This window comes from Euleptes europaea, chromosome 9 (genome assembly GCF_029931775.1).
Source record: "Euleptes europaea isolate rEulEur1 chromosome 9, rEulEur1.hap1, whole genome shotgun sequence".
Classification (NCBI taxonomy): domain Eukaryota; kingdom Metazoa; phylum Chordata; class Lepidosauria; order Squamata; family Sphaerodactylidae; genus Euleptes; species Euleptes europaea.
Window position 1 is genome coordinate 62976160 of NC_079320.1, and position 261432 is coordinate 63237591.

The 261432-nt window shown below is 43.4% G+C and overlaps 3 protein-coding genes across 7 annotated transcripts; 1 reads left to right on the forward strand and 2 right to left on the reverse strand.

Annotated features, from left to right (window-relative positions):
- The first annotated feature begins 41627 nt into the window (after positions 1-41627).
- MTUS1 (microtubule associated scaffold protein 1) lies at positions 41628-143555 on the forward strand. 4 transcript variants are annotated; one of them, XM_056855610.1, is made up of 15 exons: positions 41628-43643; positions 46223-46403; positions 59207-59392; positions 67187-67309; positions 71424-71528; positions 73866-73916; positions 104119-104336; positions 121858-121924; positions 130697-130911; positions 132611-132716; positions 135952-136025; positions 137920-138015; positions 139787-139903; positions 141914-142011; positions 143313-143555. In XM_056855610.1, the coding sequence occupies exons 1-15, from the start codon at positions 41628-41630 to the stop codon at positions 143527-143529; spliced, it is 3870 nt and encodes a 1289-aa protein (XP_056711588.1). In that variant the 3' UTR covers positions 143530-143555. The 4 variants fall into 4 exon arrangements, with proteins under 4 accessions (XP_056711588.1, XP_056711586.1, XP_056711587.1 ...); XM_056855608.1 differs by lacking the exons at positions 41628-43643; positions 46223-46403; positions 59207-59392 and adding an exon at positions 60275-60695; XM_056855609.1 differs by lacking the exons at positions 41628-43643; positions 46223-46403; positions 59207-59392; ... (1 more) ...; positions 71424-71528; positions 73866-73916 and adding an exon at positions 82420-82654.
- A 6458-nt stretch (positions 143556-150013) lies between these two features.
- Positions 150014-170455, reverse strand: PDGFRL (platelet derived growth factor receptor like). Its single transcript, XM_056855437.1, has 6 exons — positions 170398-170455; positions 164113-164407; positions 157395-157546; positions 155597-155890; positions 153013-153152; positions 150014-150306 (listed from the first exon to the last, which is right to left on the reverse strand). The coding sequence occupies exons 1-6, from the start codon at positions 170453-170455 to the stop codon at positions 150118-150120; spliced, it is 1128 nt and encodes a 375-aa protein (XP_056711415.1). The 3' UTR covers positions 150014-150117.
- Positions 170456-181621: 11166 nt separating this feature from the next.
- Positions 181622-205891, reverse strand: SLC7A2 (solute carrier family 7 member 2). 2 transcript variants are annotated; one of them, XM_056855250.1, is made up of 11 exons: positions 205504-205891; positions 203297-203452; positions 201568-201733; positions 199582-199718; positions 197425-197647; positions 191444-191583; positions 188601-188703; positions 186417-186622; positions 185759-185925; positions 184559-184667; positions 181622-181842 (listed from the first exon to the last, which is right to left on the reverse strand). In XM_056855250.1, exons 1-11 carry the CDS (start codon positions 205877-205879, stop codon positions 181622-181624), a joined length of 2004 nt encoding a protein of 667 aa, XP_056711228.1. In that variant the 5' UTR covers positions 205880-205891. The 2 variants fall into 2 exon arrangements, with proteins under 2 accessions (XP_056711228.1, XP_056711227.1); XM_056855249.1 differs by lacking the exon at positions 191444-191583 and adding an exon at positions 190996-191132 and having other exon boundaries at positions 205504-205885.
- Between the last annotated feature and the right edge of the window lie 55541 nt (positions 205892-261432).

Consider the following 261432-nt stretch of genomic DNA (forward strand, 5'->3'; position numbering starts at 1 on the left):
CCTCCTGGCATTTGTCTGATGGCTCCAAACTTCCTTTCTGATCCTGTTTTTGTTAGAACAGCAGTCGCCCAGAAAAACCTTACACGCTGTCTGCTCTAATTTAATCACACATCTGTCACTAATTTCATCACACATCTGAAGATTTTGCTCACTAAATGTTCTTGTGGTGTTTTTTTTCTTTTTCATTTCAAACAACCTGCTTGATTATTTTACTTAAGGCCTGATTCACTTACATCCGTAGGAAATCACATGTTGGCTTTAGCATAATGCTGTGTGCTGCAAAGATGATTTTGATTAAAGGAGATATAACCAAAATCAATGTCGGAATGTATAACAAGGTACTCATTTAAGGACATGAATAACTGAACAATTCTGTGGCCCTGTTATGTTGGCTGGACAGCTAAATGCCTCACATCAGCATATCTTGATGATGATGCTTTGGGGACTCACCGCCAGTTCCAGTGGCTAATACGCATGTGACATTGCTACACAGCCAGCACAATGATGGCGCTTGTGTGAACACATGAAGCTGCCTTATACTGAATCAGACCCTTGGTCCACCAAAGTCAGCACTGTCTACTCAGACCAGCAGCGGCTCTCCAGGGTCTCAGGTAGAGGTCTTTCACATCACCTACTTGCCTAGTCCCTTTAACTGGAGATGCCGGGGATTGAACAGGGACCTTCTGCATGCCAAGCAGATGCTCTACCACTGAGCCACAGCCCCACCAGCACAAGGACTGTATTGGTTGTACAGTGGTTACAATATTGGACTAGGACTGGGAGACCTGGGTTTAAATCCCTGCTCTGCCATGAAAGCTTCCTAGGGGATTTGGAGTCAGTCTTTCTCTCTCAGCCTAACTTTCCTCACAAGTTTGCTGTGAGGATTAAATAGAGGAGAGGGAAGCAATGCTGTAAGATGCTTTCCCCCCCCCCCTCGGGAAAGAAAATCAGGGTATAGATAAATAAACAAGATTGGGCAGCAGCAGGGGCATTTTGAGGGAGGAGTTAAGAGAAAGCCTTGATAATTGCTATGGATCATTCCTCCCCCTTAAAGATCTCCCCAGCCCCTGAGATCTAAAATGGTGCTCCTGAGCTTGAAAATATTGAAGCAGCATATTGGTAATTTAAGTGCACATTTTTAATTAAATAGTTAGGCATGTTAGCACAGAAAGAGCTGCATCATCCATTTTTAGTCAAATATGTATGGGCACCATTGTGCATTATCGTTGTATAAGTACTTGTTTGCAATTATAGGTGCTTAGAAATTGCACCGAGCAGTTACACTGAACACAAAGTAGAAGGGCACCCTGTGACTTGGTACCTGACAGAGTGCATGAGTGTACAGACTAGTTTTTTCTCCTACACTTGTGAATTACCAAGTAGCAAAAAAATGCCGTGTTTGAAGTATCTGGGATGAGGAGCTGGATGAAGACTGTTGATCTGATCCAGGCCAGAAAAGAGACTGATCAGGAAAAGATCATGTAGGGAAAATTTAGAGGGGAGGCAAACATCAGGTAAGGTACAGAAGTAAGGTTGCCAGGTCCCTCTTCACTACTGGTGGGAGGTTTTTGGGGCGCAGCCTGAGGAGGGCAGGGTTTGGGGAGGGACTTCGATGCCATAGAGTCCAATTGCCAAAGCAGCCATTTTCTCCAGATGAACTGATCTCTATCAGCTGGAGATCAGTTGAAATAGCAGGAGATCTCCCGCTAGTACCTGGAGGTTGGCAACGCTAAGGGCAGATGCAGTTGCAGGCAGGAGACTGATAAACAGGAAAGAACAGAGTAGCTGGCAAGTTCTGAAGAATGCTGCCAATAAATTCAGGGCAAGAAGCCCATAGGCCTGAGAGACAAATGACTTCCCTAAACATCAGCGCAACAACTACATTCTAGCCTTTGCAAGACTGTGTGCAGCACAATACAGTCAATGAGGCTAGAATTTCTACAATTGTGGGGATATGTTAGTGCTGTCCGGATGGAAGGAATCATGTTTATCGTTGTGCACTTATGAATGCTCCATCACACTGAAATTAAGGGGATGTCACAGTTCAGTAGCGCAGAGGTTCCATTGAGCATGTTTAAATTTCTGAGTTTTACTACAAGACAAGACAGTTTTTGCGCTGAATTGATTATTAAATCACAAAGTTGGGTTAGGAGGAGATTTCAAGGTTTCCCTTTATTAAACTAAGGCTGGAATCCTATGGGCAATCACCTGGGAATAAGTCTCATTGAACATAGTGGATCTTAGGATGCCATGGCAGTAGGGCTGCCAAATCCAGGTTGGGAAATGCCTGGAGATTTTGGGGGTGGAGCCTGAGGAGGATGGGGCTTGGGGAGGGGAGGGATTCCAATGGGGTATACCATTGAATTTACTGGCCATTTTCTCCAGGCAAACTGATCTCTGTCACCTGGAGATCAGTTGTAATAGCGGGAGATCTCCAGCCACCACCTGGAGGATGGCAAGCCTACATAGCAGTACAACGTTCATGCAGCCTTCCAAACTCCTAAGGCGGCACTCTCTACCATATTTGTTGCCATCTACGGTACAAGGCACAGTAGGGTGCACTAGGCACCCCTGGTGGGACCCCATGCGAGTATGATTTGTGAAACTTGCCATAGGTGCTAGTTAGTCCACTGCTTAAGGCATTCTGATGTGTTTTGAAAAGTTATTTTCTCAATTTGTTTCTTCCTCTTCCTTTTCTTCTGCCTTTTGCTGGTCAATGTCCTTTTCCCCATGCATTACCAGAGGAGATCCATTTCATCTTTTGAGATTCACGGAAGAACAGCTGGGGCACGATCTAATTTAATTTAAGCACTTTTAGGAAGTCACGGAAATGCTGGACTTTCACACCACAGGACTTATATACATTGTTTGTGCTGGATGGTATCCACTGTATTTTCACTCCAATAAAACTCCTTTGGAAAGATCCGGAGGAACATTGATTCTTGGCAGCAAAAGATGGCTTGGAGAAGACCACTCTGAATGCATTTTTAAAAAGTATTACAAACAATCAATATTTAATGATAAACAAAGCAAGGTACTTTCTGTAACATAATAATAACCAAAGGGGGTGAGGAAATGGGATTCTGTTACATCAGAGGTTGGAGTGAGCTACAATTAGTCAAATGGCTGAAGCTTTAGTTTATTTGGCCTTTATATTTCAATAGTGTAGTTTGCTTTGAATCTAGACCAGTGATGGTGAACCTTTTAGAGACCGAGTGCCCAAACAGCAACCCAAAACCTACTTATTTATCGCCAAGTGCCAGCACGGCAATTTAACCTGAATACTGAGGTTTTAGTTTAGAAAAAACAACTCACTTGCTTCTCTCTCTCGCACATGCTCTTTCCTGGGGGCCAGGTCTACCAGCCCAGATGACCTGGCCTCCAATGGATGGCTTTTTCCAGGGGCCAGGTCTACCAGCTTGGATGACCTGGCCTCCAGCAGATGGCTTTTCCCAGGGGCCAGGTCTACCAGCTTGGATGACCTGGCCTCCAGTGGATGGCTTTTCCCAGGGGCCAGGTCGACCAGCTGGGATGACCTGGCCTCCTGGAGCAGGATGGAGGGGGGGGGCCCTTCGAACCGAGCCGTTCAGGGAAGGGGAGGGCTTTGAACCGCTCCGGTTCAGGGAAGGGGGGAGCGGTTCAAAGCCCCCGCCACCCAGCTGCTCAACTTACCCGCCCGTGCCGGCAGAGGGCTCGGCGTGCCGGAAGTGGCACACGTGCCATGGGTTCGCCAACACGGATCTAGACCCTCTGTATAACAGAAGAATCCTTTCCTTTATCCCTTAGAAGCTCCTTGATCCATTGATCTTGAGCAGCATAAATCTAATGTTTGAGGGATATAAGGACTGAAATAAATCTTGCCACTGACAATGTAGCCATGGGATTCCTGTCACTTAATAAAAAAAGCATTATGTCAGAGATAGAGGCATTAGATGTATATGTTAAAAGGGGAGAGATATAATGTGATCGAAGTTCCTCATAAAAGCGGCATTCCAAGAGGGCATGAGCTAATGAATCAATAGAGCCAGAAGAGCAAGGACAGGTCCTGTCTGGGTATGGTATATTCAAAATCCTGCCCTGCATAACTATAGAGGGGTTAGCATTCAGTCTAGCTCAGTGGTTCCCAACCTTTTTTTGACCAGGGACCACTAGGACTTTTTTGTTCGGTGCAGGGACCCCAAGGTTCAAAATAAAAATTCTGAGAATTTGAAAATAAACTTTAATCATAACTGTTAGTTAAACATTAAACTTAGAATAATATTTGAATATATATTTTTATAATAGAAAACTTTTAATTGAAAATATTAATTTATTATGGGTTTATAACTTTGTTTCGCGGACCTTAATTTAGTTCTCGCGGACCCCTGGGGGTCCACGGACCCCCGGTTGGGAACCAGTGGTCTAGCTAAACAGAAGGCTCTAGAAAGATGAGTTGTCAGATAGTAACAGAAGAATCAGGCTACCTGGGAAATGCCCAGTCCTGCCACAGTACAGCTTTCCCTTCCCATTTACTCTTCTCAACAACCTTGTGGGATTGCTAGGTCAGGGGTCTCAAAACTGCGGCTCCAGAGCCGCATGCGGCTCTTTGGCCCGTTGAGTGCGGCTCTCTGAACTTGGTTCGGAGCCCCTGCTCTTGCGCCCACTCACGCCGGCACCCAGGCTGCGGAGCCGGCGCGCCTGAGAGAGAGAGAAAGCGGGCGAGCGGGCTCGCTGTCTCTCCCCCCACCACCACCATGGAGAATGGCTGGGTCCCCCTTTCCCTTGTCCTCAATGGTTGGGAGGCTAAAGCCTCCCCTCCCCTCTAGCCACATGATTGCTGGGCGGGTGGCTCAGCAGTTCCTGCCCCCCCCCGCCTATCAGCTTTTGGGCGGGGCGGGCTTCCTTTGGTAGACCTGGCCTCCGGCTGAATCCCATTGGGAGGCCACTGGCTTTCTTGGCGGTAGACCTGGACTCCGAGGAGGGGAAAAAGTCCCCCTTCAGAGGCCAGCTCTACCAATTGGCTTCTAAGGGCCTCAGGAGGCCAGGTCTACTGCCAAGACAGCCAATGGGTAGACCTGGCCTCCCAATGGGACTCAGCCGGAGGCCAGGTCTACCAATAGACTTTTATGGTGGTAGACCAGGCTTCCAGACGAGGACTCTAGACGGGGAGGGGGAAATGGCAGGGACTTACAATTAAATTTTTATCAATAAATATGATCACTATTAAGTATGATATCAAGTTTTATTCAGTGTACCTATAGTTTAATTAAGACTTAAAACGTTAATTAAAGTTTATTAAGTTAATAAACAGTGTACCAACCTATAAATTTAAGAAATTTGGCTCTGAAAAGAAATCTCAATCATTGTACTGTTGATATTTGGCTCTTTTGACTAATGAGTTTGCCGACCCCTGTGCTAGGTTGACAGAGAGCAACTAGTTCAATGTCACCCACTAAGCTTTATGTCAGACTGGGGATCTGAACCTCGATCTCACAGACTACTGTCTGGCATTCCGACCGCTATACCACACTGGCTCCATCTGCCAACCAATCATATACACCGACATTTGAACGCAAGCACTATGTGGCTTCTCTTCACAAATATCCACCAGCTTCCTCTAGCCAACATCTGCCGGCTTGAAGTCATGGAACTCCTCCTGCTTCAGGTTGCCAGCAAACCTCCCGCTTATGCTGTGGGTCCACTGCCTTTCGCAGGAGTGTTTATATACTGCCCACTGCCTACTACACAGAGGCACTGTGGCTCAGTGGTAGAGCCTCTGCTCTGCATGCAGAAGATCCCAGGTTCAATCCCCAGCATCTCCAGTTAAAGGGACTAGGCAAGTAGGTGATGTGAAAGACCTCTGCCTGAGACTCTGGAGAGCCGCTGCTGGTCTGAGGAAACAATACTGACTTCTATGTACCAAGGGTCTGATTCAGTATAAGGTGGCTTCATGTGTTCAGCTATGGCACTGTGGGTAAATTAAGTAAAAAGACAGATATCTTTCCCCAAAAGAACTTGCAATCGAATCATTGTAGGATTGTACTCGATAGTGTAGAAACATCCTTGCAACTTTTGACAACTTATCTCCAGCTTTGGCTGGGCTATGAGCTACCATGAGCCACTCTAGATAGTGGAAAAGGTGGGGTTGAAATGTTTCAGCAGACAAATAAACAATAGTTTTATTTTTCTTACAAATGAAACGATGGGCAAATGTTCCCACACCTTGACAGAAGTAAATTAGTTCTTAATAAGAATTCATTCTTAGTAAGAATCACTCTTTGGTTCCCTCCTCATCTTCTTCCCATTCCCTAGTGTTTTTTTCTTGCTTTCTAAACCAAACTGCTGTGTGTGTGGGCTTTAGGTTTTTTTTGTGACTGTGCTAAAAAAGTTAGAAATGAAATAATTGTTCCACTGTCGGCTACCGCACCAGGCTGTTCAACAAACAATCTTGTTACCCTTTTTCTTGATTTTTTTTGGGGGGATGGGATGAACACATGAAGGTGCCTTATACTACATCAGACCATTGGTCTTTTAAGGTCAGTATTGTCTACTCTGACTGGTGGCGGTTCTCCAGGGTCTCAGATCGAGGTCTCTCACATTACCTGATACCTGATCCTTTTAACTGGAGATGCAGAGGATTAAACATGAGACCTTATGTGCATAAAGCAGATGCTCTACCCCACAGTCTCTTTCTTAGATAATGTACACATAACTGAAAGAGTAGCTGTTTTGAGAGTAGCCATCAAGACTATGTCTTGGATTATCCAATACTTTATTATCCAAATACGTACTACCACCCTACTATAAGCTACCTGTTTTAATGACACTGTTGTGTTACCAAAAGAGGTCAATTATCCATATAAAAACAAAATATAATAAAGAAAAACCTTAATTCATAAGAACACCTTTGTTCCTTGCTCTCATCCTATTCTTCTTGTTCCCTCACATTCTTCTTTGTTTTTAGATTACAATTTTCCAGTTATTTATCTGCAGGCGTTTTCTCAAGGTGCTCCCTGGGTTTGGAAAGCATTACTTGTTGAGAAATGACCTGCTAGATGACAGTCCGGCTTTAAGAAATCTCTTTTCCTCCTTTTAAAATCTCATTTTAATTAGCTTTGGGGAGGGTTTTTTTACAGCACTTAGTTATTTCGAGTACTATTACTTTTACATTAGCTAGTCCAGGACGGCTAGATAAAATTGCTTTGTAAGCTGCTTCTGGACCACCAGTTGCCCATCCCTTATCTTTAAAGATGTCTGTTTCTTAATTTCTATGAAAGCTTTGTTGGGACAGATTCTTTGCTCTTAATCCTAAAATAATACTTGTAAGGAAATTGTCTGCATTCCTGCCTTCTTTTCCCTGGGGAGGCTGCCAGCATGTTCATTCCTGCAAACAAAGCACTGTACATGTTCTTTGCAAACTTAGGTGCACCTTGACAACCAAACCATATCTGAAAATATACTATTTTACACACTACTTCTCACCCAAGTAGTGGGATGTTCAGGGCAGTCCCGACCAAGTGCATTTCTATGTCTGAGCCCTACAAGACCATTCAAAGCACTGGATTCCAAGAGCAACCCTAATCACTAAACATTTATTCTTCAAGTCTAAACAAATCCCATAAATAGATCAGTAGGTTGAAGAAGTGTTGGAACTGAATAATAAACAAAAGTTAACATTTTCGGTAACTAGCAAAATGCTCTGAACTCATTAGGTTGTTATCTGGAGCCAGTTCTGCATTTCAGAAATAATTTTGCAGTAACTTATCGTTGAAAATCTGACCAGCCCCTGACTACGTCTGTGCTACTGCAGTGTCCCCTTCGCTGTTCTGTTATCTTTCCCCTCTTCTTCTAATCACTTCCATCCTACCTCACATCAAAGGAGGCTCTCAACCCTATGGGGCTTTCAGCACCATGTTTTTGATATAACACCAGTGCTGGTATGGGGGCACTGACAGGAGATAATCAGCAAGCAGAAGGGGGACAGCCCTTCCCCCAATTTAGCCCTTAATGGGTTACCTCTGTTTACTTGAGTGCAATGGTTAAAAACCAATAACATTTGCAAGTTAAAAAAAAGAATATTTTTTCTTTGCATATCGCTTTTGTAATAATCTGACTTTGGCAAATTTACAAGACACACATCATGAGGATGCACAGTGTAAATCCCAAGACAACCCTCTAATATATATTGATGTTGGGCACAGCAAAATCCTAACCGCCTTTTCCCATAATTCTACCATACTCTCCAACCAGGGAACCTAGGCCATTTATGCATGGCTGTCTCCTCACAGTCACCCCACCAACCACTTCGGGGATTTGCTTTGATTATGCATGCCTTTCCTGACATCAGAGGTCACCTCGCTCTCCCCGTGCGTTTCCGCGTGTTCTGCCCACGATTTCTGGATTTGTTTTTAGGCAGGATCCAGAAAACCTCCAGGGAAGGAGAGCTCACCACCTCCCAAGGAAGCCTGTTCCACTGAGGAACCGCTCTAACTGTTAGAAAATTCTTCCTAATGCCTATTGATGATGGCTGGAGCCACCGTTATAGTTGCATATACAGCTGATGGCAATTGTCCCACAACCAAGCATGTGTAGTCAGTCCAAGGAACTCCAGCATACAAGCTCAAGGCTTCGCTTATACCTGAAGTTGGGGCAAGGGGAGAAAATCACAGCCAGTGTCTGTGGTTCAAATGAGGCATTCTGGAATATTTTTCCATGCTTGGATTTGGGGGAAAAAACATTTTGCCAATGGGTTTTGAAAGGAACCTGGGGACATTAAGTTCCCTTGTCACTTTTATATGGCTGGAAACCACTTCTTTAAGAAACTATTACTGTTTTCTCGCTGGTAAAATGAAAATAAGTGATGGGGGAAAGAATGACTATGCACTAAAACTGTCAGATGAGAGGGCTGGAGGGGAGATTGTGTAAACTGATATTTTTTAAGGAGAAAATGAAATGTGACAAGCTTTCAGACCTTAACAATCAGGTAATGTAAGGCTACGTCAACACAGGGACAAAGACAGAATCCTCACACATAACTTGACACACGCTCAGCGTGCTCCAAACAGAACCTTAGAGGAGCCCCTAGCATTTATAATCCAGTTTAATAAGAGCCTGGTTGTGCTCTTTGCAACCTCTCAAGCGCTTTGTGCTTGAAAATACAAATTATGTGGATTTCTGAAGCAGTGCCTCATCTTGAAGCAAGCTTCCGAGTTAACACAGAACTTATTGGGAGGGATGCCGAGAGGAAGATTGGGTGTGAATGCAAATGTTTTTAGTCACTCCACATAGTGAGCTATTTGTAAACATAGTCAACATATTGACTCCAGTTTGTTCTAATACTGTCTTGTGCCAACTCTAATCCCATTTCACGGGGTACCAGTGAAATGTGCAGCACTCAGAGGCTGTAAAGCCGAACCTAGTTTTTAAGGCACTAGATGCGTGTTTATAAAAATATGTCCTTGACTGTGGGTGCTAACTTCAGTTGTGGTTTGTTGGTCCCACACAATTATCTAATTTGCTGTAGTTACCATTGACTTCAATGGGATCCAAGTCAAGTGTTGACTCGCCATTGATCGTTTACATAGTTGTTTTGTGTGCTTTCTTCCCTAAGCTAACCGCGTTGAAAGTAAACATAATTTTTCTTTCATGTGGCAGGAAGGAAAGACTACCTTTGGCATGCCATTCATTCCTTTTTATGCTTGAATCACAGACTACAATGCTCCACCCGAAACAATAAATTCTGCTTCTGGATAATTGAAATCTGTATACATATATGCACACTCCACCATTCCAAAGGTTAATTATAATCATTATAATAAATGCAAGGGTTGCCAGCTCCGGGTTGGAAAATACCTGGAGATTTCTGGGGATGAGCCTGAGGAGGGCGGGGTTTGGGGAGGGGAGGGACTTCAATGCCATAGAGTCCAATTGCCAAAGCGGCCAGTTTCTTCAGGTGAACTGATCTGTATCAGCTGGAGATCAATTGTAATAACAGATCTCCAGACACCACCCGGAGGTTGGCAACCCTATCTTTAAGTGCTACTGGACTTTTGTTTTATTTAACTATAATAAAGCCAAGTCAGCAATAATCTCTCGTGGAATTTAGAACTAAGTTGGTGACATCTGGACATTTTCGTCTGTTTGAATTGTCAGATGAAACAGAGGGAAGGCTTCCTATAGCTTTAATAGTCAGGGGATGAAATTTCAGAAGGATCAGCTTGTCACATTGTGCAGTTGAGAAAAGCTATACCTATCAGCATCCCCCTCTTCTACACATGTATGAAAGATACCCGAGTGCCTTCCTTTATGAAGGGTCTGCAAACTGTGGCTCCCGAGCCGCATGCGGTTCTTTGGCCCGTTGAGTGCAGCTCTCCAAACTTTGTTCGGAGCCCCTGCTCTTGCGCCTGCTCGCGCCGACAGCCGGCCTGCGGAGCCGGCGCACCTGAGAGAGTGCGAGAGAGCAGGCGAGCGGGCACGCTGTCTCCCCTCCCCCGCCGTGGAGAATGGCCAGGTCCCCCTTTCCCTTGCCCTCAATGGTTGGGAGGCTAAAGCCTCCCCTCCCCTCTAACCGCGCGATTGCTGGGCGGCTCGGCGGTTCCTCCCCCCCCGCCTATTAGCTGTTGGGCGGGGTGGGCTTCCTTTGGTAGACCTGGCCTCCGGCTGAGACCCATTGGGAGGCCATGTCTACCCACTGGCTTTCTTGGCTGTAGACCTTTCCGAGGGGAAAAAGTCCCCCTTCAGAGGCCAGGTCTACCAATTGGCTTCTATGGCGGTAGACCAGGCCTCCAGATGAGGACGGGGAGGGGGAAATGGCAGGGATTTACAATTTATTTTTTATCAATAAATAAGATCACTATTAAGTATGATATCAAGTTTTATTCATTGTACCTATAGTTTAATTAAGACTTAAAACTTTAATTAAAGTTTATTAAGTTAATAAGCAGTGTACCTACCTATATAGTTTAAGTTTAAGAAATTTGGTTCTCAAAAGAAATCTCAATTGTTGTACTGTTGATATTTGGCTCTTTTGACTTATGAGTTTGCCGACCCCTGCTGTATGACATCGTATTAACATTCTCTGGCAAATAAAAGTGGTACCCCAAAGTGTACTGGCACAGCACCGAACTTACAAGTGACCTAGTCCCTGCTTCAAGGGCAAAGGGGAACAGTTGGAGTCTCTCCATGTTTACATGGGAGTAAATCCCAGGATGGGGCTTGTTGCCATGTAAACGTGCAAAAGAGTGTAGCTTATAGTCTAACATCTGGTCTCATACAATTGTGGAACTGAGTAAATATATTTAGGATTGTAGTGTCAGATTTTAAGTAAACAATTTTAAAAATCCCTATATACTAGTTTTGGGTTTATTTTGCTGTCAAGTTGCAGCCGACTTACGGCAGAATTGGGACATCCCTGCCCCAGGATGTGGTGATGGCTGCCAACTTAGAAGGCTTTAAGAGGGGAGTGGACATGCCCATGGCTACTAGTCGAAATGAATACTAGACATGATGCACACCTACTCTCTCCAGTTATCAGAGAAGCATGCCTATTATATTAGGTGCTTATACCCTGAAACTAGAGTCAGCATGGTGTAGTGGTTAAGAGCGGGGGACTCTAATCTGGAGAACCGGGTTTGATTCCCTGCGCCTCCACATGAGCAACGGACACTTATCTGGTGAACCACATTAGATTCCCCACTCCTTCAACATGCAGCCTGCTGGGTGACCTTGGGCCAGTCACAGTTCTCTCAGAACTCTCTCAGCCCACCTACCTCACAAGGCGTCTGTTGTGGGGAAAGGAAGGGAAGGCAATTGTAAACCTGTTTGAGTCCCCTTAAAGTTAAATAAAATCAGGGTATAAAAACCATCTCTTCTTGATTTTTCTTGGACTAAAATCTAGCTATTTTAACCATTAGATCACAAAGGGAAAACTGTGATAGTAAGCAAATGACCCAGCACAAATCAGAGCCAATACTTGCCAGTCAACACAAGGCAGAACTGATTGGTCTGCTTTCTTTTACAAAATCTGTTGGATGCTTTGACAGCATTCAACATTTATTGCAGCCTTCAAATGATTGTGGTATGTTTTATTTTTTGACTACCCTGTTTTTGTTTTTTATGACTCTTTTATCAGCTACTTGCTGTATGGCCCCAGGGTCAGCAACCCCGAGCAAATACTTTTGCCACAAGAATACATCGGTTGCCCTTCATCACAATTCTCCAGTTGTCAAAGTTTTCCTCCCAGAAAACTCCTGTTTGACCAGCAGAAATTTTAGACAAGTTAATTTTCCTGGAACGGTCATGCAGGGATAGGGGCAGCTTCGCCTGCTCAAACTCTGCAGGCAGTTCCTAGAAGTACAGAACCCCCATCAGGATTTTTTTTTTAAAGTTGGCAACACTATGCCCTACTATTAGGGTTGCTTGAGATCTCCCGCTATTACAACTGATCTCCAGCAGATAGAGATCAGTTCACCTGGAGAAAACGGCCGCTTTGGCAATTGGACTCTATGGCATTGAAGCCCCTCCCCAAACCCTGCCCTCCTCAGGCTCCGCCCCCAAAATCTCCAGGTTTTTCCCAACCCGGAGCTGGCAAACCTACCTACTATCAACCCTGCTATAACTTTTCTTCTTCTTGCAGAAAGAGCCCCAAAACTTAAGACCATTTTCTTTTTTTAAAAAATTGTATTGAAATCACTGACCTACACTGTTTTGAGCGCCTCTTTCCCCTTGTCCTGTTGAACTTGCGCTGGTGTGTACTGCAGAGTGGATGCTTATAGAAAGAAAGAAAGAAAGAAAGAAAGAAAGAAAGAAAGAAAGAAAGAAAGAAAGAAAGAAAGAAAGAAAGAAAGAAAGAAAGAAAGAAAGAAAGAAAGAAAGAAAGAACGGAAGGAGGACGGAAGGAAGGAAGAAAAAAAGAAGGAAAGGAGAAAGGAAGGAAGGAAGAAAAAAAGGAAGGGAGAAAGGAAGGAAGGAAGGAAGGAAGGAAGGAAGGAAGGAAGGAAGGAAGGAAGGAAGGAAGGAAGGAAGAAAAAGGAAGGAAGGAAGGAAGGAAGGAAGGAAGGAAGGAAGGAAGGAAAAAAAGGAAGGGAGAAAGGAAGGAAGGAAGGGAGGGAGGAAGGGAGAAAGGAAGAAAGGAAGAAAGGAAGAAAGGAAGAAAGGAAGAAAGGAAGAAAGGAAGAAAGAAAGAAAGAAAGAAAGAAAGAAAGAAAGAGGAAGGAAGGAAAGAAGGAAGAAAAAAGAAGGAAGGGAGAAAGAAAGGACGGAAGAAGAAAGAAAGAAAGAAAGAAAGAAAGAAAGAAAGAAAGAAAGAAAAAAGAAAGGAAGGAAGGAGGAAGAAAGAAAGAAAGAAAGAAAGAAAGAAAGAAAGAAAGAAAGAAAGAAAGAAAGAAAGAGGATTCCCCCTCCCCCCAAGAGCGCCTGGCTTGGGGCAGGTACTGAGGAATGCTGTGACGTCACCCGGGCAGGCAGGTGCCTCGAGGAAGGTACAAGAGGGAGGGAAGGTGTTGCCGGTCCCGGCTGCTACTGAGCACGCGCACTGGCCAGTTTCAGAGGAGCGAGCGGAGAAGGAGCCAAAAAAAAAAGAGAGAGAGAGAGAGCAGAGAAGCCGGAGACCGAGCGGCGCGCCTTTGCGCGCTCTCGCCCCGTCCTGGAACCGCGCGCGGCGAATGGTCCCGCTGCAGCCGCAGAGCAGGAGGTCAGCAAAGCCCCGCATGGGCCGTGTTCGGCCATGAGGCGCCGGGAGGTGGGGAGGGGAAACGTGCTTGGCGGGAAAGTGGGGGGCGGGGGGCTCTTCGCTTTTCTTTCCGAACTGAGGCGGAGTGGGGGGGGGGGGCTGAACTTGGGTCCGGGCACTTTGGCGCGGGTCGGGGGGGGGGGCGTCGTGGCAAAGTCGGGCAAGGCCGAATAGGGCGAACGGGAGAGCGGGGACTTCGGCAGCTCCGCCGGGCGGTTGCTGAGGGGAAGGCCGTTGGGGGTGCGGGGGGGGGGGGCGCGAGGGGTCGCTGTCAAGTCGGCGCGAGGGAGCCGCGGCGAGGAGCCCGCCCCCTCCCTCCTTCCCCGGGACGCGCGTGGGCCAATAGGCGTGGCGGGAGCGCGGGCGGGGGGCTCTCATTGGAGGGCGTTCTTCTCCCCCTCCCGCCCGGCAAAGCGGGCCGCTGCGGCTCTCCCTCTCCGCAAACGGTTGCGGGCTTTGGGGAGGGAGGGAGCCGGGTGGGCGCTTGGCCGCAAAACCCCGTAGGGGCAGCTGGGAGAGGCGCGCTCTGGGGCCCCCTCCCCCGCCCCTCCACCAGCTGGAGGCACTGCCAGGCGCTTGTGGGGGGACGGGGCGGGGGGAGGAAGTTGGCAAAGGTTGCCCTGGCCGGTCCAAAGGGTGCTGCTGGCGACTGATTGCCTGCTGCTGGGCATGCGTTGAGCTGCAAAAGCTGGGAGGAACCGACCGGGCAGGTCACCGCTGCTTTGGTTTTCCCCTTTGCAAGAGCAAAGCCGCCTCTCCGCGGCTTGCCCTCTAATAATAGCAACTTAGAATTTGCACGCAGTGGGTCGCCGTGTTAGTCTGTCTGCAGTAGTAGAAAAGGGCAAGAGTCCAGTAGCACCTTAAAGACTAACAAGAATATTTTCTGGTAGGGTATGAGCTTTTTTGGGCTGGGAAGCTGCCATCCTCAGGCGCTTCTTAACCACCATCACCCCCTTAGGATTTCACAGTTAGACAAAGTTTCTTGTTTAAGGCTATCCCAGGAATTCATGAACATGGGATTTCCAGACTCCTAGGTCAGTTTATTAAGGCTCAGCTGTAGGTTTTCTGATATTTTTTTTCTTAGTGGGGCTAGTTGCCTCCTGGAGTTGGGTAATGCCAATTTGGAAAAGGATGCGTTGGGTTAACACTTCACTCGCTTGCCAGTGGTGTTGCTTCAATCTGAATCAGAGGCCCCGCTGCTTTGTTTTTATTTAAGGGTTAAAAACATACTGGGAGATCTGATGATGAATCTGCAATATTGCATAGTTTGTCCCTTAGTCATTATTCTGTGTCAGCTCTAAAACATGCTTGTGTGCCAGGGGCTGTTGTGTTGTGGCGTTGTCAGACGTGTTTCTGAAAAGCATCTTATGAGCCTCTCTTGTGATGTATGTGAATCTTTAAATGTTTAGAGTAGAATGTGAAAGAGCCACTCTTAAATAACATTCTCCCCTTTGTGGAGTTTACATTCAATTTGAGACACCCCCCCTTCCCACCCCCATCCGCAAAACCTAGATCTGTTAGAATGCACATCTGATTTTAAGCGCCTTTTGCTTTCTATTGCAACAATATTCTTATACAAATAATGCATGGGATTCAGAGCGGTTTCCAGTATCATATGGAAAAGTTCTTTGATGTGAAACTGAGAGGTTCAGATTGTTACTTCATTGTGGTCTACCTCAGCTCCCCATGTGTATAATGGAATGGTTACTCTGTTGATCTACAAGATGGTTGTGGCAATGAATGGCACCAAGATCATGAATTTTTGCCACATGAAATGTTTCGTATAAATGCACAGAATTTTCTTATTGATTTTTGTTAGCACTTAACTATCAAGATGTTAATCCTAGCGAGTTCGGAATGTGTGGTAATTTCATTTGCAAGAATAAGCCAAAGTTTGTCCTTCCTAGTAAAATGAATTGTACTTTGATTTATTTTGTGTGGGTTGGTTATGTTTTGTTGTTATTCAGGAACTTGGTCTGGACTTTGTGTGTGAACCTTTAGCCATGAAGGTCAATAAGCCAGAAGAGTTATACTGTCCTTTTTAGCAGCAATGCAGTCAGAAGTGTGTTTCTCTCCCTCCTTCCCCTACTATTCCTAGCATCAGAATTTTCTTCCTTTCATTTAGACTGATATCCAGTGTCCGGTCTTCTCATCTCATAGATACCCTTTACAATAGAACTAGTGAAAACGGCTGCATTCATAAGCTGCTGTTTATAGGGTGACAAGCAAAAGCTCTTGCCCTTTCCTCTGCATAGGGGCAAGCCAGAATACATGAAACAAAGTGGAATAATCACAGGGGCATTCCTAGGTGACCTGTATATGCTTGCAAGTCAGGCTTCTGAACCAGACTAGGAAGAATCTGTCATGGGGAAAAGGCTGGCTGTGGTCGGTGACGCTTCAGTCTCCAGATGAAGCTGTCATTGAAGCAAAGTGGCTGGAATTGGATGCTCTTCTGTGTCACATCCAGTGGAAACGTCCTTTCTTTCCCTTACACAGTCAGTTGCATTTTCAACTCTGTGCCTCCTTGCTGCGCTAAGCATTCTGCATTGCTGTAGCAGTCAGAGTAAAGAGGAATAATGATTTGACTGCAGTTGCAGAGGAACGGCTACCTCTTGATTAAGTCTTGGTGCATCGCGCTCACTGAGAGGCTGTGCTAGGCTGCCATTAGATGGTGTCCTAACCATGAATTTTAGTTGCCATACAGCGCTGTATTAATTTTAACGTTTCTTTACCGAAATTGATATGCCGTTGGTATGAAATGCGTAATTGAAAGCTGTTTATCAAGAGTTTTTTAACCTTTTTAGACCTGGGACCCATTATTAATCCTGATGTATTGTGTGTGTGTGTAAAGTGCCGTCAAGTCGCAGCCGACTTTTGGCGACCTCTTATGGGGTTTTCATGGCAAAAGACTAACACAGGTGGTTTGCCAGTGCCTTCCTCTGCACAGCAACCCTGGACTTCCTTGGTGGTCTCCCATCCAAATACTAACCAGGGCTCACCCTGCTTAGCTTCTGAGATCTGACGAGATCAGACTAGCCTGGGCCATCCAGGTCAGTGTATTATACGGGATAAAAAGCTAAACTGCAAATGTCTGTCCCTCATTCTCCCCCCCTCCAGTTCTTTTCAGATAAAAATGGTAAACAGACCAATACAGCTGGTGATCTGCTAGTATGACCACCTGCGACCCCCCCCCCCCCGTCCACTAGTTGAAAACCAGCCATCTAGAGCAGGGATGTCGAACTCATTTGTTACAAGAGCCAGATATGACATAAATGTAACTTGATGGGCCAGGCCATGCCTCGCCAGGCCAGATCAAGATGAGGTGGGGGTGGGGGGCTTCCTCAGCTAGCTTGCGGACCCGATAAAAGCTCTCAAGGGGCCGGATCTGGCCCGCAGGCCTTATGTTTGACACCCTGGTCTAGAGAAAAACTCTAATTTAAAGTTTTGTTTTAAAATTGGTTATTTAAATAAAGAGTGAGAGATCATTACAAAGTTTCCCTCCACTATCCCTGCCATATAGAAATCTATAGTACGTCTAACCAGCTCAACTGTAAGGGGATACTAGTTTGGAGGATGGGGGTGTTGGTACTGATTTTCCCATAGTAATCTCATCTAGGAAGAGATCTTCATTCTACCTGGATTCCCCCGCCCACAGTTCTAACAGTAGTATGAAACAGAGAATACACTGCAGACATATTGATTATGCATGCAGTAGGTTGAAGAGAAGCTATTAAGAACTGATCCTTTGCAAAGATGTGCTGTCTTGTTTCAAATATTGGGCATCGGAGTTCAAATATTGGGCCCAAATATTGGGCTCCTAAGATAATTACTTCATACCATGATGTAAACTTTAGTTAAAAACTTGCCCTTTAACATAACAATAGTCTTTGTAAAAACTGGTGTTACGCAGTTCATTTCATCTTAATTGAGGAAGTGTCAAGAGAGCCCTGACCTGGATGGCCCAGGCTAGCCTGATCTTGCCAGATCTCAGAAGCTAAGCAGGGTCAGCCCTGGTTAGTATTTGGATGGGAGACCACCGGGGAAGTCCAGGGTTGCTGTGCAGAGGAAGGCACTGGCAAACCACCTCTGTTAGTCTCTTGCCATGAAAACCCCCCCAAAAGGGGTCACCATAAGTCGGCTGCGACTTGACGGCACTTTACACACACACACAGTGTCAAGAGAGCGGTTGGGTGGTCAAGAGGATGTAATTGGGGTGAGCCAGTCTCTCTCATCAAGCGCTGTCAGTCCAGGTACTCGGAGTCATACTTACACTACCGTCCAGACCTCTGAAAATCATTCTTGGGGTTCTTGTTGGTTGTACAAGTAAATTTTTAAAATTCGTAGGATAGTTTTAATTTTTCTCAGCAAGGGCACTGCAGTAGAAGTTAATTACGGCAATTGGATGTATCTCTTCTAAAAATTGTGTGTAATTATTGTGAGAAATTAACGTTGGTTAAACGCAGGAGGCCCTGACTCTTCTCTCTTACGCATCCCCTTCCCTTTTGCATTGTCTTTCTCTTGTGCACAAAGGCCTTAGGTTTGACCTGAATGGAACCTCTCCATAACTGGATTAATCTCCCAGTTTAAGCCTGCCGTTTCTACTTGGAGATTTAATATGTTGTCAGTTGCCTAATGTATTTTAACTGAGGCCACACACATTTGTCCTAAAGAAACCAGAGGTGCTTATGAGTGCCTCGGTTATGGGTGACCTTTTCAAATATGAATCGCTGCTTCTAGCATCTGAAGTCTTGGTTAAAATCTCTCAGTGGATGTGTGTACCATAGACGCCTCAAGGCATGTCTCCTAAGAGCACTTCTGGTGGTTTTGTGGTTGTATAGAGTTACCACACAACTGCAGCTCCCCTCCCCCTATGAAACCTCAGAAGCCCATACACAGAACTTTGGTTTTTAAGGGGTTTCCTTCATAACAAATTCAGACTATTCAAACAAATAAATGTTTTGAATGTAGTGAAGGCTAAAAGTCCAGTTTTTTTTCCTTAGATATGCCTCTGAGAAGACTGATAGTAAAATCAACTAGTTTTAGAAAAAAAATACTGAGATGATTCTACTGCTTTATACCTCCATGCTTCTGTTTATAGGAAAGGTTGCCTCCAAAGATAGAAGAACTGGAAATGGCACTAACTTTGAATATGACATGTGGCCAAAGAGAGGTAGGGTATGAACAGTCTTTTGAAGCTCGCCAAGAAATTAGAAGAGTGCCCTGAGCAGTTAATGACCCACTAAAGAAATGTACATGATAAACTCAACTGTGAGGAATAAGATGATGAAATCCCCAAGTGTGCTGTGCTGGCATAAAAAATGCCATTGAGTTAAACATTTTCCAGGCATCATGTTTAAGCTGTTGGGGAGGAAAAATAACCAGGTTACCTTGTAACACATGTTTAATTGTCTACTGATTAGATCTTGTAAAGGTAGGGACAACATGTGAATCATCAGCCTTCACTTTGTAACTTGGCTATTTATGTCCTTTTGTTAATTTATTAATAATTACGCTTTGCCTCAGTTCTGTTATTAGATTTCTGGTTGGTTCTACAACCCTAATCCTATTGCATTGTTTATTGAATGTCTCATCCCTTCATTGTATTGACTCAGCCTGTGTAATCTGCCACGAATCCAAGTGAGAAAGGCAGACTGTAAATAAATACAATACAGTCTCCTTTATTGGCTCAAATGTAAATAAATAAATACCACACTGTGAATATAGAGTTTACATACAAGCGTTTGTTTGCCATTTTAAATTTGGGAAACAAAGGCATTGAGCATTCTTGATGATTTGTCTGAGGCTGTAAACCTCTACTTGTATACTTGGATGCGAGCCCCATTGAGAACACTGGGGCTAAACATATTGCTTCTGTATTACTGCTAGTTAAATAACTTGTGTTGTATTGGAGATAGATCATGATTGATAGCTGTGTTAGTCTGTCACTAACAGTAGAAAAGAGCAAGAGTCTAGTAGTATCTTAAAGACTAACAAAATTTCTTGCAGGGTATGAGGTTTCGTGAGCTGTGGCTCACGCAAGCTCATACCCTGCAAGAAATTTTGTTAGTCTTTAAGATACTACTGGACTCTTGCTCTTTTCTACTGTTCGTGCTGTATTGGATGACTGGATTATGTGTATGAACTGGGAATGTTTTGAGGAGCCTGTAAGAACTTTAAAAGGTAGTTGATGGCATGCATAGGTGCTTTCCAGGGGAGTGGTCCGCAAGCTACTCTTGTAAAAAGAGAAGACTTTTTAATTGCTTCAACGATGGTGCTTTATGTAAGCCAGCAGAACCCTGGATACATACATTCCTCTCCTAAACGATCTTTTCCAATTGGGGAATTCAAATCAATAAATGACGGCACTCTTGTGGTTTGGCCAACAAATGTGAAATTGCTTCAAAACATTCAAGGTGTCATGGTTCTCAAGCTAACAAACACTCGTCATAAACCCAACAACTTTACAAGTGGAGGTAAAGCTGAATCATAATGGATGTGGACATAGCAACATTTGAAGAGACAGGACCTTCAGTTCCCTTCAGGAAGGGCACTCAGAACAATGACAGTTCCTAGCAAACAGTGCCCGGAGACACAAGGGAAAGAGAACATTTTGGATATTTGGGAAGAAGCAGCCCTTCTTTAAGTTAACATTTTGGATGTTAATTTAAAGAAGTGCAGGGCTGCTGCTTCCCCATATGCTCTTCAGTGGCTTTTGCTACTGCTGCTGTTCTGGATGCTTTGTTTCTCTGTCTTGGGCCGGCAAAGAATCAGCACTTCCCTTCAGTCAATCTCTGGGCCTTCTCTCTCCTCCTGCAGGCCAGACTTTCTTTCTCAGGGGAAAGAATTTTAAACCACATCCTTAACCACAACTCAACAGACAGCTTAACAAACCCTTTCTTTAAAACAACTCCTAAAGGGGAAATCCTAGTATGCAATTTCTCCCTTGTTGGGCCCATCACGTACATACCTGCAAAGAAATTGGCGCTTTGGCTTGGTCAGTCTCTGGGTCTTCTTTCTCCTGTTGCAGGCCAGACTGACTGAGAGGGTGTGAGCAACTTAACTTACCTGCCCATGCTATGTGACCTTTTGCTCCCTAGGCCCTAAATTCTAAACCTTTTCATAGAAATAAAATGTAAAAGTGAAAATGGCATGGGTTACACTGTGTCAAACTACCGTAAAAGCAATAAATACATTGCTTCAATGGATGAGCACAGTTTTTGCTGAGATACACTGGAAGGCCTGTCAGGCGGTTTGCCCTTTGCAGGTTGTCGGCTGACGTTCTGGAAATGGAGTTCAACTGCTGTTGTCGCCAGGAAAGCTGCTCTCTGAATTCTGAATATTAGTTGTAATTCTGGGTGATCTCTAGGACCTAGCTGGAGGTTGGCAACCCTACACTTGCATGCACTTCTCTGCTTCTTGCATGTTCACCTCCTTTATCTTCTGTTGTTTGGAGGTACTAGACTTGTACCTCCCTGTTTGTCTTGGCAGCAAAGAAAATAAGGTCCAGCGCAGAGTGGTAAGCTGCAGTACTGCAGCCCAAGCTCTGCTCGCGACCTGAGTTCGATCCCAAGGGAAGTCGGGTTCAGATAGCCGGCTCAAGGTTGACTCAGCCCTCCATCCTTCCGAGGTTGGTAAAATAAGTACCCAGCTTGCTGGGGGTAAAGGGAAGATGGCTGGGGAAGGCACTGGCAAACCACCCCGTAAAACATAGTCTGCCTAGTAAACGTCGGGATGTGACGTCACCCCATGGGTCAGGAATGACCCAGTGCTTTCACAGGGGACCTTTACTTTTATAGCTGCTAAGAGAGTCAATCCTGTGAGCTGATTTTAAATGGTTGATAGCTTTTACTGGCTTGCTTGGATTTCATTGCAATTTTTAGCTAACATTATTTTGCATTTTACTAATTTAGAATAGTTTCCTTTTCTATTAAGTATATTTATAACTATTAAAGGTAATTGTTGACATGTTTGTAATGACCTATGGCTACATGCAGATAAAATTAATTCATTACTAGACATCTAAAGGCTCAGAAGAGAGAGTACCAGAAAAATTCAAGGGAAAGGCCCCTTCCTTTTTAATTCATTAAGGACTGTTTTTCCATTTTTCCCAAAAGGAAAAATTAGAAAAAGTTTTAATCATTGAAAATGTTCTGTGGGGGGGGGGGGGGTTTCAACTTTTATTTGTTCACGTGTTTATGCCCTGACTTTTTCCTCCCCAAAGCTGCTTACACCCTCATTTGCCCTTATTCCATTTTATCCTCACAACAACAGGATGAGGTAGGCTAGGGTAAGAGAGAACATAACTGGCCACTGTTCACTCAGTGAGTTTCTATTGCAGAATGGGGATTCAGACCTGGGTCTCCAGATCCTGGTTTAATTCTCTAGCCACTATATCATGTTGGGTTTGAGATAAGGTTTTGATTCATTCACTCAAACGGCTTTTTAAAAAACTGTGTAGTATATCTTGTATCAGCAGCAATTCTCAGACTTTAACAACCCCCAAAGACCCCCTTTTCCATTAAAATCTGTTGTTGGGCCCTTATGTCCTTCCTTCTTCCAGGCATCTTATAGTTACAACCCAGCTGGGCAGGGGTGGCAGTGGTCCTGGAAAAACGTTTGAAGCAGATAATTGAAGTAAAAAAGGCCAGTGTTGAATGCAACCTGAACTTTCAGTATTTAATAGAGACCGTGATTGACTGCTATTATCTGAGGATGCAGAGTGACTTCTTTGTCTCTGTCAGAAGGCAGTGGAAAATAGGGTAAAGGCTATTCTGTGAATAACTACGATGACTGGATTAGGGCTGTACTTCTGGGTCCACTCAACTAGTAAGTTCTTAGGGCTGATTTATTGATTCCCAGTGACTGATCAGTATTTATTCTGGTTAGGGCTCTAAATGCTAGGTATTGCTCCTCACAGCCAGCTGTCTGAGCTCCTGCCCTCTGAAAGAGGGGGAAGTCAGTTCTGTCCTCAGAACCTGAAAGTCCTTACCCCTGTTTCTAGAAAAATGAGGTGTCAGTACTGACATTTCCTGGCTGAGTGCAAGAACTTGCCTTTTGTTCTTACAAAGGAGTCATGGACCCCGGTTGGGGGTGGGGTGTCACAAGACCCCAGTTCAGGATTTCTTCAACATTAGGTAAGGATAAGTTCTGTGTATACTATAGGCATATCTCAAAGATATATTTGTTGGCTAAATGTGACTACTGTAATTTCATCTACAGTTAATAACATATGCCTATGATGATGATACACTATTGAAGAGGTCAGTGTTAACTTGATATCCCTGTCTGCTAATAGTCTTGCTGCAACCACACAGGCTTGGATCCACTGGTAACTTCCACATACGGAAGGGATTTCCATCAGTTGAGTGTGACTTCCCTGTGCTGCCTCCCCTGTCCTCCTACAGACTGAAATGCTAGGGAATGGAGGACCATCAGGAACAGCATGAGAAGAATGTCAGATTTGCAGCGGGACGAGGAAATAAGTGAAAATGCCACAGGAATCTTCCCTTGGATCACAGTCACAGTATTAAAGACTATATTTCTAAGTTATAATCAAGAATCTTTTGTTTACTGTAACATTTAGTTTGTTTTCATCTCTCAGATGGTAAAAACGAAGATATATGTGCTTAAGAATAACATAGATTGCAGTTCTGTCTCTAGGTTTTGTTGGGGGTTTTTTCTGTCAAGTTGCAACCGACTTAGGGTGACCCCATAGGATTTTCAAGGCAAGAGACCTTCAGAGGTGGTTTGCCATTGCCTGCCTCTGCCTAGCAACCCTTTACTTCTTTGGTGGTCTCCCATCCAAACACTAACCAGGGCCAACTCTGCTTAGCTTCCAAGATCAGGTTATGCTGGACTATTCTGGCGAGGGTCTCACTAGTACAGGGCATATCTGCATTTGAGTTTGAACAAATAAAAGCATTTATACGTTAAAATTCCTGCCAAATAGTACAATTTTATGTGCTAACGAAGTTATGGATGAAGCGTTTTTTATGAATTAAAGTACTTTTAGGCTTGGTAAAAGTTGAGTAGACCCCATTTCCAAACTTGATTCTCAATTCTGTTCAAAATAGGTCAGTAAACTTACATTGAGGAGGGGTTGAGTATGAATCCTGTAAACCAACATTCTTTGTGTAAACTTGTGTGAAAGCAAATAAAATATAGAACTCTTCGATGTGTGTTAAGTTCCGTCAAGTCGCTTCTAACTCATGGCAACCCTATGAATCAATGTCCTCCAAAATGTCCTATCTTTGACAGCCTTGCTCAGATCTTGCAAATTGAGGCCTGTGGCTTCCTGTTTGATAAGAGTGTTAAATTAAGGATGACTAACTCATGTGGATTAAATGATTTTCTGTGTTCCTGTTTTCCATCCTGGTGTCCAGAGTCATATTTCTGGTTCCTGAATGGAGCAGTTGCTGATCTGTTTGGATGGGATTTCTTTCCTTTGTGGGTAAGGGCAGGAATTCAGTTTCTCGCTACTCTTGACAATACTCAATTGCTGTTGATAAGGCATTTTTCCAGGCTATTCCTGTATGTTCATTTTATTCTAATTTAGTTCCCTTCTGTTTTAGATGATTGACATGTTGGCACTTTTGCTCACTCCTGAGTGATTGTAAAGTGGGTAAATGTGTGCCAACTTGCTATCAACAGGTGTTAAAAGTAGTCACTGACTTTGGCAGACTCAAGTATTTTTCCAAGGGGAAGAATATGCTGATACGTGCCAGTCCTGTTTACCAACATCTTAAAAATACTTGTGAAAGGCTAGGGAATATCTGTTAAGACTCTACTTGCATTGTTTTTAAAAAGTTGATTACAAGGCATTTGAAGTTGCTATCAAAATTGTGTATGTGGACCGTATGACCATCCTAGAAAACAATCAATCTTCCTTTAATCCAGAAATTAGTCACAAAAGTAGAGCCTTTTGTTGGAGGCTCTACTGGTCAACGGTGCATTTGAGACAAGTTTACACCAATGGGATTGGATCCAGACTAACAGTACAATCCTATGCGAAGTATCTCTTCCTACTCTCATTGACTTCAGTGGATTTAAACTGGAGTAACTCTGCATAGGGTTGCCCTGTAAATTTTCTAATAGAAAAATGGAACTTTCCTACCTCCCGCTGATCTCCATAAAATGTTGCTCCTGAGGCATGGGGTGGTGGTGGTCCGCAGTGGTAAGGGGAACTGGTGACTATTTCAAATTCAGTTTGAGTTCATCCCAGCATCTCTAAAGTTACTATACAATCTGTTGCATATTTTAATTGTTTCAGAGTATTAAGGGCTTGGCTTTCCGTTCTGTTGTTCAGGAGACTTAACCATATCACTGGAGATCCAAAGCAGGAGTTATCCTTAATGTATAGGTAGGTTTATGTCTGAGTACTATGGGACAGAGAACTCTTTGTATAATGCACCTGTCTTATAAATGTCTAATTGGTGTTAAAATATATAACTTAATAGGGAGATAAAAATATATAACTTAATAGGGAGATAAGAAACACATCTCTTGAAATCTAATATTAAACCTGTGAGCTGTTTCTTGAAGTATATACTTCACAGTAATGTTATGTCTAGAATTATTTAATGAATTTGTTATTTTAAATTCAATTAATTCAGTACACTGCTTTGAAAAACTATTGCAGTGTTGATTTTTGTACTGTTAACTAGGTGCAACAGAAAACAGCACATGTTTAAAGCTGTAGGAGCAAAATAATACAGCATGACCAAGTAGAGGGTGTATTGTCAACATACTATGTGGCAAATGCTGTTTTTAGATTTCTGTCCTTTGAAAAGCCTTCCATTAATAACTCTGTACTTTTCAATGCAACTCTTAGGATTTTGTTTTAAGTAAAGGTTTTACAGAGCTGCTTGGTGTGTGGCCTCTTGTCTCTCTCTTGAGAAAGCACGTATTGCTCTAAAATGGTTCCTCCCAGGAAACACAACACCACTAGTATGATGCTAATAGCTCTTACATTGTTGTAATGTTTATGTTCTCTCTAGCAGCTTCCTATGAGGAGACGTTCAGTCAATTTGTGTGTTTTTAGGGGAGTTGGATCTAAGTTCTTGGATAATAAATAATTTCAGCAAAAGGGACAGGGTCAATTGGAAACTAGAGCCCAGATCAAGAGAAGCATAAGAATAGTTTGGTGAGCCAGAGATGCTTTGGAATTAGTTTTCTCAAACAGCAGCTTTCCAACCACAGTGAGGAAAGCAGTTTTTGAAATGGAAGGAAACTCCAAAAGCAATATGTGATATGGCATGGAGGATGAGCAGTTTGAAGAAAGGAACCTCCATTGGGGATAGGTATTGCAAGTCCTTGACATTAAGCCGAGTAATTCTTTGGATCTTGGTCAGCATTAGAAAGTTCTAACGTTCATTGCTTGTGTAACAGGAGGCTTAAGTACTTGTATCCATCAACTGGTGTGCTTTATCTCAACACCTGCCTGGTTTCATTGCTTGTAGTGGCTTTGTGGACATAAGAATAGTTTATGGCATCAACATGTCTTGTTTGCCAATGCTGATTTTAGTCCGTTACTTTACAAGATGTTAATGATAGCTAAGGAAGAGACAATATTGCATGTTTTACGTTAGCACTCACTTGGTTTCTGGTGATGGGAGCCTATAAAATAAAAATTGTGGGAGACTTATTTATTTGCTTCATTTATATCTAGGGTTGCTAACTCCAGGTACTAGCTGGAGAGAATGGCCGCTTTGGCTATTGGGCTCCATGGCATTGAAGTCCCTCCCCTCTCCAAACCCCGCCCTCCTCAGGCCCCACCTCCAAAACCTCCAGGTATTTCCCAAACCGGAGCTGGCAGCCCTATTTATATCCCTCTTTTCTCCCCAGTGGGGACCCAAAGTAGCTTACATTTTTCTCCTTTCCTCCATGTTATCCTCCCAGCAACCCTGTGAGGTAGGTTAGGCTGAGTGTGTGACTGGCCAGAGGTCACCAAGCAAGCTTCCAGGGCGCACCGTGGAGATGGAACCTGGGTCTCCCATATCCTAGTCTCTCACCACTATACCACACTGCATTCGCATCAAACAAATGTATGCTTAGAGTAGGCATATTGATGAGATGGATTCTGCAGAGGTCACTCAATAGTACCAGTGTAAGTTATATTTAGAGCTTGTGTGCAGCAGACTCAGAGTAAAGCTCCTATTAATACTGTTCAGTTATTTATATGCAACATGAAGCAATAGCAGTTTCTATTGGGAGGTGGTTTGTAACAACTTTTTTTAAATTTGTAAAGAGGTAAAGTTGCTCTTCCTCTGCCCGTATGGCACTGATCCAAAATAAAGTTACCTGCTTTTACAGCTTTTCTCTTGTATGACAAAAACTGAAGTCCTGCTTTATAACTTACTAGCAAAAGCTGCATCACATTTTTATGAAGCATAAAAATGGTTTTATCTTAAAATTTTAAATTGTTAAATGCATATAATACCAGATTAAAATCATATTGGCAAAATGTGGAAAAAGGGTTGCCAACCTCCAGGTGGTGGCAGGACATCTCCTGCTATTACAACTGATCGCCAGCCGATAGAGATCAGTTCCCCTGGAGAAAATAGCCGCTTTGGCAATTGGACTCTATGGCATTGAAGTCCCTCCCCTCCCCAAATATGGCCCTCCTCAGGCTCCACCCCAAATACTTCCCGCTGGTGGTGAAGAGGGACCTGGCAACCCTAGAAGGGTGGAGTTTAGGGAAAGGGAGGGGGCTCAGTAAAGATGTGATATCATAGAGCCCACTCTCCGAAGCTGCCATAGCTAGGGTTGTCAGCTCTGGGCTGGGAAATCCCTTTTTTGTATTAGTGAGCAATTACTGTTGTGCGGAACTCTTGCCAGCTTAAAAAGGAAAAGGTGTTAATGCTCCAAAAGCTGCTTCACTGCCTTATGTAAAAAAAAAAATGTATGTAAAAACTTTGTGACATTGTAATATAATCAACTTCAGCCAAAATAAACACACTTTAAAAAGGGATTTCTCAAAGCTCATATATAGGTGAGAATTTTTGGCAGTGCCGAGTTTCTCTACTCCCAAGAATCTGAGATTTTTGGCAAATCATGTTCTCTCTGTTGCTTGGCGACGTGGAATGCTGGTAGTCTGTAGCTAGATGGCTAACCAGTTGCTCATTTTGTCAAGCTGCCTTTTCCTTTTACTGTAGACAAGTTATGGGGCTAATGGCGGTTGTAGGACACAGGAATGTCGGTGTGCCATTTTCTCTTAAAAGCCATGAAGGGTTTGGTGAGAGGTGCTGGATATGGCATTGCTGGCAGGCGACTAGTCATGGCTGGCTGCAAATCCCAGGAAAATTCCTGAGTTGGGGGGGGGGGAGTTTCTAAATTCTGCCGTGTTACTGCTGCTCGGCTGAGCTGATCTCTGAATAGAGGAGTCTTAGTTTTTTTTTTACAAACGTCTGTTTTGGATTTCTCCTTTTCTTCCAACGGCTTCTGTGCTGAAATGCTTTGGTGTAACAGTCTGCCTGCTGCAGAGTAGTTTTTAAAGCAAATAAGAGTTGGTGAGTACTTTAATCTACTTAAAGCTATGAATAAATTTGTTCCAGCGTTACTAATGTTTAAGCTTTCAGCAATGCACTTTGGTTGCTGCAGGATGAATTTTGTTTGGGTAACAGAATAAACTTTGGCTGTTTCTGATGCATCTATCGTAGTAAAGTGTATCTCATATGTTTAGTGAAGGGTAGCATAGATTACTGACTATTTTTCAAACTGGGCAGGCTATGAACCTTATTAGGTGGTCTTCATAACATAAGGCATTGGAAAACATTTTTGATGCTCGGTAGTATTAAGATGTTCTGTTCTTGAAAATAAAAACATTCTAAGGAAATTAACTGTTTTAACACGTGTTGATGCAGGATATCCTGAAAAGCAATAGACGCCTTTGCCAGCACTGGTACTGATGTTTTTCTCAGTTAGGATCAAACTAGCAAACAGCAAGTTAGTAAATGGAATAAATATTTCTCTTTATAGAGATGGCCTGATTGAAATAGAGCTGCTTTTGCCTTGCAGAACAGATAAAGTGAAATGATATTGTTTTTCTTCATCTGTGTAACTAAAAGCAGCCTTTCTTTAAATTCTTGTGTACCAAGATGTGTTCAGCTAGCTTGGTCTCACTGTCTCTGTTTTTCCATGGTCATTTATGCATGGTTTTTTTCTTCGAGGTCACCCCACCGACTATTTTGGGTCTTTGCCTTGATTATGCTTGCATTTTCCAACAGTCAGAGGTCACTTCACTCTCCCCGTGCGTTTCTGCGCATTTTGCCTAGGTTTTCTGGATGCTGGCTAAACATGAATCCAGAAAACGTGGGCAAAACACACAGAAACTCGAGGGAAGAGCAAGGCGACCTTTGATGGTCGGCCCCTGAAGTAGTCCGTGGGGTGACCTCAAGGAAAAAGCCATGCATAAATGGCCCATGAGAGAGGTTGACAGCTTCCCAAAAAAAGCAATTTTAAAAATGCTTAAAGTGTCTACAAACAGAACTGCAATCAATGAATTGTTACGTTGATCAAAGACATACACATCTTTATTTAAATACTTATTTAGCAGTCTATATCCATCTTCTCAACAAAGTAATCAGTGTTATGACAAGTTTCTCTTCTATCCACCCACCCTCTTTTTGAGACCCATGTGGGTAAAAAATGTGTGGCGTGAGGTCCTGACTTAACCATTGGTCTTGGGGAAGGCACCTGAATATATTTTACTGATACTACGTATGCGGAATTAATTGGAACTGATTGCCAACTGAATAGTTTGGACCAGGATCACTTAAGGGATGGCTTTAGGCGGCAGCAGGAGGCAAGCAAGGCGTGCCCTGCAGGCAAAAATCCTTCCACCTGTGGAATCATTCAGTTTAGTCCAAGGCAATGTTTTCTAGGATTGTAGCTTTGAGATGCCTCGGAGAAGTTAATGGTGATTCTTCCACTGACAGCAGGATTTTTCCCTGGAGAAGAATTTCAGACTTTTGCTGTTTAAAAAGTTCAAAGGCAGCAGTCTGAAATAGGTTATTGTTTTGAACCTTCTATTTACATTTTTAAGCTTTATTATTTAGACTTTCCCTGTCTAAAAAGTTTGAAGGCTACAGTCTGAAATAGGTTTTTGTTCTAAACCTTCTATTTACGTTTTTAAGCATATAGCTCATGATTACCTACTGTCCAATGCACCTGTTTCTAGACAGATATTTAAATCCTTGAAAAGTTATTTTGCTAAGTACAGTTAAAATGTTAATGTCACTAACCTACCCAGGTCTGGTTGAATGGTGTAGAAGCTATATTTGTGGAAGTAATTTGGAATCAGAGGGCTATTTAAAAGACATATTGTACAACTTGAAACTTAGCCTTACAGTACTTGGGTGCTTTACAAACCATTCTGTCTTAATAGTAGAGTGTTCTTGGCTATTGTTGTTCTTTCTGTTCCTAGATAAGGTGAAAGCGGTAATCATGCTATTGGACTGCCGTGTTTCACTACTGATGATAATGTGTGGCGTTGGTAGCCAGCCTTGCTAGCAAAAGTCCAAGTGAAGTCCACAGTACAAGACTATAGCTGTTACTGCACACTGCAGTAACCATCCCTCCACACCTTGCCTTGCTACCTAATCTATGTATGTTTACTCAGCATTTACTGAGGCTTCTTCCAGGTATGTGCGCACAGGATTGCAGCCATAGTGTGATCCTAGCCTACCTGGCCAGGAAGCATGCTAAAAACAAGCAGGTGTGTAGGCCTGATGGTCACAGCTAGGCCTGTGCCACCCCTGTTGTGATTCAGGCTGGACTCAGACTGATGTCAAAAGGTGTGGTGCATTTGACAGACCAAATCTGTTTCTGTTGGAGGAGATTTTGTTGGGCTCCCTAAGCAGTGCTCCTTGTTCTTTGTAGTTCCTCATGTAGTTCTTAAATAGCTTGACTTCTGGACCGTGCGTCAGTGTTGGGTATAAAAGGTAAAGGTAGTCCCCCATGCAAGTACCGGGTCATTACTGACCCATGGGGTGACATCACATCCCAATGTTTACTAGGCAGACTATGTATACGGGGTGGTTTGCCATAGCCTTCCCCAGTCACATCTATACTTTACCCCCAGCAAGCTGCGTACTCATTTTACAGACCTCGGAAAGATGGAAGGCTGAGTCGACCTTGAGCCAGCTACCTGAATCCGACTTCCGTTAGGATCGAACTCAGGTCGTGAGCAGAGCTTTTGACTGCAGTACTGCAGCTTACCACTCTGTGCCATGTGGCTCCCCAATGTTGGGTGTACATTGTGTCATATAATCTCTACATCTCCTTGAAAAGTTAGAAACCTTCTAATATTTATGAAACATCTTGTAGAATGCCCAGGGTGTTCATATATCTTACTGTAAGTGAGAATTTTATCCCTTGCTTTCTGATCAAAGTGTGCTAGGTTTGCTTGTGAGGTCAGGTAATGGGGTAAGAGGCTTCCTCATATCTAGGTGATAGGTATTTATCCATTTATGCAAATAGGCCAGTTAAATCAGATTCTAAAGTAATTGTACTTTAAAATCTATTTAAGGATTAACTAGTGAATGGTTTCTGGTATAGACAAAGTATGAATGGTGTTCAATAGGCAACTAAACTTCTAAGGGTCGCTGTGGTTCTTTCCCCTTATAATAAATTGGGCGGATGTGACTCAAAATATTCTTGATTTCTCCCCTTAATGCCAAAGTTAACCATGTGGTAGAAATTCTGTTTTATATGCCAATAAAGATATTGAATTGAATTGAAATTCTGTTTGTGATATAGCATGCCTCTTATAGCATACTGCGTCTGAAGGACTTGGTTCACATTATATCAGAAAAGCAGAGATAACATTACAAAATGCTTTCTTTGGTTATAAAGTTAGCCTTACTGATTAATTCTGTATGTTAAGGAATGGGATTGAATGTAATCTGATTTCTTCAAAAGTGTCATTAATTAATTTCCCAATGTTTTAAAGTAGCATGAGGCTTTTCCATCTTATTTTTAAAATGTCACTGCAATCCATTATAAGTATTGGGGAGGGGGGTGTCTTTAGGGATAATGAGCAAAACACGACAAGGTTCATTTAGTAGCCCTGTTCATCATTACTGCTTTCAAAGACTTTAATGTATTGTGTGCTTTAATTAGATAAAATTGCATCCTAGATAATTGTAAGCTGCTTCCTGTGTGAAAGTGGTGGTAGAGATTTAATGCAGATGGCAAATTCAAAGGTTTCCTTTAGAAAAAAATTAAAAGCAATAAAAAGCATGCCTGGGAATATCACTTCTGATAATATAAACAAAACCAGATTTCTGTAATGTAACCTGCTGTAATGACTGTTTTTGTATTCACATTAATATCTTGCTGTGTGACCTATGTGGGTTAACGCTGTATGCGATCTAAATTAAAAACGACTGTGGTTAGCATTTAAAGAGCAAAACATCTACCTCTCCTCCCGGCCCTCCCAAATTATTGGCTTGGATCCGTTAAAGAATTGGCTGTGGTTCAAATACCATTGTGACTACGTTTGCAGAAGCTGCTGTTGCTGTTGAAATGATAGCTATAGCATGAATGGGGTTTCTAGTAGTATTTCTGTGCCTTAATACTGTTGTTGCTCTTAAAGAAACTTAAACTTGTTGTGTCTCCTGAATGGCACCTACGCAATCTATTTGTATCTGGAATGCAGACAGAGTGAAGTGTCCTGTGCTGCTAGCACAGAGATCGAATTTGCGTGCTTCCAGCAGCAGATATCTGACTGGGGAAAATTGCCCTCTTAAGTAGAAATTGCTGTGGTCTGTAAGTGCTGTGGATAAGAAACCATTAGGGTAATATCAAATGCTTCCTTGTTAACTCTTTGTTATACCATGAGTTACCAAAGGTTTCTGCTTCTCGTTGGTCAAAATGAAACTTATTTCTAAGAGGGTGGGTAGGTATGAAATGCATTGCGTTATTGTATTAATTTCCAATAACAATAATGTTATCCCAATTTCCAAAAAAGGGAGAAGGGATGACCTGGGAAACTATAGGCCAGTCAGTCTGACCTCTGTCCCAGGGAAGATATTGGAGCAGATTTTAAAGGAATTAATCTGCAAGCATCGGAAGGACAACTTGGTGATTTGGGGAAGTCAGCATGGATTTGTCCCCAATAGGTCCAGCCAGACCAATCTAATTTCCTTCTTTGATGGAGTAACAAGCTTACTGGATCAAGGAAATACTGTCGATATTGTTTACTTGGATATCAGTAAAACATTTGACAGGGTTCCCCATGATGTACTGATGGGTAAATTAGAGGACTGTGGACTGGACTCTAGGATAGTTAGGTGGATAGTAACTGGTTGGAGAACCACTCAAAAAGTTGTCAAAGTTCATCTAAGCAGCGGTTGGACAAGCACTTGTCAGGGCTGCTCTAGGCTGATCCTATATTGAGCAGGAGGTTGGACTAGATGGCATATATGGCCCTTTCCAACACTATGATTCTAGAATGGGCATGAAATATGGAAGCATGTGTCCTAGTGTGGTGGTAGGTTACTGCAAAATGTTGACTTGTTGTCAACATGTGGCTGGTACTATAGGAAACTGGAACAATAGTGATGTGACCAGAAGATCTTCTATCCTACTTCTTAATTCTCATAGACTGCTTTACAACCTTGGTCCTCAAAATCACAATAGAAGCGTAAACAAATGCATCAAATTCAATAATAATAATAATATGTGTGTGTGTTAAGTGCCGCTAAGTCGCTTCCGTCTCATGGCGACCCTATGAATGAAAGTCCTCCAAAATGTCCTATCTTTGACAGCCTTGCTCAGATCTTGCAAATTGAAGGCTGTGGCTTCCTTTATTGAGTCAATCCATCTCTTGTTGGGTCTTCCTTTTTTCCTGCTGCCCTCAACTTTTCCTAGCATCACTGTTTTTTCCAGTGACTCTTGTCGTCTCATGACGTGACCAAAATACGACAGCCTCAGTTTAGTCATTTTCGCTTCTAAGGTCAGGCTTGATTTGATCTATAACCCACGGATTTGTTTTTTTTTGCAGTCCACGGAATCCGTAACACTCTCCTCCAACACCACATTTCAAAATAATAATATAGTGATCATATATTTGATAGGTAAAAAAAAATCTGTTAGCTACCCACCTAGAGGATTTAGTCTGTAAATGTTTCAGTAAAATTTCACTAACTCCAAGCTCCAAGAGTTAATGGGAAATGCAAAGAAAGAAATACAAAGGGAATTTTCAGTCCCTATACTTAGCGTGACAGCTGATCTTGACAAAGGATAAGCTATGATGACAGCTAATTACATATGTGTGAGAGCCTGAATGGTGTAGTGATTAAGAGCGGTGAACTGGAGAACTCTAATCTGGAGAACTGGGTTCGATTCCCCACTCCTCGACATGAAACCTACTGGGTGACCTTGGGCCAGTCACAGTTCTCTCAGCCCATGCAGAGGCAGGCAATGGCAAACCACCTCTGAATGTCTCTTGCCTTTAAAACAGGGTTGCCATAAGTCAGTTGTGTCTTGCCGGCACACATACGCACACAATTGCATATGCTATCTCTTTTTCCTTTTAGTGTACATGCATAAATGAATTGTTCTGGAAGTCTGGCAATTCATATAACCATTCTAGGTTGGTTTAGTGCTTGTGGGTCTGCAGAACTGGCACGTGCAGCTATAATTTTTAGTCCAGGGCTGCCTGGATTCCTGGTCAGAGATTTAAAAGGCAAGTGCAAAAGACGAGATCTTTATTTTAAGTACCTTACAGAGGTTCTAGCATTCGGAGGAACACACTGCTTAAATCTGACCATAGCAAACAATGTTTAAATGTTTGAGAGGAGCATTGCTTCCTATCGTGTTAGACACATTTATTCTGTATTGCTGCTGCTGCTCAAACAGGGTTTGTGGGTTTTTGAAAGAATAAAATTCTGTTTACCAGAAACAAAAGTGGTGAAAGTACACACACATGCAACAATTTGTATTTTAAAGCCCCTTCAGTGCTCTCTGATTTAAAGTATTGCCTGTCAGTAGCCTCACCAGTGATTTCAGCAACCCTTCCCACAGCGAAACAGAAGTCTAAGGAAATTAGGATTTTCTTTTTATTTCAAATGCATCTTGTTCCAGACTGGTGCACCTGTTGGGTTTTAACACTCCCTTCCAATGGTGCCCCTTCAAAAGCTATCTAAAGTCAGGTATCAGGGACCATCCAGAGCAACACCAACAAGAAAAAATACACCTTCCATTCCCCAATTTGCACAAGTAAAAATTGTGCTTTTCTGCTTATACTGTCTACGCTTGGGTGGGGTGGGGGCTATATTGGAAACAAAATAATGTTTTCTGAATGAACTCCCAAAGAACCTTCTTTTTTTTGTGGGGACCAGTGAAATTTCAGCATTATAGTGTAAGAACATCTCAGATTAATCTGCGTATCCTTAGATAAACATAAAATAGTTCTTGGCTGACTCAGAAGGGAGGTTGTGGCTCTACGAAAAGCAGCTCCTCAATTATTGGACGCCTCTTGCTGTTCCATACTCTGTATACAGAGCCAGAGTGTTTCTGCCAACATAAATTGAGATCCTTGCAGTACTGGGGTATTGTTTTTCTTCAGTGCCTGTTCAGCATTTAGAGGTGGCGTGTTCAGAATAGTTGCATAACCTCATTCCATTAAACCGTTTTACAGCTGTTATAAAACTGGGTGATTCCTTGGGATTCTTGATTCAACACTGCTCCCATACAGATGCTACAGGTATTGCCTTGGTGCACCTGAATGAGCTCTGCTTTCTCTCATCAAAGCTCCATGAGAGAATTCTCTTAAGCAGCAGAAATAGCTGTGACTTATAGGATGAAAGGACTGAGGGGGGAAAACTGACTTGCTAAAGCAATTTTAGGATCCTTATCACAAAATACAAAAATAAAAGATGTTCTAAGATCCTCCAAGATGTAGCGCTCAAAAATAATATGAAAGGAGGTGTTGATTCTACCTAAAGGGAAAGGCAAAGGCAGTCAGAATATGGGATATTAAAAAATCTACCCTGGTGAGCCTGAGAAGGATTAGCATTAAACACAGGAAGGATGTTTGCAAGATAAAGTCTTAAGATCAGGACCTGAGGCATCTTTTTTCCTACCCCATTTTTAAAAAAGTCTAGTTTGAAGAGTTATGTAGAAGCTTACACACTGATTTGTGTCATGTTGGTTGGTCTTAGGAAAATGTATTAAGAGGCTTTTGGTTTTTTAAATTTTGCTTTGAACCACTGTGGCTACCAGCAAGCTCTAGTCCCACTTGTTTACAACATCTTATGTTGAGGGGTTTTAATTCTTCCCATGGAAGGCTAATAGATCCTTAATATGTGGCCAAGCACCATGGAGTTGACTTAAGTCCTTTACCATTTATTCTGATCTGTTTTCAGTTAAACAGGCAGATGCTGTGCTGTATGCCTTGATAGGGTTTTACAGTGCTATGCAATAAATGTTCATTACAAGGCCTTGCAAAGTTCTTGATTCCTTCTGGAACTAAATAGAAATAAAAAGGCTCAGGAAATACCCAAAACATTGGGGGTGGGGGGGAAGAGACCATTTCTCCTCCAAGAACATCTTTTGGGTTTTCTAGCGCAACTTTTGAAGAGCACTAGAAAGAGACATTCCTAGACTTTTTTTTTTCTTTTGAAGCGAGTGTAGGGTTGCCAACCTCTAGGTACTACCAGGGGATCTCCTGTTATTACAACTGATCTCCAGCCAATAGAGATCAGTTCACCTGGAGAAAATGGCCGCTTTGGCAGTTCGACTCTAGGGCATTGAATGCCCTCCCCTCTCCAAACCTCACCCTCCTCAGGCTCCGCCCTAAAAACCTCCCGCCAGTGGCAAAGAGGGACCTGGCAACCCTAAGCAAGTGAAATGCTTTTTGGACAAGGTTTTATTCAAAATATTATGCAAAAAATTAATGTAGGACTCGACATTAGATAAAGTCCCGTGTATGTTGTTGAAATGCAATGTATTTTGTAGGACATGTTAGTTAAACGTAAGTAATTTTTGTCTGCAGCTAATATGCTATGATGCATATTTAGCACATCAGCAGATTGAAGCATATTAGCAGCACATTGAAGAGGTCAGTGTTAAAGTTTAATTCTGTCCAAATTTGCTGCAATCCTGTTGTAGCTGTGTGAGATTGTTTTTGTCCAAATATACTTTTTTAGTAGAAAAATCTATTCCGTTTTCTACTTTTTTTACCTCTCAGGTGGCAAAAACTATGATATTTACAACAAGGTAGTGTAGGGTACAACAGTTTTCATCCCCCTTGCCCCCAGGTATACGAAATTAATCTGTTATTATGGTTGTGAGCTGGCAATGTAACTATGCTTCTTTCTTTGTGCTGTGATTTTGATCTTGAGTTTGTTGTTTGCTATGACTTCGAGTCAATGCAATAAAAATACTTGATTAACAAGTTTGCTTGTAGAAAAGTAAGGTATTTATACTTTTAAGGTTCAAAAATTTGCTAGGCAGGACCATTTTATATAAGATATATAAGCAAGACATTTTGTTAAAACAGTAAAGTAAGTTTTAAGTATTTCCTGTGTTTCAATGTAAGGAGCCCCGTGGCACAGAGTGGTAAGCTGCAGTACTGCAGCCCAAGCTCTACTCGTGACCTGAGTTCAATCCCAACAGAAGTTGGTTTCAGGTAGCCGGCTCAAGGTTGACTCAGCCTTCCCTCCTTCCGAGGTCGGTCAAATGAGTACCCAGCTTGCTGGGGGTAAAGGGAAGATGACAGGGGAAGGCACTGGAAAACCACCCCGTAAACAAAGTCTGCCTAGTAAACGTTGGGATGTGATGTCACCCCATGGGTCAGGAATGACCTGGTGCTGGCACAGGGGACCTTTACCTTTACCTTTTTATGTTTCAATGTCCCCTAAAATGTACCTTTTTGTAGAAAATGGTGTTTTTCCATAGCTTCAGAATTTCCAGAAATTTTTACATCTCTATGAAGGATCCACCACTATCAGGACGTACAGATACATTCTTATTGTGTCCCTGACACTTGAATCTTTAGCCTGGGTTACTGCTCTCCCATGCAGCTTTGTTGCAGCTTGCCAGTGCATGTGTCCTTTGCTAAATTTAGTTTCATTGTAGGCTAAAAGGGAAGATTTAACAAGTGTGTGACCGCAATTCAGGTGTCCCTTGTTAACCTTGCAAAAACCGTTTTGCTTAAGCTTTGACTGCCTCTCCCCTACATGTTCTGCAGAGGTAAGTGGAGAGTGATATAAACAGCAAGGAGCTGTTCTTGGCGCACACTTGCGTTTTCAGAGCTTTGCTCTCTCAGAGGCTTCGTGTAACCAGAATAGGAGTGGGTGGGAGCACTTAGGTTCAGCGCTCTTTCACATGGTCCTCTCTCCCACAGCAGAAGAAGAGTTGGTTTTTATATGCCGACTTTCTCTACCACTTAAGGAAGAATCAAACCGGCTTACAATCACCTTCCCTTCCTCTCTCCACAGCAGACACCCTGTGAGGCAGGTGGGGACTGAGAGAGCTCTAAGAGAGCTGTGACTAGCCCAAGGTCACCCAGTTGGCTCCATGTGGAGGAAAGCCCTGTTAATAAATGTGACTAATAAGCACACCAGGGTCCCTGCCTGAGCTCTGTGGAAAGGAATGATGGGCCAGTGTTACTCCGGGGGAGGAAAGTATGGATTCCCATCCTGGATTTTCTTGATCTATCAGAGAGACTGCTCAGCCATGGGAAACCAGGGACAAAGAGTTGTGAGGTCTTTTTAAAATTTAACTACTAGCCTTCAACAGTGTTGTAGCCTTTCTCTGTCTGTCCCTCACCCCGGCCATTTTGTCCTTTGGCAGGGTTGTGAGCCTGTTATAGTCAGATTTCCCTTCTAGGATGAAGGGGTAGCTCATCCCAAGGGCTTTCCATGTTAACATATGCCCTCTACTGGATAGAATATTTTGATGGTTAATTTCTAGTTAAGCTATTTTCTGGTACTGAGTCCTGTAATGTAAGCACTTGGCAAAGGGGAAGAAAGATAAGGAAGAGTTAGTATTTCAGTAGGCTCTGTTTTCCATTAGGATCAGTAGCTCCTCATACCCATAGTGAAGCATAGATTTGACTCTTGCCCCCAGTTTGAGTCTGTGGTGCTGCAGGCAACTTTTTAAGCACATCTCCTTTTTTTTTTTTTTTTCAGAACGCAAAAGGAAGCAATAAATGGAATTGTTCCTTTTCATAACTGACCTCCTTTTGATTGGTTGCCAGGAATGTGAATAATAAAACAAAAGTCCTGTGGCACCTTAAAGACTTCAATTTCAGTATGAGCTTTCCTGAGACATGGTTTGCTTCAGATATGACTCATGAAAGTTCATATTGAAATAAATGTTGTTAATATTTAAGGTGCTATGGGACTTGTTTTACTTTGCAAAATCGCTGTGTTCGTCAGCTGTAGTAGTCGGAAAAACAACAACAAAAGGGGGGGAACCAAATGGAACTCAACCAGAGTACTGATTCCAAACCGAAGAGGTTGTGCTGAAAAATGCTACAATTACAAATATATAAATTTTAATAAGGCGCACATACAAGTTAAAAACAGGCCTCTAGCATAGGCAAGACTTTCACATTCAATGTATACAAACATGAACACCTGCGATGTACAATCTTACATTGACCAAAGTAGGATCCAAAAAAGGACCAGACGTGTTTTGGCCTAAGAAAACCTTCCTCAGTGGTCAGTAATATAGTTGTAATTTAGCACACATCCTGATAATATAATTATATCATAAAGAAATGTATAAAAGCCCTTCTAGTATAGTGAAGCTCCCTGTATGTTTATTTATTTCTTCTATACTAGAACGTGGCTTCCATGTCTCACCTTCTGTTGCATGTCGGGCTCTTAAGGATGCGTATACATCAATTTGATTAATTATAACTATATTACTGACCACTGAGGAAGGCCTTCTTAGGCCGAAACACATCAGGTCCTTTTTTGGATCCTACTTTGTTTAATGTAAGATTGTACATCGCAGGTGTTCATGTTTGTATACATTGAATGTGAAAGTCTTGTCTATGCTAGAGGCCTATGTTTTTAACTTGAATGTGCACCTTATTAAAATTTATATATTTATAATTTTAGCATTTTTCAGCTCAACCTCAGCTGTAGTAGTCATCATGGGAAGTCACCAGCAGTCTTTAAGTAGAGGCTGGACAAGCACTTGTCAGGAATGCTCTAGGCTGATCCTGCATTAAGCAGAAGGTTGGACTAGATGGCCTGTATGGCCCCTTCCAACTCTATTATTCTAATATAAAGATGCATCCTGATGGTTATAAAGGTACAGTAACAGGTTCTGCCATTCTTTAAAAAGCCTTGTTTGATGCTCTTATGGTGTTAATTTGCTATCACAAATATGCTAGATATGCATCTAGGATATTAAGTAAAATTTGGGACTTTTTTCTCACCACGTGCTAGGAAGTTAGGCCTGTTAATACCCAGTGCGGCTCAGTGTGGAGTGGCTGGCACTGTTGATTTGTACATATGTATTGATGATGCGTTGCATTTTCAGATGCAAAGAAAATATCATTGGTGTTCATACCATAACTATGCTCTTGGTGGGTGTTTTTATATACGTACAGCCATTGGCATTTATCACTCAACGTGACAATAGCAAATATGCAACCCTCACATCTTGTGTAACCTTTGCATAAAAATAAGGCTCTGAAGATAAGCTATATCTTGTTTCATGCTAATTATACTCAAATGGGGTATGTGTCAGAACTACCTCAAGGCATGTCTGTTGGCAGTAATTTGTTTTTCTCTTCTTGCCTGCCTGCTTGCTGAATTTCTTCTGACTCTCAGCACCAGAAGCTTACATCAGTAGACTTCATCCCTGATAAACAGACTCTGCTTCTCTCAATTCCATCTTCAGTGCTTGTTCATCATCCATTTCTCAAGCCTGTTGTTTTGCATTTCTTTTGATGAAGCTACTTTAAACACACTGGAAGATGTCGTTACCCTGCCCCAGTCCTCTGGCGGTGGCTGTCTCCCAGTCACTGGGGCTTTTGAAGGTTTTTTTAAAACAATAAATATTATATCAATATAAGTTTATAACAATCTCTGTATCAAGTTATCTGAGGTTCCAGCTTTCGTTTTACAAAAGTCTCAAGGCCCCTTTTTTGTTGGCTTTTTAAAAATTTATGTACGTCTATGTGTGTGTGTGTGTGTGTGTGAAGTGCTGTCAAGTAACCTTGGATTCATACATATAAAAATGCTTGAAATGCCTTGAATCAAATTGCTTAAAAGGAATGGGCTAATTATAGAGTTCTTGGGAAAATATATAGAAGTCAAGATACATTCACGCCTTTTCAATCGTAGTATTTTCCTCTGAGAAACATTAAAAAACATTTTAAACAACTTCATTGTAGGGAGTGAGGGGAAAATCTTAATGCATGTTTTTACCTGTGCTGTATTATTTCTAGCAGGTCATTTAAGAGTAGGTGCTTTTTTTAACCAATGTGTGTTAGCGACGTAGTAGGGATTTGACTACTTTCCATAGAACTTCTGTAGTTCTCTAGCTGGAAGATCTGAAGTCTAAAACTTTAATTCTTAAATTTCCGTGCATCCTTCCTAGGGGGAAAAAACCCATTGAAATAAGTGTATCTTATTTTCTAGTAAACATGAAGAGGATTGGGCTGTGTGTCCCATTGAAACCAGTTAAACAAGTTGCAATGAAATTAAGACTGCTTTCATTGAGTCATGACTAGTTCTAGTTGGATCAGGGCTCTTTTATGATATTTTTAAATATTTAATTTCCCCTTATCTCCAATTCTAGATTAAAGAGTTGTGCATAAACTTGAAGAACCCATAATCAAGAAAACAATGAATTAATATTCCTTGGGAAGAAGCTTTACAAGAAAACTCGCCCTGAAATCTAAAACTTCAAATTTGGACTATGCTAAACTAGAAATAAAATTTAAAAAATGAATGTTGAAAAGTTGGAGGACATGGGCATGCAGCCTCCTTTAATCATCAGGGATGAAAATGGCAATAAATGTATGTGTAATAATGCTGCATTATCCTCACTGAACGGAAGCACTGTGAGCCAGTACCAAGAAGCAGAACATGAAGATTACATAGAACTTAAGGATACAAATGATCTGATAAATAGATCAGGCCACCCGTGCACTGAAGCAGAAGACCTGCAGAAGGGTGCCAATGACTACATTTGCATGGGGACCATGGATTTAGAGGCTGTCCATATCCCTGCTTCAAAGGAGCAATATTACATGCATGCCTTGAAACAAACATTCACAGAACCAACCAACCCCCTTAAAGACAATCTTTCAATAGAGAGTATTCAGAATCTCGGTACTGAGGAATCTGTGCCTTATTGCCCGGCAGATCTAACGCACTTCGCTACTGTTGAGTTAAGTAAAAATGCTGCAATCCAAGACAAGTTAGATTGTTCCCAGATAGGACAGGAAGGAGCTAGTTCAAGTGAATCTTTCATTACAGTTATAAACCTGGGGGATAAGTGTAACGAAGAGGGATTTGGCCATCAGGTATTTGTATGTTCTGGGGAAATGAATCCAAGGGACAGTTTGACAAAGGTTAAATTAGATGTCCCTGGCAACCCCAGTATGACGAACATGAACCTAGATAGGGGAATGCCACTCACTAATGCTCTTTCAATAATTGGAGGTGATGTCACCAATTATATTGATTTGGTATCACAGAATAGGGAATGGCATGAAAACCAAGGGAAGCAGGATGCCGGATGGGTGAATCCTTGCTATAGGGGCACACCAGAATTGGAACCTTTTAAGTTGTACAAAAGTGAGCCTAAGAAGTATATGCACAGCACGCCTGAGCATGATGAAGATAATAAATGGGCAGCCAAACGTGGAAAGGATGGTTCCATCAATGCCTTATGCCCTCTAGCAATACAGAATTTTGACGAACGTTTGGAGAAAGAGTTTTGTGAAGATGGGGAGACTCTGACCAAAGGACCAAACTTCTCAGAAAACGATCAGGCTTTTCCTGAGGGATGTACTCAAGATTCTGCGACAATACAAAATGGTATACCAAAGCTAGAAAGAGCTGCTCTGTCCGAGCCCAATTCCGAGGCAACATTTGTGGTTTTCAGTCCCATAGCTTGCGAAAATGGCTCTATTACTCCTTTTACAGACTCATCAAAAAATACAACCTGTGCTGTTTTTGCCATGCCGGGTGAAGCTGGTGGTAGTACTTCTAAAGCTGGGAAGAATAACCACATGGTGAAAGAGTGTACCAGGAGGACTTCATTCAGAAGTAATTCTGAACGAGTCACGGTTAAAGCCGTCATCAGAACGCCACTTGCCCCTACCATAACCAAAGCGAGAAAAGCAGAGATAGTGAGCTTTCCAAAGCCGAACTTTAAAAATGTTAAGCCAAAAGTTGTGTCCAGGCCCATACCGCAGTCGAAAGAGAGTGCTGCGTTAAAAGCAGCTCAAAGATCTCCTCAGCTATCTACCGCTCCGTCATCCTCCCCATCTCCTTCCCCGAGGCAAACATTCTATTCAATTTCAGCGCTAAGGAAAAAAATGGACTTGGATAGAGGTACAAAAGCAGAAACACCAATGAATAAGACCTACAAGCAACATTTTAATAAACACCTTCCTAGCCAAGCTGTACATGCTGCAACTCATTCTGAAAACACTTCCCACAAGGTTACAAAAACAACTGTGTTAAAGCAGAATGTGGAACCGGTCGACAAAGAAAGGTGTCCCAATTCGACATTCCTGTATGTTTCCGGGGCTGTTGCTGCATGTACTCTCAGCACAGGTGGGACGCTGGATGACAAAATGGAAATTGTAGAGTCCTGTGTACAGCCTCGTGCTTCAAACGTCTGTCCGATACCTCAAGAGGAGCAGCAGAATAACTGCCTGGGGGTCCCAGCAGAAAAGTCTGCTCAAGATGCAGTGAATGAAGGAGTTGAGCTTGCCCGTCTTCCTTCGGTAAGGTTTTCTTCCCTTTGAAATGTATCTTCAGGTTGTTCCGGAACACTGATTGCATGTCCCTGATTGACGACCCCTAGCTTGTTTAATTGGCGTGTGAGAGCTGCTTAACTATACAGCAAACGTGAGAGTTTGCATAGTGATACAGGGGAAGAAAGAAACTGGACAGGCTTCCAGAACGCTTGGTTGTAAACCTTGGGCATCCTGGCTCAGCACAAGCCACATAAAGTTCTGTGCTTGCCACATCTAGCCCAAACTTCATGCTGGAGGCTAGAAAACTCAGCATGGGGGGCACAGTCTAAGAGCCAGCATGGTTTGGAGCTGTGGACTCTGGTCTGGAGAACAGGGTTTGATTCCCCACTCCTTTACATGAGCGCCGGAGGCTAATCTGGTGAACTGGATTTGTTTCCCCACTCCTACACATGAAGCCAGCTGGGCGAGCTTTGGCTAGTCACGCTCTCTCAGCCTCACCTACCTCACAGGGTGTCTGTTGTGGAGAGGGAGAGGGAAGGTGATTGTAAGCCCGTTTGATTCTTTCTGAAGTCGTAGAGAAAGTCGGCACATAAAAACCAACTATTCTTCTAAGTTGGAGAGTATACCACAAAATCATGCAGGCTTAAGGCTATTTGTTGATGTATTTCCCTTGAGGTTGCTTTTCTCAGGTTGCTTCTTCTCATTGTTTAGCCTTATGGTGGGGAACCGTAATCTATGTATAGCTAAATGCAATTTAAATCTGTAACTAGAGAAACCTGGAGATGCATCCATACAGTAGTTTCTACAGTCATATTACAGTCTTTACAAAAGAATAAATGTGCTGTTATTTCAGAGTGTTACCTGTCCTGAGCCAACAGCCGGGATAGAATGGCCAACTGGTTCAAATGAACTGCCTCTGAATACTAGTGTTAACTCTGTGGACTGTTTCACTCTGGGAGCATCTGATCTAAATTGCACGGGAGGGATCTGGGCCAGAGTCATCTTCCTGTTTCTTGTCAGTCAACTCCCTCAGTGCGGTGTGTGCTAATATTTTAGCTTTTGGTTTAGCTCCACGTTCTTAGATCAGACTTCTTGATAGCCTGAAGCTGGGAATCTTGTTAGGAAGATCCCTAACAAGAGGAGGAGGAAACCATGAATTTGGGTGATGTTGCTTTGTCAGATTATCAAGATGACAGCTACTATGCATAGCAGCTGTAGAAATATCTCCTCAGTACAGCAATTAAGATGTTACACAAGAGCAGCCTTCAGTAAGAGCCCCTAGGAAGTGTTTGAAACAAGTTCTTATCTTTCCATCACTACAGTTGTCGAAATACTGTACCAAAGTTCTTAAGGTGTGGGCTGCAAGTCCCATACACTTGAATATATTAATTATAGCATTACCTTTGGTTTTATGTAAAAAGTTTTTTTGTAAAGAAGTATGTAAGCCATTGCCAGTGGTGACGGCTCCTCTTTCTCTGGTGTCCACCCTGTTGTAGACATCCAGTTCTCCACTCTTCCTGATTGCAGAGAACTTATGGAAGAGGAGTGGCTATCTGTCACTTTATATCACTCTGGCCATGGAGAGGCAATAAGAGGAACCTGTATTCTTCTTGATTCCTTTGAAGCCTAAAGCAAAATGAGGCAAGACCTCACAGTTTCCCTAGGACTAAGAAGAGAGGTGAAGTCCTGCCTTTGTGCTAACCTTCAGAGAAGGAAGAAGAGAAATGGGTCCTTCTTCCCTTACTTCTTCACTGACTAGTATGAAATACCTGACGTACCTCTTTTCCAGTGAGTTCTCTGAAATTCTGGCAACCCTATTGATATGACATTTCCTTGTATTGAAAGACCATGAGATTACCTAGCCAAATATTTAGTTAGAAAACTTACGTGTGTGCCTATCCAGAGACCTGTTCAAGGGGACAATGTTGTATGTTTTGACTGTTAGTACCATTCCAAGGTCTCAGACAAACACCTTTTCCAGCCTTGTTACCTTTTACTCTTTTACCTGGAGATGCCATGGTTGAACCAGGGCTGAATTTAAGTACAAACTGAGCTGTGTTTCCTACTCTTGGAAACTTGGATGATCTAGTATTGTGTGTGAGATCATGGTCCCCTAATTCTTGGAACCCATATAAAAGTGTTCCAGATGAATGAAAGACAGTTCCAAACCTATTTATTTTAATTCTTATTGATTTGTTAAGTAGTGCCCAACTCTGTTACTTTTAAAGCTTCCCTTGAAGTTGCATAAAGTAAATGCTTTTATAGGTTGTGATAAGTTTATGTGTGAGTTATTTCCCCCCCCTTTCTCTCAGGTGTTTCGTTACAAATTAATGCATTAGGAATCTCATGACCACAGCGGTTCTGCATTGTTATAAAATTAGATAGCTGTCAGTAAAGTAAACATTTGTTCAATATATTATGCCATTATTTTGAGATGGCCTTTGAGTCCATGTAGGATCCAATTATTCTTCTGTGGTCTTTGTCCAATGTATTCATAATACCCTGCATTGACATGATACACTCCACATCACAGGAATGCAAATAATATATATTGCTTATATGCTTGCTCAGTATATCCTTGTATCCTTTTTTTTAACACGGTGAAGGGTTCCTCACCTAAAGCAGAGCCAACACAACTGCAAAGTTTACTCAAGGACACCCCAGTCACACTCAGAAGTGCACCTGATTCCAGGAGGACATACTGCTCTAAGAGAGGAAGTGAAAGTAAAAATGTTCTTGCAACCAAAGTATCTTCTCCTCAAAGAGCCGCTCTACCTTTGAATTCAGGTGAGAAACATTTTTGTTAATTGGTTTTGCATACAAGGGATTGCAAAATAATAGGGCTTGGAAAGTTGTGCGCGCACTTAAAAGTTTGCTGCAGGTCAATGCTGATTGAGACATTTCTGCATTTAGCTCGGATGTGTCTACACAGTGTACTGTGTTTCGTTTGGCACTAGTTATGCCAACAACTCATGGTAAAGAATGTGGAATTCTGGCTCATTGTCTAAAGCAAATATTTTGCAGCATTGTTGGGTGTACTGAATTGCTTATCTCATTGTTTTCTATCTTGCAATCCAGTGTTATTTCATTATTTGTATTTATAAAATAAGCCACTTTACATTAATACGTCTAATTCTTAGCATGGTCCATCTGTCAATACTTAGATCCAGAGACTGGAGCCATGAACAGACAAGACAGATCTTTCTACAAACCTGAGAAAAGCTCCAGGTGTGCAGAAAAATCTGAACTCTGTAAAAAAAATACGCTGGGGTGTTAGAACCCTCCAAAATAATAGAAGTAGCACCTGTCCTTTAAGAAATGAATACCCTCGGAGATCTCAGTGGCCATTGTGGCGGTTGCTAGGCAGCCACAACAAGATTGCAACCCTTCAAACCTTGGTTTTTGTCAGTAAAGGGCAGGGCCCTTTCCAGGGCTGTTTTGGCGTATGCCCAGTAGCAACTATGGGGCAGCTAGCCACTGTGAAATTTGCACAACTCACCTAGGTGCTTGGCTGCAGTGGTAGCCTCCATGCAACTTGTATAGCTTGGCTGGGCCCAGTAGTCACCACATGTCTCTCTAGAGCCATTTACTAGTGCACAACTTTGGGAACGGCCAGGCTTTTGCCAGGAAGCGGCAGCCAAGGAGGATGGAAGAAGGGGAAGCTGAGAGCCAGTGGGTGTAGTAGTGTCAGACTAAGGTATGGAAAAACCAAGTTCATATCCCCACTCTGCCATAGAAGCTTGCTGAGTGACCTTTGGCCTGTCTCTCTCTTTCTCGGCCTAATCTACCTCACAGGGCTGTTGTGAGAATAAAATGGTGGAGAGGACAATAATGTGAAGGCATTTTGGGTTCCCTTTGGGCAGAAAGGCAGGGTATAAATATAGTTGCAGGCAGGGGGGCAGAAAAAAGTAAAGGTGGTTGGAGAGTGGGAAGGACTGAAGGAAGCAGGAAAAGGGGAGATGATATAGGGGATGCCGGGAGGTGAAGGGTTACCTTCTTGCTGTTTTTTTTAAACTTTGTTTAAAGTTTAAAAGTTGCCTGCCTTGACTCTGGCTGAGAAAGGTGGACTTCTAAGCTCAGAATGTGTTGATGGAACTTGGTGACCCTGTTCCCTCAATGTGTCTGAAAATGGTTCTGGTCAATGCTGGTGGATTATTCATCGACTATATTCCAGAAGATCTCGTTCTCTTTCATTCAGGGGCAGGGAATTGGATAAAGAGGGAAGGGAGCTGGATGAATGTTATTGTGGCAAGTGTGGAAGTACGTGATGAGGAAATGGCTGCCTTTATTTCATCAATCAACCTTTATTGGCACATACCCAGAAACATAACATTAGCAGTGCACAAAATTATCTGTGCATTCATTTTCAGTTTAAATTCAGTTGAAGCTTTGGTCCTAGCTTTGACAACTTCCATCAGAAATTCCTCCACCTTTAAAGTGACTTCAGGAATAGAATCATTCAATAAAAACCTGCATCCAGAGGATTCTTGGCTAGATTTCATTTTATCAATCAAGGGTAGAATTATTTTCTTACGGGGGCCATCATGCAGATGACAATTTATGATTATATGCTGTAGCGTGTCGTGTTGACTCAAGCCACATACACGTAATCTTTTCTTGAAGGGAATATTTCCTTTATTTAATCAGACTGATTTGAAAGCCAAAATGATAAACTTAATTTAGAAAAAAAACCTCTTTGGCTTTACCTGGTCATCTCTGAAATCTATAAAATAATCCCAGTAATCACATTTCTCTGCTTCTTACTGTAGAGAACATGAATACTCCCATTTAGTAGCTATTGCTCAATAGGTGAGGTAGTGGAAATAACAGTGACTTGGTGAAGGGTCACCCAATAAGCTTTCTGGGTTGAGTGAGCATTTTAGTCTGGCTTTCCCATGTCTAAGGCAGTCTAGCCATGTTGCTCCTACCTGGAGCTGGTGGCTGCAATAAACATTGCCAGCCATTAAGTTGGTCTGGGCGTGAAGAGTTAATTTTGAAAACATGCCATAATTTTAAAAGCCTGGTGATGACTGCTAGCCAGAAAAACCTGCTTTAAGTTTGTCAGTCTTTCCCACCCTCTTTACAGTGAGAGAGAACAAAAAATAATAATAACTTTCCTGTGTTATGTATACACATGCATATTTGGAGGGAGGTGACAGGAAAGATTTATGTATTCTTTAAGCTCTGTGTGTGAGAGAACAGCTAATTTTTCCACACATATAAAATTACTTTAAAATGGGATACAGCATGGTCAAAACAATCTTTGTACTTTTAAAGTCCACTTTCGGGTAACTGAACTTGGGAAAACAAAATTCTCCCTTAATACTATTGTTAGAGCAGTTCTCATTTTGCATGAGATCCCCTTGGATGGCAGCTAGAATTGGCTTGAACTTCTATAGCCTTCTGGCTCTTATCCTGAAAAGTACTTGTGCCTCTGCTGGATATGGGAATGCAAACTGATCCTACCTGATGTTATAAAAGTCTCATGTACTCGTACCATCTAGCTAGATCCCACATAATGCTGTCAGGTCCTTCTGTGGTAAATGACAACAGGAGGGGTTTTCCCCTGTACCTTCTTGAGGAGTTTATGGTCTTCTAAGATGTCACTGAAGTATCGGTGGTAAGACAGGAGCAATCTGATTAAACGCACCGCTCATTTACCACATATGGAGAGTGTATCGATCATACTCAGTGGCTGTTCTATATCTTTGGGGCTTCCTCCTTTCTGGCGACTTTCCAAAAAGATGATCTTTAAAACCATGATGGTTCAGACACTGACTAAGGATAAAGGTGGGTGAGCTCTTAGTCTTAAAGCTAGCTAACGTAAGCGGAGGTACACTGTCTCTTGTTTTAATATTGATGGTAGCCCAAGCGATTGCAGCTTCTCTGCATGGTATTGAACATGAATGCGTAGAAACGCAGCTGTGGCTTGGTAGACAAAGGAGATTTAAGAGCAAACCAAAAAATATTAACCAAGGATTTTATTCCATACTTTCAGGTAGAAGGGTGTGTGTGTGTAAATATTTGAGCATGTTAGGTCATAGGTCAGGGCACCGTACTTGGTTACAGAGTATTTGCAAATTACCTAGGTAATTGTTAGAGTATCTGAAATAAATAAACAAAATAAATTTGAGAGCTTGTACATTGTTTAGGCAGGAAGTTGCCAAGAAATAGGATGCATAGTGCTATCTCATCCAAATCCTCACTTGGAGTTGGGGAAAATCCTTCCCTAGTGAGTAGGGATGGCAACACAGTCCCTCTTGACTAAATTGTGTCCAGATACTTTTGAAGTTATATAAATGGCTTACACCCCACTGAGACAGTTTTTGGGGGGTCATTAGTGTAATTAGTGTATTATAATATAGAGATCAACCTCGGGATCTGGATGAATGTATCCCTTAAAGAGCCAGCGTGGTGCAGTGGTTAAGAGTGGCGGACTCTAATCTGGAGAACCGGGTTTTATTCCACACTCCTCCGTGTGAAGGCTGCTGAGTGATTTTGGGCCAGTCACAGTTCTTGCCAAACTCTCTCCGCCCCACCTACCCCACAAGGTGTCTGTTGTGGGGAGGGGCAGGGAGGGTGATTTTTGCAGCTTTGAGGTTGGTAAAATGAGTACCCAGCTTGCTGGGGGTAAAGGGAAGACGACTGGGGAAGGCACTGGCAAACCACCCCATAAACAAAAGTCTGCCTAGGAATGACCCTGTGCTTGCACAAGGGACCTTTACCTTACCTATCACTTGAGAGCTACTTCTCAGCCTGACTCAGTCATAGCTTGGCTGTGTTTAGTACAATTCAGCAAAGCAAGCTGGATGAAATTCTCTTCCCTTGTCCCCAAACAACCTGTCCCACTGAGTATTTAAAAGACAGCTGGTTTAATACTAGGAGGGGGAGGAAGAGGGCCAGAGACAGGTGTGTTTAGGCTCTACTTTGTGCTAAACACTGAGTCTCAGTAGGGTGGTAGCAGGCGCTGCGTAGTAGTAAATGGTTACTGAAGAAAGCAGGTGTACTTTCTACCCTTGTAGTGTGTTGTGTGGTAATATGCTGTGGCTGATGTATGTGTCGTTTTGTTGCTATATGAGGAGCGTTTTGCCACGCAATAATTTACCAAGTTGTTAATGCTCACCTTGGGTGTGAAGATGTAACAGACTACAAGCTGTATTCAAGATGGCATGAAAATTATTGCACATAGAGTGATCTTCCTGCCATTGCACTCAGCGCTATTCTCAGGGGAGAGATGTGAGGTAGAAATTTTTCCAGTGTTCCATTTCCTCATGGGAAAAGGAAAGTTTGTTCACTTACAGAGAAATTTCCTTCTTTAAATTTGTACAACCATTGTTCCAATAAAAATTATTTCTGTACGGTTTTATTTTTATTTATTGCTGCTTTTGTAACAAAATTAACACGGGCAAATCCTTAACATTTGCACTGCCATCCAATGCAGGAGTTCACCTTTCTTAAACACATTGACTTCAGTGGACTTAGAAGGGTATAATTCTGCTTAGGATGTCACTGTTGGTTTGCTAAATATGAGTCAAAATAAGCGTGCTTTATTTTGGCCACTGGGTTTTTTTCTGATTCAATTTTTTCCCAGAATATCCAGGGCACTCCTCACAGCAACCTTTATGATTTTTAAAATTTTTAATGTTATAGCGCAAACAGAGAAGAATTAAACCCAGTGTGGATAGTTTTGGATAACAACTGTGATGATGCTAAACAGTTTGCTTCAAGAAAATTGAGGTCTAAACTACACAGGACGTGCAGCTGCACGGACCGTTTATTCCTCCCTTGCTGCTTGTTTTTATTTCAAGCAATAAACAACTTTAGCAGTGTACAGGCTTGGGTGGAAGAGTGGGGCGGATGCCTCTTTTTCCTGGTCAGAACTGTCCCCTCCAGCTGTTTTTCTGTTCATCGAAGGAAGAGAAACTACAGGAAGATTCTGAGCAAAAACGTGGGAGTGGTTTAAGCATCCCCCCAGTCCCTTGCTATCTGCAGGGTTGCCAACCTCCAGGTAGTGTTGAAATGAATAACAGCAAAAAATTGCCCAGCTTTTTTTTAAATAACCAAAAGTGTAATAACTTATAAGATAGTGTACATCACCAACCAATACATATAAACAATCCTATAACATCATATATATGTCTAAATCAATCCAACTAATAAAGTCCACATTGGAATATTATTATCAGCCACTCAACTTCCTTTTTGCAAAGTATCGTGTTTTCCAAGCCTCAGGTAAGCTGAAAAAGGAAATTCTTCATACGGTGCATTCCTGGAGTAGTGTCAGATAGGCTCTCTGCCGGCCCCAGATAAGAAACAAGATGGTTCCCCCCACGGACAAAATGGAGTTTTTTGTGCACTCCATTCCTCCCCGTTTGCACCCGGTCTCCTGCCCAAGATCTGCACCTCAATGGAGACCTGCCCGAGTAATCGCTGATCTGATACCGGGTCCCGCAAGACAATGCCAGGAGCCTGGGAAGATCAGCCAGTTAACGCACGCGTTTATTTCCTGTATGCGTTGTCTTAAGTCTTTACCGGTAGTTAACTTCTGTATTGTCTCTTTGTTTCTAAAATCTAATCAACCCCATTGTATTTACCCTATATATGTACCGATATTTCCCCATGCCTGTATTCTAGCCTTAAGTTTCTATGATCTGCTGAACTCGCTGACTTTCTGAAATAAAACTTTTAACTCGCTGCACCATCTGGAGAGAAGTCTTTATTACCAGGAACGCAACATGTTGCTGAGACCTGACAAGTAGTATTCTGACAGATGCACAATTCTTCATGGACAGACCACAGGTCTCACAAACCAGCCAAGTCAGTGCTGCAAAGCTACAGGGGTCTGGGTATTGCCCTGTTTCAACCCGTGTTGTCTTCAGGAATCAACCGTGGCAGCTACTATATCTGCTCCTGCATTGATCGGAACGCTCACGACCTTGGAAGAATGGAAGGCTGAGTCAACCTTGAGCCGGCTACCTGAAACTGACTTCCGTCGGGATCGAACTCAGGTCGTGAGCAGAGCTTGGACTGCAGTACTGCAGCTTACCACTCTGGGCCACGGGGCTCTTAAAGAGCAATTTAGAAACCCCTAAAGTCCTGACAAGAGCTAATATTAAGACGTAGCAGTGTAAACCTCTGAAAATCCCATTCTTGATTATGTGTACAAAAAATGGCTGGCCTGAGAGATGAAATGAATAGCGTGAGTTCATTGTGTCTCAGAAACTGGATGAAGCCCAAATAGTAATTAAAGAAGCCTGTAATACAGACTTCTTGTTCATAACTAACTTTGCAGTGGATGTAGTAAGAGTAGTTTTCAAATTCGAGATAAAACTGGTCCTGCAAAATGTGTGGGAACACAGGGGGAGAGCGAGGCGACCTCTGACGGTTGGAAATGGCATGCATAATCAATACAAAGACCCAAAGTCGTTGTCGGGGTGATGGCGAGTGAAACAGCCATGCATAAAAGAACTATCTGTCTTGAATGGTTAGTTGTTTATAATACATAATATTATAAACGCAGACATATCAAAGTACCTTAGCGTGTGCGTGCTACTGGACTCAAATGTAGAATATATTGGTGAATAAGTCCTTTTTTATAGTCCATTGACACTCATGGGGTTGGACTAGATGACCCTAGTGGTTCCTTCCAACTCTATGATTCATAGTTTCTGTGCTGCTCTAATTTAGTAGCTTTCTCATAAGATAAACAGGGACAACCTTTTGTTTCTGAACACAAGCAAAATGTTTTTCATAAAACCTTAAATCAAATCTTCTAGGGTATTTCTACTTTCCTAAGTTTAAAATGTTTGAAAGCATTTAATAGCCTTAGATCAGTGATGGCGAACCTTTTAGAGACCGAGTGCCCAAACTGCAAACCAAAACCCACTTATTTATCGCAAAGTGCCAACAGCTGGGCGGCGGGCAGTCCAGGGAAGGGGGGGGCTTTGAAGATGGGTGGCCTCCGTGGGGGTGGGGGGAGTCCCCATTGGGAAGCTTCCCCCGTCACGGAGGCCAGGTCTAGACTTGGCCTCCATGGGTCTCAGTCGGGAGGCCAGGTCTACTGTCATGCAAACCAATGGGTAGACCTGGCCTCGGGATGGAGATGGGTTTCCCCCACACGGAGGCCAGGTCTACCCATTGGTTTGCATGGCAGTAGACCTGGCCTCCTGACTGAGACCCCCTCCCCCAAGGAGACCAGGTCTACCCACTGATTTCTATGCGCATAGAAACCAATGAGTAGACCTGGCCTGCATGGGGGGGAGGAGAAGAAAACGGCAGCCTGACTGTGCCTGGGAGAGGGGGGCGGCGGCGGGGAAAGCGAGCCTGGCCCTCTCCGGGGCCAGGATTACACGGGAGAGGGGGGCGGGGGGGAAAGCGAGCCTGGGCCAGGATCACATGGGAGAGGGGGCGGTGGTGGGGAAAGCGAACCTGGCCCTCTCCGAGGCCAGGATTGCACGGGAGAGGGGGGGGCGGTGGGGAAAGTGAGCCTGGCCCTCTCCTGGGCCAGGATCACATGGGAGAGGGGGCGGTGGTGGGGAAAGCGAACCTGGCCTTCTCAGAGGCCAGGATCGCACAGGAGAAAGTGAGGGAAAGTGAGCGGCGGCAGGGAAAGTGAGCCTGACCCTCTCCAGGGCCAGTATCGCTCGGGAGGGGGGGCAGTGGGGGGGCAGGCAGCATGGCGCGGTTCAAAGCCCCCGCCGCCCAGCTGGGCAGTCCCTTGGGGTTTGAACTGTGCCGCGCTGCCTGCAAGCAGCGCAGCACGGTTCAAAGCCCCCGCCGCCCAGCTGGGCTGCGGGCGCGTGCCTGCAGAGAGAGCTCCGCATGCCGGACTTGGCATGCTTGCTGTAGGTTCGCCAACACAGTCTTAGATGATAAGAAGCTCATCAATCTTGCCTTATTCCTTAAGGGCTGATATGAATCGGTTGTTTAGGTAAGGAGTATTGACAGTGCCATCCTAAGCAGAGTCCATTGGGCTTAAAAGGTAAAGGTCCCCTGTGCAAGCACCGGGTCATTCCTGACCCATGGGGTGATGTCACATCCCGACATTTACTAGGCAGACTTTGTTTACGGGGTGGTTTGCCAGTGCCTTCCCCAGTCATCTTCCCTTTACCCCCAGCAAGCTGGGTCCTCATTTGACCTCGGAAGGATGGAAGGCTGAGTCAACCTTGAGCTGGCTACCTGAAATCAACTTCTGTTGGGATCGAACTCAGGTCGTGAGCAGATCTTGCACTGCAGCTTACCACTCTGCGCCATGGGCTCCTTTGGGCTTAGAAGGGCGATAACTCTGCTTACCATATCACTAGCACCAACCTAAAATTTCAAAGAGATGGCTAGCACAAAATATTTTAACAGCATGAGCTTTTAGAATTGCTGACTTTTTAGGTAGGGTTACCAGCACCGGGTTGGGAAATATCTGGAGATTTTGGGGGGTGGAGCCTGAGGAGGGTGGGATTTAGGGAGGGGAGGGATTGCAGCAGGGTATAATACCACGGAGTCTACCTTACAAAGGGACCATTTTCTCTAGGGGAACTAATCTTTGTTGCCTGGAGATCAGTTGTAATTGCAGTAGATCTCCAGTCACCACCTGAAGGTTGGCAACCCTATTTATAGGTAAAACTTGAGCAGTGTAAGGTTTCGCTGCTCGAATAATAGTTTAAACCAAAAGGTATGAGCTGCTCATGCAAGTCCTCTATGGTTTGTTTCGAAGCGAGGTTGGGGGGGGGGGCTTGTTGGGATACCACTCTTTGATTTAGTGTCTTAATAGGCTAAATGTCTACCATTTTGGAAATGTACATTTGAAGTTGCTTATGTGCTCAGTTCTTCAGAAGGATTTCCTTGTTAGTGGGTCATTAACTTGCAAGAACTTGTTGGGACTGCTGTGAACCATTAAAGTCTAATGATTAAGAACAGGGATGGTTTCCCACCATTATAAAACTCATGTAGTTTTTCAGGTTCCAGGCTAGTAGTTTTGAATTACGTTTTATGGCCTTTGTATAAATTTTTTTGAAAACCACTTCTCTTCAGCCTTGTGGACAAGGAATTTGAAGGAAGCATTTAAGCCAGTTTACTGGAGTTAAGTAGTTCTTTTTCTCTGTGACGTGGGAATCCATTTGAGTTACGCTTAGGGTTGCCAACCTCCAGTTGGTGGTTGGAGATCTCCTGCTATTACAACTGATCTCCAGCCGATAGAGATCAGTTCAGCTGGAGAAAATGGCTGCTTTGGCAATTGGACTCTAGGGCATTGAAGTCCCTCCCCGCTCCAAACCCTCCCCTCTTCAAGCTCTGCCCCCAAAATATCCAGGTATTTCCCAACCTGGAGCTGGCAACCCTAGTTACGCTCCCTGTCAGCTAACCTGGGCTCCATTTCTTCCCTCTGGCTTGCCCTCCTCAAATATTGGGCTGCAACATGAGCAAACTTGTGTTCAGAGCAGCTGGTGGACGCTTCCATGCAGCTTGATCAGGATCCTTTCTGGACAGCAGCTGATGGTGTAGCTGCCACTATGGGACAAGTGCTTAACTTTACTTGTTTTCCTCGGCATCTTGGAGCTTTGCCAGAAGAAATGCTGGGGACCCTGCCATCTCAGTAGTTTATAAGGTCATGAATACAGCCATTGTACTTCATTGGGGAGGGGCCATGGCTCAGTGGTAGAGCATCTGCTTGGCATGCAGAAGGTCCCAGGTTCAATCCCCAGCATCTCCAGTTAAAGGGACTAGGCAAGTAGGTGATGAGAAAGTCCTCTGCCTGAGACCCCGGAGAGCAGCTGCCGGTCTGAGGAGACAATACTGACTTTGATGGACCAAATACTGATTCAGTATAAGGCAGCTTCATGTGTTCAATGTTGTAGTGGTTGTTAGTGCTGCACTAGGATCTGGGAGGCCGAGGATCACATCCCCATTCTGCCATTTAAGTTCTCTGTATGGTGTTGGTCCAGTCACTCTCAGCTTAACCAACCATAGAAAGTGGTGTGGTAGTTAGGATAAAATAGAGAATAAGGGGGGGGGGGAATGATGTTATAAGCCAGTTTGGGTCCCCCTTTGGGAGTAAAATAAAATATAAATATTTGAATGAATATAATTTGCTGCTCTGAGTTGGTCCCTGATCATAGGGCTTGTCTCATGTTAGGTGATAATTGTTCTGGCCTGGAGAAAGACAGTTTGTGTTAGGATAGGAAAAGATGAAGAGCAGTGTTTAAAGCAGTGTTTGGTTTTTCTTAATTTTGTTCAGATTAGTTACAATAACTGAGAGGAATGCATTTGCTCAGTATAGCAGCTCAAGGTACCCACATTGCTGTACTGTCCTACGTTGCCACCTAGTGTTGAGTAGTTAGATTTGAGTCCAGGAGCTCCTTAGAGCAGGGCTGTTGAACTCAATTGTTACGATGGCCGGATATGACATAAATGTCACTTGGTTGGGCCAGGCCAGGCCTCGCCAGCCCAGAATGTAACTTGGTCGGGGCTTGGGGGAGGTGGCTGCCTCAGCTGGCTTGTGGGCTGAATAACAGCTCTCATGGGGCCAGATCTGGCGTGCTGGCCTACTGTTTGACAAGCCAGTCTTGGAGACTAACAAGAGTTTCAGGGTATAAGCTTTCAAGAGTCAACACTCCCTTTGTCCGACACTAGTGCACAGTTGCAGGTTAAAAAAGATCATTTAATTTCTGACAAAAAATGAATTTTGGGGCTGTAAATAAGCTTTTTTCTTTTTTAAAAAACCTAATAGATCCAACAGTTTCCTTGAGGCCCCAAAGTTGATTTTTGTCAGGAATTGAATGATCGTTTTAACCTGCAACCTTACCCAACAAGCCAGATTATTATTGCTAGGTATATTTAGACTCTAAGACTAGGATTGCCATCCTCCAGGTACTAGCTGGAGATCTCTTGCTGTTACAAGCCGATAGAGCTCCAGCCGATAGAGATCAGTTCACCTGGAGAAAATGGCTGCTTTGGCAATTGAAGTCCCTCCCTGAACCCTGCCCTCCTCAGGCTCCACCCCAAAAATCCCCAGGTATTTCCCAGCCGGGAGCTGGCAACCCTATCTAAGACACTGGGTTCCTACCTGGGTACTAGCCATGAGGCTGTCTCCCCACCCTCTTGAGTGATCCTTGAGTTTGAGCTAATTGCCTATATTTGTACATCAGATCAACGCCAGTGACAGAAATATCTGCATTCCTGTCTCAGCATCTGTGCAATGGTCCTTCAAAAGCAGTGAGTAACTGGTAATACAGTGATTTTTTTAACAACCATCGTGGCTAGTGTACTGAACCTGGAGACCATGGGATCTGTGTGGAGAGCATGATCTCTTAGCATACCTCATAGCATAGTTAAGATAGAGTGAGACCTGATTATGTTGTCCTGCGCTCCCTGCAGAAGATATAGTGTGGTGATGCTGTTTTTGGCCAGTGATGTAGGGAGGAAGGTTTTCCAAAATAGAAAAATACAGCATGGGGAAAATTTTGCCTTTTGCTAACATTATTTAAATTACCTACTTAATTTTTCTGGAAAACCTTCCAATTCAAAATTTTCCTGGAAAACCCACATTGCGGATTTTGACCAATATCAGTATTGCAAAAAGCCTTATTTTGTGCAAGCAGTCTTCAGAAACATGACAAGTATGTGTAAATAATAATTGCTTACCAGCTTTAACATCTGCTACAGCCTATTTTTTTCTTTTAGAGAGCCATGCAGTTCTTTCCAGCTTATTAGACAAATGGATTAACTCTGTTCTCACTTTTAAACAGTTTAGAGATGAACACAGGGTAGTGGTTAAGGAAATTGAGGCTTGATGCCCAGATTCAAATCTTGCCTCTGCCATGAACTTGCTAGATAGCTTTAGGCAAGCCGCCCTGTCGACCTTAGTCTCCCCCTCCCACCCCAGTCTGTAACATGAAGATCATACTACCCTACCTTACCAAGCTATCCTCTGCTGCCAACAGGAACAGCTCTCTGCCCTCCTCTTAGTGACAGCCCTTCAAATACTTAAAAAGAGCAATCATGTCCCCACTCAACCTCGACCAGACTAAACATTCCCAACTCCCTCACCCTTTCTGCATAGGGCTTGGTCTCCAGGCCCCACATCATCCTCGTCACTCTCCTCTGCACCTGCTCGATTCTGTCCGTATCCTTTCTGAAGTGAAGCCTCACGAACTGCACACAATAGTCCAGGTGTGGCCTGACCAATGCAGTGTGTGTGTGTGTGTGTGTGTGTGTGTGTGTGTGTGTGTAAAGTGCCTTCAAGTCGCAGCCGACTTATGGCGACCCCTTTTTGGGGTTTTCAAGGCAAAAGACTAACAGAGGTGTTTTGCCAGTGCCTTTCTTTGCACAGCAACCCTGGTATTCCTTGGTGGTCTCCCATCCAAATACTAGCCAGGGCTGACCCTGCTTAGCTTCTGAGATCTGACGAGATCAGGCTAGCCTGGGCCATCCAGGTCAGGGCAATACAGTGTACAGTGGAACTATGACATTTTGTGATTTGGATTACAAGAAGGCAATGTACTGAAGCACTTTGAGTGCTGAAAGCAATTCATGTTAACTTGTTGTAGCGGCTTCTTCTGTGACTAGCAACACTGACTCATCCTTTCTCTTTATACTGATAGAAGCAGAAGTTTCTTCTCCTAAAGGGAGGCTTACGTCTGTGAGAGCATTGCCTGGACCTTCGACCAGTTCTGGAAAGTTAATTCCCAAGTCAAAAGTGCCCATCAAAGGACCAGGATTTCGGAGAACCTCTAGCATCTCTTCTATCAGCAGCACTCAGAGTGACCAAAGTACTTGCAGCAATAACTGTAAGTCATTCTTGATAATCCTTTTCCCCCCACAGTGACTAGTTGGCTAAAACCTGAAATTGCTTGTGTTGTACTTTTGGTCAGACCAACGGCTTTGTCACTGCTCTTGCACGTTAGATATTGATCTAGCTGATGGACAGAAAACATTAATTTATGTCTTGGTTGCTTTTTGTGCATGTACTGTCAGGAGTCATGATAATCCCTGGCTCTGCGAGAAAGAAAGAAAAATCAGGTTGTAGATTGAGATTCCCTTTTCCTTCCTTATTGAACCTTTTTGTATAAATTTATGTCACAGTTTACCTTGCAGATTGGGTACTTTCATCTTGTCAGGCTTTCAGATGAGTTGCTGTTTACAACCCTAGACAAGTGCTTATGAACATACAGTTTAAGCACAAAAAGAGTTAATGTTTAACAGCACAGCCTTGATAAAGCTAACTGCTGCCTGCTTGCAGGGCCTTGAACTGTATAAAATATAGGACGCAAGGTAGATATTTCTGGGGGGAGGAAATGGTACCCAACATTAAAGTAGCTCAAGTCTGTTTTTTTGGGAAGGAAGTCTATTATGCCAAAACCTTATTGAGTTTAGGAGGCTAACAGTAAAGCTTTGTGTACAGTTTCATTTCCCCTGTATTTTCCCCCCTATCGGCTATGAAAAGAAAGCCTCCTTTTTGTGCTTTAAAAAAAAGCTTATTGTGACATTTAAATTTGCAGCATGCATCTCTGTTACAAACAGATTGGTTCTGCACTGACAGCCATGTTGCCATTTTTTGTGTGCGTTTGCCGTTTGGTTTACTCCAGTGCCTGGACTCGCCTAAAGAGGTTGTGAATGCTCTGGTTTTTTGGTTGTTTTTTTTTTATTCTTGCTCTTAACAAAGGGGGAGATCTTTGCCTCACGACAAAGAACTGTGGAGGTTTCCTTTTCAGATTAAGCATCCAGTTGACGACTCTTTCTTAGCCTGATTTGCTAGTTGGCTTAATCTGTTTTGTCTGCTGCCTTGAAGCTTACAATTTTTTTCCACTCTAATTCACTAAGAGCAAGCGTGGGGAATACTAGCGGAGCGGGGGAACATGGCTGCGGTCTTTCGGGCTTTGGGCTTGCTTTGATCATTTTAAATGACTATACCAGGAGGACTCCGCAGTTGCACAGAAACGGAATTTTCTCCTCACATTTTCACCAATTCCACCTTAACGCCACCGACAGATTCAGGAAGCCACTACGATATTACCTTACTGACCTTGCTGGTAGTGGGATCTTACAGCTTTTGTATAATTCCTTTGTTAGCCTCATTTACTGGGAGAAGAAGTAGGTGATCCTCTTTTCTTTACTGAGGGAAAAAGAGCAGTATGTGTTTAGTTTCTTATTCAATAAAGAGCATGTGTGTCAAATTGAATGCTTTGAATTGTGGATAGCTCCTTTTTTATTCTGTGGGGGTTTGTGGGGGGAGGGAGACTAATATTCTGTCTAAATGTAAGCTTGTATTATGAAAAGCATAGCCCCTTTTTATTCTGTGGGTTTTTGTGGGGGAGGGAGACTAATATTCTGTCTAAATGTAAGCTTGAGTGATGAACAAATCTGAGAAATAACACTGGATACATTTCCCTGTGCAGAGTTTTTTCGCTGTCAGGTGGGTCTTTTATATCTTAAGATAGGTACGTACATACATACATATATAATTGCCCCAATAATAGTTGATGGCTTCGCTCAGTAGATGCTGATGATAGACAAAGGTCTATCATCTTGCTTGAGCGTTTTAAGGTCAAAACAGGATGCTTTCTCAGTGAGACTGGTGCAAGTATAAATGTAATAAATGTCTGTTCATAATGGGAAACAAAGAAAAGCATAGAGCTTCCCTAGGACTCTTTTCCTCTTCAAAGAAAACTAGCTTACACAAACTATTTGCTCGCTGGGTCTTGTCAGTCCTTTCTGTGATTCCCTTAGAAGTTTAAGTACCTGCAGCGTGTTTTGCTTGTATAGATAGCACTTAGCTCCTCTCCCTTATTTTAAGCAAAAATGTAAATAGTGTTTTCGGGTGAGCTCAGAACTACAAATTCTTATGCAGGTTTAACTTGAACTTGCACACTCAGTATAAAGCTTTTCATGAGGTTGGGCTGATGTATATAGAACCCCTGCCTTATCCGTAAGGCAGGTATAATATTGCTTGTTCTTATGCATAGGCTATCGTAAGTTTGACAAGCATTTAAAGTACACACCACTTTCCATAAAAATGACTATATTGGAACTAAGTATGGCATTTTTTGTTAGAAGACAGAGCATGACAATTAGGGGTGAATCATTTAAGAAAAAAAGACTGATGGCTTTTCCATAGCTATGGACTTGCTGGATTTTGAAGGGTCTAGTAAACCTGACGTGGCCCAGCTCCTTTCCCCAGATTAATGTGCTTTCTTAAAGGACTCAGTTACTCAAATACAGAATTCTTAAATTATCAGTAGATGTAATCCCTATTTGAAAGTTGTAGAGACTGCTTGGCCATCTTCTGTCTTGTACTGGGTCTTTTCACCCTAGTTAGCAAGGCGGGTGCCAGAGAAGTCATCTGATCAGTTTTCTTCCAACCTTACCTGACCACCAAGAAACAGAAAATTACATAATCCAATCAATAAGCAAGCTGTACAAATTGGGGTTTACGCTTAAATAGCTTAGATGCTAATTGGCTGGTGGTACCCATCTGAATGTGGGGTAAAGCACACCTGCAGCAGGAGTCCATAAATTAACTGCATGCTTCTACGTTGGTACATATGGAGTAAAAAAGTCTTTTCAGTTTTATTAAGCTGTTCTCATTTTGTAAATATTGCCTTTGAATTTTATTATTGTAACAAGTTTTGTTGTGAAACCTGGTAAGAGCGCTGTCATAAAACTAGGTCAGTAGACCGCTCTTCTCAATGTGGTGGGGTTTCTTTCATAGGGAGCATTGGCTCATAGTCCTAAAATATCTGGCGATGGTTGCCTTAAGCGCTGTACTTGAAGAGAGAGAGAGAGAGAGACATTAATTTGTATTTGACTTTGCTATTGGGGGGGGTCATGTAAGAGGAGAGTTGTACTAACCAGTGATAAACTTCCCACTTGATTTGCTGATATTCTGCAGTTGGAAAGAGAGGTTCAGTCTTGCCTAAGTCCCCTTCTTGTTGCAACCCCCCAAATCCTGTTCCTGGGGGACTGGGAGCCCTCAGGAACAAGCTTTTGGGGGCATTGGGGCTGCTGTGAGATGGTAGGGTTGCCAGCTTCGGGTTGGGAAATACCTGGAGATTTTTGGGGTGGAGACTGGTGAGGGCGGGGTTTGGGGAGGGACTTCAATGCCATAGAGTCCAATTGCCGAAGCGGCCATTTTCTCCAGGTGAACTGATCTCTATCGGCTGGAGGTCAACTGTAATAGCAGGAGATTTCCAGCTAGTACCCGGAGGTTGGCAGTAGAGATGGGGCAGTAGCGCTCTGCAGGTAGAATTCTTGAGCTTGCGGAAAAGCTAGTCTGGATTAAAGTTGTCATAGGCTGCTCAGCATGGATGTTTTTGTTCCACTTTGACTTTACCACAGTGCTGTTTTTTTTTGGGGGGGGGCTTCTGCTTGACAATGTATTCTGTTTACCTTGTTTTCCCTGTTGCGCCCCCTTTGCTGTGCTCTTTCCCATACCTGGTTTGGTACAGTCTTCTTGGAAAGATGGCAGTCAAAGCAACTTCGGGCGCTTTTTGGATGGGAATACATATTTCTTTCTGATCTCACCCGCATTAGCACCGTTTTCCTTATCTCTGACCCTGCTGTTGCCGTTTTCCCTGCTGCTTGAAGGCCTTTTTTGGGGGGGGGGGCTTTTAAAATGTCAATAATAAATAAATATGCTGACTTAGTAAGTGCTCAAAGCAAATTCTGAGAGTCCATGTGGAAGCTCCATTAGCTGTGTATTTGGTAGCTAAAAGTAACTTCCTTCTTTTTCCGGGTGTTGCTTTAGTTTTTTAAGTAGGTATTCGCGATATTTATTCAAAGCTTTTATAGCCCACTTTTCAGTTCTGGAAAGTTAAGCACAGTTAAGGAGAGCCAGGGTGGCGTAGTGGTTAAGAGCGGTGGGCCCTAATCTGCTGGACCAGGTTTGACTCCCCACTCCTCCACATGAAGCCTGCTTGGTGACCTTGGGCCATTCTAGGGTTGCCAGGTCCCTCTTCACCACTGGTGGGAGGTTTTTTTTGGGCGGAGCCTGAGGTGGGTGGGGTTTGGGAGGGGAGGGGCTTCACTGCCATAGAGTCCAATTTCCAAAGCAGCCATTTTCTCCAGGTAAACTGATCTCTATCGGCTGGAGATCAGTTATAATAGCAGGAGATCGCCAGCTAGTACCTGGAGGTTGGCAACCCTAGGCCATTCACAGTTCTCTCCAAACTCAGCTTCACCTACCTCACAAGGTGTCTTTTGTGGGGAGGTGAAGGGAAGGCGATTGTAAGCCGCTTTGAGACTCCTTAAAGGTAGAGAAAAGCGGTGTATAAAAACCAACTCTTTTTTTCTTCTTCTTTTCTCCAATAATAAAATGAGTATATTTCCAAACTGTTAAATTAGTCCATTAATGTTCTCAACTTTATTGGATTGTTGTAGTTCTCAAAGACAATGGATTTGTAGGCTTGGCTACTCATGCGTATTGGCAATGCCTGCTTTCCCAGAGGTGTTACTATCAGAATGTCAAGAACTATTATCCTGGGGTAGTTAGCTTCATTTGTTAACCTCTATGTTGAATGAGAGGACAGAATATATTTTACATTACAAATACTTGGTATTATTTACGTGCAACACTCCCAAATCCTTAACACAGTTCAGGGGGCAGGTCATGGGAACATACCCTATCTCCATTCTTATGCAACTTTATCTGCTTGCTCCCCCCTCACTAATATTCACCCTAGTTGAGGATAATTTTGGCACTAACTGTAACTAGTAATTTTGGCACTAATTGTAACTACTGGTGACCAAGGTTTCAAATCCACTGGAGACTCCCATTGCAAAGCAAGGAGATTATAGAGGGGGAAGATATTTGCTAGAAAAGGAAGTGACTTATACTTCTAAGATTAATGGATCAGAAGTGTAAGCCTTTTGCTGTGTGTTAGAGAAGAGTTCAACAGCATTTAGAGGAAGATAACCAAAACTGATTTTAGTGCAATTTTCCTTGGGAACAAAATTAATAGCTTGTTTTCAGAAATGCCTATGCTGCTAGGTCTTTTTCCTGATTGACCTCCCACTTCTCTCCCTCCTTAGTGGAGCTGAGAGCATATAAACAACAGCGATACGCCTTGTAGGGGAGTAGGAATTTCACAGCAGGGAAAAATCATGTAATAACTCAGCCTTGTTCCAAGAGGAAGTTATGTGAAAGTGCAAAATGAATACGTATGTGAAAGGAGCACATTGTAGAGGCTGGGAAGTCTCTGAGTGCAAGAAATAAAGGGGAGGGGGAGGAGGACAAGCGGTAGTGGTAAAGAAATGGACAGCCATATGGAGTGAATTATTTTTACTGCTTTATATGTAGTAATAGCTATAGATGGAGCAGGGTTAGTAGAAAGCCTTTTTGTCAGTTGTAAAATGTTCTTCAAAAATTCTTAACAAAAAAGTGGCACGTGGGAGAGTCATTCTGGGAACTTTAGTACAGAGAATATTGTAGAGCTGCTTTTTGTATGGCCTCAGTCCCCTTACTTCATGCAACAATGAGCCAGGTTTGAGAATTGTAATGCACAGACTTCTGGAATCACTGTACTGGTCAGAGAATCAGCTGCATTTGTACCTTTGAAAGCACAAGGATTTTCTGTCTTTGGGATAATTAGACCTGTCTTTGTATATTGCAAGGGATAATATGCTCAAAATGTTAAGCGGAGGGTGGGACAGTGTAAGTCCAGCAATGCAGAGCTGGGACATATGACTCTAGTTCTTGGTGGACAGCTCATTCCAACATTGGTGTAGAGCAGGGGTCCCCATCCCTTTGGACCCTGCAGACACCTTTGGGATTCTGACATAGCATGGTGGGTAGGGCTGTCAAAAAAAAAAAAATTCGGTACAGTTCGGATTCGGCCGAATTTGACCCTTGTGGGTTCGGTACGGTCCGAAGTCCGAACTCCCCCGCTTCGGATCCCCGGTAATTCGGGGGGATCCGGAGTTCGGGGGAAAATTCGGCCGAAGCGCGCCTTCAGGGATTCCCTGAAGGCGCGCGGGGGCCCTTTAAACTGATCTGAGCCTCCCAGCTGGGAGGCGCAGATCAGTTTAAAGGGCAGCCCGCCCCCCTTCAGCGGGCTCCGCTGGAGAGGCGCGGCTGCCCTTTAAACTCATCTGAGCCTCCCGGGCGGGAGGCTCAGATGACTTTAAATGACAGCCGCGCCTCTGCAGCGGAGCCCGCTGGAGAGGCGCGGCTGCCCTTTAAACTCAGCCCCGCCTCCCTTCAGCGGGCTGCCGTGAAGGGGGGGGCTGTCCTTTAAACTCATCTGTGCCTCCCGGCCGGGAGGCACAGATGAGTTTAAAGGACAGCCCGCCTCCCTTCAGCGGGCTGCCGTGAAGGGGGGGGCTGTCCTTTAAACTCATCTGTGCCTCCCGGCCGGGAGGCACAGATGAGTTTAAAGGACAGCCCGCCTCCCTTCAGCGGGCTCCCGTGAAGGGGGGGGGCTGTCCTTTAAACTCATCTGTGCCTCCCGGCCGGGAGGCACAGATGAGTTTAAAGGGCAGCCCGCCTCCCTTCAGGGGAGCCCGCTGAAGGGAGGCGGGCTGCCCTTTAAACTGATCTGAGCCTCCCAGCCGGGAGGCGCAGATCAGTTTAAAGGGCAGCCCGCGCCTTTCAGCGGGCTGCCCTGAAGGGGGGGCCGAATTGGCCGAATTTATTCGTGAACTCCCGAACTCGCTGAATTCGGCCCCCCCGGTTGCCCGCCAGATTTGAGTTCGGATCCGTCCGAACTGAAAATCACCGAATCAGGGGAAATTCGGTTGATTTTCAGTTCGGACCGAACCGAATTGACAGCCCTAATGGTGGGCACAGCCACACAAGAGCTGCAGGAGGCAGAGCCAGCCATAAAATGGTTGTTGCAGCTTACTTTGAGCCACACAGTGAATATTCTTGGGCTGTAGTGGCAGCTGCTGCCAGAGCAACATTTCAAAAAAAAATCTGTGCAGCCAATTAGAAGCCTTGCTGGGCTAAAGCCCTACCTAGTCCCACCCACTTTCTAAAAATGCTGGGCGGGTGCCAGGAAAAGTATTGGCGGGCGCTATAGTGCCCATGGGCACCACAGTTGATGATCCTTGGTATAGAGGCTTCAAGAAATCGGTGGCTGGCTCTTTGGTTTCTGCTTGAATACCAGCAGCAGTTATCGTTCGGTCTATGTGCAAATGTAAAAAATACTGGATTTTAATATATGGGCCATCTATGCAGAGCGGTTTCCCTCATGGCCACCTCGCTGACTTCTTGGGTGCTTTGTTTTGATTATGCATGCCTTTCCCGACCATCAGATTGCCTTGCTCTCCCCCACGCATTTCTGCACGTTATGCTTGTGTTTTCTGGATGCTGTTTTAGCAAGAATCCAGAAAAGGCAGGCAAAATGCGCAGAAATGCGTAGGGAGAGCAAGGCAACCTCTGATGGTCGGGAAAGGCATACATTATCAAAATGAAGCACCAGAGCAGTCGGCGGGGGTGACCGCAGGGAAACAGCCATGCATATATGGCCATCCACTTATAACCAGAACAGACTAGCAGATCTGGTGACTGGTTGTGAACTCCATGGCTTGAATTTATGTTCTGGAAGTACAAAAATAACCTGTGGTTTATTTGTTGTTGTTGACAGCTACAAGTGCCACAATTATCATCAAGAATGGAGAGTGGCCTGCCAAGTCTGCTTGTCAAAATGGTGCAGCTATAAAGCCGGTGCCCAGGCCAAGAGTGTATTCTCTGAAAAACACCCCAAAAGGTATGTGACTTCTTTGCAGTGATATGCATAGCATGTACTAACTATGTTCCATTACAAGCAGTCACCTTGCAAGATGAATATGGCCTTTTGGTTCTAATTTTCCCAAAGTTGGTGGACTACCCAACCACCATCTGTGAAACAGTTGCTAAGAATGGCTGTCTGATCATTATTCCTATTGCTACTTGTTTAAACTCACAGAATGCTAGGTGCTTTGCAGGCTAAACAGGGGCATTACAAACTTAGAGTTCACACTGATATATGGAAAGGTTAGGGGTTTATAAGTGGGTCACATTGTGATCATTCACTGGAGGTTGTGACCACAATAAGGTACTAATATTTGCAGCCTGGGCAAAAGAGCATCTTTAAACTATTAGACTTCCCTCTCCAATTGGCCAGGAAAGACATTCCTAATGCAGTCAATGTGACTAAGTCAGGAAGTGTACTATAATGTTGTTCCTGATCCAGGCAGGGGCCAGGGCAGAGAAAGCCCCGGCCCTGGTCGAGACCAGCCGGACACTCTTCGGGCTGGGGACCACCAGTAGATTGGTATTTGATGGTGGTGATACTTCAGTCATGTGGAATACCTTGATTCTTAGTCTGCTGTAATTGTGAGACTGTTTTCCATGCAAGAAGCTGGGTAGTTCAGAGTTCATGGGGGTTGATGGCAGAACACAACATCCTCGCCCAACCTTTCCCACATGTACTAGGTGAGGGGGCAGATGTACCACAGAAACAGCCTTTCTTTTTACTGAATGAAGATATGGCTTCAATTTAACGTCTAAGGCTCTAGCTAGATCATAAAGCGAGACTGTGTGGCTTTGTCTTCTTGTTGGATACAGTGCATGCTATGTCACTGCTATGCATTGCACTGTCCCCACTTCACATGGTAGATGGCAGCAGCAATGGGATACATAGCTGTATTGTAATTTGACATGCTGCTTGGTTAGCCTGTTAGAAGGAGGGGGTGGGAAAGGAGATAGTGTGGCAGCAACTCAATTTCACCTTCACGGCTTCTGTGCAGGCACAAATCAGACTCCACAGGTGCAGGCCAGCCACAGAGATGGTGAATCCAAAGCTTTCTAGAAGATTCAAAGAGCTAGGAGCACTCCCCACTACCCTCCATCATGCATCGGCATTTTCCTGCCCAAATGGTCATGTGACGGAGGCAAGAAGAGTGTTCTTCTTTCAGTCCTCTCTTTGCCACTGTGGAGAGAGGATGGTTTCTGAGCTTTTTCTTCAGGCATTTTTGTCAGGATTTTTTGTCAAAGTTTTTGTTTAAAAAATCAGATTATGGCACTCCTTAAAAAGTGTGAAGAGCGTGGGACCAAGATGGCTCAAAACAGTGATCATGATTCGTGTCTATTCTGTTGGTGGGGGGGAGGTCACAGTGCCTCAGCCTGTGAGTTCTGCCACCAATTTAACCCAGAGGCCAGTCGCAAAAGGGCTACTTGGCTGAAAGCCACGTTGTGGGAAAAAGCACTGGAGGCTCCTGATCTCCAACCCAAAAAGCACTTGGCTTAGCTGGAAAAAAAGGGCCCATATGCCATTGGTAGTGTCTGTGCCCTCTGTCCTGAAGTCTGAACCAATCTCTAAGCAACCTCATAGGGTAGCTTTGGGTCTGAGGATGGCATTGGAACCACCACCTAAGAAGGTGAAGAAAAAGATGAAGCACGTTCGGTCGGCTTCTCCTTGATGGCATTCATCACTTTTCCCTCAATGTCGTAAGTTGCTTTCTCCTCGACACTGAGCTTTGCCCTCTCAGATCAACCCCAAACAGGGGCTTCGACCTCATACGCTTTCTTCATCGCTGAGACCACCCAACTCCCTGCAGTTGTTAGATGATGGAGACACTTCAAAAACGTCATCAGTACAGCACTCACAGTAGGCAGTGATTCCTCCAACACAACAAAGAGCCATGCCTAGTGCCCCCTTTCCCTGGGGTCCAGCCCATGTACCTACCTCCCATGGAGCTACCTCAGTGGGATCAATGGGATCACCAGCCAGGCTATCTACTATACCCGTTTTTATGCCTATGCCTCCCGCCATCAGATCTGAGCACTGTCTTGCACCATTGACATTGATGCATGACTTCAGATCCATGGCACCAAGTGAACCACTTCCATTGAATTTGGAGGAAGGTTCTCCGTCAAGGTTCTGACATCAACTCTGAATCCACTTTGATGCCATCTCCGGATGATGCTGTCACAGGTAAGTCACCTGTATTTCCAACAGAGGACTTGAACATAAGAAAGGCCATGCTGGATCAGACCAAGGTCCATCAAGTCCAGCAGTCTGTTCACACAGTGGCCGACCAGGTGCCTCTAGGAAGCCCACAAACAAGACGACTGTAGCAGCATTATCCTGCCTATGTTCCAAAGCACCTAATATAATAGGCATGCTCATCTGATCCTGGAGAGAAAATTGAGGCTTGAGATTATACTCTGCTCAGCTAATCAGAATGGCCAAAGCTTCGGAACTGGACTATCTCTCATTGGATTGGAAGCTCTTGGATCTACTCTTTCAAAGTCCTTTACAATGTCAATATGGGTCCAGTAACCTTCCCCATGCTCCAGGGACTACTGGAATTGCTAACAACACATAAGCCAAATCTGCTTAGGGCCTTGCCTGCCTCTGCAAAAAAAGTTGGAGAACTTACAGAGTTAGGGAAGAAGGGTGTGAGTTCCTTTGTTGACAACCCCAGGCTAACTCTTTGGTAGTGGAAGTGCTACCCTCTAGGGAAAGGGCAGGATCCCATTCCTCCCTACTTGACAAAGAGGACAGCAGGCTTAACACCTTGGGTGTTGAATCTGCTTCTCTGGAACATTGGGTCTAAGGGTTGCCAACTTCACGGCCATAATGGGCCATTGCCAAATCTTCCTGTGGGAACATATGGCCCAATATATCGACTTACTCCCAGAGGACAAGAAAACTCTGGCTAAGCTGTTGCATGCGGAAGGTGTCAAACTCGGCCATTATCAAATCTTCCTGTGGGAACATATGGCCCAATATATCGACTTACTCCCAGAGGACAAGAAAACTCTGGCTAAGCTGTTGCATGCGGAAGGTGTCAAGCTCGGCAAACAGCAGCTCAGTGCTTCAAGGCATGCAGCTGATTGCTGTAGCTGATCCACGGCATCAGGCATGGTGCTAAGGTGGCACTCCTGGTTAAGATCTTCCACATTACCCAATGACACCAGGGCCAAGATTGAAGACCTACCCTTTGAAGGGAAGGATTTTTTGCAGTTCCCAAACCCATGTTGTGTTGGACAGGATATGTAAAAATAAGTCAACAGCAAAGTCCTTGGGGATAAAGTTTTGAGTCAGTGCCCTTATACAAGAAAAGGTATTTCCTGAGGCATTCTTATCACCAGTACCAGAGGCCATACCGGTATCAGCCCACCCAGCAACAACAGCAGCAATACCGCCCACCTTACACTCCTCACCACCAGAGTAGGAAGCAGCAGAGTAAACAGCAGAGCAAGCAGACTCCGCAGTTGCCCCGGGATCATTCCGACATAGGACGTCCTAAGCAGGGAAGTTAGGGCAGATCATGAATGGTCTCTCAAAGATCGCTACGGATTTTTCACAAGGTGCCCTTACCTGAAACTGTGGTTCATGGAGGGGTCTTGTGTACCGACACACATCCTTTTCTTCTTTCCCCACTGTGGGCTGCTCACTCTGAGTGTCTATCTTCTGCACGGCTGCGAAGGGAGGATAGGGGAGGAGCCCTCTCCCCACTTCCGTTGTGTGCTTGGTTTGGGCGGGAAAATGTCAGCATGAGACGGAGGGGAGAGCTCTCCTAGCTCTTTGAATCTTGTAGAAAGCTTTGGGTTCTTCATCTCTGCAGATGGTCTGCACCTGCAGTCCCATGTGCGCCTACACAGATGACTACTTGATGAACAGCAGTTACAGGTAAGGGCGCCCTGTTAGCTTTTTTGTAATGTCTTGTTAGACGTTGGTGGGTTTTTGGGGGGTGGAGTTGTCTTTTCCCCCCGGAATAGTTTGCAGTAGTATATTCTAGCAAACTGTCTTATTTGTCTGGAGATGTGTTAACTACTTAAACATAAACCTAACTGAATTTTTTGGGGGTGGGTGGGTTGTGGACTTCATTTAGGAACAAAAAGAAAGTTTGGTGTGGTGAGCCCTTGTGCGCCCAAATCGGCTGGAGCACTTCTTCCAGGAAGGAAAACCAATGATTCAAAAGGGAGTCAGCAATCAGGTAGAGTATTACTTGATGGTAAACTAATAATCTTATCTTTGAGAAGATTCGGCATGTTAATAAGCAAGCTTAACTGCCTTTTGTGCTCACGCTGTAGGTTAAAATCTAAGCTAAGAAGCGTGATTAGTCTTGGATATTTTTTTATACTGGGGACAATACAGAGCCATTAAAAACTTTTTGATGTTGTATATGTCTAACTTTATGCCTGGTTTCTGTGGATTTCAATAGGATTTAAGGTTGCTTATTTTAGGAATATGTCTACTACAATGACTATTAAGAATGCTTATCTCGAAAAAGCTGTTGATGGCTGTATGTATGAAATATATCTCAATAATCATATCAGTTTGGCATTGGCCTGAAAACTGCATACTTTCATTTCTGGATAACCTGAATAAACCAAGAGTTTTCCAAACGTTGATTTTCAATCTGAGAGGAAATTTTCGTTAAACTGCCACATAGCATGGCCTGGCCGGGTTGGCCCAGGCTAGCCCAATCTCATTAGATCTCAAAAGATAAACAGGGTCAGCCCTGGCTGGTGGAGCCCACCAAAAAAGTCCAGAGTTGCTTCGCGGAGGCAGGCAATAGTAAACCACCTATGAACATCTCTTGCCTTGAAAACCCTGTGGGGTATCATAAAGCTGGCTGCAGTTTGATGGCACTTTCCACCACCACCACCATATAGCATGGGGAAGGATGTGAATTAGACCAGCTTTCCATGCAACGAACAAGCTATGTAGTGCTTGATTAGGAAATCGTACATTCTTAAGCCAGTTTTCTTCATCAGTCCTGAAATCGTTAATTTTTTTGAGTGGGTACGTTTGTGCTTTTTTGTTTCGATAGTAGAAACAATAGATCTGGAGTCTTAAAGAGGAGACCGTGTGAAATAATTGTGTTTTTCACACAGGGGTGGACTTCTGTGGTATCCTCGTTGGGGCTTCCGTGCTCCCTGCATTTTCTCTACCCCAGTCCTCTACGACAGCCTTCCTCTTATATCATCTTTCCCCCTTTTTAAAAATCCATAATTTAATATTGGTAGACAGGTTGTTAAAACGTTGCAGCAGGTTCTCTGAATTCCAGTCTTTTATTTTAAAAGTATGGACACATGAAGTTGCCTTATACTAAATCAGCCCCTTGGTCCATCAAAGTCAGTATTGTCTGCATAGACTGGCCGCAGCCCTCCGGGATCTTAGCATGAGGTCTTTCACATCACCTACTGCCTTGCCCTGTTAGCTGGAGATGCTGGGGACTGAACCCCAAACCTTCTTCATGCCAAGCAGATGCTCTGCCCTTGAGCTACGGCTGCTCCTGAGTAAATTTCTATGCCCTTTTGTTGCAGAGATAAATGGGGAAAGGTATATCTCTGCAAGGAAAGGGGTAGGAGACTGACTTTTAAAAATAGAAGCTGCGAATTCAGAGAACTGATGGACAGATTGTTATATTTAATTTGTCAGTTTTTAAATAAAAAGCTGGGGAAATGGCCCCCTTGTGTTCAGGACCTGAAAGATTTGGATTTTCCTGTCCTGATGAGTTCCACCCCAGCTTCTCTGTGATCTTTCTTGAAACATTGTAGTAAAGCTAGTTAGTGGAGGGGGGGATAAAATGAAGGGGAAATCCAGGAGGTGCGCAGAAGCACTATGGTGCTGTGGGGAAACCGGAAAAAAACCTACTTCACAGTAACATCCAAGCCAGAGCAAACACTGCATGTGTAAGTGACCAATGTTCATACGCCAAACCGCATATAAAATAATAGGGGGAAATTATGCCTAAAGATTAAGCGTTCCGAACAAGTAAGTCACTTGTCAGTGCGAAAACTATTCCAGGAACATAAAGGGGAATGTTTTGCATGTATTACATTTTAGATTGATTAGCTACATTCTCAGGTTTCTAGACCTGAAAGCTATATGGCAGTCTGCTTGGAGACCTGTTATGTGTTCCATGCATGATGGTGGCTTGAGTGCCCTTTTAATATAGGAAAGTTTGCTCAAAGTGAGAGAGAGGTGGAAGTTTACGGAACTGAAGGAGCTGTTGAATCCTTTCTCTGTCTCCCGTTCTTTATTCCAAATCCTTTTCCCCCTCCCCATTTGGTTTTTCTTCCTTCGTGGAGTTTTGTCCATGGGTTTCCCTCAGCATGTGTTCGGAGTCCTCAGGAAGAGGCTGAGGAAGATTTGGAGCAAAGAAACAGGTGGGGAAAGAGTGAAATGCACTTCACTCTTGCCGCTGTCAATTGCTCCCTGTTAAAGCATCTTTTCTTTGCCGCAATTGTGTGTCCATGTGTGTTTTGTTTTTTTTAAAAGAAATAAATGAAAGCTTGCTGAGCCAAGTTTTTCTCTCCCACAGGGCCTTCAGGACAAAATGGTCCTCGAAATTTATTCTCGGCATTCACTTCCGGTGAGCAATTTTTCTTTTGTTTGTAAAGATGTCTTCCTAACAAGGATTCTAGACCTGCACAACCTAGTCTGTATCTTGAATGGCGTATGCTCTGTATTTTCACATGACATTGTACACATTAGATCCTTGGTCCATCAAGCTCCTTATTGTCTACTCTGGTTGGCAGTAGCTCTTCAGGGTTTCAGATGGAGATCTTTTGCATCACCTACTACCTGACCCTTTTAACAGAAAACTCCATGCATTGAGCCTCAGACCATCTACATGCAGAACAGAAACTCTAGTATTGAGCTATGGCCCTGTCCATCCTTCGTATGGAGAGAGTGGACAGGGAGAAGCCTTTCTTCCTCTCTCATAATGCTAGAATGCAGGGTCATCTGCTGAAGCTGGAGGGTGAGAGATTTAAAACAGATAAAAGGAAGTTATTTCTTCACACAACACATAGATAAATTGTGGAACATCCAGCCCCAGGATGTGGTGATGGCTGCCAACTTGGAAGGCTTTAAGAGGGGAGTGGACATGTACATGGAGGATAGGGCTATCCATGGCAGTTAGTCAAAATGAATACTAGTCATGATGCATACCTACTCCCTCTAGTATCAGAGGAGCATGCCTATTGTATTAGGTGCTGTGGAACACAGGCAGGATAATGCTGCTGCAGTTGTCTTGTTTGTGGGCTTCCTAGAAATACCTGGTTGGCCACTGTGTGAACAGACTGTTGGACTTGATGGGCCTTGGTCCGTTCCAGCATGGCTTTCTTTATGTTCTTAAGTATATTGGTTATGGTTACAGTGCTTTTTTTTTTGGTCTACAGTGCTTAAATATGCTGTCTTCAGTAAACATCAGCTTAGAGATTACTCACACAACTGTTCACCTCAAAGCAGAATGCTTACCTGCCCACTCTCCATATTCCCATGATGCAGGGATTCTTCTGTATCATTTGCCACCAGCAGAAGCTGCAAATCTTCTAATAGGGCTTAAGTGGTTGCAAACAAAACTGAATCTTCAGATCATGGTAAATGATTCAGACTGAGGAAATGGTGGTCTGTAGAGTACAGTGTCAGAGAGGCATAATGGTTATTGGGTTTGCCCCGGAAATGATGTCATGCTGTTGTGGTTTCTTTTTCTCCTGTGGGAGCAGTGACAAGCCACAGGAGCTGGAGCAGGAGATCTTGCTTCCCCAGTGGGTACCTGGCAACCTTGTTTACAAGTTTTAGTGGCAAGCATTGACCACAGCGAGCACAATGTTGGAAAAGTGCTCTTACAATTCAGCAATGGAGGAGGAATGGTTTTACTCTCTTGAGATGATTGTGCTTTTGTTATTTGAAATGCAGCTAATAGCAACCTGTTAATTGAAACTGGGCACAGGAGGGATTTTGTATAGGATGGAAAAAATTTGAATTTTTTAAAGAAGTTTAAAGCTAAATGAATGCAAAGTTGTCTGTAACAGAAGAGACAGAATACTCTTGTTTGTTTTTTTGTTTTGTTTTCTGTAATTCATTGTTTTACAACAAAAGACTCTTAAGAGCGTTTCCCTGGAAAATAGCAGAGGGAAAAATCAGCTAGCCTTTACAATAAAGTTTTTGTTAGCTGTTTTTCCCCCCAGCCAAATATTCTGTAAAAATTGAGGTAGGCAATCTGATAGAGCACAAGCTTTGCATGCAGAAAGACTCAAACAAAATCCCTATTATCGCTATTTGAAAGACCTTCGTTGGAAAAACTTGTCTCTATCTGAGAACATAGAAACCACGGCCAATCATAGCAGACAGTACTGAAATAGGTGGGCCAACGGTTAGCCTCGGTGCATCTTAGTATCTATCAAACATGTGTTTTAAGATGCATTTATATTCCTTTATAGTAGAAGAGGACATTTCATAATAGTGCTACTAGTCTATCTTGATTTCTTGAGCAGCTTGGGAAATTTTGATAAATACTTCTTCAACCATAAATCTATACATAACTCAAACTAGCAATATGAATAGGGTTGCCAGGTCCCTCTTCACCACCAGCTGGAGGTTTTTAGGGTGGAGCCTGAGGGGGAGGGACTTCAATGCAATAGAGTCCAATGGCCAAAATGGCCATTTTCTCCAGGTGAACTGATCTCTATCGGCTGGAGATCAGTTGTAATAGCAGGAGATCTCCAGCTAGTACCTGGAGGTTGACAACCCTAGTCTTATCCCACAATACCTGAAGGGGTTTTTACACAGAATACAGCCTCCAAAGAGTAGTCCTTAAGACAGCCTTTTTATATTTGACATTTTAATTGGTTTGATTCATTATGTTGATGTGTGTGTGTGCTGATAACCTGTTGGCCATCTTGAGAGTCTTACATAGAGGGAAAAGATTTGGTTTTTGGATTAGAAATTATTTTTGGATTATTGCACTCATAGGATGTTCCCAACACAGTTAGTTGGCTTGCCGTTGACTAAACAGTTTGATATTAAGATAATTACTGGGGTCACATAATCTAAAATTGGCTTTCTGCTTATTACTGAATGAGGATTAATTGGTGCACCCTGACTTTCTGAAAGCAATTCGACTAACAAAGTTATTGTGCCGGCAGTATGATTTGGTATGAAAAACTGCTGGACAACTGTTCTGGTGTTAATTGGCTGTAGTTAGCTACATTGCTGAGATCACAAAGGTGCTGTTAAACACAAACAATTATTCTGGGGTGGTATTAGAAGGGTAGTTGGAGACTGGGATGAGTCCACACAGTGTTTAAGCGAGATTTATAGATCTGTGAACGAGCACGGGGGAGAAGTGAGTGACAAAATGAATTGTGCTGCTGGGGGTGTTTTCAGGACATGTTCATTTGGAAGCAGTTGCTATGTTCAAAATAGCTTTTCAAAGACTTGAGGCTTGGAGGTGGTATTGACGAGTTGATTGCCGTATACCTTCTGTAGACTCAGATGAAACTGATTTTACTGTGTGTAATACTTCAAAATTGTAAGCTGGAAAAGCTGAAAAGCTGGGGAATTTACCTTTAAAGAGCTCCATTGATCTGGAGCTCTGTGAGGGAGGAGGCGATGCTTCTTGGCTCCATCCCATGCTGTTTTCGGCAGTGGAAGTGGCTGCTGGGGGGGTGCTGTTTGCAGGTTTTTTTGGCTTCATGTTTCCTAGCCAGACACGTGAAGCCAAAGGGCAAACACCCACCCCCCATGGCCCTTGGGGGGAAAGTGGCATAGAGGGATACCTGAACTCCCTCCTCCTGCCTTGCTGCACTCCACAGAGCCAAACAGAGCAACAGAATGATTTCAAGGTGAATTTCCCAGTTCATATGATTGACTACGAGTTGGGTCAGGCACCCATAACCTGACTTGTGTCACTGGTAACATCTTGCTTGGCTCTCAGTGGGACCATAACTGGCAACACTTAATCTCACATGTCAGATTAAGGAAGGGGCCAGGACTAGCTCTCTTTATGAATCCGGGTAGATGGTAATCCAGTAATTGCTCGAGCTTGCTTCGTGGTTTTCAGTGTGGCTCCTATGGTTTTGTGGGACCATAACTGGCAACACTTAATCTCACATGTCAGATTAAGGAAGGGGCCAGGACTAGCTCTCTTTGTGAATCCGGGTAGATGGTAATCCAGTAATTGCTCGAGGTTGCTTCATGGTTTTCAGTGAGGCTCCTATGGTTTTGTTATATCAAAGTAACACTGTGATGACCCATAGTAACACTGTGATGACCCATACTGTTGCCCTCCTGCTAAACCTATAAAACTCCTGTTGTGCGGTAGAACTCTTGTTATGCAACACACTTAAACTCAGGGCATCTTGCAGCGCCCCTCCCCTCTCCATTTTCAAAACTGTTTTTTTAATTAGTTGCAAAAGTGAAACCTTTGCTCATTGTTGTGGTACCTGTGCAGCCCCACATAGGTACTGCGCAGGCCTACTGCGGAGAGGTTTTTGAAACTGAGGGCACTCCGTATCCCTCCCCCATGCTGTTTCCCACCTTTTCCGGTGTGAAAAGAAAGGGGCAGAGCACCCTTCCCTCAGTTCTCTGCTACTGCTGAGAGCGGTTCATTAGTATAAGCTCCCCCTCTTTTACCTACCAGCACAAACTGCCAACCATTTTACCTCAACTCTGTCTCCAGAAAACCTTGTGCCCAGAAGATGGCACAAAAAGCACTCTTCAAAAAATGTGCATCCTCTGGGTCAAAAATCCCCCAAACAACCATGAACAATGCCTTTCATGCCTTGGTGAAGAGCATGATATCTCGCTGCTCTGTTTGTCTCCAGTTTACTCCCAAGGCAAGGTATGATAGAGCTTTCCCGCCTAAAAGCAGTGCTCTGGGAAAAGGCTTTATCTGGCACCACTCAGGAGAACAGATCTGAGCCCAAAGTTGCCCTCCAACACCCACAGATGGATCTAAGAACTTCAGTTCCAACGGTTTTGAGATCAAACCAGGCTACTTCGAGCCTGGCAAAAATACGTGAAAGGCTATGGAATCTGCCTCTGTGTTCCTGGAATGTACCTCCACCTAAATAGCCCAGGCATAAACACAGGCACCTGGAGAAGCCTCACAAATCAAAGTAATCATTCATCCCTACCCTGTCCTCACCATTAAGACCTGGGTTCCTCACAAACCATCTTTGGAGCTGGTCAAGGAGACAGTCTCCCTTCTGAGAACTTCCTCTCCATTGTGTCGCTTGCCGTACTTGTCCCACTCCACCTTGGAAAGTGAACTACGGGACTTCGAACCCCCCTTTCCCTGTCGCCAACCCTGTAGATCGGCTGTTCCCTGTTTTACCATGCAGATCGGCTACCCAATTGGTTCTGATGGATTTTTATTTGATACCTCCTGCTTGCTCTATCAAGACATCCAGTGTGACTATTACGAACAGCATTGGTATATATACCGTATATATGCTCCCCTCGGTTCTGATCAGGCAAAGGCAGTCCACTACCTTCTAGACCCTCGACCCTCTAGATCTGGAACCTTTGCTGGATCCACACGAGGAAGTACTGTCCCTAGGTGAGCTGGCTTTTGACTACGACCAACCTGCTTACAAGGACAGAGAGCCTGTCTATGCTTCTGAACCATTAGTTGATGATGCTATGCCAGACCCATCTATATACTCCCCATGTGAGGATCTCCACTAGGGCTGTCAAAAAAAAAAATTCGGTACAGTTCGGATTCGGCCGAATTTGACCCTTGTGGGTTCGGTACGGTCCGAAGTCCGAACTCCCCCGCTTCGGATCCCCGGTAATTCGGGGGGATCCGGAGTTCGGGGGAAAATTCGGCCGAAGCGCGCCTTCAGGGATTCCCTGAAGGCGCGCGGGGGCCCTTTAAACTGATCTGAGCCTCCCAGCTGAGAGGCGCAGATCAGTTTAAAGGGCATCCCGCCCCCCTTCAGCGGGCTCCGCTGGAGAGGCGCGGCTGCCCTTTAAACTCATCTGAGCCTCCCGGGCGGGACAGCCCGCCTCCCTTCAGCGGGCTGCCGTGAAGGGGGGGGGGCTGTCCTTTAAACTCATCTGTGCCTCCCGGCCGGGAGGCACAGATGAGTTTAAAGGACAGCCCGCCTCCCTTCAGCGGGCTGCCGTGAAGGGGGGGGCTGTCCTTTAAACTCATCTGTGCCTCCCGGCCGGGAGGCACAGATGAGTTTAAAGGACAGCCCGCCTCCCTTCAGCGGGCTGCCGTGAAGGGGGGGGGCTGTCCTTTAAACTCATCTGTGCCTCCCGGCCGGGAGGCACAGATGAGTTTAAAGGACAGCCCGCCTCCCTTCAGCGGGCTGCCGTGAAGGGGGGGGGCTGTCCTTTAAACTCATCTGTGCCTCCCGGCCGGGAGGCACAGATGAGTTTAAAGGACAGCCCGCCTCCCTTCAGCGGGCTGCCGTGAAGGGGGGGGGCTGTCCTTTAAACTCATCTGTGCCTCCCGGCCGGGAGGCACAGATGAGTTTAAAGGACAGCCCGCCTCCCTTCAGCGGGCTCCCATGAAGGGGGGGGGGCTGTCCTTTAAACTCATCTGTGCCTCCCGGCCGGGAGGCACAGATGAGTTTAAAGGGCAGCCCGCCTCCCTTCAGGGGAGCCCGCTGAAGGGAGGCGGGCTGCCCTTTAAACTGATCTGAGCCTCCCAGCCGGGAGGCGCAGATCAGTTTAAAGGGCACCCGCGCCTTTCAGCGGGCTGCCCTGAAGGGGGTGCCGAATTGGCCGAATTTATTCGCGAACTCCCGAACTCGCTGAATTCGGCCCCCCCGGTTGCCCGCCAGATTTGAGTTCGGATCCGTCCGAACTGAAAATCACCGAATCAGGGGAAATTCGGTTGATTTTCAGTTCGGACCGAACCGAATTGACAGCCCTAATCTCCACATATATTATGGACAATTAATCCCAATGGCTCGATCCCTTGAAATCTATCTATCTTGTGCACCTTTAATGGTCACAGCCCCGGTATTTAGAGTTATGCATCCAGGGCATACAGGACCTGTCGTCTTTTCCATAAGGGAGGGCCTACTGGAAGTCACAACTGGACCTTGGTTATGGCTGGCATCAGTTCTGCCTTCTGCTAGACATATTGATAATCAATTCAAAGCCAGACAGGAAGGGTGCCCTTTCCTTTTCCAGCACCCCACAGCTAATTCCTTGGTTGTAGACCACATGCAAGGGAAGAATAAGGACACTCAATACTCAACCCCTATTGATAGAGAAGACCTTGAACTATACGGGGTAGGTAGAAAAACCATTGGAACCCATGGCCACCTACTCTCTGTGTCTCCTCACCATGAAAACAGTGTTCCTGATTTCCATCATGTCAGCCAGAAGGGGCAGTGAACTCCAGGCACTGTGACATGACCCTTCTTTTCTGAACGTATTTGACACACTAAGAGTCCTTCACATTTTGCTCCGCCAAATTCAGTTTAAACCAAAACATCATCCTACTGGTGTTACATCCACAAAGACAGGATGAAAAGGAGCAAGCTCTGTACTGCTTAGACATACATAGAGCATTTGTTTTCTATCAGGCCAAGATAAAACCATTTAGAAAAGACAAACTTTTCATCTGGCTTATGCCCCAACTTGGGCAAGAAGCTGTTGGCATAGCTCATTTCTAGATGGATAGTCACCTGTGTTATATATTAGTGCAAGTTGACTGTCTGCTGCAGTCAAGTACAGTGTGCCTCAGCTGCCTTTCACCATGGTCTCTCCATTGACTCCATCTGCAAGGCTCCTGTGTGGTCTTCCTCAGGTACCTTCGCAAAGCATTACTCAATGGGCAGAGATGCCTTGAGAGATGCAGCGGTGGGAAGAGCGGTCTTGTAGCCTTTATTCAGCTGAAAGCTCACACTTGCTTTCCTGAGACTGGTAAGTCAGTTCGCTGCTCTATGTGGGACATCACAGGTATCACGACAATGAAAACAGGGTTGTACTTACTGCTAACAGTTGTCTAAGTGATCGCCTGTACAGTCACACATCCCTCCTTTCCTGCCCCTCTATAAACTCTTAATTCAATTTGATGACCCTACCTCACTTTGGAAGCGGCAGAGAGGAACTGAAGGATTGGCTCTCCGCTCCATCTTACCACGCTGCAGCAGGCGGGAAACAGTGTGGGGGAGGGGGACTGAGCGCCCTTGAGTATTTTTGAGCTTCAAAATCTCTCTGCAGTACACCTGCACGTACGCAGTACCTATGTGTGACTTCATAGGTGACCATTCAATGAACGACCATTACAGGTAAGTACAACGCTGTTTGGAAAAATGTTCCCTGTATTTACATACAGGTAACCGTGAATTGAGCGTACTCTGCGTAGGGACCTACACAGTGGCTTAATTATATGCTTCTTCCAGATCCATTTGATGTTCCTTCCTGAACTGGCAGTCTTCCTTACCAATGCTGCGCGATGCATGTGCCCTATACCGAAGCCTGTTTTTGATTATGAGAAGCTGCCTGACGTTTCTCTCCAGGAACGTTTCTCTCCATCCCGTTTAAGCAAATGGCTTGTCACCGATAGGTTCACAGACACGCAGAAGAGCCTTCATTTCAGTGAATAAGAAAAGTGCCAGTATTTATGAAGAAATGATAACGTGTAACTGCTGTGAACACAGAATGATAAAAATAGCGTCTCATGAAAGAGCCTTGGTTACGTGGAATAAACTTAATCTGTTCGGTAGGACATCAAATCATCTCCTCTAGTGGGCTTGAAAAAAAGAATTATATCATCTGTGACATTACTGGGTGATATATTCAGCCTGAGAAACCACCCACTACCTCCTCCTCCTCCCGCTTCCCATCCCTACTGGGTTCTATAGTAGATTAAGCATGAACAGTGTGATGTAATTCAGAGGCTGCTTGTCTTCTGAATCGCAGAGCAGTTTTATGCTGAGGGGGGAGCTTCGTGTTAGAGCATCTGTTGGGGAAAGACGCTGCCAGCAGCATTTACGTTGTGGATACAGTATTTGCCTTCTTGGATTCTCGTGTGTGTGTGTGTGTGTGTGTGTGCGTGTTAGTTACCCGGTTGAGGGATTTTAGTGAAACGAGGAAAGGTTTTGATGCTGCGTGAGTTTGTTTTTACTGGCCGAGCGCTGCGTGGCTTCTGTCGGCATTGAGTTACAGATATAGTATGTGACAGTACATGGAGGCTGTTTCCTGCTTGATTTTCTTCCATTTGCTCTGAAGACATGTTATGGTCCCCGAAATTCTCCTTGTCCGACATGCACGTTCGGCTGACTGCAAAAGGCTTACTGCGAAACCTTCGTCTTCCTTCTAGCTATAGAAAAAGCACGGTTGTTTTTCATGCAGGTTGGTACCGTTTTTGTATGCTTGGGAGGAGGGACATCTTGTTTATTTCTGGTGTTCTTAGCAATTAGGGCTTTTTATTGGGAGGGGTACTTTTTCTTTTTGGTAGCTTGAAACCTTAGGAAAAACTGCATAGTTGCAGGAAAATTAAATTGTTCAGTTTCTTCCTGCGTGTGAACGGTTGGACAGATGTGTAATCTCATCTCTTAGGCTGTGAAGAACATGATTTTAGAGTGAGCCCTTTTAATGTATGAATATATCATGTAGACCCTGTAATTTCCCCCCTTTTTTTGAATATGAGAGTGGCAAAAACGGGGGAAATTAGCACCGTGTTTTCTGCACAGAATTGTGTTGAGAGATGCTGAGCCCCACCAATATTCTCCCATGCTATGTAGCAACTAGGGTTCAACTGAGTACTGCCCATCACCAAGAGAGCTCCCCCCGCCCCATGCCCACTGGCCATACCTCCAATAGATGGCTGGCTTAGGCGAACTCCCATCATCAATAGATGCCTCGGGGTGCTCGCCAAGACCCTCTAGAATGCTAAGGGGTCCAAATCCTGAAGACACGGCTCTTCTAACCAAAGCAGTACTCTGTTCAGTTGTGAAAGGAATACAACCTGAATAGCTGTGTTTATGCTTCTGAAATGTCACTGTCTCTGGCGAAGAAGCAAATGTATGTTCCAGTGCCAGCCTTAGCTTTTGTGCACATGGAAAAGAAGTAGAAATGTGGTAAACGCTGTTCCTGGGGGGAGCCCAGAAGCTGCATTGTAAATGAGAACACGTTTAATGTTTCCTGGCTCTCCACCCCCACCCCAGTTTCAGTTCTGGACACAATAATAAAACATAGTGCAGAAACTTTCATTTTGACCCAGTAATTTAGGAATATGTTGTTGAAAATAGTCCATGCGGCAAATATGTCACAAGATATTGCTTTGTGGGGGCTGGGGGGGGCAGTTCAATCCTTTCTCTGCTCCTAGACAAGCTATTATTGTGGCTGCCTGTTTTGTGTGTTGTTTTCCATCTCACTTGCCTTCTCTTCCCCCAGTCTGTTCTCCCTCCCTCTTCCTCCCATAGGCATTTCCTTTTCAGCCTAGCAACTAATAATCTTAACATCTTACTAGGCCTCTAGGGTATCTTTGACATTGCAATTCAACACGGCTATGCCCGGTTCTGTTCTGCCCTTGTACGCTGGGTCTTTGTATATTCTTATTTATGATTTCCCTCTGTTGCTTATTTCAGTCAGACTAAGCTCATAATTCAGAGTAATTGTTGTTCATCTGTTCTTGAATGTTCCATAGGCAAGCATAGAGGCAAGCAAACAAAAATATACGAGCTTCATGTTTTGTGTTGCACAACAGTGCATCTCTTTACGCAAATACCTTAGCAGAGGTGCCAGTTACTAGTGTTGCTAATCAACTGGCGAGCCTTTGTGTATTGTAGGGTGTTTAAAACACAGCAGGAGCAAAAAGAAAGTAAGCATAGCTTTGTATTCTGAAACGTAACTGGCTTGCTAGCTGGATCTGAGTAGCTGCTTACATAATGACTGATCCGCATACAGTTGTATAAACATGGCTGTTTATCTTTGGGCTCTTCTCTGGTACAATATTATGTCTGCCTTAAAACTAACAATGTGTTTGAAGCAACCTACAGATGCTGGTATATTGCAGTTGGGTGGTAGTCATTGGAACATCCATGTCTTGTCAATAAAACTGGATCTTCTTGAAATTTTCTTAACGCAAGCTAGCAGTGGTGTAGTGTAGCCAGCTTGGTGTAGTGGTTAAGAGCGGTGGTTTGGAGCGGTGGACTCTGAGCCGGAGAACCGGATTTGATTCCCCACTCCTCCTCATGAGCGGCGGAGGCTAATCTGGTGAACTGGATTTGTTTCCCCATGCCTACACATGAAGCCAGCTGGGTGACCTTGGGCTAGTCACGGCTCTCTTAGAGCTCTCTTAGCCTCACCTACCTCTCAGGGTGTCTGTTGCGGGGAGGGGAAGGGAAAGTGATTGTAAGCCGGTTTGATTCTTCCTTAAGTGGTAGAGAAAATCTGCATATAATAAAAACCAACTCTACTTCTTTTTATTTAAGTACATAGGAGATGGGTAAAATCTGTGTGTTCTGGGGTGCCTGAGGTTCAGTTGCTGCTTCTACTGTTGCAGCTAGACCACTGGCCTGAGAAAGTTTTGATATCCCATCTCCTCCCCCCGCCCTCCACTTGTAAACCTTCATAACTTTACAGTATGGGAAATGGCGCTGGTTGCCAAAAGACATAAGGGGAAAGCATGGTTTAAGTATAATAAGTTTGTGGAACCAGGATCTGGCTATTGCAAATGATCACTCAAATCCAGGTCTGCCTCTTGGTTTGCTGGCTTTGTTGCCTTCCTTCCGGAGACCCAGCCGCTAACCCAGCCTGCATTGCAGCAAGAGGTTCACATGAAACAAACCCAGATTAAGCTAGGACCCCAGTTTGTATTTCATGTGAAACCATCGTTTGGTTTAATAAGCCATGTTTTCAGATCCTGGTTTGCTGTACTCATATGAACCATGGTCCATGGAATGGCCCATGTTCAGATGATCTCACTATCCATAGTCAAATTAACTAAATAGTGGCTTGGGTCTGTGTAAGCATTTCTGAGGAAGGAACGGGTTTTGCCCTTGGAGTGTGACTTTATTGCCTCCCTCCTCCCTTTCTCAGCTAGTCCTGCTGTAGCCCCAGGAGCGGTATTTCAGAGTACATTATGGGGATGCTAAAAATTTGTGCTTCCCAGACTGAAATTGTTTCATCCTGGAACCATTCTGGTAGATCCAAACCTGTGTTTTCATGTGATATCCAAACTGAGCCGACAAGTGGAGTCCTTGAGATTTTGGTCAAAATTTACCTAACATTCTATAGAATCTGAACTGTAAAGTTCAGCATTAACACAATTATATATTTTTGCTTAATTGCCTACCTGTCTCAGTAGATGCTCAAGGCAATATAAAATACCCCCTCTGTGCATTCCTTGTGTGCCTGTGTTGCCAGAGGTCCCACACTGGAAGAGGCATGTCTCCATGCACGAGAGAAGGATATCTCTTAAAATGGTGCCTGCTAGCCCTGACTAACCCAATCTTGTCAGCGCTTGAAAGCTAAGCAGGGTTGGCTACAGTTAGTACACCTCCAAGAAAGACTGAGGTTGCTGTGAAGAGGAAGGCAATGGCAAACCACCTCCACTCATCTCTGGCCTTGAAAGCCCAGTGCCACAGGTTCTCCATGAGTCGGTTGTGACTTGACAGCGCATGATTATTATTTAAAAAACAATTAACTGTGTTTTAAAACTAACAAGCTTAATTGGGGAACCTTACTTTTTTGTGTCTGCAGTAACATGTATACCCACATCTGCATTGACAGTGGGTTTGCAGCATGTGACAAATGGATTAAGCCAACATCTGGATTTCTCTCTGCCAACCCAGTTTGCTTTATCACGGACCTGGGAAGAAGGGGTTGGAAGAACTCTAGGCTGGTGGTAGTATCATGCACAAATGAAAATCCTGTGATCACAAGTATGCACAATAAGATTTCTTGCAACCCATTCTATCGTACCTGGAGAACATCTGGTTTTAGGGCTGCGATTCCACAGATGTCTCCCTTCCCATTTATTGGAAGGATGTAACCTTTATTGGGGCAGTTGCAGCCAATGGTGCTTTAGATACTTTGAGGGAAAATGTTGTTCTGCGTATTTCCATGGCAGCAGCTATCTCTCAGCAGACATGCTCTGATCAAAATTGTTCTAAAGATTATGCTAAAATAAATTTCCGTCAGGATAATGGTACTGAAGCCACACTTCATATTGCAAAAGTTGCATATCAAGATTTACTGTGGAATATATTCCTGAGCAAGCAGTTTTCTGTATATTAAGCATATTTAAAGGCATGTACTGCTGTGAGGAATGTGTCTTGTTCTAATGTTACATAATGCTTAAGCTGTTTCTTTCAAGTGGATTCTTTCCCCCCCTTGAAACTGCTCTTAAGGTAGCCTAGAATATTGCAAGGATTCTAAAATGTTTATACACTTCCTTGAACATCGGTCACTTGAGACACAAACAGTTAGTTCAGTACTAATTCTCTCATTAGTTGGTTAAAAAGTCAAATATGTTTATGTAGAGCCAGTAAGCGCTGGTGCATCAAGAGCGAACAGAAGCACGCTTTTGGCTAAATTTCTTCATGCATCATCGGTGTGACAGAACTGATAAGCATCTGTAGAGAGCTGTCATAAAGGGGACAGAAACAGATCCACATGCCTGTTTTGAACCACTTAGATTAATCTTATATTTTTATCTGGTGTACGATTATATCCCAGGGCTGTTCCTTGTGCTTTACTTACACCCGAGTTCCCATTCTGAACTGCACGTTGTCCTTCGATGTTAGTGCTGACTTGTAATTTACAGCATGAAGAAACGCACCATGAATGCTAGGGTGCAGCAGCTTGCATAGGCGGCACAAATGGAAACATCTTCTTGGAAAGTGACTTGGTCCACAAAGAGGTGAAGTATTGTGAGTAGCTGTGGCACATCCATTGTGCAACAGACAATTACAGTATGGAGGTAAAAAAAATTCAGACACTAAACTGAGGTGATTGGTTTATGAAGTAGTGATAATGCCATACATCACTCTTATCTTTCAAGGGGTCCAAGCAACATAACAGCTGTCAATCCTAGAGTTGATATGATACAAAAATGTGTACTGTCAGCAGAAATATTTTCAAAATTATCATGTAATCTGTGGGAAGGAGGGATGATCTGCCATTCTCGGAGGAAATCTTTGTTCCTGTAGCTGCTGTGTGGTGGTAACAGCACTTAAATCTCTTCCTGGATTCCAACAGTGATCTTGAAGAGGGCATTTCTGCAAGAACAGAAGCAGAAGGTACAGGAATATAGAGTGAAGTTTCATTGCCAGGTGGAGAGCAGCAGTTAATGCCAAGACTTTGACTAGCTTTAACAAGTATATTGGTCTACTTGATGTTTAAGTTGCTTTCAATATGAAGAAAGCCCAAAACAATGTCCTCCATTGGTAGCAGGCTGGCCCCAAATGAAATAACTTTTGGTTGTTTGTGCTGATGTAATTTCAGCACAGTACTTTTGAGAAACGAGATGTGCCAATGGCAAGCTGCTCTGTGGCACATCTAGTTTTAACTTGATTCCCCTTAGAGCAAGATTCTTGGATGCTGCTGTATTTCAAGATAGCAGAGCAAGGCTGACCTGTGGCATAATGTAGACTCATCTGGAAGGACATTCAGGCTTTTGGGTTGCTCTAGTTTTTCACAGCCCAAGTATGGAGGGTGCTTCACGGTGCGACGATCCTTGCATAGTGCTGTGGTTGATATCAGAAGTTCCATCAATAGCCCGTTAGTTAACAAAGCTGGCTTTTTTGTAACACTCACCAGTGTCCTGACCAAAATGATGCCTGACCTTTCTAGGAGACTTCTAGTCTGTCATCCTCAAACCTGGATCAGAGGTGTCTACTGTAGGGAGCCTGTGGTTTCTGCTGCCTTTATTGGCTTACAGAAGCAAAACCACTTTGGTCAGCCACAGAGTTAAGGATTACTGATGCTGGCATATAAAATTCTTGGCTGCTTTTTAGTATTTATTTAGTACAGTGTTTAAATTCTTGAAATTCCTTTTCAAGCATGGTGGCTCGTTTTATGTTACTCTTAAGATTTGCCTGTAAAAGGATTGCTTCGCGTGGAAAAGATTGTAGGGCTGTATGAGAGCTTGAAGCTTTAATGAGAGTAATGCATTGCCAGTATATCTAGCTGAATTTATTTGTTTTCATTTTCGTACTGTCTGCAGGGGCAGAAGTAGAGTAGAGTTAGATTCTGAACTTGAATGAGTTGTGCAGCTCATTCTTTCTGATTTTTGACGTTTTATAGTAGTTTTAGTCTAAGACATCAATCTTGTCTTCATAAAACAGCTTGTCATTGTGAAGATCAGATTAACTGAACACCTGGGATTGTAGGTCTTGAGCCTTCATTTGTAGTAACAGCCCCCCCCCCAATTGCTTCAGCTCAGTGGTAGAGGCATTTGCTTGGCATGCAGAAAGTCACAGGTTCAATCATTGAGAACTTCTGTTAAAAGAATCAGGCAATAGGGTGATGTTAAATACTTCTGCCTGAGGTCTTAGAGACCCACTCCTATGTCAGGGTGGACAATACTGAGCTTGATACACCACTAGTCTGACTTGGTATAAGGTATCTTCACGTGTTCTGTGTTGTTCTGATTAGTACTTGCCGGGATTGGGAACGATCATGGCCCCAGGCCCAAAGTGAATGCGAGCAGCCACACAAGTGGAAATAACTCCCCTTAAATAACCTGGCATAGTTCTGTGCTATATATTGGGTTACTGTCTGTATTTAATACCAGTATTATAAATAGTTTGGGTACAGTCTAAATTTTAGCACTTGTAAATACCTTTGAAAATCAATGGGGAATTAAGCATAAGTGTAGGTCTCTCACTGATTTCAGAGGGATGCAGTTAAAGTGCTTAACTTAAGCTGTTGGGTGCCCTCGATAAGTCTGCAAGAACAGGATAGATGAGCTATTACTGCAGCCCCCCCACAAAAAAAAATCTGGGATTGAAACAGACACTCTCAGATAATTATTGACTTGACTTGCTCTCCACAAGTATTGAATAGTATGAGTGTTACTGTCCCAAATTTGAACAGAAAAGGGAAAATGTCACCTTTTTGTCATGGAAGTTAGTATTTATGACGTCCCCCTGCTGTGAGTGAAGCTCAAGCATCTTTCTTTATAAACTGGCAGATTGCATGTAATGATGGGTGCAGGAAGGGGCTGCAGGTCAAGTAGACTGTGGAGGACCTTGTCAATGGAGGCTGAACTTCCTAGTGTCTTTGTTTCCACTCCAGTTGAATCCCCGCGAGATGAACTTTTATTTTCATTCATGCAGATTAGTGGCTTAAGAGCCCCGTGGCGCAGAGTGGTAAACTGCAGTACTGCAGTCAAAAGCTCTATTCACAACCTGAGTTCAATCCCGACAGGAGTCAGTTTCAGGTAGCCGGCTCAAGGTTGACTCAGCCTTCCATCCTTCCGAGGTCGGTAAAATGAGTACCCAGTTTGCTGGGGGTAAAGTGTCGATGACTGGGGAAGATACTGGCAAACCACCCCATAAACATAGTCTGCCTAGTAATTGTTGGGATGTGACGTCACCCCATGGGTCAGGAATGACCCGGTGCTTGCACTGGGGACTACCTTTACCTTTAGATTAGCGGCTGATGCTCCCTTGAATGGTCGGACCAGGGGTGTCAAACATAAGGCCCACGGGCCGGATCTGGCCCCTTGAGAACTCTTATTTGGCTTGCAAGCTGGCTGAGGCAGCAACACTCCCCCAATCTTGATCTGGGCTGGCGAGGCATCGCCTGGCCTGACCAAGTGATATTTATGTCATATGCAGCTCTCGTAACAAATGAGTTCAACACCCCTGGGTTAGACACTGCTGTTCTTAGAGATGCTTGTTGTTGAGTTGTGCAAAATTTCCCCTTTGAATTAGTATTGAGGTCCTCACTGGGAGACAAAAGCACCAGAGAAGGTAGTGTCTAATTGGTTTACTTTCTGCCATAGTAGCAAAGCTGCTCCATTTTAATTCTAGGGCAGAAAATTACAGGATTGGATTAGAGAGACTAGAGTACACCCTGGTGAGACCCCCCCAACACTCAAGCCTGAGCCTTTTCATTTTTTCTCCAGTACTGCTGAGAGGGGGAACTTGGGCGGGGAGGCTGGAGGCCATTTTGACCATTGCCTCACATTCCAACTCGTATTAATCATTTACATCCCTACTGAAAGTAGGGGGTAGTTATCTGGAGCCAGTAGCAGGCTGCGAGAACTGTCTCCTCCTGCTTTACCCTCCTCTTGGCCATGCTCAATACTTTACAAACTATGAGCTGATAAAAATCCTGAGATAACCAAAAACGTGGCAAAATTTTTGACGATAGTAGTCAACTGATGGGAATCTAGTCAGAAGTAGAATCACAACATTAAGGCATGATTTATTTTAATTTTATTTTACTCTAACTTTTATCCTTGTATATACTGCAGATTGTACTATGCCAATAAAGTTATTTGAAATTTGAATTTGGCCATGCTGAAGTATGATCAAGCCAACACTAGGCTTTTATGCGTAAGAGACTTACTGTGAGTCGTTTATACCAGCAGCCATTTTGTAAAGCGACACTTTGGCTGGTGAGTTGCTTTGCGGCTACCTAACCCACTAAATTAAGTTCCGTTTCCTTTTGGGGTCCTGAAGCCTTTGCTTCTTGCATGACACCTGAGGTATTTTAGTTTTATGATTCCAAAGCTGTTCCAGGTTTAGAAAGTGTTGCACGTACGCGCATCTAAACGTATTTGTCAATGTATTTCTGTCTTGAATAGCTGAACCACCTGGTTGAAAGAGAAGCAGGCGTTTGAAATGAGTCACACTTCAGTTAAGCATCTAATCTTCGGTGTCTTATTTTTTTTAGCACAGCTTATATTTTTTAAAATACCAATTTTAGCACTGAAAGGCTCTTATGTTGGTATAGTTACAGTTAGGGCTTCAGCTTTTCAGACTTCAAGGCATGCTGTGCTAAAGTTACAAAGGTGGATGGAACGAGAAGTAGTTAGAACTAGCTGACCAGTCATGCCTGCTATATTGATGGGGTTGTTTTGTCCTTCTCTTCCTCCCTGTTCCGGCTGAATTGAAAATGATCTAGCACCAGCCCAACCAAATGGGTTTAGTCACTTAGCAGAATTTATACCTGTCACTGACTTTATTCATGGCTTCAAAGAAATGGGTAAAATTACCAAGGAACAAGGACAAATAAAACCTCTGCTAGGAAGGTAAGAGAAGAACATAAACATGTGGAGATAAACCTCTTCTTTCTTTTCATCGCTGAGCAAACAGTATGTTTCTTTGATGCCAGTACAGATGGATACAAAGACAGTACAGGCCTTCTGAACGAGTACTGTACACTTTTGTGTTGTCATAAGCTTGCTGTATAGACAGACCCCAAGGGTACTGTTTATACCAGTACTGCTCTTAAGAAGTGAGCTGTGGCTCACGAAAGCTCATACCCTACCAGAAAATATTTTTGTTAGTCTTTAAGGTGCTACTGGACTCTTGCCCTTTTTGACTACTACAAACAGACTAACACGGCTACCCACTGTGAATGCTCTTAAGAGAGCGTTGCTGTGCTGCAAACACTTTAGGGCAGAACGCATGGTCACTTTGTGTGTGTGTAAAGTGCTGTCAAGTCGCAGCCGACTTATGGCGACCCCTTTTGGGGTTTTCATAGCAAGAGACTAACAGAGGTGGTTTGCCAGTGCCTTCCTCTGCACAGCAACCCTGGTATTCCTTGGTGGTCTCTCATCCAAATACTAACCAGGGCCGACCCTGCTTAGTTTCTGAGATCTGATGAGATCAGGCTAGCCTCCTTTATTCCCTATTTCAGGCAGGATTCAGCCAGGATCGAACACATGCATTTCGCCGAATATGCGTTTGATCCTGGCTAAATCCTGGCTGAAACAGGGAATAAAGGAGGCTAAAGCAACCATGCGTTTTTGCCCTTAGTTTCTAGCAGAGGGGAAAAGCATTAAAAGGTAAGCTTGTAATTCTAACCAGTAAAGTAAATGAGGATCTTGGGCAGATGTTATGTTCTTAAATTCCTCATGAGAAACCCTGTTTTAGCAAAATCTGGCAGGTACACTTGCTCTCAGTCCTGTGTATAATGGTATGTCTAATAAGGGGGTCATGCTATAAATATATAAGCAATTTTGGCTGTCCATTTCATATGTTGCAATATTTGCGTATTGAGACAAAAATATGTTGTATCCTAGCTTGGTGGCCTTCAACCTTTCCAACCCGGGCCCACTGAGCTGCAAACACATGACATGTGAAAAGAAGAGGAGGAGCTTGAGTTATTACTAGTCTCTAGTCTTGAGATGGGACCAGGAAAGAAAATACAAGCATTGTTAGGTGTGCCATGGTGAGGAATAAACCCAAGGGTGACAGCTATGAAGGAATCCTCTGTACCAGCACCTCTGAGCAACCTCACTTCGCTGTCCTGCCACTCTTGTTCCCATGGGTGTGAAGAGAGGCAGGAGATGTAACACCCTTGTTCTCTACTCAGCAGGTCCTTCCTGGACATGTTCATGGAAGAGAGGGTTATTCATGGCTACTAGTAAAAATGGATACTAGTTATGATGCATACCTATTCTCTCCAGGATCAGAGGAGCATGTCTATTATATTAGGTGCTGTGAAACACAGGCAGGATAATGCTGCTTCAGTGTGTAGTAATGGGGACTGATTAGTATTACAAGTCTTAACCCACTTTGTCATTTCTATCTCTGTTGGGGAACAGTGGGCTGTGGGGAGAGACGGGAGATGAACCTAGTGTTTTAAGACATCACAGTCAAAGCAAGTGATAGACAAGAGAATGTATTTAGCCCTGACTTGGAGACAGGTATGGTTATTTGTTAGTCATCTGTAAAGCTTTTCTGTGAAATCCATGATAATACAGCCAGGGATTCCAGTTTTTCCTCCATTCCTACAAAAGTGTTTGGAGCCGGGGGAAACTTATCCTGTTTTTTCTTGTTTCTGCAGTCCTATAAGCCATGTGACACATTGTTTAGGAGGGTCCTCCAACTATAATCTAAGGTTTTACAGGAGGATGCTCGAAGGGGTAGATGGAGATCAACCTCTGCCAACTCCTGTTTGCAGGCATTTGTATCCAAATTATTTAAAACTGGCAAGGTGTTCCAGAATTGATCTTTGTCTGTTTTGTTCATGTACAACGTTGAACAGAATACTTTAAAAAGGGAGACTATTCTAACCATCTGTGCTCTTAACATGGTAATTTTAAAGTTTAGAATGGTGTAAAACCCTAAAACCTTGCTGAAGCTAAGACAGTGAAGCTATTCTCTTGCAGTCTGTCTTATCTTATGACTCTATGGGTCTCCATTAAAAGCTAACGATTCCACTAACATAAGTTGAAGCTATCTAGGTGGCTGGAGTTAACTATAAAAATGTATAATCTCATTTATTGTGAGAGCTTAAATGCATTTATATACGTCTAAAACATATATGAACGTTGCCCATAACTACTAATCTCCAAATAATGTATTCAGCATTAGGTTATTAGTTGTCTTTACAAAAGTGTCATGTGCCTTAATATTCGCAAATGGTGAAAGCACAGTGAATCGAATTTGTCCCTCCAAATATTTCACTGAGTAAAAATTGAGGTTTATGTAATGGAAGAACACAACTGTAATATCTGAAGTCAATGCATAGAGCTTTATAGTAGAAAAGAGGAGTTGATTTATGAGACAGGGTGACCCTGGCTGCACACTGCAGCTTCAATTGGTATTCCTTCTCTGTTAATTTACTTGCTGTAAATTATGCTGTAAGACTGCTGGTGCTCAGAGATGAGGATTTCTATCCTTTCAGGGATTTAATTTTGCCAAGCAAGCATTTTTTTATTTTTTTTATTTTTTTGGTATGGCTTAGTAGACTAAGTCCGTGCGTCTGAAACTCTGCTCAGCTTTATCTCTAAACCTTGCAGAGGACAAGGCAGAATTGCTTTAGTGGCCGTTTAATGTATTTATATGATGATTCTTTACTTATCCTCAGGCCATAGAGGAAGGAGAATTTAAACCGGGCATATGAAAAGTAAGCAAGAAAAGGGAAGACAGTGGCTTGGGTAACTCAAAGGCCATATTGAGAACACATGAAGTTGCCTTACACTGAGTCAGGCCAATGGTCTTTTGAGGTCAGTACTCTGGCTAGCAGCAGTTTTTTGGGGAGGGTTGCATTTATTATCTGAACATTTAACCGGAGATGCCAGGGACTGAACCTGGGTACTTCTTTATGCAAAACAGATGCTCTATCACTTGGTTATGTCCCTACCCCAAAGATTCTGGGGAGATGCCGCTTCTGGACACTGCTAACCTGGTTCTCATGTTAGGCTGTACAAAGAGGTGCCAGTATTTTGGGCAGTACGCTTTAATTCTACAGTAAGATGCGCTGCAGCTCTGACTTGGTATCCACCTTCTGTGCTGCTCATATGGTGTTATCAGTAACATATTAAACCAGCATCTGGAGTTGGTTGATCAGCCACAGTTAGTCGAAGTTTTGTATGATGCCCGAATCCTGACATCCTACTTTAATCCTGGGTTGTTTTTTGAGTATGCCTTCTCAGGCTGTAGAGAGAAAGTAAAGACACCAGCATTTGTCGAGGCAAACCAGGATCTGAGTTCCTAAGAGCTGAATTGATAAAACTAACCGTAGCGTAACTATCATTTTTCATAATGTCTGAACTGATCCAGAGACTCTAAGGCCTTGTTCTTCTTAGACTTACAGCTCCATTTATGTATATCAAAAATCTGCATGGTATAGGTGAAACTTAAAAGATCTTAATAAGAAGAAGGGGGATTCTTTATATGCTGCTGTGTAAATCAAAGAAAACTCAGGTATCTAACATGAAATGAGGCATTCACAGGAAGCATAGGACTCTTGAGATCCCAGTCCGGTCAATCCGGACGCAAACTGCAGATTGCTTGCTTGGCTTCTTTTCAGAGAGATGAAATTCATGGATCAAAAAGTCTGGGCAATTCTGTGTTCATTACATTTTATGACAACAAACCAGCCTCTCCAGTTCTGCATATTGTTTTGCATTACAACGTAAGAGTGCAGACACAGGCTTACTCAAAGACCCACAAAGATCCACTGCATTCCTTAGTCAGAGATCATTAACATCTAGAAGATAAGCTTTAGATCGCAAGATTGCAAAGTTTTGTGTACCTTTAGGGGGACACATCTTCCCTGCAAGGCACATTTGTTCCACTATTCCAATTTCTGACTGCCTTGTTCCTTCCCTTGCTAACCATATTATGCATGGTTTGGAGGGAGTGGACAGGGAGAAGCTTTTCTCCCTCTCTCATAATGCTAGAACGTGGGGTCATCTGCTGAAGCTGGAGGTTGAGAGATTCAAAACAGAATAAAAGGAAGTATTGCTTCACACAACGCGTAGTTGGAACTCCCTGCCCCAGGATGTGGTGATGGCTGCCAACTTGGAGGTCTTTAAGAGGGGAGTGGACATGTTCATGGTGATGGAGGAGAGGGCTATTCATGGCTACTACTAAAAATGGATACTAGTAATGATGCATACCTATTTTCTCCAGATCATAGGAGCATGCCTAATATATTAGGTGCTGTGGAACACAGGCAGGATAATGCTGCTGCAGTCGTCTTGTTTGTGGGCTTCCTAGAGGCTCCTGGTCATCCACTGTATGAACAGACTGCTGGGCTTGATGGGCCTTGGTCTGATCCAGCATGGCTTTTCTTACGTTCTTATGTAACCAGTGGCTTCATAGGATTGCCAAGTGGCACTCTTGGCTTCATAGACTACATTGTAGGACTTCTGAAAGCAAAATGGGGAATCTATTCAGCACTTGGTTCTCTTTTGAATACTTAATTGCAGTTAAGTGGGAAGGGAGCATCAAACTGCTGTTTATTTGAAAATAAGTTCAGCGTTGGTACTTTTTGCAATTACTAACTACTGTAATTACCTCAGAATTGCTCGTGCAAATAATAATGTGTTGGCATGTTTGCCTGCCTGAGCATCTCTGGAATAATTTTTGTAGTAACAGTACATGTCCTGCCTTGCACTTCAGAATTAGTCTCGGACTATAATAAATAACTGATTCATTCAGAGTATGCCCCATTTGAAGCATCCATAGAACTAATCTTGCCATTAGACATAAAACACCCAACCAGTCTAAAATGTGTACTTCTTTCTCCATATCAACTTTTTGCCATTATACTGAATAATCTTGCTACGTATATCCCCATTTGATGTGGTATATATTTTATTGGCTAACTTATTTTTTCTTCCATATTATGTCAGTCTTATAACTGATCTTGACAGGCTTTTTGGATCTGAAGATCAGTGTTTCAATCCTGGTTGATTAGAACTGACTTTTGTCCCCCGGAGGAAGGGGCACAAAATCTTACATGCTGCATTGTAACATGGTCCAGTGTTTGGCCTCCTGAATCTTTACTATGCATTTGTAAGTAGCTCTCTAAAATAATAAAATGGTGTGATCAGGAAATAACGTTGTGAAGTGGTCTGTGCAATACTTGCTAATATTTGCTCTTAAAGGTTTGTTTCCTAAGTACCCTCACCTGTCACTTCAAATATTTTGTCACTGATGAATTAAATTCTTTCTGTGCTTAAACTGAGGAATGACATTTTGAAGTGTTGCTAGTTTGTGTTCATGTGCTCAGCAAACAGCTTTAAACGGAACTCCCACGCATCTTCTAAGCTGTGCAGTAATTCCCGTTCACACACCTTGGTCACATCCTGTTTGATGTAACCTCAGCCTCCCTGAATCAGCTGTGATTTGAATATTGTATAGCTGTGCCATATAAGGAAAATATCTTCCATAACTAAAATTACAGGGCATGTTAGTCATTCCTGAACTTGTTAGTCATTCCTGAATTTAGAGTAAAGTTCTTAACAGAACTAAAAAGGAACCCTTGTAAGAACCTGGGTAGGAAATCATGGCAGATACCATTCCTCTCAGTCTAGTTGGTTCATTTTATGTAACCATTATTTGCCCAGGTTGTTTTCTGGCGCAGGTTGTCTAAAGTTAGGAAATTGAGTAGTTCAGCAGAGATGCAAGCAGATGGCTATAAAGTGTCTAGACTTTAGTGGTGGTACTGTTCCCGTCTCTGGTGTATAGTGGTGCATCTTAATGTGGTTTTCCTTCATATCATGATTACGATATTGTTGCATTTGAAAACGTAGGGCTGTTTCACCTGAAATGGCAGACATGTTTCAGCATGTTCACCAGGTGTGTCTCGGGGGGGCGGGGACTCTGTAACTTACAGGACAGGTGGTAAGCTTTCTCTAGGGGAGCTCTGTATTGTTGTGATCCATAGTGCGTCTACATTGTACCTGAAAGCCTACTTGTCTCCTTTCAAACAATATGGTCAATGTGAACATGTGGTAGATAAACTAGAAATGCCTTCTGCTTTGTAGTGTGAGGTGTTCTTAAGTGTATCAGTAAGCAAGTATAGTTTTTCTTTTATGTACTCTGACCATGTGGTAATCATGAAGATGCGGATGTCTTTGACAGTAAACTTTGTCAGTGTGCAGAACCTACAACTGTATAATACCCATTGAATTTTAAACACGGTGTCAAATTTAATTGGAGGATGTAGATGCATACTTCTAATGCTTCCGAAGGCATAGTTTTGTTGACATGGGATGATGCCATCCTGATGATGCTTTTTTAGTAGAAATCTCCTCTTAAAGATATTCAGGCTTTGCTTACCTGGCAGTACTTGTATTATGGCAAAAGCTGTTCATGAAATTTATGGGACAGATGTAACTCCTCCTTGTGATGCTGCAAAGCTATCCAACTGAGCATTGTGTTTAGGTAATGAGGTAACTGGGAAACAAACTGTCTTCCAGCTATCTCTGGGTAGTTCCCAGCATGAAGATGAATTTTTGTTTTACTGGGAAGGGTGAATTCCTCTTCACTATCACATGTTGCTGAAAGAAGACAAACAGGTATTCAAAAAAAGAAAACACCCATATGTTCTTTTGACTGACACGTGGCTATAATGACTATGGGAAGATCTGTGAGTGACATCCTACGTAAATGTACCAAAGAACTTGATGAGTTTGGGTGTGGCTAAAGCAGGCATCCATTTATGTTAGGTTATCTTCTTGCTGAAGCCTGCAGTTAAAGTCAACGTCAGGTGCTGGTAAGATGTGCTCTGGTTCTATCAAGCTAGCTTATTCATCTTCACCCCTAACTAGTGAAAAAGCATGTCTGTCTATGCATTTTCTCGAGAAGTAACCTTCTGTTTGCAAGATATGGAAGATATGGGGCGTAAGAAGTGGTCACGGTGATGGAGAACTTAGCTGTCATCCTAGGAAAAATCAACACAAACCAGGAAGTGATGTATGCTGAACAGAGAAAATTTAACAGCATGGAAGAATGCAAAGAAGACACTGGGGCAGTTTTGGCTTTACAGAAGTTCCAGAAAGAGATTAAAGAGGATCTTGCAGCAGAGATCAAATCCAGTCAGCTGGAAATAAAGTGCGTGCTTCAGGAGATCAAGGAGGCATGGATGGAAATGGAATTGCGCTTGAACGCCCAAGCCAATCTGGTAACACTGATGAAGGAAGTGAGCCACAGTTTGTCTAGTATTAAAGCGTTTCAGAACATGCCAAAGAGCCATTGGAACTGTGTTGCAGGAGATGGGGAAGAGCAGGCATTCCAGTACTTGGATGAGAAAGTCGGAAGTTTTCACAAGTGGGAATGTAATGGTGTCAATGAGGGGAATAACAAGAACGTGGATATCGGTAAGACAAAACTTGCCTGCAGGATATTGCTACAGACTTCTGAATCTTTTCCTCCTCTGGCACTTGGAAGGAAATTTCCTACATTGAGTTGTTTTGAAACAGCATTATGATCTTGTAATTCGACTGGCTTTCTTTTCTTGACTAGGATATATAAGTAATTTTTTTCCTGGCAGTTCAAAAAATGATGTGCTGAGATATGTGGTGAATTCTGTGAACGAGGCATTTGTCTTGTAGGTGGTTAGGATAAAGTGAGCTGCAGGTCCTACTGCACCTCACAGGGAAAGTTTTACTAGCTGAAGCAATGCATATGAGGCTGTCCGATGGCACAGACAAGCATGTATGGAAAATAGCAGGTATTAAACATGCTCTCATTGTGTTGCCAAGAGAGGGTGTGGCTCTATCTTTGAAATACACTCAACAGAGTAGAATAGCACTTGACTTGAAATATTGCCAAATATGGGAGATGGCAAGTCGAGAGGAACTGGATCTTTCTTAGCCTCGTTAACAAAGAACTCAAGAGCAGCAGAGGTGACATCATGATCACTGGCTTTAGGATGACTTTTGATTCAGCCTGCCCAAATATGCTGCTGTTTTGTCCTAAATAGATCTCTCCAGAAGGCAAGTCCTTAGTTGAATTGCCCAAACAAGAACTTACGATAGAATAAAATGAAAAGTCCTTTTAGAAGCCTGAAACCCAGCAGGTGATACATGCAAGAGAAGTACAGGAGATGTAGAACTTGGAAATGAATGGGGTGGTATCTGACCCAGTAGCTTTTTAAACATTAATTTACATGAAAAATTATATATAACGGTTGTGGCATGAGCAGCAATGAGTGGGCTATGCTTGGTCAGTGTGCTGGATTAGAACCATTGTTTCTATTTCACTTGCAATCATGTCCTACCATGCAAAGAAGTGTCTTCTGCTGGGCTCCATGTATGAAAAAAAACACTCTCCTTGCTTTGGAGGAAGACTCCACCATCAGCAAAAGACATCTGAGCCAACCCATTGAATTATAGCTGTACTGAGTGATTCAAATTTCCATGGCCCTAACTATGACTATTCTAGATTCCCTACTCACACTGACAGGAGGAGTTGCTCACTAGGAAACACCTAACAGATTTATGTGCTACTTAAAAAGTACTTCTATGTAGGAGCTCTTCTCAAGGCCAATTTAACATGCAGTGGACTAGAACATTGCAACCTACCACAAAAAGAATAAATTAATGTGCAAGGTTTTGTATGCCTTTTGGAGTGGTGATGCTCATTTAACCGTACTTCAATTGGTGATAGTTTCCAAGGATAGACATGTTGGTCTGCAGTAGAACAGAAGAAGAAGAGTAGGTTTTTATATCCTGCTTTTCTCTACTTTAAGGAGTGTCAAAGTGGCTTACAATCACATTCCCTTCCCCTCTCCACAACAGGCACCTTGTGAGGTAGGTGGGACTGAGAGAATTCTGAGAGAACTGTTGACTGGCCCAAGATCTCCCAGCAGGCTTCATGTAGAGGAGTGGGGAATCAAACTTGGTTCTCCAGATTACAGTCTGCTGCTCTTAACCAGTACACCACGCTGGCTCTCAGCTAGATTTGAGACCTGTAGCACCTTTGAGGCCAACAAGATTTTTGGGAGTCAAAGCTCCCTTCATCAAATCTTTTGGTCTCTAAGATGCTGCTGGGCTCAAATCTACCTGTTCTAATTCGTGAGGAGCTTTTAATTGCAAATTCATGTATTGGTTTTGTGGTTGTTGGGGGTTCCTCTATAAGTAGTAATACAGTAAATCTTGGTGTCCTGATTGCAATTTTTCCTGGGACTAATTTCAGTTACTCTGTCAAGGGCTTAATTCACCAGCATAACCACCAGTGTCACATGCCATAATCTGTTTCTTGGGTCCTTTGGTGCTATAGGTACAAGATTTCCCTTGACACCATGGCCAGGCATCTGTAAACTAGGCTGTTCTTGCGAACGTTCATTCCAAAGTACATCAGGTTGATTTCTAAGGTTCTGCAACACTTTTGTTGTTGTTGCTTTCTGTCAAAAGTATATGATTTACTGTTTGAGAATTTGACTCTGGTAATCTCAAAATACAACAAGCCACCCTATATTTTATTATCCATCTACCCTGGATGGGATATGTTGTTTGTTCGGTTTTTATCTACCTGGGTTGAACAGTTTCATATGAATTTGGCAACTAAATCTTCCAAGATTCGTCCAAATGTAGTTGGAATGAGCAGACAACTTGGAACGTTCTTCAGAATGAGAAGCTCAGATTTTAAAGCAGCTCAAAGGTGCCTAGGATTAGCCACTTAAAAAAAGGAGATTCATTTATATTGATGGGTTTATTGGGTATCAGCCAAGTTAACACTGTCTAATCTAGTATTGACCAGGGAATATATATTGGTGGGTTCGAGGTGGCCTGTGGTGCTTAATTTGATTAATCGATTGTGTATGAATACATCACTAGTCTTTGGGTATCCAAAGATAAACTGCCCAGGTTTTTAATATTGCTTTGGGCAGATTGTATATAATATTGCTTGGGGTGGATTGTATACTTATCACAAAGTTCTGTTCTTCATCCCTTACCCATAGATGGCATTTACTGCTTCAAAGTACGTTAGGCTATATCATTATTATTAAGGGAAGCCAGCATAGTATATTCTAACATTCATTCTTGCACTGAGAGCTAAAATGAAGGGGATTTATTTTTTGTCAAACCTGGTGAGTTGATGTAGGGCCTTCTCTCTCAAGCTATTTAAACATCTTACGGTTGTAGATAATATGCCTTTGGTGAATAGTCAGTGGTATATAGTTTGATGAAAATATACAGGTAAGAATGTGGTCTTACGGTGCTCTTTGTAAAATTTGGGAGACATCTGTCTGAAACTCTGAGGCAGTCCTTTCATGCTTGTGATCTGGCAATGTTGCATGATAAAGTAATGTAAAATCATCTTTGGAGAAATATAACAATACATAGTGTAACTTTGTGATTATGTCTGACTACAAAAACCAAATTTAAGAGCAAAAAAACAGTACTGTAAATTTCAGAAATCTTCACAACTGCTTGTGTGCCAAGTTCTTGTATGACCAGCCCAGCTAAAAATATTACAGAGAAGTATTGAATAGCTTCCAGTTGAGAACTTACATGATCATTGATGTTGCTAAAAGCCTCCCCCATCTTTGACATGAATTGCTAAAATTTACAAGTGTTAATGAACTGAGTAAAACCTATGAAAGGTATGGTACTAGAATTGCAGGAAGGAATCCTGTAGCCTTTCTGGCTCCATCTTAGTCATTATCTTCTCACATCTTGGCTTATAATGGTTAAGCAATATATTGTTCTATTGACTTGGGAAGCCCTTTAATTTCAGTCATTGTATTGCAATACAAAGCTTCAGTAACTTGGCAACAGGAGTCTAACAACAAACAATTGGGTAAATCTAACTGGAAGGTTTGGAAGAAAGAAATGCGCATTAGATGTGTGAAAATGTTGAAAACACAAAGAGCGTTGACTTGTTTAACGAGCAAACGTTATGTTAGTTGTCGAAGGCTTTCACGGTCAGAGTTCATTGGTTCTTGTAGGTTATCCAGGCTGTGTAACCGTGGTCTTGGAATTTTCTTTCCTGACGTTTCGCCAGCAACTGTGGCAGGCATCTTCAGAGTAGTAACACTGAAGGACAGTGTCTCTCAGTGTCAAGTGTGTAGGAAGAGTAATATATAGTCAGAAAGGGGTTGGGTTTGAGCTGAGTACTGTCCTGCAAAAGTAATGTGCTAATCATTGTCCTGTAAGTATCAAGATAATGTGCTAATGAGGGTATGGTATGTTAATATGGAACCATTGTATCCTGAAGTGATCTGTTAATGTGTGTAATCCAAAGCTAATCTGCATGGCTATTGTTGAATGTTGTCTTTGTTAGTCTGGAGGTTTTCAGAACAGGAAGCCAAGTCTTATTCATTCTTAAACTCTCCTCTTTTCTGTTAAAGTTGTGCTGATGTTTATGAATTTCAATGGCTTCTCTGTGCAATCTGACAAAATAGTTGGTAGAATTGTCCAGTCTTTCAGTGTCTTGGAATAAGACCCTGTGTCCTGTTTGTGTCAGTCCATGTTCAGCCACTGCTGGTTTCTCAGGTTGGCCAAGTCTGCAGTATCTTTCATGTTCTTTTATCCTTGTTTGTATGCTGCGTTTTGTGGTCCCGATGTAAACTTCTCCATAGCTGCAAGGTATACGATATACTCCTGCAGAGGTGAGGGGGTCTCTTTTGTCTTTTGCTGATCGTAGCATTTGTTGTATTTTCTTGGTGGGTTTAAACACTGTTTGTAGGTTATGTTTTTTCAAAAGTTTCTCCATCCTATCAGTGACTCCTTTAATAAATGGCAAGAATACCTTTCCTATGGGAGACTGTTTTTCCTGAGTTTTCTGATTTTTGTTTGGTTTAATGGCCCTTCTGATTTCATTCTTGGACTAGCCGTTTGCTAGCAGTGAGTGATTTAGATAATTAGTTTCTTCCTTGAGAAACTGTGGTTCACAGATCCGTCTTGCACGGTCCATTAATGTTTTGATTACGATCAGCAAAAGACAAAAGAGACCCCCTCACCTCTGCAGGAGTATATCGTATACAGCCCGGATAACCTACAAGAACCAATGTTATGTTAGTTATGTCAATTAAAGTACAGTGAGTATGAAATGGATTGGACCTCCTATTGCATTTAAAGTTGCAACACTAGAAGAGTTAGTATACACAGGAAAAGCATTCCAGTACTGTTGGTTACCATACTGAAATGCAACTAGTGTATGAGAATAGGATAAGTTGCTAAATCAAATTAATGAATAAGCTTCAGCTCATTGACTATAAAACCATAGCAGTGGAAATGCAGTACTTAACTGAAAGCCAATCTAGCAAACACATCCAAATAAATCTATAGAAATTATTTGAAATAGTGTGCTGCTTGCTCCTTGTAAGAACAATGTTTATTCAACAACAGAGTTTGAACAATGGGTGACAAGATGTGATTCTTACTCATTTGTAGCTTCGGAGTTCATATAATAAAAATGGTGTTTTGCTTGTTTTTGCAGTTGACAAGGGAAAGCAGAGGACTCCTAAGAACTCATGCATACAAACCCGCAGTTCTAATGAAGTGCAGTCTACAGAAACAAAAACACAAGAGTTGACACAATACAAAAGAAAATGTGAACACCAAAGTGGAATTATCCAACAACTGAAGAAATGTTTGGCAAGCAGCAACAGGAAATTTGAAGCATTAACTCTTGTGATCCAACACTTACAGTCTGAGGTAAAATTAGTCCAATACTTTAAATGTTCTTTCATTGGTTTGCTTTTTGCGCATCTCCATTTGTTAACACTACACAACTGAAAAGTGTCTGTACACAAAGAGAAATGTTAGCATGTTTAGAAGCTTAGATCTGCTGTGCAGTAAGTAAAGGTATAAATCTGTATTGAGAAACTGTTTGGACGAATAACCCTCGTTGAATAGGGAAATGTTGCCAAACTGAGCAACTGTGTCATAATTGAAACCACTAGAGGAGAGATCAGCTTTGAGCTATTCCACTCTAAAGCAAGATTCTGTGTTTAAATAATGGCACCTCTTCCAGCTTATATGGTCACTTCTGTTCTCCATATAGTGGCAGTAAAAGAGTAAGGAGAGTGTGTGAGTGTAAGGCACACTGCTGTTTTGAACTATGTGTGGGAAGGTAGTGAGTAAGATGGTGAAGGAATGTCTGAACAGATCGACAAATTAGTTTGTATGTTTTACTGCAAGGTCCACTATGGTATAGAGGGTGCAAAATATTGCAAAATTTGTATGCATTTAGGTAAGCATGGTAGACTCTAATCAGGAGAACCGGTTTTTTTTTTCTGCTCTCCTCCACATGAAGCCAGCTGGGTGACCTTGGGCCAGTCACAGTTCTCTTAGAACTCTCTCAGCTTCACCTAACTCACAAGGTGTATGTTGTGGGGAGAGGAAGGGAAGGTGATTGTAAGCTGGTTTAAGACTCCATAAAGGTGGAGAAAAGGATGGTATAAAAACCAACTCTTCTCCTCCTCCTCCTTCTCAACCAGTGGCTTACAACATCATTTCCCCCCTACATTTCTGTGATGTAGTGAGCATCTATGGCATGAGTGAGGATGGTAAGTGAGGATCAACAGTCCTGTGATGTAGTGAGCATCACAGGATGTATGGCATGAGTGAGGATAGTAAGTGAGGAGCTTATAGTGCCTGAAGTGTGTGTTAAAACGCACACACATATTTCAAGGTCCGTCACTGGTGGTATCAAATGACTAAATGGTTAATTGTTTGAAATAGTGAGAGAGTAGCTGCTGCCTGAAAGCATGGATCAGTATTAATAAGTTCTTCCATTTTAACTCTGTTGAGATTTGATGTCAACAGTCATCCAGTGTTTCTGGATTTCAGGTGCACTGAGAGGAGATACCATTTGTGGGTGCAAAGCCCTAACGTGCGGGGAAACAGCACTTTATGAAATGGCTCTTCTTTGGTGGAACAGGCGGGGGTTGGGGTTAGCTGTTCGAAGCTGCAAGTCATAAGCTCCGCTTTTTGATCTTGCAGGAATACATTTTGAATCCTCCTTCCCATTGCCAATAAAATTAAAATTAAAGTTGTAACAGAACAAAAGTAGTATAGTGCTAAAACCGTGTCAGCTAGACTGTCGTTGCTGGAAGAGCTGGGTCTAAGAGGAAGCATGAGGAAGGGAGTATAGCTTGGAAATGTTGCCCTTCATTGTTCTCTAAGTTTGTTGAGGCTTAAGCAGGGAGGGATGTGAGTTTTTTCTTGGTTCTCTGCAGCGTCACGGTGCATTCATAGAACCATAGAGTTGGAAGGTACCACCAGGGTCATCTAGTCCAACCCCCTGCACAATGCAGCATATTCATCACTACCTTCCCCCCCACTCCCCCAGTGACCCCTACTTCATGCCCAGAAAATGGCAAAAAACAAAAAACCACTCCAAGATCCCAGGACAATTTGGCCAGGAGGAAAATCCCTTCCCCAAAGTGGTGACTGGCATTTCTCTGGGCATGTAAGAAAGGGCCATGAGAGCCAAACACTGACGCAACCCTTCCTGCCCCTCCCTAGGTTCATAGAATCAGCATTGCTGTCAGATGACCATCTAGCCTCTGCTTAAAAACCTCCAAAGAAGGAGAGCCCACCACCTCCCGAGGAAGCCTGTTCCACTGGGGAACCGCTCTTACTGTCAGAAAGCCCTTCCTAATGTTTAGCCAAAAACTCTTTTGATTTAATTTCAACCTGTTGGTTCTGGTCCGACCTTCTGGGGCAACAGAAAACAACTCCGCGCCATCCTCTATATGACAGCCCTTCAAGTACTTGAAGATGTTTATCGTATCACTTCTCAGTCGTCTCCTCTCCAGGAGACCTTTTACGGTTTTCCCAGCTCCCCACTCCCGTCTGTCAAGCAACTGTTTGGCTCCAAAGTTTGAGGAAAGGTATCAGCAAAAGACTGGATGGCGAAACAGTTCAGATTTTCCCACGCACTTCGCATCCATTTCCCCCATAGTGGCCATTTCCTTCCCCTGCCACCAGGGGGCATTTTTGTTCTTTTAACCAGGAACTGTCATATGACTATAATGTCCATGTGTAACAGGGTTCTCTGAGTTCCCATCTTTCTAGCAACTTTTCTTGTGGAGAAACGTATAGAGAAAGGCATGTTTCCACAATCCGGGGTGGGAGAGAATTACAGACTTAATTTAAAAATGAAAGATGGGAATTCTGAGAACTTGTTGGTAACGATACACAGTTTTCAATTTTTAAAAATGGAGAAAGTCCCTAGTTGTGTTGGGTGAGAGGCAGAGAATGGCTGGGGCGCGGAGACTATGCCACCTTGCTGCTGCTGTATCGGTAGGCACAGCAGAAACAGAAAAACTATGCAGGCCTGTCCCCCTGAGGAAAATACTACGTCTATAATGATGATGATGATGATCATAATAAATAATTATAATAGCTTATTTGATTTTTAGGCTGCTCTGATCCCAACGAGTTGGGCTCAGAGCAGCTTACAGCATATTCTACTCTTCCCTCTCCCCTTTTTTCTTTAACTGACGCTCAGTTGCTCTCAATGTTCCGTCCTGAGTAAGAGAAGGGCCGTGGCTCGAGTGGCAGAGCATCTGCTTGGCATGCAGAAGGTCCCAGGTTCAATCCCTGGCATCTCCAGTTAAAGGGACTAGGCAAGTAGGTAATGTGAAAGACCTCTTGCCTGAGATCCTAGAGAGCTGCCAACGGTCTGAGTAGACAATACTGACTTGGATGCGCAAAGGGTCTGATTCAGCTTCATGTGTTCATGCTCAGTCCTTATCAGGCTGGAGGCTTTTTGTCCTCAGGTTTCCTCCTTTGTACATTAATAAAGGATGAAGTCCTAGTTTTCTCCATACTTGGAGAATCTCTTGAGTATGTAGAAACCCGTACTTTGTGTATTCATGGCTTGGTTTTGTGGCTTTTCTCAAGGACACGGGCAGAACCAGTTTATTTAATATTCAACGAGAGCTTTATGGATGAGAGCTTAAATAAAAGATGTTATTTTCCCCAATTAATACTGTGGGTTGATGAGCCTGCTAAATTCCATGACATCTATTCAAGGAAGGGTTGGATTGGCCATTAAAGCCCACTGCAAAGAGTTCTGGTGGGCTGATGGCCTGGGGAGCAACCTCCTGCCAGGCCCCCTCCCAGACCAAAGAGAGGGTTTGGCACAGGTTAGAGGCATGGGGAAGGAAGAAGAAGAGTTGGTTTTTATGTACTGACTTTCTCTACCACTTAAGGAAGAATCAAACTGGCTTACAATCACCTTCCCTTCTTCCCACAACAGACACCCTGTGAGATAGGTGGGGCTGAGAGAGCTCTAAGAGAGCTGTGACTAGCCCATGGCCACCCAGCTGGCTTCATGTGGAAGAGTGGGGAATCAAACCCCCCAGATCAGAGTCCACCGTTACAAACCACTGCTCTTAACCACTACACCACACTGGAGAACTCACCACAATGAGAGATGCACCTGCCCCACTCTACTGGGGTGAGGGATGGGGACAGGCCTGCCCAATGTCACCTCACCTAGTGAGGGACAGCCCTACTCGGACATCAGGGTTGTCTGGGCAGGCTCTCTACTCCTCCTTAGGGGGAGAGGGGCTAGGGAGGGACTGAGACTGGGGCCAAGGCAGGTGGGGCCAGGGCTGTTCCCCGCCCCATGCATCTTCCCAATTATAGGTCTTTAGTATAGTGAATGCCCTGACCTGGATGGCCCAGGCTAGCCTGATCTCGTCAGATCTCTGCAGCTAAGCAGGGTCAGCCTTGGTTAGTATTTGGATGGGAGACCACCAAGGAATACCAGGGTTGCTGTGCAGAGGAAGGCACTGGCAAACCACCTCTGTTAGTCTGTTGCCATGAAAACCCAAAAAAAGGGGTCGCCATAAGTCGGCTGCGACTTGACAACACTTTGCACACACAGTATAGTGAACAACTATTGCCCAGCACATTTCTTTGCTAAATTAGCAAAGAAAACAAGGGACAAAATAGTAGTTGTAGAATAATGTACAGAACAACCCATCTAGGCTGTTGGAACCAAGAAAAATGGAAGAATGGTGTTGAAGGTAGATTTTTTTTAGTACAGTTTCCACAGTGTGAATTCTGCCCTTTTTGCAGGGTGAAATCAAGGTACAGATGTATTGAACTTCATTTGGGAGGTGTAATTGAAGCATTCACCATGATAAAATAAGAACTTGAATCTTCTGTTTTTCTTCGTGGAGATTTTGTTAATAGTTTTGCTGCTTTCTAGGTGCTCTCTCTCCATTGATCAAAGCAGAAGCCACCTAATACCTTTTAGTAGGACGATATATATTTTTAAGTGTACTGTCTGAGTTTTGCAGAACTATTCTCAAGCAGGATTTTTTTTTTAAATCACATGGGCAGATGGCCTGTTTTAGGCTGTGCTCTTAAGACCTTAAGAGCCCCGTGGCGCAGAGTGGTAAAGCTGCAGTACTGCAGTCCAAACTCTGCTCACGACCTGAGTTCGATCCCGACGGAAGTTGGTTTCAGGTAGCCGGCTCAAGGTTGACTCAGCCTTCCACCCTTCTGAGGTCGGTAAAATTAGTACCCAGCTTGCTGGGGGTAAAGGGAAGATGACTGGGGAAGGCACTGGCAAGCCACTCCGTAAACAAAGTCTGCCTAGAAAACGTCGGGATGTGACGTCACCCCATGGGTCGGGAATGACCCGGTGCTTGCACAGGGAACCTTTACCTTTACTTTAAGACCTTGTCTTGCTGGTGTATTTGTGTGAATTGCTGAGCAGGTATACAGATTTGAAATGGTGGTGGTGTCAGCTTGTCTGGTTTTTGTATTTTCATTGGGATGCCTACATATTTTGCTATTTCTTCCCTGAAGGCCAAAGGTGCTGTTTGAAATGGCTTTAGGAGCATGTCTCGAAACATTACTCCTTCCCTTTAAACGTCCAGCCTTATGAATAGAACTCAAAAGCTTGTCATTTTTTTTGGGGGGGGTGTCAAAAAAAAAAGGCATTGCGTGGGTTTTGCTTTTGGATTTTGCTTTGGGCCAGTGTGGCTAACTGCTTCCCTTTCCCCCCACAGTATGAATTCATAATTGCTGGCCCTTTTAGTTCTGCAGTTTGCTACTTGAGGTTTAACAAACACGATTCTGTTTATTTTGCTGCTGCTTATGCATCACTTTGAGCCATTTTAGAAAATGCTCAAAGAAAATTAAATTGAAAAGTATTAAATCTGTAGCATTGCCTCTGAACATATGAAATGCTTGGCAAGTTGCTTCAGCGACCTCCAAGTAAACTATTACTCTTCATCATAAATTATTTGCAACTATTAATTTATTACATGTCTCATTGATCTTTTAATGCTTAACATGTTTCAGCTTTTGCAGTTTTATTTATATATCAGAGGTCACAATTTGACAGAATATCTCTTCTATCACTCCGCCTTTTAAGCATAAACTTGGCATGCATTCAGCAGGGCTTTTACATATTTTGGTGCATGAGAAGAAAGATATTTCAGTATGCAAGATTCACAAAGTTCAAAGGCCTGTTGGATATGCTGAAGATTAAAATTATGTGTGTGTATGCAATTTTAATCTTCAGTATGTCAACTGCCAGATGCATTTTAAGCATTTCTCTAATTTAAAATCAGAGGGGTTTGCACTCCCTCACCTGTTGGCAACATTTATGCTGGGGAGTCCTATGTTCCCCATCGTAGTGCCTAGGGCTGCCAGTTCTGTGTTGGGAAATATCTGGAGATTTGGGAGTTGGTGCCTGAGAAGGATGGGATTTGGAGTATACAGCCATAGAGTCCAATTGCCAAAGCAGCCATTTTCTCCAGGCGAATTAATCTTTGTCACCTGGAGATCTGTTGTAACAGCAGGAGATCTCCAGCCACCACCTGGCGGTTGGCAACCTTAGTAGTACCCATGGGTGCCATGGTGCCTACTGACACCTTTCCTGGCACCTGCCAAATGCTTTTATGAAGGCGGGGCTAGGTGGGTCTTGCCCGGCAGGTTTCTGATTGGCTCTGCGCATTAAAAGGCATCAAGTTAAGAAGAAAGAAGAGTTGGTTTTTATATGCCGACTTTTTCTACCACTTCAGGGAGACTCAAACCGGCTTGCAATCCCCTTCCCTTCCCTTCCCCACAACAGACACCCTGTGAGGTAGGTGAGGCTGAGAGAGCTCTAACAGAGCTGTGACTTGCCCAAGGTCACCCAGCTGGCTTTGTGTGTTGGAGCGGGGAAACAAATCCAGTTCACCAGATTAGCGTCCGCCACTCATGTGGAGGAGTGGGGAATCAAACCCAGTTCTCCAGATCAGACTCCACCGCTCCACACCACCGCTCTTAACCACTACACCACGCTGGAGCTTCTGCCAGAAATGCTGAAGATCTACTATTAGGGTTATATATAACCTCGCTCCCTGACATTTGGTGGTTGGCTCCACCTCTTGCAGCAGTCATTTTGTGATTGTGCCCAACACCAGGTGCTGGAATTCCAAAGATGCCTGAAGGCTCAGAAAGGTTGAGACCCCCTGCCTTCTATTTAGTCTTTGTTTATCACGGAGAATATGGCATATGCTAATCATTCACTCTTGCAGGCTGAATCTATGAAGACATAATTTTCTATTACTTTCAAAGAAATAAAGTGTTGCCAACTTCTCAATAACTGAAAGCAAATTCCAGTTTAGGAGTAAGTGAAGGAAGGCTTTATTACTATATAATTTGAATCTGTTTGAGGGTGCACGGTGTTCTGAGGGCTCAAAATAAATGTCATGTATTTAAATTCTGTAGTATTTGCACGTTTCTGTTAATGGCACAGGACACCAGAAATGCTGAGTAAACACATTTCATTTTTGCTATTAGTTCTCCTCTGAGGCAAGGGCGTGACATGTTAAAGAGATGGTTGGAAATAAAAGTAAAATATACGGACATTCCTCGTATCCAATGCTGAATTCTGCATATGGCACTGGATAAACTGATTTAAGGTAGAGACTGTTCTGTACCTGATTTCAGTTGCCAGAAGCGAGGGAACAAAGTATAAATCAATTTTTCCATTATGCATTTGGGTTCTCTTTCCCTGAGCAAAGATATATACTCCTTAGTTACAATAATAATATTTTATGTTGTAAATAAATGGAGCATTTATATAACCCAGCAGTACCAAGCCTTTGGATGTATCAGCTGTATACATTTTTGCAACACAGAATTAGGTGTTTAGTGATGGGGGGGGGGGAACTATTCTGAATGTATAATGTTTAACTTTCTGTACCTATACAAGGGTAGTAGTGAAGATCATGTACTTGAAGACATAATGTCCTGATCTTTCCAAAGGCAGGTTGGTACTACTGAGGCAGAATAGCATTTCTCACTGAGAACAGTATAATCTATCCAGTTTCTTTTTTAAAAGCTTAAATTCCATTTATTTTCTGTTGAAAAGTGAAGCAATGGCTTTGTGGGATTTATAATCCAGCTCATGTTAAGCAATTGTGGACGTTTGCGTACTAATAATTTGTAACGTTTAATAAAACGTCTTATCTTTTTGTGTCCGCGCTATTTTCCCTCCGTTTGGTCTCGGAAACATTTTCCAAGCGTTTAATCTGTGTTTTCGACAAACACTTATACGACAATGTATTTCCTTACTCCATTTGAAAGCCGACTATCCCTGGGGTGCAGACTAGTTGGAGACTCTATTCCTTTTTCCGCCCCTCCATTGGCAACACCCACTTCAACGATTCTCCCGTTTACTCATGTGTATACTTTCTCCAAAGTTTTGCATCAATTTTGTCATACAGTCTTTCACTTGCTCTGTTTCGGTATCATATTGTAATAACAGTCTATAAATTTTTCCTAGTTAATGTCTTAAATCTCCCATGATTAATTGTTCAAAAGTCATCTTTCTTAAATATCCACCTTCTTTTTTATTCTCTCAGTTTTGCAGCCTTTTAATGATATAACAACCACGAGATAGTCTTTCTTCTTTGATTCCCAGGTTTTAATGTTCCCTTGTTTATCCGTCATGTTCTCATAAGTTATATAGTCCATTTTCAGCCATGTGTTACTATCACGATAAGCATCAACTGGAGACGTCAATGGTGAAATTGGGGGGACTTATTCTACTTCTACATTGACACCATATTCTTAGCAAACCATCTTTCACAACATGTCTTCCATCTTGTGTTTCTATTGTTTTTAATTACTTCTTATTGCATAGTTATGTACTCCTTCTTTAGCATCCATTACCTCTAATGTGACGCTTCGCCTTTTCTGATCGAGGACCCAATCTGTTATCCAAACTATCGCTGCTGCTTGATGATACAATTTAATGCTTGGAACAGCTAGTCTTCCTCTTCTTTTTTCATCTTTTTCCACTCCAAATGAAGTTACTTGTTGTTCTCTGCCATTTTTCTGAAATCTTTTCATTTATATATATATATTGGTAGCATCTGAAATTTTAAAAATCAGCTTTGGTAATCCGTTCATTTTTATTGCAGAGATTCTTCCCAGCCACGACATTTTCAACTTTTCCCATCGTTGCATATCTTCTACATTGTGGTGTAGTGGTTAAGAGCGGTGGACTCTGATATGGAGAACCGGGTTTGATTCCCTACTCCTCCACATGAAGCCAGCTGGGTGACCTTGGGCTAGTCACGCTCTCTCAGCCCCACCTTCCTCACAGTGTGTCTGTTGTGGGGAGGGGAAGGGAAGGTGATTGTAAGCAGGTTTGATTCTTCCTTAAGTGGTAGAGAAAGTCGGCATATAAAAACCAACTCTTCTTCTTCTCCTTCTCCTTCCTGTATGTTTGTCCAGACTCTTTGAAAGTAGTCTTTATAGAGGTTATCATTATGCCCGGTTACATATATTCCCAAATATTTTATTGGCTTTTTTGCAACAGTACATTCTGTTATTTTTTCTATACTTCATCTTCTTTTGATGCCATTAATAACATTATCTTTGTCTTTTTCTTATTCAGTTTATATCCAGAATAGATTCCTAATCTGTTTATTTGGCCCATTCTATTTTTAAAGAGATACTTGGTTTTGTTACTGAGATCATGACATCATCCGCATAACTCCTCATTTTATACTCTTCTTCTTTTTTATTCCATAGATTGTTGTATCTTTTCTAATTTTTGTAGCTAATATTTCCAATACTAAATTAAATAAGGTTGGTGCTATTGGACATCCTTGTTGTGTGCCTTTTGCTATTTCAATTGTTTCTGTTAGAGATCCATTTATTAAAATTCTAGCCTGCTGCTTTGTATAAGTACTTTATATAAAGCCAGGTTATTTTCAAAAGGTACATGTATTATGACTGAAGCGTACTTCATTTAAGCTTGAAAATACAATTTGAAAAATCCTGTTTTTATTCATACTTTATAGCGTAAACTTTACTATCATTAAAATTACCATCAGAAGCCAGTGGATGCTCTACTACAAAATGGATAATTTATTATGGAAAAAGCAAGCTTTCATACCTACTTTACCTTTACTATATTATACATTTACTATAACTACTTTAAATACTTCATCCAATGCCACAAATTACAATACTTTTTTTCTCTAAAATGCATGAATATTTGCTACTATCAAATAATGCAACTTGTTAGTTTAACTTTACTAGAATGTGGTCTGTAATTCTGGCACAGGTAGGGAAACTCCAATTTCTGCAAATTTTATCACCATCTAGCAGTTTTAAAATGGCAGCTTTCTAATTCGCTTGTAGAAACCATTTAACTTAGGAATTTACTTGGACCAGAAGCTTTAATGACATCAATGAAATTTAGCGTATAGTAAATGTGATTTATTTTACTGCTCCCTCACACTGTCGTTACAATGACATCATAAAATATATCTAGAAGTCTTGACTGGCTGTTCAGAATTATGCATATTTTATTTTTTCCTACTTTTTTTGGAAACATTCCATATATACTTCAAAGGATTGTATGAAATGTATACAAAGTAGACTATCATATATTGACAAGAACTTGTACTTCTTGGAAAATGAAGAATAGTGTAAATAATGCCTTAAACACAAGTGTGTCGATCCCCCTCGTACACACTAAGGTTGGGGATTTGGGGGGGGGGGTATTTCATTGGCTGATCCAAGACATACTGATTTTGAGACTTTTAAAAAGGCTGTTACTTGAGTACAGATGTAGTGTTTGGGCAGTATGAAACTCACTAGCTTCTTAACTATGTGTCAGTTATGATCCCAGACTTGGAACTCGTTCTCATAAACAGCTGATGAGGTTAACCTGGTTTTTAACCATGAGAGCATGGTACAAGGTTGAGGGCTATTTAGCTCTTCTAGATCCCTGTGCGGTTCGCAGTTTGCTTTGTCGGGGGATCTTCTATAGAAATTTGTGTTCCCACCTTGAACAGTTGAAGGTTCAATCAACTCTGCACCTTGCTCTCCTTTGGGTTCTCCTGCCCTCTGGTGTGGCCTTATTTTTCTCCTCTTAACTATGAGGCCAGCCATTAGGTGGGGTGCATGCGTCAGGTAGCAGGCTTGGAATTAACATTGAGACACATTGAATTTTTAAAACGCTATGCAAGGGTTCCTTATGGCATTTCTGCTCTGGTTACCAGAATGTCTTGGTTCCTAAGGGCTGAAACGCCTCCCCTGATGGAATGGCTTTTCTGTATGTGAACAGGGGAAGATTTTTGCCTGTTCCTCCTGCTTGCTGCAGACTCCCATTTTGCTCTCCAGTGATCAGGGGAAAGCAGGGAAGATGTAGGGCTTAGGGGGAGATTGAGCAGAGAGAGGAACCTGGGATTTGGGAGCATGGGACCAAAGATAGGAAATGGATTACTCATAAATGGGAGAGGCCAGTAGGTGGGAAAACCTCTTCCTCGTACTGAACTTGAAGGGTAAGCAGCTAGCATTGGAGTACATTGCTGTACTCAATGCTTTTATTACAAAAGTTCAAATTTAGTACGTTCCCCCCCTTCCTTTGTTACGTAGCCTCGGCATAAAGGCCAGTGCTACTGTTGAATTGGAACAAGGGGCAGTTTCACAAGTAGGGTTGTCAGGTCCCTCTTCGCCACCGGCAGGAGGTTTTGGGGGCGGGGCTTGAGGAGGGCAGGGTCTGGGGGGAGGCTGGAGTATTCCAAGACCCGTTGTGCACACGCTCCGAGCGCGGCACAGTGAGGCTGGGACTGGGAGGAAGGCTACAGCCTTCCTTTCCACGTTACAAGCCCAATCAGACTTGTAGCATGGGGGGTGGAGGCTGGAGCCTTTCAAGCCCCGCTGTGTGCATGCTCGGAGCGTGCGCACAGCAGGGCTGGGAGGAACACTGCAGCCTCCCTTTCCATGCTACAGGCCCGATCGGGCTTGCAGCGTGGAACAGGAGGCTGGAGCCTTCTCGGGAGCGCATGGGATCGTTAACCCCTTTCTGTTCCTCCCGCTGGCTATCAGCTGGTCAGGGGGCAGCCTGGTTGATTGGCGGGCAATTGCCCGCCACAACCGAGCAGTTGGCAACCCTATTCACAAGTGTTTTTGCCCCTGTGAGACTGCACTCTCCTTTTCAGCAATTTCTCTTTTTTTCCCTTGCTGAAAGGTGCGAAATTGGTTGCATGTGGATAGGTGTTGGGAGGACTCGTCTCCATTGCTGAAAGCAGCAGGGTCATTGCTCCTGTGCATTGCAGTGCCAGTGGCCTTCTGCACTGCATTTCTTTCAGATGGATAAGCATTTGGGTGCATACCTTAATACAACGGAGGGCGGGCCCACTTCCCTTGGCAGCGGGAACCAGTTTGGGTGCATACCCTAATACAACGGAGAGCGGGCCGACTTCCCTTGGCAGTGGGAACCAGTTTGTTCTCATGCCTACGCTCAGCAGAAGATCAGGAAACAGATAAAGGAGGGAGACACACAGTAAAATAAAGGCTAGGTGTGTGCCGCCAACACTTCTACATGCGAGCCTTCTGTCCCCACCCCCAGCTATCTGCAGCAGCTCTCCCTGCAGAAAAGTAGATGCAGAATTAGGAAAACTGCTCGTCATTCCTTTTGCCACCTGTTACAATGAGCCCAGTTTTCAGACAGAGCATTTTATTGATCTGAAATGCTGGCAGATCCTTCACTTTTCTGGAAATTGCTGATCTTGCATTACATAAATTAATTTTTTATCTTCAATTGTCTGCTTTTATTACATGTTTGCACCATTACACTTATCAAGCTTAAATGAATAGGTTAAAAATGGTGTGGAGTGGGAAACAAAGTGCAAATGTGTGTGGAGGGGCTGAGGCCTTTGTCTAGTTGCAGTTTTGGGAGATTCTTGAGGGTATGATGAAAACCCACTTTGCAGTGTAGAGGTACTGTCACCCCAGAGTGAACCAAATTTCCAACTTTCTCCATCAGCTTGTTCGGCACATAGCTTTTTCTTAGTTTTGGTTTTCCATCTGGAAATTGTGACTGCCAGTTTATCTGAAAGCTCTTACAGGACTTCACATATACCCATAATGGTGTGTAGTGCAAGGCAAAATTCCAACTCTACAAGACAGGATTCAGTCTGAATTTTACTTATGATCTATGTTTAATGCATGTTATTCAAACACTGTATCGCACAGCTGATGCACAGGAATATTCTGCACTTTTTTTCGAGCAAAAACATTTTAGTTGTTTTTGTACCCCTTTTATATAATTGACTTACTGATCTTATGTTCTTATGTAAGTCTGTTGGCCTGTAAACGGATTTGTAGTAGTAGAAGTGTCAATTGTTACTTGATCTAAATTAGTGGTTCCCAAACTTTCTGGGCCACTGCCCCCTTCGTTCCACAAACTCAACCCCAGCGCCCCCTATCCTATAAAAAACATTGTTCAAAATAGGGGTTTGCATGATGCACTAAAGAAGATAATAATAAAATTTCAAAACAGTAACAATTAATTGCACATCTATTCAAAATCAAATTAAAAACTTTTTAGCTGAAATGTATTCAACAAGACTGATGAACTTGATCCAGTGGTACCAGCTCTTCAAAGTCTGGAAACAAGTTCTAATCCTTTCCCCCAAATTTCCCAGCATGGTGCCATAGCTTGATCTATTGTAAATTAGTGAACAACACAGTTGAAGGGGCCTACCTCTAACGCCCCTCTGCTGCCCTCTTGCCTCTTAGAGCCCCCCAGGGGGTAGTACTGCCCACTTTGGGAACCACTGATCTAAATTAAGGAAATGAGCTTCTTTGAATCTGACCGAAATTCCTTCTGTAGCTTTCAAGAGTCTCCCAAAACTGCAATACTTAGTGTATATGAAAGTATAAAAGTGTATCAATATCTCAATCTTCAGAATAAATACCTTTATAAGCTAGGCCACTGTCACCCTCATATTGCAGAGAGTGGCTGGCTTGTATAAGGCCCCTGGCAACTTTATAGCTGAGGTAAAATTTAAAGCAGAGTCTTCCTATTTCACTGCCACTCTGATAACCAGCTTTCCATTCAGAAAAATGAGTGTCACATGAAGCAGCAAACATAAGAACATAAGGAAAGCCCTGATGGGTCAGACCAAGGCCCATCAAGTCCAGCAGTCTGTTCACACAGTGGCCAACCAGGTGCCTCTAGGTAGCCCACAAACAAGACGACTGCAGCAGCATCCTGCCTATGTTGCGTGGCACCTAATATAATAGGGATGCTCCTCTGATACTAGAGAGAATGGGTATGCATCATGGCTAGTATTTATATTGACTAGTAGCCATGGGTAGCCCTATCCTCCACAAACATATCTGCTCCCCTCTTAAAGCCTTCCAAGTTGGCAGCCATCACCACATCATGGGGCAGGGAGTTCCACAATTTAACACTGTTGTGTGAAGATATATTTCCTTTTATCTGTTTTGAATCTCTCACCCTCCAGCTTCAGCAGATGACCCAGCGTTCTAGTATTATGAGAGAGAAAAGCTTCTCCCTGTCCACTCTCACCATACCATCCATAATTTTATAGACCTCTATCATGTCTCCCCTTAACCGCCTTCTTTCCAAGCTAAACAGCCCTAAGCACAAAAAAGTGCTTATTGGATTTCTCAAGTTCAGGCTTAAGTTTTGGAGTTCATTGTCCAGCAGAAGGTTACAGTCTAATTCTGGGATTGTATTTGTTATAGCAGTTAACTCTTAACACTTACCTCTATTCTGTCCGATGTAAAGTACATAAGAAGAGCCCTGCTAGATCAGCCCAGTGATTCCAGTATCCAGCAACCAACCAGTAGCTGTGGAGGGCCAAAAACAGGGAGCAGAGGAAAGGTATTCCCCAATGCTGGTCTCCCAGCGCCGGTATTCAGAGGTTAACTGCCTCTGGATGTGGAAGTTCTGGCTGATCCCCCTTTAAAGCAATCAATTCTAGTGGCTGTCAGTACATCAGCTGGCAATGAATTCCACAGTTTAATTATTTGTTGACTAAATAAGTACTTCCTTTTGTGTATCCTGAATCTATTACATGTCAACTTCCTTGGGTCACCCCTAGTTCAAATATTATGTGATTGTCAGTGCTGAAACAGGACTGCGGTTCTTGGATGAAGGCAGCTTCATCCAAGAAGTTGGTTCAGTGCAAAGCAATCCCCTCAAATTTTGTGTATCAATCTGTGTGACCCTCAAGGCCATTTAATTAAACGGTAATGTATTCAACCACTCTACGACCCTAATAGGGTGATATTGCAACCCCCCCTCCAAGAACAATGGCTTAATTGTTTCTATAACTTAGGGTTGATAGGAGTGGCTGGCCGCTAATCGAGTTATCAGATAAGTGGATTTTTTCTTATTGTGAGTTTCAGACCAATTTGCTGATGGAGGGAATGCCTTGATATTAACCAATGTATTCTCAAGGTGGGGCTCTCTGTCTGCAAGGCAGTTTTTACTCTTGACTTCAACTACCGTATTTCTTCGTACACTTGTTACCTTTAAAATCCTTATACTGTTTAAGAATATTTCCCATGTGCCCAGGTATGTATTATTTATCATATGTATGGAACTTAAAGTGAAAACTTCTTTACAGACCTTTCCTAACATCCCAGTGATTCGGTTATTAGTATTCCTCTTTTAATAATGGTAAAGGTACCCTGTGCAATCACTAGGTCATTCCTGACCCATGGGGTGATGTCACATCCCGACGTTTCCTAGGCAGACTTTGTTTACGAGGTGGTTTGCCAGTGTGTTTCCTGTTTTAATACTGGCTATATATTCCGCAAACTGAGGTAGATATTCATTTGTCCACGGTTATCCAACGATCTTATGACCAAACCAGCTTTCCCATATTAGCATTAACTGACTGTAGTTTTGCAATATGTATGTTTGTGTTTCTGAAAAGTGCCACTTACTAGGAAGGTATGTCTTATTTGGAAAAGCTAAAGAAAAAACACCATCTTTTTCTTGTGAAAGAGGGGTCTGGAGATTCGGCCATGGAGTAGCGGAATAGATTTACAGTGCCATACTTATGGGAGCTGCACCATAGAAGTCAATGGGCTTAGAAAGATGCCGTTCTGCTTAGGATGGCAAACTGTCTTCAAATGGAAATTTTAGTAATGTAATCATAGTGTTTTGGAGGGAAACCCCCTAAGGCTTTTAGTAAGCAAAGGCTTTCTGTTGGTTGGTTTCTAATGAACCAACAATCTCATTTGCTCAAACGCATCTCCTTCCCTCACAAGTATCTCTGCTTGCATCATCTGAATTGTGAGACTGTAATCTCCTTGGAGTGGGGACTTAGCTGCTTATTGTTATGTAAAGCACCTTGTACATGGGCTCTACAATAATTGATAATTGCAGAGTAATATTGGCAGGAGCTGTTCTTTCCCCCTGCTCATTTCATTCATGTCATCTTTTTTCTTTGTATTTATACATCGAGACTAACTAATTCAGAAAAGCTAAAAATAAGATCCATTATCCCTGGAAGAGGTCGGGATTTTCCCTCCTCTCCCCCCTTTCTCCCCCCCCCCGCCCCCTTTACTGTACCAGCTGATATTGTACGTAAGTGGCAATCGATCTTCGTAATGTCTGGTTCTCATTTTTCAAAAAACGAAAGGGCTGTGGCTTTAAGTAATCACCGGCTGCTTGTGCCAAGTCCAAGAGCTGCAGTGTCTGCTTCTGTTGGGGGAGAGGCCAGTAGAAGAAGTACGGTAACTGCACAGCATGGTGAAGCCAGGGGGCTGAGGGCCGTGTCCAATGGAGAGCTAGCTAGCAGTGAGTTAAATGTAGCCAGACCAGTTTCAGTTTGGGGTAGTGGTGCCACCTGTACACGCCTGCTGTGTTCGAACAGCAGGGGGGGTGACGAAAAGCTGGGTGCAGAAGCCGGAGGATGGGTTGCTCTAGCAGCAAAATGTGCCTGTATTCTCAGTGCGCTACGAAAAAGGTAGTTAACGTTTTGTTCTCTAGTGCTCTTCTGGAATGACACCAGGGATTCTTAAGCAGTGCTTTGCTGCAAGCAAGGTGAAAAACGGTTCCAGCAGCAAGCAATTTGGGGTGGGGGTGGGGGGCAGAGAGTACCTGGATCTTGCAATCTCGGCAGTGTTCTGCCCTTTACAGCAGCAGCTGCATCTAAAGAGACAAGGAGTGCAATGAAATTCATCCGGGTCTTGTTTTATGTGAGTGCTACACGATTCGTGTTCAGTTCTAAACTCTTTGCTGTTCTGGAATGTGGTTAATAGTAGGTTCGGGAAGAGGGAGCAGAAGCAAAGGTTTGCTCTTCTCAGGGCTCTGTGCAAACGCACACAGTGTGTTGGAACTCTAAAAGTTGGTGTGAGTTGTGTGGCTGTCTGAAATCTTGACACAACGAGCAACGTGTCAACTCTGTTTTTCTTCTTAATTTGTTTATCCTGCTTGGGAAAGCTTAAAAGCCTTCCCTATCTAAGCACTGTGTTTACCTTTGTTACAAAGTACATGCGCCACGTAATGTTTGTCCCTTCATGCTGTCCTCTGAGTTATGGAAAAGAGGCATGCATCCTGGATCCTAGAATGTTAGTTGAGTGCTGGTATTGTTTGTTTTCTCCTGGAAAAGCTGTTCATACATGCCCTGAGGGTTTTATTAATTTAAAAGTAAATTGTGCACTTAGAGAACTGGTTCAGGGTGTGTGTGTTTTTTACCAAACCAGTTGCAAGGTCTTTATTTCGGCATCTGTGCTTTCTTAACTCAGGGCCATCTGTGTGTCTGTAACGTTACAAAGCTGTTATCCTGCATGATTCATGTCTTGGCTTCCCTTTCCTGTCTCTTGTCATTCTACAGATAGCATCTGAGTTAATTATTGGAAAGTGTCATGTTTTCTGCCCAGAACATTTACTATGTTCTGTTTATGTTTGTATCCACAGAGAGAGGAGACACTACAGCAACGTAAAGAGCTGTCCCTTGAACTTATCCACCTTCGTGGAGAGTTGGGTAAGCACATGATCATTTTTTGTGGTGGCAATTAAAAAAAAAATGCAGCAGCAAAACTGAGTTAAGACATAACCCATGGGATTGAACCAGCAAGATCTAATCCCCTGACTGCGTTCTGTTGAAAAGTGTATGCTTTGCATTTCTCTGGCATTTTGGCTGCAGTGACCCCAGCTTCACTGAATTCCTGGCACCAACTTGACTGAGCCTACCAGAGCTTCCTGTCAAACACGTATCTGATGGTCAAAACATTCAGGGGAGGGGGGAGAGGAAACTGGCTGTCAGTATGCATTTGTCCCAGTTTGTTTAAATGTCTTTAACAGGCATGTATTTTACATCTTGCCAGTAAGTGAAACAACTGTAAAATAGCCTATATTTTATTAATCACAGTGTGTCAGGTTGGGTCTTTCTAGACCCGAGAGTAAAACGAACAGAGAAACGTCGCTTCCAGTAAATAGGTTAATTGAAGGCAGCATAAGCTGATGACAACAGTACAGGAAATGGTCTGAAATGAGGCATGGCCTAAGTGTCCAAGTAGAGTTGCCAACCTCCAGGGTGGAGCCTGGTGTTCTCCTAAGAGTTACAACAGATCTCCAGGCTGCAGAGATCAGTTCTCCTGGAGAAAATGGCAGCTGTGGAGGGAGGCCTCCGGGGTATCACGTCCCCACCGAGTTTCCCCCTCAGACACCACTTTCCCCAGGCCCTGCCCTCAAATCTCCAGGAATTTCCCATGCTGGAGTTGGCAACCTTACTTCTTAGCAGCCAAATGAAGGCTTGTCTCTTAGCCACAATTTCTTAAGAATTCTAAGTTTTAAAACTGGTTGTTGTTGGTCGTATAGTGGGTTAAGAGGAATGAGCTGTATTCTGTTGAATTGCCAGCCTCCCAGTGGAGCCCGGAGATCTCCCAGAATTGTAACTGATCTCCAGACTACATAGATCAGTTCCTCTAGAGAAAATGGCATTTTTGGATTGTGGACTGTATGGCATTATACCCTGCTGAGGTCCCTTCCCAAACCCCACACTCTCCCCCCAGGCTCCACCCCCACATCTCCAGGAGTTCCCCAACCCAGAGAAGATACCCTAATTCTGGTTCCTCTCGTGCCTTCACCAAGAACTTACTACTGCTCTTAAGCAAGCCACACTCACACTGCTTCAGTCCCATCTGCCCTATGGAGATAACGTTGACCTACCATACTAGTCTGTTGTAAGGATCAATGAAATTGATGTATGTGAAACACTTAAGAAAAGCATATTATTAATATGAAAAGTTATTGGATCTGAACTCCTAAGTTTGGATAGATGTACAGCTTTCATTTTCATGTCAGATGTGCTGAAACAGCCGTTTTCGTGATGAGAATAATTAACTGTCTAAAGCAGGATGGTGTCTTAAGTAGCAGGTTGGCTTTTTAATGTTGCAAATTACTGTTAGAACCATCTACTTAGCTATCAGGATGTATTTGTAAACATGGCCTTGGACACACTGCGAAGCCTTAATACATTCAGGCCTATTTTTAGCAGCTGGAAGCTGCCTGTCTTATTATGATTGCATCTGCCGCAAGCTTACACCAGGGTTAGATAAAGGGCGCCTTTTTTTTGTTCAGGGCCATGAATGTCTTTGAATGGCTTCTGTAAACCATGTGTGTTAGTCTAATTATTTTCAAGTGCTGGGTCAGTTGGCAACCCTGGTTACCATAGTAGTTTTCACAAGGGAGAATGAAACTCTGCTTTTACTGCCCCTTACTCCATTTATTTCACAAAAATGAACTAACTTCGCTGCATTATGTAAGTAGAAACGGTCTGTGCACATTCTACTCAAACCTTGGTGGTTTGCCTCTGGCACACATTTGCTTCCCTTTTTTTTTTTGACCATTGATTTTAATACAGATTAGAATAGCGGTACAGTCTAAAGAACATTGACAAACCTGAATTAAGCCCCATGTACAGATGGCTATCCCACCAAAAGTTGTGTTGCTACCAAATTTCTATCTCACTTTTGCGAGAAGAGACTCCAGGAGATGTGAAAGTAGGTGGAGAACACTAGAAGTGAAGATCTTTCAAAATATGTATGGGGAAACCTATGCTGATAGAGAACTGCTGGACTGCTGGACTTGATGGACCTTGGTCTGATCCAGCAGGGGCGTTCCTATGTTAGAAATTCTGGGTCACTATTTATTGCTATTAGATATTCAGGTGGCTTAAAATGTGCACCTGTCTTTAAGGATGCAAAAGCAGGCTTCTTGAGGTATCACGGCCTTATGTGAAACTGTGCTCTTTATGTACACATCAAGAGTACTTCCGCAAAGCTGATTAAGTTAGGCTGCTTTGAGGACAGTAGTCCTAGTGATTAGCCTGTTGGGGCTGCTTTGGGTCAGTCTTGGAAGCAAAAGTGACTTGCATTTTTTGATTCCCAGTTAAAGTGGGTCTCACTTAATGAGTGATAGCTGAGTTGCCAAGGTCATCTGATTGGCCTAACCATGGCCAGCATCTCACCTGCAAAACTGCAAAATATGGTCTCGTGACCTTCATATTTTGTTTCAGTGGAAGGGGCTCCACATATACATGGTTTTCTACTTTCAGATAGCTATAAAAGGTCACTAGAGTTGCTTTCAGGTGCTCTGTCAGACTTTTCATGGTTTTAGGAAGACTCTTCACATTTTTATTTTACCCTTCCTCCAAGGATTTTAAGATGCTGTGTATGGCTCCCTCCCACCACCTTTTGTCATCACAACAATCCTGTGAAGTAGGTTAGGCTGAGAGCGACTGACCCAAGGTGAACTTGGTTATAATGTGGGGGTTTGATCTCAGGCCCTAGCTCAATACTCTTAAAAACCACTACACCATGCTCCTAGATTAGTTTTTTTAAGGCAAAAAAGAAATGTAAAGCACAATTGTGCTTTTTCTGTATAACTTGGAAGCATTTGGTGTTGATGTGTTTACTGAGGACTAGTAAACACTGCAGAACCATGCAGGTTATTACATTTTTAACCTGCCCTTTCTCCAAGATACTTAGTGTAGCCTGCACTGTTGCTTGTCCTCCATTCTCCATTGTCCTCTGACAACAACCCTATGAGATAGGTTAAGACCGAGACATGGTAAGTAGCTCAGGTTTTATCAGCCACATGTTAATAGGGTCTCACAGTCCTCATCCAGTTCCCTACTGTTACCCTGCTCTGACTCTCAAGTTATAAAGTTGTTGACTGGACACTGGTGAAAAAATGGATTGTTCTGTGTGTTGGTTTGTGTGGCAGATAATCAGCACACTTCCTTATGTGCCATGGCCATGTTGGAGTGTAGTAGGAAGCAATAGGATTTAGAAGTATGCGCTCAGACCCATAAGTGGCTGATACTCAAAGCTGAAGCTTGGTCCAGATCAGGTTTTTAGCCTACAATTGTAGCAAGCTTTTCCTAACTCTTAGACTGCACATTATATTTGCTTGTAAATTTCTTTTTGTATCTGAAGAACATGTTGTTCAATACTGAGCTTAGTATAAAGTCCCTGTGTAAAGTAAAAGAGGAGGGGTCTGTTCCATTTTAAGGGTACGTTAACCAGTCTACTTATCTGCTGGTTCCTATGTTCCTTCCTTTTTCCATGTTCTGGTGTGACCAAGAAACAGAACAATTGGGCAGGCTACCTAGAAAGGAATTGGCTTGATCTCAGTGGCTCATGTTGAGTCCCATATAATTAAGTGATTCGCAGTTGGAGCTTGGACTGTGTGTGTGTGCGCGCGTGCGTGCTCTACAAAATCACCCCTTCTAACTGAGTTTCCCAAGGCATGAAGGAGATTTAGATGGTACTCAAACACCCCCCAAAGCTTGCAAGTCATCCCACCCCGATTCTACTCTATGCTGACGATGCAGTTCTCCTGTCCCGCACAAGAATTGGTTTGAAAAGATCTTTGCAAACTTTTTCTGAGTACTGCTCTAGGGAAGGTCTTAAAATAAACCATCATAAATCTAAGATTATGATCTTCACTAAGAGGAGAAAATTGCCTCTTTTTCGCTGGGTATTAGATGGCTTTGAGGTTGACCAAGTCAAGGAGTTTGTTTACCTTGGCATTCTTTTTTCCCGTAACCTAAATTGGAATAGGAGCCCCGTGGCGCAGAGTGTTAAGCTGCAGTACTGCAGTCAAAAGCTCTGCTCACGACCTGAGTTCGATCCCAACGGAAGTTGGTTTCAGGTAGCCGGCTCAAGGTTGACTCAGCCTTCCATCCTTCCGAGGTCGGTGAAATGAGTACCCAGCTTGCTGGGGGTAAAGGGAAGATGACTGGGGAAGGCACTGGCAAACCACCCCGCAAACAAAGTCTGCCTTGGAAATGTCGGGATGTGACGTCACCCCATGGGTCAGGAATGACCCGGTGCTTGCACAGGGGACCTTTACCTTTTTTAAATTGGAATGCCCATCAAAAAGCCGTGTCCAACAAAATTAAACCTGGGATTGGTGCTATTGTCAATTTTTTTCACACCAAAGGTGGCAAATATATTCCAGGGGCTATTCAGGTTTTTAACCTGAAAATTACCCCAATTATCCTCTTTGGTGTTGCCATCTGGATTACAGTCATCAATGAATCTATAGATCGTCCACTTCTTCAGTTCTTACGAAAACTTCTAAATGCCCCTCGATGTGTTGCTGGCGTTACTCTTCGTTCCGAGTTTGGCCAAATGTCACTTGAAGCTAGGGTGTGGTTGGCCGCCTTTAAACTACACCTTAAACTGTGCTTTAGCACTGAGGGGTCCCTATCTACTCTGAAGCATGACCCTTTTAAATCCTCATGGCAAAAAATCTTAGATGAGAAACTGGCGTTGTTGGGCTTCTCGCAGGATATGTTATCAGATCTTGGGAAAACTGAAGCTTTTGCCAAAATTAAAAAGCGCATTAAAGAGCTTGATTATAACAACACTACTTTTCGTGCTCGTCGTGTCTGTTCATCCCAGTTCTTCGGAATACTCCCTCCACGTGGTCTGCCTGCCTATACATATTATCTAACAACTCCTCATTTCTGTAGAGCTTTTTGCTTGGCTAGATTGAATGCTAACCCTTCTATGGTAATGCAGGGCAGAATTCTGAATATACCATACTCTGACAGGATCTGCCCTTGCTCTTCTGGCTCTATTGACTCATTAGCCCATGCCCTTTTGGAATGCCGCTTTTAGGAGGATCTTCGATCGCACTATATTTTCCCCCTTTTAATATACAAATCCAATGCCTCTGTGACTGACATAATGCCTTTTTTACTAAGCGATAGGGACCCCAAGGCTACATTGTCAGTGGCAAGATTTGTTTCAGTCCTTATATCCCTCCAACACTAGATATATGCTGCTCAAGATCAATTGATCAAGGAGCTTCTAAGGGATAAAAGGAAAAGGAAAGGTACTCAAACAGCATTCCTGACACACCCCTCTTATGTTGGCCCCCTTACTGTCCCAGCAGCCTGATATACCATTAAGGTATATAGGATCAAGGCTAACATAAGAAGCAGGGTGCTGTTCCACAAGGTGGACCAAGATTCCAGGGCTCTGGACTCCATCATTGTGACCTGTGTGAAACCTTGCAAGGTGTCAGACAGTAATGGGTCATTTGCATTTTCTCAGGCCTCGAGGTATGAAAGGCTGAGAACAGAAGGGAGTTAGTAGCCTCACTCACTAAATGAAGCACTCCTAGCAGACACCTGGAACTGATAGGGAGAACCTTTAATCCCATCCGCAATCAAGGGCTATTCAGAAAGATCTGGCTAGTCCTTTTGCATATCTGATACACCCTCAAGCCTCATCCCGCCTGCAGAAGAGATAAAGTCAGCCATCACCTGTTTTACTCACACCCTTCCTGAGAAACTTCTCAGACATCTTCACACATTTAAAGGTCTATACTAAAGCAATCACTGGCCATTAATCAAGACAGCACAGGTATTCAGAAACATCCTGACATGACCTCACACCTTTCATAACCTTTCTCCAAAGTACTGGAGAAGGAATTAGAATCTTTGTCCCTGACAAATCTACTGTTTTGTCAGTAACCTCATGCAACCTCAGGGTTCATTTTTGCTATAAATATTGGCCGTCTTGCCATTCATAGTGTGTGCGTGTTTCTGGATCCGACACCCACCCCTTACTGGCACATATGGTCCTTTTATTTCTGAGAGATGCTGTCTCGTTCCTCTGCCTCACAGCGCTGCTTTCATTTGAATGTCGTAGACTAGTAAATATTGCCTCAACCCTAATATCCTTGTGTCCCACCCCTCCTTCCTGTTTTACAATTTAAAAAAAAAAACTACATTTGCTTTGGAACAAAACCAGTTCCTTATTCAGAGTTTTCCAAAGGGACTTGTCACTGTAAATGCTGGGTAAAAAGATCCTGTATTACCCAACCCCTCGCAAAGCTTAATCGCCACTGCTAAATCCCCCCAACTAAAGCAGAGACACTCTAATCAAGGTAACACTCTTCTGTATCTATTACTGAATTATGTTTTGCCTCTGTAGGAAACCTGCACTGTAAGATTCTGTGGCAGTAGGTGCCCAAACCTCCCTACCCCTTTATTGGAGTGGCCCAAGCCACTTCTAATGCAGGTAGAAGCGGGAAGCATAATATGGATCTCTGTGTGTTGCTTCCTCCATTGTCATTGCAGGTATTCACCCATCCCGGTAAAAACGATGGCCATTTTCCTAGTGTTAAAGAAGCCAACATCATGTTTCTGACTTAATATGGAAACACTTTCTCCTTATAGCTTCTTCAAATCATTTTTTAGAGTTGTATCAGCATTGATTGTGTATAAATGGAGTATTGATCCATTTGGTTTTATCTGAGGTTTGAGGATGCCTATTTTACCGTCTCTTTAACTATGCTTTAAACTGATCAGTTTTATCAAGGGTTGCAAGTTGCCGGCAACTTGCTCTTCCATCTTGTCATAGAGTTTCCAGTGATTCCTAGAGATGTATTATGCCACTTCCAGGTTTTCCCTGGAAGTAACGTCACACTGTTACCCTCCAATGTGACCCCCACTCCCACCAGTTGCCAGGCCATGCCTGACAACTCTAGTTTCATCTTCTACAGTTGTTTATATGATTAGCTTTTAGCATAAGAGGTTTTTTTAAGGTATAATTTTAGGTTTCCCAATGTTGGCTTTTGTGGCTGTTTTAATTGTTAATTTTTAGGATGCTTAATGATTTTTGGGTGTCAACTTTGTGAACAGTCTCAAGCAGCTCTCTGGAGAGGCAGTATATGAATTTTCTAAATAAGTAAAACAGCACATGTCTTTTTGAATCCTGCAGTGAAGTCTTCTGTGTGTGCTGCAGTCTTTCTTTTATTTTTATTTTTAGGGCTTTATCTGAGTAGATGGTCTGCTGCCTGGGAGCAGACAACCAAGAATTTATGGGCCAGTACTACAGCACTCCTCTGCCAGCAGTCAGAGGCATTTAGTGAAGGCACATATGGCTCTTGCCATTTTTGAAAGGAGTTCTCATCATAAATAAATAGACCTGCCAGCTTGCATTGAAGGTTGTTTAGGGATAAGGCGTAAATCTGGTATTTGACAAAACTTTCTGATGAGATATAAAAGTTTTCCGGTAGAGCTACTGATATCAAATACCCATGGAATTAATGTTTCCTGCAAAAACCAATTCAGCAGTTGTTAGCATCCTGGTGTTTTTTGAGCAAATATTATGCTGGTGTCTCTGTGTGCTGAAAAGGTGCTTAATCTATAAATCAGCTTTTCGATTGTTAAATGAAGAAGAGCTGTAGGTGAGTGACCTTGAAAACTGGGAGTCGTTTTCTTTAAGCAAAGGAATCTGTCCTTAAAATATATTTGGTGGTTATCCTTTCCTTAACCAGTGTGTTCACTTTACATTGCTTACTTAATCTGTGTCTGGACGGCGATTGGAGGGAGATGGAAAAATACATTTTTATAAGAGTTTTGAGATGTGATTTTTTTAAAAGAAAAAACATCAATAAATTGAACTAAATGTCTTTGAATTGTGGGGTTAGCGAGCACAAAAAATTCTCACCTTGGATTCAGAATAAAAGGCATTATTTGGCTTCGCCTACCTACAAGTGTTGAGAGCCAGTGGACTCTAATCTGGAGAGCCGGGTTCGATTCCCCACTCCTCCACGTGAAGCCTGCTGGGTAACCTTGGGCCAGTCACAGTTCTCTCCGAATTCTCTCAGCCAAGCTGAGGCAGGCAATGGCAAACCACCTCCGAATGTCTCTTGACTTGAAAACCCTATGGTATGTAGGGTTGCCAGCCTCCAGGTACTAGCTGGAGATATGCTATTACAACTGATCTCCAGCCCATAGAGATCAGTTCCTCTGGAGAAAATGGCTGCTTTGGCAATTGGACTGTATGACATTGAAGTCCCTCCCTTCCCCAAGCCCCTCCCTCCTCAGGCTCCACCCCAAAAACCTTCCACCGGTGGCAAAGAGGGACCTGGCAACCCTAATGGTGTGGCTTAAGTCAGCTGTGACTTGATAGCACTTTCCCCCCACCACCTACAAGTGCAAATCAGGCTGCCTTCCCTTCACGATTATTAGTTCCATTCTGTTGGACTTTTGAGAGATGGAAGACCACCCAGCCTTTTGCTTGCATCTCTGGTTCCTTCAGTGCTTTGATATCATTCAGTCTCTTGCCTTCTGCAACTGTAGAAGTGGACTGCGGTTGAAAATGGCCCTGGAGCGTGAGCCAAACCAATTGGCCCCTGCGGTGCTGCAGTCCAGCTCTGCAGGAGTCGCTCAGTGATTCAAACCAGGGGCTTTTAGCTCACCAACTGCTGTCTGTTCGTTTTCTAGGAACCGCGACATCAGCATGTGAGAAATTGGAGAAAGACCGAAATGAACTGCAAGCAGCTTACGAAGGATTTGTGCAGAAGCTGAACCAGCAGCACCAAAGTGATCTAGCTGAGCTGGAGGAGAGGCTAAAACAGTTCTACACCGTAGAGTGTGAAAAACTCCAGAGTATCTGCATTGAAGAAGCTGAAAAATATAAAGCCCAGCTCCAGGAGCAGGTAGGCGGTCTGAGAGCAGGGGCCGAGATTTGGGTGAATAAACCAATAAGCAATCCTGGAGCTAGGGGTTAGCTTTGTGCACTGGGTCTTTTTTTGGTGATGCAGCTCTTGTTTGGGCCAGTGAGACTTATCCAGAGATGTCTCCTCCTCCTGAAAATACTTTTCCTTCAGAGAGTTGCTCCAGTATTGTCGAAGGCTTTCACGGTCAGAGTTCATCAATTATTGTAGGTTATCCGGTTATTTTCTTTTCAGGACCAAGACCACGGTCACACAGCCCGGATAACCTACAAGAACAGTTGCTTCAGTATTCTGGTTTCTTTATTGATGGGCTTTCCCCCCGATTACACAAAGCTCAAAGTAGTTTTGCTCCTTTAATGGGAAGGGGCTGTGGCTCAGTGGTAAAGCATCAGCTTGGCATGCAGAAGGTCCCAGGTTCAATCCCCAGCATCTCCAGTTTAAGGGACAAGGCAAGTCGGGGACATGAAAGACCTCTGCCTGAGACCCTGGAGACCCGCTGCCAGTCTGAGTAGACAATACTTTGATGGACCAAGGGTCTGATTCAATAGTTGGTAGTTTTTATTGGCAGAAGATTTAGATTCTTTCTAGAATTAACATAAGATGACACCTATCGTCTTGAACCATGCCTGTAATGAATACCGTATATACCCGTGTATAAGCCGACCCGCGTATAAGCCGAGGTGCCTAATTTCTCCCCAAAAATGGGGAAAAATTAGGCACCCGCGTATAAGCCGAGGGTCGGCTTATAACTCCTCCCCCCCCCCCCGCAGGCTTACCTGACCGGCTCCTGGTGGCGAAAAGCGGCACGGGCCTGGTGGGGGCGGCTTTCCTGCAGCTGCAGGAGGCTGCCCCCAGGCCGCTCCGGGCGGCGGAAAGCGGCATGGGCCCGGCAGCAACCCAGGCAGGCCCCGCTCGCCGCTCCCAGGCCGCGGGAAGGCGAGCGGGCCGGCGGCGGGGGCGGCAGCGAGGCCTGCCTGCTCCTAGGCAGGCCCCGCTGGCCGCTCCCAGGCCCCGGGAAGGCGAGCGGTCCGGCGGCGAAAGATGGCGGCAGTAGTAAGTTTTCCCTCCTCCCTCCTCCCCCCTCCTCTCGCCTACCGTATTGACCCGCGTATAAGCCGAGTTGGCTTTTTTCAGCCCTTTTTTTGGGCTGAAAAACTCGGCTTATATGCGAGTATATACGGTAATAGTATCTCATCTCTCTGATGTTGCTGTGTTTGATATTGGAGCCAAGCAGCTAATGCAATGTGAATTCATGTGAAGTGCTTTGAAACAGGATTCTTGCATGTGTGGAAGCTCCATTCTGCACATGGAGGTCCCAGAAATTTTTATTTCACAGATGCTTAGTGCTTATTTCCCAACATTTCCATGAATGCTAACATTCATGCAACACTACTATAGGGCCTAAAAGTATCTGTTGTATCATGAGAGGCTCTTTCCTCAGCTCATCTTCCAACATGGTGTGAGTAATCCTCTCCCAACAATGCCCTTGTGCTTGCATAAGGCAAACAAAATCTGTCTCTACACAAAAGAATTAAGTAAAAAGGTCTTTGGGTGGAAAGGCAGCATAAAAATGTTTTTTTAAAAAAATAATTAAAAACCAGCACTTTGAATTAAGCTCAGAAACAAATTGGAAAACCGTTCCACATGTCCTGAAAAATATATAAATGTTCTCATTCATCAGGTTGATGACTTGACCGTTACACATGAAAACTTTAAACTAGAACTTGAAGCCAGTCATACAGAAAAGATCGAAGAACTGAAGAAGGAATATGAATCATCCTTTTCAGGCAAGTTATTTGTCTTATTTGCCAAGATTGTATTCACTTCTCTGGTGGATTACTACTTGAGACAGGGTTCCCCAATGGGATGTTTGTGGGCGCCAAGCTTTTCGGAAAGTGGGTGTTCCGTTTAAGGCAGGGCTTGTTATTGGTTGCCTTCATTGAAAGGAAAGAGTTTTCCATGGCTACAGTAACAGGCAGTCACTGGATGATCAGGAGGACTGGTAAACCCTCGGGCTTTTCTTCGTGTGTGGGTCCATTCCCCATTCAGGCTTTCCTTCTTCCCAGGAAGTATGAGAAGGGAGGTATTCTATTTGGCTGTGTTTCCTGCAAAGTTTCCAAAGTTGCCTGCAGGCTCAGAAAGGTTGGAGACTTTGTTAATTGTAGGGAACGTTTCTGTTATGACATCAAACATACCCAGCGTTTGCCATCTTGCATTCTATGGAGATCAGCTCGTGCTTTCCCGACCAAAACAATGATGATCTGATCTAGGAACTGTAATGAAGATTGTTACTGAACATTAAGCAGATTTCGCAGGGTAGCTGTGTTGGTCTGCAGGGGAATAGCTAGATTCAAATCCAGTAGCACCTTAGAGACCAACAAGAATTTTGGGGTGTACCATATCTGACGAAGGGAGCATTGACTCTTGAAAGCAACTTCTGGCTTCCTGCTCCACCCTGCTGGACGCTATCACTAAGTACTCTGTTTAGCTGTAAGAGTTTTTTATCTTATTTATTCTATATAGAGCAATTCACTACTTGTCAGCTCTCCCCCCTGGAGTTATTAAGAGCTGCTCTTTTAGAGAGGCTTTTCAAAAGACTCGAAAGCTTATACCCTGAAAATCTTTTTTTTTAATTTTTATTAAATTTTTAAACAAAAAGAAAAAAACAACACAAACAACAACAAATACAAAAGAAAAAAGTATAACAATATAGAGAACTACATAATAAGAAGGAATAATCTATAAAAAGATTTTAAAAAAAGAAAAATTCAAAATACAATCATTACATTCTTATTACAATCATCTTACCCATTTTGTTCCCAGCTCCCTCCACCAGTGTACCCTTAATCCCTCCCACCACCGTGTTGAACTTCCGGAGAAGTGTCTAAACAGTTTATTAATAGATTATTTTAACAATAATTTATAGTACCAAACTGTATCTACAACTTCTTCACTATATCAATAAAATTCATTTTTGCCAGCTTATCCCAATATGCGAAGGCTTTTAACCATATAATTTTAAATTCTTCCACATCCTTCCCGTGCAGGGAATCTGTTAATTTAGCCATCCGCATATATAACCATAGTTTTTCCCTCCAGTCCTTAATTTGAGGTCTATTTACTGACTTCCAGGATTTAGCAATAATTATCCTAGCTGCAGCGAAACTATATTGACATATGATTCTATCATTCTTATTCATATTATCTCTAGGGATTCCTAATAAACAAAAAGCTGGGTCCATATTTACTTTGGTGTTGATCAAATTGTTTGTCTCCCTTACTACTTTTCTCCAAAAAATTTTAATTTTTTGACAAACCCACCAGGCATGCATAAAAGTTCCTTTTTCCAATCCACATTTCCAACATAAATGCAGAGAAAGCTTTTGATAATGTAAACTGGGAATTTATGAAAAAAATATTGGAATATATGGGATTGGGTATTGGTTTTAACACAGCAATTGAGAGTATACTCAACAAACAGCTAGACTTATGATTAACGTAGTATTATCACCACAATTACAAATCCAAAAGGGCACCAGACAAGGGTGCCCTCTTTCACCCTTACTGTTTATTTTAGTTTTAGAAGTATTATTGAATAAGTTTAGACTAGATGATAACATTGCAGGTATAAAAATTGGGAGAAATCATTATAAGGTGAAAGCATATGCGGATGATTTAGTGTGTATTCTGACTAACCCTAATTGTCAAATGGAAAGATGGAATAATATCGTGGAGGTCTATGGAAAGCTTGCAGGATTTAAAATAAATAGAAGTAAAACGAAGATTTTGGTAAAGAATATGACTCTATCACAACAAGCAGATTTAATTAGTAAAACGGTTTACTATTGATTCTAAAGTTAGATATTTAGGAATATGGTTAACTTCAAACAATCTTAATTTATTTCAGAATAATTATGTAAAAATTTGGCAACAAATTGTTAAGGATTTTAAGCATTGGGAGAAGATTCCGTTATCATTATGGGGACGGATCTCAGTAATTAAAATGATGGTATTACCAAAGATGCTTTTTTATTTCAGAATTTGCCGATTATAAAAGGAGTAAAGATTTTTAAAGTCTGGAAGAAGGAAATTTTGAATTTTTTATGGGAAAAGATAGGCATAGGATAGCTTATAATAATTAATTGAATTAAAAGAAACTGGAGGTCTGGGTTTGCCAGATCTAAGAATGTATTATGAAGCAGGTTGCTTTGGTTGGATAAGAAATTGGATATTATTAGAGAATTCTAGATTACTAGAATTGGAAGGTTTTAATATAAGATTTGGTTGGCATGCATATTTGTGCTATGATAAAGATAAAATAGAGATTTCAATTCTCATATTATTAGGAATAGTTTGTTACATATTTGGAAAAGATATAAAAGATGTTGGGAAGTTAAAACACCAGGATGGATTAATCCTATAGAAGCATATATGAAAAGGGGAATGCAGCTCAATTTGGATATAGGTAACTATAGGGATATTATTGAGGATTGTGGAGACACTTGGATTCTTAAAACAAGAGAAGAACTCAAGATTGGAGATTGGTTTATGTATTATAAATTAAAGGATAGTTTAGTAAAGATAAATTATTAGGGTTTAATAGAAACAAATCCAAATTGGAAGTATTATTAAACATGGGAAAGAAAGGTCAAATAACAAGGATATATAAATTTATAATTGAAACAAATTTAGAGCAAGAGAGGATCAAACCAGTTATGATAAAATGGATGAGAGATTTGGGATATAATATTAATCTTGAGGTTTGGGAAAGATTATGGAAAATAGAATTTAAATTTACGATTACTAATGAAATAAGAGAGAATTTGTATAAGATGTTCTATAGGTGGTATATTACACCAATGATGATAAGTAAATTTAAAATGGGAAATTCTGATTTATGTTGGAAAGGTGGACCCTGAAAATCTTGTTTGTCTTTAAGATGCTGCTGGACTCCCATCTAACTGAGCATTAAGCAAGCACACTTCCCACGCAATGGTAAATGATCTTTTAAATGTTTTTCAGAGCTCAAGAATGCCCATGAATCAGAAAGAAAGACATTTGAAGACTCGTTCCAAGAGAAACAAGAAGAACTAGAGGTTTGGATTTCTCTTTTTTGGGGGGTTTACAGGAACCTGTAAAATAGAGTTGTAATCATCCATAACAATACAATCTGCATGTAACTTGTACGGCTTCCTTCTGAAGCCTAACCCTAATTTTGTAACCTCACTTGCCCTTAGAATTGTCAAATATAGGTTTGAAAATTCTGGGAAATTTGAGGGTGGATCCTGCAGAGGGCAGGGTTTTGGGGAGGAAAGGGATGCCATTTATTTTACCCTGCGAAGTGGCCATATTCTCCAGGGGAGGGGTTGGCAAACTCATTAGTCAAAAGAGCCAAATATCAACAGTACAACAATTGAGATTTCTTTTGAGAGCCAAATTTGAGAGCCAACTTAAACTATATAGGTAGGTACACTGTTTATTAACTTAATAAACTTTAATTAAAGTTTTAAGTCTTAATTAAACTATAGGTACACTGAATAAAACTTGATATCATACTTAATAGTGATCTTATTTATTGATAAAAATTAATTTGTAAGTCCCTGCCATTTCCCCTCCCTGTCCGGAGTCCTCGTCTGGAGGCCTGGTCTACCGCCATAAAAGCCTATTGGTAGACCTGGCCTCTGGCTGAGTCCCATTGGGAGGCCAGGTCTACCCATTGGCTTTCTTAGCAGTAGACCTGGCCTCCAGAGGTCCATAGAAGCCAATTGGTAGACCTGGCCTCTGAAGGGGGACTTTTTCCCCTCCTCGGAGTCCAGGTCTACCGCCAAGAAAGCCAGTGGGTAGACATGGCCTCTCAATGGGACTCAGCCGGAGGCCAGGTCTACCAAAGGAAGCCCGCCCCGCCCAACAGCTGATAGGTGGGCCAGGAACTGCCGAGCCGCCCGCCCAGCAATCGCGCGGCTAGAGGGGAGGGGAGGCTTTAGCCTCCCAACCATTGAGGGAAAGGGGGACCTGGCCATTCTCCACGGTGGGGGCGGGGAGAGACAGCGCGCCCATTCGCCTGCTCTCTCTCGCTCGCTCACTATCTCTCAGGCGCGCCAGCTCCGCAGCCCGGCTGCCGGCGCGAGCGGGCGCGAGAGCAGGGGCTCCGAACCAAGTTCGGAGAGCCACACTCAACGGGCCAAAGAGCCGCATGTGGCTCAGGAGCCGCGGTTTGCCGACCCCTGCTCCAGGGGAATTGATCTGCGTACTATGGAGATCAGCTGTAAATCTGTGAGATCTCCAGGCCTCACCTGGAGGTTGGCAACTATATTTGTTCTAAAGAACCTGAATGAATTTCTGGTATTTTTTGTAGCCTTCCCCATCTGTAGAAATGTGATCTGAGACTTCACAATGTGACTCTTCTTGCTTAAACCTGTATTTCTTTCTCAGACCAACTGGTGAAAACAAAACAGATCTAAAACATTGATTCTCTAAACCAGGGCTTCTTAAACTTTTTCCACTCGCAACCCCTTTTCGCCCGAGAAATTTTTACATGACCCCGGGTGTATAGGTATATAAAATAGGTATACAAATCAAACATTTACTGATAATAAATCATAAAGACATTTATTTTAAAAAAATTGTGATGCCCACATTTAGTTACGTGACCCCATATGGGGTCACGACCTACAGTAAGAAGCTTTGCTCTAAACCATGAACACTGAGTCTTACCTTGGACTCCCATTAGTTGTAATAGTTGTTGCTGTTTTTGTTTCTAAGCCTTTTCCAACATGTATACTCACACCCATCATTTACTTTTCCTAAAATATTCATTACTGGCTCTGTGGTAAAAGCTCAGGTACAGACTATAACTCTGTGAGCCCAGGATTTGGCTCCAGCAATTTTCTTTACGGTGCTCTCATGTCTACTGTGTGTGACGTTTGTAAGATCAATTAGAAGCCTGGCTTGAGTGGAATAATAATAATTCAAGTTATTTTTATTTTTCAGAAAAAAATTGCTGCATTACAGAGTGAAAACGATTCCTTGAATGAAAAGCTGAAGTTGGAAGAGCAAAAACGAATAGCCAAAGAAAAAGCAAATCTTGTAAGTACCACTTGAACTTAAATCTAAATGTACAGCTGGACAAATGTAGAGGTCTTTAATTAGTATCTGGCACCTTTTGAGTGCCTCTGCCACTTTGCTGCACATCCTAACAGGAGCAATTTCTGTTGCGAAAGATTTATGTGTGTTCTAAAGTGTTTCCAAGAAAGAGCATGAATAGATTATCCTAGCTGGCACACATGGAATTAGATAGACAGGTAGGGGGTTTGTTTTGTTTTGTTTGTTTGAGCAAGTCTACTATGCTCAATTTGCTGTAAACAGAGAGAATGCTGTTCTTAATAGTGTGAATCATAAGTTAGACTGTTCCTCAATAATTCATTGTTTAACTTGTTCTCGAAAGGAGAGACTCCTTCCTTGCCTCTTGTGACACTAAGAGGATCTTCGCTATAAAAGTTCTAGCAATACAGTGAAACCTGCAGTAAGCTAATATTAACATAGCTCAGGATACTGTGTTAAATTTAAGCTTTGATGTATTTTCACATTATGTACCTAATGATTAATGCACATTCTTATCTTGCCATCTTTTGATAGACAATGTCTGGCTCAACGGGCTTTCTTTTCTTGATAAGCTTGCCTTCTTTAACTATTTCACTGTTTCCCCCTTTCCCGACAAGTTAATACAGTTTAAGTTGGAAGATACTAAGCACCTGGAAAGATTATCTCTGGGTCTCTTTGAATGTCTGCTATTATCTTTCTTTTTTCAACTTCTGATTTTGGAATCTTTACCTGTTGGATGAATATGTTGGATGTGTCTAGAAGACGTGTTCTTAATTGAATTTTGTTTGCTTTGCGCTTAACCAGTGTGATATAGTGGTTAAGGGCGGCAGACTCTAATCTAGAGAACTGAGTTTAATTCCTCACTCCTCCACAGATTAGAGCGGCGGACTCTAAACTGTTGAACCAGGTTGGTTTCCCCACTCCGACACATGAAACCTGCTGGGTGACCTTGGGCTAGTCACAGTTCTCTCTGAACTCTCTCAGCCCCACCTACCTCACCAGATGTCTGTTGTGGGGAGAGGCAGGGAAGGCAATTGTAAGCAGCTTTGAGACTCCTTAAAAGTAGAGAAAAGCAGGGTATAAAAAAACCTCTTAATATTATTATTATTGCTAACCATTTAAAAATGCAACCGGAAAGGGGCTAGAAGATGTTCGGAGATATGTAGTGGTCTAATTATAATGTACAATATTTACTTTTTTTGGATACATGCACTTGTATTGCTGGCTCCTCACAATAAATAACTTTATACAGTTGTAACCTTAAACACAGTTTGTATTTCAAATCAGCTTTTCATCAAGACCTGTGAACACTTTATATGCTATCGTTATATTTAGCTATAAAACAACTGAGAGAAGGCTTGATGGGTTCTCTTTTCCCCCAACACAATATATTGTGGTTTCAGAGCTGGAGTCCATGTGTTCTTATTGCCCATGTCTGACTTTCTTTAGGTTGACCCATGAATAACTTTTTAAAAGACAGCAATAGAATACTGATCTGAATTATATGTCATAGCTTACACCAATAAAATAAGTTTACAAGAGTAGCATTCATTTCAAACAGGGCTGTAAAGCGCCTTTCAAAGAGCTTTGTTTTAAAGAGTTTTTCCCCCTCATTCTTTCCTCCATACAAATACTTCTGAGTGTGACATGTTAGGTAAAGGATGTACTGGTTCATGGATAAAAATCCAGTGTGACTTGGACAGCGGTTTATTCAGGAGAGAGATGTCTCTGAACTTTTCTGGATGTAATTTTTCAGAAAAACCCTCAGATCATGTATTTGGAACAAGAGCTGGAAAGTTTAAAAGCAGTGCTGGAGATTAAGAATGAGAAACTGCATCAACAAGATGTCAAGTTGTTGAAGATGGAAAAAATGGTAAGATTTTTCTGGGTGTGGCGTAGAGTCTTCTAAAATCTGAATCCGTGCATGTTTTTGCACCATTAGCACTATAATAACTCAGGTACTGAAATAGTGGGCAAGGGGCACCAAAATCTGTTCAGGAGTTAATGGATATTAGTTAGTCTCTAGTCAGTTTCAGGAAGCAAAATTTAACCTTGAGAAAACTTAGGCTTTTTTCAGGACAGGGTGTCTGCTCTATATTAGTAGGGTTGCCAACCTCCAGGGACTAGCTGGAGATCTCATGCTATTGCAACTGATCTCCAGCTGATAGAGATCAGTTCACCTGGAGAAAACGGCAGCTTTGGCATTGAAGTCCCTCCCCTCCCCAAACCCCACCCTCTTCAGTCTCTGCCCCAAAAGGCTCCCACCAGTGGCGAAGAGAGACCTGGCAACCCTGTATTTGTGCTAAAACTGGGACAGGAAGTACCCACTTCAAATCTAATTCCTAAATGTATGAAGAAAGCTCATAAGAAAGTCATCCTCTCAACCTTAGTTTCACAGTCGGCAGTTCTTCCTGATCTGTTATAGAGATAATGTCATATTTTAAACATTTTTTAAAATGTGCTATAAGAACGCTTATCTTCCATGCAGCTCCTGAGCAAAATAATTAGCTATAGGTTTTAATGATTCCACCATACTGATAAGCGAAGTTACCCGAAATCTTAATATCTTGACATTTAAGATCAGTAAGTGCTCCACCCGGGTTTTCCATATTGCAGTTCGAGTATATATTCACTCTGTAAATTCCTTGATGTCACTCTGTTGAATAAAAGAGCAAAATAAGGATTCGTTCTATACCATCCAACAACGCTTTCCTCACAAGAGCTAAAGCTAGTCCACCTAGCTGCAAACCTTTCCAACACTGCAGAGTAAAATAAAACAGGGTTTATATGCATGGGATTCATTTGTGTTCCCTTCCATGCTGCAAACACCTCAGTGAAGAACGATGTTCCTAGATATTTGCACATCTAATGCCTTTGGAAGAAATTAGCATTACTGATGGAAATTTTGGCTTACAAAGAGAGAAGAAACACAGTGAGAGGATCCCAGTTTCTGTCTGCTGGGATGCACAGGGGACTAACTGTTTTGAATATTTGAAAGGTCAGCTGTGTTGAGCTTCAACCAAGAACTGCCATTTCCTACAAGAGTTTCACTTGCATAGATGAACAAGTTCCCATGAAAATTTCATTATGTGAGATGCATACATGTACAAAAAACAGACTTGGGTTTATTTGCCATGGAAAAGCAGTTGTGTGTTGTTTTTCATGTGAGATTCCACATATGAAATCTGGCCTTGTGTGACTCAACCTTGTTAGGAATTATGTTATGTAAAAGAAGATGTTGAGTAAGTGTGGTTTGTTTGAATGGATGGCAAAGTGTAAGTGTGGTGGTTTTTCTCATGTGCACAGATTCTAGGTATTTTTCCCTGTTTGTGTGTGTAGATGTTACTGTTACTGTTGTGCTACTATCAGCTCCATTTTTATGCTATCCTCATAAACACTCCTGTTCTGACCACAGTTCTGTCTTCAGTGTGGAACCTTTGGGGTTTCTTCCCATTGCACCCATAGAACAGCCCTGTGAAGTAGTGAAAGAGATATGATTTTGCAAAGGGATAACAGTAGAAAATGAGGAACCATATGGGTAGAAGAGTTGGTGTTTGAACACCTTCCATCATTTTTTTGTGGAGACTGTAGGCTCTGTTGAATGAGGAGTTGACTTCTAATTATTTGTAAAATATTATGTGTAAAGAAAATAGCTGTTACCAGGTTATACCTGTAACGGATCATTAATTTTTTTTTATTGGTGAAAGAATAGCAAAATGTAGCTTTTGTCCATTTCTTTTTACAAATGTGTTTTATACTTGCTGTATGTTTTGGGTTATGTTGGCTTTGTTTTTGAGTTCAATAAAATGGCATAATACAGCAACCCGATTTTGCTTCCGAGTGTATGTCAAATAACTCGTATTTACACACTTTTGTCCGCAAGGTGGAAAACAACACTGCCTTAGTGGAGAAATGGAGGAGACTTCAGCAGGAGAATGAAGACTTAAAAGCTCGAATGGACAAACACATGGAGCTTTCCAGGTAATTTAAAGAGAAATTAAAGCTCCTCCCGTCTTTTACCATGTACAACAGCGGCAGTATGCTAATTAGGAGGAGGTTGAGTGAAAAGGGAGCCCAGGGTAGTGTAGTGGTTAAGAGCGGTGGGCTCTAATCTGGAGAACCGGATTTGATTCCCCACTCCTCCACATGAGCAGTGGATCTGGTGAACTGGGTTGGCTTCCCCACTCCTACACATGAAGCCAGCTGGGTGACCTTGGGCTAGCCACAGTTCTCTGAACTCTCTCAACCTCACCTGCCTCACAAGGTGTCTGTTGTGGAGAGAGGATGAGAAGGAGATTGCAAGCTGGTTTGATTCTCCTTAAAAGGTAGAGAAAGTTGGCATATAAAAACCAACACTTCTTCTTCACGAACTCCTCTGAGCCTGTGTGGGAAGGCGAGGGCTTCAGTTAAACTAGACAAGAGCCCAGCCCCTTGGCTAGTGAAGAGCAGCTTGTGCCAGGGCTCAGGAACACCTCCCACCCATCTCCGTGGGGCTTGCACAAGAGCCCATCTTTGGAAGATTACTTATGGTCACTAAAAGCACAAACCACTTGGGAGTCCTAGTGAAATGCCCATAGCTCGCCAATGGTATAGAATGTATGTTCAAGCAGAAGAGAGAATATTCAGTCTAAGGGCCGTCTAGATGTGATGACATCTTTGTGTCTACTGTGGGGACACCGTTACCACTTGAAAGTGATTTAAAAATGCCTCAAGGGGCCTGCAGCACAGCAGGCTAAAGAGCCCTTGTCCCCCTCTGCACCTCTGTAGCCTCAAGGGGTCCTTGGAACCCCAAAAAAGGGTAATCCCTGCACAGCTTACTAGTCCAGTGTTTTCCTGTGAGAAACTGCTACTTGGGGCCAAGCAGATGGGAGGCTTACCACAGTACGAGCTCTCTTGAAGTATTTGAAGGGCTGTCACTTAGAGGAGGGCAGGGAGCTGTTCCTGTTGGCAGCAGAGGATAGGACTCACAATAATGGGTTTAAATTGTGGGTGGAAAGGTACCGGCTGGATATTAGGGGGAAATATTTTACAGTAAGAGTTGTTCAACAGTGGAATAGTCTACCTAGGGTGGTGGTGAGCTCCCCCTCACTGGCGGTCTTTAAGCAGAGGCTGGAGAAGCACTAGTCAGGGATGTTCTATGCTGATCCTGCACTAAGCAGGGGGTTGGACTAGATGGCCTGTATGGCCCCTTCCAACTCTATGATTCTATGATTAACTCCAAACCTAGACAATAAGTGTGTGGCTTTTTCTCCTCCCCCACTCTTTTTTCCCCCCCACCCCAGACAACTTTCCACTGAGCAGGCAGTTTTACAAGAGTCCCTGGAGAAAGAATCCAAAGTAAACAAACGCCTGTCGATGGAAAATGAAGAACTTCTGTGGAAGTTACACAATGGCGATCTGTGCAGCCGGAGATCGCTGTCCCCTTCTACCCCACCGATGCCTTTTCAGTCTCCGAGGAATTCTGGCTCCTTCTCCAGCCCACCCGTGTCACCTAGATGACACCCCTGCGTGCGGAGCAACTCCTTTCGTAGAGACGTTTCATCCGTGATCTGCAGAACTTAAACATGAATTGAGGGAGCAAAGAATTAACGTTAGCTGTACGTGATTGAAAACTGGAAACTGCTGTCATGAGGAACAGGTATAAAACATCCTGAGATCTCCGGACTGGGGCTTCCGGATTCTCCTCTTTGTTTTTGTTTTTTGAAAGACTTCAATAATAACTTCTGGACGTTGTTGCACAAAGCACTTAAAAGAGCAAGAAAAGGTCTTGTTCGTTTTTTGCCTTTTGCCTAACTATAGGGAAAAAATATGCTCAGGGGCTTATAAATAAATGGTCGTAACCTTTAATGCGTTCCTCACCATAGACACCTTTCTGAGACTCTGGGTGTAGCAAGAAAGGATTGGATGTAGCACATGAAGTGTGTCTGATTTGGCCGCCTTTGCCATGTACATTATGGAGGACGAAAGCTGAAGAATATAGTGACGTGTATATCATGAATAAAACATTGTCCGTATGCATGTTTTTTTAAATCAAAGGATTCTCACTTCTTCGGGGCTGAGAAAAAGCTGACACTTGTTCTCTTGTGTTCTTCCTAATCTCTCTGCTTCAGTTCAGTAAGAGGATGAAAGGAAACGGTTGTTTGGTTTTGTCTGTGTCTGTCTGAGTCGAATCTGTAGACTGATAATTTCTTAAACCATAATTTAATGTTCTTTTTTTGTTGTTGCTCGCCTACTTTACCCCATACCCCTTTTGGAATTAGATTTCCCCCCTGCTAATGACTCCCCTCCTCTTTTTTAAACACTACGCATCACACATGCAGCTCCTTTTGTCCAAGCGTGATAAGCAATTGTAGAAGGCTGATCTGACCCAAAATTGCCAGATTTCAAACTGAAGGGGTAGACATTAAGATGCTATTCTTTCTCTAATAAGCAAGAGAATGGGGTTGTGTGTCCCTACCAATACTTATTTTTCCTTGCATTGTGAAGAGCAAAAAATCCCGGATCAATAACTTAGCATTTTGCACTTTTTAGCACTTTTGCATTTAATGGCTAAAAGGAGAAATCCGTACCCAGGTAATCTCCAATGGATTTACCTGTCCTGTCTAATAGACTTCAGGACTCTCTATCTTCAGTTTCATTTGCTTCCTCTGCTCTCCGCCCCCAACCATTAGAAAGACAATATTGGATTGTATTGCTAAAGTTGTATGAGGAAGATGTTCATGTCATATGTAACATTTGCTCTACTGTATTACAAATTTAAAGATGAGATAGTGCATGTCTGCTCTTATTGTTTATCTGGTCAAAAATTATTTTTTGGATTTCATAGGTCTTTTTAAGTACAAAACACTTTTAATTATGAAATGGGAGTGTCAGATGTTGTGGCTTGGTGTACAGACACTACCACAACATCCTAGAATACATCGATAATTCCTTTGCTGTGGAACAGTCCGCTCATTAGCAAACAGATGGCTAAATCCTACTATTACTTTACAGTGAAAATCTTGAGAACCACTGGAGATTTCTTTGTCCCTTCCATAAAACTGGAGAAAGGGAGTCCAGGGAAATCTTCAGTAAACTTGAATAGTAAAATGTCAAAACCGTCAAAACCAAATGTTTTGGTCTAGGATGCAAAAATGTTTTGCTCTAAAAGAGGAAGATTTTAGTTACGCTTATTCTGTAATTATGGAAGTATTATCTACTCTGTAATATGAAAAATTCAAGGATGAAATATTTAATTTTTACATGCTGTATAAAGTGTGCCTGCCCTGCGCAACATTTTACTCGACCTTACCCCATTTATGGCACTGTACTCGCCACCGTAGCTAGAGATGTCAGCACTTCTGAATTAATTCTTGTCCGGAAATTGAATAGAACCGTGAAAATTCTGCTTTAGGCTGAAACTTGGCTTAGAAATATGTCTTGGAGCAATTTTATTTCTTTGGCAAGAACAAATTTGATGCTATGTATACTTGCGTGTTGAAAATTAAAGTAAAACTTTTTTTCTACTGGTTTATAAGACTCTTGCATCATTGGGGAAAGGGTAGATAAGAAAATGTAAACGCTGACCAAGCCATACCAGAGTGATCTTTCGGAATGGTGGAGGTGCTGTTTCCCATATGGCTGCTTTCAATGTTGCTCTAGCAAAGTTTGAACCTGGGAGGTCACTTACATGGGAAACCATGTCACAGACACCTCTTCTCACATGATCTCTTGGCTTTCAGACATTCATAATGTTATATCATCAGGCTTGCCTGCCTCTGTGAACAGAGCATTCTTCAGCAACAACTAGAGTAGGAAGATCCAGCTCTATCCACAGGCATGTAGCAGGCAATGCTCATACTGTTGGCAGAATGAGGCATACAGCCTATCAGTGGGGCATGGTTGAACTTTGTGCTCTTTGGTAGGGATACACATCCAACGTGCTTGTGTTATTAGCTGCCTGCATAGAAACAGGCACATCTTCTTCAGTGGATTGACTAACCTTTTTTGTGGTAAGTGCACAACTACAGTTGAGTTCATTGGTGAAGTACAACTGCCATATTCATTGAAAGAAAATCCAAAAAGCCTTTTTTTAATTGTCAAGTCACATTTGACTTATGGCAACCTCTGGTCGTGTTTTCAAGGCAAGAGAAGTTCAAAGGTGCATCTGCTTCACAACCCTGGTGTTCCTTGGCGGTCTCCCATCCAAATACTTGCCAGGGTTGACCCTGCTTGGCTTCTGAGATCTGATGAGATCAAGCTAGTTGTAACAGAAATAAATACATTGAAGGAGGGGTTAAGAATGAGAGACATGACTTCCTTATATTAAGCACTGAAATTTTCACCATCTGCCTGTGTTTTCAAACCAAGTAAGGGGCAACTTTTCAAAAGCATTATGGTGAATTAGTTATCATTTACTAATCTGTATTTGGTTTGTTTTCTTTGCATGGTATGTCCCAATCCATACCATAAACGGGACGCAGTATGCACCTTGGCCTTCTTTATTAGGTTACAATGGGTAGCGAGACAGAACAGCTGCTTGAATACGCCCTTAACTCTGCCTAAATTGGGATCTGTATTAAATGTGCTGTTACCCTAGGTTTTCTGAAAGGTAGAATTTATCTTTTAAACTACTATGTACAGAAAAGTATGTAGTCCTTAATGCTGAAGCCCTAAACCTTAGGATGCATACTTTTCTGAGAATGTATACGTAGCTGTATGTTATGTGAAATGAGCAACAAAATTCATATAGACCAAAGGAAATAGCGGTGATATTTGTATAAATGTCTAATAACCTCTGTCAAATAAAAGCGGGAAGTGATGAGAGACTTGCAAACTAAGTAATGTGAAGAATTTATTTAAAGTGGTTACACTAAGTAATGTGAAACATTTCTTTAAATTGGTTGCATTTTGTATGAGTGTCACTCCTGCTAATTAAAAATTTCTGTATTTAGGCACACGTGAATTGTGTGGGAGTGATTGTGACTAATGGAACGGACATTAGTGCCATAGGCGTTACATATTTATCGGTAATAATTCATAGCCCTGACCTGACTTGCCCAGACTAGCCTGATCCTAGGAGCTGATCCCAGGAGCTAAGCAGGGTCGGCCCTAGTTAGTATTTGGATGGGAGACCACCAAGGAAATTCAGGATCCTTTTGCAGAGGCAGGCAAAGGCAAGCTACCTCAGTTCATCTCTTGCCTTGAAAACCCTACAGGGTTGCCATAAGTCAGCTGTGACTTGAGGGCACTTTACCTCCAGTAATTTGTATACTAATATAATTACCATTATGTAACAAGCAAAGCTGTCGAAGGCTTTCACGGTCAGAGTTCATTGGTTCTTGTAGGTTATCCGAGCTGTGTGACCGTGGTCTTGGTATTTTCTTTCCTGACGTTTCGCCAGCAGCTGTGGCAGGCTGGACAATGATTCAGCTCAAACCCAACCCTTTTCTGACTATATATTACTCTTCCTACACACTTGACACTGAGAGACACTTTCCTTCAGTGTTACTCCTCTGAAGATGCCTGCCACAGCTGCTGGCGAAACGTCAGGAAAGAAAATACCAAGACCACGGTCACACAGCCCAGATAACCTACAAGAACCAAGTAAAGCTGTGATCGGTAGACCTACATCAGCCTGCCCTAAGCTTGTGTCCTTTTGTGCATTTGCATTGGAATCCTTACAGTAGCATAAAGATACCTTTGCCAGTTTCTCTTGCTTCTAACATTTCTTTAAACTGCAGCTTAACACCAATCCATCATCTTGAGGAACAGGACTATCATTTCCCCCCTGTGACGTCTTCATCTTAACCAGTCAACTTTCAACACTGCAGATGTTTTCCAAATCACCTTTGTATCCTTTAATGTGACAGGAATGTTCCTCTTAATGAAGTCGGCAGGGAGGGGGGAAGTCAGTGCTGGTCCTTGAAGAAATAAAAACTGTAGAAGAGTTTAATCAGCCAATACAGGTTGCCTCTGTCATCACTACCTATAAATGACATCAGAGGTTTGTTTCCTCCCTATTAGAAATTTAAACATTGCCAACGTAATTGAAGCTTACAAATCGGGTTCTCTGGGATTTTCACTTTGTTGAGCGATGGTGGTTTTCTAGTTTGGGAAGATTTTAAAGGAAGGCTGGCCTTTTAACAAGAGGTAGACACTGTCTAGGCCAGTATAAGTCTTAAAAAAACTAGACACAGTGCATTCCTGAGGAATTACTGCAGTCTAAGCCCATTGAAATGAATGGGCTTAGACTGGAATAACTCTCCTTAGGAATGCACTGTCAGGCACTTGAAACTGTTTTGCAGGTAGACGTTGTTTGCAGTGAAAAACTCATCCTAAGCAAAGCTACACCCCTAGGCCTACTGACTTTAAGGGGGTTGGAAGGGTGTGGCTCAGCTGTAAACGTTTCAGCCAGAGAACTCATCTGTGGTGTTGGTTGTACTGGCATCACAATGTGATACACTTGCTGGGCTGTGCTATCTAAGGGTTTATGGTATACAATAGTCACTAATCATGTTGGGATCTCCCAACACAACTATATGTGCATAAGGGGGCTCTGGAGCTCAGTGTGGCTCTGAGTGCGGCTTCAGGCTTCCCTTCCACGTCATTTTTTCATGCAAAAAGTAAGCAGGGCCCAGTTTGTCCCTTTGCACTCACCGTGTCCTCAGTCACATGATCGCAGGACATGGGGAGACTGGTAAAGGTGAAGGCAGCCCCCCCGCCACTCTTTCTGCTTGCAAAAACAAGCAGACAGGAACCTTGAAGCCCCTCTTCTATCCTCCAAGTGCTTGGACCCCCCCCCCCATCAAGCAGCAGAGCACTCTGTAAAGGTAAGTCCCCCTGTGTGTGTGTTGATATGATTTGTGTCTACTGCTACGTATAGATAAGTCCTAATAATAAACTATTCCTTGGGATGAGACTGTTGACTTAACTATTGGTTTCCTTTTATACAAGAGTCAGGCAGAATGACTTCATTCGTATTTACCAAGAAGCAACTCAATTGAAATTCTCTTAAATTTTAATTCCTCAGTGTAACATTCTGCAAAGAACCTTCCTTATCCTCATCAGAATATAACTCTTCAATATACTGAAACATACAGAATCCTGCCTCTTTTATAAATGGAGACCATTTTAAGAGTATTAGGGCATACAAATAGCAAACACTCAAAGCTTGCAAAGTATTTTATTTAATGTGTAACTAATCTAGTATACTTATGACATTAGAACTCACATGCTATGGTTTCAACAATAAGTTTAAAAGCATTTTATCTTGATGACTAATGCTGTTGGGGGGGGAAATTATAGACTTCCATACCAGCAACAGAGATCCTTGGTAGATGAACACGACTGATGCTACAAGGGGAGGGGCTGTGGCTCAGTGGTAGAGCCTCTGCTTTGCATGCAGAAGGTCCCAGGTTCAATCCCCGGCATCTCCAGTTAAAGGGACTAGGCAAGTAGGTGATGTGAAAGACCTCTGCCTGAGACCCTGGAGAGCCGCTGCCAGTCTGAGGAGACAATACTGACTTTGATGGACCAAGGGTCTGATTCAGTATAAGGCAGCTTCTTATGTTCAAGTGTGATTTTATACCCTCTTCCTTTGTGTTCAGCTCAGTAGAGCAAGCATTTTTCTGCTAACTACCTTTCGGGTGCATCAATGATACTGTCAGAGATGCATCATATTAAATGTGTGATATTCTTGTTTCCTAAAATGGGTAACTCTCCTGATTAGTATTTATATAGCACTATGAAGTGCTCAAAACACATCACAGACACGAGCTCAAGAATCTTCACATCTAAACCCCATAATGTAGGTCAGTCTTTCCCCACAGGTAGGAAGGCAACGAAGACTGCCGCTAAGTGGATGGCTTCCATGAGGCCATCTAGATGAATTCATAGTAGAGATGAGTTGGTTCATAGTTCAGCCATTATGCTGAACTACTTGTCAATCAGCATCTTATGACTACAAGCCTGCAGTCTACTTATACGCAAAAAGAATGGAATGTATAGAGTAAGGACATATCTTACTTCCAGTTCAGTGTGTAAAAGTTAGCCAGAAACAGTCCAGCAATATATTTCCTGTTCTGGCTCTACTTCAAGCTCAGTGTATCATATCAGTTCAATGTGGGTAGCTACTGTCGTCTGTCCTCGGAGGTTCTGAGCTATACAAATATAGTTCCCAGTGTCGATGGTTTCAAAATCTTCTACAATGATGACACTCTCTGAGATTCTTGTGGTGTGACTGATTCCTCTGTCGATCAGCCTCCAAGTGTCTTGGATAATCACAGGCCTTTCATACTGTTTGAAAAACACCAAAATAAAACAGTAAATAGTGTACATTTATGTAAGACGTACACAATAAAAATTAGCAGTATTTTGTTTTAGCATGAAACATTGCAGAGCAATCAAGGGAAGAGGCTGGGCTGCTGTTTTAGTAATAGAATCATAGCTCTTCTCATAAATGAAAGGAGTGTCTGCTGCTACCTGTTTTAAATTCATATTAGCCTTAACATCTGGAAAGTAAAACTGAATTTAGGTCAGAGCGCCATACTCTACGCTATTGCAACTGGATATAATGCACAGTTTAATCAGAAGTAAGTCCTACTGAATTCAGCAGGATTTACTTGAGAGTAACTATACACAGAACTGCATCCTTAGTAATAGACTCCTCAACAGCACAATACTGCCTTAAATACATCTGCCTTGAATAGAAATTGCTGATGTTAGGTTTTTATTCCTTTGGGTTTAATATTATTTGGTTTCTGTGGTGATCTGAGTAGTGATCCAAAAGAAGACAGAGCACGTAAGATTTGGGTCCTTCAAGATAGCGTTTAATAATTATTTGATTCCATGAATTTGGTATGTAGTCCTATTCATTTTGCATAGGATTTATTCAGGAATAAATGGGTACAGCCTTGGACATTTTAAACCAGTTTCAATTTTGTTTCCTCAAATTTTGTTTGATCCAAACACTGATGGGCAAATTATTATCCTGCTAGTCGTGTTAATGGTAAAAATATTTTAGCACGTTTCCTTACGTTTTTCAGTTCAAGAATTAAGCTAAAACTAAGAAAGCTGCAGTGTGATCATAAACAGGTCTACTCAGCATCATACTGAAGTCAATTCAATGAGGCTTACTTCCAGGAAAGTGTTCTTAGAATTGTAAAGGAGCCCACCAGCGTTGAATGCATAATATGTTATATTTACAGCTTTGTTTTCACACAATTTTCTTGTCACAGGAAGATGAATCAGATGTGCTGTGTCTTTTCCAATGTTTGCTTCTAACACGGCTGGAACTGCTGTGTTTTCCAGAATACAACTTTGCCCTTATGCATAGATAAGGTCTAGCCGCAATTGTGGTGCAATAGTGATGCAATTAGACTGGGTCTTAAGCAGTTAAGTGTTAATTTGGGAATGTCTTTAAAAACTAAGACTTTAAAAACTCTCAGGTCAGTTGTTATCTCAGTTCCAAGACAGTAAAGTACAGTCAACAGTTCTTGCTCTACAGAGTGGAGCTTCCACAGGGGAGAGGTAGTGCTAAGATAAGAGGACCCCAGACTTTGAAAAACAAACTGGCTGCCAGGGCAGATCTTTCATGCACCCACCAGTTAAAAAGGTAAATGTAGTCCCCTGTGCAAGCACCAGGTCATTACTGACCCATGGGGTGATGTCACATCCCGACATTTACTAGGCAGACTATGTTTACGGGGTGGTTTGCCACTGCCTTCCCCGGTCATCTACACTGTACCTCCAGCAAGCTGGGTACTCATTTTACTGACCTCGGAAGGATGTAAGGCTAAGTCAACCCTGAGCTGGCTACCTGAATCTGACTTCCGTCGGGATCGAACTCAGGCCATGAGCGGAGCTTTTGACTGTAGTTCTGCAGCTTATCACTCTGTGCCACAAGGCTCTTTAGTACCCACCAGTTAGCCCCAAGAAGCCCCATGGCGCAGAGTGTTAAGCTGCAGTACTGCAGTCAAAAGCTCTGCTCACAACCTGAGTTCGATCGGTTTCAGGTAGCGGGCTCAAGGTTGACTCAGCCTTCCATCCTTCCGAGGTCGGTCAAATGAGGACCCAGCTTGCTGGGGATAAAGGGGAGATGACTGGGGAAGATGCTGGCAAACCACCCCGCAAAGTCTGCCTTGAAAACGTCGGGATGTGACGTCACCCCATGGGTTAGGAATGACCCGGTGCTTGCACAGGGGACCTTTACTTTTACCTTTAGTTAGCCCCAGCCAGTAACTGGGTTATTATTGTATTTTGCTGTATTTTGTAATAACTGAAGTTTCCAGATTGTCTTTGAGGAGTCTCATGTCAGTAATTTTCTCACCGGTAACAAATCTGTTATTAAACTATTGTACAGCATTGACCCCCATGTTCAGTGCTGCACCTTCAACCTGTCAAGGAAAAGAATTGAGGCTAGGATCCTCCTCCTCAGAAAAAGGCAACTCTGTGAGTTAATACCCTGGAACAGATACATGTCTATTGTTCAGCTTCCTTCCTGCAAGCTTTTCTAGCAGGGAGTCAAATGCAACCAGTTATCATAGCTGACTTCTTCCCCTTCCTGGGGCTAATGGTGGTTTGGTGAATGTGTTATGTGAGGGGGAGGGGTTCATCTCAGAGCTGTAGCTCTGATCCACATTGGATCCATCCATTCCTCCCCCCCACACACACACACACCACACACCTCGCCCATTAAACATTAGGAAATCAGAGCATTGATCTTCCATAAGATGTAGTTTAACACTTAAGTTGTGTGTGTGTGGGGGGGGGGAATAGGATAGAGTTCAATATTATCAACACTACACTGGCTGAACGTCTTCAAGACTTGACCAGTTCTGTTTGCAGCTAACAATGTTATTTATATTTTTATTTAATTATATTTATATCCCGCCCTCCCCAGCGAAAGCCCGGCTCAGTTAAGTTTTTACACTTTTGTAAGATTCTCGCTAACACTTCTGTTTTATTTGAGGCACATAATAACAAGAAGAAATAGCAGCTTACCTCTTGCCCTGGATATATCCAGTTGAATTCCACGTCTACATCTGGCTCTCCCAAAACTGTGCACAGAACGCTGATATCGTCTCCGCCGCTTGCACTGTTGGATGATGCCTTAATTGTAGTTGAAGGTGGACCACTGGGGACTGGTAAAAAGGCAGGTGACAGGTGACATGAAAGAAAAAGTGGTTCCTCATCTGAAACTGCAGTGAAGATGTTGGGGGGCGGGGGGGGGGGAGACCAGCCTAATATGTTGCTCCTCTAATAAGGGAGTGATCAGCAGAAATCAACGCACATGTTCACAACCAACGAATTTCTGCAAATCAAATAATGCTTAGAGACACAGGAGCAAGGACTAATAAAAATATTGTCTACCTTGAATTATATCTACAATTTTTATTTATTGTACTTTATTTCCTTTTCTTTTTCAAGCTCCCATGACCCAAAGGTCTTGAGCAGTAAATGGGGAGCCTTTATTTCTTTAAGGAAAATATGGTGGAGGGATACTTGGTCACCACCAGTGGTGTTCTTGGATCTCTATCCACCAGCGAAAAGGGGACTAGTTTATCTTTTGTTACGGTGGCAGGTAATTTTATTAAAATAGGGGTAATCCATTGACTGCCCTGACCTGGATGGCCCAGGCTAGCCTGATCTCATCAGATCTCAGAAGCTAAGCAGGGTCAGCCCTGGTCAGTATTTGGATGGGAGACCACCAAGGAATAACAGGGTTGCTGTGCAGAGGAAGGCACTGGCAAACCACCTCTGTTAATCTCTTGCCATGAAAACCCCAAAAGGGGTCGCCATAAGTTGGTTGCGACTTGACGGCACTTTACACACACATACACACAATCCATTGACTGCGATAAGAATTGTATTGGGGACATGCCAACATCATATGAAGTAGTGTGTCAACTCCAGATCACTTGGACAATGTCTATCTGAATAAGGTAAGTTATCGTATCTTCCATTTAACACTGCTGAAGGAGCGGCATTCAAACGAGCGAGCATAAAAGCTCTGCGGCAACAAGGGACTGTTATTGTACTTTATCCTTAGCTCTCTTTTAACCTTCCTGCATCTTAGATCTAATTTCTCTCTGTGGGAAACCATAATAAATTTATTTGTAGATACAGATTGGCTTTTCTATAGTACTTAAATGCTAATCTTTATTATATTAGCACAGTGCCTAGGACATTTTCTCTAAAGTACACTAAGTGCACTTGAAACAAACAGGAGCATCTCCACTTTAAATCTGAACCTAAAATAACGTGTTCATCTTTTTAAAAGTTTCACTTGGATGGTATTTATTTGGGCTGTATAAGCAGTCACCATTTTTTGTGTTGTGACTCTGTTACAGAAAGCATTTTTAGAACTGTCCATCCACGGATTTTTCTTTCTGAGCCTGCAGGTATTGGTAATTTACAATCGTAACTGTAATAATGGTAATTTTAGAAGGGCAACAAAACTTAAACTGAAATAACAATTTTTTTAGGTAGTTCCAAAGCTATGTATACTCTGTCTAACAAAAGCAAATATCTTTGCCAAGATAACCAAATAAAATGAAGCTGAACGTGATGTGTGAAAATTATGCAAATCGTATTATTTCCTCGTGACGGCTGTACTTCCACATTCCAGCTTAGAACTGAAGTCACCCTTCCACTGATAAAGCCATGGTGAGGGAAAACATTTAGCCTGGGGAAAATATGTTGGTCATACCTTCATTGTAAGCAAAAATTTGCATGTCTAACTGGGCAGCAAACACACATGCCTGTTAGATTATAAAAATGGCTCTATGTGCTGAGGTAGCAAGTCAAGAATGATCCTATTGTGGTGCACATTGCTCTACCTGTGCTTCTTGCTTTCCTTATCATAAAGGGGTCACACAAGCAGTTCATAAAAAAACCATTATTAAATCCACCATGCTCAGGTTCATAGAATCATAGAGTTGGAAGGGACCACCAGGGTCATCTAGTCCAACCCCCTGCACAATGCAGGAAATTCATAACTACCTCCCCCACACACACCCAGTGTCCCCCACATGCCCAGAAGATGGTCAAGATGCCTTCCCTCTTGTGATCTGCTTAAGGTCATAGAATCAGCATTGCTGACAGATGGCCATCTAGCCTCTGCTTAAAAGCCTCCATGGAAGGAGAGCTCACCACCTCCCAAGTAAGCCTGTTCCACTGAGGAACCACTCTTAACTGTTAGAAAGTTCTTCCTAATGTTTAGACAGAAACTCTTTTGATTTAATTTCAACCCGCTGGTTCTGGTCCGACCTTCTGGGACAATAGAAAACAACTCGGCACCGTCCTCTGTATGACAGCCCTCCAAGTACTTGAAGATGGTTATCACGCCACCTCTCAGTCATCTCCTCTCCAAGCTAAGCCTACCCATCTCCTTCAACCTTTCCTCATATACTTGGTATCCAGACCCCTCACCATCTTTGTTGCCCTCCTCTAAATATGTTCCAGCTTGTCTACATCCTTCTTAAATTGGTTGAACTGTGTTGAAAAAGTATTCTGGGTCCATTCATACAATAATTTCCAGTGGATGAATGGCGAAATGATGTTCCACCAGCTCAATTAATCTTACCTTCCACATAAAGCAGTTGGTATTTAATGGAAATCTGGGGTGCTCCCCTTGATTCGGCTCTGCAGTAAACTACTCCTTTGTGTTCAGACTTTGGGTGCTGATAGACAAAGCCCTTCTTTACATCATAGATAATGTTAATTCCATCCACTTTGACTTCTTCTGCTGGAAATTCCTGATGAAGAGTTACTTTTGCTGATGGGTTGGTAACTCGGCAAGGGATCACCGCCGGTTTATCTGGGTTAAGATATACCACCTCAAAATAGCTGGGAGAAGGAACAAAGAGCTCCCCTTTATCTGTTTAAAAAGGAATGTAATGTGTGTTATGTACAAGCATGGTGTACTTTAATTGGTTTAACAGTCTAACCTCCTTGCAACAATAGGAGAAAACCATTCAACAATAGGAGAAAACAATTTTTACCAGAGTTGTAATATCTGATATTGACTAACAATACAATATAGTCGAAAGTAGAATCACAACATTAAGGAATGATTTATATTAATTTTATTTTACTCTTAACCTTTATCCTTTTATACTGCAGATTGTACTATGCCAATAAAGGAATTTGAATTTGAAATTTGACTAACAATACATTGATATCTAAGAACTTTATGAAAAGATTCTTAAAGGGAACAAAATGAAAAAGTTAGTTGAAAGTTTAGTTGGTCATACTTTACAACAGCATAGTTGAGGCTACACCTTCAGTTTGCATGCCCACCATTAGCACATATCTATACTTTCCCACAGATGTACCGATTACTCTGGAGAGAAAATGGGCCTCAGTACAGGCTTTGCCAACAATTACTCATAAGGAGGGTTGCCAGGTCCCTCTTCGCAAACGGCGGGAGGTTTTTGGGGCGGAGCCTGAGGAGGGCAGGGTTTGGGGAGGGGAGGGACTTCAATGCCATAGAGTCCAATTGCCAAAGCGGCCATTGTCCTGCATTTCAAAAGAAGTGTGAAGTGTCAAGCTGCGTTGTGGTCTACAATGTTAAGAGTCTGAACGGTACGCTTGGATTTTCCAGCAGCATCACTGAATTGGAACCTACTGCTTCAACATATATCTGAGCCTAATTAAGGGGATTACCGCACTTTGTATTCCCAGCGATGTATTAAGAGTTTGAAAATGTTGTAAAAAAAAATCGCTTTAAAAGGGTTTTTGGATACCACTGCTTATAAATGGTTGGAAGATGTCTTCACAGCTAAAGGGGCCAAACAAAGTGCGAACAGTATTTTTTATAACGTTTTCAAACTCTTAATACATCGGTGGGAATACATAGAAAGTGAGAACAGTATTTTTTATAACATTTTCAAACTCTTAATACGTAGCTGGGAATACAAATGCAGTAACAGCCTAAAAATAAGCAGATCTTTCCCATTTGGACCTTTTATGCAAGGCTGTTTTCCTCACGGTCACCCCCCCCACACACACACACACACTGCTTCAGGGCTTTGCTTTGATTATGCATGTTTTTTCCGACAGTCAGAGGTCGCCTCGCATTCCCCGTGTGTTTCCACGCAGAAAACGTGAGCGGAATGCGCAGGGAGAGTGAGTCAACCTCTGATAGTTGGAAAAGGCATGCATAATCAAAGCAAAGCCCCGAAGCAGTGAGGGGGGGATTGCAAGGAAAACAGCCATGCATAAAAGGCCTTGAGCTCACAAAGCAGGTTTTATCTGCTTTAACTATTATGGCTCTGATCAAGTTCTAAAATCACTGTAGTTTCACAGGGATAGTGTAATATGCACATGAACAAAGAAACACACGACTGGCTTTCTTTGGGGCCATTGATCCACTCTGTTACCTGCAAAAAAGATGTACGTTGAGCCTGTTTTTGACTCATCCTTCTTGCAGTTGTAACCTTTGCATACAAGAAGCCAACAGCTGTATTCACCGGTGTCTGCTACAGTGGAATTTGTCAAGATCAGCTGACTGTATCTGTCATGTTGCTTGACACTAGAAAGAAGAGAAAGCACAGCTAAACACAGCTGGAAGTGGTTGTAAGGGGTCTCATTACTTGACTTAATACGTTGTTGTGCCACTTCCACCCATTCACAAATCCACATAAAAAGGCAACAAAAAAGCTTTAAAATTGCTGAAATGAATTACCATGTTTTAGAGCAGGTTTCAGTCTTTATTTTAGTTTTCTGAATGCTTCTTTGGAAATCATGAGGAGCCCCGTGGCGCAGAGTGGTAAGCTGCAGTACTGCAGTCCAAGCTCTGCTCACAACCTGAGTTCGATCGCAATGGAAGTCGGTTTCAGGTAGCCAGCTCAAGGTTGACTCAGCCTTCCATCCTTCCGAGGTCGGTAAATTGAGTACCCAGCTTGCTGGGGGTAAAGGGAAGATGACTGGGGAAGGCACTGGCAAACCATCTCGTAAACAAAGTCTGCCTAGTAAACGTTGGGATGTGATGTCACCCCATGCGTCAGGAATGGCCCAGTGCTTGCACAGGGGACCTTTACTTTTTTAGACGCTTCATATTTTTTTTCACCCCACCATGAAATAGTTTGCTTAAGACTTCCAGGATAATTCTCAAGATTAACAAAAGTGGAATATTTACTCTATGTTTTGAAAGAGTGTAGCATGATAGATTTTGTGTAGATTTTTTTTTTTTTTGCTTAAACATATCCTTTATTGCAACAACGAGCATTCCAGCAGATTAATTTACCCTTAGAACATGCTGGGGAAAGAGGGAAGGGAAAGGAAAGAAAAAAAAATAGTATAAGGGTCCACTCTGTCAAAAACAGTTCCAGTTGTAAAGTACTTGATGCCTGATCTTCTGTATATATGCAAGTACCTTAATACACCATGGCAGGCTGTCCCTTTAACTAGAGGGCCACTGGCGGCCAGGAGCAAGATGAGCCAAGTGGCCCTTCGGCTCTCGTCCTCACAGCCCACCTCAAAACCAGCCCCTCTGGTGCTCCCAGCGCTGCTGGGGCCCACTTGGCTCAGCTTGCTCCAGGGTTGTTTGAACACTCCCACCTTCTCCAGTTCATAAAAAGCATTGCGATTAGATGTTTAAAGGGAAGCACACGGGTGTACATCACTATGTTTCAGCTCTGTCTAACCCTACCATTTCTTAAGACGAACATCAAACACGGAAAGCTCTGCATTCTATGTAGCCAATTTTCCTTTTCCTTTAATTTTATTGAAAATTAGGAAAGCAGAGCAGACTGATTGATGAACAAGGCTCTCCCTCTCTCCTTTCCTTACATCTCTGTAGTTATCAAGCCATCAGCTTAGGATTAAAGCAAATGCCATAATAGAGGAAAGAGGGGAATTCTCTCCTATCGCACTAAGGAAATAAGTCTCCTACACTGAGCCAAAAATATATATTGCATACTCTCTGAAAGAACCTGGCCCTACAACAGCTGTGCAGAACTTCCTTCCATCGAAAGGAGGGGGAGTAGAACACAATTATGTAATACAATATCGGCAGCCTCCGCACAGGGACAATTCTCTCCTGTGTATGCACTGCCGTCGTGAACAAGTCCACACAAGTTTCCTATGCACTTTTTTCAGTCATCCCGTTGTGGCCATTATTTCCCCCCTAAAAGCCCCATTAGGGCTGACCAGCTCCCACTACCCCCTTCCATCATGCCTGGATCCAGCTGAGATCCCCCTTATGCCTAGCCAGCATGGTATAGTGGTTAAGAGCAGTGGTTTAGAGCAGTGGACTCTGATCTGGAGAACCGGGTTTGATTCCCCACTCCTCCACATGGGGGGCGGAGGCTAATCTGGTGAGCCGGATTTGTTTCCCCACTCCTACACACAAAGCCAGCTGGGTGACCTTGGGCATGTTACAGTTCTATTAAGAGCTCTCTCAGCCCCATCTACCTCACAGGGTGTCTGTTGTGGGAAGGGGAAGGGAAGGGAAGGTGATTGTAAGACGGTTTGAGACTCCCTTAAGTGGTAGAGAAAGTCGGCATATAAAAACCAACTCCTCTTCTTCTTCACCATGGATGGGGTCAATGAAGGGAGTGACCGAGCACACCTCTATTGTACTTGGCTCCAACTCAGCAGACAACACCCCCCCTCTCCAAAGAAGCATTTTGAACTGAACTTTGTCATTTGTATTCAGTTTTGACTACTGTGAAAATCATGTTTCTGGCTAGGAAAAAAAATGTAATGTATCTTTGGCAGATGCATTTCCCCCCGATCCAGCTAAGTTGACCAAATGCAATTAGCATTCTTTGCAGAATTTCTGAATACACTTTACTCCCTTCCGCCTTGTTTGTGCCTCCTATATTGAGTACAAATGCCGAAGAATATGTACTCTGAGTCCGACCTGGTTGAAAAAGGGAGGCATAGAAATCTAATAAATAAATAAATACTAGAGAACCTGATAATACATTGCTTCTTGTCTCATCCTGAGGGATCAATGCATTTAAAAATGTTCATGTACAATGGGAATTTGTTTAATCATATGTCAATATTTGAGTAAGCAGTTTGAGGAAGCAGTCTTAGTTATACCACACAGTCTTTTTCATACATTGTAATTCTCATCAACTGTCCTTTTTGGGTTTTTGAACTTGGCCATTCCAAATATATTTAAAAAAAACCTTCCTTGCTTGAAGCACTTTGTGGCAGTTCTCAATTTGTGCTGAGTTATAAAATACTTGACAGGGACCCCAAAAGGTAGAAAACTATCTCCACGCTCAGTAAGTGATTGCACAACTAAAGTGCAGTAAATTAAAATAAACTCTAAGCACCACCAATGTAATTCTGGGGCAACAAATCAGTAGTATTTAAACAGCAGTATTAACAGTTGATTTATTAATTTCAAAGAAACAAAATGACTATAACTAATATAACAACTAACTGCTGTTTAAACACTACTGGGTTTTCCCCCCTTCTAATTGAATGATGAAGCCTGTATAACGCGTAGCTAAATATAAGCCACAACCTTTTCATATCTGCCTGAGGCTATTTTTAAAGCAAGTTTCAGCAGATTATGGATGAGATCCAGCCAAAGTCAAGCACATCTATGTCGCATCAATTTAAACCCATGTCTGGCTCTTTTCCACGGAAACTGAAGGGACTTAGAAGTACCAAAGCTTGACTGCAATACATCCTATTTTTTCAGTATAGGCCCTTGAAATGTAAGCAAACCGAGGAAAGGGGGAAAGTCCTATATGGGTGCCTCTCCCTTGGTTAGAAAAATATTGGGTTTAATTTTTCAGCTCAAAGTATAAATAACAGTTCAGTTTTCAGATGAATCCATGCTTCAAATATGGCACTGCTAAATTAATCATGGCTCTGCTCAGGGCATTTATGAGTCCCATATTTTGGCTTTCAACAGGTAGACAAATGTTGACAATACAAACAACTGGAGTATAAAGAAATGTCATAGGTTCCTACATTTGAAATTTACCCTTCCCATGCAGAATTTCAGCTGTGTTCCCAGCTAAGGTCTTTGTACATTTAAAAAGCTAGGCTTAATTTTATCAACAGGCTATTTGACATGTTAATAAGCACACATGGCTGGTTAAGCCACAATTATACTTAACCCCCCACCCCCATGGTCAAGGTTGGATCACAATGTCAAATCTGCCATCTAGTGGACTAATGTGCTATAACTCATTCTCCAAAATAAAACCAAAGATGGTTTTAGGTAAGTACCACAAATCTGATAAACAACTTGATTGACTTTATTGGTAAATGGTTGCCTGAGGCACCTCTTTTTCTCCCAGTGTGAAGGACTAGGCTTCAAAGAGAGCAAGGGAACAAAAGTAAAGCCAGACTAATAGACGTGAGAACTTATTTGGGGAAAAGATTTAACATCCCAGTATGTCCCAACAGTAAACATTGATGTTTGATTTGTACCTTTTATTCCTTAGTTGCTTACTGAAGTAAACTAATACATTGCTAAGACTTTGATCGCTCTCCAAAGGAATCATTCTTCATACAAGCTAAAACTTAATATGGAAGAAAATCACTTAGACAAAGGACCTGCATAGACTTGCAAAGTGCATCACATTTTCCCTTCACCACTGTTTCCTTCCCTCCCTTGAAAGCCCCCATATCCTCTCTCCTTGTCCTGTTTCCTTCTGTCCTTCCTTCCTGCCAGCCTACCTTTATCTGCCCTCCCGTTTTCAGCTTTTCCTCCCTCTGGGAAAACTAAGGCCCAGTTGCACAGTTCCTCTGTTCCAGCAGCAGATGCAAAATACATACATATCAAAGGTAAGGGTAAGCTTCACGCCCTTTATAATAGGGAATACTTATGAAAGTGAAATTAATTTCAAATATAGGGGATTTTCATTTTCTAGAATCATCAGAAATTCTCATGATAATGCATACTTTACAATATTATTGTTAAGCAGAAAATATTGCTATATTAGGAAACTTGTAAAAGTTGGAAAACTAATTTGTGTGAAATTTCTGAGTCTTACCCAAATTCTTTTAAACTTATTCATTTATTCAAACATTTATATCCCCACTTTCCCCCAACCAAAGAGGGTTCAGAACAGCTAATTTCTTTTGTAATTCCCATGGATATTTCATCATTCACCCTAAAGTTTGCTTCATTTGATTTAGTGGCAATTAAGACACCCATTATTGGTTCTTGTAGGTCAGTGATGGCGAACCTTTTAGAGACCGACTGCCCAAACTGCAACCAAAACCCCACTTATTTATCACCGAGTGCCAATGCGGCAATGTAACCTGAATACCACCCCCAGAGGGGGCCCAGAGGGAGAGGCTAGGGTTGCCAAGTTCCTCTTCGCCATGAGTGGGAGGTTTTTGGGGTGGCGCCTGAGGAGGGCGGGGTTTGGGGAAGGACTTCAGTGCCATAGAGTCCAATTGCCAAAGTGGCAATTTTTTCCAGGGGAACTGATCTCTATTGGTTGGAGATCACCTGTAATAGCAGATCTCCAGCTAGTACCTGGAGATTGGCAACTAGTTCCTTAGTGTTTTCTCTCTACATATCAAGACAAATGGAAAGGTGTTTGGAGGATAGCTTGTGGGCACTTCAAAGGTGGAATAGGACTGCACGCCCCTCCGCCCGCACAGACCCAGAGGGTGCCGGAGAAGCTGCTGGAGGGAAAGAAGGAAGGAAGGAAGGAAAGAAGGGAAGGGAGGGGGAAAGGGAAGGAAGGGAGGGAGAGAAAGAAAGAAAAAGAGAGAGAAAGGGAGAAAGAAATGGAGCAAGGGAGAGAAAGAAAAGGACAGAGGGAGACAGAAAAAGAAAGAGGCCATTTATACATGGGAGGTTTTGCCTTGGATTTGCCACTCGGTGGGGCGCGGTGGCAGGCTTGTGAGAGGCGAGCAGGGTGGGGCAGAGGGCGCCTCCTTCGCACCCACCGACCAGCCATGCCCCTCCGCCCGCACAGGCCCAGAGGGCGCCGGAGAAGCCGCCGGCCATGCTGAGTGTGAGCGCTCAGCTTCTGTTCCCCACTCTCCCACCCGCCTGGCTGGCCGCGCACGCTCCAGCGGCGGCAATGGCGGCAGCTTCTGTGGGAGAGTCCGGGGGCCACTGCCAATGATGTCGGAGGTTCCCCACCCCTGGGCTACAGCCTCCCCCATCCGTGGTGGGGCAGAGCCGGAAAGGCCAGCGGCTTGGAGGAACCGTGCGTGCCGGCAGAAAGGGCTACGCGTGCCGGAAGTGGCACCCGTGCCATAGATTCGCCAACACGGTTGTAGGTTATCCGGGCTGTGTAACCGTGGTCTTGGAATTTTCTTTCCTGACGTTTCGCCAGCAACTGTGGCAGGCATCTTCAGAGTAGTAACACTGAAGGACAGTGTCTCTCGGTGTCAAGGGTGTAGGAAGAGTAATATATAGTCAGAAAGGGGTTGGGTTTGAGCTGAGTATTGTCCTGCAAAAGTATTGTCCTGTAAGTATCAAGATAATGTGCTAATGAGGGTATGGTGTGTTAATATGGAACCATTGTATCCTGAAGTGATCTGTTAATGTGTGTAATCCAAAACTAATCTGTATGGCTATTGTTGAATGTTGTCTTTGTCTGGAGGTTTTTCAGGGCAGGAAGCCAAGCCTTATTCATTCTTAAACTCTCCTCTTTTCTGTTAAAGTTGTGCTGATGTTTATGAATTTCAATGGCTTCTCTGTGCAATCTGACAAAATAGTTGGTAGAATTGTCCAGTCTTTCAGTGTCTTGGAATAAGACCCTGTGTCCTGTTTGTGTCAGTCCATGTTCAGCCACTGCTGATTTCTCAGGTTGGCCAAGTCTGCAGTATCTTTCTGACTATATATTACTCTTTCTACACCCTTGACACCGAGAGACACTGTCCTTCAGTGTTACTACTCTGAAGATGCCTGCCACAGTTGCTGGCGAAACGTCAGGAAAGAAAATTCCAAGACCACGGTTACACAGCCAGGATAACCTACAAGAACCAATGAACTCTGACCGTGAAAGCCTTCGACAATAAGACACCCATTAGTTTAACTTCCTTTCAACTCCTATACATGTTGTACATGAGGAGAACAAATGTGCTTTGGATTCCCCCCCCCCTTCAATTAAGTTTGGTAGCAACTCTAATAATGTCCATCTTTCAAACTCTTACCTGAGTCTGGAGTCTTTAAAAGTGTCGTGATAAGAAGGATAGCTCCACCCAATTTTATTCCCTTTACACCGCAGTTCTAAACTCTGCCCCGCAGAAAGGCTCAGAGTGGCACCAGGCTTCTGAAAGCGGCCCTTATCCATCACTTGCGTCATTATGGAGTAGATCTTTGGGGATGAGTCTGTGGATTCTCTCTCCTTTAATTTGGGAATTTTGGGTTTTACTTTTTTGTTAGCTGGTTTAATCCTGTTCTCCCCTGGTTCCTTGGGACGCTTGTTCTTTGCAGACTGACCAACAGCTATCACAAGGGAGAATGAAAAAATACAGTGCAAATATCAACATTTGTATTTATGCCTTAAGGAGGCACACTTTCCTCCAAAATGTTTTTTCTCCTTCTGATAGATTCTAGAATAAACCTACTATCGATGCAACATTTAGATTTAAACAAGCCAGAGCAGTGGGTCTACTTTTTGATACTCTATTAATTTTTTATTACTTCAGGCAGCATGCTCACAGACAAGCAATTTTAAATTTGCATACATTTAAATTTATGCATACAAATGAACAATTACTAGTTTTCTTCCCCTAGGGAGAGATGGCACTCCTTTACAAAATCAATTATGACTAGGAGCTAGGGTTGCTAACTACCCCCACCTTTTCCCAAAAAGTGTGCTTTTGGGATAGTACCTACTATTGGACTTTTTGAAGAAAATACACATTTACTTGAAAGAACATGGCAATTGGTGCACTGAGACTGCACCCTATTTAGATTGTACATACTGTATATAACTTTGACTGTTCTTATATGTATCTTTCACTCTTGTATTGTTGATGTTATATATGTAAGCACCAATAAGATTTCTTGCTATTTTTGTACTGAAGACTCCGTTGCAGATTTTCTAACCATTGGTACTGGCACGGAGGTGCCTAGTTTGTATTGCAACTGCCAGGTAGTAGCAGGAGATCTCCTGCTAATTCAACTGATCTCCAGCCGATAGAGATCAGATCACCTGGAGAAAAATGGCCGCTTTGGCAATTGGACTCTATGGCATTGAAGTCCCTCCCCTCCCCAAACCCCACCCTCTTCAGGCTCCACCCCCAAAATCTCCCACCGGTTGTGAAGAGGGACCTGGCAACCCTACTAGGAGCTATTGCAGGCCATTTGCCATCTAAATCCAATTCAAGTTGCTGATTATGACCTTTCAAGCCCTTCATGGCCTGGGGCCCACATATCTAAAGGACAATCTTTCCCTAAACGTCCTTATGCAGCAGATACTAACTTCTGCCTGCCAGTGTCTCTGTGTTCCCTCACCAAGGGTGGCCCACCTACCATCAACAAAAGCTCTTGCTTTCTCTTTGGTTGCTCCCATTTTATGGAATGGGTTCCCTGGGAGGCGTCGTCACCCTTGGAGGCTTGTAGGTTCTATAAGGCTTTTAATGGAGGGTCTATTACAGGCATTTTAATAGGGTGGGGGAATTGGAGTTTAATCACTGTTTGATATTGTTTTAATTATGTATTGTAAGTTACCTGGAGCCATGGGGAGAAGCAAAATATAAATGTTTTAATAAATAAAGTAATTGTTCTTTAAAAAAAAATACTTGTGAAGTAAATCCAGGCTGCCTCTGGGTTGTGGGGTTCTGCAGGGTTCGATCTTGTCTCTGATGTTATTTAATATCTAAGTGCGCCCTCTAGTGGTGCTCATCAGGAGGTTTGGGATTGGGTACCACCAGTACGCTGATGACAACCAGTTCTTCCTCTTGCTGGATCAAGGAAGATGCTCTAATTGATAGTCATCTAATTGCCCAAACAAAATCAGCTCCGTGGTATAAAATGATAAAAAAAGATCATCTCAGATCTTCTTATCTTGTAGATGTAACAACTTATAGTCTTAGAGCAGCTCTCACATCACTGTGATTTCAAACGATGCCCACGGAGATTCTTGCTGGGTGTTTTTTGAAAAAAACCCTGGGCTCAGCGTATCTGTATATGCGGTAGCTCAGTGGAGGATCTACTCCATTACATCCTGGCCTGCCCTCTCTACATCGAGCCTCGGAATAAGTTCCTGGAAAATATTATTTCTACTTTACACTCATTATCTGATGCTGATAAACTAATCTTCTTGCTTTCCGAAACTGACTGTTTTGTTTCCTGTAAAATGGCACTTTGTGGCCTTGCGGCCAGGAAAATCAGGGCAAATGAGGAAAGGAGCCAAATTGGTGTATTTTAATCTTACGACTTTTAATGGTTTTATATACATTTTAAGTTGTTGTTAATATTGTCTTGATTGTAAAGGCCTATGGCCATGCACAATAAACATTACTGACTGACTCTTGCTGGATAAACAGCTTGAGTTCGCCGTCTTGGCCATGACCCGGTGCCTGGATGCCGTGGTTGGGTGGTTGAGGCAGAGCTGGCTGAAGGTAAGGGCTCACATTCAGCTCTGACGACTGCACTGGCTCCAGGTGGAGCACCGGGTCAGGTTCAAGGTGCTGGTCTTAACTGTTAAAGCCTTACATGATCTGGGACCTTCATATCTGCAAGACTGTCTCTCCTGCTATGCCCCCTAGAGAGCATTGTGCTCATCTACCACCAACCTACTGGTTGTTCCCGGCTGAAGAAGTGTCCGGTTGTCCTCAACCAGGGCCAGGGTTTGTTCAGCCTCGGCCCCAGCCTGATGGAACACCCTCGCTAATGGGACCCTGCGGGACCTATCTGCAGGGCCTGTAAGACCAAAATGTTCGGCCAGGCCTATGGTTGAGGGCAGCAGCGGTTGTCCATCACGGCTGGCCTCCCTCCCCTCCCCTTCTTCTTTTTACCATCTGATTTTTATAGGGGACCCTGATTGCTCCCCTAGGCTGGTTCTTGTCCCTGTGTACAGATTTGCGTGTCTTTTGTTTTAAATTGTTTTAATTGTGAAATTAGTGTTTTAATTAGGATTGAATTTTCCTGTAAATTTATTGTATATGTTTTTATTTGATGTAAACCACTCTGAGCCCAGCTTTGGCTGGGGACAGAGGAAGGGCTACAAGTCTAAAGATAAATAAATTATGTGGCTGGGAAATGCTGGGTCATTGGGGGGTTTGCAGCTCCCTGCTCTGGATGGGGTCCAGCTTACATCAGCGGACTCTGCAAGGAACTTGGGGGTCTGGCCGGACAGTTTGTTAACCTTGGACAAACAAGTGTCCTCAGTGGTGAAATTGGCATATTTCTATCTCCGCCGGGCTCATCAGCTGTCTCCTTATTTGTCTCGGTCAGACCTGGCCACAGTAATTCATGCAACGATTACCTCCAGATTGGACTGGGGTCTTTGTTTTTCTTCGGTCGCTCTGTAGGAGAAGAGTGGGAGTTGGCTGTGGACATAAGTTGGTGTTACTTAGCAAATTGGCTGGCAGTCTAGTCTAGTCTGGATAGTTGTCTAGCAACTAGACGTTTGTAATTTTTATATGCCTGTTGTTTGCTTGAAAGTTTATCCTTTGCACTCTCTAATTAATAAACTTATTTGTTTTCTTAAACAGAAGTGTGAAACTTGGGTTTGTACGTGGTCTCACCCCAGAAACGAACCCTAAGGTTTGGGTAGCGTGGCCTGTTAGTTGGGGAAGCTACCAGCCTTAAACAAATTGATCAAGGCCACTCTGGCTTGGCTGTTGCTGTGGCAGCTGCGATCAGCTCTAAGAACAGAGGGTCAAGGAGAGGCTTGAACCATATACAGTCCATCCCAAAAGTTGTGGACAAAGGTCCTGTTGCTTCTCCTTTTTGAACTTTGATGTTGTTTAATGCCAGATCTGTGACTAGAAAGCCAGCGTGGTGTAGTGGTGGACTCTAATCTGGAGAACCCGGCTTGATTCCCCACTCCTCCACATGAACGGCGGACTCTAATCTGGTGAACCGGCTTGGTTTCCCCACTCCTACTCACCAAGTCAGCCGGGCGACCTTGGGCCAGTCACAGTTCTCTCTGAACTCTCTCAGACCCACCTACCTCACAAGGTGTCTGTTGTGGGGAGAGGAAGGGAAGATGGCTGTAAGCTGGTTTGGTTCTCCTTAAAAGGTAGAGAAAGTCTGCATATAAAAACCAACTCTTCTTTTAATAACATTACAGTGCTCCATGATTTGTTATTTGAGAACCATTTACGAGTATACCTGGCATGTATGATGCTAATGATTTTGTACTATCTCTACTACCAGATAGGTATGTGGTCTTTCATCTCTTCTGAACAGGGATATGCATGTGGGGGGAGAGGTTATGTGACCAGAGCATGGATAAATGTAAAAAGGGTTATTTCTTTTAAAAAATGCATTTCAAGCCACAGGTGACTGTTGGCATCTAAAAGCTCCCCCCAAACTGGTCCTTCATCCACAACACCACTGGATGTTACAAATATGCATATGAATAACTTTGAGAAATTCTATGATGACAGGTTATTGCATTGGACAGTTCTTGTAATATCTCCTAATTCTATGAGTTTATCCTCACTGATGTCGGCATAAACTGAAAAAAGGGAGAAGGGCAAGAGTCCTTTAATTGCCTGGCAATATTTAAGGAGGAAAACTGTTTGGGTGGATTTCAGTTACACGTATAAAAAAAAGGGTTTTGTAACAGAAACACTGAACTATTAATCTGTTGTGCTATGCTTTAACAGTAAGCGACAGAAAGGTTTTAGTGCAATTCCAATGTTTCCCCAAAAGTAAGACCCATTGACTTTGAGTTCAATGGGGGATGCTCTTTGTAGCTTGGATTGTGCAGTCTTAAACCTCAGCTGGGCTTCCTATCGTGTGTAATGTGTGAAATGTATATAGACCAAATAGAGAAAGTGAGTACACAAGTGAAGAAAGGTTATGATGCTAGTTGCAAACAAGTCTATGACTGAACAAGGAGGATGGTATATGTGTGACAAAGTGCAGTGGCACATCTTTCAGCGTGGTGTAGTGGTTAAGAACGCTGGTTTGGAGCAGTGGACTCTAATCTGGAGAACCGGGTTTGATTCCCCACTCCTCCACATGAGCGATGGATGCTTATCTGGTGAACCAGGTTGGTTTCCCCGCTCCTACACATGATGCCAGCTGGGTGACCTTGGGCTAGTCACACTCTCTCAGCCTCACCTACCTCACTGGGTGTCTGTTGTGGGGAGGGGAAGGAAAGGTGATTGTAAGCCGGTTTGATTCTTCCTTAAGTGGCAGAGAAAATCGGCATATGAAAACCAATTCTTCTTCTTTTCCAAGGCCCATTTTGTATATTGGGCTTTTTCTACATGAAAAGTTATTTCAGTGCAGTAAGATAATACAAATGTGCACAACACTTCTGATAATTGCCCACACATATATTTCATTGTATAAACAACCAAATTTCCCCCAGTATATGATTGATAACTGGAAACAAGTGTACCTGAATATTGGAAATACCCAAGTGCTAGCATCTCTAAAGGATGCTCACATTTTGCAAACTTGGTTACTGTTGTGTGTTTTTTAAAGAGACACGCTGAGCTGCCCAGTTCTGAAGCAACTAAATGAAAGCAGAGCAAAGAAGGGTGTCCAAATTCCCAAAATTCTTTAATGGGGCGTGTGTCGGCCAACCGACTCCATTGCTGGCAGCCAACGTTGGCTGTAGAAAGAGGCGCTCGGCCAGGTAACGGGAAAACAAATGTCCCCGTTTGCATCTGAATCAGGATGGCGGGGGGACAAACAACCCCGCTCGCCTTCCCGATGCCTCCGCGACCCTTGGGGAGAGCGGCAGGGGATGCCTAAAATTAAAAGGGGGAGCCCTTTCAAGTTAAGAGGAGTTTCTTTCGGGGGTTCTGCAAGATCCCATTGGCCATTTACGCACGGGGAGGTTTTTGCCTGGGGTTCGCCGCTCTCTAGCCCTGGTTAGTATTTGGATGGGAGACCACCAAGGAATATCAGGGCTGCTGTGCAGAGGAGGGCACTGGTTAGTATTTGGACGGGAGACCACCAAGGAATACCAGGGTTGCTGTGCAGAGGAAGGCACCGGCAAATAACACAAACCACCTCTGTTAGTCTCTTGCCATGAAAAACCCCCAAAAGGGGTCGCCATAAGTCGGCTGCGACTTGAAGGCGCTTTACGCACACACAGATGCGCATTTCCCCCCATCCAAGTTCTCAAAACTCTGCATGGGGGCTTCTTGTGGAGTTCTGAGAAGTTGGATTGGGTGGGGGGGGGTGCATGCAAAGAGTGGCGAGGGCCAGGCAAAAAAACCCAAAACCCCGTGGGTCAAGGGCCTCTAAGCGGGGACAGGGGAGGGAGAGGAGAGGCGCCGCCCGTCGCTCCAACTCACCATGGTGCAGCGTTTGGTGCAGCAGCAGCAGCGCGCCGAGCCAGAGCCAGGGCTTCATGGCGGTGCAAGGGAGCCAGGGGGAGGAGGAGGAGGACGCCGGGCCTCGCCCCCTCCGCCGCCCTCCCAGCTCCGGGCTGGGGCTTAGGCATCAGGCTTCCCCCCCCTCCCCAAAAAAGGGGGGCATTGCAAGCATCAAGAAGGCAAAAGGCAATCCGTTAGCAAAAGATTACCCACCACCTATTTTCAGATGGGAGAGGGGGAAAGTCCATTTGTGGTTCATTTTGTCATCTTAGTTGACTTTTTAGTACCGTTAGCATTCTATAACATTGGATAAGGGTATTATGCGTTGACATTTTAAATCAAGAAAAGAATAAAAATATTATTAAAAAATGCAAAGAGAGAAGACAAAAGGAATGACTGCAGCGTTGTGACCCACAATTGTCTATAGAGGCCAATGAAAGGCAGTCGAGAGGAGGTTGGATTAAACGGCAGCTCTTTATTTGGCCGAGGAACAGAACGGGATGCCCAGACTCCCGGCAAAACACAGGCGGGAGACCGGCGCCTCGCCCCCCAGAGGCAAGCAGTTCGCTTTATAGATTTTAGGCAGCTACGTATTACGTTAAAGGTTAGAATCACAGAGTTGGAAGGGACCCCCGGGGTCATCTAGTCCAACCCCCTGCACAATGCAGGAAATTAACATCTACCTCCCCCCCACACACACACACATCCCCAGTGACCCCAACCCTCGCCCCGCAATGCAGGACCCCACAATCACTATACAAACAATCCCACAATTACTTTACAAACATGTTGGAGAGTCCATTCTTCATTGGCTTAGCAGTAACCATACGAAACAAATCAGTGGGTTATAGATCAAATCAAGCCTGAACTGACCCTAGAAGCTAAAATGACTAAACCGAGGCTATCGTATTTTGGTCACACCATGATACGACAAGAGTCACTGGAAAAGACAGTCATGCTAGGAAAAGTTGAGGGCAGCAGGGAAAGAGGAAGACCCAACAAGAGATGGATTGACTCAATAGAGGAGGCCACGGCCTTCAGTTTGCAAGATCTGAGCAGGGCTGTCAGAGACAGGACATTTCGGAGGACTTTCATTCATAGGGTCACCGTGAGTCGGAAGTGACTTGATGGCACTTAACACACAACCATACATATTTCAGCAGCCAGCAGTTCCCAAGCACTGGCGCATCTATCTTGTCAGTTTCACTAGTCAGTTCAGATAAGAGAGTTCCCTTCATTTGCCAACAGGAAAGGAGGGAGGGAGAACTCCAGCCCAGAAGAAGGGCATCTGATCGGGAGGTGCCTGCATGAGTGTGTGCATGTGTATGCTACTGCTTTCAGGCACTGAAGTGACAAAGGAGAAGGGGGGGTTTGTGCAGAAACATAGATGTGTCTGTGTAAATGCTGGGGGACTGTTCTTGTGCACTTCAACCGGAGAAGTACTCAGCTTTAAGGCTGACTTTGAGGAGATTGAGATTGTTGAAGACTTTCTATGCCTTGGCTCCATCATCAACCAAAAGGGGGACTGCAGCCAAAAAACCAGAAAGAGGTTGAGACTGGGAAGGGCAGCCATGAAGGAGCTAGAAAAGATTTTGAAGTGCAAGGATGAGTCACTGGCCACCAAGATCAGGTTGATTGATGCCATCGTATTCCCTATTACTATGTATGGGTGTGAAAGCTGCACAATGAAGAAAGCTAGGGTTGCCAACCTCCAGGTACTAGCTGGAGATCTCCTGCTGTTACAACTGATCTCCAGCTGACAGAGATCAGTTCACCTGGAGAAAACTGCCATTTTGGCAATTGGATCCTATGGCATTGAAATCCCGCCCCAAACCCTGCCCTCCTCAGGCTCTGCCCCAAAAACCTCCTGCCGGTTGCGAAGAGGGACCTGGTGTCTGGCAACCCTAAAGAAAACTGATAGGAAGAAATTAGATTCCTTTGAAATGTGGTGCTAGAGGAGACTGTTATGGATACCTTATACTGCCAAAAGCACAGGTCAGTGGGTTATAAATCAAATCAAGTGTGAACTGACCCTAGAAGCTAAAATGCCTAAACTGAGGCTGTTGTACTTTGGCCACATTATAAGACAAGAGTCACTGGAAAAGGCAATCATGCTAGGAAAAGTTGAGGGCAGCAGCAGAAGAGGAAGACCCAACAAGAGATGGATTGACTCAATAAAGGAAGCCACGGCCCTCAGTTTGCAAGATCTGAGCAAGGCTGTTAAAGATAGGACATTTTGGAGGACGTTCATTCATAGGGTCACCATAAGTTGGAAGCGACTTGACAGCACTTAACACACACACATTCCAAGCAGGGCCCCATTTGGCGAATCTGAAGGGCTTGTTCCCAGACAGCCATGGCTGAAGTCCAACCGCTCTTTGGAGATGGAGAAAGACTTTGATCATCCGCTGGGTAGAAAGTGAGAAGTCTACGCGAGCCTGAACTTCTGGCTGTACCGGGATAGAAGCACGCTGTGCCATTAAATGCGGCAGCCCACCTGAGGTGCTTAAAACGGTATGGGATTCTGACACCCTTCTTGACATGCAAGAGAGGCTTGGCAGAATGCTCGTCAAGGGCTCCTGTGGTGTGAATGGTCAGCAGGACCACAGGATAGCCCCCTGCACATATGGCCTAGGGCAATGATGCACTTCAAAAGGAATTACTGGATCCCCAGAATGGAACAATTATCAGGCCCAGTTCATAGAATGCTGATAGCAATGTTGCTAGGGTTGCCAACCTCCAGGTACGAACAGGAGATCTCCCGCTATCACAACTGATCTCCAGCTGATAGAGATCATTCCCCTGGAGAAAATGGCTGCTTTGCCAATTGGTCTCTATGGCATTGAAGTCCCTCCCTTCCTCAAACCACGCCCTCCTCAGGCTCCGCCCCCAAAACCTCCCACCAGTGGCGGAGAGGGACCTAGCAACCCTAATTGTTGCATGCCACTCCGTGGTTTTAATCTCAGTGGAATGCTACGTACTTTAAAGTTTCCAGCGTACCGGACTGTAAGGCACGTCTGTTAACATTCCCATTATACCATACAAGTAGGGATGCCGCCAGCCTCCAGATGGGACCCCAGGATCCTCTGGAATTACAGTTCATCTTCTGACTACAGAGATCAGTTCCCCTGGAGAAAATGGATGCTTTGGAGGATGGGCTCTCTGACATTGTACCCCACCGAGGTCCCTCAGTTTCCTCTACTATTATATCCCATCATAATGGTTTACATGTTTCCATTTCAGTGTTTAAAAACGCAAAATAAAACTATACAGCATGTACAATTTTAATCTTTATTTTAAAAAATACAGAACAAATGCAGGATTATTGTCCTAAACAGCCTTTTTTTTTTTACAGTGAACAGCAGAAGTACACATTTCTTCTCAAATCTACAGTAACTGAAAACTACTAACATTTTCTTGTAAAAGTGAAAAAGCCCCAAAGAACCAGGAAGTATTTTTAGTCCTTGGCACTTCCACATATTTTTTACATTAATAAAACACTGATTTTTTTCTAGCAGATTATTCAACATCTTGCACCGAAGCTAAAGGATCTATCCCCATTTATGTGCACAGCAGCAAATAACATTTACATAATAACAATGACTACAATGTACAGTATACACAGTAATACAGCAAAGTTAAGCACTCTTTTTGATTAAAAAAGGAACAGTCAAAAGTATTTTCGTGTAATGATCTGAGACAGTTTCGCAGTCCTGATTCAGCAAGTTTCCCCAAGACTTTGCTCAAGATAGAAGTGAAGGAAATGCTTTAAAGACATGGATCTGCATGGCCTGTCAGGTCTAGCTGTGTGAAACAGGCTTACTCCCTAGTAAATGAGCCGCTTTAGTTTTACTTTTTACTGATGGGCTAGACTCAACCAGCTTTTCGGTTGATCAAAAAAGAGAGGAAATAGTCCCCCTTATACCACCCAAAAAGGCTATGTTGGTGGATCATGAAATTTGCAAGATCATGAAACTTGCAAGGACAGGAGCTGCAGTAAGGAGGGGGGCTGGGTGAGATTGAGCTAACACGATGTCTGGATCCAACCCAAGGTGTGTGATTATTTTCACATTAGAATGAAAAAAAATAAAGTCCAGAAACAGAAAGGATTTCCTGAAATGTTTTGACATTTGTTTCAAAGGAACAGTTTTAACCAACTTTAATTCTCAGAGATCCTGCTCAGTTTTGGCAGGATCACCGGGCTACTTTTTATTCCTTATTACAGGTGTTGAATGGTTCTACTGTGCCTGCATCAAAGGAGGTTATTTTAATGGTGACCTACATCACTTATTCTAGTTTCCTTTTGTTTGACTAGTTATTTTGTTGATGCCTTTTGACTTGCTCCTGGACTCAACCATCATTGGTTGTAGGAACTCAACTTTATGTAATGGATGTGCCAGTCTTTGTTTTCATTCTTCCCATCTTGCTCCATAAACACAATAATACAAATGTCCATTTTTTTAAAATTTCAACAACAAAAAACAAGGGGAAAAAATCAAAATCCAGCAACTAAACAGAATAAAAAAGAAAAACAGATATTCACAGGGACAAAAATATAACAACAGTCATGGCAGATCTACACATAGGTTTCTATAAAAGGTTTCCAAATAAGACCATAAGCAATTGTTGTCTCTATACCATGCGTTCAAATAATGATAGAGTTCTAAGGTCCTCAATCAGTTGACTTACCAGAAGTGGACATTTGCCTTTCCAGTGTTCTAATATGAGTCTTTTAGCTGTAGCAAGGGCATTTTTGATGGCCATCGCTTAGCTTCCATAAACACAATACATGTTTCCAATTTATACTTATTTGATAAGGTTGCCTTAAGGTGATGCTAAGAATGAAACTTGAATTGGCCACATCCAAAAAGCAAATTAAAAAATTGATCATAATGTCCATTCAGTTTTAAAAGTTTTAACTTCAACAACATCCAATCGTTCTTTGGACCTAAAAGGTAATACTTGTGAACTATGTGTTGTTGAAGTAGGTAGTAACAGTCTGTATGCACAAGTTATTAATTTAAATATTGGGGGCATTCATGTTGTTAATGTTGAAACATAAGACTTTTAACACCATTGCTATAACTTTAAGGCTTCTGGTAGTTAGAAAAAATAATTAATAGCCCTTGGATACATTACTGAAAGTGACTTCCTTACTTAACCTTGGGGCTCAATGGGTGGGGCTTCAGCAAGTCACAGGTGAAGAGAAGGCTACAGAAATATCACTGAATGAGTCAGTAGAAAAAAATAGCCAACCTAATCTAGAGATCCTTGCGTGTTTATATACATATATTTGTTCACTTATAGCCAAGCTTTTCTGCCCGATGGGGTCCCAAAGCATCTTACGCCATTCTCTTCTCCTCTATTTTATCTTACAACTACCCTGTGATGTAGGTTAAGCTGAGTGGGTTTGGCTGGCACAAGGTCACCCAACATCCATGGCAGAGTGGGAACCTGAACCTAGGTCATCCAGATCCTAGTATGACTATATATATATATGTCTCTTCTGTGTACGGATGGTCTATTAATTCCTGTAATCAGATCTTCTGGGCCATGATCACAGTAATGGGTGATACACCTCTAATTTTGTTATTTCTGGAGAGATACAGGTAGTGTATTAAAAATGCACGTAGGTAACATATATGTTTAAGTTTTTGTGGTTTTACAATGACATACAATCACCCCCACCATCTTGATAACACCACTAAATTTCTGGCTATAGACCTTCAGATATGTCTATATAAAGAAATAAAAATGTCAAGCTACTTCCTTCATTCTAACAAAGAGTGAAGCCATTATACAGACAGAAAGAGAGTCTATGCACACATCAAAAATCCTGCACCCATAGAAGAATAACTGGACACGAATCAAACAACAGATGGCTTGATCAAAGAAACCTGCTACGAATCTTACATTTAAAGTTTCTTGCATGAAAAAGATCCAGTAAATAATTATACTTAAAATACTTATGAAGATACAGAAACCTGTACAACAATTCTTACAGTGTTTAAACATTTTCTCGAATAGGCACATTTCCACCAGGATTTTTCACTGGGATAGGGAAAAGTATCAGAACATATACACACAGGGTTCAAAATTATACTATGAGTTTCTGAATTTGTTTCCTGTCTCGTATAAATCCAAATAACAGAATCTGCAACCTTCCTGCTAAAATAAATATATGAAACAGTAAATGTTAAAGAATAGCTGGAAAACACAGCAGAGTTCATTTTTCCTCTAACTTTTAAAAAAATTAAGTAGGGATATTTTAAAGCCATGATACAGAACTGTTGATGCAAAAATACTAAATAATGTACCCTTCTCCTTCCTCAATTTCACTATAAAAGGTAAAAAATGCTGCTTTAAAAATTAGTTAGAGTTCATTAGAAGCATTGGGAATTAGAATTAGAAACTGTTTATTTGCCTTCCAGTCCAATTTCTTCTGAAAGTATCCTTCAAAGTGCTTGCTACTTTTTCTAAATAACTACTAGAATCTGAAGCTTAAGGGCTGCTTTATTTCATGTTATTTTTTTCCTGTGACACAGGTACATATCCATTATATGCCCAGATTCAGAGATTTCTTGTACAAGCAGAGCTCCAGCATGGATATAGAGCCTCTCAATATGCAAGAGCTTTCCCATTCATTCAATGTCAGGAACACTTCCCTTTGAAAGCAAGGAGCTGCCTCCATCGATGGGTTGGATGGGATCACCCAAGCCAGCTGGAACTCGCTGCGTGCAAAGAAATCAGAGGATTCTGGACAGGTCCAATAATGTGTGGACAATAATACCTAGAAGTATTCCCTCCAAGAGAAACTTGCAACATCTGGACCAATTTACGACTTTTGCTGAATTCACAAATGGACATACGTCATTTTAAGCAACAGTACTTCAAAATGTAACAAAGATCCCAAATAAAGCTCCCCTCACAGGAGCCATCTCTTATTTTGAGTAGTGCACAACCGCACCACAATCATTAGGTGTTCTTGCATTTGTTTCAGTTATTTTTGTTTGCCACACACCACGTAACTTTTAAGAGTAACTATATTCCGATGGTACTTAAACCCAACTGCACTTTGCAGTCTTCAGACTGTGTCCCAATTATGTCACATGGTATTTCAATCAGATGAGTGGTGAGTTTCCCACTGGGAACTAAATATCCAGGTGTGAGCAGTCTCTTGTATCATGACTAGAGGAGAGAGGGTGCTTAAGCCCTCTTCCCCTGTGCTATCTTTCCAACTTGAACTAGCTTCTGGGGGCAGTTCCTTACTCTGTTGTGGTCTTCCCCGGTACTGATAGGATACATACAGGTTTCCTCAGTGGGGCAAACAGCACCCTTTAGGAGCCATTTCATATAAGGAAAACAGGCTTACCCGGTGCCTGCTAATGGTGGGTAAAGGTAATTATTGCTGATGCCCGCTGGTGCTTATCTGGTCGGCGAGAGAAAGCGGGCCACCAAAATGGAGGCGGGGAATCTTCATTGTGTGATGATGTCACTTCCTGTGCAACCTGGAAGTGCCAGCGTTGCACCCGGGTGACGGTCTAGCACTGGCCCGGAAACTCCATCATTTTGGGATGAGTGCTAAAGCGTCATCCCGGTGCGATACCAGCACTTCTGGATTACTCCGGAAGTGACGTCATGGCATGGCAAAGAAGATAGCTGCCCCACCCCCGGAAGTACCCACCTCCCCCCATCTCCCACTGGTTGCCAGGCCAACCCTAGGAAAACAGCGTGGGGGTGAGGCTTAAGCACCCTCACACGATACACCACAGTCTCAAAATGAATCGGGCCCCTATGTGCCTGGGAATTAAGTTCATAGGAGAACTGCAACATATGTCTGATTCCGAATACTTGAGGACCCTTAGAAAATTAATTCACTATAATATGACGTGACAAGCAGAATTATTATTTTCCTCATTATGTTACTTGTCATCTTTGCAACTGAATTCATCAACACAAATCTCTTAAACAATTTTTTTTAAAAAGGTTTGCAGTGTAGCAAATAGAATGAAGAACATAATATTCTGCAGGTACTGATGAAATACTATTTACATTTAGTAATGGCAGCAGTCAGGGCATCCTCTTCCCACTCCCCACAAAACATTTTAATTTTAAAAAATTGCCCGTTAAAAATGCTTTGTATATCTCCATAAGTGTTTGTTTTCAGCCATTTACAAACCTAGGTATAAAAAGCAACATTACACTATATTTCCAGCACATCTTAAAATTAAAACACATGCCATTTATTGCTTAGCATTAGTTGCTTCTGACATGGAAGTTTTGTTGCATTTTGGCATTCAAACCAGAGCAGATTTTTTGGGAGCATCTACACGGCATTGTCCCCCAATCATCCACATTCCAGGTTTTCCCCTGCTTTAACACTGTCTTTCCCAAACCTGATATGGATGGGAAGGGGCGTGTGATTTGCAGATTCTGCCCACAAAAAGGCATTTTCCTTGCCTCGGGACCCATGGCCACCACTGCCCCTAGGGTTGCCAGTTCCAGCTTGAGAAATCCCTGGAGATTTGTGGGTGGAATCATAACAGTTGGAAGGGACCACCAGGGTCATCTAGTCCAACCCCCGGAACAATGCAGGAAATTCACAACTACCTCCCCCCCACACCCCCAGTGACCCCTACTCCATGCCCAGAAGATGGCCAAGATGCCCTCCCTCTCATCATCTGCTTAACGTCATAGAACTACTGCCGCTGTCTACAAGCGCCTCTGGATTTCCATCTTTCACTTTGAAAAAGTCATTGTCTAGCTATTGACTTTTAAAAGGGAAAGCTGGGGATTCAGAGGCGCTAGTAGGGCACGGCGACAGATCTTTATAATGTTGTTTGCTCTGATCGAGCAATTGCCCATTTTTTGAAAAAGCCTGCTGGTGGTGCGGTGTTGGGGAGTGGTGACCATAGGGGGCTGATGCAAGGAAGGCATGGAGGCTGCGTTACTCTAAGAATGCCTCTGCTTTTGCAGCAGCAACAGCAACTGCACAGAGAACCGCAGCTGGGTGGAAGCAGCCATTGCCAGGGTGCCTTCAGAAGTTACGTGTGAATGTGCACGATTGATATGAACGTTCCTGCTTGAAGGCCACATCTGCCTCCAGCTGTGCAATGTGATCCGTCCTTCCATCTGGAGCTCCCACCATCAAAAAGATACACGAGTTCCAGATTTCCACGATGCACCGGTCGTGTGAACAGAAAGCATTGATCAGACCCCACCCTCCACAGCCGGAAAGTGGACATAATTTTTAAACGTCGGTTTCTAGCACTCACTGTTACAACAAAAAGCCTGAAACGTTACAGCAACATGACCCTAATACTCAGAAACCAGAAGGTATCAGACCAGCTGTATGGTTATCACTCCTGCCAGTAAGAGCATCATAGCTTTCCTTCCTCTCTTTTTCTTGATCAGTCAAACAGGGAGGAGAACACCAGTAATGTGGGGCATCGCTGGCTTAACTGATTGCATGGTTTCATGTTCTCTCACTGCTTCATCTGCAGGCCAGTGCGCAAAATACACATAAGGCCTTTTCCCCTACTTCTTCACAAATGGTGACACAGAAATACATCATATGCACTGCCACCTTCAACAAAGACAAATGGTGACAATGTACAATTTAAAAAAATATATTAACCCCCCTTGGTACCAAATAAAAGTGCCCATGACCTAAAATTTATATACATTATTTCATGCTGAAGATCCATCACCCCTGAAAACAGTGCCCCCCCCCCGATATTTTAAATCAGAACTTTTCTCTCTTCTATGTATTTATCTGGACTCTTACCAACTCAAAACCTATCACCCCTAAAATAAATTAGTAGTGTTTATGATTTATATAAAAAATATTAGATCAGGGACAAAGATATTGAAGGACCTGATACTCCATGATATTACTGCAAGGAAGAGAACACTGAATGCCTAGAAATTCCATAGTTCTTAGCTGCAGAAAAATATATTCTGGTTAACCAGATCCTGGTGATCTGTGAACATTATGGTGGGTCACATGTCCCCCCCCCCCAGTCAAGTACCCGCGGAACCTATTTGCGTCCTCATCAGAGGGTTCACACATTCAGCAGTGTTATGGGGCATTTCCCTACTTGCCACACCTTCTGAAAAAACTCCAATTGCATACATGCTGCTGCTAGTGTTTTAGCTTTTTTTTAAGCCTGGAAACCTCCACTTGGCCTGCTGATTTTCACTGACAAAGAAGAAAAACTTTGAACAACACTGACAGAAGATCATTTCAGTAAAGATTTTACACCAGCAGGCATAAGTTATTAATTTTAAAAATATTGTTCTTTTGATTATTTATACTATTTTTTCATAACAATGTTCATTGCTTGCATAATTTGCCAAGGAAAAGCATAGGGTTGGATCTCTTGGAGGATTTCTGTGGACAGAAGCTGGGGCGATTTTAGCCAATCCTCCCTTTCCCTACAGATCTTCAAGGGTATTCCTGGGGGGGAGGTCCTCTTTCCCCCAAGAGAAGTATTTTGGGCTGTAGCAGGAGAGGGAAGGAAGGGAAATTCCACTCCAAGGCCAGAAATCTCTTCCGTCCACAGGAATCTCTTGTGGATCCAAGCCATTACACAAATACATCAATATGCATGGCATTCTTAACATGTACCAGTGTTGTGAAGCTATACCAGATTTATGCATTTTGCATTCCTTACCTACCTCCTCTTGAGTGTTTTGGTTTTTTAAAAAAAATTCAGGTATTCACTGTTAATGCGAAATAGCTAATTACCAGGTCGTTAAAACATATTTAACATTGAGACACCATTACAGCATGACTCCAAAACCACAAACCAAGATGCTTCAGACAGCCCACCTTTAAGCTCTTCTTAGGAACTAGATACCAGTTGCAATCGACTGCCAATTCAAGATGTAGGACTCTGCTAAGACAAAAAGTCACCAAAGGGTTTTGTATGACAGACAGGTCAAATCAGCTGACTTAAACGTTTTCCTTCCCATCATCGTCTTAGTTGTTATCCGAAGTACAGCCACCATCTCAGGGAAATCACCCCTGGATAAGATTTCATCCAGTAGCCAGTCTAGTTCATCATTCATGCTTTCTAGTAGACAAGTGTACGTTATTGTTAATTCTTCACCAGCAAGTGTTTGACTATTTCTTTCAGCAACTCTTTTCCTGTACAGTTCATTGCTTGATAGACACCCATGATGAAGCAGTGGGAAGCCGTTAGCATTCACTTGTCCTTTCACTGGTAATAAAGTAAGCGCTTTCATTTGAATTTTCGTTTTCGTTGGGCCCTCTCAGAGGATTCTTTTCTGGAGTTGCACTTTTCCCCAAGCAGCTGTCTTCATCCCCGGGATGGCCTTCTAGACTGTCTTCATCTTCTTCTTCCCTTCGGCGGCCCTCTCTACTATGTCGTATGCCATAAGCAAAGTAAATAAGGAAACCTTTCAAAAGGGGGGAAAAAAGAGTTTTTTTCCAGGCCTTCAAAGATCACACAATATTTCTATTAACATGAATTTCCTACATTGTGCAGGGGGTTGGACTTGATGACTCTGGTGGTCCCTTCCAACTCTAAGAACTGTGTCCAGGATAAACAAACCAGACCTCAATCACATTGTTATCCAAGGAGATCAAGGTAGTGCCCATGATTCTCTCTTCCTCCATTTTATCTACATAACAACCCCCTGAGGTAGGTTTGGCCAGGAGAGAGACTAACTGGTCAATGGTTAACATGTAAGATGCATGGCAGCATAGGATTTCTCAGCCATAGTCTCTCAATGGCTCTCAACTGAAGGACTGAGACAAGAACTCTCAGTATGTTTCAACCTAATACTTCTGATAGCAAAAATGATGTGAAGTAAGGTACGGGCTACACTGCACATTACAAGCAGTGACAGAAATTCCAGCAACTCCCTTCTATTTCCCACTCTTTGTAACCTGGAATTTCTTCGTAACCTGTATAAGGCAACATGTTGTCACTGTGCCTCAGAAAAAACGAAGGGGAAGAAACCTCTGATGGAAGATAGAAAAAAATGTGCAAAGCAGCAGAGGTTACAAGGCATTTATCTAATAACTTGTTACTGTTTTGTAGCAAAGGTTTGGAGTAGCTACAACAACAAAGGTTCAAATAAATTACAAAACATGTATTACAGTATACAAATAATGAGCAAACGCAAAAGTGTTGTTAATATAACACAAAACCACAACAGTGACAGGTTTGCCGGCCTGTATCCCATTTCGATATCCTTCTTCCAGCTGTTACCTTGAAATTCAATGCTTCTGTTTATTGTTGAATTTCAAGGTTACAGTCAGAAGAAGGATATCCAAAAGGGATACTAGCCGGCAAACCTGTCACTGTTGTGGTTTTGTGTTATATTATCAACACTTTTGCTTTTTGCGTTTGCTCATTATTTGTATACTGTAATACATGTTTTGTAATTTATTTGAACCTTTGTTGTTATTACTATTTTGTAAAACTTTGGAGTAGCTACAAGTTATTAGATAAACGCCTTGTAACCTCTGGTGCTTTGCACATTTTTTTTGTTACTGTGCCTCAGCCATTGGGTAGGGCTCTTTGCCACATGGAAACACTTACAAATATATATTTGTCCTTCATACATGCAAGGCAGACTTGAGCTAAAGGCTTAGAAGTCCTACTCAAGTACATTGGTGAAATGATGGGCTATGCATATGGTTGGAAGGCAGCTGAGCAGGGCCAGGCCTGGCCAGGGCCTGAATGGGAGGCTTCCAGGCTATTCCATTTTGAGATCCGTAATAGAAGAAATGGAGCCCCGTGGAACAGAGTGGAAAGCTGCAGTACTGCAGTCCAAGCTCTGCTCATGACCTGAGTTCGATCCCAATGGAAGTCGGTTTCAGGTTGTCAGCTCAAGGTTGACTCAGCCTTCCATCCTTCCGAGGTCGGTAAAATGAGTACCCAGCTTGCTGGGGGTAAAGGGAAGATGACTGGGGAAGGCACTGGCAAACCACCCTGTAAACAAAGTCTGCCTAGGAAATGTCGGGATGTGACGTCACCCCATGGGTCAGGAATGACCCAGTGCTTGCACAGGGGACCTTTACCTTTTTAATGGCAGTGAGACAGCAAGATAGACTTCCTCTGAATGTGGAGGATCCACTTAAGTATTCTGATTTAATAGTTTGTGATAACCTCTTTTCCTTTCTGTAAATGTATTAGGACAGCAAGGGAATAGTTTGTTGCTGGGCAGGATAACTCTGTGTGTGTGCTAAGTTAGTAGGGTAAATGTAGAGAAGTCAGAGTGAACGATAACATAACTGGATGGAACCTCTGAAGCTCTTAGGCTTCAGTCTATGTAAAACAACCAGATAAGCACTGAATGTTGTCATGCCTTGTCAGAGCATGGATTTGGGATAAATGTCTCTTCCCAAGTACAATTGGGGCCCAGTGATTTTTGCTTGTTAAGGCAGCTGGGTCCACCTGCAAATAAAACTGTTTTTCTTGATAACGATCTCTGGGTCTCTTTCCCCCACTTCGAACCCCCGTTTTCTGCAACAGCAGAAAAGATATCCAGAGTGGTATAATGGTTAAGAGCGGTGGACTTGAACCTGGAGAACCGGGTTCAATTCCCCCACTCCTCCACATGAAGCCTGCTGGTTGACCCTAGGCCACTCACAGTTCTCTCAGAACTCTCTCAGCCCACGTGGAGGCAGGCAATAGCAAACCACCTCCCAACGTCCCTTGGCTTGAAAACCCAATGGGGTTGCCATAAGTCAGCTGTGACTTGATGGCACTTTCCACCACCATTGGAAGGAAAAACAGGACAGTGATATAATTAATACATTAAAAATAAATTCCTGTGGCTCATTTTCCTCTCTATTTTCTATATGCAGCGTAGGCAAGAATTACAAAATCAGTTTCTTCTTCATTTACAGCAACTTCACACATTGGCATGGACCACTGTAACTACTATCCAACTATGCAATCACATGGATAAGTGAAACTGCCAACATTTGTCACCGTACGATAAATCAGCAGGCAGCATTTCCCTTTTCCATCTCAAGTAAATATCTCAAGATGGAGATAAACCGGAGGCACATACATGCTAGAAATCTGAGTATGTGAAGCTGCCCTTACAGTGCTACTCAAATGTTTATTTTGTGATACCTACAGCCAAGAACACTTACCAAGAGCCATCCAGATGCTAAATCGGACCCACGTCTCTCCACTTAACTGTACCATCAAGTAAATGTTGACCAGGATACTAAAAGATGGCAAAAGTGGCAAGAATGGAACCTACGGACAAGTATTTCACAATTCAGTATTGTTAGCGAATAAGGAACATATCAATTTGGTACATGTCCATTACCAATGCAATTAAACAGACATATCCACATGCCCATATTTTTAACAAAAGAATTCCACCTTCGGCAAACCCTAAATCCTAGTACAACTCTTCCTACTCCCTAGGCTAAACCAGAATTTGGGATTTTCCCTCTCATAATAACTGTTAGCTATTTTAGGAAAACCTGGGACTCTCCAACCATCATCCCTGTTAACTATCAAGTAGTCTCTGTATTTCTTCATGATTACTTTTGAATTTCACTATAATTACTTCTCACCCTGTACTTCCTACATTTCACGATCCTTTGACAGCCATTCCTGAGCTGGCGGTGGCCGGGTATGGCGGGGAGGAGGTGCCGCTGTGCCGCCTAAGCCGTTCCACGGCTGCCGAAAGACAGGCTTTTTTTATCAAATGGGGCCTTTTCACCCCATTGATAAAAGCGGTGTACCCGGTGTACTGCTGGTGTACCCGGGGCGAATGGAGACAGGAAGCTGCCTAATGGCAGCTCCTCCCCCCAGTACGCTCCAGGAATGCCTCCCAAGACGTCAGAAAGTCCCCCGGGACGCCGGCGTGGAGGGCCCCAACACCGGCGCAGCGCCTTCATGGCATCCTAAAGGCTTTCTCCCTTAAAGGTCAGGAATGCGCTGTCAATCTGCTTTCCCCCCCAACCTTCCTAAATAAAACGATGGTATAGCAAAGATCTACTCATTGCAGCTGATGAAACAGACTGTAGACCGAGACCACTTATGCTGGAATTCAGTTTGGTTGGTCTTTAAGGTGCCGCAAGACTCCTGTTTATTTTTTTCAGTAACAGACTAATACTACTTCAGAATCAGTCTATAAAGAAGACCAAATAAGCGGGCCATAAATCTATGCTGTAACTTAACTACAGCAGTCCGCGCTCTAGTATTTGCATGTTTATTTTTACCGTTAAAGTTGTCATAGGGCTTCCCCCCCCCCCCGCCTAGTCAGAACTTCAGCTAGTCATATACCCCAAAAGTGTACATGGGTTCAAATTTGCAACAAATTTCCCCCCTCTTACCATAAATGCTACTTTTTGTTGGCTCTGGGGTTGCCTCCAGATGGCAAGTACGATAACGGCAAACAGTACTGCAAGAGCAGCGAGAAGGCCAAGACTCCAGGGCTCCAGATTGGCAAGGAAGTTAATCCCATAGGTGATCAGAATGCTTAAGCCACAAACCACAAAAGCTACATAAGAGTAGACCAAAAGAAATAGGAAAGAGAATGTTTCGGCACTTCAAAATCTTACAAATTTCAAACTTTTGTGTAATATGCAAGAATTTAACAATAGTGATAGCTACTTTCAAAAAAAAAGTCAAATGGTTTTCATTATTTTAAATTAAATATAAAGAACAGATTATGTGGAGCCTCTGTAATGCTATTACAGTTAGAAATCAGGTACCGTGAATGGTGCGTAGCTTTCCTTAATGGCTGATTTGGGATGGTGTTTTCCAGTTTTATTTATTTGTATTCGGATTTATCCTAATGCATGTTCTTTATATGCCAATAAAGGCTTGTGTTCTTGTGCTATGTAATGCTATTTCCAGCCAGCGTGTATACACACACCCTTTTCCTCTCTCAATCCTACAACCCATGAAATCAAGGCTAAGCTCCGTGATTGTGACCGTGCCTTGTTCCGGGTTTTGCTCTTCTGTCGAACGTCACTCTTTCCGACTTACCCAACAAGCTCACCAGAAAGCTGACCATGGTGGCAGACTGTTCAGTTGGCAGACTGGAGGGATTAACCAACGTTAGGAGGCTGAAGCTGTGCCCTTGCAGCATACTCATTTGCGAGTCGCTCGCCGTCGATTCCCTCTCTGACCCTGCCAGAGCCTCTTTTTCTGTGGAATATTTCGGTTGCTCGTAATGTAAACTGGGCTGGTACCTGTACACAAATAAACAATGACAGAGGTTCATGTATTACCGGGTTCAAAGGAAAGAGAAGCCAGACCAAACTTCAGATCATGTCAATACATTACAGTCCAAAAGATTTTCTGTTGTGGCCCCCGCTTTGTGGAGTGGCCTAGCTGAAATAAGTCAGGAAGGCTCCCGACGCCTTTAGCGTTCTCCAGAATGTGTAAAATGGAATTATTCAGGAGGGCATTTTTGTAAAAGGAAGTAGGCTGTAGTAATGTCTGTGATTTTAGGCTGTTCATTGTATATTCTATATTATTTGGAGCATGTTGTTCTTAACCTTATGATCTTTGCACCCTTTGTTCGTTCTTAACCTTATGGTCTCATATCTGATATCATTGCACTGTTTGTACTGTCCTTATTTGCATTGGTTTTAATTGTGTAAACTGCCTTGGGCCTCAGTAAGAAAGGCAGAATATAAATGAAGTAAATAAAAAGATCTTTCAGAGCATTTCCACCAGCAAACGAACGACACTTCTCCTTATTTTGTGCAGCATTTCTTCAGTATTCATTCAGCTATGGAAACTTGATTTTAGAGTCCATACAATCTATGCAGTGAGGATGCATGTCTTAGAATCATAGAGTTGGAAAGGACCACCAGGGCCATCAAGTCCAACCCCCTGCACAATGCAGGAAATTCACAACTACCTCCCCCCTCCACACCCCTAGTGACCAGAAGATGGCCAAGATGCCCTCCCTCTCATCAACTGCCTAAGGACACAGAATCAGCATTGCTGACAGATGGCCATCTAACCTCTTCTTAAAAACCTCCATGGAAGGAGAGCTTACCACCTCCTGAGGAAGCCTGTTCCAATGAGAAACCACTCTAACGGTTCGAAAATTCTTCCTAATGTCTAGACGGAAACTCTTTTGATTTAATTTCAACCTGTTGGTTCTGGTCCGGCCTTCTTGGGCAACGGAAAACAACTCAGCACCATCCTCTATATGACAGCCCCTCAAATACTTGAACATGTCTTACCTAGGATGGCCCTTATCAGATATAGCCACCATCATTATAAATCCTACAAGGTATAGGAAGGATAGAGTCCAGGTTCTTCTAATGTTGCCAGATATCCAGCAAACAAGGGAAGAAGAACAGGTAGGAGAGGCCACCGACTTCTTAAAATACACATATTTTAAAGTGCGAACATCTCATCTAGTAGCAAAGTTAGCAACTGCACTACCTGTTTCATCTGTGAATCACAGTATAGCCATGTTGGTATACAAACAGCCAACCCAAAGATCTAGCTGAGCTGCAAAATTTCAAGTGTCCCTGAACATCCAAGCCACACAGCCCAATGGGGAGATAAAAATCAGTCCCAGAAGTAAAATGCAGCTGGAAAGACACCTCCCCTCAGCAAGCCCTCACCCATAACACCAGGCATGTTTGTAGACAGAGTGAACATGGATTAGACAGCCAAGAGACAAATGTTCCCCTACTGATGGCACTAGGGTTGCCAAGTCCCTCTTCACCATCGGTGGGAGGTTTCTGGGGCAGAGCCTGAGGAGGGAGGGGTTTGGGGAGGGGAGGGACTTCAATGCCATAGAGTCCAATTGCCTTTTTCCCCCAGGTGAACTGATCTCTATCAGCTGGAGATCAGTTGTAATAGCAGGAGGTCTGCTACTAGTACCTGGAGGTTGGCAATCCTAGATGGTTCATAGTTTTGTTGACTATAGATTAGAGGTATCTTCATGGGAGTTACAGTTTTACACATATGATTTAGAAGGTCATAGCTACCTGCAGAGTATTTCTATCTGATATAGACAACTAAGAGTTTGATGGCGCCGTAAAGATTTTTTAAAAATGTAGCATAAGCTTTGGAGGGCCAGATCTCACTTTATCAGATACGTATCTAATTTATAGGCCAACCTCAGTGGTAACTGGTGTCTGGACTGCACCGTAAATCATTTTAAAGACTACATTTCAATAATAAACAAGTGGGTCTCACCTAAGAATGAGAACACAAGCCGCAACCAGCGAATAGGCGAGAAGTGTGCCAATAGACATCATGTCTACTAAGGCTTTTAGGTCAAAAAGAAAAGCCATTAGAGCTAGAAAAACAAAAGACAGGATTTGTATTAAAATGTACATATTAACAAACACGTGCCATTTTGCTATCAATAATCCATTAACATTTTAATGTTTGCCTGAGGAGCCATAAAAGTGGTTATCCAATTTTGGGATCCAATTTCCCATCATCCGACAAATTATGGAAAATGAGGAAACACTATGCTTCGTAGCCAAAATCAAAGGCTGCATCACGGCAGCATTTATAACATTTTGTGACTCATAAATGTGGAGACATTTTACTGGCCGAATTCCCCCTCTCCCTGACCTGGATAGCCCAGGCTTGCCTGATTTCATCCAATCTCAGAAGCTACGAAGGTTTGGCCTTGGTTAGTATTTGGATGAGAGACCACCAAGGAAGTCCAGGGTCACTCACTACGCTGAGGCAGGCAATGGCAAACCACCTTTAACGTCTCTTGCCTGGAAAACTGTATGGAGTCGTTGTAAATTGGCTGCGACTTGACAGTTTTTTAAAAAAACTCAGAAATTTGGCAACCTTAGTGTTTACCCAGCCAACATAATTGTTAGTTTTAATATAAGAAATAAACTTCTTTTTTTGCATAACACACATCATAAATATAAAGGCATGCATAAAATGTCGTGGCTAAATGGACTAGGAGCATCTCCTGTGCAGTCCATGGGAATTGTGCACTTTGCGCCCTTGTTTATTTTTACAGGGCGTGTACAGGAAATGTTCCTGGTGCCTTGTGCCCAAGTCAGGTCTCTCTCCTTCTGTTTCCTGCATAAAGTTCATGCAAAAGAATTTTGAACCCCTCCTCCCAAGCGCTCATAAAAGACAGTCCTTCTTTAAACAGTGTTTAAGCCATTCAGAAATATTGTGGGGAGGAGGTAATGCCCAAGAATTAAATAATTTACTCTGATAAACTACAAGAAGGAAATCCAGCAATGCTAGTGTTTTGTGCAGATGTAACCCTGGCTTCTTGCAGACCATGGTTTACAAACTGGAAGCCCAACTCCTCCAAAGCAATTCCCTCCCTTCTCAATGTTAACCATCCTTTCACATGGCATGTGCATCAATGTAACTGATAATGAATGCCAGACAGGGAGGGACTGTGGCTCAATGGCAGAGCATCTGCTTGGCATGCAGAAGATCCCAGGTTCAATCCCCAGCATCTCCAGTTAAAGGGACTAGGCAAGTAGGTGATGTGAAAGACCTCTGCCTGAGACCCTGGAGAGCTGCTGCCGGTCTGAGTAGACAATACTGACTTTGATGGACCAAGGGTCTGATTCAGTATAAGGCAGCTTCATGTGTGTTCCAACCTCACCCCAGTTTGCAAATCCACTGCAAAAAAAAATGGTTCCAGGTTCAAGTTTACAAAGAAGCCACATATTGGTGCACATGTACTGTAAAATCATGATTACTATGGAAATAAAGGGAAAGCTACCCTGAAAAAGGAAGGTAGGAGACTTTCATACATGTTCCTGAATCTGGAGCTTCACAGTCACGTCTGCTTATTATTTCCTTTTAACAGGTGATGGTTTGTTCTTACAGGTAATACGTAGCATTACTCAACTTCCATACAGTCTGCTTATTCATCTATGCCATATCCATAACACATATGGCGCTCAGAAGCTAATATACTAGAAATATATCGCAACAAATTGCATAAAACTACAAGCAAGACTGAAGAATTTCTGCATGCCCAAAATTTAAGACTTAGCTAGTTTCTGTCCACATCTGTCATCTTGATCCAATTTGCCTTGCCTGCCCCTCTGAGCAGATTTTAGCTATCAATTGTAGGAAAATTAGTTGTTTGCATTTGGCCTTAATAGGCATCCTTTCTCAAAAGGTTAGCATCTAATCCTCTGAACACTGTTTAAAATGGAGAGACTATCCATACTAAATGTAACAGAAATGCAATACAAAGCTTTCATGCCACATTCCTTTTGCTGAAAACATCTTAGTGAGAACATTCAACTGGAGAGATTTAGGAAATCCTTACATGAAATTGCACAAGAGAGTGAAACTCAATGTCAGGTTTGAAAAAGAAGGAGAGTTTTACCCAAGCATTCACTTAACACTTCCTTCTTAACGCATGCACACCACAGTATCTTTTAGCCCACAGGAGGAGAGCTTCGAGAAGACCTCCAAGGAGCCTGACCTTCCACCACCACCACAATTCAGAATTAGTCAGTAACTGCATTCCTAATTTACATGCATGGGAAATTGGCATGCAGCTCCATCTTCTCCCAGGGTTATGCACATAACAGGGCTTAGGTCCCAATTAAGCCAGACCTGAATGTACCGAGCTTACCAGAAATGCACCCTGCTGTCAGCGTGGCTGCAACAGGAGACTGCCTCTTGCTCACTTTGGCAAGAAATCTAAAGAGTAAACCATCTCGTGCCATGGCAAACAGAATGCGGGGCAAAGGGAACATAGAGCCCAGAAGACTAGAACAAAAGAATTTAATTGTTCAAGTGCTATGGTAGTAGTATTATGCTCCATTTCAAAACCCAACCAAAACCAATGATGAAAAGAATACCACCGCCCTCTCAGTAAAATGCACGTGTGGTCAAAAGAATCCCGGTAACCCAAAATAAAATTTGTGGAATGCTAAAGTTTTACTAGCTTTACTCTAAGACGCACATTTTATTCTTCTAGCCATAACGGGGCCATAACTGCCAGCCAGTGAGTTCTTCCAGCATTGAATCATGGGTGAGCGAGTCCATTTTCCTTAAAACAAATTAGCTTCTGACCTCACCTGCTACAGCCCCAGACGATAAAGTGGCAACAAGCGGAGTCTTCGTTTTGGGATTGACTTGAGCTAGACATTTGAAAAGCAACCCGTCCTTCGCCATAGCATAGATTACACGTGGCATTGGAAAAATGGATCCAAGGAGACTGAATGAAAAGCAAAACAACATGCAACAAAGCCAACACAACAACTTCATGCAGTGCATTAAGGAAGCGAGAACCAGGGCTAATTAACAGCATGTAGTACCAGAAATATAACTGAGAATCATGAGCTACTACAGTTTAAAGACAAAATTTTCTTGAACCTTCAATCCCTATTTTAAAACTATGCAAAGGGCTCTGCAATTGTTATGACCTAGTTTGTGGTGAGTTTTCTGGCGCAGAGAGCGTCTCCATGGGGTAGTGGAGCAGGTATAACCCAAGCTCCTTTATCACACAGATAACACCACGTAAGACATAGGTGCTGTCTGTGGATATGCAATTTTTTGGTCGCAAAAAAGAGGAAGATTACACAAGTGGGATATCAGTACAACTGGGCATCTGTATAGCAGAGGCGCATCCACCTAGGGTCCCTCTTCACCACCAGCGGGAGGTTTTTGAGGCAGAGCCTAAGGAGGGCGGGATTTGGAGAGGAGAGGGACTTCAATGCCATAGAGTCCAATTGCCAAAGCAGCCATTTTCTCCAGGTGAACTGATCTCTATCATCTGGAGATCAGCTGTTATAGCAGGAGGTCTCCTGCCACCACCGGAGGTTGGCAACCCTACATCCACCACTATGTGAATACAGTCACTGACCCCAGTAAATATTTGAACCAGGCCTACATTTCTTCGCCTGATGACAAATCATAACAGGCCCGATCCAGTGTTAGCTCTCCTTCTGAAGATGGGGAAATTTCGTCTAAAAGATAGTGGTGTAAGATGGCCAACCAAGGAGCCTACAGAAGAAGGACATTAGTCTTGTTCTCCCAGGTTCCAATTCATTACTTTGTCCCAGGCCCAAATTCATGAACTCTACCCATATATAGCATTACACATGCCTTTTAGCCTCTCTCTCAAGTTAGGCTGTAGAAAAGAGGGTTTTTTTTTAATGTAGTGGGTATTCCAGCCAATATCAATGTTACACATCCTTTACAAGCATACAAAATGCAAACCCCAAACTTAAGACGCACATGAGAAAATGCTCCAGTTCTCTCTCTTTTTCTGGTGTGTGTGTGTGGGGTGTGTGTGTGATTTTTGATAATACAGTCATCCTACATATGACCACAATTAAAGCAACTTGATTCTTCACTGTAGTTAGTTTGAAACGTGATATACGCAGAACAAATCTGGTAATACTTGCAATGCAATTAAGCTTTACCAAACCTTGCAAGATTATGTCAGGCAGCAGGAGGAAATCAAAACAGACAACATCACACCTGCAGTCAGTAAGTACTTGCAAAAATACCAGTGACAATTTATAATACATGAAACGCATTAAGCTTAAGTTGTGTTACTCGTTTTAACTGTAGTCTCTTTGCCCAACCTATATTAGAAAGAGGTGCCATATAGCAAGTTGCATCAATTAGAGGCTCTCCAGTGTCTGCTGCAGATATCCTTCCCAGCCCAATTTCCTAAAGTCATTTAAATATGGACACCCAGAGTAAATCTGGGGCTTTCTACATTTAAAGAATGAGCACTATCCCTGATTGACATTTCCTGTTCCTGTCATCCTTTCCACTTTATTTTATTCAGAGGCTGCTTTCAGAGGAAAAACAAACCACAGTTAGTTTGCAATGTGAATGAGCTGCAGATTCTTGAGCTCCTACGCTTCCTCCCTCCTTCTTATACAGGAAGCTGTGATTGAAGACCTCCTATCTCCAGTTAGTGACAGTATCCTCATTTGTGAATCTGAACAAATTATTGTTTCTTTCCCAGGAACCAGGATTTTAAATCAGGATTAAACAGTGGTTTAGAATCCATGATAACCAGGAACAGAACAAACCCATATTTATTCAGGCATCCACATTTGGATATTACAAAAACTGGAATTCGATCGAAAATGTCCTAAAGCAAGCAGTCTTCAATGAATGAAGAGAGGGGAAGGAGAAAGAAGCAGACGAGGCCAAGAACGTGGGGATCGTAGAAATATACTGTTTGTTGGAAAACTCAATTGCCTCTAGAATCTGGGAGAAAAAATCATGAAAGCTATTGTCCAAAGTTCCTCTCTAATGGATCATAAGAAGTTTTACTGTATAATTAGGGTTGTCAACCTTTAGGTTGTAGCTGGAGAACTCCTGCTATTACAACTGATCTCCAGCTCATAGAGATCAGTTCACCTAGAGAAAAATGGCCGCTTTGGCAATTGGACGCTATGGCATCGAACGCTATCCCTTCCCTCCCCAAACCCTTCCCTCCTCAGGCTCCGCCCCACAAACCTCTCGCCGGTGGCAAAGAGGGACCTGACAACCCTGTGTATAATCTGGAGATGGGTTCTCCTCCCACCATGGGACAACAAGCCTGCACCTATGCACTATTCAGTGCATTTCCTTCGAGTTACCACTCTGGCTACAGGAGTATCGAAGGGCCAAACGAGGCAAGACAGCATCCTCAGGTTTGCCCCAGAGTTGCATAGGGTTGCCAGGTCCCTCTTTGCCACTGGTGGGAGATTTTTGGGGCGGAGCCTGAGGGCAGGGTTTGGGGAGGGACTTCAACACCATAGAGTCCAATTGCCAAAGCAGCCATTTTCTCCAGTGGAACTGATCTCTGTCGGCTGGAGATCAGTTGTAGTAGCAGGAGATCTCCAGCTACTACCTGGAGGTTGGCAGCCCTACAGATGCACCTGTATTCTAACAGTGCCTTGAGACCCCAGTTCTGGTTGAGACCACTGTGGTGCAGGGGGAGAAGGGGCTCCTGTCTTTCCCCCAGCACCATACCACCCCCACAGAGCTGTTTAAAGGAATTTCCTGGTGGGAATTCACTCTATAAAATGAGAGCATGTCCCCAGGGATGCAGTCTTATCTAGTATGGCCCTATAGTCCCTAACTTTCCCCAGGCAAAACGATTCTGTGAACTATATAAATAAGCAATTCACTGGCGGCTGTGTGGCCTTCTGCTGCACAAATCCAGAATTACTGTTATGTGGTGGCACATTTTATTTGATTCTTTAGAAAAGTCTCCCCTTTTCCTATGCAGATATGCATGTGCATACACATTATTTTAAAAGAGGCACAGTCCCACACCTGTCACGTAGGGATGAAACAAACTATTGGGGCCGGTGAGAGTGACAGAACTTTTAAATAGCCGAGAAGACATCTTGACCTGGCAAAGATGTCACGTTTCCAAATTCCAAACCCTGGATGCATCTATTCATAGGGTGTGCCAATTTTAAACACCACAACAGCTAAGCAACCTCGGCAGTTAGTGAACAAGGATAAGCAAAATGTTAGGTTGCCTGCACAGCAATGCCAGCTCTAAATACTAGAAACACTTCAAATCACTTAAGCCAGACTTTGGTGCATTTAAACTATATTTATTTCAAACATAATAGGGCAGGTAAATTGGCCTTGGTTGTTTTGGGGTGCTTTTCAATATAAAGCTGAAACCATATCCTATGACAAAGTCGCTTCAAGTTGCAGCGCAACCAGCTTAAGTGATTTGTAGAGCACAAGTAAGACCCATACCAAATGCAGGTTCTCAAATTATATCCCATTTTAAATAAGAAAGAATCCCCATCAGCCTCAATGAAAGACCACCGGATAGTTCAGACAAATCTGGGCATAAGCGCTCTGCTAGGTTTGGCCCTTCCTGATTTTACACCCAAATTCAGTTCATCATTTGCATTCTCAATAGTTGCGGTGACTTGAACCAGGGCTGGAAGAAGTGCTTATAAATAACTGCTGGGGTTGCCTATACCACAACATACATTTTTCATGCTATTCAACTCCATTCTAGACAATATTCAACAATTTGTGATGCTTGGGAACTGGCACCAGCTGAAGGAGACAGTGGACTCATAAACATAATAATTTTTCTTCTGCCAGTAAAAAAAAGGTGCCCAGTTTTAAAAAAACAACCCTGAGCTACACCTTTCAGAAGAATTTTGCAATGCTGCCTTTTCCTGTACCGCTTTAGAATGGCATGTTTGAAAGTTCCCTCCCCCGGTTAAAAAAATATTTCATATAGAAATTAGGAAGGAAGCAAGGACAGGTTGCTTCAACAACCTACCTATCCACAGGCAGCCAGTGTCTGGCATTCAGTTATGCATTCCTCCACCTGCTTTACAAAAAGGTAGAATACCAAAAGAGCTATACTGTGTGATTCTTTTACAAGAATAGCTGAGCCCTAAGGCCAGGATCAGAGCCAGCGTGGCGTAGTGGTTAAGGTGTCCGACTAGGACCTGGGAAAACCAGGTTCAAATCCCCACTCGTGTCATGGAAGCTTGCTGGGTGACCCTGGGCCAGTCACACACTCTCAGCGCTGACTCTGGCTAGTATTTGGATGGGAGACCTCCAAGGAATACCAGGGTCGTGACGCGGAGGCAGGCAATGGCAAACCACTTCCAAATGACTCTTGCCTTGAAAACCCCACTAGGGGTAGCCATATGTCAGCTGTGACTTGATGGCAAAAAAAAAAAAAAAGGCCAGGCTCCAAAGATCTATATGATTAGTTCCACATTCTGGAGAGTACTTTGGACTCATGTTTCTTGAATACCAGCCCCTTAAACCAGACTGCAAACAAGTTTTCAAACAGGGTTTGTGATAAGACATTGGAGGGGGTTGTGTGTCTTCTTTTTCAAGTCAATTACCCAATGACACACAAGTCCTTGTGTACACCTGAAATAGCTCTTTGGATCCTAGGAGCTTTGCTTTTCATATCTTCAGCATACAGATCTCAAAAAGCACAGGGCAAGACCACAATCTTTAGTTTTAAAATGGGGATTCTTGGGGTCTTCCCAAGTGTTTGATTGGAGATTAAATCATTTTTAACTCAAAAGTATACAAAAACGGAACTGGGCAAAGGCCCAGAAGGCAACAGGGAAGAAAGACAGTCTACCTTTAACTTTGCTCACAATCAAGATCCCCCCCCGTAAAATTATTATCAAGCCTGGTAGAACTTGTTCAGTAAATTATGCAAACTTTCCTGATTTATTGCACAGAGGACATAACTGTGCTGTCTTGAATGACTTACTTTATATATACTGTGTAGTCTTTAATTATTCTCTTCCACTAAACATCAGGGTGGATCCAACCATCCTCTAAGTAGCCCTCTAGCCTAAGACTTCCTTCAACTTAAGTGGCTCTTCCTCCCACAGAAGAGCCACTAGAAGGCTCTTTAGATTGGAGGAATGCATCAAACTCGCCCCAAAAGAAAAGGTGGAGTATACATAAATAAATATTTCTCAGTGAAATGGTAGGATAAGGGTAGGATCCACCCCAGTATCACATTGGCACAGGGTAGCCAACTCCCAGTTGGGAAATACCACCTATAGATTTTGGGGGTGGAGCCTGGGAGGGCAGGGTTAGGGGAGGGACTTCAGTGGAGTATAATGCCATAGAGTCCACCATCCAACGCAGTCATTTTTTCCAGGTGAACCGATCTCTGTTGCCTGGAGATCAGCTGTAATAAAAGGAGATCTCCAGTAACCACCTGGAGGCAGGAAACCCTATGTTGGCGTGAAAAGATAACAAGCGTGGGCTCGCCAGAAAATTATCTTGCTCTGTGCTTAAGCAGTAGCAACCTATATTATTCCTGACATCTCTTTTTACCAAATCTAGTAAGCAAACAGTTTTAAAAGAATCTTCGGTTCTTGTAGGCTATCCGGGCTGTGTGACCGTGGTCTTGGTATTTTCTTTCCGTCAGGAAAGAAAATACCAAGCCCACGGTCACATAGCCCGGATAGCCTACAAGAACTGATGAACTCTGACCGTGAAAGCCTTCAACAATATTTTTAAAAGAATCTGTTTAATAAAATTATTCCCAATAATGTATTACTTTGTCCTTATTTTTTACCTTGTAGATAAAGCACACAGAGATCCCACTGCTACGACATACTTTGCTGGGCCCCATCCAACATATTCAAATGCTACAGGGAGAGGACTCTTCTCATCTATTAAGTAGTATGGCATCATAAGAGTCAGAGCAGCTGAAACACCAAAATAGGCCATAAAACAGACCAGTAGGGAAGTTACAATTCCAATAGGTATGGCTTTCTGGGGATTCTTGACCTCTTCCCCTGCAGAAGAAAACACACAACAAGAAGTTCAGAGTGTGTGGATGAAAGTATGATAAAATCTTGCTTTTTCAGATGGACGGGCAGCACATTCCTAAGGAGGGGGGTATTTCCACGGAAGCCAGGAGTGGTGCAGCTGTGACGCCTCCTAAGAGACTTCCGCGGAGTGAATGAAATGTTGTAGAAAGAAAATAATGCCAAAAAAAAGTCCCCATGTGGGAAAGCAGGGTTATGCCACCTAAAAAGGTGGAGTGGCCAGGCCGCTGCGGGAGGGGGCGAAAGGGGCTAGGAAGCTGCCTAAAAGCAGCTCCGCCCTGGGAACGCCTCCCCGGATGTCGGTGCGGGGACTTGCGCTGGGTGGGTGTCAGCGGGAGGCTGCGTTGGTGAGGGAGACTGGTGCAGCTCTGCGGTGCCCCAGCGCCAGCAGAAAAGCCCCCTCCCCTGTGCTGGCGTTAGTGCCCATTATCATGGGATAAATGGGCAGTTACACCAGTACAGGGTCACACTGGCTCCTAAGCTTTCGGCTGCCCCCCTTAGGAATGCGCCCCAAATCCTCATTTAGAATGAAAGCATTCTTATAAACTAGCACATTTGTTGCAACCTATCTTAGATCCATAAATTCAAAAACATCAGAAAAAATTAGATTCTTGGTCTAAAAGCAATCGACTATGATGATTTTTTATTTTATTTTCTTACCAAAAATAAAACTTCATTTAAGTTGTGCCATTTATAGGACTATCGCTGTTATTAGCAGCAGGCACACACACTAAAGGTTTTATCCGGAATAAAGAGAATTACAGTTTTCCTTTTCCTCTGTGTAATTTATGGCAATCCCACATTCTCAAGCTCAACAGATTTCAAAAGTAAGGGAAAAGATAATATTGCAATTCAGTGGATCACCCCAAAACGTAAGAGGAGTATGCATAGTACTGAAACAAATATTTAGATCAGTGATACTCACTCAGTGGCTCAGGAGCCACATGTGGTTCTTCTGAGCACTGTTCCCCAAAACACCAGGCCCCGTGCTCCAGGAAAGTGGGCAATTCCTTTGCAAACTGGAATAATCTCATCATTACTATGGGGCCAGTATAAAACTGTTTCCATTTTTAAATCACAGCACAGCTTGCCCTTGATGACTATATCAAAAGGGCTGCCAGGTCCCGCTTCGTAAATGGCGGTATTTGGGGTGGAGCCTGAGGGGGGTGGGGTTGGGGGAAGGGAGGGACTTCCATGCCATAGAGTCCAATTGCCAGAGTGGCCATTTTCTCCAGGTGAACTGATCTCTATCGGCTGGAGATCAGTTGTAAAAGCCAGTATCCAGCTAGTATCTGGAGGTTGGCAACCCTTTATATCAAGGTTGTGCAGGTGTAAGGGTCTTGCGTTAGAGGGTGGGTCAACATGTAAAACTGAATAAGTTGATGGAAGGGGGCCAAACGCTGATGAATGCTAGCTCATAAAACAAAACTCCTAAGAGCGGGAAAAGAGAACTCTAGATGTTCAGAGGCACTCTGGTAATCGAAAGGGTTATGTTATATATATTCTTGTGTTCGGGATGATGCGCAGGGCAGACCCCAGTCACATGAATTTTTTGATTTATGAGAACTGCTAATGTGGCTCTCCATGAACAGCAGAGTGAATACCACTAATTTAGGCAAATGAGGAATCCACATCAGAGCGCTAGGAGCACCACCAATGCTGTAGTCCTATACACACTTAAGGGAGAAAGGTACATTGACCTGGGACATTCTACATGTATTTTATTCAATTATTTTTATTTATTTATTAAATTAAATTTACATGCAAAGTTGTTTATTCTGCCACTGCACTGTAGCCCTAGTATGCACAAAATCGGGCTGCTACACCTCAGCGTTTATATGCTACAGCTCTATAATGTACAAACTGCCACTTCCACTGAGTAACCAAACTGTGTATCTTACCAGTTGTTGCAATGCAGTCGAATCCTATAAAGGCGTAGAAGCAAGTTGCTGCACCAGCCAGTGTTCCTGTAAAACCATATGGCATAAAGCCACCAACTCCAAATGCACTGGTCACGTTCTCAGAAAAGGAGATGTTTCTAAAAAAAATCCCAATAAAAATACAAGAATGTAAAATGGTGTTTCCCCCCACCTAGCTACCCAAATAACAAAAACAAAACAAAACACAATTTCCAATTTACTTTCTATAAGTGCGAGTGTGTAAAGTGCCGTCAAGTCTAAATATGGATCTTAAAACCCATATATTAAAATGACTGTCAATGTCAATTCTAAAACGGATCTCTACAAATATTTCTTGAGAGTTATACAAACCAAGTTATTCTAGAGCACTGGTTCCCAACCAGGGGTCCGTGGACCCCCAGGGGTCCACGAGAACTAAATTAAGGTCCGCGAAACAAAGTTATAAACCCATAATAAATTAATATTTTCAATTAAAAGTTCTCTATTATAAAAATATATATTCAAATATTATTCTAAGTTTAATGTTTAACTAACAGTTATGATTAAAGTTTATTTTCAAATTCTCTGAATTTTTATTTTGAACCTTGGGGTCTCTGCACCTAACAAAAAAGTCCTAGTGGTCCCTGGTCAAAAAAAGGTTGGGAACCACTGTTCTAGAGAGATACCAAAGACAAAATTCATACATTAGCTTGCTCCTTTACCATTACATTAGGTTGCTCCTTTACCATTCCCCCTAAATGTGAGCATTACTTCTTATAAAGTTCAATGGATCGGCACCACAGTTTTGCTTATATGCAGTGTAGGCCAATACAAGTCCAGTGTGGACAACTCTGCAGAACCCAATATGCAGTAGACCACCTGGTTTTGAGATAATGCTGTCTGGATCTAATACAGTACAGAGATGGCCACATTCTGAATTGCTTTGTCATCACAAGGACCAGCAGTCCTGGGGAACTGTTTACCAGGCAGCCACCACATAGTGGAGAACTTATCAATGCGAGGCAAACCCCTGGGACATAATTTGTAGCCTGGACCTTACTAAATAAGACTAAACATATGAAAATCTTGAGGACAGTGTACTTTCAGGAGAGCCAGTGTGGTGTAATGATGGTGGTGGTGGAGGAGGAGGAGGAGGAGAGTTGCTTTTTATACCCTGCTTTTCTCTACATTTTAGGAGTCAAAGCAGCTTACAATCACCTTCCCTTCCCCTCCCCACAACAGACACCTTGTGAGGTGGGTGGGGCTGAGAGTTCAGAGAGAACTGTGACTAGCCCAAGGTCACCTAACAGGCTTCACGTATAGGAGTGAGGAAACAAACCCAACGCCCACCACTCATGTGGAGGAGTGGGGAATCAAACTCGGTTCTCCAGATTAGAGTCCGACGCTCTTAACTACTACACCATGCTGGCTCTTGAGTCAATATTTGGAAGACCCAGGTTTGAATCCCCACTCGTGCTATGGAAGCTCACTGGATGACCTTGGGCCAGTCACGCTCTCTCAGCCTAACCTGCCTCAAAGGGTTGTTGTGAGGATAAAATGGAGGAGAGGAGAATGATATAAGCCACTCTGGGTTTCCATTAGGGAGAAAGGCAGAGTATAAATGAATTAAATAAGGATTTTGGCGTAAGTAGACTTGTGGAAGATCTTTGTTGTTATAATCTAAGATATTTTACAAAAACGGTGCCTAGAAGTGCAGCCCCCATCCCTTCCAGTTATTCTCCTTAAATGTCACAACATTCTCACTAACAATGCAATCCTAAACAGATTTTCATCCTTCTAATCTAAACCCACTGATTACAATGGAGTGCTCTGTAAATAACACCCCCAACTTCAATGGCTACACAACAGTTTTGGTAGTGCATCAAACCTACATTTTTGCTTATTTTATGTTTATAGACCATCAAGCACCAATATCATTATATGGCTCATAGAAGCAAAAGGAAGCAAAAAAATTAAGCTTCATATTACTCTATGTAGGCTGTGTAGTTGATAAGAAATTCTTCCGTTTTCTTCCAGTTGCTCATATCTCCTTTCACAAAACCGGAAATCATCACAAAGAGGAGGACCAAGATGTTAACGGCAGTGAAGACTTTATTCACCCAAGCAGATTCTTTCACTCCAAATGATAACAGGCCTATAATAACCAGACATTATGATGAGTTACACCACAATTAAGCTCTACATGACAACATTTCTAATATTACATCTATTACTGTTTTACAGTACTTTCTCTTTATGTCAGATAGCTCTGAAGGCCAGCCCACAGACTCACCAAGCCCAGAATTTCTGTTTCGGTCCAAACTCAGGATCTCTCAGTAGCAGCTCCATCCATTGGAATGGGATGCTAAAAGGAGTGCAAGCAGTGCCCTCTTTTGGCAGTGTTTAGCAGGGCCTTCAATGTTGTTTATTGTTACCATGGTTTGCTGGCCCTGATAACAGTGTTTTCTGTTATTATGTGTATTTGTTGATCTGATGTTTTAATACGTCCTGCTTTTTTAAAAAATCAAGAGCATTATGGGAACTGCTTTAAGTGACTGCTTTCAGCAAAACAGTAAATATTTTAAATATATAAATAGATAGCAATTTCTGTGCATGCAAAGGCAAGAGCCCCGTGGCGCAGAGTTGATCTGATGTTTTAATACGTCCTGCTTTTTTAAAAAATCAAGAGCATTATGGGAACTGCTTTAAGTGACTGCTTTCAGCAAAACAGTAAATATTCTAAATATATAAACGGATAGCAATTTCTGTGCATGCAAAGGCAAGAGCCCCGTGGCGCAGAGTGGTAAGCTGCAGTACTGCAGTCCAAGCTCTGCTCACGACCTGAGTTCGATCCCAACGGAAGTCGGTTTCAGGTAGCCGGCTCAAGGTTGACTCAGCCTTCCATCCTTCCGAGGTCGGTCAAATGAGTACCCAGCTTGCTGGGGGTAAAGGGAAGATGACTGGGGAAGGCCCTGGCAAACCACCCCGTAAACAAAGTCTGCCTAGGAAACGTCGGGATGTGACATCACCCCATGGGTTAGGAATGACCCGGTGCTTGCACAGGGGACCTTTACCTTTACCTTTAAATCCATTCAAGTCCATGCATAAACACAGTTGCCATCTGTATTGGATATACATGTATACCATTGAGTTCCCTTAGTTCTTCCTCATGGTTTTTGAAGTCGAAAGACTGTGGGAATGGGATGTATGCAAATACTACCCAATGAAGTAAGAGGCATCTGCATCCTAATGCACATTATAGGCCTGCTGGACTGCCAAGTGTCCAATGAGCCTTAGCTATATTATAAGGGCTCCATAGGTTTCACACAAGACCTGCTGCACTAGAATCCAATGAAAATTCTAAAACCAAATCTCCTTTGTGGACAAGAAATATCCAGAAACACATGTAAACAAGCCCACAATTAAAGATGAGAGAATAATAGAATTGCAGGGGAGAGTAAGCAATGTGATACAGATGTCCACTGAACATTACTAGTCTATTTCTACTGAAGTCTGAAGACAAAGTCCATTTAAAATAGTGTTTAAAAAGGTCAAATAAAGTGTTCGGTCTTGGTGCAAAAACCAAAGTCAGGTGTGTGTTGTTTTGTCCATCATTACTACAAAAATGCAGCATTTGGCACAAATAAACATATGTTATTATCACAATGGATTCTTCTCCTTAGCTGAAGATAATAAAATGAATGTTAATATATCTTACCTGCCAGGAGTAATATAAGGCAGACTGCAAAAAAATCTGGATACTCTGCTAGACCAGAATAATTCATTCTGAAGTAGGTTCTAAAAAAATAACCAATTTGTTTCCCAAGTAGTTCATCAAAGGTGCCACTCCAGGCCCTTGCTACACTTGATGTCCCTTAATGAAACAGGAGAGAAAAGTTGTAAATGTTGTAGATAAGAGGTAGCCTTTTAAAGCCAAAAGGGTGACAATTATTGCCTAGTAGCATTTAGATGTATTTCTTTCAAAATATTTTAATGTTTTCAAATCCTAAGCCTAAAGCTTCAGACCTCTTGATAATGTTGTCCCTTCTTTGGTGTATACATGGTTTCATACTGTAGTGGAAAGTGCCGTCAAATCACAGCTGACTTATGGCGACTCTGTAGGGTTTTCAAGGCAAGAGATGTTCGGAGGTGGTTTTGCCATTGCCTGCCTCCATGTGGGCAGAGAAAATTCTGAGAGAACTGTGACTGGCCCAACAAGGTCACCCATCAGGCTTCATGTGGAAAAGTGGGGAATCAAACCTGGTTCTCCAGATTAAAATCTATCTATCTATCTATCTATCTATCTATCTATCTATCTATCTATCTATCTATCTATCTATCTATCTACCTACCTACCTACCTACCTACCTACCTACCTACCTACCTACCTACCTACCTGGTTTCATATTAGATCTTCCATTATGATATGCACTTCACTTTTCCGGCAGTCACACAAAATGCAATCTGTGCTCCAATATCTGGATATGTTGGTGATAAAAGCCCAGTTTGAGATGCTACAATACCGAAGCAATAGATAACGGGAAATGGTGATTTAATTCCCCACCCCAGTAAATCACTGAGCAGATTGGGAAACTTAAAAGAAAGAAGTATCTTTCTGAATGGCCCATCCCTTGGGAAGCAGGCATGACGAGGACATGATGGATTGGATCCAACCAGCCTTTTTGTGGGTGAAAAGGGAAGGGTGGGTCCCCTGCATGGACAAAAGCCATGTGGTACAGTGGTTACAGTAAGGAGGAGAACTGCGGGAGACAAACTGAAAAAGCTGGCTGGATCCAATTCACGGCCTGACCCACTGTGTCCTGAGTTACATCTGTTACTTCCTGGCAGTCACTTAAATCCGTGAAGTGGGAGAAAAATACACCTCTGTGTTCATTTGAATTGGTACTGTGGAATCAGCAACTGTAACCAGAAAGTATTTCCTCTATGTTCCCAAGACCATTTGGGCCTCTCTTGAGTGGAAGCATTGGAATGGGCCTTAAATGGAATGGCAGTTTTAGAATTTCATTTCTAACACAGCTATTGCTTTCTACGCCAAGCTAACTGAGAACTTCACAGGACTCAATAATACACACATTCTTACTACTCCATGTCTGAGTGCAAGACAAAATACAACACCAAACCCTGTAAGATTATACAACAGTTACAGAGAGGAGGTGCAGAATAATTCCTCTAGGATGTATTCACTATGCTGGATGCTAGCCAGCACATTAGGAGCCAAGACTTCTTTGCCAAAATCATAAACAAATGTTTTATGCTGCACTCAGAAAGCACAGATGTATCAGTAGTTATCAGCCTAATGCATTTTTATCCCATCCTTCTTTCAGGACAATGTACCTGGTTCTCCCTTCTACTTTTCTTCTCCATGCAACAATCTTGCAAGGTAGGTGAGGCTGAAAGAGTGCGACTGCCCAAGGTAAACTAGCAAGCTGCATGGCAGTCTGTCCAGAAGAGACAGATCTCGGTCTTTCACACACAAAAAGGACTGACAAAGTAATTTTACAGTAGCAACTAGGAAACAAAATCCAAGGAGGCCATTCATTGCCATTTTCGCAGAGCTTTTATGCTTGCTCTTTTGAACGCCGCTCCTTCGGCGGTCTTAAATGGAAGATACGATAACTTACCCTATTCAGATAGATCTGAAGAGAGTTGACACATACTTCATATGATGTTGGAATGTCCCCAATACAATTCTTATTGCGATCAATGGATTACCCCTATTTTAATCAAATTACCTGCCACCGTAACAAAAGATCCAAGAACAACACTGGCAGCAGCCAAGTATCCACCATATTTTCCTTAAAGAAATAAAGGCTCCCCATTTACTGCTCAAGACCTTTGGGTCATGGGAGTTTGAAAAAGAAAAGGAAAGGAATTGCCATTTTCCCTGCTTGGCCCCAAACTCACCTATCACATAGGACAAAATGAGATTCCAGCCAGTGATAAAAGCCCAGAGTTCACCAACAGTTACATAAGTATATAGATAGGCAGAGCCGGTTTTCGGAACGCGAGCACCAAATTCAGCATAGCAGAGGCCTGCCATCACCGAAGCTAAGGCAGCTATGAGAAAAGAAACAACAATACTAGGTCCAGAATCAGCTTTTGCAACTTCTCCAGCAAGGACATAAACCCCTGCCCCGAGGGTGCTTCCCACTCCTAGAGCAATAAGGTCCACGGTAGATAAACAGCGACATAATTTGGAATCTTCAAGGCTGTCCAGAGTGATGATTTTTCGCCTCAAAAGGCACCGAACGAATGACAAGGCTGGTCCGCAGGTTATCATTTTGGAGGAGGAAGACTGGAAAAAAAAAATGGAAAAGAATGACCACCATACATATAATGCATTCTGTTAACTTCAAATTTACTGTTGTATAACGGAAGGCACATTTCAGGGCATTAAGGCAGTTCCAATCACCAGCAAATACAAATCTCAAAGCTTTAGGAAACCAATGTTACTTTCTAGGTTGAATATTAAAAAAATAGTACCGTACCTGTTTAACATGGAGTTTTATTAAGCCCAAAGTTGGTGAACACAAACACGTCCAAACTTAAAACTGGAGATGACATACTGACTCAGGGTCCCTTCCCAGATTATATTTTATCTAAATAGGATTACAAAGGCAATCCTATAACACCAGTTTTCCTGCAGAATATGTGTATATGGATGCCCATTTTAAGGTTAATCTTAAGTGGCTGTAAAGCTTGCAGTACTTAAAAATAAAGGTTTCGTAGAAGACATATACCAGCACTACAGCCAAATACATAAATGGAACCATTCAGCATCACTAGACTATAGAAGACTATGCTACTGTGGACAGTACATACCATCTGTTGCTATATGGATTATGCTATTGTGTAATTTTTTCATTGTTTAATATGTTGTGTTAATATTTGTGCTTTGTTTCAGCTTTGTTCTAAATTTTTACTTGGTCTTAATTTCCATAATCATAATCCTATTACCATGCTTATTGTATGTCACATCCTATGGACTGTATTGGTCTACACTGTGTAATCTGCCTTGGGTCTCAGTGAGAAAGGTAGACTATATAAATAGTGTAAATAAATAAACTATTGCCAAAGAGAAATTACACCCATAATATCCTGTTCCTTTCCATAGGTTACTTAATCATGGGATCACATTCCATTCATATCCAATATGGCCTGCCCCCTTCTCTTCAGTAAGTATTAAGAACTTTTGTATAATTTCTTTATTGTATGTGTTGAATACAGAATCTAGGCTTAAGGCTATAGCCAAACAAGCCGTACCATTGAAGGAAGGAATACAGAATTCCTTTCCATTTCATTGTAAAGTAACACATGTCTTCAGATATTGCAAATCCAATTTTGGTACAAAACATTGCAAAATGAAGTATAATGGTATACTCTCTATCTTTATTTCAGCACACATTGGAAGTACTGCTCCTAAATACTAACTACTTAAAATCCAGTTTGCTTCCTCTTTTACTACCACAGTTCATTCTACAAAACAGGTAGTTAGTAGTTATTAATTTCCTTAAATGTATATTCATTCCTGCTTTTATTGACCATATACTTCTCAAAAAGCTCCCAATTTAAAATTGCACAATAATACTCATCTCTTACGTCTCAACCCCCTTTCCTCTTTCAATTAATCTCACCAGATTAGCTACTCCTACTTCCTCCTGCTAAGAGATCTTATAGGTCAGTGGTATTCCAGCTTTCGCCACCCCACCCCATTCCTTCCCAACCCTACCTCCAAATAGGCAAATTCAAACTCATAATCCTCTCAGATCTTCACCATCACACGCCAGAGTATGTATTCTCTCTCATAATGCTGCTGCTGAGTTTTCCCTTGTCAGACCTCTTCCAAACAGTCATTGTGAGTGAACAACTGTTACTCAATTGAGTATTGCAGACATCTGTTTTTAAACACAGGGCTTCTGTTGCAGGGATATCCCATTTTTCAAGTCCTCAGAACAGAAATGTTCTTGTTCTTCTGAACGTTCTTTAGAGCATAGCGGAATGTTATAGGACCTTATGTAGGTAGAGCATGTGCCTTCATTTGTGACACAGAAAATAATTCTCTCCCAGCCATGTGCCATAGTTTTGTGACTTTTTGAAAAGAGTCAAAAAGGGCAAGAGTCCAGTAGCACCTTAAAGACTAACAAAAATATTTTCTGGTAGGGTATGAGCTTTCGTGAGCCACAGCTCACTTCTTCAGAGGTATCTGAAGAAGTGAGCTGTGGCTCACGAAAGCTCATACCCTACCAGAAATATTTTTGTTAGTCTTTAAGGTGCTACTGGACTCTTGCCCTTTTTGACTACTGCAAACAGACTAACATGTCTACCCACTGTGAATTATCTTTTCGAAAAGAGTTTTTAAAAACAATTCTTTAGAGGCTAAGCATTTCTCCCACCCCACCCAACACATCAGAGCAGCTGCCCATTCCTGAGTTAGAGGAGAAAAAGGGAAGCCACCCCTAGCTGTAGCTAACCGGGCTCTCTACAGAGGGGAAAGATTGTTTAGAAAAGCAGAGCTAACCTGGCTCTTAACACATTGGTTAAAACGCGGTCCTTGCCGGATTTTGATTATGTCACACCTACAGAGCCTATTAGTCATCATTTTACATTCTAACATTGGGTGAAAACGCACGGTCGCTTTATCCTCCTTTAATCCCTGTTTTAGCCAGGATCGAATGCAAATTAGGCGAAACGCATGCATTCGATCCTGGCTGAATCCTGGTTGAAACAGGGATTAAAGCAGGATAAAGCGACCGTGCGTTTTCGCCTAGTGAAACCCTAAACAGAGTTACACCCTTCTATTGAAGTCAGTAGGGTTTGAAAATGTTTAGGATTGCACTGTAAATGCAGTAAAAACAGCTGAGACATAATGTATAAAACATTGAAAACAATTCTACAGAAACTCTTCCTTAAATTTTTAGATCTCCTTTGAGCTTCACTGTTCTTAACTAACCTAATTAGAATATGCATTCATAAGTTTATTTCACTGAATGAGTTTAGACTTTCAGTATTAACATGTGCTTTTCCAGTTGGGCCCATTGTTTGTTTGTCTGTTTTGTAAAGAGAACACTAAACTATGGTTACGCTAAGTGGTATGTTTTTAATCTACAAAGGGGAAATATTGTTTAGAAAAGCAGAGCTTTCCAAATACGGGGGGGACGTCAAGAATTTTTTCCTGTTTATATACTCAGCAGTTTTTATGCTTCGATGCTCATTTCAATAAAGAACCCACTTCAACAGACACCTTCTAAATTGCTAAACCATCGATACCAAAATTAAGCCTCCGATTCTATTCGCATCATTCAAAATTAGTTCTAGGAGCCTCCCACTTCAAAATAAGAACTTATTTTCCGCCCAGCCTCTACTCACCCAACAATAACATTCAACTTCTGGTATCTGCAAATGTAGGCAGCAAATGCTCAGGGTGGTTTTACTTTAAAATCTGCCTTAAAAAGTGGAAACGGTAGGTGGTGTGAAGCTGCACGCTCTGAGGGGGTGGAGGAAAAGCAGCCACAGGTGATTGGACGGCAAGGAGCTAATCTAGCTCTTTGCCAAACCCAAAAAAAAAAAAAAAGGTTTTGCTATTCATACAAATCATTCCTATTATATAAACAAAGTGAAATCATGTTTACTCCCCCCCCCCGCATTTAAACAGTGGTCTATCAAAACGTTATGACCAGTGGTCTATCAAAAGGTATGCCCACAAAACTAGTTTAGTGCCAGGGCGTATTTATCAGCATAGATTCTTTGATCATTTTAATTGATACAGCCAGCGTGATGTAGTGGTTAAGAGCAGCACACTCCAACCTGGAGAACCGGGTTTGATTCCTTGTTCTTCCACTTGAGCGGCGGACTCTAATCTGGAGAATAAGATTAGATTCCCCATTCCTCCACATGCAGCCTGCTGGGTGACCTTGGGTGAGTAGCTCTCTCAGCCCCACTTACCCCGCAAGATGCCTGTTAGGGGAGGCGATCGTAAACCGTTTTGAGACTCCCTACGGTAAATAAAAGCGGGGTATAAAAACCAAGGCTGTCAAAGATGGGACATTTTGGAGGACTTTCACTCACAGGGTCGCCGTGAGTCGGAGGCGACTTGACGGCACTTAACACACACACATAAAAACCAACGCTCCTTCTTCTTCTAGATCAATTATAGCCTAATTGTGCTCTGTGTGTGTAAAGTGCCATCAAGTTGCGACTGACTTATAGTGACCCTGTAGGGTTTTCAAGGCAAGAGATGTTCACAGGTGGTTTGCCATTGCCTGCCTCTACATAGCAACCCTGGACTTCCTTCGTGGTCTCCAGTAGACCGGCTGACCTTGCTTAGCTTTCAAGATCTGATGAGATCAGGCTAGCCTGGCCCATCCAGGTCAGGGCGATTCTGCTCTAGTCGCTTGTAAAAAAATTATTTACACTCATTGTATTAGAATGTAGATGGGACGCATATCCAATATTGAAAGCAATGTGCTCTAGGCAGAGATCTTCCCCATCCAGATATGCATCTTTTTACAACAGTGAATCCTAATCCTGCAAGCCATAAATGTGGAGAAGGTAAACTTCCTCATGCGAATCAAGGGGATTATCAAGACTGAAACATCCGTTCATGATCTGAGGGTGACAAATTTTGACTGCTGAGAGGACAGCTAAGCATACTTTGCTTTTTGAGCTTATTTTATTTCTGGTGTATTACTCTTAACAAGGAATGGGGAAAAACATCAAATATTAATAATGACCTTCACACCTAACTCTGAACAGTACCTTTTGCTTACTAAATTACAACTGAGTTCATAGTTCTATCAATGGGCACTGTTAATTGAAAAATTACATGTGAAATACCTCAACATAAGGCAGATGGTTAATACACTAATTCTTTAAATCAGCTGATATTTTTCTCTCTCTTTTTGCACATAAATAAGAGATTCGTCTTTTTCCTGTAGACAGTCTTCAGTGTTACAAGTTTCTACAGGCAAAACTGCCAACAAGCTTTCCAACAACCAAAGGAATCCCAAACTTTTATACTTCCACCTTATGTAAGAAGAGTGATTCTTGTTTAATATATTTAGCGAGATGTTTGTAGCCTTATGCCACAATAAAAAAAGCAAGACTCAGTACAAAAACTATGGTTTGTGGAACCCGTCGAAAATTTTTATCTGTTTTCATAGGTAATAATGTACATAATTAAATGTAAATACGCTCAATATACAGATCATGCAGGAGTACTTTTTCCATACAAATGATGTGCATGAAATCTGACTACCAGTATGGAGTCTTTTTTTTGGGGGGGTATACATCCTGGCTGCGCTCCCAGTAATCCACGTTGCCCTCGGCCTGTGATCAATTATGTTAGAGGTTGTGTATTGACAACAGCTTTTGAGAGAGTTTGACAAGATGTCACTGCCCACAGAGCAGATGATTATTCTGCTGCCATGGAGCAAACTGGAGTTGCACATTTCAGTAGCATTTCAACCAGTACCTTAGAAAAGCTGAAACCACCTCCCAGCAACGTAACCAAGACTGATATGATCAATGCAAATACAAGTTGACGTGACTGTGGCAGACAATTTGGGGGTTGTGCCCACAAAGAGTAATACTTCTACCTCCCATAGCCTAAGCACTTTTGGAATAGTTTGAGTTATTGTTGTTTTTAATTAAGCTAAGTACATAAACCAACATTTAACCCAGGGGTGTTGAACTCAATTGTTACAAGGGTTGGATATGACATAAACGTCACCTGATTGGGCCGGGCCATACATTGCCAGCCCAGATCGAGAGGGGGATGGCGCCCTCGGCTGGCTTGCAGGCCGGATAAGAGCTTTCAAGGGGCTGGATTTGGCACTCGGGCCTTATATTTGACAACTGACACCCCGGCTTTAACCCTTTAAACGGTTCACTCAAGAACAGCTTCTTCCATTCCCCTCTCCCCAAATCAGACATGCAAGGCAGGAGCTGCCTCCCTTATCCATCAGAACTCACAATGCATACGGTTGTAAGTCGCTCAGAGCCAACCTGCTCAGAATGAGTGGCATATAAATCTAATAAACAAACAAACAAATAAAACAGTAACAGATCTCAGCTCCTAAAAATCCACTCGCTACGTGGACTTAGGCAACTATTATCCTCTCGATTGTAGCTCCATTAAAAAAAAAATGTTTTCCCCCCTCTAATGTTCACCTATATAATGGAGAATTGAAAACACCATGCTAGACATGGTATTATTGAAGGACCATGCTCTAAACACAGGCAAGATAAGATTCAAAAGACATCTACAGGCAGACGCTTGATCAAGCATTGCAAGAGCAATACAGTCGCTAGGAAGCAAACTCTAGGGATTTTCAGTTGGTTCAGTTACACCAGCCCCATGGCGCAGAGTGGTAAGCTTCAGTACTGCAGTCAAAAGCTCTGCTCATGACCTGAGTTCAATCCCGACAGAAGTCGGTTTCAGGTATCTGGCTCAAGGTCGACTCAGCCTTCCATCCTTTCGAGGTCAGTAAAATGAGTACCCAGCTTGCTGGGGGTAAAGGGAAGATGACTGGGGAAGGCACTGGCAAACCACCCCGTAAACAAAGTCTGCCTAGTAAACGTCGGGATGTGACGTCACCCCATGGGTCAGGAATGGGCTTTACCTTTTTTCACAGTTACCTGCACCAGACATTATCCATATAGGCTCTACCACTCACATCAGCAAACCACTATAGCATAGTGTTATAGCTGATGTTCTGATCCCAGTTCTGTTCCTTCCCTCCCCTTTCCCACAGGCTAGCACTATTTGACGGGACTCACGATGTTTTGTATTTTCCACAAAAAGGCTACAGCACAGCCCATCCATTTGAATTATTTTAATGCTAATTTACAATACACTGCCTTTTCCTATATTCTGTCCATTCCGTCCACTCTCTATCAACTGCATTTCTTACAAGGAACAACAAGAAAAGGAGGAGAGAGAAACCTCTTGTCCTAAATCATGGGCGTCATCTTAACCTGGGGAACGAACTTCATACTTTGTTTGCCCTACGAACAGTACCCAAGGTTGACGCAAATCAAACGCTCTTAACCACGTATTTGCTTTTAAGCAACGCAAAGCAAATAGTCACTGCAGTGCTTAAACATGTTACATGACTATATGTCACAAGGCAAAACAACTGCTGTATGCAAACCATAAAGTGTAGTTTTTGCAAAAGGCGGCGATTAGCAAAAAAGCATGAATACTTGTTCCCCAGACTATCTGCATAGTTATGTTCAACTTAACAATTGTGCTTTAATTCTATACTTTCTGTAACTCCGGCCTCTAAAATCCAGAAGGTCATGACTAACCCAACCCCAAAAAAAACACTTATTTGGAGTTCAGTGCTGCCCTAGAGCTAACCAGAACTCTAGAGTTTTCATATCATTTCCGACTGTTCTATTAGAAGCAAGCACACACCTAGACACAAGCAGCAAAACTGTATGTCTTGTCTCAGATTTTAGAAACTGTGGCAACCCTCCCAGGCTGAATTCAGCTTTAGGTAACTGCAGTTCTCGTTGGGCTTGTTCTCCCTTCCTTGCCTCATGCTCAAATGCAAACTGCAAGATTGGGATGGGGAGTATTGCAATTCTGAAGGCTAGGACCAAAGAACATTAAGCTCTTTATTGAACCACCAACTATCCCTCTTCCACAAACTAATCAATGCTTTAGGCAAAACCCATTCCAGTGAGCCAGTGTGGTGTAGTGGTTAAGAGTGTCGGACTAGTATCTGGGAGACCCACGTTCAAATCCCCACTCATGCCATGGAAGCTCACTGGGTGACCTTGGCCCAGGCACACTCTCTCCACCAAACCTACTTCAAAGGGTTGTTGTGAGGATAAAACGGAGGAGAGGAGAATGACGTAAGCCAATCTGGGTCACCACTGGGAAGCAAGGAAGGTATCCATGAATTAATTAAAGAAATACATCCGTAAGACTCAAGACAGAACAAGTTTGTAATGCCATATTCAGATTCAGTAGTCATAAGAATGTAAGAACATAAGAAAGGCCCTATTGGATCAGACCAAGGCCCATCAAGTCCAGCAGTCTGTTCACACAGTGGCCAACCAGGTGCCTCTAGGAAGCCCCCAAACAAGACGAGTGCAGCAGCACCATCCTGCCTGTGTTCCACAGCACCCAAAATAATAGGCATGCTCCTCTGATACTAGACAGAATAGGTATGCAGCATGACTAGTATCCATTTTAACTAATAGCCATGAATACCCCTTTCCTCCATGAATACGTCTATTCCCTCTTAAAGCCTTCCAAGTTGGCAGCCATCACCACATCCTGGGGCAGGGAGTTCCACAATTTAACTATGCGTTGTGTGAAAAAATAATTCCTTTTATCTGTTTCGAATCTCTCACCCTCCAGCTTCAACAGATGACCTCGTGTTCTAGTATTATAGGAGAGGGAGAAATTTAAGCAGCGGCATACGCCATTTAAGCAGACTTGAATTTAAGCAGTCTTGAATTTAAGCAGTGGCATACGCCACAAATTTCAGTGGCTCTGTTTGTACCCCATACAATGATGGATACTTCTCCCAATGGACTTCTGGAACAGTTGCTATTCCAAAACCACAATGCATATGTTTTCTGCATAAATTCCTGTCATCACTATAATCTCTATGTCAATTTAACATATTCCCTTAAAATGTAATTCATTAAAAAAAAACCTTTACAAAAGTCTTCATAACTGGGAAAGGACATTCTTTTAAGAAGTGTGAAAAATTAGAACCGCAATGCTTTACAGGGAGCAATCCTGGAAGCAGGGGGAAACTGACTATCAACTTCTGCAAGGAGTTAAATTGCAATCTTAACAACTGGAAACACTCCATTTATTTGCACCATGACTAACGCTTGCAATAATAATGACATGATAAATACAGGAATACCAATGGAACAATCAATACAACTCCCGCTAGTTGAAAACAGCATTTTCTTCTTCAGAAGAACAATCTTAAGGGACCCAAAGTATTTCTACCTCAACCACTGTCTTTAAAGTTTGCATTTTGTAGTAGTCAACATGCAATATTCAAAAATGCTGCCACTCACCTATTTCCTCAGTGGTTCTTAGAAACTCTGATTCACTTTGGTTTTAGGCAAGGGGAAAGGATCTTGTAAATTGCTGCTCAGTGACTTGCTAGGATTTTCTAAAATAATACAGCAGCGTACTTATCTTTGTCAATAAATGCAAGAACTGCCAGAGAGGGTCACAGAAATATTTAATGGGAAGCAGCTTCAGGTCTACAGAAGGGGAGGTTTAATCCACTTCCATAGACAGAAGAGCCTAGCAGCTATATAACAGCTAACACCAGTAACTTAATCTGGCTTTCAACTAATCCAAGATGGTTACAGGAACATACTACCATATATCATTCTCCAGATGTTCCTAGACAAGTTAAAGAAACTGTTTATAATGTTGTAGGCAGTCTCAGCTCTTCACAACAGTGATTTTTTTAAAGCCATTGATGGGAGAACCTACCCATTTAAAGGAATAGCCCTTGAACAATCCTGTAGTCAAAATTTAATCAATCAATTTGCAAGAGGAAACACTGAACATAGTAAAAGGCTATGGTAAGGATTGGGGAGAGGAAGCACAGGGGGAATAAAAAGTTACAGCTAATTTCTCATCCTTACTCAAGTTATTAAGGAGAGCTGGAAAGTTTTAATGATATGTGACGAGAGAAAAAGGTAGATGGTTAGCAAATTTATCATACATCCAAAGGGTCAAAGGTCCAAAGAAGAACCTCTACTTGTGGACTAGTAAATTTATAACCATCTCCCCCTTTTTTCTATTTGCCCATTCCCACTTTAGCAAATTACTGGGACCTAGTTGACTGAGGACACTTCTGGTAACTTTTGCACTCTGACTCAACCCAGATTACCCCAACCAAATGGCTCACAGAGACAAATTTCACAATAGGTCAAAGCAGTAAAACATGGTACATGATGTTAAGTAGCTAAGTTTACCACTTCTCTGTATCCGGAGGGACTAACTGTGGGGTTCAAAGATTTTTGCCTGAAAGCGCTCAAGCAATGGACTGATTTCTCTCTCAAGAACTGTCAGGGCGATATATCTCTTTGGGAGGGAAACCCAGAAAGTAAACGGCCAAATTTGTCAAGAAGGGTGAATGCCCATTTTCTGAACATCTTTGAACCATTTTCGATGGTTCTTGGTGGCTATGCTTATCTCAACAACAAAAAAAGGGGGGGGGACACTAAGAAATGTTCCATGGCAAAACAAGCCAACATTTAAATGTAAGACTCTTTCTGTGAAGTACCACTTCCCTTCCTCACAGCAGTTACACACTGTTCCCATACCAACCCGTGCAGGACACCAATTGGCACAAAGCATTCCTTCCAGTGTGCTGCAGTCACAAAATATTTCTGAAGGCGTGTGGGTATGGAGGAGGATGTAATTACCCCCATAGTGCCAACATAATTGTCTGTACTACACTATTGTGTATTGGGCACTACCAATACTCTGCGTCCTTCTCTCTCCAAACAGATACCCTAAAGTTAAAAATATACCCCCTTTTTGAGTTATTTCGCAAAAAAATTGTGCACGCTGGGGGGTTTTAAGTGGATCATCATACGACGTAAATTTTTTATTTGAGGGTCACTATAGCAAAAAGGTTGGGAAGCACTGTTCTTGTTTGCATGGAAATGGTCCACAGCCTTTCATATTTCTTTGAGCCACGCAGTAATTGAACAGACACAGTACTGTCGTGCATAGATTGTATTAAATAGCTGAAATAAAACAGCCGTTCCTTCATAGTCACCACTTCCGCATTTATTGCATTGAGACCTGGTCAGCTATCTGTTATTCACAATCAATGATGATGAACACCCGTTTAAAAATTAAAGTGCAAATCTGCCCTGTTGACAATTTTGTCTAAAAAAATTGCCATTTCCCCCGTTCATTTTCCGCGTTGCATAAATACTTACTTATGTGGGTAAAATAGTTTTATTATTCCTGAAATGTTCAATTATTCTACTTAATAATTCCAAGGATGTGCAAGCACATACCACTACCTGGGTTGAGGTATTTTCCTTCCCATTTTTATATGTCGCTATTTGACATGTGCAATAGTTGGTTAAAAATGTTTTGTTTTTGTTTAATGCTTTTTATGTGTTTCTATTTCTCTATTTGGGGGCTAAGCTTTCCTGAAGATTTAAGGGCACTTTTCTTACAAGGGGGTAGAAATTTCCACCAATTCCCTTCTTGCTACACCCCAAGGACTCCCCATTTTGTTCCCTTAGGATCAGAATAGGAGGCAAAATGAGTGGGGGAATTGTCAGAAATTGACATTCCCTCTTAAGAAAGCTTGTGTCCTTAAGTCTTCGGAATGTGTGGTTGAAGACAGACCAGAGTCCTTGGCTATGCTTTACTTCATACAAGGGTCACCTTAAATCAGTGATGGCGAACCTTTTAGAGACCGAGTGCCCAAACTGCAACCCAAAACCCACTTATTTATCGCAAAGTGCCAACACGGCAATTTAACTTGAATACTGAGGTTTTGGAACACTTTTCTCCTGGGAAAAACGCACTTGTAAGGAGTATGCCCTGGGGATACGGTTGCTAACTCCAGGCCGGGAAATTCCTGGAGATCTGGGGGACAGTGGAGTTTGGGGAGGGATTTCAGCGGGGTATAATGCCATAGAGTCCCCCCTCCAAAGCTGCCATTTTCTCCAGGGGAACCGATCTGTGTAGAACGGCGGTCGGTTGTAATCCTGGGAGATTCCCAGGCCCCAACTGGAGGTTGGCCATCGTGTGTGTGTGTGTGTGTGTGTGTTAAGTGCCTATGAATCAAAGTCCTCCAAAAAGTCCTATCTTTGGCAATCGTACCAGGGGAGGAATCCCTGCTACTGCGGGAAAGCAAGGCAACGTCGCCATGCTACCTCAGGATCACCAACTTACTGCAGCCTCGGGGAAGTTGGCCAGGCCGCGCAAGCAGCAGCAGTTCTGGGTGAGAAGCGAGGGCGGAGGTTGCCCTGGCGGGACTCCTCCTCCAAGGGCAGGGCTGGGGACGGCGCAGGCAGCTCCGGTCTTGCAGCAGCTCGTACCGTGCGGGACAGACACTGGCGGTGCAAAGCAGGAGCGGCACGGCGGCTCCCGCTCGAGGAGAGCCTGGACACGCCACCAGCCATCCCGCCTGGGGGGCGCCCGCAGCAAAGTCGCCCTGCACCGCCGAGGGGGAGAGAGAGGGAAGCTCGCAGGCGCCCCGGCGAAGGCAAGAGGACCCGGGGAGCTCAACTTTCTCCCCCCCCACCCCTCCCCTCGTGGCTGCCAAAAGAAGGAGAGGAGAGATGTTGCCCGGTGCAAGGGCTGGGGGCAGGGGTCGCCACCATGAGGAGGCTCGGGGGATCCTTCCCGCCGCCTCTCCTGCTGCTAGGGATGCTTTTCTGTGCTGGGGCGACGGCACGCATGCCCACAGAGAGGGCTCTACATGCCCTCTCTGGCACACGTGCCATAGGTTCACCACCACTGCCTTAGATCATAAGGGAGGGGAAAAGAGATACTGTAAGTACTACGGAATTTGATTCATTATCTTAACAGAAAGCATCATTTTATTATTTACAGCCATTTTCTTCGGTTCATGCTGTTTAAACTTTTATATCAAGAAGTGCTGCCTATCTGTTTTTAAAGAAACTACTTTAGAGATAATCACACCTGATAAGCATTAAAGAAATTCACAAATACTGTAAGCAAATCTTTTACAGAGGCACATTTTGGACAAGATAACGCAAAACTATGATTCATGTTGGCCTGCATCTTTTTTTGAAGACTTTTTCTCTGCCAAGATCTCATGTTGGTAAATCCCATCTTCCAGCTTATTTGGGAGAAGGCAGACACATATTTTAGCCATTATATCAGTTAAGCTAACAGGGAGATAGTTAGCAGGGCCAGAATTGTCACTTTTTGGTGTGTGATGAGAATTATACTGGGTTGCCTAATATTTAGAAGATACTAGTTACTGGGTGGGATGGGATCCAACCAGCATTTCTGCTGATGAGAAAGGTAGAAGTTCTCTTTGACCACCTAAAAAGGCTATGCTGGGGATTATAGGACCTGCATGGACAAAAACCATGTGGGACAATAACTGAACAAGATTAAACAAAAAGTTGACTGGATCCCACCCACTATTTATAAATTGTTTAGATTGCACAGACCCTCCCACTAGCCCAAATTAAAGACCTCGGGAGATCTGTGTATTGTCTCCAAGGCTGCAGTTCTAAACATACGTACCTGGAAGTAAGTCCCATTTAACTCCACTTCTTTGAAAGAACGTTCCCGTTGAGCACTAGCAAGTATTTCTGTGGACCCCTGGAGCATATTTGTTTATATCTCAAGAAAAACCTGCACTATTGAAATGGATGCCCTTCTATTTATTCACGAAGTCTCGTTGCTTTTAATCAATAACACTATTTTACCTCTCACCTAGTGGTTAAAGTTTCCACAGTGATCTCTTGTGCATGACATCAGCAAAACCTTCTGTTTCTACTTTAGCCCCACTTACCTCCTTAAAGAACCGCTGACAAGTTAGAAGGGATGATTTAGTCTCATGAACCGTTTAGTTTTCCTGATCATGCGGCCATCATCCACCTAATCGGCAAGTCTATTTTTACGCTCCTTCTGGAACTCAAAGCGGGGTCGGCGTGGTGTAATTACTGTGTTCACCTTTGGTGTTCTTTTTCACCCTTTGTGTTACATTTTACTTGACACCCTTCCAATAACCGCTTGAGACAGATGCATTGCCATGTCAAATTTTATAGGGAGAACCATGCAAATTACATCGATTCTTTTCTCAGCAACAGACAAAGAATCCCAAAGTTTCATAAAGACTATCACAGTAAAGATACTAGAGCCTGCTTGGACAACTGTAATTTCTCTCATTTGAATTTAGAATGGGTACGCTTGCATGAAAATGCCTCGTTTTACCATGCTGTGTTCTGTAAGATCTAGTTCCCGTTGGTATGTTTAGGGCTGCATGGTTTTATCTGCACCACTGGTTTCAACTGCAGCTAGCTGAAGCTACCTTTCATGGGATTATGTCTCAGGTATCTCTATTACCCATAAAATGAAAAGGTATTTAGATGCCTCCCACCTGCAACAAATACACTGTTAAATCAGAAACCCACAGCGCCTCGCCACCAATGTCACAGCCCCACAGCAGATGCACATCAGTGGGCTATTGGCATAGGTCCCAGCACCAGCATGGAAGTGAGGCAGGCTGGGGGCCGTGGTGGGAGGTAGTAAGCCCCCTAAACCATTTCAACCCAGGAACACACACACACAGTCATGCTGGAAAGTTACGCCAGTAAAACCCCGGCGCAGCCCATAGGGGCCCTTGCAAGCCAAAAATGCGAATGTCCCCAACTGGTACAACCAAGCCCAAAAGGCCCAGAGGAGCACAGGATGCCAACTACAGATGTGATGGCTAACCTCCCTCCCCTGTGGTGGCCAAACCCCTACCCAGCACCCAATCGCTGTCCCACAGCCCTACAAAAACCCCAGCCAGGATGCTCCAGAACTCATTAGGTAGGTTGCACAGCACCAGACTCTCGCTCAAGAGCCCCCTGCTGTGTGGACCAGCAGCTTGGCACTTTGGTGGTGGAAAGAACACAGAGGACACTTAGAACTAACACCCAAGGGGGAGAGAAAAGTCCATACGGTGTGGCTAACGTGTCTCATTTCACAACCCTAACCACCACCCCATCTCCAGAGGTTCGACCCAAAGGGGTGACCATGCAGTGACAGGTAAGCAAGGGTGGGGAACCCCAACCTACTCCCCCCTTCCCCTTGTATGAGGCTGGGTGCTGCCCCAGTGATGCCCCCTCCCACAATCCAGCCCTGCATTGCATTCATGCAGGAAAGGCATGAACCACTGCTCCCCAGCACCATGGCCTCTGCCATGCAACGGAGAAAAGATCTCAGGAAAGTTTCCTGGGAAAACTGGGGTGTGTGGGGGGTGGGGGGAGAATATTTCCAACCCCTCACTGTGCTGTTAGCTCATTCTTTTGCCTGGAACCTTCCCCCAGCACAGAGCAGGGCTCATTGGTGAACACATGAAGCTGCCTTACACTGAATCAGACCCTTGGTCCATCAAAGTCAGTATTGTCTACTCAGACCGGCAGCGGCTCTCCAGGGTCTCAGGTAGAGGTCTTTCACATCACCTACTTGCCTGGTTCCTTTAACTGGAGATGCCAGGGATTGAACCCGGGGCCTTCTGCAGGCCAAACAGATGCTCTACCACTGAGCCACGGCCCCCGGAGTTCTGGAAGCGACCCGACTTTGCTCAGTGGGCGACCCGTGCTCTCATTCCTTTGTTGGAGCAGAGCCTTGTGCAGCTGCTCCAGGCGTTGCAGTAGATGGATCATCAGCAGTCACTCACACTTCAACACAGGATGGGTGAGTATAGTGTGGATGGCACCAGCATCTACCTCGAGGGAGGTTCAAGGCGCATTCTCTCCCCATGGAGCTAGGACTGTGGACCCTGCCGGGGTGCCACAAACATGGCTCAGCACAGCACTTGTGCCTGGTTGCCATTGCCGCATGGGTCTCTGCTTTGCTTTCCTGCAGGTGATGATTGAACAGAGAGCTCTCAGGGCACGGTCATAACCGTCCCCCGCCCACTCTTCCCAGTCTGCAGCACAAGCCCGCCTCCTGGAGTGGAGCACTGCACCCGGCCAGCTTCTCCACTGGAGACTCCACCCCACTTAGATGCATGCTGTGCCAAGGAAGGCCTCAGGGATATTACCATGAACAGGTCCGGGCCCTGGTGCTGATGAGCCAACAAACCACACCAAGGGTGTGAAAGAGGGGGAGTTTATTTCTGTGATCACACAAATAAGGTGCCCCTCCAGCTCAAGGGCTGTGAAAGAGAAGCACACCGTCACTCACAATCACACACAATATAAGCATCTCCCCTCCTCCTTAAGGTATACATATTTGGAAATCAAGTTACTACTTGGTACATCTACTCATTATTATTCAAGCATGCGTACAGCATAATTTTGTATATAATTAAAATCCCACTGCAATTGAGGGCCCACTCTTAGAGGTGGACCACTTGCTACCAATAGGGTTGCCAGGTCCCTCTTCGCCACTGGCGAGAGATTTTGGGGGCAGAGCCTGAGGAGGGCGGGGTTTGGGGAGGGGAGGGACTTTGATGCCATAGAGTCCAATTGCCAAAGTGGCCATTTTCTCCAGGTGAACTGAGCTCTATCGGCTGGAGATCAGTTGTAATAGCAGGATTACCTAATGACACCTTAATCCAGCATGAGGGTTTGGATCTGTATTTAGGACCTTGGTCTGTCGGGCCTAAGTATCAGGGAGGTGACAACGTGAGACCTTTCCATGATTTGCAGTACAGTAACGTCTGGTTTGAGCCCGCAACCGAGTCTGTCTGTCTGGTTCCGACTGCACGACATGCCCCTCCCTGCCCCGCTCCAACCCCACTCCCTCTGTGACTCCCCCTTAGGGCTGCCCAATGACAGGTCCAAGAGGGACGGCAGGGACCCAGGGATGCCTATGCTTGGCTGGCTGCGGTGGGTTGTGGAGGTGCCACTGGTCCCCCGCCATGGTCATTGGCCAAACACAGCAGGGGCCCAGCAGCACCTCCAAGGCTGACCTCACACCTGGGTCTCCCCCACTCACCTCAGTGGCAGCTGCATGAACGAGCCAGTGGTGGTCAGGGTGAACCCTCCCCCAGATTAGGATCGGGGGGGGGGCAAGTTCAAATCCCCACTCTGCCATTGAAGCTAGCTGAGTGGCTTTGGGCCAGTCACACACTCTCAGTCTAATCTACCTCACAGGGTTATTGTTGTGAGGTTGAAATGGAGGAAAGGAGAATGATGCAAGCCACTTTGGTTCCCTATTGGGGAGAAAGGTGGGTTGTGAATAGGGTATATATGTGCCTGCTCTAAGAAGGGGGGTATCTGTCACCTAAGGGGCATACATCTGGGGGGTATTACTGAGGGGGCAGGGGATTGCGGGGTCCCCGGAATCAATGGTTGAGGGGTTGGGAGTGTGCTGGTGGAGTAGGCAGGAAGTTGCCTCAGAGCCTGGGTTCTGTAGCAGGGGTCTCGGAGCCCTTGCTAGGGCCCTGGGCATGGGGTCGATGGGTGGCAAAGCCCACCTCCCCCACCCTCTCTTCCATGTGGGTGGTGACTGAGCGGGAACGGATGGAGACCTGTCACGAGGGATGCTTTCTTCCAGGGCCTCTTCTAGCCATTTCTTGGCTTTTCAAATTCTGTTCAGACGTTTGGGTCTAGTGAAGTTACTGAAGCTCCTTTCTAGAAAATCAATGTCACAATGACTTGCAGCTTCAAGAGAGATAAGGGACGAGATAGAGCCAGCATGGGCGCAAGTGAGATCATGAGGCTGGTAGTTTCAAGGCCAGAGACCAAGAATGCATGCCCATTCCATCTCATTAGAACAAGGAGCTCTGGGCATGGGTGAGTTACCTTATATGCCATTAAAGGTTTTGAATTTGAATTTGATTTGGGTGAGTTACTGGATTTTGAGTACGTGCCATGGTTAGCTTAGAGGGGCTGGTGGCAGCGCGTTACCCTGGCAGTGAGGAGTCACTCCCCAGTATTGCAGTTTGCTTTTCACCCTCACCCAAAGCCATCTTGTGGGCCAAGGGAGCTTGGGCAAAGGAGGGGCTGGCAGCATCTGTGGTGGCAGCTGCCAGGCACGAGGAGGGACTGCTGGCTGTCACGAGGGCTGTGCATCCAGGTGTGCATCAAGAGAGGACAAGACTGAATGATAGGAACGGCGTGTGGCCACGCCAGCATGGTGTAGTGGTTAGGAGCAGTGGACTCTAATCTGGAGAACCGGGTTCGTCTCCCCACTCCTCCACCTGAAGCCTGCCGGGTTAGTTCTCTCAGAACTCTCTCAGCCCCAGCTACCCCACAAGGTGCCTGTTGTGGGGACGGGAAGGGAAGGCAAGTGTAAGCCGGTTTGAGTCTCCTTAAAGGTAGAGAAAATTGGGGTATAAAAACCAACTCCTCTTCTTGGACTTCGCCTGCCTCCCCGGTCTCTGACGGAACCCTTTAGGGACCAGACTAGCCGCTCCATTAGTTTGACGCCCAGCCACTGTGGCAGGATTGCTGTGTCACCATCCCAAGAAGGGCCCACTCAAGTTATTCAGGATTTTTTCGGTTTGTTGCTTTTGCGTAATATCACAATTAATTCGAACTCTGCAAGTCCCCTTGTGATGAAATACTCCCAACAAAATGTCAACCTCTGATATTAAAAAGCAGACATCCAATCCACTTCAACGGACTTAATACACTATATCCCCCTTCAAGATAATGTATAATCTTCACTCTGGAGTAGAAGAAACACTTATTTATAACTGAAGCAACCAATGCCAGACGGAGTTCCATTTTCAATATGCATGCTTTACTTTAAATAGAAGTCTTGCACTTAATGTATCAGTAACAGGGTATGAAGTATTCCCCCCCACACCGTCCCCCTTTCCCCTCCCAAAGCATAGTTACTTAAAGTCCAAATTTCTGGGGAAGGTCGACAAGAGAAAGAGGCTGACGAAGCCATTCCGTCACTAGGGTGCGCGGTTATGGCTATACTTTTTAAACGTTGCACCTTGTGAAATACATTGGGAACCTGATCAGAGATATTATGCAGTGACTGTGCCAAATGACCTTCTGCTAACCCAAACATATGTTGCAACTTTCTCTACTGCTTGAGGTATGTGCTGCTCGGAGTAAGGAGCGCCAGCAAAGGGCCATGTGCTCTGCATTTGACTCAAGCATTGAAGGCTCTCCCCCTTTCCCTTTATAGGTGCAGATGCTAAACATTCCACAAACCACATACAACTTGACGTAGGTATGAAGGCCAGAGTTTCCATTCCCTGGCATTCATCATCACCATGCAAATTAATGTTCGTCAATGTTAAAAATAGAAAGGGTAGCAAATACAAAGAATTGGACGACAATCGGTCTTTGGGTGGAGATGAGATTGCAAACTAAATTGTCAAGACTCGGCAGAAACGGTGATGGTGCCCTCTTCACAGTTGAAGTGAAACTTCATATAAACCAGCGGTTCCCAAAGTGGGCAGTACCACCCCCTGGGGGGCAGTGGTATTACCTAGGGGGGCATTAAGAGGCAAGGAGGCAGCAGGGGGGGGGCGCAAGAGGTGGGCCCCTTCAACTGTGTTGTTCACTAATTTACAGTCGATAAAGCTATGGCACCATGCTAGCAAATTGGGTGGAAACTATCAGTATTTTTTTCCAGTGTTAAGAGCTGGTACCACTGGATCAAGCTCATCAGTTTTGTTGAATAAATTTCAACTAAAAAAGTTTTAATTTGATTTTGAATAGGTGTGCAATTGTCGAAGGCTTTCACGGTCATAGTTCATTGGTTCTTGTAGGTTATCCGGGCTGTGTGACCGTGGTCTTGGTATTTTCTTTCCTGACATTTCGCCAGCAGCTGTGGCAGGCACTCCTCTGAAGATGCCTGCCACAGCTGCTGGCGAAACATCAGGAAAGAAAATACCAAGACCACGGTCACACAGCCCGGATAACCTACAAGAACCAGATGTGCAATTTATTGTTACTGTTTTAAAAAATTATTGTTCTTCTTTAGTGCGTCATGCAAACCCCTATTTTGAATGCTTTTTATAGGGTAGGGTAGGGGGGCGCTGGGGTTGAGTTTGTGGAACCAAGGGGGCGGTGGCCCGAAAAGTTTGGGAACCACTGATATAAACTATCGATAGGATGCCATCAGTTTAATAATTTCTCCCCACATTTATTTTGTCTACAAAGGACAGTTTTTCAAAGACTTTCAGGTCAGCACTGCTCACAAATTCATTTTGTACGTACTGTTGTGTTCTGGAGTCAAACTAGTTTTACAAGATACAGGTTAGAGTAGGGGTGTCAAACTCATTTGTTACGAGGGCCAGATATAACATAAATGCCAATTGGTCAGGCCAGGCCATGCCTCGCCATCCCAGATTGAGACTGGGGGGGGAGTGGCTGCATCAGCTGGCTCGCGGGCCAGATAAGACCTCTCAAGGGGCAGAATATGCCCGCCAGGCCATATGTTTGACACCCCCGGGTTAGAGTCTAAAGTAGGCATAAGTGTGTGATCGTTGTGGGGGAAATAAATGTGGGCAATATTGTATTGTGGGTGTTCCCCACACCAATTTTAGAACAGTATCTCCTGGTCTTGAGCTTACTGTTCCTGGGCAAGGTGATAAACAAAGCTGTAGCAGAACAGCTCCAGGTCTTCCTAGATTGCTCATAATTTTTTTTGGTAAAGGGAATGGAACTGTAGTACAATGAAACCGCTCAGGAGGTCGCTTTTATAAGGATTGTAGTCTCCTATAATGTTTATTGAATGCATCAACTTCCATTTACTCCACAGTCTTCTATCTTCGCAACCCACTTTCTGCATTATGAAATTGTCATGCATTAGACAGGGATTTTTTGTTTTGTTTGCCTTGTGCTCCAGTTCTGTACTCCCAATTCTACTGCACTGTTTCTTGGAGGTCCGTGCTGTCTGATTGAAATGTTTTCTAAATTTTATAATCCGCCTTGAGTCTTAGCAAGAAAGGTGGGCTCTGAACGAACTAACTAACTAACTAAATATGAAGATATGCTTGCATGTACACTCACAGGGCCCATTTTTATGTCTGACATTGTTGAGAGGTAGAAGTAGCTTTGCACTCTTAATTTTGCTGTTCCGAGCACTCATAGGCCATTTATGCATAGGAGGTTTTGCCCTAGATTTGCCGCTCCCTAGGTGCACATTTTCCCCATTTGAATTTTCAAAACTCTGCATGGGGGCTTATTGTTGAGTTCTGAGAATTTGGATGGGGAAAACGGGCATCTAGAGAGCGGCAAATCCAAGGCAAAACGTCCCATGCATAAATGGCCATAATATCTTAGAAGTAGCCTGTGTGCATTAGAGACATAAAAGAGAAACAAACAAACAAAATGGAGAATGAAAAAGAAATCAGTAAGATGAGGTCCACTGTATTGACCAGGTTTTTTTTTTTGCTGTCGATCACAGCTGACTTATGGCGACCCCATAGGGTTTTCAAGGCAAGAGATGTTCAGAGGTGGTTTGCCATTGCCTGTCTCTGCATCATGACCCTGGTATTCCTTGGAGGTCTCCCATCCAAATACCAGTGAGAGTCAGGGCTAAGTGTGTGTGACTGGCCCAAGGCCACCTAGCAAGCTTCCATGGCACGAGAGGGGATTTGAACCTGGGTTTCCCAGATCCTAGTCCAACACTTTAATCATTACACCACACTGGACCAGGTTTAGGTTAAATCTTGCAGAACAAAGAAGTTCTTTGCCAACCCTTCTTTAATGATCATAGAAATATTCAGTGTCTGCAATGTTAAGGAATTCAGTGTTCCTTAAATTCTTAGTAACATTTCGTAGGATGGATGGATGGATAGATGGATAGATAGTCTAATATAATATATAGTCTAATTATATATATATATATATATATATATATATATATATATATATATATATATATATATATAAATTATATAATTTATATATATAAATTATATATATAATTTATATATATATAAATTAGACATGCCATCATGTTTAATTGCTTTCTTTGCTTATTCTTCTACAGTTGAAAAGTCTGCTGATTTAGTATTCTAGGACCTAGCTTAATACTTTTTGATTTTTCACTGTATCCTCTGGAGCAGAGGTTCCCAGCATGACACCCACCGACACCTTTCCTAGGGTCCATCAAGTGTTTCCAGCAAATGGGCGGGGCAGGTGGGGCTTTTGACCAGCAGGGCTACAATTGGCCACTGTACAGATTTTTAAAAAAATATTGCTTTGGCAGCAACTGCCCAAACAGCACATTTTAAAATGCACCCTGTTGAACAGAGCTTCCGCCTGTATTGTTGAAGAGAACTCCCTACTCTGGAGTTTTGCTTTACCTAAAGAAGTTCATGTTTAATATAAACGATTAATAAAAAAATATTGTTTTTAATAAACACCACCATTTTGACCAGGGTAGTTCTTCAATCTCCAATGTGTCTGTTCTTGCAAGGCTTAAGAAAATGAAAACAGCAGAGCTAGAGCAGAAGAAAGTATTAAAATAGCATGTCTTATTTACATAAGGCTGTTCAGCAGGAGAATGTAGACAATTCCGGAAGGCAGTGTTATAAAGCGTCAGATAAATTACCGCCTGCAACAAAGTCCAGTGTGTCTAGGTGACCCAGGCAAGTTATCTTGATAAAGTCCAGCAAGGGACAATTTTGGACATCAGTCAAGACGCTGACGAATATAACCACAACTCTACAAGAATAATTATTTTGAAGATTCCCGGAGGGTCGTTTAAAGACCGTCTGATGCCATTTGATTGTCAAGCCTCCCAGGGTTTCTGTTATTTTGATTGGGGTTTTTCCCCCTTTTCTTTTTTCAAAGAAATTTTGCCACCACATATACAGTGAAGCAAGAATACATTAAATCTTTTGTTTTTAATTGGACTTGACTGCATAAGAAAATGCAGTACTTTGACTGCACAAGTGCAATGATACAAATTCACACACACACGAAAATGTTCTTAGAATGGATGAGCCGAATAACAGCTAAACAAGTTGTACACTATTTATGAAGGAGGAGACTGCTTATGAAATAATAGGAAGTTAATCGTGAACAGCCACACCCTTATACAAATATCAGTCGCTGATCCCAAGAAGTGAGCTCCGACTTGCAAAAAAATTACGCTAGAATAAATTTTGTTAAGTCCCTCTGGACTCGAGTTTTATTTTACTGCTATAAACGAACATGGCTACCCCTCTGAAATGACCGCTTGAGAGGCAGCCAGAACAGATATACCATTACTTACATGCATCGGTTTAATTTCCCTAAAAACATTCTTCAGCGGGAATTTCATTCTTCCTTCCCCACTGCAACTTTTTGAAAGCGCTTTCAACTCTGGTTGGATTCACCGAAATACCTTTTAGTTTGTTTTAGAGCTTGGAGCCTTGGACACTTACCGTAGAGGCTCATTCTCTTCTGAGGCGAAGGGCATCCTGAGAATTGAGAATTGGGTTGTTTTCCCTCTCCATCCGGGTAGGCAGGACCAAAGACCTTGACTTCCTGTCTCTATTGGCGGGAAAACAGCCTGCAGGAAGCCAGTTACCGTCTAGCCTAGCTACATAAATGGTACTAGAGACAGACTTACGAGAACAATGTATAAACTGATATACTGATGAAATAACATGGAAGTCCCTTGAACATACAATTTAGACTTTCTGTTAACATAAACTTAGACATTCTGATAACGCAAACTATTCAAATGGCAACTGTAATTAAACGTCAAATTCAGATTAGGGTGGGCAGGATGCCCTTCGCCTCAGAAGAGAATGAGCCTCTACGGTAAGTGTCCAAGGCTCCATTCTCCCCTGAGGCAAGGGCATCCTGAGAATTGGGACTTTACAGAGCTCCCCTGTGGGTGGGTAACTTATTATTCTACCACATTTTGTAATACCCTACGGCCAAAAGCCGCTTGAGCTGAGGACCATACATTAATTTTACAGTGTTTTACAAAGGTTGACACCGATGACCATGTGGCAGCCCGACATATCTCTTCTACAGGGGCCTGTTTATCAAAGGCTGCTGTTGTTGCCATGCTACGGAGTGAATGTGCTGTGATTCCCCCTGGCACTGGGGTACCAGTTGACTTGTATGCCTCCGAAATGCACTGTCTGATGGTATAACTAATGGCCGCTGCTGACATCCTTTTACCTTTGGAAGGGTTTGATATTCCTATAAACATAAAGTCTGTTTGTCTAAATTCTTTTGTACGGTCGATGAATATACGGATAGCTCTCCTCAGGTCCAGAGAATGCCACGATTTTTCCCTGGTACCTGATGGATTGGGACAGAAAGAGGGAAGATTGATTTCCTGCGTCCTATGGAAACGGGAATTAATCTTAGGCTGGAAGGTTGGGTCTGGTGTTAAGACCACCCTATCCTTATGAAACACGCAGAGGCCCTTCCTGATAGAGAGAGCTCTAAGTTCCGAAACCCGTCTAGCTGACGTGATGGCGGTTAGGAATAATACTTTCATGCGGAGAAATTTCATAGGAACTGTCCTAAGTGGTTCGAAGGGGGAACCCGTGAGAGCTTTCAAGACAAGATTAAGATTCCATGATGGGAATCTATGAACAACTGGTGGATGAGTTTGCGAAACTCCCTTTAAAAATGCAGTGATGTGTCTATGTTTTGTTATAGGTAATCCATCTAAAAGGGGTAACACCGTAGATAGTGCAGTTATCTGTCTCCTTAGGGTTGAGGCCGACAGCTTAAGGCGTACTCCCTCTTGTAAAAAGTCCAAAATCTCAGGTATTGACGGAGAAAGTGGATTGACCTTCTTTCGTCTAGCCCACCTAACAAATGCCTTCCATGACGAATTGTACATGCGTCTAGTGGAGGGTCTACGCGCTTCTAAAATAGTATTGATCACATCGATGGAATAGCCCTGATTTAACAGTGACCGCCTTTCAAGTGCCAGGCGGTCAAACAGAACCATTGAGGGTCTGGGTGGTTCAGTGGACCCTGATGTAGTATGGCTCTCTCCGGAGGTATTCGCCATGGTTCCTGACAAGACATTCTTTTGAGGTTCGCGAACCATGGTCGTCGTGGCCAATATGGAGCTATGAGGATTATGTTGGCTTGTTGCTGCTGAGTTTTGCGTAGTACCTTGGGAAGGATGGGAATGGGGGGGAAGGCGTACAGGAGACCTTTTGGCCAAGGGCTCAGGAGAGCGTCTGTTCCTTCCGCCTTTGGGTGAAAGAATCTGGAGAAATACCTTGGTAGTTTGTGATTTTGTTCTGAAGCGAATAAGTCGACAGAAGGGGTGCCAAATTTTTCTGAGACTAGATGAAAGGTGTCTTGGTCTAATTCCCACTCTCCTTCGTCGACCGTTTGGAGGCTTAGCCAATCGGCCTGTACATTGAGGGTCCCCTTGACATGTTCTGCTCGAATCGAAGAGATGTTTATCTGGGCCCATGAGAAGATTTTGGCTGCCTCCATATGAAGGGAGGAGGACCTGGAGCCGCCCTGCTTGTTCACGTGAGCTTTCGTGGAAATGTTGTCTGTTCTTATGAGTATGTGATGATTTCTGATTTTTGGAGCAAATTCCAGCAGGGCGAGCTTTACCGCTCTGAGCTCCAAAAGATTGATGTGTAGAGTTGATTCTAGTGGAGACCATCGCCCTTGGGCTAGATGCCCTCCGAGGGTGGCTCCCCAGCCCGTTAGACTGGCATCTGTAAATATCTGCAGAGGCTCCTCGTGTATGTATTGAGTCGGTTTGTATAGGTTCGATGGGGAGGACCACCAGCGAAGACTCTGTTTGACCTGTGAAGGAATGAGGATCGTTTTGATCCTTTTTCTGGCAATGTCTAACTGATGTGGGCTCAGCAGCCATTGTAAAGGCAGCGAATGGAATCTGGCCCATGGTACTACTGCGATGCATGATACCATCAGTCCCATGAGTTTTGCTAGGGTCATTAGCCTGGTTGTTCTCTGTCTTGCTGTGGATCGAGAGAGAGCAATTATCTTGTCCACCCTTTCTTTGGTTAACGACATAGAGTTGGTGTCTGAGTTGATCTGAACCCCTAAGTGGATTGTGGATTGTGATGGAGTCAGGGAACTTTTGTGGAAATTTATCAAGTAGCCATGCTCTTGGAGAATCTGAATAACTCTGGCCGTGTGAATTTTGGAAAGATCCAGAGTCGGGGCGCAGATCAGGATATCGTCCAGGTACGGATGTACCTGGATTCCTTCCTGTCTGAGTACTGCGATGACGGTTATTAGGGTCTTGGTAAATACCCTGGGGGCGGAGGTAAGCCCAAAGGGGAGGGCCCTGAATTGAAAGTGATTGCTTCCATATGCAAAACGGAGGAAGCGTCTGTGGGAAGGGTGGACCGGTATGTGGAGGTAGGCCTCCGTGAGATCCACGGCCGTCAAGAAGGTGCCAGGGAGAAGGGACTCCACGGTAGACTTGACTGTCTCCATGCGGAAATGTTTGTGGGCCATCCTCTTGTTGATGTATTTTAGGTTGAGGATGGCCCGCCAGTCCCCATTTTTCTTGGGGACTGTAAAAAATATTGAGTATACTCCCTGGCCCCTCTGGGTGACCGGGACCGGTTCTATGGCCTTGATCTGGAGGAGATGTTGAATTGCTTTCTGAGTAATGCAGTGTTTTCCTTTCTTGGTTGGGATTGGGGATCTGAGGAAACGATCTGTGGGATGGGATGAAAACTCCAGGAAGTAGCCCTGAGTTATGATTTTGGAGACCCACTTGTCCGGATTGGACAGAGTCCACCTCGCAGCGAACTGCTGGAGTCTCCCCCCTACCTGGGGATGATTGGCGTCACTGTTGATTAGTTTTGGTAAACTTGTCCCCTCTGTCCAGTCTGGGCAGGGGTCCTTGTGATCTCTGGAATCTACCTCCTCTCCTGAATGGTCGAGTGCCCCAGGAACCTCTAGATTGTCCCCAGGATCCTCTCCTAAAGTCAGATCGAAATCTGGGTGAAGACCTGTATGGACGAAAGGACTGGTATGGAGATCTATGATCCTTTTTTAGTTGTGTAGGCAAAACCAGTTTTTTATCCTTAGATTCTACGAGAATGCTATCCAGTTTTTCGCCAAACAGGCGACCCTCTTTCACTGGGTATGACATTAATGTGGTCTTGGCCTTGAAGTCAGCCGGCCAAACCCTCAGCCATAGAGCCCGTCTCAGGGAAGTGACTGAGGACATTGACCGAGCCACAAAAGACATAGTGTCTAGTGAAGCGTCAGCCATGAGCATGGTAGCACTTAGTACTCTTTCCAACCCTCCGATTACCCTAGGGTTATCTTCAGGGACCAGCTGTAGGATCTTTTTAATCCACAAATACGATGCTCTGGCAAAAATGGATGTGGTGGCACTAGCCTGAATAGCTAATGCCGAAGCCTCATGTGCTTTCCTGGCTAAAAAATCTGACTTTCTATCCAATTGATCCCTTAGGGATCCCACGCCATCCTCTGGTACTAAACCTGGTGACTGGAGATCCAGTACTGGTGCATCCACTAGTGGCACCTTTAACATATCCATGGCATGAGGCGCCAGTGTGTATAGTTTTTTAATATTAGGAGGGACCTGCCTATTAGCTGAAGGTTTTTCCCATTCCTCTCTGACTGCCCTCTGAAAGAATTCAGGAAAGGGGACTGAATTAGAGCGAGGTTGCTGTCTGGGGAAACATTCCCTAACGCCCTGTTTCCATTTAGATTTAGTCTCATCTGTGGAGTCTACCTCCTCGTTCAAATCCAGGGCCAGTATGGCTTTAGCCAATAATCCCTGGTAATCTTCTCCAGAGAACAGCCTGTTATGCTGATCTGTGGGTTGGAGAGATTCTTCGTCCGAGTCAAATTCGCCATCTTCTTTGTTCTCTCCCTCCCCTGTCTCCACTTCCTCCTCCTCAAGAGAAGAAGAAGATTTGGAAGTATTTGCTATGGTCTCCTCATAGGAGACTCATATAGGAGCCTTCATAGCTGCCTTGGTGGGCCATGCAGATGTACTAGGTTTTGATGAAGCACCTGCATTACCAGTTTCCTCCACATTAGATCTAACTAGTGGGGAGGGGGGGGGAGGTCCTGAAGTCCACCAGGGGTTAGGGGGTAAACGCGCTTGGTAAGCTTGAAATGCTAACCATTGGCGCTGGAGGGCACAGTTAATGAGATCATCGGCATTCTCCCAAGATAAAAAATGGCCGCCCGCCACCGATTGAGGGGGGGGGGTGCCAGAGCCCGGAGGAAGAAGCCCGGATGCCGCAGAGTTACCAGCCATTAAGTGTGGGGAAGCCTCCGCTGCCGATTCCGAGGACGCCTGCACACTGGAGACCCGATTCAGGCGTCTGCTAGAAGAGGCGGGCGAGATCCGCCCGGCTTTCTGCCCTGCATTAAGTTTGGAGCCGCGCTTCTTCTTTTTGCCGCCCTGCTGCAGCGGCGCGGCTTTTCGCGCCTTTTTTACTTTCGGCTGCGTCGGGGACAGCTCCTGGAGAGGCGGCTCCGAATGCTGCGGCATGATCCCTAATGGTCCGCAATCGCGGCCGTTGGGAGAGCCGGTAGGCTTGTGGGAAGTTTGAACTAGCCCACTGTGGAAGTCCTTTTCAGAAAGGAGGTCGTCCTCCCTAAGCACAATGGCGTCGGCCATTTTGAATTCCTGTCGGCTCTAAGCCGAAGGAAAACTCACACACTGGGAAGGGAGGGAGGGAAACAATGGGAGCAATAACGAAGGGAACAAAGAAGACAACTTACAGTTAAACAAGGTAAGAAAGACGACACAAACTCTCCTAATTACTCCTAACTCTGAGAAAAGCACAGAGCTGTGCGGATGCTGCTGCTCTACCCGTGGAGGCAGGACAAAGACTGGCTTCCTGCAGGCTGTTTTCCCGCCAATAGAGACAGGAAGTCAAGGTCTTTGGTCCTGCCTACCCGGATGGAGAGGGAAAACAACCCAATTCTCAATTCTCAGGATGCCCTTGCCTCAGGGGAGAATAGGACCAACAGCAATGACCTATTCCAGATAGAAAACCACTAGTGAAAGAAGGGACATTTCCAAAGTAGAATTTTATGACTTGATGGGGGATTCATGTATAGTCAATGTGGCTTGCAGAAAATCAAAAACATGGACAGAAATAAGAACCCCTGTGCAACCTATACTAATGCTAAAACAAAAAAGCGACTAAAATTAAAAGTTATACAACAAAAACCCTCTATTTCCATACTATTTTTCCTTCCAATTTCATTCAGCAATTCAAAGGATTCCAAACTATGTTCCACAGGTCACAAGAGAAATATTAGGAGATTCTCAGACCTTAATTTAGCTACTGACGTTTTGAACAAAAAGAGGCAAGTATAAACACTTCATTTCCAGTAGGTGAGTTCTGCACCACTTCTGTGCCCGTGAGAGGGTGCAGCATCAGCAGTAATTTAATGCAACTCCTGCTCTTCTTCTTTTTTGCTTCACCGAACTAAGTGCAACCCCATCTGTTATGGCATGGGGTATAACCAAACCTGTTTTTTTTTTAAACCACTCAAACTTTGCTGACATCATGTACTCAGGCAACTATTGAGTAAACAATCAAACAGTGCAGTTCTAATGCCATTTCTACAGCAGATAAGAATTTTGGACTTTCAGCAATAAAAACAGAATTATGTAAGGAGCTTTTAACCAAATAGAGGCTGGAAATTGCTATTGTGAGGTGAAAATGTCATTATGCACTTGCCAAATACAATGGATCTTTTAAATTGTGAGGCAGCGTGTTTATTTTGGGATGTCAAAGATTAAAGTACCTTCAAGAAACTTGGGGGAAATAGTGACCCAGATATAGATTTCGTACTTTTTTCCAAATCTAAAAGCCTCAACTCTGAAATATTGCATGCATTCAGTAATCACTGTCATACATTTCGTTGCTGGCTCAGAACTTCTTCAATTCGTATCAACCTGCCCAAACCGTAAAGTCAATAGATGGGTCTTCTTGTGGAGATGCATCTTTTCTGAAGCTAGGGACTCCTCAGAGAGCCAGTTTAGTTGCTTCCCCTGGATTATGGAGAACTCTCTCCCATGAGCTGAGAGCTGTGCCATCCCTAAAGTGACTCAGCCGTCCATCCTTCCAAGGTTGGTAAAATAAGTACCCAGCTTGCTGGGGGTAAAGTGTAAATGATTGGGAAAGGAAATGGAAAACCACCCCGTAAACATAGTCTGCCTAGTAAACGTTGTGTCACCCCATGGGTCAGTAATAACCTGGTGTTTGCGCAGAGGACTACCTTAACCTTTAAAGTCAACTAGATATGTATTTATTCTGAAAGGCTGCTGAATATTTTATGCTTGCGGCTTTCGTTTCAAATTAATAGACAGTATACTGCTCTGGTTGGTTTTGCTGCTCTTTAGAATTGGTGCATTTTTCTTAATATAACAATTGCAAACCACCCTGGATGCCCCTAGTGGGTGGGAAATTGTTATTCATGCTATAAAACTGCATTTATGCAGGAAAACTGCACTTCCAGATTGCACAAAGAAAATGAAGAGCTGTGCATAAGAATAAACCCTTCTCTCAAACTAAAAACAGCAACCAAAGACACTCTTTAGTGCTCAAAACATTTGATTTTTGAATAATAAAATGGGAGGCAACACTTAGAGGTGCGTATCAGCAACGGTATGTTTTATGGACAAGGGGCACATAAAAGTTAGTTACAGCTAATTCCCCACTGAAATTGCAAATCAATGGGTACTGCTTCCAAATGGTTGCAAGTAACCTCGCTGCATCCATTATTAGAATGCATACAGAGTATACTCCTCTGCCATCTTGAAAGGAGAAATGCCTTGGAGAAAGGCACTATATTAAACATGCAGTGACAGAGGACATGGTACATTCCATGCTAGGTATTTCATTTCACTGCTAGCTTAACAGCCAGAAGTGACGGTGTTCCAGCAGTGTCCCAGGCACTAATTGTATGTCAAGACTCATATAGCATAAAAGCAGTGGTTATTAACCTTAACTCTACCACCTCCCAACAAATATTCAATCTTATCACTAAATGCCCCCACAAACTACAAGTACAAAAGTCAAGACATAAACCAGCACACCGAACATACATCATAAACACTGAAACTTTATTTCTGCAGGTATATTCATGACATATGCATACAATACCCAAACAAGAGTCTGTGTTACTACTTTGTGGTTTATATTTCCTCCTTAAGCATTTAATTATGTTGAAAATTTCATTATGAAGAGAAAAGAGTTGTGCTTGGTGATCTCCATTTAGCATCGCGGATTTATTTCTATCCATTAGAATCTACAATGAAATCAAGAACATCAATCCACAGAATCAACAGCAACAGAACATAATTATCAAGTAAAAGACTAATTATTAGTTATCTCAAATATCCCCTCAAACAACATGTATGAACCCCAGAAGTGAGGGGGAAAGTAGGCCCAACCTTGAATGTAGAGTATGAGTAGCACCGCTGAGCAGATTCTTCTTCGCTTGAGTATTCACTACACTTCAGATGGGACAAGAGGCCTCCAGTTACAACCTATTTGAATAGGTAGGCTTATCTAGGAGACTGGCAACCCAGACCACTTGGGATTTTAAAGATCAAGATCTGTGCTTCGAACTAGGCCAAGAAATCAACTGATATGGATGCAAAATTAGAATGTACAAGTTGAGGGCCTGCAAGACTCAACAGGGAAGAATCCTATCCTTTTCTGTACCCCTACACCTACTGCAGAGGAAGGCACTGGCAAACCACCTCTGTTAGTCTCTTGCCATGAAAACCCCAAAAGGGGTCGCCATAAGTCAGCTGCGACTTGACGGCACTTTACACACACACACACACACACACACCCCAGAATGGCATAGTGGTTAGGAGTGGTGGACTCTAATCTGAAGAACCAGGTTTGATTCCCCACTCCTCCACATGAGCAGCAGACTCTAATCTGGTGAACTGGATTGGTTTCCCCACTCCTACACATGACGCCAGCTGGGTGACCTTGAGCTAGTCACAGTTCTCTTTCCAAAATCTCTCAGCCCCACCTTCCTTACAAGGTGCCTGTTGTGGGGAGAGGAAGGGAAGGAGATTGTAAACCAGTTTGATTCTCCTGAAAAGATAAAGAAAATCAGTGTATGAAAATCAATTCTTATTCTTCACTGGGTCACGCACTCAACAGCTAGCTAGCCCGCCTGCCTGCCGCATTGCTGCCTCCACCTGCTTGATTCACATGGCAGCAGTTCCCATTGCCCCTCTCCCACTGCCTCCCATATGTGACCACCAGGGATGGGCCACATGCAGTCCTCCATAAGCTGCCACTACCTCTAGCAGGGTGGTTGAGGCAGTGTTAAACCCCCACCTCATCTGGGGGCTTGCATCCTGAGTTCAGGGTTGCCCCAGGGCTACCTGGCATGGGGGTGAATGGCTTGTCAGCAGACAGCCCCACACTGGTAAGTCTGTGGGCAACAGGATGGGACTATGCTGCCGGCACTTGTGCAAACAACCCTTCTTCAGTTTGGTTTTTTTGGGTAAACCTCCCCCATTAAAAAGAGTCGTTTTTTTTCTCCAAGCTTGGTTGTCCCCCCAAATTTGTAGAAAAACCTCTCTTTTCTATCTGTGGTCCTAATCAGTGGCTTTAACCATTTTCATCTAGAGTCATGTTCAGAATTAGATATAGGATGATCTCAACAGATTGCTCCAATTGCCCCAGGGCAACTGCATTTCGGATTAGATGCTGTCTCCAAACACAGCTGCACATACAGTAACCTGTTCTGAATGAAACCCAGAAATGTGACAGCAACTAGATCCTTATTGTACAGGAAAGGGTACATGTGGTGAACACCAGGCTAAGCTGGTAAAAGGTACTGTAGGGCACAACTGCCACCAGGACATCCACAAGCAGTGGCAAATCCAGATCTTGGGGAGAACACTTCCAGGATCCCTGGCCAATCTGGCCTAGAGGAAAATTGCTTCCTGACCCTAAAGTGGCGATCAACATTACCCTGGGCATGTAAGAAAGGGCCATGAGAGCCAAACAGTGATGCAACCCTTCCTGCCCTCCCTCTCATGATCTGCCTAACTTCACAGAATCAGCATTGCTGACAGATGTCCATCTATCCTCTGTTTAAAAACCTCCAAAGAAGGAGAGCCCACCACCTCACGAGGAAGCTGTTCCACTGAGGTTCCTCTCTAACTGTCAGAAAAAACCCTTGTATTTTAAATTCTGATGTGAATGCTACTTGTGAAAAGTTGTCGTGTATTTTAGTTCTTTTATCATTGTGGGAAGAAGGAATGGCTGGTTCTGTTACCGGTATTGTTCAACTACACAGAAACACCATTGTAGCCAGTTCTGAAAGACGTGAAGAGCCTTCATCTGCCCTAGAAACAGATACCTGTTTGAACAACAATGTGCACAGAGTCCCAAATAAAAATGAATCCCCCTGCCTTTCCCAACCCATAATTTCCACTTAACATGAGCTGCTGTTCAAGACAGCAGCACCAGCTGCTTGCTTTGTTGACACACAGCTAATTTAGCACAGCTGGCGGGTTTTGCTCAAATTTCTAGTCAAATGACCAAAATGTGCAAACATTTGCAAGAAGGGCCTCAATATGGGGTTATTACACTGCAGTGTGGTTTGAGAATAAACACATGTTAAAAGTGCCATGCCCTTTGTTTCCTTCGTTTCAGCATTATCCATAGCTTTGGTTAGTGACAGAACGGTTTATCTCCTGTTTAATGGAAGGAGACATCATGCTTCTACACACATAGAGTTTGGAAAAGCGAAGTTAACACAGTGAGGACTTCTACTGTCTTACGCCTCTGACAATCTCCTGCCTCAGAAGATCTCTGGATCATTGTATGCATCTGTGCAGTATCTGTTTGAACTAGGATTGCCAGCTTCCAGGTGGGGCCTGGAGATCTTCTGGAATTACAGCTGATCACCAAACCAGAGAGATCAACTCTCCTGGAGAAAACTGCTCCTTTGGAGGGTGGGCTCTATGGCATTATACCCTGTTGAGGTCCCTCCCCTCCATGAACTCCACCTTCCCCAGGCTCTGCCCCCAAATTTCCCAACCTGGAGTTGGTAACCCTAGTTTGAGCCACAAATGGGGCTAAGCAATGTAGTATTTTCAGGAGTCACATCATACCTGCCCGTGAACAACCATTCTTCATCTCAACTAGGAATGGCATGAATATCACTGTGTACATCTTCAACAGTCAAATTTACAGTGTTAGGCTGTGATGATCAGGCATGAGCCAATCACTGGTCAGTTCAGTCCAGGCTAACCAAAAAGGTTTTCTTCATGGTTTCTTCAAACATGTACATGTACAAAATTGCTGCCAATCTAAACGGATCAGCACCCATTAACGTTTCTAAGGAGCACTTTGATAAACACCCAATGGTAAATAAAAACCATAGTATATATTTTAACCAATTTATATGATTTGTGACTGATTTAATTGTCTTTACAAACAATTTCCTGTTGACTGCAGCAGCAATGCTACAAGGGGGTTATAAAGACAGTAACACAGTGTGTATGTCAACTACAACTCACCACAATATATCCAAAGCTGATTTATCCACAAAACAAACACCTATCAACATGTATATAAATGCTCCTATGTAACATTCTAAACAGTAGTAAGGGCGTCTAAAACGCCATTAACAATTGGAGCAAAAATAGCGCATACAAATCCCCATATGTGCAAGAACAGAGTCACAGAGTCCCAACACAAACGCAAACAGAAACAATGACAAAGCTAAGCAAGACTGGAATCCGGTAATTGTCCTGTTTCGCCTCCTTCTTCAGTTATGTGTCAACAATTCTGAAGATGTTCCAAATATGCACTATTTCAATATTTTCAAAAACATAAGACTACAAGGATGCACTTTATCATGCTTCCGTGCAATTCAATGTCCTCCAAGAAAAGTCTCCAGGGATGGGATGCACTTTAACAGTCTTGCATATTGAAAAAGTTATTCCAGCACCCTTCTTTTTTAACTTCTTGGAGCCAGAGAAAAAGGACAATCTCTCCCACACAGAGGTTGCTACAGCAACAAGATTTCACTGCAAGCCACACACACGCCTTTCAATCTCTTCTTCTGGATTTCCTCTCTTATTACCAGAAAATGGCTGTCATCTGCCATATGGTGAAGCAACTTGCTGAACAGCCACTACTCGGTTGATGAATAGCCTGTTGAAAAACTGGCTCCCTGTTCACTACTGGTAAACAGGACACAAGCTGAACTTGCAAGTGTTTGAGATCAGGAATGCTCAACAATCTTGCAGTGCAGGCACTGGGTTGTATCCAGCCAGCTTTTTCACTTACCTTCAGCTAATTCCACTCCTTATTACAGCTCCCATCCCACATCACTTTTATCCATAGGGATCCCACAATCCCCAGCATAGCCTTTTTGGTGGTCAAAGGGGATGCCCTCCCCCCTTCTTCACCAACCAAAAAGTTGGTTGGATCCAACCCATGCCCCCAGTCTTGCTTTCATCTTAAAGCCTCCTTCCCATAGTATCAGGGGGGGAGAGAAAGGGCTACCATCTTGCTAAACAGAGAATTGTAAGAACATAAGAAAGGCCATGCTGGATCAGACCAAGGTCCGTCAAGTCCAAGCAGCCTGTCCGTCAAGTCCAACCAGATGCCTCTAGGGAGCCCACAAACAAGATTGCATATCAGAAAGAATTGCTAGGTTTAGGATGGTTGCCAAACGGGCGAGTGAAGTCAAATATTCCATAAACCATGTCAAAGGTTTAACAAAATGCTTGCCAAAGACCCACAAACGTTTCTCTGAGCTTTGGCGGCACTTGGGCTACAAGTCACAGGGATAAGGCTCCACCTCTCCTTCCCAGTTCTGAGCCTGTTCCTATCTCCTTAGTACTGGAAGCCAATGACAGCCAGCAAGGTATTTTGCTGCATTCTGAGTAAATCAGAGAGAAGAATGACACCAGGCAACCCTCTTACCCTTCACAAGGCTATTACTGTCAACGCACTAGGCAGCGCTGGCATAACTGTGCACCCCTGATGAGAACACATGAGCTCTCAGAATACACAGATGGTGGCCTACATTTTAATGGTTTTACTACTCCAACTGCCTGAAAGAAGTTCCTTGTTCCCTAGCCCTAGTGCAGCCAAAGACACACATATCCCTTGCCCTTTAACACCCATAGCAGCATTTAAACAGTCCTGTATGCTGTGTAATTTAACTTTATTTTTAAGAAGTTCTGTAACTCATTGGGGTACCCTTGAATAAATAAAAGTGAACTATTTTCAGTCTCACGTGCATTTATATTTGAATTAAACTGCTCCTTTTAATAACTGGCTGCAGCTTCTAGAAGTGGGTAAGAAATAATACTTCAGTCTTTTGTAATTAACATAACAGTTGCTATGATAAATTAATGCAAATATTTGACCATTATTTAACAAGGCCTGAGCATATTTGACCAACCAAGATCTTCTGACCAGTCAAATGGCCAACCCATGACTATTTAAGCCGCAAATCCTTCATTCATATGAGCCATATCGCTTCTGTGCCCAGGGCAGCTGTGGCTTGTGATGGACAGAGCATTCAGCATATTTGCTACAAGCAGGGTTGAAAATGTTAGATGTTAAGAAGAGTTGGTTTTTATACCCCGCTTTTCTCTACCAAGAAGGAGTCTCAAAGGGGCTTACAATCACCTCCCCGCCCCAAACAGGCACCTTGTGAGGTAGGCGAGACTGACAAGAGTTCTGAGAGAACTGTGAGTAGCCCAAGATCACCCAGCAGGCCTCATGTGTAGAGTGTAGAAACCAACCCGGTTCACCAGATTAGTCTGCCGCTCATGTGGCGGAGTGGGGAATCAAACCTGGTTCTCCAGATTAGAGTCCGCCGCTCTTAACCACTAGACCTCGCCCTCACTAAGGCATCTAGTAGTATGAAAAGTTACAGATTCTATTCATTTGCCACAAACAAAGAGCTGTCACAAGCACATAAAACAAGAGCATGAGTAGGCCTTTAGTAGTAAGCAATACTCTCTCACACTCTGGACCATTCCAGAGCCATTCAGCAGGCATTAAGTTATGGTGGAGTGGAACCGAATGCAGAAAAACATGTCAATCCCATAAGGAATTTATATCCCACTTTCTCCCTGGATCAGGGACCCAAAGCAGATTTTCACATTGCTTCCCCCCTCCTCCACTCAATCTTCACAACAACCACCGCGTGAGGGTAGGGTGAGAGATTGTGACAGGGACCAATGTCATTCAGTTGGCTTCCATGGCTCAACAGGGGATTCAGACCTGGTCGTCCCAGGTCCTAGTTCATCGCTTTAACCACTACACCCGACCTCTTTTCTTCCCTGTAACATGCAGAAACAAACAACACCACATTGTGCATTTCTCCACACACAGGCCCACAGTTCACAATATGGAACAGGGGTGGGCAGGTGCACCACAAAATAACATAATGTCACATATCTGTTACATGGGAAGAGAAGGAGAACCTGGGGTTGCCATTTTTGGCAGCAACCTACCATTCTCCATCACACCCACTTCAGAAGCACAAGCTGTGATTTTCAGCTTATGAAAGTTACCGCTTTACATGCCTAAAATAGCTTTGGAAGCACCTGAAGCGCCAATGAAGACCACTGCAATCCCTCTTCTCAGATGAGCAAGGTGGCTTGTCTCTTTTGCATTCTCCAAAAGCACTCCAAAATGAGGCTTCTTACTTCTTTCCAAGTTTCTCCAAGGCCCAGCGTATATCAAGGAGAACCTGGAGACAGGAAGGCAGGGGCTGCTCTCCCTAGCTTAAGAAATAGTCCACAACGGCAAACACAATTGTACACCACGGACTGACATGCCTAAACGAAGTTTCAAACTGGAAGCTTTACTCTAAAAGGGAAAAAGCCACATAGTGCCTTACAATTCACAACGCCTCCACACACCCAAAAAAGGAGGCAGAAAAGCCCGCTGCAACAAACTTCTTCAGCGGCTATTCGTACAACAGGCTTTGACCGTGACTCCCATTCTCCATGCAGACATATATTTAATTAGATATAGCCTGGTAAAACGAGTGCAAAGAAAAGACAAGAGACAGAGAGCAGGTTCGCTCCTTGCTAAGTCTGAACTTGCTTTACAATAATCTTGGCAAGAAAAGGGCAAGAGTCCAGTAGCACCTTAAAGACTAACAAAAATATTTTCTGGTAGGGTATGAGCTTTCGTGAGCCACAGCTCACTTCTTCAGATACTGTGAGCTGTGGCTCACGAAAGCTCATACCCTACCAGAAAATATTTCTGTTAGTCTTTAAGGTGCTACTGGACTCTTGCCCTTTTTGACTACTGCAAACAGACTAACACGACTACCCACTGTGAATTATCTTCTTGGCAAGAAAAGTTTATCTTTCCTCCAAGAGATGTTTTCAGTTAAAGCTGAACATTCAGGTGTATGAGACAGCCCGGTACTTTAGATGAAGACCCAAGGGATTTTATTCTGCGGCGCGTACGCCAATGAATTCCTAACAGAGCTCTCGCAATGTATGGCACACACACTGTCATGAGCCATAACTATAAATATATGTTACCAGCTTGAACCAGCTCAACCCAGAATTACCCCCAAGCTGTCCTTTACCACACCTATAAGAACCGATCAGGGACTGCAAAGTCAACAGAGAGTTTTTAGTTGGTCAATTTCTGGAGCGCAACTTCCTCCTGGGGCTCCCAGAAGAGGAAATCCACAGTCCAGCTTACAAGAGACTCAAATCCAGAGTACTGCCATAAACTTCAACAGGTCTCCTCCAACTCTGCTTCACAGCAAAGGTTTTTATCAAACAAGCGGACAAACTTTCCAAATACCTCATGCACCACAGGAATACAATATTTGCCAAAGGATGTGGCAATGTGATCATCGCCACCCTCCCCCTTTTCCAGCAGTATCCCTGCCTTTTTACCAGCTACAGGGCAAGCAAACAGGGCAACTTTCCCTTGGCACCAGTCCTGCAGCTGATAAGGAAGAAGAAGCGGGCAGCACCCTATATAGCACCCAGCAGCGAGAGAGAATACATCACAGTAGCTAGCATATAACAACTGCCGATCAATGACACCCATTGCCCCCAAACATACAGGGGCTCTCTCCAAGGGCACTTTCACACATCCTGAACAATGCACTTTCAATGCACTTTAATGATCGTTTGCAAGTGGATTTTGCCATTTCACACAGTAAAATCCAGCGGCAAAGTGGACTGAAAGTGCATTATTCAGCACGTGTGAAAGCAAACTGTTTTCCTCCCGTTTTATTTAACGCCTTCTGCCCACCAGGAATACATAGGGTTCATAGAATCATAGTTGGAAGGGACCACCAGAGTCATCTAGTCCAACCCCCTGCCCAATGCAGGAAATTAACAACTACCTCTCCCCCACATCCCCAGTGACCCCAACCCTCCCCACCACCATGCAGGATCCCACAATCAAAGCAAAGGGTTGCCAACCTCCGGGTACTAGCTGGAGATCTCCTGGCACTACAACTGAGAGAGATCAGTTCCCCTGGAGACAATGGCCGCTTTGGCAATTGGACTCTATGGCACTGAAGCCCCTTCCCTTCCCAGGCTCCACCCCCAAAAATCTCCAGGTAATTCCCAACCCAGATCTTGCAACCCTAGGAATACCGGGGGGGGGGGGGGAGAGGAAAGTGGAACTCGTGCAAAAAGCCCTACTCTTTGCTACTCGCGCCCATCAGCCGTCCGCACGTGCTGAGAGGCAGCAAAGGCGCCCCCCCAGCCTCCCCCCCCCCCGGAATCGGGAAAGAGGGAGGGAAGAGACTTCCACTCACTGGAGCTGGAGAGAGGAGGTGGTGGTGGTGGTGGTGGTGGAGGAGGACTTGTGGCCAGCTGGCGAGGAGGTGGTGGCGGTGGGTGGGCGGCCAGGAGGGGACCCTGCGGCTCGCTCAGCTGGCCCAGGCGGTCAGAGGCAGGAGCCCGGGCGCCTCCTGCAGGAATACCCCGGAGTCCAGCCTCCCCCGCCACCACGTGGGCAACCTGCCCCTCTCTCTCTCTCTCTCTCTCTCTCTCTCGTAGCCCCGCCTCCTGCCTGCCTGCCTGCCTTCCCCTGGCCGCGCGCGGCTTCGGGAGCAGCGGAGCCCCGCCCCGCCCCGCCGGCCAATGAGAAGGGGAGGCGGTGGTTGGGGAGGGGCTGGAATGAAGGCAGAGGGAGCGTTCGCAGAAGTGGGTGTGCATTGCTGTGGGGAGGGGGGAGAGAGTGGGGGAGGAGGAGGGGGAGAGAGAGGGGAGGGGGAGAGAGAGGGGAGGGGGAGAGGGGAGGGGAGGGGGAGAGGGGAGGGGAGAGGGGAGGAGGAGGGGGGAGAGAGTAGGGGAGGAGGAGGAGGAGGGAGGGGGAGAGGGGAGGGGGGAAGAGGAGGGGGGAGAGAGAGGGGTGGGGGAGAGTGGGGGAGAGAGGGGGAGAGGAGGGGGGAGGGAGAGGGGAGGAGGAGGGGGGAAGAGGAGGGGGGAGAGAGAGGGGTGGGGGAGAGGAGGGGGGAGGGAGAGGGGAGGAGGAGGGGGGAGAGGAGGGGAGGGGGGAAGAGAGGAGCGGGGTCTTTTGAGGTTCAATTTGAATAGGACTCCGGGAAATGCAAAAAAAAAGGGGGTGCCTGGTGGTCAGCTGCAGTCCTGCAGTCAAAAGCTCTTCTCACGACCTGAGTTCGATCCCAACGGAAGTCGGGTTCAGGTAGCCGGCTCAAGGTTGACTCAGCCTTCCATCCTTCCGAGGCCGGTCAAATGAGGACCCAGCTAGTTATGTCTCTGTTTTTATTTTTTAAATGATTTTCTTCTTTTTTCCCCTCTTTATTATTAATACTATTAAATAAGGGGAAAGTATAACATTAAAATAATGACATAAGGATTAGAAAATATTAATACAAAGGAGACACCAGATATATGTATGGAGGGAGGAAGTCGGTGGGGAAGTCAACTATAATTAATTATATTTAATACTAAAGACATACACCTAATAATTCTTTAATTTTTTATCGATTCAAAGGTCACCTAGCAGGCTTCATGTGGAAGAGCGGGGAATCAAACCCGATTCTCCAGATTAGAATCCGCCACTCGTAACCACTGCACCACCATCAGAGAAGCCAAGTCTGACCCCTGTAGTGTCCTAAAAACAGTAGTTGAGCAGGCTATCATAAAAAAAAAATGCTTCAACTCATAATTCCAGTAAATGTATTGTTTGCTGTGGCAGAAGTAGTGTGTCAACCTTGATGGTGGTATAAAAAAAATGCAACTTCACTTTAATGGCTTATCAACCACCACAAGATGAATGAAGAACATGATATTGAGTCGCAACTGACTCATGGCAACCCCATCCATGGAGTTTTCCAGGCAAGAAACAAGTAGAAGTGAACACATGAAGCTGCCTTATACTGAATCAGACCTGGGTCCATCAAAGTCCTTATTGTCTACTCAGACTGGCAACGGCTCTCCAGGGTCACAGGCAGAGGTCTTTCACATCACCTACTTGCCTAGTCCCTTTAACTGGAGATGTCAGGGATTGAACCGGGGACCTTCTGCATGCCAAGCAGATGCTCTACCACTGAGCCAAAGTGGTTTACCATTGCCTTTCTCTGCATAGCAACCTTTGTCTTCCCATCCAAGTACTGGCTGTGGTCAATCCTGCTTAGCTCCAAAGCCCGAACAAGCTCAGGCCAAACTGGGTTATTCAGGCTGCTCGACCACCACAAGGAGCCATGTAAAATGTCCCCTGCGCAGCTACTGCTTCAATATAAACTTCAATCCAGATTACCAGCATTATTTGAATGTTTTACTGCACTTGCATGTGAAAACTAACAAATTTAGTAAACAGAAGTCCAGGGACATCTCAAACAGCCCCATGGGCTTGCTGGAATAAATTTTGTTCATCTTTATGGTGCCCCTAGACACCACTTTTATTTTGCTGTTACAGACTAATACGCATCTGGAATTAACATATTTATTGTGGCATAAACATTCACGAGCCGGGGCTCATTTCCTCAGATGCTTGATGCAATTGATTAAGCAAATAAGTTTGCTTATTTTGGCTTAAACAGACTTAAGACTGTGACCCCCTCCTCTCTACTAATATTTTTCTGCTCACCCTGACATATAAACTTTATTTAGGTGAAAAATAGGGTTGCCAACCTCCAAGTACTAGCTGGAGAGCTCCTGCTATTACAGCTGATCTCCAGCCGATAGAGATCAGTTCCCCTGGAGAAAATAGCCGCTTTGGCCCTTGGGCTCTATGGCATTGAAGCACCCCCCCTCCCCAAACCTCACTCTCCTCAGGCTCCCCCCAAAAAACCTCTTGCCGGTGGCGAAGAGGGGCCTGGCAACCCTAGTGAAAACCTGTGTAATCACATCAATAGGCTTAGGTGGCAGATTGTTTGCAAGATACAGCCTTTGGTTTAAAAACTCTGTTCATCTACTGTTTTGGGGAGACTTTTTTTTAATGTAGTTGTTGGGGAGCTCTGTCCTCTCAATTGTTCCCCAGTCTCCTGCATGCTCTGAAGCAATTTCTAAACACAGATGAGTTAAAGACACAGTCAGATCCAATTGGTCTAAAAATATTTCTTCATTGGAACTTCAAACGATTCTTCAAATGGTGCAACCCACTTAGAAGGATTATGGTGCTTATTCTCTCAGTTATAATTCTTATTGTCCCGAGAGATCAGACACGAGCAGACTGCCAGTGTTTAGGCTGGGAAGGCTTCATCCATAGTATTATAATCCTTTTGAGTAAATCTTGTGCAGCATGGTAAAAACCTTTGATGTACTTCAGATTTTAACATAATTTCTCCCCCCCCTCCTAAACGCCTTCAGGCATTCTATACAGCAACATTAAAACAAAAAATCTTGTTACTCCCTTATGTAAGTTGGAATTCTGTTCCTAAGCCCCTTCTCATTTTCTGTCTGAACTAATCAGTTTATCCCTTTGTAAAATGAATGGGGGGGGGGGAGAGAATGCTGCTTCTTTCTAAGAAATGGTTTAATTCCCCTTTCATCTGTCAGAAGGCAAACAATTCCTTACAATCTCATTCCCTGTTACCCTTCCAGTCTCGCTTCATGCAATATTTGTCACTATTTTTTCCCAATGGGAGACCTGCAATGGGAGACCTTTTGTAGCATTGTTTATTAGTATTATATAAGGGGGAGACCTGCAAGAATTCAAGGGGAAGAATAAATCCCATCCTCCTCTACAGCCGCTGTTCCCCCCCACCCCGATCTGGCTTCACTTTCCTTTCCCCACCTTGCTTCCCATTTTCCCACCTGCTCACTTAGTCTTTTCCTCCTTTTCCTTCACCTACCCGCCTGCCCATGCTTCCCCCACCCCAACCTGCTCACTTGGTCACTATTGCCTTCCCTCCTCACCTGCCTTCTTGATCAGTCTTCCTTCCGCCTGCCCTCCTACCTGTCTGCCCAGTCATCTCTCCATACCAGCCAGTATGCAAAGGGGAGGAGAAGAAGGGAAGACAAGCTGGTTCTAGATCCAGCTTCTCCTCCTAGCCTTCTCCACGCATGGGGCTGCCAACCACCAGGTGGTGGCTGAAGACCTCCTGCTATTACAACTGATCCCCAGGCGACAGAGATCAGTTCCCCAGGAGAAAATGGCCTCTTTGGCAATTGGACTCTATGGCATTGAAGTCCCTCACCTCCCCAAACCTCACCCTCAGGCTCCACCCCCAAAATCTCTCCCAACCCAGAGCTGGCAACCCTATCCATGCAGCCACCACACAGATACACCTGAACGCTATGGGTTGAATCCAAACAGCTTTTCCAGTGGTGAAAAGAGTAGGTCTTCCTTTGACCATCATCATAGGACAAAACCCATGTGGGATAGGAGTTACAGTAAGCACAGGAATCAGTAAAACTGAGCAAAATAGCTAAGTGGATCCATTTTTTGGTGACATCTGCTCATGGGCAGACATTGTGCTTACTGTTTCGTTGTCTTTTAACTCCCACCATTTTTATTTTATTTTTTTTGCAGATTTTTCTGCCTATCCAGGGGTTCCTCTGTTTTGGGGAAACCTTAAATTGAAGTCATGGCTGACCATGTTGCACACATATTTTCGATTGCTCGTGTACCATAACATGGTCAAGGAGACTAACAATATGCCAACAATACAAATAAAAAGAAAATGGGATTTAAAAAGACTCAATATGAAACATGACAAGAAAAATATAAACCATCTCACTGGCAGCAAAGTTTGCAAATAAAGGTTTTTTTGTTTTTTTTAACCTTCCAGGGTTAGAAGAGTAGAGATTCTCTCTTGACATATCTTCAGGGTAGGGTGTTCCATAAGGGAGGTGTACGCACTGCTGTGATGTCCATTCAGTCTCACCTCAGAGAAAGAAGGAAAATTAAACAACACATCATCACCTGCTCTCATGGGACAAAGAGAAGATGCATTTAATGTATGCAACACCCACATTGTTTAAAGCTTGAAGAGTGTTGGCCAGTATCTTGAACTAAGATCACATAAAAAGCCAGTGCACATGAATCGGTCGAAGAACTCCTGTTAAAAGTCAGGTCACAGCATTTTTGCACAGTCTGTAGTTTCTGAAATGTTTTCTAGGACACACCCACCCAAAGCATTTTTGCAGCAATTTATAAGGGAACTTACAAGCACCTAGAGGTCAGTAGTCAGATTCTTGTTAGAGAGGAAGGGTTACAACTGACATTAGGAAATAGTGTCCTTGGCAATTGCTGTGATCTGTGCATCAAGGAGAAAACATGGATTTCCTGTGAATGGAATTGTTCAAGCAAGGGGACAGAAATAATCTCTGGGGCAATACAGGTTGAGTATCCCTTATCCGGACTGATCCAAAAACCGGACAATTTGAGTTGGCATGCAGGCATTATAGGCCCTCAGCAGCGCCATTGATGGTTCAATGTAAACAAAATTATTAAAAATATTGTTTAAAATTACATTCAGGCTATGTGAATAGAATATATATAAAACATAAACGAATTTCACGTTTAGACGTGGGTCCCATCCCCAAGATATCTCATTATGTATATGCAAAAATTCCAAAATATGGGAAACTCAGAAATACAGATCACTTCTGGTCCCAAGCAGTCCTGATAAGGGATACTCAACCTATACTAATAAATAATATGCACACACATCCTCTTTGTAATAAAAGCATTATTATTATTGCTGGTTAGGGGTTGGCTGAGGGTTAGACGTTTACCTAGTGAGTTTGTGACACTCGTCCTCTTAGCAATTACACAACAGTGCATAATTTGTAGCATTTAGAGGCCAATGTGCTGGGCCAAAATGACGCACAGGACAGCTAGGGAAAAAAACATCACTCTCCAAGGTAAAGCATTCCTAATAAAAGAAGGCTACATCTGTTTAGCTGAGCCTCTTCCGCCCCCTTCCCCACCCCTTGAGGGAATGTTATATTCGGAATCAAGGATGTCTGAAGAAAACAACAACAGCGCATCTCTTTTGGAAAAGAAGGCAATGCCCTCTGGGGCATGATGATTCAAGTCTATTTGGCAGGGCAACGAGAGAAATCTTACTTTGGGTTGCCTGAAAGACAGGTAAATATAAGCTTTTATTATCAGGGACAGTGTGTACTTTAACTTTTTTGGAATATACATCCACACTGGGGCAAAAATTAAACAAAACCAGTTAGAGTTAAGATCAAATACCTGTAAAATTAAGCATCTTTTAATGACCACTGTCTACCTTCCCTATGGTGTGAAACATGTTAACTTTTTAAGGGATCACACACTTTTGTGATCCCTTAAAGGCTTCAGTGTAGCAATCACCCATTTCTACTAGGTCTACTCTGGGATAAATGGGTTTCTGCCCGTGGAAGGGAAGGCCACCTTTAAAAGCCACTTATAAAATCATAGCTGTGATTGTTATCATAAACATTTATTTACACTTATTTATTTACTTCATTTATGCCCTACTTTTCTCCCCAGCAGGGACCCAAAGGGGCTTACAACATTCTCCCCTTCTCCCCTTCATCCTCACAACATCCCTGTGAGGCAGGTTAGGCTGAGTGTGTGACTGGCCCACGGTCACCCAGCACACTTTCACGTCAGAGTGGGGTTTCAAACCTGGCCCTTCCAGATCCTAGTCTGATACTCTAACCCAGCGTTTCTCAACCTTTTTACCCTTGCGGAACCCTTGAAAGAATATTCTTGTCTCAGGGAACCCCTACATATTATTTACATATAGTACAGATTTATTGCATATAGCCAAAGGCCATTACAATCAAGTAGACACAATTATTTACATATTAGCCTATTCATCACTAGTTCTCATGGAACCCCTAGCGATTTCTCGCGGAATCCTAGGGTTCTGGGGAACCCTGGTTAAAAAACGCTGCTCTAACCAATACACCACTCTGAAAATAAATTATAATGAGCTCAGGAGAGCTTACTTTAGTGTAAACCGGTTATCTATAAATCTCACAAAAGACTGAAATCAATTCTAGGAAATCTAACCATGTGTTCGACTGGTTAGCCATATATGATTCACAACATTTCAAAACTCTATAAAAGCGGGTCTGTCTGAAAGCAGGATTATTTCTCCAGTGAAGTGTTTGTTTGATTTTCTGTTCCAAGTAAAAGGCATACAAAATATTTATTCCCAGAGAAAAAGAGTGAGGATAAGAGTCCACATATGTATATTCTGGATATGTTTGCAAATGCATGGTATGTTCTACAGTTGAGCGTACCAAGAGTTATATAAAAAGGAAGCTTATGTGGGGGAGTAGCAGGAAAAGTGCAATCATCTTCTCTCCAGAGACCACTCATACAACAGTAGCAAACTGTTAATAGTGCATTGAGCAAGAGGTATTTTTAAAAGTATGCTGAATGCAGTACCACTGCCGACAAAATTGAACATGTTCATCTCAGTTTACATCTCGCCAATAAGAACTTTCTTATTGCCGAGATGAAATGCCCTAGACTCAGCAGAGATGCAAGGGCTATACAACAAAATTACTGAAGAAGAATGAAAATGCCCATTTTGTCTGGATCAAATAGACTCCCTAGCCCACATTGTTTAGAATGTCCACAAAATATTATTGCACAAAATAAATATATCACTTCCTGGATAAAACAGCTAAAGACACTCTGAGAAGCGGATACTTTTTTGTGGAAGTACAACTGTTAGGTAGGAGCATATGGCCTGTACTTAGGGTTGCCATGTCCCTCTTTGCCACCAGCGGGAGGTTTTGGGGCAGAACCTGAGGAGGGGAGGGTTGGGGAGGGGAGGGACTTCAATGCCATAGAGTCCAATTGCCAAAGAGGGACCTGGAGCCTTTTTCTCCTCTCCAGAGACCACTCATACAACAGTAGCCTGAGGAGGGTGGGATTTGGGGAGGGGAGGGACTTTGATGCCAAAGAGTCCAATTGCCAAAGCGGCCATTTTCTCCAGGTGAACTGATCTCTATCAGCTGGAGATCAGTTGTAATAGCAGGAGATCTCCAGCCAGTACCTGGAGGTTGGCAACCCTACCTGTACTAGATGAACAGCCTTGTTGGTGGTAGCCCTGCAATCTAGAATGGACTGTTAGAGAGGATGTTAGAGATCACCTTCTCTGGCTAGGTTTAGCAAATTGTGCAAGTCCATCTTATCTCAGCAGACTTGCACAAGACAATCAACAGAGCTATTCTGATGCCGTTGAGCACATCTGGTATTAAGTTTTGTTGGGCTGATGTTTTCTGTGGATATTATGGTTATAGTTTGAGTTTTCAAACAGATGTTCCTTCTGTATTGAATTGGGGTTTATTTTATTGCAGTTGTTTGTTTGGTTTTATATTTTTTAATACATTTTCTTGTGAGATGTTCTGTATGTAGAAGCAGCAGCATTAACACTTTAAATAAATAAATATCCTTGATACCTCACCTACTCTTCCTACCACCCTGACTGTTTTGACCCAAATTATACACCACAGCCTGCCTCCCTCTCTAGCAATTATTTCCCATGAACACCATCTTCCTTTGTGCCTCTTCTGCTAAAGTCACACAGAGAGCCAGCGGAGCCTAGGATTGTGCACTTACATCCCCACCCCCGCGGATAAGTCATCACCCAAATGCAGGGGGAGTGGAGAGCGAACGTACGATCTAGCCTCCGCTGGCTCTCTCTGTGATTTTTAATAGTATTTTGGATGATATGATGATATGTCAGTATTCCATTGGAGCAGCAGAACAAAATGAAAAAATGTGGCGAGGGGGCACAGAGAAGGAACTTACCATGGCCATCTCCTTCTCCAATATGGCTTCCTGGGGCATTATGGAGGGGATGGCTGAAGGAGGAGTTGGAGGAGGGGTAGGAGAATGGGGGCATGTCATGGCAAGATCGACCCACAGCTGAACTATGCACCTACTCACATCTGAGATAAGCTCAGAAGTAAACTTATTTTTAGGATAAAACACGGATTGGAAAACCTGGGGAAATCTCAGGACGGAAGCGAGCTGAGTCCCAAGGGAATGGAACATCATGCATAATCCCCACAGAGAATCGGGACATTCATGGGAGAATCGCAAGACAAACCAGCCACGCATAACCTACCATTGTAGACTTTACTTCTTAGAGCCAATGTGGTGTAGTGGTTAAGAGTATCGGACTAGTATCTGGAAGATCCCAGGTGTGAATCGCCATTTCATCCATGGACGCTCTCTGGGTGACCTTGGGCCAGTCATATCCTCTCAGCCTAACATACCTTGTGGGGTTGTTGTAATGATAAAATGGAAATAGGGGAATAATGTAAGCCACTTTGGGTTCCCGTTGGAAACAAAGGTGGGGTATAGATGCATTAAAAATAAATAATATTTCTGGCACACTGATCACAAATTATGGTTACCATTATTCTGTTTGACTCACTTTTAATTCAACAAAGTTTTGAATTAGTTTAAAGATGATGAAGAAGAAGAGTTGGTTTTTATATGCCAACTTTCTCTACCGCTTAAGGAAGAATCAAACCGGCTTACAATCACCTTCCCTTCCCCTCCCTCCTGTGAGGTAGGTGGGGCTCAGAGAGTGTGACTAGGCCAAGGCCACCCTGCTGGCTTCATGTGTAGGAGTGGGGAAACTAATCCAGTCCCCCAGATTAGCCTCCGCCGCTCATATGGAGGAGTGGGGAATCAAATCCGGATCTCCAGATCAGTGTCAACCTCTCTTAACCACTACCACTACCTCTCTTAACCACTACAAAATTGACACCAAATTATTTAGGGTGGTTAAAACAAAATTGGACTGTGAAGAGCTCCAGAAGGATCTCTGCATACTGTAAGAATGGGCATTAAAATGGCAAATGAGATTCAATGTGAGTAAGTGTAAAGTGATGCATATTGGGGCAAAAAATCCCAACTTCACATATACACTGATGAGATCTGTGCTGGCAGCGACAAACCAAGAAAGGGATCTTGGGGTGGTAGTGGATAGCTCAATGAAGATGTCAACCCAGTGTGCGGCTGCTGTAAAAAAGGCAAATTCCATGCTGGCCATAATTAGACGAGGAATAGAGAATAAAACTGCTGATATCATACTGCCCTTGTACAAATCTATGGTGAGACCACACTTGGAATACTGTGTACAGTTCTGGTCACCACACCTAAAAAAGGATATTACAGAGCTTGAGAAGGTGCAGAAAAGAGCAACCAAAATGATTAAGGGACTAGAGAAACTGTCCTATGGGGAGCGGTTAAGACGCTTAGGGCTGTTTAGCTTGGAAAGAAGGCAGCTAAGGGGAGACATGATAGAGGTCTATAAAATTATGCATGGTTTGGAGAGAATGGACAGGGAGAAGTTTTTCTCCCTCTCCCATAATACTAGAACACGGGGTCATCTGCTAAAGCTGGAGAGCGAGAGATTCAAAACAGATAAAAGGAAGTATTTTTTCACACAACGCATAGTTAAATTGTGGTACTCCCTGACCCAGGATGTGGTGATGGCTGCCGGCTTGGAGGGCTTTAAGAAGGGAGTGGACGTATTCATGGAGGAGAGGGGTATTAATGGTTATTAGTTAGAATGGATACTGGTCATGCTGCATACCTATTCTCTCTAGTATCAGAGGAGCATGTCTATTATTTTGGGTGCGGTGGAACACAGGCAGGACAACACTGCTGCAGTCGTCTTGTTTGGGGGCTTCTTAGAGGCACCTGGTTGGCCACTGTGTGAACAGACTGCTGAACTTGATGGGCCTTGGTTTGATCCAGCAGGGCCTTTCTTATGTTCTTATGTTCACACCACCACGCTGGCTATATAGATGTCCTATATAGGCTGTCTTCTACAACCTGGGTCAGGAATGACCATCTATAGAACAGCATCTCAACTCTCCTATTTTGTATCTCTTATTCTTGGGATTAACATTACAATAATTTTCTACGCCAAAAATTCTTTCAACTGACAACTGAGCACAGCTGTTAGTGGGGTCATGAGAGAATGATAAGTGAGACCCACTCATTACAGGGTTGTTTTGTGTGTGTGTGTGTGTGTTTGCAGGGAAAGGCTGTGATTGGGAGCAAACATACTGTTCTTCCAGTTTTCCTGTGCTTGGAGATTTAGAAGAGATTCTCACAGGAAAAGATGGCCAGATATAGAACTCTAAGCAGCCTTAGTGTCCTCAGAGAAGTGTGTATTAGCAGCATTTCCCCCCAAATTAAATCCTGTTGAGAATGGTGGGAAAGAAGCTGGTTGAGTCCTGAAGATCCACCCACGCACCCCCAACACAAGGGAAGCCAGAAGGGCAGTAAGACACACTCATCTCACTGAAAATAAGGAACAGCCTCTTTCCAAACACTCCCCAGGGAGAATGTTTATCATTTAGGGCTTCTAATAGTAATGGGGAAAAGCCACAAATAATTATGAATTGTTGTATATAATCCTTCTGCCAGCAGATGGTAAATTGAGTAACAACGTCTAGTTCTAATAGTGACCATATTTGGAGGGAACGGTGTCAACAATGGGGATGGGGAGGTTTTAAAAACGGCAAGAGCGGCGGACTCTAATCTGGTGAATTGGATTTGTTTCCCCACTCCTACACACGAAGCCAGCTGGGTGACCTTGGGCTAGTCACACTCTCTCAGCCCTATCTACCTCACAGGGTGTCTGTTGTGGGGAGGAAGGTGATTGTAAGCCGGTTTGATTCTTCCTTAAGTGGTAGAGGGAAGTCAGCATATAAAAACCAACTCCAACTCCTCCTTTTCCTTCTTCTTCTTCTTCATGGGTTTTCTCAACTTTGCATAACGCAAACTTCCCTATTAAAGGCATAAGAACATTGTTTTCCTTTTATCACTTGGAGGATAAGAATAAATCCATGTTGTATCCCGGTGGGTGGGGGTGATGGCTGTAATTTTTAGCCAGCCAGGTAAGGGCTATATATACACCAATGGGACCCAAAGCAGTTTACAACATTCTCCCCTTCTCCATGTTATCCTAAATTCACCTGGCAAGCTTGTATGGTAAAGTGGGGATTTGAACCTCAGTCTCTTAGTCCACCATACCAACCACTACAGCACACTGGGTGTCTTCTGAAATAGCCACATTAGCTCATAAAAACAGCAAACTCTACATTGGGCAAAAAAGCATGGTCGCTTTAGCCTCCTTTATTCCCTGTTTCAGCCAGGTTTCAGCCAGGATCAAATGCATGCGTTTCGCCCAATGTGCGGTGGATCCTGGCTGAATCCTGACAAACAGGGAATAAAGGAGGCTACAGCGATCATGCGTTTTCGCCCATTGTCTACTTTGACCGGCAGTGGAGTAAGGTCTTGCCAAGCACACAGTGCTATGAATAATTTTAACTGCAGATTCTACAGATTGAATCGGGGACTTTCTGCAGGGCGGGGAAGTGCCCTTCCACTGAACCACATCTCTTTCTCATTGACTGTTACTTAACTGGCCATATTAAAATGTGCTTTGGCAATTAAACAAACTTCTACAATTTCTGTAATGCAAAGATAGCACATTCAGGTAAGAAAGCTAAGGGGAATTATAAAAAATTGGCAACATTTACAGAACCATACAAGTAGGTCTACTCTGAAGAAATTATCATTTTTGGTAATGAGGCTTACTCCCAGGAAAGTGTTCTTAGGATTGCAGCCTTAATTTGGGAAACTTTAGAAAATATTCTTAGGATTGCAGCCTTAATTTGGGAAACTTTAGAATTGGGTGTAGCAGATGAGCGGTGTGTCTAATGCTCTAAATGAGTATTCCATTATTCAGTAACTAACATTTGTAGTTTGCCATATATTTTTCCAGTTTTATCTGACTCAGTAACAAAACTGTGGGGAAACTGAAGCTAAGAAAGATTGTTACCAAGTAAATCCAAGCTGGAACTCAAATTTGAACCCAGCTGTTTCTACCCCAACTAGAATCACTGTCAAATTTATACCTGAGATATTTGATTAATACTAAAGAGGGGGGGGGGAATGCATAGCATTCAAATGTACTGAGAAAATTGTTACATGATTCTCCTCCCGTTATTTTCCTGAGAAAATAGAACTTTTTTGATAATACCAATTACAATCTTAGCACTTATTCTGAAAGCTTTTTGTCTAAGACCTTTGATTAATCATCTGCTTTCTTGGAATCTTCTGCTTCTCTTTATTTATTATTAGTGCATTTGATAGGACTTGGCTGGCAGGACTTTGAAGAATTTAGCTTAGGTCTCTAACACCACAGTGGATGTGAAGCCAAGACTAGCAATGCAAAAAGTCTGTGAGAATCACAAGACCTGCTAGGTCTGCCAAGAATTATTCTGGCCCACTTACTGAGGCAGTCATTTTTAATTCATCAGTCCACTGAAAATGTGACATTTGGAGTCTTATCTGTATGCCAGTTAACAAAATTGAAACCTTAATTTGCCTAAGGTTTTTTAAATCCGTTTTATGAAACATTAACTGGTATCACCTATTTTTTCAAGCAGGTATTTAAAATATTCCATTTTAGTTCCAGCTTTTATCATTGAGGCAATTTTTTTTTAAATCTTAAATGACCTATAGACAACACTACTATTCATAATGTAAGGTATTTTGACTCATTTGGGCAGGGGTAGACTTACTGGCAGCAAGGGGAGGCCTAGGCTGGCATTGCAGTGATGTCACATAAGAAAGGCCCTGCTAGACCAGACCAAGGCCCATCAAGTCCAGCAGTCTGTTCACACGGTGGCCAACCAGGTGCCACTAGGAAGCCCACAAACAAGACAACGGCAGCAGCATTATCCTGCCTGCGTTCAACAGCACCTAATATAATAGGCATGCTCCTCTGATACTAGAGAGAATAGGTATGCAGCATGACTAGCAATGACCAGCAATGTCACTTCCAGTCACACCAGAAGTGACATCAATGGATCACCCGGTGGGGTTGGCCACCTCCTGGTGGTTAGAGATCTCCTGGGATTACAACAGGTCTCCAGGTGACAGAGATCAGTTCAACTGGGGGAAACGGCCACTTTGGAAGGTAGGCTTTGTGGCATTATAGCCCATTGAAGTCGCTCTCCTCCGCAAACCCCGCCTTCCTCAGGCTCCACCCTCAAAATCTCCAGGCATTTCCCTAACCAGTGCTGGCAACCCTAATCTCCGGTGATGCAGGACACTTTGATATTTGGGCAAAAACTCCATGGTAAAAATGGCTTCTACCATAGAGTTTTTGCCCAGATTCCATAGTTTCATCACTGGCAATGTGGTGACTTCACTTATGGTGGGAGTTGGAAGCAACGTTGCCAGCAACGTTGCTGTGACACTGGCCTAGGCCTGCCCCCATCGGTTGCCAGAAGGGACCTGGCAACTCTAGACCTAGGAGCCAACTCAGAGGCTGGTGACGAGGTTTTCCTCGCAGGCTCTGGCAGGCTGGCCTCTGGTGCTCTGGAACATCCTCAGCTGGTGCCTCTACAGGCCCTCCCTGGTCCTTCTCAGCTACTCAGATTCACTGAGCTGGTCAAGGAGGTATGGACAGGCCTGCTACAGAATTAGCTCTCATCTGCCATCCAAAATAATCACAACTAGACTTTACCATTGTAGGCAGTTCCTGACTCACCCACAGACTTTATCAGCGTAAAGATGCCTGAAGGTTGCACAGTAGGGTTGTCTGCTCCAGGTTGGGAAATACCTGGATATTTTGGGGATAAACCTGAAGAGGGTGGGGGTTGGGAGAGGGGAGGGACTTCAATGGCACAGAGTCCAATTGCCAAAGCAGCCATTTTCTTCAGGTGATCTGATCTCTGTTGCCTGGAGATCAGTTGTAATAGCAGAAGATCTCCAGCTACCACCTGGAGGTTGGCAACCCTATTGCACACAGAGAGAAAATAGACCTTTATTTTAAATTACTGGAACTTCTATTATCTTGGATATCACTTGAGTGTAGGGTTGCCAGCCTCCAGGTACTACCTGGGGATCTCCCACTATTACAACCAATCTCCATCCAAGAGAGATCTGTTCACTTGGAGAAAATGGCCACTTTGGCAATTGGACTCTATGGCATTGAAGTCCCTTCCCTCCCAAACCCCACCCTCTCCAGGCTCCACACCAAAAATCTCCAGGTATTTCCCAACCCAGAGCTGGCAACCCTACTTGAGTGGTATGTAAAACATCTCACACTATGGCATAGTGGTTAAAATTGGGAAACCACTGAAATCTCCATTGGGCTATGAATCAAGCCATTTCACATGTTATGAAGTCCATGTGGCAGACACGGGGCTGGATCCAGGCTAAGTTTTCAACGAATGGGAGGCACTTCTGTTTGTGGAACAGAACTTTCTCTTTGTGTTTCCTTTATTTGATCCACAGTGAAAACATCAATGAATTAGACAAATTATTTGTAAAGTTCACGTTAAAAGTTAAACTGAATAACATTTAACAGCAGTGAAAGGTTACAAGTTAAACTGAGTCACATGAAAAGATTTACCTCAGGATCAGCATCTGTCATGTGTCATTTCTCTGAAGACCCAAGTAGGGGAAAAGCCTATGTGCTCAAGTGCCCCATGATAAGGAAACATGCTCATGGCATCCAGCTGGTCCAATATGATTATTTACTTGGACCTTACAATTTTGCTAAACTTCCGGTTTTGCTTACTGCTTACTTGCTGTCACCACACATGCTTTGTCAGAATAACCATCTTCTCCTTGGCATTTCCACTGCTTCTCTGTAAACACCTTTCATTGCTTATTTAGTGAGAAGTCTTGCCTCCCTTGGGAAGAAAGGCAGCATGGTAGCCCAATCTCATCAGATTTCAGAAGCTAAGCAGGGTCATCCATGGTTAGTATTTGGATGGGAGACCACCAAGGAAGTCCAGGGTTGCTATGCAGAGGAAGGTACTGGCAACCCCCCTCTGTTAGTCTCTTGCCTTGAAAACCCCATAGGGGGCCACCATAAGTCAGCTGTGGCTTTACACACACATAAACACACACACACTTTCCTCCCTTACTAAGAACACCAACAACTTCCGTTAAAAGAACCTCTAGATGGTTTAAAACTCAAATAACTGGGTGCTTAGTATACAGCTATACAACAACATCCTTAATAATGTGAAATACAAAATATTATGCAATTGAGGCCAACGTTTTATTTAAACGAAATATAAGATTTATTTAAAACATTTATACTCCACCTTCTCTCTCTCAAGGTAGCTAACAACGCAGGAACAAGTTGCAAGGACACAAACACATAAATCTATTTAACAAGGTAAAAACAAACATTTTAAACCAATCTAAATTAAAAACAAAGATTAAAAAAAAGTTTTTGGGGTTTCCCCATGCATATAAAAGTGATATTTACATTATACTGTAGTCTATTGGGTGCAATAGCATCATGTCTAAAAAATGTACTGTAATAATAATGAAAAAGTTTGAAATATTGCAAGAATTACCCAAATGTGACACAGAGACACGAAGGAAGCCCATGCTGTTGGGAAAATGGCGCTGATAGACTCGCTTGAAAATGCAATATCTGTGAAATGCAATAAAGCAAAATGCAATAAAACAAGGTATGCCTGTATATAGGTATGGACTCTTACTAGACCATGCCAAATATGTGCACATGCATTGTTTAGAGTACTGGGACATATCTGCACCCTGAACACGTGGAGAGAGAGGGGAGGTTTGTGCCTGTTGTACTGTTCCTCACCTATCAGTAGGGTTGCCAGGTCCATCTTTGCCACCGGCGGGAGGTTTTTTGGGGTGGAGACTGAGGAGGGCAGGGTTTGGGGAGGGGAGGGACTTCGATGCCATAGAGTCCAATTGCCAAAGCGGCTGTTTTCTCCAGGTGAACTGACCCCTATCGGCTGGAGGGCAGCTG

What these genes read in the sequence shown, in the direction of transcription:
- SLC7A2 (XM_056855250.1), bottom strand. Translation starts at nt 205,879, where the DNA reads ATGATAACCTGCGGACCAGCCTTGTCATTCGTTCGGTGCCTTTTGAGG. An exon ending in CTGTGTGCTTTATCTACAAG is followed by an intron (nt 191,584 to 197,424) that starts GTAAAAAATAAG and finishes CTTTTCATTCAG; the next exon opens with TCTCCTTGGATCCATTTTTC. An exon ending in TAGCATCTGGATGGCTCTTG is followed by an intron (nt 181,843 to 184,558) that starts GTAAGTGTTCTT and finishes CCCTTTTGAAAG; the next exon opens with GTTTCCTTATTTACTTTGCT.
- PDGFRL (XM_056855437.1), bottom strand. Translation starts at nt 170,455, where the DNA reads ATGAAGCCCTGGCTCTGGCTCGGCGCGCTGCTGCTGCTGCACCAAACG. An exon ending in TTTAAAGACTCCAGACTCAG is followed by an intron (nt 157,547 to 164,112) that starts GTAAGAGTTTGA and finishes TCTTCTTTCTAG; the next exon opens with TGTCAAGCAACATGACAGAT. An exon ending in CCAACTGCTTTATGTGGAAG is followed by an intron (nt 153,153 to 155,596) that starts GTAAGATTAATT and finishes CCTTTTTACCAG; the next exon opens with TCCCCAGTGGTCCACCTTCA.
- MTUS1 (XM_056855610.1), top strand. Translation starts at nt 41,628, where the DNA reads ATGAATGTTGAAAAGTTGGAGGACATGGGCATGCAGCCTCCTTTAATC. An exon ending in TCCAACACTTACAGTCTGAG is followed by an intron (nt 104,337 to 121,857) that starts GTAAAATTAGTC and finishes TTGTATCCACAG; the next exon opens with AGAGAGGAGACACTACAGCA. An exon ending in TGTTGAAGATGGAAAAAATG is followed by an intron (nt 139,904 to 141,913) that starts GTAAGATTTTTC and finishes TTTGTCCGCAAG; the next exon opens with GTGGAAAACAACACTGCCTT.